The 251,513-nt window shown below is 43.4% G+C and overlaps 2 protein-coding genes and 3 non-coding genes across 7 annotated transcripts; 3 read left to right on the top strand and 2 right to left on the bottom strand.

Annotated features, from left to right (window-relative positions):
* Window positions 1-4,929: 4,929 nt before the first annotated feature.
* PDCD10 (programmed cell death 10) lies at window positions 4,930-57,067 on the top strand. 3 transcript variants are annotated; one of them, XM_029069845.2, is made up of 9 exons: window positions 4,930-5,033; window positions 18,014-18,101; window positions 21,696-21,802; window positions 30,541-30,594; window positions 33,965-34,082; window positions 39,843-39,969; window positions 53,521-53,599; window positions 53,902-53,984; window positions 56,584-57,067. In XM_029069845.2, the coding sequence occupies exons 3-9, from the start codon at window positions 21,707-21,709 to the stop codon at window positions 56,663-56,665; spliced, it is 639 nt and encodes a 212-aa protein (XP_028925678.1). In that variant the 5' UTR covers window positions 4,930-5,033; window positions 18,014-18,101; window positions 21,696-21,706; the 3' UTR covers window positions 56,666-57,067. The 3 variants fall into 3 exon arrangements, with proteins under 3 accessions (XP_028925678.1, XP_028925688.1, XP_028925693.1); XM_029069855.2 differs by lacking the exon at window positions 18,014-18,101; XM_029069860.2 differs by lacking the exon at window positions 18,014-18,101 and having other exon boundaries at window positions 4,983-5,003.
* A 32,043-nt stretch (window positions 57,068-89,110) lies between these two features.
* On the top strand, window positions 89,111-245,204 carry WDR49 (WD repeat domain 49). Its single transcript, XM_039914527.1, has 19 exons — window positions 89,111-89,275; window positions 131,023-131,256; window positions 139,332-139,772; window positions 144,561-144,737; window positions 145,366-145,540; window positions 155,254-155,421; window positions 158,589-158,737; window positions 174,845-175,078; window positions 190,809-190,973; window positions 197,225-197,340; window positions 200,937-201,067; window positions 208,387-208,539; window positions 211,909-212,064; window positions 218,267-218,454; window positions 219,086-219,283; window positions 223,520-223,716; window positions 225,669-225,778; window positions 228,973-229,119; window positions 244,875-245,204. Exons 1-19 carry the CDS (start codon window positions 89,111-89,113, stop codon window positions 245,021-245,023), a joined length of 3,453 nt encoding a protein of 1,150 aa, XP_039770461.1. The 3' UTR covers window positions 245,024-245,204.
* LOC114816225 lies at window positions 146,134-146,271 on the bottom strand. The gene has a single exon (XR_003763991.1). It is a non-coding gene; the product is annotated as a small nucleolar RNA SNORA7 (small nucleolar RNA).
* LOC114816645 lies at window positions 162,060-162,195 on the bottom strand. Its single transcript, XR_003764441.1, has one exon. It is a non-coding gene; the product is annotated as a small nucleolar RNA SNORA7 (small nucleolar RNA).
* Window positions 170,436-170,573, top strand: LOC114816162. Its single transcript, XR_003763937.1, has one exon. It is a non-coding gene; the product is annotated as a small nucleolar RNA SNORA7 (small nucleolar RNA).
* Window positions 245,205-251,513: the final 6,309 nt, after the last annotated feature.

Here is a 251,513-nt window from a genome sequence, read left to right as displayed (position 1 = left end):
CCGCCCCCTAGCGGAGCACAGCTACCTCCCTGCCTCCGCGCTCTCTACCGCCCCCTAGCGGAGCGCGCCCAGGCCCCTGCCTCCGCGCTCGCTACCGCCCCCTAGCGGAGCGCCCCCAGGCCCCTGCCTCCGCGCTCGCTACCGCCCCCTAGCGGAGCACAGCTACGCCCCTGCCTCCGCGCTCTCTACCGCCCCCTAGCGGAGCACCGCCTCTCTCCTGCCTCCGCGCCCTCTTAATCATTATAATGATAATGGTGGTATTGGTTACGCCCTTACTATGCGCTAAGCATTGTTCTAAGCGCTGGGGGCATACACTAATAATAATAATGTTGGTATTTGTTAAGCGCTTACTGTGTGCAGAGCACTGTTCTAAGCGCTGGGGTAGACACAGGGTCATCCGGTTGTCCCACGTGAGGCTCACAGCCTTAATCCCCATTTTACAGATGAGGTAACTGAGGCACAGAGGAAGTGAAGTGACTCGCCCAAGGTCACACAGCTGACACGTGGCAGAGGCAGGATTTGAACCCATGACCTCTGACTCCCACGCCCGGGCTCTTGCCACTGAGCCACGCTACAAGATGACCAGCTTGTCTGTCTCCCGTGTTGTTTCTCCTCTCCCCCGCCTCCGCGCTCTCTACCGCCCCCTAGTGGAGCGCCCCCAGGCCCCTGCCTCCGCGCTCGCTACCGCCCCCTAGCGGAGCGCCCCCAGGCCCCTGCCTCCGCGCTCGCTACCGCCCCCTAGCGGAGCGCCCCCAGGCCCCTGCCTCCGCGCTCGCTACCGCCCCCTAGCGGAGCACCGCCAGGCCCTGCCTCCGCGCTCTCTACCGCCCCCTAGCGGAGCGCCGCCTCTCCCCTGCCTCCGCGCCCTCTTCATCATAATAACGGTAATGGTGACATTGGTTAAGCGCTCACTAGGTGCTAAGCATTGTTCTAAGCGCCGGAGGGGGGGGATACGAGGTGATCAGGTTGTTCCCCGTGTTGTTCCTCCTCTTCCCGCTTCCGTGCTCGCTATCGCCCCCTAGCGGAGCGCCGCCTCTCCCCTGCCTCCGCGCTCTCTACCGCCCCCTAGCGGAGCGCCCCCAGGCCCCTGCCTCCGCGCTCTCTACCGCCCCCTAGCGGAGCGCCGCCTCTCCCCTGCCTCCACGCCCTCTTCATCATAATAATGATAATGGTGGTATTGGTTAAGCGCTTACTATGTGCTAAGCATTGTTCTAAGCGCTGGGGGGGATACGAGGTGATCAGGTTGTCCCCCCCGTGTTGTTCCTCCTACTATCTCCTGCCTCTGCGCTCTCTACCGCCCCCTAGCGGAGCCCCTCCAGGCCCCTGCCTCAGCGCTCTCTTAATCATCATCATCATAATGGCATTGGTTAAGTGCTTACTAAGTGCCAAGCACTGTTCTAAGCATTGGGGCGGGGGAGGAATATACGGGGTGATCAGGTTGCCCCCCGTGGGGCGCCCTGTCTTCATCCCCATTTGATAATAAGAATAATGATGTTGGTATTTGTTAAGCGCTCACTATGTGCAGAGCACTGTTCTAAGCGCTGGGGTAGACACAGGGGAATCAGGTTGTCCCACGTGGGGCTCACAGTCTTAATCCCCATTTGACAGATGAGGGAACTGAGGCCCAGAGAAGTGAAGTGACTTGCCCACAGTCACTCAGCTGACAAGTGGCAGAGCTGGGATTTGAACTCATGACCTCTGACTCCAAAGCCCGTGCTCTTTCCACTGAGAGAAGTGAAGGGACTTGCCCACAGTCACACAGCTGACAAGTGGCAGGGTCAGGATTGGAACCCATGACCTCTGACTCCCAAGCCCGGGCTCTTTCCGCTAAGCCACGCTGCTTCCCCTAGGTGCCAAGCACTGTCCTAAGCGCCGGGGCGGGGGGATATGCAGTGATCAGGTTGCCCCTCCCCGCCCCCCCCAGGGGGGCTCACGGTCTTCATCCCCATTTGATAATAATAATGATAATAATAATAATGTTGGTATTTGTTAAGCGCTTACTATGTGCAGAGCACTGTTCTAAGCGCTGGGGTAGATGGAGGGTAACGAGGTGGTCCCACATGAGGCTCCCAGGCTTCATCCCCATTTTGCAGATGAGGTCACTGAGGCCCAGAGAAGTGAAGTGACTTGTCCACAGTCACAAGGAGGAGGGAACTGAGGCCCAGAGGAAGGGAGGGGACTTGCCCAAAGCCACACGGCTGGGAAGGGGCGGAGGTGGGATTCGAGAGCTTCACCTCCTACTGAGAGCTCACCTCCTCCAGGAGGCCTTCCCAGACTGCGCTTCCCCTTTTCCCTCTGCTCCTTCTACCCAACCTCCCTTCACCTCTCTTTCCTCTGCCCTCTTTCCTCCCCTTTCCCTCCGCTCCTCCCCCTCTCCCTCCCCTCCCCTCAGCATTCTGCTCATTTGTCTATATTATTTATTACCCTATTTATGTTGTTAATGAGGTGTACCTCCCCTTGATTCTATTTGGAAGCAGCGGGGCTCAGTGGCAAGGGCCGGGGCTTGGGAGTCAGAGGTCATGGGTTCTAATCCTGACTCTGCCACCCCTCGGCTGCGTGACTTTGGGCAAGTCACTTCACTTCTCTGGGCCTCAGTTCCCTCATCTGGAAAATGGGGATGAAGACTGTGAGCCCCACGTGGGACAACCCTATGACCCTGGATCTCCCCCAGCGCTTAGAACAGTGCTCTGCACATAGTAAGCGCTTAACAAATGCCAACGTTATTATTACCGTTCTCTCTTTCACCCCACACATCCAATCCGTCACCAAAACCTGCCGGTCTCACCTTTACAATATCGCCAAGATCCGCCCTTTCCACCCAAACGGCTACCTTACTGCTACGGGCTCTCGTTATATCCCGGCTAGACTACTGTGTCAGCCTTCTCTCTGACCTCCCTTCCTCCTCTCTCGCCCCGCTCCGGTCTATTCTTCACTCCGCTGCCCGGCTCATCTTCCCGCAGAAACGATCTGGGCCTATCACTCCCCTTCTTAAACAACTCCAGTGGTTGCCTATCGACCTCCGCTCCAAACAAAAACTTCTCACTCTAGGCTTCGAGGCTCTCCATCACCTTGACCCTTCCTACCTCTCCTCCCTTCTCTCTTTCTACCACCCACCCCGCACACTCCGCTCCTCTGCCGCCCACCTCCTCACCGACCCTCGGTCTCGCCTATCCCGCCGTCGACCCCTGGGCCTCGTCCTCCCGCGGTCCCGGAACGCCCTCCCTCCTCACCTCCGCCAAACTGATTCTCTTCCCCTCTTCAAAACCCCACTTAAAACTCCCCTCCTCCAAGAGGCCTTCCCAGACCGAGCTTCCCCTTTTCCCTCTGCTCCCTCTACCCCCGCACTTCACCTCTCCGCAGCTAAACCCTCTTCTCCCCCCTTTCCCTCTCCTGTCCCAGCACTGTACTCGTCGGCTCAACTGTATATATTTTCATCACCCTATCTATTTTGTTAATTAGATGTTCATCACCTTATCTGCTATTGTTTTAATGAGATGTTCTTCCCCTGGATTCTATTTATTGCCTTTGTTCTTGTCTGTCCGTCTCCCCCGATGAGACTGTAAGCCCGTCAAAGGGCAGGGACAGTCTCTGTTACCGATTTTTTACATTCCAAGCTCTTAGTACAGTGCTCTGCACATAGTAAACACTCAATAAATGACTGAATGAATGAATGGCCCTGCCCTGATGACTACACGATCCTTCATTCTATTTATTGCCATTGTTTTTCTCTGCCTGTCTCCCCCGATTAGACTGTAAGCCCTTCATACGGCAGGGCCTGTCTCTATCTGTTACCCATTTGTCCATTCCAAGCGCTTAGTCCAGTCCTCTGCTCACAGTAAGCGCTCAATAAATACTATTGAATGAATGACTATATTTTCATCACCCTATCTATTTTGTTAAGGAGATGTGCATCGCCTTGATTCTATTTATTTGCTATTGTTTTTAATGAGATGTTCTTCCCCTTTTCTATTTATTGCCATTGTTCTTGCCTGTCCGTCTCCCCCGATTAGACTGTAAGCCCGTCAGAGGGCAGGGACTGTCTCTCTCTGTTACCGATTTGTCTCTTTCAAGCGGTTAGTCCAGTGCTCTGCACACAGTAAGCGCTCAATAAATACTATTGAATGAATGAATATATTTTCATCACCCTATTTGTTAAGGAGATGTGCATCGCCTTGATTCTCTTTATCTGCTATTGTTTTAATGAGACGTTCTTCCCCTCGATTCTATTTATTGCTATTGTTCTTGTCTGTCTCCCCCGATGAGACTGTAAGCCCGTCAGAGGGCGGGGGACTGTCTCTATCCGTTGGCGATTTGTCCATTCCAAGCGCTTAGTACAGTGCTCGAATCCCGGCTTTGCCACTTGTCAGCTGTGTGACTGTGGGCGAGTCACTTAACTTCTCTGTGCCTCAGTTGCCTCATCTGTAAAATGGGGATGAAGACTGGGAGCCCCACGTGGGACATCCTGATTCCCCTGTGTCTACCCCCAGCGCTTAGAACAGTGCTGGGCACATAGTAAGCGCTTAACAAATACCAACGTTATTATTATAGTAAGCGCTCCATAAATACTATTGAATGAATGAATGGATGACTGACTGACTGAATGGATGGATGGATGAGCGCCCCCTAGCGGAGCGCGCGCGGGGGCTCAGCCGGGCCCTCCCCCGGTCCGGGTCCTTCCGTCGCGTTCTCCCCCCCCCCCCCCCCCCCCCCCCGGCTCGGCTGCTCCCTCCTATTGGCTGGGGCGGCGCCCGGCGCATTGTGGGAAGTGTAGTCTGCGGGCGGGGGAGGCGCGGCGGCGCGGGGGCCGGCGGGACTACGAGTCCCGGCGGGCCTTGCGGCGGGGCGGGCGGGCCACTTCCGGTCCGGCCCGACCCGGCCCAGCCCAGCCCGGCCCAGCGGCGGCGGCGGCGGCGGCGACGACGAGGAGGAAGAAGAAGAAGAAGAAGAAGAAGAAGAAGAAGAAGAAGAGGAGGAGGAGGAAGAAGAGGAGGAGGAGGGACCGGGTGCGGGTCCGGCCGGCAGCCCAGGGGCCGGTGAGGGGCCGCGGGGTCCGGGGGGAAGGGGAGGGGCCCTGCCCAGCGGCAGGAAGCGGCCTGGCGCCGGGACGCGGCCCTCCGCGCAACGCTCCGCAACACCCAACGCCCTCCCCCACCCTCTTCCCCCACCAACGGGGGGCTCCCACCAGAAGCAGAAAATGGGGGGCGGAGCGGGAGGGACGAGGGTCGGGGGGGGGCCCGTCCGGCCCCTCCCCCAGCTGGGAAGCCTTCCTTCTGCTTAGGGAGCGCTCACTGTGTGCGCAGCGCTCTGCTAAGCGCTGGGGAGGGGACACTCCCACAGCAGACAGAAAGAGGGGGAGCGGGAGGGGGGGGGGGAGAGGGCTCTGATCAGTCCCCAGCTGGGAAGACGTGGGAGTGCCTTCCCTTCTATTTAGGGAGCGCTTCATTGTGTGCAGAGCCCTCTGCTAAGCGCTGGGGGAGGGGACACTCTGACAACAAACAGAAAGGGGGGGATAGGAGCGAGTGGGGGGGGGGGTTTGGTCGGTCCCCTCCCCCAGCTGGGGTTTGAGAAAAGGAAGATGGGGGGGGGGGCTTCGTTCTATTTAGGGAGCGCTTAACTGTGTGCAGAGCACTCTGCTAAGCGCTGGGGAGGGGACACTCCCACAATAGAAAGAGGGGGAGCAGGAGTGGTGGGGGGGGGGGGGGCTCTGATCAGTCCCCTCCCCCAGCTGGGAAGACTTGGGAGTGCCTTCCTTCCATTTAAGGAGCGCTTAATTGTGTGCAGAGCCCTCTGCTAAGCGCTGGGGGAGGGTCATTCCGACAACAAACAGAAAGGGGGGGTAGGAGCGAGTCGGGGGTGGGGGGGGGTCTGGTCCGTCCCCTCCCCAGCTGGGAAGACTTGGGGCTGCCTTCATTCTATATGAGGAGCGCTTAACTGTGTGCAAAGCACTGTGCTAAGCGCCGGGGAGGGGACACTCAGACAAAAGAAAGGGGGGGCAGGAGGCAGTGGGGTGTGCGGGGAAGGGCCTGGTCAGTCCCCTCCCCCCAGCTGGGGTTTGAAGCATTCATTCATTCAGTCGTATTGATTGAGCGCTTACTGTGTGCAGGGCACTGGGCGAAGCGCTGGGGAGAGGGCACTCAGGCAATAAACAGAAGAGGGGGAGCAGGAGGGAGTGGAGTGTGGGGGGCAGGGCCCGGCCAGTTCCCTCTCCCAGCTGGAGTTGGAGACAAGGAAGACTTGCGCATGCCTTAATCAATCATTTATATTTGAGTGCTCACCCTGTGCACAGCACTGCACGAAGCGCTGGGGAGAGATCACTCCGACAACAAACAGAAAGGATGGGGGGGGCAGGATAGTGTAGGGGGGAGGGGTCTGGTCTCTCCCCTCCCCCGGTTGGGGTTTGAGACATTCATTCAGTTGTGTTTATTGAGCGCTTACTATGTGCAGAGCACTGGACAAAGCGCTTGGAACGAACAAGAGGCAAGGGAGGAAGATTTGGGTGTCCCTTAATCGTATTGAGCGCTCACTGCGTGCAGAGCACTGGACTAAGCGCTTGGAACGTACAAAAGGCAAGGGAGGAAGATTTGGGTGTACCTTGATTGTATTTATTGAGCGCTTACTGTATGCAGAGCACTGGACGAAGCGCTGGGGAGAGGACACTCCGACAATAGACAGAAAGGGGGTGGGGGCGGGCAGGAGGTAGTGGGGTGTGAGGGGAGGTCAATCCACTCCCCGAGGTGGGGTTTGAGGCAAGGGAGGAGGACTTGGGTGTTCCTCATTCATTAATTCATTCAGTAAATACGATTGCGTTGTGTGCGGAGCACCGTACCGAGCGCCGGGGAGCGGACACTACTAAACGGGGGTGGGGGGAGAGGGAGAAGGCAGGAGCTGGGCGGGAGGGTGGGCAGGGGAAGCTGTGGTTTGAAGCAAGGGAGGTGGAGCTGGGTGTTCCTCATTCATTCAGTCAATTATTTACTGAGCAGTTACTGGTTGCAGGCTACTGTACTGAGCGTCCAGGAGAGTACAAAATAATAATAATAGACGCACTCCCTGCCCACAGCGAGTGTACTATCTAGAGGAAGCCATTCAAAGAGTGGGGTGTGAGGGAGGTGGAAACCTCTTCTGGAGACAGACATGGTGGACAGTGATCTTTGGGAGAAAGAAAAGAATCAATCAGGCGTATTTATCGAGCGCCTACTGTGTGCGGGACGCTGTACCGAGCGCTTGGGAGAGTACCCTACAACAGCAAACAGAAGGGGGGACCCCGGTGGTCGATCCCTCCTCGAGCTGTGGTTTGAGGCAAGGGCACTTGGGTGTTCCTCATTCGTTCATTCAACCCTTTATTTATTGAGCACTTACTGTGTGCAGGGCACTGTACTAAGCACTTGGGAGAGGGCAAAATCATAGTGATAAACAGACACGCACCCTGCCCACAACCAGTTTACAGTCTAGGGGAAGTGATCGAAAGGGCGGGGTATGAGGGAGGTGGAAACCCTTGCTAGAGGCCGACAAGCTGGACAGTGATCTTTTTTGGGGGGAAGAAAATAGTCGTATTTACTGAGCACGTACTGTGTGCAGGAGACCGTACTGAGCGCTTGGGAGAGTACGCTGCTGCGATAAACAGGAGGAGGGGGGAACGGGACAGCTCCGGTCAATCCCTTCCCCAGCTGCGGTTGGAGACAAGGAAGGAGGACGTGGGTGTTTCTCCGATTGGAAGGGTGGGGTACGAGGAAGGTGGAAACCCCTTCTGGAGATGGACAAGATGGACGGTGATCTGTTGGGGGAAAGAAAAGGATCAATCAGTTGTATTTATTGAGCGCCTACCGTGTGCGGAGCACTGTACTGACTGCTTGGGCGCAAACAATAGAACAGAGTTAGTAGACAGGTTCCCTAACGACAACTAGCTTGCAGGCTAGAAGGGGAGGAGGGAGACTGGGTCCGGAAGAAAATAGGGTCAATCAGTTGAATTTATTGAGCGCTTACTGTGTGCAGAGCACTGTAGAAGCAGCGTGGCCGAGTGGCTAGAGCACAGGCCTGGGAGTCAGAAAGACCTGGGTTCTAATCCCGGCTCCACCACTTGCGTGACCTCGGGCAAGTCGCGTCACACTTCTCTGGACCTGGGTTACCTCATCTGTAAAATGGGGACTGTGAGCCCCATGTGGGACAGGGACTGTGTCCAACCCGATTTGCTTGTATCCACCCCAGCGCTTAGTACAGTGCCTGGCACATAGTAAGCACTTAAATACTATTATTATTGTAGTATAGCAGAGTTACTGGACAGAGAAGCAGCGTGGCTCAGTGGAAAGAGCATGGGCTTGGGAGCCAGAGGTCATGGGTTCGAATCCCACTCTGCCACTTGGCAGCTGTGCGACTGTGGGCAAGTCACTTCACTTCTCCGTGCCTCAGTTCCCTCATCTGTAAAATGGGGATTAAGACTGTGAACCTCACGTGGGACAACCTGATTACCCTGTATCTCCCCCGGCGCTTAGAACAGTGCTCTGCACATAGTAAGCGCTTAACAAATACCAACATTATACGAGATGTTCTTCCCCTTGACTCCATTTATTGCCATCGTTCTTGTCTGTCCGTCTCCCCCGATTAGACTGTAAGCCCGTCAAACGGCAGGGACTGTCTCTATCTGTTGCCGACTTGTTCATCCCAAGCGCTTAGTACAGTGCTCTGCACATAGTAAGCGCTCAATAAATACTATTGAATAAATACTATTGAATGAATGAATGTTCCCTATCCACAGCAAGCTTACAGTCTAGAGTGGGAGAAGGGAGATTGGGTCCAGAAGAAAGTAGGACCAATCAATTGTGTTTATTGAGCGCTTACTGTGTGCAGAGTACTGTACTAAGCGCTTGGGAGAGTGCACTTTAACGGAGTTGGGGTCGTGGCAAGTTCCAGGAAATTCAAAGGGAGAGGGCAATCTCGGAAAAATGATCTATCCAGTCTATCCTCCAGGATTCTACTAGCACACTAAAAGAAAATCGGGCAAAATTTGGGAGCGCTGTTTTTATAATTATTATTATTGTTGTTTCTCTGAAAAGTCGTGACTTTTGCTTTGGGGCCTCATGCGCAGGAAGTGCCCATCCCAGCAGTTGGCAGAGCCGATGGGAGTTGATCTCCAAGAAACAGTGTTTTGTTGGGGGTTTTTTTCCCCGTTGTGTGGATATGAGCAGTTTGAAGGATGCCATCGGGTTGGTGTAGAGGAAAGCGATTTTTTTAGCCCCACCCTCAATGTATAGCTCCTCTTGACTTCTCTTCATGGACCCGATTCCCCCCACCTGGATTTTGCCTTTGTCTAAATATATTAAATCTTAGGGATAGTTCCCTAATCACAGCTGGATTTTGCCTTTGTCTAAATATATTAAAGCTTAAGGGTAGTTCCTTCGAACGCCTTATGGTGTCAAGAGATCTACAGAGCAAACGAGTGCGTTGCCCGCCATTAAAGATATTTATTCTCTTTCTAAAATAGCGCTCCAGTATAATGTTTGGGGAATATCATAGAGTATTCTGTCTCCTCCCCCCACCCTTGCTAATTAACTTCCATTCTGAAGAAATTTATAGGATTTAAATTTCTCCTCCTAAAGAGATCACAAGCTAAGAAGTAAGTGAATTGCCGGCAAGAGCTGGTTTCCCTCTTTGTTCTGGTCACAATTCTTAGAACAATGCTTGGCACGGAACAGATACCATTAAAAAAAATTCTCGTGTAACATCCACTCTAATGCTTTTGTAGGGTTTTCGATACATGCTGGTGGCTGTGGAAACTTGAAGCAGTATATTTCCTTGATTTGTGAAAAGAATAATTCCCTTCCTCCTCCCCGAGAAAATTTACTTAAAAATTGATCAACTTTACATAAAACTCTCTATGTATTCATGTATTCTTGGTAATACCTTCAGATAAGATTTCATTAGTTACACAAATGTCAAGATGTTCCGAAGGCTGGTGATGAAGGCTCGTAGATGGAATTAAAATTCAAATTGACCTTTAGGTTAGAGAAGAGTTCTGGAGCAGACAATGGAGGGTAATAGGAACATGTCAGGATAGGGCCTTTAGGAAGAGAAAAGGAACTGTAGACCTACAAAATATGTCTCTAAGTAATCAATCGGTGATAATTGTTGAGCGCTTACTCTGTGCAGATCACCCAACTGAGTCCTTGGGAGAGTACAGGATAATAGAGTTGGTAGCCGTGTTCCCTGCCCACAGTGATTATGTTGTCTTGTTTTTGTCTGTCCGTCTCCCCCGATTAGACGGTGAGCCCGTCATTGGGCAGGGATTGTCGCTATCTGTTGCCGAATTGTCCATTCCAAGCGCTTAGTACAGTGCTCTGCACATAGTAAGCGCTCAAAAAATCCTATCGAATGAACAATGAGCTGACAGTCCAAATAAAGACAGTCGTCGGCAGTGATCGACTCAGAGAGCGAGGCAATTACGTTTATCTCTCAAAAGGGAATATTAATGAGAATGTAGTTCTGGTTGTTCGAACAAGGAGTTAGTACTAGGTGATCTGCTTATCACAGAATCCCCTGTCCACTTTGGAAATGTCAGAGAGGCATGATTTAAGTGGAATGTCGAAAAATGGACCTTCCAGGAAATATGAATGGAATTTGTATCAACTTTTCTGGAGAAACAGTGTCTGAAGGGTAACCCAATAGCCTCATAAAACTCACCGCTTTCTGTGAAGTCTGAGAGTTTTGGGTTTTTTGTTGTTGTTGTTGAGCTGTAGCCCAAGGAATTTAGTAGTGAAGAACTTCCTTCCAGCAAGGGAAAACTGTTTGATACCGGAATAGAGGGAGTTTGTACCATCTCCTTCGTGACTCAGTGGAAAGAGCCCGGGCTTGGGAGTCAGAGGTCATGGGTTCGAATCTCGGCTCCGCCACTTGTCAGCTGTGTGACTGTGGGCAAGTCACTTCACTTCTCTGGGCCTCAGTTCCCTCATCTGGAAAATAGGGATTAAGACTGTGAGCCTCACGTGGGACAACCTGATGACCCTGTGTCTATCCCAGCGCTTAGTACAGTGCTCTGCACATAGTAAGCGCTTAACCAATGCCAACATTATTATTGTCGGTCTTTAGAAGAAAGTAGTACACTTATCCATTTGGAGTCATTTAAGCGTACCCGTACCTGGAGGCCAGGTGAATGATCATGTGACTGGTCAAAGTCCGCTCTAGTCCTATGATTCATGAAATTGGGTGGAGCGTAATACATAAATGATCCTATTTTAGGTTTACTGCCCTATTTGCCCAATGTCTCTGGTTCCTGGGTCAGTGAGGAAGCAGCGTGGCGTAGTGGATACAGCCACGGGCCTGGGAATCAGAAAGTCCTGGGCACGTTTAGACTGTGAGCCCGTTGTTAGGCAGGGATCGTCTCTATCTGTTGCCAAATTGTACATTAATGATGGCATTTGTTAAGCGCTTAGTATGTGCAAAGCATTGTTCTAAGCGCTGGAAAGGATACAAGGTGATCAGGTTGTCCCACGTGCGGCTCACAGGATTCATCCCCATTTTGCAGATGAGGGAACTGAAGCCCAGAGAAGTTAAGGGACTTGCCCAAAGTCACATAGCTGACAAGTGGCTGAGCCGGGATTTGAACCCATGACCTCTGACTCCCAAGCCTGGGCTCCTTCCGCTGAGCCACGCTGGTTCTCGTTCCCTTCCAAGCGCTTAGTACAGTGCTCTGCGCCCAGTAAGCGCTCGGTAAATACGACTGAATGAATGAATAATGCCGATTCTGTCACTTGTCTTCCGTGTGACCTTGGGCAAGTCGCTTCACTTCTTGGGGGCTTCAGTTCCCTCGTCTGTAAAATGGGGATTGAGATTGTGAGCCCCACGTGGGTCAAGGGACTGTGTCCAACCTCATTACCCTGTATCTACGCCAGCGTTTGGTACGAGGCCCGGTACATTCATTATAAGTGCTTAACAGATATAATAATTATTGTTATCCCATTGGCAATTTTAGAAATGATATCCTTATTTCATTTTCTTGATGCCAGTGAAGAATTTCACTTTTGTGTTGTCCTGCAAAAAATTTAGTCTTTAATAGATCTTTGAAGAGGTGGGAGTACATTCAACCATGATTTATTACTGTCACCTTCACTAATGATAGCCTTCGTACATTTCAGTTACATAGTAAGCGTTTAGCAAATACAGTTATTACCATACTCCCGGTCATGGGTTCGAATCTCGGCTCCGCCACTTGTCAGCTGTGTGACTGGGCGAGTCACTTCACTTCTCTGTGCCTCAGTTGCCTCATCTGTAAAATGGGGATGAAGACTGTGAGCCTTGCGTGGGACAATCTGATTACCCTGTATCTACCCCAGCGCTTAGAACAGTGCTTGGCACATAGTAAGCGCTTAACAAATGCCAACATTATTATTAGTAGTAGTAGTATTATTACCATGGTGCATTTCATTTTCTAGTCTGTCAACTCATCTCTAAACTATAAGCTTGTTGTGGGCAGGGAATGTGTCTATTATATTGATGTACTCTACTAAGTGCTTAGTACAGCAGTAAGCACTCAATAAATCGATTGATTTCAGGTTATTGTCAAAAGGCTGTTGCTGGGCACTAGTTTTAATTTAGTTTTTAAAAAATATGAATATTCATTGAGTTCATTCAGTCGTGGTTATTGAGCGCTTACTATATGCAGAGCACTGTACCGAGTGCTCGAGAGAGTGCAACATAACAATAAACAGACACAGTCCCTGCCCACAGTGAGCTTATGGCCATGAATTGATATGCTTGCATGAATATTTGGAGCTGGATTTCTAAGTAATTGCCTCTACATGTGAGTGTTATTGCAGAGTGGTAGCGATATAAATCATCTAAAACTGTACTTGTATTGTAACTGATATTGTAGAAATAAGATAAGATATATATATATATCGTCGAGACATCTCTGACTAGTATATATTTATGTGTGTAATGGAAAATGGTATATGAGAGCTTCTTGAGAACATATGATTTCTCCACAGAGGGGAAAAATGTAAAATATATTAAGATGAAAATATACGGATGATCAGATCACTGCTTAATAAGGTCCTAATGAGCAGTAAGGTCTTGCAGAAATTTGCTCCCTAAGCCCGTAACTTGCTCTTTCAAATTCAAGACTGTCCTTGATTACATTATGACAGGCTAGTGGGAACCTTAGGCTCCTTCCTAAGATGTTAGAATGTTTCTTTGTGTTTCTGGAGGCCCAAAATTTTTGGCCGGGGAAAGGCCAAAAAATAATTTTCCTTAAATGACAGAAATGCGAGTACGCTTCCGTTCTATGCCGACGGAAGTCCAATAGACTCCCATTTTAATACCTTTGTTTCTAAGGTATTTTGCTTTTTTCCTGGCTAAGTGAAGCATATCTATCTCCAACTGATGCCAAATGTGTTTTGGAAGGAAGATGAGAAACCACTGTGCCAGACTTTGGCAGGAATCGCCATTGTGTTTCGAGGGTGGTACATGGCCTCACGCAGTACCCTGAGCAGCAGATTGGCAGCTGGTTCCTCTGCGGTTCTCTGATATTTCTGCCGCTACTGGCCGTGGACTCTCATGGCACTCAGGCCAGTGTTTTCAGCTATGTGCAGAAGCGGTGTGTCCAGATGGACGGGCCTGGGAGGCAGGAGGACCTGGGTTCGAATTCCAGCGCAATCACTTGCCTGCCGTGTGGCCTTGGGCAAGTGGCTCAACTGCTCCGTGCCCCAGTTATCTCATCGGCAAAATGGGAGTTAAGGATCTGAACCTCATGGACTGTGTCCAACCTGATTAACTGGCATGTATCTCGAGCTTAGGACAGGGCCTGGCACTTAATAAGTGCTTAACAAATGCCATTAAAAAAACAAAAAAAAGCAAAAAAATCCCCCCCCAGGAAAAAAAAAACTGAGCTTCTGACCCCAGACTTATATCATGGTGCGATGGGGGTCTAGTAGGCAGTGGAAGTGGTAGTCTGGTTCCGTATAGGTAGTCATTCTTGGATTTGTGAAATCAACTTTTTCTGACAAATCAGTAATACTGGCAATGATTGTATTTGTTAAATGATTACTCTGTGCCCAGCCTTATTCTGAGCACTGGGGTAGATACAGATAATCAGGTCAGACACGATCCCTTGCCCAGCTGGAGCTCACAGTCTAAAGGAGAGGGAGAACAGGTATTTCAGCTCCATTTTACAGATGAGGAAACGCAAGCACAGAGCAGTCAAGTGACTTGCCCAAGCTCACACCGAAGACAAATGACCGAGGCAGGTTTAGAATCCAGATTCTACTAGAATCCTAAAGGAAAATCCGGCAAATTTGGGAGGTTTATTTATTTTTTTTTTTGGTTTTTAAATATGGCTCTTTTTACTTTTCTGAGAAGTCACTGACCTTTGCTTTGGGGTGGAGCTGTTTGCACAGGAAATGCCCACCCCAGCTGTTGGCAGAGTCAATGGGAGTTGGTCTCCCAGAGACAGTGTTTTTTTGTTTTGTTTCTTCCCCCTCCTGTCGGGTGGATATTAGCTTGTTGAAGGGTGTCATCCCTTGTTTACTGGGAAACGATAAGTTCACTCCTAGACCCGTGTTAAGCCTGCTACTTTTATGTTACTAAATTACTTCTGAAATGAATGAATTTTCATTCATCCATCTTTCCCCGTTTATAAATAACAGCACCGATGGATTTTAAAACGGATTATCAGTTTTACTTTTGAGGGGCCAGAACTCTCCCCCGTCTCCAAATGAGAGTCCTTGGCACGGTTCGCGAGACGGGAAAGTAGAAGTTGAGATTTCTGCGGCCGTGGGGTCAGCGTTAGGGCCCGGCACACCCTGGTCCCAGCTCTCCCAGACGATCCCGCTTCCTGCTTCGGGTGCAGCCAGGAATGCAAAGGAGGGTAAGGTATGCAGCCAGGATCCAGGTCGGGGCAAGGGATCCCACTGCCAGGTTCCTACACGAAATCAATCAGTCCATCCTTTATCGAGCGCTTCCTGTGTGCGGAGCACTGTGCTGAGTGCTTGGGAGAGTTCCGTACAGATCAGGCTTGGTCTCAACATCCCTTGTCTATTTAGAATGAAGCAGGCGGTGAGAATAATAATTCGGGTATTTAAGTGCTTACTCTGTGCCAGGCATGGTACTAAACGCTGGGGTGGGTACAGGCAGGTGGGGTTGGACACAATATCTGTCCCATACGTGGGCTCACAGTCTCAAGAAATGCTCTGGGCATGTCACTTCCCTCCTCAAAATCCTCCAGTGGTTGCCTATCAACCTTCGCACGAAACAAAAGCTTCTCGCTCTGGGCTTCAAGGCTCTCCGTCACCTTGCCCCCTCCTACCTCTCCTCCCTTCTCTCTTTCTACAGCCCACTCCGCACGCTCCGCTTCTCTGCCGCCCACCTCCTCACCGTCCCCCGTTCTCGCCTATCCCGCCGTCGACCCTTGGCCCCCGTCCTCCCGCTGTCCCGGAACGCCCCCCCTCCTCACCTCCGCCAAACTAACTCTCTTCCCCTCTTCAAAGCCCTACTGAGAGCTCACCTCCTCCAGGAGGCCTTCCCAGACTGAGTTCCCCCCTTTCGCTCTTCTCTCCCTCCCCTCCCACCCTCTGCTCATCCCCTTCCCCTCTCCTCAGCAGTGTGCTCATTTGTATATATTATTTATTACCCTATTTATTTTATTAATAAGGTGTATGTCTCCTTGGTTCTATTTATCTTGATGATGATGTCTGGTTTTTGTTTTGTTCTGTTTTGCTTTGCTGTCCGTCTCCCCCGTTTAGACTGTGAGCCCGGCTTTGGGCAGGGATTGTCTCCATCTGTTGCCGAATTGGACATTCCAAGCGCTTAGTACAGTGCTCTGCACATACTAAATGCTACTGAATGAATGAGTGAATCGCCTTTTTACAGATGAGGTTACTGACGCACAGAGAAGCAAAGTGACTTGCCCAAGGTCACTCAGCAGATAAGTGGTGGAGCCAGGATTAGAACCCATGACCCGGTAGATCTGGTCTAATGCTAGCCTGTTCTTATTTTGACCGTTTTACCCAATATGCGTGACTTGGACTAACAGTAATAATTGTGTTATTTGTTACAGGCTCATTATGTACTAAGCTCTGTTCTAAGCACGGGGGTAGACAAAATCATCCGGTCCCACATGGGACTCACAGTCTAGGAGGGAGAACAGATATCGGATCCCCATTCTGAAGATAATAAGGTTGGTATTTGTTAAGCGCTTACTATGTGCAGAGCACTGTTCTAAGCGCTGGGGTAGATACAGGGTAATTAGGTCGTCCCACGTGAGGCTCACAGTCTTCATCCCCATTTTACAGATGAGGTAACTGAGGCCCAGAGAAGTGAAGTGACTTGCCCACAGTCACACAGCTAACAAGTGGCAGAGCAGGGGTTCGAACCCATGACCTCTGACTCCCAAGCCCGGGCTCTTTCCACTGAGCCACGCAGGTTCAGACTGCCCCAGAAAGGAGCCCAGGCTGAGATGGAGGAAAACCCTCGAGGGCCGGGGACGTGCCTGGCGACTCCGCTGTACTCTCCTCAGCGTTCAGCAGCGTTCAGGACAGTGCTCGGCACAGCCCGAAAGCTCACGAAATACTGTTGATTGATTGGTTGGTTGAGCAGGGCTTCAATACGGGAGAAGTAGTGCCGCATGAGAAGCTGCGTGGCTCAGTGGAAAGAGCCCGGGTTTAGGAGTCAGAGGTCGTGGGTTCTAATCCCGGCTCCACCACTTGTCAGCTGTGTGACCTTGGACAAGTCACTGAACTTCTCAGTGCCGCAGTTACCTCATCTGTAAAATGGGGAGTAAGACTGTGAGCCCCACCTGGGACAACCTGATTACCCTGTACCTACCCCAGCGCTTAGAACAGAGTGTGGCATATAGTAAGCGCTTAACAAATACTATTATTATTATTATTGTTAGTATTATTATTATCCAAGCAGTAGTCTTCCATTTGGGCCACTCTCCTTGGTACTTTGTGGGTTTTCTAAGTCAGCAGTCCTAGGACCAGTCAGACAAAACCGCCTTGCACACATGAGAAGCGGCGTGGGTCAGTGGAAGGAGACTGGACTTGGGAGTCAGAAATCATGGGTTTGAATCCAGGCTCTGCCACTTGTCAGCTGTGTGACTGTGGGCGAGTCACTTCACTTCTCTGTGCCTCAGTGACCTAATCTGTAAAATGGGGATTGAGACTGTGAGCCTCACATGGGACAACTGGGTTTCCCTGTTTCTGCCCCAGCACTTAGAACAGTGCTCTGCACATAGTAAGTGCTTAACAAATACCAACATTATTATTATTATAATACAACAGTAAACAGTGACATTCCCTGCCCACAGTGGGCTTACAGTCTAGAGTCAGGGAGACGGACATCAATACAAATAAATGAAAGTACAGATACGTATATAAGTGGTGTGGGGCTGGGAGCGGGGAAGAGCAGATGGGAGCAAGTCAGGGTGACGCGGAAGGGAGTGGGAGATGAGGAAAAGTGGGGCTTAGTCTGGGAAGGCCTCTTGGAGGAGATGGGTCTTCAGTAAGGCTTTGAAGGAGGGGAGAGTCATTGTCTGTGGGATTTGAGGAGGGAGCACCTTCCAGGCCGGAGGCAGGACGTGGGCTAAGGGTCGGCGGTGAGAGAGGCGAGACGGAGGCACGGTGAGAAGGTTAGCACCGGAGGAGCAAAGTCTGCGGGCTGGGTAGTAGAAGGAGAGAAGTGAGGTATGAGGGGCAAGGTGGTGGACTGCTTTAAAGCCAGTGGATAGTTGGCTTTAAAGGACTTCAAAGGATAATTCCATGTGCTTATGTTTGTGACTTCATCCAAATATAAAATCAGAATTTTGTTGGGGAGAAGTTAGGAATTTACTCAACAAGTATACAGCCACCCTCCAATAAAAGTAAAAGAGCTGCCGTACTAATTGATTCCTTATATAATGAAATAGTCTTCTTATGACACTTGTCCTGTTTCAGAGAAAACCAAAGATGAATATGAAAGGTTAATCTCCAAAACAGAACCTGTCCACCTAGCACAGCTAACATCCTGATTGCATCTGCACTAATGATTACAGATTCACAATCATCCAGTGGACCTGAAGGTGCTTTCCTGACTGTTCACGATCCGTCAACGTAGCTGCTGGTTTGGTGAGAATAGCAAGGGTGAGTCCTCAGGAGGGAAGGTCCCCCAGTGTAAGGTACACTGCCCCCAGGTCCGAGTTTCCGAGTTCCGTTTTAATCAAGCGATGGTCGACGAGTGCCTTCGTAGCGCTTTTTTATCAGTACTCCGGACAACTCGAGGAAACAAGATCGGTTCTGGTTTGGGGATTGAGATCTGTGGGACTTTAAATCACAATGAATCAGTAGGTCACATTCAGATTATTAAAGATAGGAACCCTTGAATTGTGCTCCCAAGCAAATAAACGCAGAGAAGCCAGGGGCCATTAAGTACCGCTGAACTTGAGCTGTCTTCTCCATCTACTCTACTTTCGTTGAGTTTCCAAGTGGTCTTTCAAGGGCACATTCAAAACAACGTTGGTGTAATTCAACATCACGATAAAAACAAACAAACAAAAAAACTGAGGTGTTTGTTCTCACAAAACTACACCCTAACGAAACAAAGAAAATATGATGCTAATTGGGAAGAACTGTTGAATTAGAAATTTCACTTTCTTAAATAAGGAGATAAAGTTAACAGATGCCTTCTTTCTTCTTGCGACCAACTATTTCGTTAGAGAAGCAGCGTGGCTCAGTGGAAAGAGCCTGGGTTTGGGAGTCAGTGGTCATGGGTTCGAATCCCGACTCTGCCACTTGTCAGCTGTGTGACTGTGGGGAAGTCACTTCACTTCTCTGTGCCTCAGTTACCTCATCTGTAAAATGGGGATTAACTGTGAGCCTCAGGTGGGACAGCCTCATTACCCTGTATCTACTCCAGCGCTTAGAACAGTGCTCTGCACATAGTAAGCACTTCACAAATACCAACATTATTATTATTTCGTATTCTGAGCGTGAAGGGCAAGGGCTCAGGTCTGAACCTTCCCGAAAGGCAACCAAAAAAAAAGCGGTCTAACCGTCTGGGCTCAAATTATATCCTGTAAACTTGTGGGCGGGAAACATGTCGACCGACAGTGTTGTATTATGCTCTCCCAACCGCTTAGTTGAGTGCTCTGAAAACAGTAAGCCCCCAATAGATCCCATCGATCGATTGATCCGGAGACCCAAAACAACAATCAGGGCCCTCCTCAGAAAAGAAGCCCAGAGCGGAAAGTGTTCCTAAAATTGTGGGTGGTGTGGGCTTGGGGCAGGGTTGCCAACCGTCCAGAGACTCAGGCGGCGGCGTCCGCCGTTGCCGAAAGGGATGGAACCCTAAAGCCCACCGGCGTGGCGGGATTCACCGATGCCAAAATAGCTTCACGGCTGGTGGTGACAGCTGGCTGAATCGTGTGCGACCCTTAACGAGTCTCACTTAGGCCTTTGAAGAGGGTAGAAGACAGCAGACTGTTCTGCCGTAAGTGGGGCCTTTGGGCATCTGTCCATTTATTCCAGGTAGCTCTGCCCCCACCAGAGCCGACTGGGTACCTCCTGACTCCCGGCGCTCAGGACCTCGTGAAACAGGAGATGCTAGCAATAATTGAGAGTGAGAATGATTCATTCATTTATTCAATAGTATTTATTGAGCACTTACTATGTGCAGAGCACTGTACTAAGCGCTTGGAATGGACAGTTCGGCAACAGATAGAGACAATCCCGGCCCAATGACGGGCTCACAGTCTAACTGGGGGAGACAGACGGACAAAAACAAGACAACTTAATCATTCTGGACAGGGAACGTGGCTACCAACTTTGTTATCCTGTACTCTCCCAAGGACTCAGTTCGGTGATCTGCACAGAGTAAGCGCTCAATAATTCAATTCCAGTCTTAAGCACCCGATGATATCTTGGTGTTTTTTTTTCTTTATGTTCTTAGAGATATATGTATAGTCTGTAATTTATTTATGGTTTTTTCAAATTTATATTAATGTCTGCCCCTCCCTTTAGGCTGGAAGCTCGTTCTGGGCAATAATGTGTCTGGGGGTTTTTAATATTGTAATAATAATAATAACAATAATCATGGTATTTGTTGAATGCTTAGTATGTGGCCAGCACTATTCTAAGTGTTGGGCTAGATATTAGGTCATCAGGTTGTCCCACGTGGGGCTCACAGTCTTAATCCCCATTTTAATAATAATAATAATAATGTTGGTATTTCTTAAGCACTTACTATGCGCAGAGCACTGTTCTAAGCGCTGGGGAGATACAGGGTAATCAGATTGTCCCACGTGAGGCTCACAGTCTTAATCCCCATTTTACAGATGAGGTAACTGAGGCACAGAGAAGTGAAGTGACTTGCCCACAGTCACACAGCTGATAAGTGGCAGAGCCGGGATTCGAACCCATGACCTCTGACTCCCAAGCCTGGGCTCTTTCCACTGAGCCATGCCGCTTCTCAAATATACTCTCACCACCCCAGACCCCACACACTAACACACAGCAATGGCCTTAAATTTATATAAAAGCCCAGTTCAATGTAAGAAATATGAGACTTTGTTTGGAAGAATGAAGTTCGTGCATTTATGCAGTAGTATCTGGGACCATAAAGGAAAACAAGAAGAAAGTATAACTGGGAAATTGTTTAACTTCACTCTCAGCCATAGTTGTTGACAGATGACTTGATGTGCACAATACTACTTAGTGGGCAAAATGTCATTATGATAATGCTCACCCTGCTGATTTGTATTTGGTATTCACTGGAAGAAGAGCTTAATCTTTGTTTAACTCTCCCATCGTGGTAGCTGAATTTAATGCTTTCCTGAGGAATAGGTTTCTAGAGAGGCAGCGTGGCCTAGCAGAGCATGGGCCTGGGATTCTGAAGGACTTGGGTTTTAATTCCAGCTCCTCCACTTGTCTACAGCGTGACCTCGGGCAGGTCACCTAACTCCTGCGCCTCAGTTCCCTCGTCTATAAAATGGGGGTTACTACAGCGAGCCCCGTGTCGGACATGGTCTGCGTCCAACCTGATTAACTTGTGTCTCCTCCAGCGTTCAGGAGAGTGCCTGGCACATAGTAAGCGCTGAACAAATGCCATTAAAAATAGGCGAGGTAAGGGAAGCCGTGTGGCCTGGTGGAATGAGCACGAGCCTGGGATCTAGGCCTGACCCCACCACTCCTCTGCCGTGTGACCTTGAGCAAGTCATTTAACTTCTCTGTGCCTAAATTTTCCCAGGGATTAAGCACCACTCCCTCCTGTTTAGACTGTGAGCCCCATATGGGACACAGACTCTGTCCAACCTGATTATCTTGTTTCTACCCCAGCAATGAGTACAGTGCCTGGCACAAAGAAAGCTCTTTAAAAAGTACCCCTGGAAAAACATAAAAAAACACCTAAAATTAACTTATTTCTGTTTCAATGGAAGGATTACCGTTTGTAATTTTAAACTCTATTAAATAGAAGTCAGATTAGGAATTTGGTGGTTTTTGCATAATTACCATACTGTTAATCTCTCAAGCATATAGTACAATGCTCTGCACATAGTAAGTACTCATTCAGTACCATCGATTGATAAATCTAGCTGACTTAAGATTTTTAAATGAAAGCATGGCCTCTCGTTTTCCTGGTTAGCAATCATAATTTTCGTATGCCGTATTGTACGTCACAGCACGCTAGAACGTATCGGAGTGGAGGAGTTCTTGCTTCTTAGCATCGTTTTTGTTTTACAGTGGGACTTTGAATGAGGATGACAATGGAAGAGATGAAGAATGAAGCAGAGACCACTTCTATGGTTTCCATGCCGCTTTATGCAGTAATGTATCCAGTGTTTAATGAGGTAAGCGTAGTCGCACCACATATTTGAGACTTCTTCGTTAAGCTCCGGATTATTACTCTGCAATTTACGGTTGGAGTGGTAGTGTTGATATTAAAACAGTCGCTGTGCTTGAATCACCATGTCAAGTGCTGGAGGGGGATATTGATCCAGTCACAGTTTCTGCCCTTATGCAAGTTCATAGTCAGAATTGGTTGGGTGGGGTAAAGGAGCCAGAGGAGGACATACCCGTGGAAGTAATTACAGGAGAGATTGAGCAAAAATAAGTTGGCAGTGTATAAATAGAAGTAGTAAGTCTCTCCCAGTAACTGTTGGGCGGGAACCGTCCTCAGGCTCCTCACTGCTCCTTCCTGACTAGCCCACCATCTTAAATGGTAAGAAACGAAGGTTCTGGGTGGGTGACTGCGGTTTCCACCTACCCTTTCCCCCTGTGGAGGGAGGTGAGCAAGAGGGGGATACCTCCTGTGAACCCCAAAACTGCATTGGCCTGGGGCTCTGGGGCGGATGGCTGCAGCAACCAACTACTTTCTGCCGTCGATCGTATTGGAATTAATGGTTGCCAGTAATGGTCCAGATACCCTGATTCTTCAGGTACTTCCTTAAGTTGTTCATCATAGGTTGGCTGAGAAAGAGGGAGCCCCCTTTGGAGTTTACGCAAGGGATAATGTCGTCTTTCCCCTCCCCTATCTCTCCAGAGTGCATGACAGCGTGAATTTTTTTTAATGGTATTTTTTAAGCACTTATTCTCTCTCCAGTACTTAGAACACTGCTTGGCAAGTAATAAGTGCTGAACAAATGTCATTATTAGTATTGTAAGCTCATTGTGGGCAGGGAGTGTGAATGTGTCTATTGTTTGTTGCTCTGTACTTTCCCAAGTGCTTAGTACAGTGCTCTGCACACAGCAAGCCCTCAATAAATATGATCGAATGAACGAATGCCGGGCACTGTTTCAAGTGCTGGGGTAGATATAAGGTAATCAGGCTGGACACAGTCCCTGTAACATAGGGCTCACAGACTTAATCTTCATTTTATAGATGAGAGAACAGGCACAGAGAAGTTAAGTGACTTGGCCACGGTCACACAGCAGACAAGTGCTGGAGCTGAGATTAGAACTCAGGGCTTTCTGATGCCCATCCTCTATCCAGTAGGCCACACCTGTGCATGAGTGAACAGTCTTGAGTAATGCAGTGTTATTATTTTAAAAATCTAGCGTAGATTCCCCGTCCATATTTTAATGTCCTCTCCCCTGTAAACTGTAAACTCCTTATGGGTAGCAATCGTGTCCACTGGCTTTTGTATTTTACTTTTCCAAGCGCTTAGTAACATGCTCACTATATGCAGTAAATGCTCCATAGATGCCATTGCTTGTTAGAGTCCACATATGAGAATTTTAACTGGAGAGTGATGAATCGTGTTTGAAGAGCTGGCACTGACTTCTGACAGAGCCAAGTGACTCACTGCCCCTGGAAAGCAACTAATCAGTGACCTCAATAAAGAGGGTTTATGCATCTGAAGACTTCCATCGCTTTTTAGCACTTTATTATGAGGCTAAACTATCCCAATCCCTTTAAGCCGGAACAGAATCTATTAACATTCAGTCATTTTAATCACTCTTTAATTTTTGTACCTTTTTTTTTCCCCAGTGCAGTCCCCAAAACTTACTGTAGTATTATCTGATCATTCATTCATTCGCTAGTATTTATTGAGCGCTTACTGTGTGCAGAGCACTGTACTAAGCGCTTGGAATGTACAATTCGGTGACAGAGGCAATCCCTGCCCATTGACGGGCTTACAGTTTAATCAGTGCCTTGTACAGCAGAAAGACTGTATTTATGATAACTGCTGTTGATGCCCTAGTGCCAGATGAGTGAGTGAAATGAAATAATTCAACTGGGTGGAACGTTGCGTGTTCACCTGATCCAACCCTTTCCTCCACGTAGGCGAATTACTGAACGTCCGGACAGGTCGGTTTTGTTCTCTTAGAGATCTTCAGTGAGGTGGATGCCGTAATCTCACTTAGTCCATTCCAGGGTGTGATCATCCTGATGTCAGTCAGTTATATTGATTGAGCTCTTACTCTGTGCAGTGCACTTTACTGAGTGCTTGGGAGAGTCCACTATAACAGAGTCGGTAGATACCTCATCAAGAATTTGTCTATCCTTACCGGTTCGTTTCCTGTTCTGCAGTTATTTAGTAGATTTGGCAGAAAAGCTATTCATCCTCTCCCTCCTGAGAATTTCATAAACTCAGAGAATGTTTTTCTCTAGCCGAATAGAGTATTTCCCCATACTTGAAACATTTTTGACACTCTCTTGTGAGCTGCGTCTAGTTTCCGTTGTATGTGGCTTAGTGCAAAAATCACAGGCTTGGGAGTCAGAGGTCCTGGGTTCTAATGCTGAGTCCGCCACTTATCAGCTGTGTCGACTCTGTGCCAGTTACTTCACTTCTCGGTGCCTCAGTTACCTCAACTGTAAAATGGGGATTAAGACTGTGAGCCCAACATGAGCCTGATTACCTCATATCTACCCCAGCACTTAGAACAATGGTTGGCACATAGTAAGTGCTTAACAAATATGATTATTAGTATTATTAATAAATACAGTGACCTCTAATAAGGATCTGACCAATCCTTCATAGTTAATGAGCACTTACTGTGTTCAGAGCACTTTTCCAGTCTCGACTCTGCCTTTGGTGTGCTGTGTGACTTTGGGCAAATCACTTAACTTCTCTGTGCCTCAGTTCCCTCATCTGTATATGGGGTTGAAGACTGTGAGCCCCATGTGGGACATGGACTGTGTCCACCCTGGTTACTTATATATAACCCAGTACTTAGAACAGTGCTTAATAATAATAATAATAATAATAATAATAATCATGGTACTTCTGAAGCACTTACTATCTGCCAAACAATGTTGTAAGTGCTGGGGTACATACGAATTAATTCCCCCTTCCTTCCTGGGGCTCACATTCTTAATTGCCATTTTACAAATATGGTAACTGTGGCCCATAGAAATTGTGCCTTGCCCAAGTTTACACAGCAGACAGTGTTGGAATTAGAACCCAGGTCCTCTTGACTCCCATGCTCTATCCCCTAAACCATGCTGCTTCTCAAATATCATTAACAAATAACATAAAACGAACAATAAGCAATTTACTCACTGTATCTCAATCTCACTCTCTTCCCCTCTTCAAAGCCCTATTGAGAGCTCACCTCCTCCAAGAGGCCTTCCCAGACTGAGCTTCCCCTTTTCCCTCTGCTCCCTCTCTGCCCACCCTTCACCTCCCCTCAGCTAAACCCCTTTTCCCCCCTTTCCCTCTGCTCCTCCCCTTCTCCCTTCCCCTCAGCACTGTGCTCATTTGAAGATATTTTTATTACCCAATTAATTTTGTTAATGAGGTGTAGAGCCCCTTGATTCTATTTATCGTGATTAAGTTGTCTTGTTTTTGTCCATCTGCTCCCCTGATTAGACTGTAAGCCCCTCAATGGGCAGGGATTGTCTCTATCTGTGGCCGATTTGTCCATTCCAAGAGCTTAGTACAGTGCTCTGCACATAGTGAGCGGTCGTTAAATACTATTGAATGAATCTGCGTATCTCACCACTGATCTCTTGACCACATCCTGGCTCTGGCCTAAAATTCCCTCCTCCTTCCTATCTGAGCACTCGCTCTGCACTCACTCTCCCCACCTTCAAAGGCTTATTGAAGGCACATCTCCTCCAAGAGGCCCTTCCCACCCAAGCCCTCATCTCCTCTTCTCCCATTCCCTTCTGTATCGCCCTTGCGCTTCTATTTGCACCCTTTATTCACCCCTCCCTCAGTTCCACAGCCCTTATGTACATAGCTGCAATTTATTTATACTAATGTCTCTCTTCCCCTCTAGGCTGTAAGGTCATTGTGGGCAGGAAATGTGTCTACCAGCTCTGTTTATTGTATACTTCCAAAGTCTTAGTACAGTGCTCTGCACACACCTAAGTGCTCAGTAAATAGGGTTGATTGAGTAATTGATTCATGCTGCTCTGTTCCCTGGTACGCGTGTTAAGCTGACTTAGCCCATAATTGCTTGTGTCTTCCATTTTCCTCCTCTTAAGGATGGATACACTATTAGTTCATTTCCAATCCTATTTCAAATTAAAGTAGGGAATATTTTTGATTGAACTTGAAGTCTATCTCAAGCTGTCGAAATCCTGGAATAACTCCTGGGAAATTCGTGTAGTTCTCCACCCTGTGAATCTTACGGGAAGAGAGTAAACAATCATTTTATTATGGATACTTTTAGTCACCGCCTCTGAGCTCGGCCAGACTGCTCCTTGTGGTTGAAGTTTATTTCTTTGGTTCAATTATTTATACCTGTTTTCTCACTTAACCGATGCATCTGTTTCCACTCATTTCCAGTCACTTAACTTCTCTGTGCCTGTTTCCTCCTCTGTAAAATGGGGATTCAGCGACTGTTCTCCCTCCCACTTAGACTGTGAGTCCCATTTCGGGGAGGTACTTTGTTTTACCCAATTATCTCTCATCTACCCTATTGCTTAATATAGTGCTTGGCAGATACTAAGTACGTAACGAATATCATTATCATCATTAAAGATTGTGTATATTTTCTGTGTTCTTCCTCAGTTGTCTTATTCAGTGCTTTTGCACATCGTAGGCACACAGCAAGTGCTGCTGCTGATGACAGTATGGGCCATTTGGAGATAAGTCATTAGGTATTCATTCATTCAGTTGTATTTATTGAGCACTCACTGTGTGCAGAGCACTTAAACTAAGCACTTGGGGAGTACAGTTCAGCAACAGAGACAGTCCCTGCCCACAATGGACTCACAGTCTAGAATAGGAGACAGACAACAAAACAAGTAAACAGGCATCAGTAGCATCAGTTTAAATAAATAGAATTTTAATTATAAATATGTATATATACACCAGTGCTGTGGGGTGGGGAAGTGGGTAGAGTAAAGGGAGCTGGTCGGGGCAATGGGGAGGGGAGGGGGAACAGAGGAAATGGGGGACTTAGTCTGGGAAGGCCTACTGGAGGAGGTGAGCTTTCAGCAGGGCTTTGAAGGTATTGGTATGCAATCTCTTCATTTGTTTTTTTTTATGGTATTTAACGTTTACTATATATCAGGCACTGTGCTGAGTGCTGGGATGGTGACAAGCCAATCTGATTGGACACCGTTCCTGTCCCACTTGGGGCTCAGAGTCTTACGGGCTTTGGAGTCAGGGCTCATGAGTTCGAATCCCAGCTCTGCCACTTGTCGGCTGTGTGACTGTGGGCAAGTCACTTAACTTCTCCGTGCTTCAGTTCCCTCATCTGTAAAATGGGGATTAAGACTGTGAGCCCCACGTGGGACAACCTGATTCCCCTATGTCTACCCCAGCGCTTAGAACAGTGCTCGGCACATAGTAAGCGCTTAACAAATACCAACATTATTATTATTATTATTAATCCCCATTTTACAGATAAAGTAACTGAGTCACCGAGAAGGTATGTGAATTACCCAAGGTCAAACAGGAGACAAGTGGCAGAGCCAGGATTGGAACCCAGGTTCTTTTGACTCTCAGGACTGCCACTTTTGACACTAGGTCATGCTACTTCTCAATTAAACCTTCATTCCACATTCCCTCTCCTTTCCCCACAACATGCCCCTTTGAAGTATAGAAGCTGTATTACTGTATTTCTGGAATGGTAATATTTAATTTATGACTAGCCCTTATCTATATGGTGCTTAATATGAAAATTCTTCTAAATATTGAAAATAAAAATTTGGTGTCCATCTCCTGCAACCCAGATGGTTTAAAAAACAAAACAAAGCATGACCCCCATCTATTGAGTGAGAAGTTATCATGGGAGTTAGCTGTTCACCTATAAAATACAAAAATACTTCTTCTCATTTATTAATAAACGAACCTTTCCAAAATACTATATGCTACTCAAATAGATTGACGGTTCCATGCATTTTCAGTAGTTGAGTGTTTTTAATATGGCCTCGCTCCTGGAAGTTCTGCAGGTTTTTCTAAGAGCTTCATAGCCAGCATAATATCTTAACCCCTGTAGAGGATTTAGAGCTGTTTTTCAGGCACAGAAGTAAGAGGTACTTATGGCAAGGCACCTTGGAAGTGGATTTAATGAGCTATTCCAGGATAGCGGAGAAGGAGTAGTCTTCTTGCTTTAGCTTAATGTCTACCATTTTGCTTGTATTGCGTATGGCATAGTGGATAAATCATGGGCCTGGGAGTCAGAAGGTCATGGGTCTGTTTTGTGATCTTGGGCAAGTCACTTCACTTCTCTGGGCCTCAGTTACCTCCTCTGTGAAATGGGATTGAGACTGTGAGCCCACAGAGAGCGCTTAAATACCTTAATGATTATTGTTACTATTTACTCGCTTTGCTAGTATCCACCCCAGTGCTTAGTACCATGCCTGGCACATAATAAGTGCTTAACACATACAATTATTATCATTATTATCATCATTTTCTCAAGGGTTTAGTGCCATGCTCTTCCCACTGTAAGCACCCAAAACCTAATATTGATGGACTAATTATCAAGTAAAGCCCAGAAATCAAGTAGATAACACATGGAAATGCTAAACAGAGGCAGTCTCGGAAACCTGATGACCTAATCTGAGCTAAAATAATTTCTCATCACTTTCCTGAAGATCTGGTGATTTTCAGAGATTATGAGAATGCCTGTCCTGTCTTTCTCTCTTTCCCCACCCTCTCTTTCATATTGTGCTTTGAATGAAGAGATCCTACCTTCATGCATGTAGTTTCCACCTATTTTTTTTTTTTACGTTTTAGCTGTGGACAAAATTATACTAGTGTGCTAGAATCTGTTATACGGGCCTGGTAATATAAATACCCAAGTAATATTGATCCTGGGTAAAAACTTTGTGGAATAAGACTGAAGCAGGGTCACAGGTCTTTGGGGAACTGGGCCCACTTCTCTTGGTGCTTCTGTTACCGGATGAGTGTTTTGAGAGGTTTGGATAGGCAGCTGGACTCCCTGGCTATCCATATCCACATGGCATTTTTTACTCAGCCTATTTCAGCAAAGGATGATCCAGTCATGTCTCAAGCCATTTAGAGAAATTTACAGTTAAGAAATTCCTCAATCTTTCCCCCAATATACCTGGTCTCTGAAGACTAAAACTAGATTGGTCTCTAGTTCATCTTTCATTCAGGGAGAGGTCACTTTGGGTTGCAGAGGATTCAGTAAGTCTGGACCCTCTCCCTCCTGTACCTTCCCTCCCCCACCGCCAACCTTTTCCCTTCCTCTTGTTTGCCCTCTTCCTTTGTCGTGTCTGAAGTCTTATAATGATAATAATAATATTGGTATTTGTTAAGTGCTTACTATGTGCAGAGCACTGTTCTAAGCACTGGGGTAGATACAGGATAATCAGGTAGTCCCTCGTGAGGCTCACAGTCTTAATCCCCATTTTATGGATGAGGTAACTGAGACAAAGAGAAGTTAAGTGATATGCCCAAAGTCACACAGTTTACAGGTGGCAGAGCCAACATTCGAACCTATGACCGCTGACTCCCAAGCCCGAGCTTTTTCTACTGAGCCACACTGCTTCTCTATCTGCCTTATCTGCCTTAGTCTCTTATCCCTCCCCCATGTTGCACCCAACCTGAACATCAGTAGCTCATAGCTTCCTCCTTAGTCTTACCCACTCGCTTTGCTTTTTCTTTTCTAAAAATTGTATATATATGTAATTCCAGACTAAATCATCTTCCTGAAGTTCAGCATGCATCTCTCCATTCCCCAAAACCCCATGCTTTCTCGTCCGTTTCCCTCTCTATTAAGCAAAAAGCAAACTTTTGAAAAGCAGTGTGGCCCAGGGGAAAGATCAGGATTCTAATCCCGGCTCTGCCAGTTGCTTGCCGGGTGACCTTGGACAATCACTTAAACTTTTCAGTGCGTCAGTTTCCTCAACTGTAAAATGTGGATTAAAAGAACCCCACGTGAGACAGGGATCGGGTCCAATCCGATTAGCCTGTATTTACCCCAGCGCTTAGAATAGTGCGTGACACATAATAAAAGCTTAACAAGTATGTAAATAAGAAGCTAAAACATCTCACATTTAATTTCAAGGCTCTTCGCCAGATCTCCCCTTCTTATGTATCTGCTCCTTTAAACCTCTCCTCTCCAGCTGTCGCTTTTCATTCCTCCCATCTAACAGAACGTCCTGTCAACTCCCACCTTCGTTCCCTGGTTTGTGGTGTCCCCCCAGCCCGGATCTTCCTCTTAGCAGTCAAATCTTTCAGATGGCAGCTCTCTCTCAATTCAGAGCCCTTCTAAAATCCCACCCTTTCAACAGGACTTCCCTATGAATCCCCTCCACCTCAAGCTTTGGGACCCCACCTGCCATTTCTTAAATTTCAACATTTGCCTCTACCAATCCTCAGCACTTCCATGTAAGTTTATTCAGTAGTACATTCAATTACTGATTTTGCTTACTCAAGCTATAGAGATTTTTATGTCTCTGTCCTCATTAGCTCTTTGTGGGCAAGGAACATGAGCTTAGTAATTTCTGCTACTCCAAACTTTTAAAGCAACTGTGATTCTTCTGGGAAAGGGGGCTGCATTAGGAAGGGCTTGGAGGTAACTTATTTTCTCCTCCCTTTGGCTCTGAGAATCTGGTATTCTTCCCTCGGGATCTCACTCAAAGAAGGAGACTCAATAAATATACGAATCTTTCTTGATAAATTCAGATGCTAATGATTTCAATTTTTTCTTGCAGCTAGAACGAGTAAACCTCTCTGCTGCTCAGACCCTGAGAGCAGCTTTCATTAAGGTGAGAAGTTAATTTGTTAAACAGTGCTTAAAATGTAAGTTATAGCTGAATCAAAGTTTCGCAGTAATATTACACTATACTTTCTTCTGAAATAAGTATACCTGCCTTCCACTTTTTCAATATGGATTTCATAGTTTCAAACTTGAACAAAAGAAAAGAGTCTTTTCGAAAGCATTTATCTTTGTCCTCTAGTAATTGAAAAACTGTAAAATATTCATCTTCTACTATTGTGTCAAATTGTGTGTGTGTATTACAGTGGTTATGTCTCATGTTTTTAAATTTTTAATATTGTTATTTTGATATTGATAATGTCAGTAGCTGGTAGTAAAAAGTCCATGTCTGCAAGAAAAATAAGATCTGGGCTGAGGACGAACTAATAGGTGGAAACGAAAAGGTTTTAATAGCGTTTTGAAAGTAGTTTTTGATATTATATACCTGTAAACTTGCGGTCTTTGAGTCATCTGCCACCCAAACCGGAACCATTTTTTAAATTTGATAATGGTGAACTTCTTATACCTTAAATGATTAGGTTCTCAACTATTTACATGCTTTTTTCTCTTTGCATAAATATTCCCATCATTTCCCAATCCCATCTCCCTGATTCAGAGAAACCATTTCCCCATTCATTCAGTCGTACTTATTGAACTCTGTCCTAAGTGTTTGGGAAAGTACAATACAACAATAAACAGTAACACTCCCTGCCCACAACCTGCTCGTACTCTAGACGGGGGCGGGAAGTCAAACATCAATACAAGTAAAATTACAGCTATGTACATAAGTGCTGTGGGGCTGGGAGAGGGGAAAGAGCAAAGGGGCAAGTCAGGGTGGTGCAGAAAGGAGTGGGAGTTGAGGAAAAGTGGGGCTTAGTTTGGGAAGGCCTCTTGGAGGAGATGTACTTTCAATAAGGCTTTGAATGGGTGGGAGAGTGATTGTCAGGTTTGAGGAGGGAGGGCGTTCAGGCCCGAGGCAGGACGCGGGCTAGGGGTCGGTGGAGAGACAGACAAGATCGAGACACAGAGAGAAGGTTAGCACTAGAGGAGTTTGGAAGTCAGGCTGTGGACAAGGCTGAACCTTGAGGCAGGAGAAGGGAGGAGGAAGAAGGAGAAGCCTCTGGGAAAGCCAGCAGGCTTGAGTCCTAAGGCCTGTAGCCATTTAGGACAACTTAAAGAGAAGTGAGACAGGTGTGGGTCACGTGGAGGGAAAGATTAGCACTGGAATAGGAGTGTGAGCCGTGGCAAGGATCGGGACCAGGGCACCCGTCTTCCTGTTCGTATACTTTTATTCGTGAATCATCTTTAATTTCTATTCAGATGTAGTTGATTGAAAGGGCATGAATTATGCATTAGATGAAAACATTCAGGCGCACCACATCTTGACTAGTCATTTCTCCTTTAATGCCATTATTGTGCTCCCGAAAGATCTCTCATTACAGACAACTTGTGTTAGAGTACTCGGGCCATGCCCACCGCCCACACGTGCGAAATCGTTTCCTCCGAGATCTCATCCCAGCAGACCCGTGTCACGAGAAAAAGAGTTCCGTAATTTCATCAGAACATATTATGGAAGCATGAGTTACAGCAGAACTGACAGTACTGCAAAGTACGGTTCTTTTAAAAAGGGACGTGTGGCGCTTTTCTCGTCGTGGGCAGGGAACGTGTCTAGCAGCTCTCCCAAGTGCTTACTAAAGTGCTGTGCACACAGGAAGGGCACAGTAAGTGCCGGTGATTGCTTGGTTACTGTGTTAAATCCCGATGGGCTACTAGCAGACCTTTTATGCTTCCCCCAATCTTACTGAAATATCCATATCCGTTTAAAAAAATACTACTTGGAGAGAATGTTTTGCTTAATAAGCAAAGCCCCATTAGGATCGTATTCTAATCCATTGTAAAGTTGTGGCCTAACAACTTAATCAAAAATATTCATTTTCTACAGCATACATACTATAGTACTTTTAGGACTTTGAAATTCACTGTGGTTGGCATAAACCCACAGTCCTGGGTTTAAATTGCTATTTCTCCAAAAAGTTTCTTGGAGAGATACAGTTGGGGACACAGTTCAGTCCAGTGTTGTACTCTGTTTAAATAGTAAAATATGATTGCAAACAGTTACACTGTCTGCTACAACCATCAATGATGGGGTAAAAAAATCTCCAGGTTAATCAGAATGCTCGCTACCAAGGTGGGCTTAACCTTTGTAGACCTGTTCTTCTTTTTTTCCTTATATTTTATCTTTCAAACTCATGCTGAAGTGTCAGAACGAGTTCTCTTGTAAACTGTAGGATCATTTTGCCAGCTATCAAAATGATTTAGCAGAAACAATAACATTTGACAGCAAACTGATGTCTGGATTGAGACCGATGTGTGATTTATAGTCTTTCTGTTTCAATAGCCAAGCTTTATTTTTGCTTTACTTATAAAACCTAATGAAAAAGAAACTAAAGGAGCGAAAAGGAAACTAAAAGAGTAGGGACAGTATGAACTTGCATTCTCAGTGATACATAAAGTAGATTGTATAAGTAATAATTGAAATGTTCTTGGAATAAAAGGAGCATACCTGAAAGGCATAAGATACAATTCACCGATCCCCAAAATGAGAAAATATTTGTTGGTTTTAGAAGACTGCAGTTGTCAAAATCCTGGATCCAGGTTCAAGCCAGTTTGGCTTGGTGGATGTAGATTGCATGTGTGCAGCATGTTAGGGGTGGATTTTTTTTTTCCCTCTCGTGTACACTGCTAAAAGTGAATTGAGCAGGGCATCCATGCATGCATACTAACATCGCAACCATTGTACATTTTGGGATCCACTGCTCCTTTAGATAGAAGTTATCTAAAATTGTGGATCATGGGCTGTGTGTGTCTAGCCCTTTCCATGCCCCCGTTGACTTGTTCTTTGAGACTTCCATGCAGAGCTCTACAGTGAAGACTCTAATGTGACACTGACATGTTTCTTCCAACATTAAGCCAAATAAATAAAAGGGTAAAATCCCTTTTGGATCCTAAAAGAGATATGAACCAGAAATGTAAGCTCAAAAGGCGTATTCTGTGTTGCCTAGGCAAAGGGATTAATGCTTAATATGTGTTACCTAAGAAAACTAAGATCCCTTTATCATTTAGTGAGCTAGCGTTTTAGGTTTTGCAAGTTTGCGTGGAAAGAATTTGATGTTTTTCATTAAGTTCACTCTAAAGGAGAAAAACGGGTGGGATGTTGTGGAAAGGTGGTGGAAAATCAAAATAGTCTTTCATTTTCGTAAAGATTCATTTGTGAAAAACATTTTGCCATTATGACTGCATGGATTTCTAATATAACCAAATTTAGTGTTCTAAAATTTTTTTCTATCTCCCATTCCTGATTCAACTCTCTTTTACTATAGGCTGAAAAAGAAAATCCAGGTCTTACACAAGACATCATAATGAAAATTCTGGAGAAAAAAAGCGTGGAGGTTAACTTTACAGAGTCGCTTCTGCGTATGGCAGCCGATGATGTAGAAGGTAAATGAAAGAAGAGTGTGTCCTTTCAGCTTTCTCTGGCAATTGTTTGACAGTCATGTTCCCCAAGATAATCATCTTTTCATTCATTCATTCAATAGTATTTATTGAGCGCTTACTATGTGCAGAGCACTGTACTAAGCGCTTGGCATGAACAAGTCGGCAACAGATAGAGACAGTCCCTGCCGTTTGACGGGCTTACAGTCTAATCGGGGGAGACGGACAGACAAGAACAATGGCAATAAACAGCGTCAAGGGGAAGAACATCTCGTAAAAACAATGGCAACTAAATAGAATCAAGGCGATGTACAATTCATTAACAAAATAAATAGGGTAACGAAAATATATACAGTTGAGCGGACGAGTACAGTGCTGTGGGGATGGGAAGGGAGAGGTGGAGGAGCAGAGGGAAAAGGGGAAAAAGAGGGTTCGACGGTGGGATAGGCGAGACCGAGGGACGGTGAGGAGGTGGGCGGCAGAGGAGCGGAGCGTGCGGCGTGGGCGGTAGAAAGAGAGAAGGGAGGAGAGGTAGGAAGGGGCAAGGTGATGGAGAGCCTTGAAGCCTAGAGTGAGGAGTTTTTGTTTGGAGCGGAGGTCGATAGGCAACCACTGGAGTTGTTTAAGAAGGGGACACATAGAGTTTCATGACAAACACCAACCCAAAATGATCTATTTTTTGTGGTGGTGATTGGAAAATAGTAGAAATATGATTGACTAGTTCTGTTTTGCAATCACAGCCCTTTAGACATATCTAGAAATTATATAATAAAGTATTTATATTAATGTCTGTCTTCCCCTCTAGACAAAGCTCATTCATTGTGAGCAGAGAACGTTTCTAATAATAATAATAATAATGTTGGTATTTGTTAAATGCTTACTATGTGCCGAGCACTGTTCTAAGCGCTGGGGTAGACACAGGGGAATCAGGTTGTCCCACATGGGGCTCACAGTCTTAATCCCCATTTTACAGATGAGGGAACTGAGGCACAGAGAAGTTAAGTGACTTGCCCACAGTCACACAGCCAACAAGTGGCAGAGCTGGGATTCGAACTCATGAGCCCTGACTCCAAAGCCCATGCTCTTTCCACTGAGCCACGCTGCTTCTCCCAACTCTGTTGCATTGTACTCTCCCCAGCAGCTAGTACAGTGCTCTGCACACAGTAAGCACCCTGTAAATAAATACCATTATAAGTCCCTGTCATTATTTTCACTGCGGAGATGGCTTTGTTGAATTCTTTTTTCTTGTGGTATTTGTTAAGCATTTACTAGGTGTTAAGCCCTGTTCTGTGTGCTGGGATAGATGTGAGTTTATCGGGGACACAGTTCCTGTCCCACATGGGGCTCACAGTTAAAGTAGGAGGGAGTAGCGTTTAATCCCCATTTTACAGTTGAGGAAACTGTTGCACAGAGACAGAGGTCATGGATTTGAATCCCAATTCTGCCACTTGTCAGCTGTGTGACTGTGGGCAAGTCACTTAACTTCTCTGGGCTTCAGTTACCTCATCTGTAAAATGGAGAGGAAGACTGTGAGCCCTATGTGGGACAACCTGATTACCTGTATCTACCCCAGCGCTTAGAACAGTGCTCTGCACATAGTAAGCGCTTAACAAATACCAACATTATTATTATTAAGTGACTAGCCCAAGGACACACAGCAAGCGATTGGCAGAGCCAGATTAGAACCCAGGTCCCCTGGCTCCCAGACTCATGCTCTTTCCACTAGGCCATACCACTTCTCAATTAATATTAAGGGAAATGTCTATCCCCATAATAGTTCTGAGCCATTGCTGAGTTCTCTTTCAGGAAATGGTTTAGATTATATTATTGGACATTCACATTTTGAACAAGCAGAACGGTTGAGAAGACTTTCAGTTTACAAATCCAGAACACATAACTGAGGACATTTAAAAAATTGACTAAAGATATTTACACTGCCCACTTATTAGTGCAGCAGTCCATCTGTTTCAAGCATATTCAGGGGGAAAGTCCTCCTGTCGAGTATTATACTACTAGCAGTTTCGCATTTAGACTTGTAAGTCGTTACTATGCACTCGGAGGTTTTATTGTACATTGAGGTGTATTCTTTTTTTCTCAAGACAAACAGGCATTCACTTTTAAAAAACCTTTGTATAGGGTTTTTTTATCTTAATTGAATATAGGTACGATTTTACATTGTTTAGCTGTAATGTGTTCGAGTCTCGATTTGTATTAAGCATGAATTTTTTTTTCAGAACCTAATGTTGAGTGGCCTCAAAATTCATTTAGACTTCATAAGATCTGGGTTCTAATCCCGGCTCTGCCACTTGCCAGTTGTGTCAGTTTGGAGAAGCCACGTACCTTACTTGGGCTTCAGTTTTTCCAAATGTAAAAATGGAGATAAGATACTGTTATCTGTGAACCTGATTTAGGTCAGGGACTTTGTCCGCTCTTCGTATATTATACCTGTCAAGGTCCTTAGTATATATCAAGTTATTAGCAAATGCCACAATATTAATATCCCAACTCGTTGAGGAAATGTTTAAAAGATTGCGAGATCATTTCTGTATTCTCTGTACTCTTTCTAGTACTGAAGTTGTGGACCTGCAAAATATTCAAGACAACCAAATAAGTGAGATCAGCCAGTTGTATTCATTCAGTCGTACTTATTGAGCTCTCATTATGTGCAGAGCCTATACCAAATATTAGGGATGTCATCGCAGCGGTCAGAGCCATGGAAACTGGTAAATCAGATGGGATTCTGTGGCATACACCCTGGGATCCGTAAACACTGAGGGGGATACTCTGCATAGTGGATAGAGCCTGGGCCTGGGAGTCAGAAGGTCATGGGTTCATTCATTCATATTCATATTTATTGAGTGTGTACTCTGTGCAAAGCACTGTATTAAGGGCTGAAAAGTACAATTCAGCAACAAATAGAGACAATCCCTACCCAACCACGGGCTCACAGTCTAGAAGGGTTCTAATCCTGGCTCTGCCACTTCTCTGCTGGGTGCCCTTGGGCAAATCACTTCACTTCTCAAGGCCTCAGTTATCTCTTCCGTAAAATGGGGATTGAGATTGGGACAAAGGGCTGTGTCCAACTGATTTCCATCCCAGCGTTTATACAGTGCCTCGCACATAGTAAGCGCTTAACAAATACCGTACCTATTATTATTATTAAGCACTTGTACAACCTCTTCCTCAACATACAGATGACTGAGAGAATGCCACAGGATCTCAAAGGTGGTATTAGAATAATTATGATTGTAGTGCTATGTGACTGTGAGCCCGCCACTGTACTCAGCGTTGGGATGGTTACAAGAAAATCAGGTTGGCCACAGTCCCTGTCCCATGTGGATCTCACAGTCTCAATCCCCATTTTACAGATAAGGTGACTGAGCCACAGAGAAGTGAAGTGACCTGCCCAGCAGACAAGTGGCGGGGCCGGGATTAGAACCCATGACCTTCTGACTCCCAGGCCCATGCTCTATCCAGTACGCGATGCATAGTAATTAAGCGCATGTTAATAATAATAATAATAATGTTGGCATTTGTTAAGCGCTTACTATGTGCAGAGCACTGTTCTAAGCGCTGGGGTAGACACAGGGGAATCAGGTTGTCCCACATGGGGCTCACAGTCTTAGTCCCTATTTTACAGATGAGGTAACTGAGGCACAGAGAAGTTAAGTGACTTGCCCACAGTCACACAGTTGACAAATGGCAGAGCTGGGATTCGAACTTATGACCTCTGACTCCAAAGCCCATGCTCTTTCCACTGAGCCATGCTGCTTCTCTAATGTCAAGCACTGTTCTAAACACTGGGGTAGATACAAGTGAATCCGTTTGGGCATGATCCCTATCCTACCCGGAGTTCACCGTCTGAGTAGGAGGGAGAAGAGAGATTTGCAATCCCCTTTTACGGTTGAGGAAACTGAGGCTCAAAGAAGTTGCGATTCCCCCCAGGTCACACAGCAGGGAAGTGGCGGAGCTGAGATTAGAGCCCCGGTCCTCCGACTCCCAGCTCCAGGCTCTTTCCACTAGGCTGTGTTGCTTCCCCATTTTCAATGAGAAAAGCCAAAGACCGATAGCAGTTGTCATCGCTGGCAAGATGATATCCAGAGTACTTTTGGATCGGCTACTAAGAACATTGTCCACCTAAAGACTCCCAATATCACAGTGTAGCTTCAGGCCACAACGTGGTTCAGTAGACACGTATATGTGATGCATATCAAATATGAAAAATGCGCAGGGAACTACACCGAGAATTCTGCACAGTTTTCATAGTCTTGGCATCAAAGCATTTGATACCTTCAGTATATCTGGGCTCTGGAAGTTATTAAACAAATGGCCGCTCAGAGAAGTTAGTCAAGAAGTGAGACTTCTTCATAATAGAATGGGTGAGTGGGTGAGAGCCAAGGGTCCCCTGTCTAATCCATTCCTGATTGCAGTGAGCATGAAAGAGGGCTACATAGTAGGCCTCTACTCCTCTGGAAAGTCCTAACAACTGACTGTCCTCTGAGTTATCATTCAAAGTCTTCGAGAATTCAGGAGTTCCTTTATGCAGACGATAACATTCTTGGGATCCACACCCAAGACGACCTGAAAATGATGGTAAATTATTTAAATCAAATCACCCAGTTTTTACAGGCTAAGTCCCAGGAAAAAAAAAAAGTGAAGTGGTTTCAGCCAGCACTTGGAAAACCATGTTCATCCCCAGACAATATCCTGACAACAACAAGCCAAACTGTCACAGAATTCTGTTAGGTAGCAACACACAGTGATGATAAAGAGAGCTATAGAAAACCCAGTTACTTAGGCTAACACATCCTTGTTGGAGACCGTCAAAAAGACTCCGGCAGCACCATAATAGTAGCCCCCGCCTCAGACTTAAAGTTTACAGAGCTGAATTGTCATCCAACCTTCTGTATGGTTGGGAGACCTGTACCTTACTCAGGCACCATATTCAGCTACTTCCTCAGTTAATAATAATTATTGCTGCTGCTGTTATTATTATTGTGGTATCTGTTAAAGCTTTTTCTATGTGCCAGGCACGGTTCTAAATGCTGGGGTGGATATAAGCAAATTGGGGTATACACAGTCCCTGTCCCATTTGGGCTCACCATCTCCATTCCCATTTTACAGATGAGGTAACTGAAGCCCAGTGAAGCGAAGCGACTTGCCCAAGGTCACACAGCAGACAAGTGGCAGAGCCGGGATTAGAACCCATGCCCTTCTGACTCCCAGGCCCATGATCTATCCATCATGCTACGTCCTTATAGGCTGTACTCAAGAACGGATGGCAGCACAGGGTTGCGTTCCTTGAAATTCTGAAACGGCTTCTGAGCTGTGTCCCTGTGCTCATCCCAACACAGCTAAACTGGGTGGGACATAAGAGAATCAGTGACACCAACAGATGCTCAATGAAGAGCTGAGATTGGGAAATCTAAAATGAAGAGGATAGAGCAGATATTTTGAGGACAATAGTGTAAACAAAGCCTTAGACAATATTCTCACGTGCTACCTCTGATTTAGTAGATTTTTTTTAAAGTGTTAAATGAGCAGATAATCTGATATAAAATAACATCTTATCATACCGTGATTGGGCTCCTCTGGCATTTAATAGCGGTCTTGTACTGTAGAGTCTTCATCCATACCATCACCTCCCGATAGCCTCTCTGATTTTTAGCCCTTTGGGCCTCATTCACTTCAAGACCTGGGCAATCTGATATTAGACAAAAGCGTGAAGTAACCTAAATTGTGTGTGTGTGTGTTCTTATTTATCAGAGTACATGATCGAAAGACCGGAACCTGAATTCCAGGACCTGAATGAAAAGGCAAGAGCGCTGAAACAGATTCTCAGTAAGATCCCTGATGAGATCAATGATAGGGTGAGGTTTCTTCAGACAATCAAGTAAGTCAGTTACACTTTATGTACCTATTAGTAAAAGCCCTTCAGAGTTAATGTTAATTAGTGATGGAACACTAGTCACACGGATCATATTTATTGAATGTCGCGAGTACGTTATAACAGAATTAGTAGACATGTGCCTCCCCTCCAGGACCTGACGGTCTAGAGGGGCGATATTGTTATAAGTAGATTTCAGATATCAATTAGTGGTATTTATTGAGTGCTTACTATGTGCAGAGCACTGTACTAAACCCTTGGGAGAGGCAGTCCAACAGAATAAGCAGACACGTTCCCTTCTCGTAATGAGCATAGAGAATATTAATAATACTTTTGGTATTTAAGCACTCACTATGTGCCAGGCACTGTATTAAGCACTGGACACAAGCTAATCAGGAGGGACATAGTTCATGTCCCACATATGGCTCATCGTCTTAAACCCCATTTTTCAGACAAGGTAACTGAGGCATAGAGAATTTAGTGACTTGCCCAAGTTCACACATCTGACAAACGATGGAACTGGGATTAGAACCCAGGTCCCTAGGTGTCCCAGGCATGTGCTTTATCCATTAGGCCACGATATGTACGTCATTGCTGTGGGACTGAAGGTGGAGTACATGAAGGGTTCAAATCAAGGGCAAGGGTGATGCAGAAGGGAGTGGGAGAAGAGGAAATGAGGTCTTAGTTGGAGAAAGTCCCTCAGAGGAGATGCGTTTTTAATCAAGCGCTTAGGACAGTGCTGTGCACACAGTAAGCGCTCAATAAATGCGATTGAATGAATGAAATGGTTTTGAAGATGGAGAGTGTGATCGTCTGTTGTGAAGGAGGAAGGGGTTTGAAGCCAGAGGCGGTACGTGGGTGAGAGATCAACAAGATGGAGGTACAGTGAGTCGGTTTTGCATTAGAGGAGTGAAGTGTGAGGACTGGGTTGTAGTAGGAGGGAAGTAGAAACTGAAGTGGGGAGAGACAGGATCTAGGGAGGTCAGCCAGGAGACTGATGCTGTCCTTGACTCCTCTCTCTCATTCATCCCACATATTCACTTCATCAGCAAATCCTGTCGGTCCCACCTTCACAACATTGCTAAAATCCATCCTTTCCTCTCCATCCAAACTGCTATCGTGTTAATACAGTCACTCATCCTCTCCTGCCTGGATTACCACATCAGCCTCCTGGTTGACTCCCACCCTCCTGCCTCTCCCCACTCCAGTCCATACTTCACTCTGCTGCCCGGATCATTTTTCTTCAGAAACATGAGGACGTTCAGGAATTCACCCCACTCCTCAAAAAAACTCCAGTGGTTGCTCACCCACTTATGCATCAAACAGAAACTCCTCACCACATTGGCTTTAAATCACTCCATCACACTGCCCCCTCCTACCTCACCTCACTCCTCTCCTAGGACAACCCAGCCCGCACATTTTGCTCCTCTAACCTCACTGAGCCTTGAACTCATCTGTCTTGCCACCGACCCCTCACCCCACGTCCTGCCTCTGGACTTGAACTCCCACCCTCCTCAATCTGACAGACAATTACTCTTCCCCCAACTCAAAGCCTTATCGAAAGCACATCTCCTCAAGAGGCCTTACCTGACTAAAGCTCCCCATTTCCTCTTCTCCCACTCCCTTCTACATCACACACTCTCGCTCCCTTTGTTCTTTCCACCCCCCAGCCCCACCACACTGATGTACATAACTGTAATTTATTTATTTATATTAATGTCTCTCTCCTCTCCCCCCGAGACCGTAAGCTCATTGCGGGCAGGGAATGTGTTTATTCATTGTTGTTCTTTCCCAAGTGCTTAATATAGTACTCTGCGCATGGTGAGCGCTCAAGAAATACAATTGAATGAATGAAAAGGTCGATCCTACAGGATTTGGTGACAGGTTGAATATATGGGTTGAATGAAAGAGATGAGTTGAGGATAAGTTGAGGATAACACCAAGATTCCGCACTTTTGAGACAGGGAGGATGGTGATGCTTTCTGCAGCAGTGGGAAAGTTTGGAGGAGGAGAAGGTTTGGGAAGGGTGATGAATTCTATTTTGGCCATCTTAAAGTTGAAGTTTTGGTGGGACATCCAGCTAGAGATGTCCTGAAGGCAAGAGGAATTTCGAGACTGAAGAGAAGGACCGAGAGCAGGGTTGGAGATGTAGATTTGGGAATTATCTGCTTAGAGTTGTAGTCGAAGCCATGGGAGCAAAAGAGTTCTCCAAGGGAGTGAGTATAAGTGGTGAATAGAAGGGGACCCAGACTGTACATTCCAAGCACGTAGTACGTTGTAAGCGCTCAATAAATACTGTTGAATGAATAAACTGAGCCTTGAAGCACTTCCACATTTGAGGGGGGCAGGCAGAATGGGAGCCCAATAAAGAGACTGAGACTAAGCGGCAGAGAGGAGGACGAGGAGAGGACAGTGTCAGTGAAGCTAATGTTGGATGATGTTTTGAAAGGGGATGGTCCACAGTGCCGAGAGCAGCCGAGAGGTTGAGGAGGATTAGGATGGAATATAGGCCATTGGATTTGGCAAGGGGGAGATCTTTGGTGACCTCTGAGTGGGCGGTTTTGGTGGAGTGAAGAGGGTGGAAGCCAGATTGGAGGGGATGTTTAAGGAGAGAATTGGAGGAGAGGAACTGGAGATAGTGCATGTAGCCAACTCTCTCTCAACGAGTCTGGAGAGGAATAGTAGGAGGGACATAGGATAACTGGAGGGAGTCGCGGGGTTGAGGTTGAATTTTTTTTAGGATGGGGGGACATGAGCCTGCTTGAAAGCAATGGGGAAGAAGCCCCCTCTTGGTATTGGTGTAAAGGTGTAAGCAAAAATGTAATAAGTTGAAGCTAGTGCATGGAAGGTTTAGGTGGGTTTGTGGCAGTAACCAAGGGAAAGTGCTTATTTCCCCTTTACATGTGAACACATTAACTTTACTGTGTTTTATATGTTGAAACTGTAGCAGAAGGGCTGCCTGTTGATTTTTCTAGAGACATCCTCTCCAGTTTTGTGGAGCGGTAGATCTAGGATGAGAAAGGAAACAAGGAAGAAACTAGTGAGTCAGCCTGGCTAAGCATAGGGAAAAGAGTAGTCCAGGGAAGAGAGATGAGTACATCAGCAATAGTTATTAATGAGCACCTACTGTGTGCAAAGCACTGTACTGAGTACTCATGAAAATACACTAGAGTCATTAGACATAATCCCTGCCCTCAAGGAGCTCACAGGCCAATAAGAGAGGCAGACACTAGATTTACGGTTAGTAGGAAGAATTAATCATCACTGGTATTTATTGAGTACCTAAAACGAGCAGAGTGCTGTAGTGAGCACTTGGGAAAGTACAGTGCAACAGAGAAGTTGCCGATGTGTATATGGGTAAGTGCATAAATAGGATAAGGGAAATATACAGAAGTGCAGTAGACAGCTATGTGTATGTTTGTGCAGAGTTGGTTCTAAAGGTGTTGAAGTAGTCATGGGTGAGAGATAACCTTTGGGGAAGAGGAATGAAATAATGCTTCTTAGAGGAGATGAGATTTTGGAAGGGCTTTGAAGATGGGATTCCCTATGGTCTGCTAAATTTGACAGGGAGAGAGTTCCAGGCAAGCGGATGAGCTTGAGCAAGCAAGTGGAGTTGGGAGAAACCTTCATTCAGTTTATTCAGTCGTATTTGTTGAGCAGTAACTGTGTGCAGAACACTGTACTGAGTGCTTGGGAAAGTACAGAATAACAGTGAACAGACACATTCACTCTCCATAACGAATTTACAGTGTAGAGAGGAGCTTATAGTCTTGAGAAGTGAGACTGGGACTCCACCGAGTAGATTAGCTTGAGTGGAGCTGTTGAGTGCCTTAAAACTGATGGCCTCCTGATTTATACGGTGGGGAATTGGGGAGGCCAGTGAAGGTTTTGAGAGTATTCTGGACAACACTTTCAGAAGGTGATTCAGGAGGCAGAGAGCAGGCAGGAATGGAGAGGAAAGAGACTGGAGATGGGGATATCAATGAGGAAAATGTTAAGCTGTGGGTGTTGGAAGCCACGCTAGAGCTCCTGCATGATATGCGTGGCATGAGAAAGCTGGGAATAGAGGTGAAATGTTGGGGTAGAGAGTAGAGTTTTGCTTATATTGTGCACACTGACTTTAAATTTCTCAACTAAAACTGTGGTGCTTAGGGCAGTTCTGTGCCCACAGGAGGCCTCAGTAAATTCTGCTGATTGATACGTCCTTAGGCAAGAGGATGAATGTCTGAGAGCGGTGATGAAGCATCATACGTTGCCAGTGGCAACAACAGAATCCTGGGCTTTGTGGACATTTGGCCTGACACAGTCTGGCTGTTATCAAAAGCAGGCATTTTAAATATGAAATAAATGGGTTTGTTTTGGACGTATTAAGGCCCTCTAGGAAAATGTAATTGGATATGCAAGTGTTTGCTGAAAAACATGTTGCATTTATATATTGTGAATGAAGCTGAAAAAAAAAATGCCACTAGCATACTGGTATCTTTGTTTCTGCGTTTTTTTCACCGTGAAATGAAAGTCATTGGTTTTCAAGCTCTAAAAAACCTATCATCAAGGAATCCTCTGCATTGTGTTACTGTCATCCCTAGGATTCATGGCTCATTTTCAATTCTAGTTACTTAGATCCTTGGAAAAGTACCTGGCCATAATTCTCTAAACTTATATAACATACTTTCTACGGCTCCCCGGAGGACCTGATTAGTGGTTGGTTCCAATCCTTTACTGGAGAGCCTTTATTCCCACTCTCGTGGGTCCAGGCTCTGAGCACAAGATAGCCTACAAAACTCACCTTTTCTAGCTCTGGGCCATTTTCCCAATTCCTCTCCCAGCGTGTCACACTGGCACACATCCTCCTTGGCCTCTTGGTTGCCGGGCTGTCGATCAGTTCCCTCTGCCAGTCATTGTCCATCTTCAGTGTCCATTCCTCCTGGCCGGATGCGCCATTTTATGTTCCTCGCTACCACTTGGCCGGAGCCCGGGTTCTGAGCGCTGGGTGGAGGCAAAAAGCCAGAGCTGGACCCCCAGCGACTCCAGAGTGCAGGGGCATGGCCTGGATGTCTCCTTCCCTCCCACCCCCCATGGAACTGAGCACCGGGGAGCAGGACAGGGAGGAAGCACCCAGGAAGAATTGGGCCAAGCTCCGCTCCCCGTCTCGACTCCAGAGCGTGTGCCGTAGGGGAAAAGGGGGTGAAGGGAGGCTCTAACCAGGACTTCCATGTCAGCAATGATGGGGAAGGGCACCAACCCCACAGCAACCTGGGCTCTCGGTGTGATGCTTGTGGCCGCCCTCGCTCCTTCTTCAGGGCAGCAGCCCGAGCTCTCAGGCCATTCCACCCACTGCCGTGCCCATCCATGTCCCACTTCTGGCCCTGTCCACCCACACTGCTCCTCCTCATCCTGTGTGAGCGCGTTGTGGGCAGGGATGGTCTCTTTATTGCTGTAGTGTACTTTCCCAAGCACATACTACAGTATCCTGCACACAGTAAGCACTCAATAAACTCAACTGAATGAAATACAGTTGAGTGAATGAGTGCCAAATATCCATACTCCTCCTGCTAGACACTGTGGGTACACTAGTGGCTGGGTTCCTGGGCTCTGCCCAGCAGCGCAACCAACCGAGTCGGTCACTCAGATTTATTGAGCGCTTACTGTGTGCAGAGCACTGTACTAAGCGCTTGGGAGAGTTCAGTATAACAGTCACGTTCCCTGCCCACAACGAGATTACAGTCTGCAATGCATCACAGCTCAGGTTGGTGGCCTCCACCTCTCAATATCAAGGTAGGATGTCACCGGTGCAGAAATCATCTGCCGGGGGAAAAGTACTTGCAGTTAGTTAGCTACATTTCCATGTGAGAGGACTTTAAAAAAAATTCCATTTATTTCCAGGATGTTTGTGGAGGGAATGTTAAATCAGTTAGGAATCATGTGTTTCTGAATTCAGAGATAATGGCAACTCTAAAATTTCTTATCCCTAAATCTTTAATCCATAGAACTACTGCGTATGTGATTTTGATGTTGTAGGATTATTGTAAAAGACATTCTGAGAAATATCCAAAGAAGATTAAGTCCAAAGTCTGCACAACTCCAAAAGTATCAAAAAATATTAGCAGTCTTTGGCACTTAGGGGGTTTAATAAGCTAGAGATTTTTTAAAAAAATTGATAAGGCAGAGTGAATAGCATGCTGAATTGCCCTGAAATATAAGAAATATTTATAAAAAGACCTTCAAAATTTCATATCCTCCACATAGTTTAGTCTGTATTTTAAGAATTAATTGGAGTTCTAGTACTAGTAATGAGTTTGAGTGCCTCTTCAATGTAATGCATTGTTCTTGGGAAAGTACAGCAGAAGGAAAATAGGTTAAGAAGGATTAGGACAGAGAAATGCTCTTTGGTTTTGGCTATGAAGAGTTTTAGGTAATAGTAATAATAATAATAATAATGTTGGTATTTGTTGAGCATTTACTATGTGCCAGACACTGTTCTAAGCACTGGGAGAGACACAGGGGAATCAGGTTGTCCCACGTGGGGCTCGCAGTCTTAATCCCCATTTTACAGATGAGGTAACTGAGGCACTGAGAAGTTAAGTGACTTGCCCAAAGTCACACAGCTGACAAGTGGCCAAGCCGGGATTCGAACCCATGACCTCTGACTCCAAAGCCCATGCTCTTTCCACTGAGCCACGCTGCTTCTCAATAATCTTGGTATTTAAGCATTTACTATGTGCTGAGCACCGTTCTAAGCATGAGGGTAGATACAAGGTAATCAGGTTGTCCTATGTGAGGCTCACAGTCTTAATCCCCATTTTACAGATGAGGTAAATGAGGCACTGAGAAGTGAAGTGACTTGCCCAAAGTCACTCGGCTGACAGGTGGTGGATCCGGGATTAGAACCCATCACCTCTGACTCCTAAGCCCAGGCTCTTTCCACTGAGCCACGCTGACTCTGTGAAGTGAAAGGGGTGAAAACCTGATTTATTGGATCTAGAGGAAAATTGGTAGATTGAAGATAATTGTACATTCCAAGCGCTTATTACAATGTTCTGTACTAAGCGGTCAATAAATACTATTGAATGAATGAATAATTCGTGTATATAACCATTTCAGTGATTGAGGACAGAAATGGGAAAAGAGAGATGAATTAATAGTTGAAGGAAGTGGTGAGATCATGGTAGAAGGTAAACACCCACCAGAGAGTTAGAGGTGTAAAGGGGGAGAGGAATGGGATCAAGTGTTTTATGAGGTGTAATGAGCTAAGGAAAATGTTCAGGTCATGGGAAGATCTCCGGGAAAGTCAGTCAATTGCATTTGAGCGCTTTATGTGTGCAGAACACTGCACTATACAGTGGACTGTATCCAACCCAATTTGCTTGTCTACATCCCAACGCTTAGTACAGTGCCTAGCACACAGTAAACACTTGACAAATAGCACAATTATTATTATTATCATCATTATTATTATTATTTCTAAGCACTTGGAGAAGTACAATGTAACACAGTTGGTTGACACATTCTCTGTCCAAGCAACTTTTCATAATACTATTCTTATTATGGTGGAATCTGTTAAGAGAAGCAGCGTGGCTTAGTGGAAAGAGCATAGCCTTGGGAGTCGGAGGACATGAGTTCTAATCCCGGTTCTGCCACTTGTCTGCTTGACCTTGGGGAAGCCACTTAACTTCTCTGGGCCTCAGTTACCTCATCTGTAAAATGGGGATGAAGACTGTGAGCCCCATGTGGGACAACCTGATTACCCTTGTATTTACCCCGGTGCTGGGAACACTGCTTGGCACATAGTAAACACTTAACAAATACCATAATTAATATTATTATTATTAGGGATTACTCTCTGTCAAACCTGTTCAGAACACTGTTCGGAATACATCTAAATTGAACACAGTCCCTGTCCTACGTGAGGCTTACAGCCAGGAGAACAGATATTGAGTTCTCATTTCATAGATGAGGAAAATGAGGCACAGGGAATTTAAGTGACTTGCCCAAGGTCACACAGCAGGCAACTGGCAGAGCTCGTTTAGAACCCGATGGCATAGGAGAAAGAGCACGTGCCTGGGACTCAGAGGATCTGAGTTCTAATCCCAGTCTGCCACTTATTTCTGTGCCTCAGTTACCTGCACTGTAAAATTGGGATTAAGACCTCTGTGGGATGGTGACTGAATCCAAATTGATTATCTTGCATTTACCCCAGCACTTGGGATAGTCCATGGAGCATAATAAATATGGTATTTGTTAAGCGCTAATTATGTGCCAAGCACTGCTCTAAAGTATTGGGGTAGATACATGGTTACCAGGTTGGATACAGTCCTTGTCCAACGTGGGGCTCACAGACCTAGGTAGGAGGGAGAACAGATATTGAGTTCCCATTTTACAGATGAGGAAACCGAGGCAGAGAGAGATTAAATGACTTGCCCGAGCTCACACAGCAGACGAGTGGCCGAAGCGGCTGTAGAACCCAGGGCCTCTGACTCCCAGACCTGTGGTCTCTACTAGGTCACTCTGCTTCCCATGCTGCTTCCCCATCCCAGTCTAAGTAGGAGGGAAGATAGGTTTGGAAGAAAATGTAGGTGGAGGGACTTCCAGGCCGGATAGCAGAGCCGAGCATGGGGTAGTAAGCAAGACAGACGGGATGGAAGTACAGCGGACAGATTAGTGTTTAGATAGAAGCAGCGTGGCTCAGTGGAAAGAGCCTGGGCTTCAGAGTCAGAGGTCATGAGTCCGACTCCCGGCTCTGCCACTTGTCAGCTCTGTGACTGTGGGCAAGTCACTTAACTTCTCTGTGCCTCAGTACCCTCATCTGTAAAATGGGGATTAAAAGTGTGTGAGCCCCACGTGGGACAACCTGATTACCCTGTATCTCCCCCAGCACTTAGACAGTGCTCGGCACCTAGTAAGCGCTTAACAAATACCAACATTATTGGGAAGCAGCGTGGCTCAGTGGAAAGAGCCTGGGCTTCGGAGTCAGAGCTCATGAGTTCGACTCCTGACTCTGCCACTGGTCAGCTGTGTGACTGTGGGCAAATCACTTAACTTCTCTGTGCCTCAGTTACCTCATCTGTAAAATGGGGATTAACTGTGAGCCTCATGTGGGATGACCTGATTACCCTGTATCTACCCCAGGGCTTAGAACAGTGCTCTGCACGTAGTAAGCGCTTAACAAATACCAACATTATTATTAGCGTTGGAGGAGTGAAGCGTGCAGGCTGGGTTGCGGTGAGGGATTAGTGAGGTTAGGTAGGAAAACTGGAATTTCCTTTATTCATTGGCCAAAGTTACTTCTACTTCCTGTTCCAAAATGATATACAGGATGGAAAGAAGTTCCAGTTTTTTCTCACAATTGAATGCCGTTTTCTCTACTATTTCTTCATTTTCTTGCCAGCTGGTTTTCATTCATTCAGTCGTATTTATTTGAGCACTTACTGTGTGCTCTGCACTGTAATAAGCGTTTGGAAAGTACAGTTGGGCAACAGATAGACACAATCCCTATCCAACAGTTGGCTCACAGTCTAGAAGTGGGGAGACAGACAACTGAACAAAGCAAGTAGACAGGCATCAATAGCATCAATATAAATAAGTAGAATTATAGATATACACATCATTAATAAAAATAAATAGAATATGTACAAATCTACACAAGAGCTGTGGGGAGGGAAAGGGGGTAGAGCAGAGGGAGAGAGTAGAGGGAATGAGGAGGGGAGAAGGGAAACTCCTCCTCAGTTCTGGAGGAGGTGGACTTTCAGTAGGGCTTTGAAGTGGGGAAGAGAGTTTGGCGGATGTGAGGAGGGAGGGCATTTGAGGTCAGAGGTTGGATGTGGGCCAGGGGTCAAGAACGAGGAGATCTCAATGTATAATGGAGACCAACTAAAATGCATGGCAAAAATCTCTCGCTGAGCTGTTTTCTTTTTGTATTCATTAAGCCGTAACCTGGGTTCCTTCTGATAATTCGCCTTATTGTTGTTCTCCTTTTGGCTGTTTGTTTTAATGTCGCCTTTTTCAATTGCAAGTTCCGGGAAGGCAAGAACTGTTAGTTTAACTTGGTTCAGCATCAGTCTAGCACAGTGCCATGTGCCATGGAAGTGATTATGGATTGGGTAGCTTAACAGGATTAAAAATCTGTGAGTTCTCAGCACAGTTGAAATTTCCTTGCAAATAAGATTGAATAATTAATCGTGAACAGCGCGAGCTATTTTGAAGGGGAGTATCAGATTTTTCTGCCGTTCTTAGGTTTTGACACTTTGGAATTTAAATGAAAGAAAAGATTGTGCGTTCTGTCCCTTTTGTTTCTATCTCAGCGAGAAAGTAGGCTTTTTTGAAAACCACTAACTAGGGAAACAGTTGTGTAACGGAAAAATGCTAATATTAAACCAAACCTAAAATGAGTATTCATGCGTCATTTCCATAAAAAACACACTTGATTTATTGAGCTACGAGATGGCCTTTGAATCTACTATTTTTATATTTTGATGCACATGCCAGTTATCTCGCTTCCAGAGCATTTAATACTAGTTCTTATCTCAGTCTCTGTAAGAAATACTCAGAAATGCCAAAAATTTACCAGTCTGCAAACTTGACTTTCTTTCTTTGAATCACCAGTTGCTAGTAACTTAAATATTGATGATTCTCTCATCTACCAATTTAGCATAAAAGTGTGTAGTTGAAGCACTGTGGCAGTCCATAGTTTGTTGTTAATATGGATCTAAAATATTTATACTGTAGAAAAAAAATCCCCTAACACCATATGATTTGTATGCGTTTGTGTGTGATAATGGTAGAAGAGCTTTGTAAAAGAAATGTGTGAAGAAAAAGAAGTCAGTCCAGAGGAACTTTAAGGGTATTCTGAGAATGCAGGATGGTGTGAAGTGGAACATGGCATTAAAAAGAAGTTTCATTATTGATCTGGAAAATGTATAGATGTATGAGTCTCGGGAGTGTGGTGAGATTTTTTTTTTTATGTGAGAAGACGGAAGAAGGAGATTCTGAAAGGAAACTCTGATGACATCCTCTTCAGAGAGCAGGGAACCTTAGGGGCCTGACTTTACCTGTATTTAGTCCCTATGTTACTGCAATTTTTGTCTTGTTTTTGAAGAGATATTTTGAGCAGAATTCTAAACATGGTCATTCTAAGTTTTTAGGGATTGATGCTTTGAAATTTGGGGTGAAACAGTTATGCAAGAGACTCAATTAGTGGTGTTTATTGAAAACTTACTGTGTGTAGAGCAATCAGTGGTATTTACTGATTGCCGAGCACTGTACTAAGCACATCAGACAGTACACAATAACAGAGTTGGTAGGCATGTTCCTTGCCCACAACGAGCTCACAATCTAGAGGGGGAAACAGACGTTAATATTAGTAAGTAAATTACAGATATGTACGTAAGTACTCTGGGACTGCAAGGGTGATGCAGAAGGGAGTGGGAGATGAGGAAATGAGGGATTAGTTGAGGAAGGTTTTTTGGAGAAGATGTGATTTTAGTAAGGCAGTGAAGGTGGAAAGAGCGATTGTCGGATATGAAGAGGGAGGGTGACTCGGGCTAGAAGTGGGCAAGGGGTTGGCGGTGAGATAGATGAGATTGAACTACAGTGAGGAGGTTGGCATTTGAGGGGCAAAGTCTTTGGGCTTGGTTGTAGTAAGAAATCCGAGGTAATCCAAGCTCTTACTACAATAAGCGCTCAATAAATACGACTGAAGTAAGAAGTAAGTAGCAAGAAGTAAGGTAGGCAAGGTGATTGTTTTGAGGCCAACTGTTAGGAGTTTTTGTTTGATATAGAGCCGGATGGAGGTTCTTGAGTGGGGAGTCATGGACTGAACATTTTTTAGGAAAATGATCTGGGCAGCAGAGTGAAGTATGGACTGAAGTGGGGAGAGACAGGAAGCAGGGAGGTCAACAAGGAGGCTGGTGCAGTAATGGAGGCTTGGATTGGGACTGGAGATGTAGATTTGGGAGTCATCTCCATAGAAATGTAGTCACAGCCATGGGAGCGAATGATTTCTCCAAGGGAGTGGTGTAGATGGAGAACAGAAGGGTCCAGAACGGAGCCTGGAGGGACTCCCACAATTAGTCGTATTTATTGAGTGCTTACTGTGTGCAGAGCACTGTACTAAATGCTTGGGAAAGTACAGTATAATAGATGCATTCCCTGCCCGTAAGGGTAGGAGACAGAGGAGGAGCCCGCAAAAGAGACTGAGAATGAGCACCCGGAGTGAGAGGAGGAGAAGCAGGAAAGAACATTGTCAGTGAAGTCACGTTTGGGTAATGTTTCCGAGCGAAGGGGTTGGGCCACAGTGTTGAAGGCAGCTGAGAGGTCAAGAAGGATTAGGATGGAGTAGAGGCAGTTGGATTTGGCAAGGAGGAGATCATTGGCGACCTTCTAGAGGGCAGTTTTGGTAGAGTGAAGAGGGCAGGGCCGCTGTGCTAAGTACTCACAAGGTATTGAAGGAATGAATATCATGCATCGTTTGTACCTTTTTGCTTATAAAGAAGTTAAAAAGTAAAGATTTATAGGAGATGATCACAAGAGGGTCACAGTATTAATTAGCAGTGCTGAATGAAATGTAACTTCATTTTAGTTGAGTTGAAGTCTAATGATTTTTCAGAGGTAGGTGAGGAGGCCCGGGACATCAAGGGTCAGATAATCTCAGTGGAAACTCCAATTATTCATGAAGAAGATTGGGAAAGGAGAATCACCAGAGGTAGACAATCCAAGAAGGGTAAATGATTTGCAACTTGCAGGAAGGAAGGAGCTTCCAAAGCATTTCGCTGTCAGAGGAGGATTTGGATTTTTTTCAGAAGGCACTGCAGCCTTTACCAATCATGAAGATGCAAACACTTTATCCCAGTAACTCTAATCCCATTATTTCTCACATGTTTGAGATGGCGTGGTGATTTAGAGCCCTGCCTACACTCATACTCAAATCAGAAAGAAGGCTGGCCTAGGAGGAAGAGTGACGCGGTGTGATCGTGGACAAGCCTATATGTGCCCCGTGAGAGCGAATGAGTGAAATCTGAAACTTCAGATCCAAAGAGTGAAGCTTGCCTCCTTCCCATTCCTTGGCGCCTCAGAGGACGTGGCCAGTCAAAGAAGAATATAGGCCTGCCAGCATCACATTTTGCTTGGGTTCAGGCCAGGCTCATACTGCGCCAAGCTGCAGAAGTAACACGTTAATTTAACTGTTCATGCCCTATTTACACGTAGATGTCTCAAACTAATGCCATCGTGTAACGCAAGCCTGAAAGCATTTGTTGAGAAAAAAAAAGAGCCTAGTTTTTTCCTTGTAATTGCACACCTCCCTCAACTTTGCAAGACTAGTTAATGTATTTAATGCATTTTTTAGTAGGCAAGTGTAAGCTTTCAGTTTTGAAAGACCACATTAGATGTAGTTTGAATTTTGAAGTGCCAAATGACCTAATTAGTTGCGTTGAATTGCTTCAGCAGAATGAAAAGGAAATACTCTTAGGAAAAGATTATTTTCCTTTGTCTTTTAAAAGTCTTATAGTCTGAGCTAAATACAACTGATTTTATAAAGATGTTCTATTTTTCATTCCTCAACAGGGACATAGCTAGTGCGATAAAAGAACTTCTTGACACCGTGAATAATGTCTTTAAAAAATATCAATACCAGAATCGCAGGGTGAGTATAACAAAAGCATGGAATGGAACCCTGTGGACTTGTTACTTGGTATATTGGAATCTGTGAAATTAAGCATCCGAATGGAATGCCTGTTGGTAGAAGGTTCATGTTATAAATACCTGTTTTTTATCACTTGATTTGAATATGACACTCCCAAGCCTAAATCTATAATCCTTCTGCACACTGATTCCAAACAATTACTGTAACTGGACAGTACTTTATGTAAATATACACCACATGGTTCTTGATTTACGAAGTCTATTATGCTATCCTGACTTTTGTCCCCGATTTCCTATCTCCAGGCACTCGAGCACCAAAAGAAAGAATTTGTAAAGTACTCCAAAAGTTTCAGCGATACTCTGAAGACCTATTTTAAAGATGGAAAGTAAGTTCCATGCCGACGACCGTGTGCTGACGGTTGTGTTTTTGGGGGACTGCAGGTGCATTGCCTTTCTGTGTTCATTTGGGGGAAATCTTTGTTTTCACACACATACACTTTAAAAAAAATTGGGACCTGATTTTAAAAAGGTTCCTGTAGCAGTAATCACATTGGACCTGGTGAGTTCCCTATAGGGTAGAGTGTGTTGATTCTCAGTTCCCAAGTTCTTGGGAGATCTACAGGCCCTCCCCCATTCTTCATCCAGGCATCAAGAGCCAGGACTCAATGCAGCGTTCCAGGCTTGGAATAAAATATCGCAGGACCACTCGGTACCTGGCATCCCCGTGGGAGCCAGAGGTTATAGGTTCGAATCCCGGCTCCGCCACCTGTCGGCTGTGTGACTGTGGGCAAATCACTTCACTTCTCTGGGCCTCAGTTATCTGTAAAATGGGGATTAAAACTGTGAGCCTCATGTGGGACATGCTGATTACCCTGTATCTTCCCAAGCGCTTAGAACAGTGCTCTGCACATAGTAAGCACTTGACAAATACCAACATTATTATTGGCTCAATGGAAAGAGCCCCTGCTTAAGAGTCAGAGGTCATGGGTTCTAATCCCGGCCCTGCAACCTGTCATCTGTGTGACTTTGGGCAAGTCACTTAACTTCTCAGTGCCTCAGTTACCTCATCCGTAAAATGGAGATTAAGACTGTGAGCCTCATGTGGGACAAACTGATTACCAGCGCTTAGAACAGTGCTCGGCACATAGTAAGCGCTTAGTAAATACCAACATTATTATTAATTTGGAATTGCACTGCCTGGAGAGAGTTCTCGGAAGAGCTTGGGTGGGTGGCACGGATCCTTGGGGGTCCCACGGTGCCACTTTAGTCTACTTCTTTGTCCCCCTCATCCTGCTGTTGCTGCTGACAATTCCACCCCCTGTCCAGATCCTGCATACCCTTGTGGTGTGCTGAGCGGGGGCAAGAACAATGGGTGTGCGGATGGCGATGGGGGTGTTAATCTTTTTTCTCTCAGTATTCACGTTCTCAACATTTTTGGCTTGTATAGGAGATCACTTGTTATGCTAAAAAGTTGTAGAAAAAGCACCAGAGAGAGGACATGTCCACCAAAATGGACATGGAGTAAAATATTGAAATAAATCTCTTTAATCCCTTTCTTGCCCTCATTGTTCAAGAAATAAGGACTTTTTTTTCTAATTGTTTTAAGCGGTAAAACAGATTATAATCAAAATATGGCTAAGGGTAGAAGATCTCTGACTCTGAGGTATTTTTAATATTGTAAATCTAATAATGCAGAAAACATTTGTAGTTAAATATATTGATTATAATGCAATACTTATTTCTCATATGCAGAAAGCCTGAAATAGGATGTGAACCATAGCCAGTACTCAGACCAAAACCCATTTGTAGCCAGCCTCCAACGATTGCTGCTGCCTCTGTTTCCCATCTATTTAACAGTGCTTCTGCCTAATAGGAGCTTTGGGAAAAAGAGAAATAGAAGAGTAGGGACTGAAGGTTAAAATGCAGGATTTTTTTTTTAAAAATAATATGGAATTCCAGATATTCACTGCATTTCTCTCTCCATCACTGACTAATTAGCTCAGTCTTTCTTAGCTGTAGTTTTGTCTTGACTCCTTTTAAAGAAGGTGGCAAATTGCACAGTAAGTGCTCAATAAATACGATTGAATGAATGAAAATACCTAATAAATCTGAATTGAGAGTTTTGGGAGGAGGGGGTTCTATCTATATTTTCCTTAAAATAGTAATTGTTAAGCAGTTGCTGTGTGCCAGGCACTATACTAAGTGGGGGGGAGATACAAGTTAATCAGATTAGACATAGTTCATGTCCTTCATAGGGCTCACAAGTCTTAATCCCCGCTTTATGGATGAGGTAATTGAGGTACAGAGAAGCTAAGTGACTTGCCCAAAGTCACACAGCAGATAAGTGGGCAGATCTGGGATTAGAACCCAGGTCCTTTGATTTTCAGGCCCGTGCTCTATCCACTAGGCCCTGCTGCTTCGCTACTACTTTTATGGTCAATCATTGGTGCTTACTCTGTGCAGAGCACTGTACTAAGCATTTGGGAGAGTCTAGTACAACAGAGTTGGTAGACACATTCCCTGCCCACCTGGGCTTGCAGTCTTAATCCCCATTTTACAGGTGAGGTAACTGAGGCACAGAGAAGCTATGTAACTTCCCTATGGTCACAGAGCGGACAAGTGGTGGAGGCAGAATTAGAACCCAGGTCCCTCTGACTCCCAGGCCTGTGCTCTATCCACTAGGCCATGCTGCTTCTTCCCATGCAGTGATTAGCTGTCAGTACTCTTAGGTATCTCATAATGTCATGCCGTTAGTCCTAGAGTGACCCTGAGTTCAAAGCTGATGATGTTAAGTTTGAAAGTACTTCCGTAAGTGTTAATGGGAATGTGAGTGACAGTTACTGGCCCACTTTGCCCTGAAAATGACAGAAACGTACCTTTTCCGGCCCTTCGGCATTTGGATGACATTTAAGTGTTTTTTAATAATATTTATAAACCGGCTGTAGTTCTCTTAAAGAGCTGAACCTCTTTTTTTTTTCTTTTTAGGGCAATAAATGTGTTTATAAGTGCCAACCGACTAATTCATCAAACCAACTTGATACTTCAGACCTTCAAAACTGTGGCCTGAAAGTTGTATATGTTAAGAGCTGTACTTTTCAGTGGTAGTATAAAATTACCTTTATCTGTAAATTTTAAAATTTTGACTGTATAAATTATCTGTCCCTCCTGAGGGACATAATGCAGGATGTTAAATGGGATTATTGCCATCATACACCATATTTTTGTAAAGCGTAGCTTAATCATAATCTCACACTGAAGATTTTGCATCACTTTTGCTATTATCATTCTTTTAAGAATTATAAGCCAAAAGAATTTACGCCTTAATGTGTCATTATGTAACATTCCTTAAAAGAATTGTAAATATTGGTGTTTGTTTCTGACATTTTAACTTGAGCGATATGCTGCAAGGTAATGTATTTAACAATATTTGGTGGCAAATATTCAATAAACAGTTTACATCTGTTAAGCATTTTCTTGCCTGAAAAGTGTGTATAATCAAAAGACTAAAGAGTATTGGGCAGTTTAAAGAATTTCTAAGGAAGATCATTGCAGATTAGAGCTGGTTTTATTTAAACAAGATAACTATGTTCTGCTCTCAAACAGTTTAGTCAGAGCATTTCAGTATAATGAGAATCTGCTCCATTGCTACCGAGTTTGAAATATTGACTTATGTATTTAGCATTTTTTTAAAATCTCCGAATCAATCCATCAAAGGTATTTATTGAATTTTTGCTGGGTGCAGAACACTGAACTAAGCACTTAATAGAGTTCAATACAACAGAGTTGGTAGACACATTACAGTCTGAAATCCAGTGCAAGGGAAATAAATTTTTAGGTTAGGCCCTAATGAGTGTCATTGTCCATCTTTAGTTAAAAAATGGGTGAAGTTGTCATGAGTATCAAGATTCCACTCATTAAAGATATATTTTTGTTCTTTGTAGAAAAGTGCATATAAATAGGGGGAAAGTACTCAAAATTACTTTATCTTTTTATTAAAACACTGCTGATATTAAACTGGTTTTCTGAGCCACCCTGGTGATAGTACTAGTTGCCATTCCAGGACTTTTCATTTGTTTTTCCAAAAATGAAATATTTACGAGGAATTAGAATAGGAAGTGAGCATTTTAAATTATATGGGAAAAGTCCTTTTCTGGGTAAAGCTTATATAAAGTTAGAAAAGAAAACATGAAAAAATGATTGCAAATATAATTCTAGCCCATACATTTTACCAGTCGCCTCTTCCTTCCTATTCCTACCAAGAACTATTGAGGAAGCACAATAACACGATTGATGTTCTCTACTAGTCTTCTGGTGTAAATCATTACTCATCCTGGCAAAAGTCTAAGTGGTTATTTTTAAGACTGGCTCAAGCATCGGTTGTTCATAGGTTTTTAAGTTGGCACCATGATAAGAACTAGAGGCCTTTCTTATATTTTTCCCCTCTTCTATATCTTCCAACATCCTGCATGACAATTAAACTTCCATTCTCCCCACCCCCCCCCTTTTTTTCAATGGTACTTTTTAAACACTTACTATGTGCCAAGCACTGAACTTCATCCTACTTTCTAGGGCAGAATATTCCACTCTTTAAAAATGTATCCAAGTGGCTACCACGTTAATCCAAGCATTTATCCTATCCTGCCTTGATTACTGTATTGACCTCCTTGCTGACCTCTCTGCCTCCTGCCTCTTCCCTTTCTAGTGCATATTTCACTCTGCTGCCCAGATCATTTTTCTACAGAAATATTCAGTCCGTGTTTCCCCATTCCTCAAGAACCTCCGGTGGTAACCCGTCCTTATCCACGCAAACAAAAACTCCTTATTATCTGTCGGCTTTAAAGCACTCAAATCACTTGCCCCCCACCTATCTCACCTAACTACTCTCCTACTACAACCCAGCCCACATACTTCTCTCTCTAATGCCAACCTATTAATTCTACCTCCTCTTGCTGCCAACTTCTCGCTCACCTCCCTCTGGCCTGGAATGCTCTCCCGGACAATAACTCTCACCCCTTCAAAGCCTTGGCATATCTCCAAGAGGCCTTCGCGTACCAACCCCTCATTTCCGCTTTTCCCACTCCCTTCTGCATCACTCTGACTTTCTCCATTTATTCATCCCCCCTCCCAGCCTCTAAACACTTATGTATGTATCCATATTTATATTAATACCCGTCTCCCCCTTTAGACTGTAAGCTTGTTGTGGGCTGGGAATGTGTCTGTTATATCGTTGTGTTGTACTCTTCCAAGGGGTGCTCTGCACACAGAAAGTACTCAATAAATATGATTGCTTTATTAACTGATTGATCAGATTAGAGTGCTGGAACCCACCCAGATGAGGAAACTTGCCCCAGACATCTGGGGAAGACTAGACTTCCCTCCTAAAAAGAAAATATGGATAGGGAGGGTTGATTATCAAGATGCTAACAGCCTAAAGGTCTAGGTCCCTCATCTGAGCAGAGAGGGGAGCTCCTGTAAACTTGAGTGGGAGGGACTGATTTGAAGGTCTCAAAGAAGGATATCTGATCCCAGCTTCATTATACTTGTCCTAAGGTTCCTCTGTCCTAAAAGAAACTCAGCAATCTTAGTTGTTAGATTCCCCTCCACTCAATCCTCTTACTACACTCTTGGTTTACTTCTCAACCTCACTGTGACCTGGGGCATTAATCCTACTAAGGAGCTACATGGTTCTTTACTGATGCTTTTCTTTGGAGTTCTGTTTTACTGTCTACCATCAAGGGACATGGATACACCTCTCCGTTTTCATTATTGCATCAAATACGTTCTTACCATGTGTAAGGTAAGATGCTAGATGATCTGGAGTAATATCAAGGAAAGATCATCAGACATGAGCTTCAGCCTCTCATGGACCTCAGAACTGAAAGCTTAAAGCCATGGCCAGCAAACAAGCAGAGAAAGACAGATTAGTGGAACTAAATGGGCTGGACCGGGTGATATAGCCATAGCGTTTATTAATTGCATGGTTTTCAGATTATTGGAGAGAGTATATAGACATGAATTCAAGCATGTTCCATAGCCTTCAGGTTGCTCACCAGCCAAATGAAGGGATGAGTATGAGAGTGAAAATGAGTCCAGATCGGAGAAAAAGCAGAAAATTGGACATTTGACATTACAAAGGAGGTGAGGGAGAGCTCTTTCCAGAAAGGTCCTGAAAGGGAGAAGGCTGGGGTCCTGGCCTGCCCCTAACTAGGAGAAAAGGCAGCAGAGGGGGGATTGGAGGGGGTTAGTGCTCTGCTCCCCCTCCGCCCTCTGTTCCCTCCCCCTTCCCCTCTTTACCCTCCCCTCAGCTAAGCCCCCTTTCCCTCTGCTCCTCCCCCCGCCCCAGCACTGTGCTCATTTGTATATATTTTTATTACCCTATTTATTTTGTTAATGAGGTATACATCCCCTTGATTCTATTTATCGTGATCGTTGTCTTGTTTTTGTCCGTCTGTCTCCCCCAATTAGACTGTGAGCCCGTCATTGGGCAGGGATTGTCTCTATCTGTTGCTGAATTGTACATTCCAAGTGCTTAGTACAGTGCTCTGCACAGAGTAAGCGCTCAACAAATACTAAAGAATGAATGTCCTGTGGTAGGAGGAATAGGTATTTTGGAAATTAGACCACTTGGCTCCAGATGGGGAAAAAGACCAGATAATAATAATTATATTTGTTAAGTGCCTACTATATGCAAAGCACTATTCTAAGCCCTCTTGGGGCCTCCCTAGGTCCCAGGAAATCTCTGCAGAGAAGAATCCGCCAGGGAGAAGGGTATGTAGACACTGGTCCTAGCAGGTTCTATAAGGGAAAGAAAAGGCCGAGAGAAGAGAAACCCTTCTTCGAAAGACTTCTTCAAGTCAGAATTTCATCATGGTGGTAATCTTCCTTCTCCCAACCCCTCTGCCTTGGAAAGGGTGGAAGAAGAAAGGTGGGAGCAATTAAGGACTTTGCAGCTGGAGATTAGTTACACCTGGCAGATAGTGGGGGGGGGGGGGGGGGGCATGGTGGAGAATGTAGTTATCCTTGCCTGAATGGATAAGCTCCTTGGCTGGGATTGTGTCTACCAACTCTACTGTGCTCTCCCAAGTGCTTAGTGAGTGCCCTGCTCATGGTAAGCGATCAATAAATAGCATTAATTGGAGACATGCAGTTCTCCCTGCCTGATAGGGTGAAAAGAAAGGAAGCAGGGAAAAGTAGCTTATCGTGAGCAGAGTGTGGGTCGGCCAGCTCTTGTATTCTCCCAAGGGCTTAGTACAATGCTCTGTATACACACAATAAGTGCTCAATAAATACAATTGATTGGAAGGGAATGACTGTCCTCTTTAGCAATGGGCTAAAGGAACTCCAAGAACTGGAGCTGCTTCCCCACAGAGAAAGGAAATTCAGAAAGGGAAGGACTGACCTCTCCAAAGGGCTCTGAGGGTGGGGTGGGCTGGGGCCCAAAGCTACTTAAGTGGGTCTTGGTCTGCTGGCAGCTGAGCCTTAAAGATTTTTGCAGCTCTGGGTCTTCAAGAAGACCCTGAGAGGGAGCCTTGCTTTGCGCTGATGCGACCACACATCTTCAGAGAAATCAGATCACAGGTAAGTGAGCAAAACTTATAAACTTCAGTGATAGTTGCCATTTGAAGATTTTAGGGGAGGATTAATGAAATCCATTTCAACGTGTTTGTTTTCAGAGGGACCTATGCTTCTAAAGAAAAATCATCGGCATGTGAGGCTTTATTTGAATACTGGGGAAATTTGTGGTTTAGTGGAAAGAGCACAGGCTTGGGAGTCAGAGAATGCAGGTTCTAACCCCTGCTCTACCATTTGTCAGCTGTATGACCTTGGGTAAGCCACTTAACTTCTCCGTGCCTGAGTAACCTCATCAGTAAAATGGGGATTAAAACTGCGAACCCCACATGGGATAACCTGAATACCTTGTATCTACCCCAGCGGTTACAACGGTGCTTGGCACATAGTAAGCGCTCCCTGTTGTTGGGTAGGGATTGTCTCTGTTGCTGAATTGTACTTTCCAAGCGCTTAGTACAGTGCTCTATACACAGTAAGCACTCAATAAATATGATTGATTACCATAATTATGATTATTAATAAATTATTTTAAGGGGTGAATCCCAAGATCAATCTAACAATGTTATTTATTGAGCACTTAATGTTTGTAGAGCATTGTACTAAGCATTTGGGAGACACTAAAGCCCAACTCCCAAGTTAGAGGTTAATAATGTTTTCCTATACAGGAAAACTGAGTATCTCTTCAGTTAGGACTGAGGTGGCCACCTAAATACCTAAAGAAAATAAGTGAATTGGGTACAAAATTTTAGGGTAAAATACACAAAATGTTCTTAGGCTGTCAAGTAAATATAATTTTGAAGAATCTGAGACATGTTAAGAAAAGCATGAAAGAAGAGCTGGAAACGTGTGTTTAGATATTCAAAGGAAAGGGAAGTGGCCAGCAGGAGAAACTGAAGATAGAGAATCAATAATAACTGCCATGGGTTGGTAAACCCGATAAAGCTCCTAAAGGAAATGAAGAGCCTCTGGAAAAGTTATGCTCACCACAGACTTTTATAGAAAGCTCATCAGTAGTTTAAGCCATTGGCAAATAATAATTGTGGCATTTGTTTAACACGTACTATGTGCCAAGCACCAGAGTGGCTTAGGGGAAAGAGCCCAGGCTTGGGAGTCAGAGAACGTGGATTCTAATCCCAGCTCTGCCACTTATCAGCTGTGTGACTTTGGACGTCACTTGACTTCTCTGTGCCTGCCTCATTGGTAAAATGGGGATTAAGACTGAGCCCCACATGGGACAACCTGATTATCTTGTATCTCCCCCAGTGCTTAGAACAGTCCTTGGCACATAGTAAGCACTTAACAAATACCATAATTAGTATTATTATTACTAAGTGCTGGGATAGGCATTAAATAATCAGGTCAAACACAGTCCCTGTCCCACATGGGCTCAGTCTAAGTAGGAGGGAGAACAGATTTTTAACCCCTGTTATATATAAAAAGCACTTTAAGCACTGGAGAAGATACAAGATAATCAGACCAGACACAGTCCCTGACCCACATGGGACTTACGTTTTCAGTAGGAGAAAAAACAGGTATTTAATCCCCATTTTACACAGGGAACTGAGTCCCATAACAGTGACTTCCCCACGGTCACAGAAGGGACAAGTGGTAGAGCCGGGATTAGATTCCAGCTCACCTGACTCCCAGGCCTGTGCACTAGGCCAAACTGATTCAAAGATTGCAAAGTCCAACATTTATTAAAAAAGAGAAATATAGGTAGGATGGAGGAAGGAAACCACAGGGCTTGGGGGATAACATGTCCAAACAGAGCTCCTTATCTTCCCACCCAAACCCTGTCCTGTAGACAGCACCACCATCCTTCCCGTCTCACAAGCCCGAAAACTGGGCGTTATCCTTGACTTCTCTCTCTCATTCGACTCACATATTCAATCCTTCACCAAATCCTGTGGGACCCACCTTCACAACACCGCTAAAATCCATCCTTTCCTCTCCATCCAAACTGTTACCACATTAATACAATCACTCATCCTATCCCGCCTAGGTTACTGCATCGGTAATAAAAATCTATACAAATGAGCACAGTGCTGAGGAGAGGGGAAGGGAGATGGGGAGGAGCAGAAGGAAAGAGGGTTTAGCTGAGGGGAGGTGAAGGGGGCCAGAGAGGGAGCTTGTATCCATCCCAGCGCTTAGTACCGTGCCTGGCACAGAGTAAGCACTTAAATACCAGAATTATTATTATCACCATCTGCTTCATTCTAAATAGACTAGGGATGTTGAGACCAAGCCTGATTTGTACTGAACTCTCCCAAGCACTCAGCACAGTGCTCTGCACAACACGTCACCCCCCTCCTCAAAAATCTCCAGGGGTTGCCTATCCACCTCCATATTAAACAAAAACTCCTCACCATTGGCTTTAAAGCTCTCCATCACCTTGCCCCCTCCGGCCTCACCTCACTTCTCTCCTTCTACAACCCAGCCCATATGCTCTGCTTCTCTGGTACTAGCCTTCTCACTGTGTTTCAATCTCACCTATCTCGCCCCTGATCCCTGGCCCACGTCCTGCCTCTGATCTGGAGGGAGTAGAGGGATAAGGGGAGCTCAGTCTGGGAAGGCCTCTTGGAGGAGGTGAGTTTTAAGTAGGGTTTTGAAGAGGGGAAGAGAATCAGTTTGGCGGAGGTGAGGAGGGAGGGCGTTCCAGGACCGCGGGAGGACGTGGCCCAGGGGTCAATGGCGGGATAGGCGAGACCGAGGGACGGTGAGGAGGTGGGCGGCGGAGGAGCGGAGCATGTGGGGTGGGCGGTGGAAAGAGAGAAGGGAGGAGAGGTAGGAAGGGTCAAGGTGATGGAGAGCCTCAAAGCCTAGAGTGAGGAGTTTTTGTTTGGAGCGGAGGTTGATAGGCAACCACTGGAGTTGTTTAAGAAGGGGAGTGACAGGCCCAGATCGTTTCTGCAGGAAGATGAGCCGGGCAGCGGAGTGAAGAATAGACTGGAGCGGGGAGAGAGAGGAGGAAGGGAGGTCAGAGAGAAGGCTGACACAGTAGTCTAGCCGGGATATAACGAGAGCCCATAGCAGTAAGGTAGCCGTTTGGGTGGAGAGGAAAGGGCGGATCTTGGCCCCACTTTTCCTCATCTCCCACTCCCTTCTGCATAGCCCTTAGTCCCTTTGTTCTCCCCCCTTCCTGCCTCATAGCACTTATGTATATATCGATAATTTTATTTATTTGTATTGATGTCTGTTTATTTCTACTATGTCTTCCCCCTTCTAGACTGTGAGCTCACTGTACTTTCCCAAGTGCTTAGTACAGTGCTCTGCACACAGTAAACACTTAATCAATATGACTGAATGAATGAAGGAATGAACAGAGCACTGGCTTAGGAGTCAGAAGGACCTGGGTTCTAATCTCCGTCCTACTACGTGTCTGCCGTATGACTTCCAGACAAGTCACTTAACTTGAGAAGTAGTGTGGTTTAGAGGAGAGAGCAAGGGCTTGGGAGTCAGAGGTTGTGGGTTCTAATCCCGGCTCTGCCACTTGTCAGTTGTGTGACTTTGGGCAAGACACTTCACTTCTGGGTGCCTCAGTGACCTCATCTGTAAAATGGGGATTAAGACTGTGAGCCCCACGTGGGACCAACCTGATTTACCTTGTATCTACCCCAGGGCTTAGAATGGTGCTTAGCACATAGTAAGCATTTAACAAACACCATCATTATCACCGCCTTGAACAGTGCTTTGCACATAGTAAGCGCTTAAATGCCATCATTATTATTCTTCTCAGTGCCTCAGTTACTTCAGCTGTAAAACTTGGGATTAAAACCACCAGCACCATGAGAGACAGGGACTGTGTCCAACCTGACAATCTTGTAGCTCCCCCAGTCCTTAGTACAGTGTCTGGCACCTAATAAGGGTTAAAATATACCATTAAAAAACTTGATATTTAGCACTTTTGAATTTTAAAAATTAAATTGGGAATTTTATCAGATGGAATCCAGACCTGTTCTACCAGGGACTCTTCATTTTATTGTCATGATTAACTGTGGCAAGCAGCGTGGCTCAGTGGAAAGAGCCTGGGCTTGGGAGTCAGAGGTCATGGGTTTGAATCCTGACTCTGCCACTTGTCAGCTGTGTGACTGTGGGCAAGTCACTTAACTTCTCTGTGCCTCAGTTACCTCATCTGTAAAATGGGGATTTAGACTGTGAGTCTTATGTGGGACAACCTGATTACCCTGTATATCCCAGCGCTTAGAACAGTGCTCTGCACATAGTAAGCACTTAATACCAACATTATTATTGCTATTGTTAACTAACAACTAGTTCAAGGCCTCAAATGGAATCAAAAGAAGCAAGATTTCTGCCCCTCATTTACTTGTGACCCTGGTATCCTGATGGTGTGGGGTCTCCCTAGATTGTAAGCTCCTTGAGCGGAGGAATCATGTCTACTACTCACCCCAGGTGTTTAGTACACTGTTCTACACATAGCAGTGGCTCACTAGATACTATTGATTGAAGATTTCAGGCATACTTTTATTTGATCCCTCTAGATTACAAACTCGTTGTGGGTGGGAATATGTCTGTTCAATGCTATATTCTCCCAAGCGCTTAATACAGTGCTCTACACACAGTAAGTGCTCAGTAAATACAATTGAATGACTGACTGATTGTTGCCTCCCGCCCCGCCTCATCAGACAACCAATCATGCTATCTTTTCGGGAGCCAGCTCTGGCTCTTCCCAGCCACCGAGGGGACTCCATTCCATCCTGCCTTCTCCCATCCCGATGAGATAGTAAAATGAATCCTCCACAAAACCCCAGGAAGAGAGAAGTAGCGTGGCTGAGTGGAAAGAGCCCGGGCTTGGGAGTCAGAGTTCATGGGTTCGAATCCCGGCTCTGCCACTTGTCAGCTGTGTAACTGTGGGCAAGTCACTTAACTTCTCTGTGCCTCAGTTACCTCATCTGTAAAATGGGGATTAAGACAATGAGCCCCACGTGGGACAACCTGATTACCCTGTATCTACCCCAGTGCTTAGAACAGTGCTCTGCACATAGTAAGCGCTTAACAAATACCAACATTATTATTATTATTATTCATTGCTGCGGCTAAGGGTGTGTCCTGAACTCTGAGGTGCTTTGGAGATTGAAATTCTGCTCCTCTAGCCACAGCACCTTCCTGATTTTGTTCATATTTGGTGAATTTATTCATGTTGTGTTTCAGTCTTTTATCATTCAGTGGTATCTACTGCATGCTTAGTGTGTGCCGAACAGTGTGCTAAGCACTTGGGAGAGTACAACAGAGTTATTGGACACGATCCCTGCCCACGAGATGCTTATAGACTAGAGAGGAGCTTACGGTGGACAAACACAATCTTGGTGGGTTTTGTCTCCAGTCCTTTCCTTTCCCCACTTATACTTGTCGATTATAATAATAATAATAACAATACTGTTGGTATTTGTTAAGCACTTACTATGTGCCGAGCACTGTTCTAAGCGCGAGATTACGAGCCCCCGGAGAGATAGTCACTCGTGTGTAATTCCTACCTGTGTATTCTTTACAGCCCTTGGTATTGTGCTCAGCATCTGGTAGGGGCTTAATAAACTTCCTGTGGGCAGGAAATGTGTCAGTTTACAGTTATATTAGACTCTCCCAAGGTTTAGTACAGTGCTCTGCACACAATGAGTAGTCAGTAAATACGAGTGAATTAATAAATACCATCACTCCTGCTCCTGCTAATGGTAATAAGTGTTCAAACTCCTGTAGGGCTTCCTGAAAATTTTGGATTGACAAAATATTTGATAGAATAAGACAAACTTTTCTGCAGACCCAAGAATTTTGGTATAATCTAATAAGGTTAGATGCTCTGCCTAGCACAGCAAATATGGGCAGTTTGGAAAAACCATGAAAGCTAGTGCTAGAAATGAGATGTTTTAATAGGCATCAGAGGAAGCACTAAATATAGAATTATGGCTATTAAGTAGAGATAGTCAAATCCTCACATAGGTGAAGTTGGAAATTTGCTAGATTGTAAACTCTTTAAGTGCAGCGATAATTACAACCAACTCTTTTGTATTGTGCTCTTCCAAGAGCTTAAAAGCAGTGTGGCTCAGTGGAAAGAGCCTGGGCTTGGGAGTCAGACGTCATGGGTTCTAATCCTGACTCCACCACTGGTCAGCTGTGTGACTTTGGGCAAATAACTTCTCTGGGTCTCAATTACCTCATCTGTAAAATGGGGATTGAGACTGTGAGCCCCACGTGGGACAGGGACTGTGTCCAACCCAATCTGCTTGTATCCACCCCAGCGCTAAGTACACTGCCTGGCACATAGTTAAGCAGGTAATTTTTGAAGCAGCGTGGATCAATGGAAAGAGCCCAGGCTTGGGAGTCAGAGGTCATGGGTTCTAATACTGGCTCTGCCACTTGTCAGCTGTGTGACTTTGGGCAAGTCACTTCACTTCTCTGTGCCTCAGTTTCCTCATCTGTAAAATGGGGATTAAGACTGTGAGCCCCATATGGGACAACCTGATCACCTTGTATCCCTCCCAGCGTTTAGAAGAGTGGTTTGCACAAAGTAAGTGCTTAACAAATACCATCATTATTATTAAGAGAAGCAGCGTGGCTCAGTGGAAAGAGCACGGGTTTAGGAGTCAGAGGTCATGGGTTCTAATTCCGGCTCCACCACTTGTCAGCTGTGTGACTTTGGGCCAGGCACTTCACTTCTCTGTGCCTCAGTTCCCTCATCTGCAAAATGGGGATGAAGACTGTGAGCCTCGCCTCACGTGGGACAACCAGATTATCCTGTATCTACCCCAGCGCCTAGAACAGTGTTCAGCACATAGTAAGCACTTAACAAATACCATTATTTAGTAAGCACTTAACAAATACAACATTATTATTGTTATTATTATTAAATGAGAGCAAATGTACCGAGAACTCAAGAAGTTAAGAGTATATCTTATTTACCTATGTGGTAATTGTACTTTTTTTAAAAAATTCATTAATTATTTTAGTGGTGATAATGATTTCCAGTAGGCTCCAAAAACATTTCCTAATAAAAATATGACATGTGAATGAGATGCTATCTGTTAAATATCTCTAAGCTCTTTTAGAGCTTGATACTACAATAAATCCTCCTAAGAAATTCCCTGTGAAATCTTTTTTTTTATATTGCTCATATTTCTAAAGCCTAATTATTTTTCTCTAAATATAGTTATTAAAAAAATCTTTAATAATTTTACCTTTGCAAATCAGCTCAGGAAGTATTTGACTTTCTTCTTTTGTTTTCCCTCTCTCCCTCATAAGTAAGTAAGTTTGATGACAAGGCTACAGCAGGTGAGAATTCACGCTTGAGGGTGTGTGATTGACCGCCCTTTCCTGAATTGGCCATAAAGCAATATGAGTCGATTTAAAAATTACACATAAATGGCTTTAGTAAAGTGACAGTGCTGGGCCTAAAGGAATGCTCTAAGTGCCGTTATCTCATAAATGTGCTAAATAGGTTTACTCAGCATGAAAAACAATTAGAAGATGTGTTGATTCCTCTATGAAGAGCCTAAATATGAAAGTAAACAATTTCTTAAAAAGGATAATGCCTTTGTTCAATAGGCAACCCTGCCTTCGAAGTTATAAATTAGCAACATGAAACCTATTTTTAAAAATGCTAACTACTGGAGTGCTGGGGAAGAGGAAATATGTTACGAACCAAAGTTAATTAAATCCGAGATTTCCTGGGAAAGAAAACAGTGCAAACAGTCTGTTGCTTCTGTAGGAAACGGGAGTCCATTTGGCTTCATGTTTTGATTGATATTAATATATTGCTTCTTTCCAACCTTCACATCATTCTATTTTTGGTGTTTCTCAGAAATAGTTTTCATTATTTCACTAGAGTAAGCTCCTTCAAAGTAGGAAATATATCTTTCAACTCTGTTGCACTGTACTGTCCCGAGTGCTTAGCATAGTGGTCTGCATACAGTAAGTGCTTGATAAATACCGTTGATTGATTTATCTACCAAGGGCAGGTGTTAGTGCTCTTACTTGCATTGTTGCAAGCTTGAGAAAGAGAAAGAAAGTGTGGCTCTATAATGGATAGAGCACAGGCCTGGGAGCCAGAAGGTGGGTTCTAATCCTGTCTCAGCCACTTATCTGCTGTGTAACCCTGGACAAATCACTTCCCTTCTCTATGCCTCAATTTCCTCATCTATAAAATGAGGATTAAGACCATGAGCCCCATGTAGGACGGGGACTGCGCCCTACCTAATAACCTTTATCTACCCCCGTGCTTAGAACGGTGCTCGGCCCATAATAAGTGCTTAACAAATACCATGACTATTATTATTACTATTATCTGTCTCTGCCAATATGCAAATCTCCCTGAGAGCAGGGATCTTGTCTATTAATCATATTCAATAAATAACTCGACTGAGCCAGTGAAAAGATCACCACTTGGGGAATCAGGAGATGTGGGCCTAATTCTGGTTCTGTTAGAAGGAGTGTGGCTCAGTGGAAAGACCCCGGGCTTGGGAGTCAGAGGTCATGGGTTTGAATCCCAGCTCCGCCGCTTGTCAACTCTGTGACTGTGGGCAAGTCCCTTCACTTCTCTGTGCCTCAATTCCCTCATCTGTAAAATGGGGATTAAGACTGTGAGCCTCACGTAGGACAACCTGATTACCCTGTAACTACCCCAGCGCTTAGAACAGTGCTCTGCACATAGTAAGCACTTGACAAATACCAACATTATTATTAGCTATCCCTTGCAATGTGCCCCATCCCTGCCTGCCATTTCGGAGGCAACACGACTCGCAGGGATAAGAGTGTGAATAATTCTGTGCAAACCACTAGCACTATAATTAATTCCTCTGTGAAGTTTCTCAATCCTCAAGATCCAGGCCCAAGGTCGATCATCATTCCTAATCCCGGCTCTGCCACCTGTCAGCTGTGTGACTTTGGGCAAGTCATTTGATTTCTCGGTACCTCAGTTACCTCATCTGTAAAATGGGGACTGTGAGCCCCAAGTGTGACAACCTGATTACCCTGTATCTACCCCAGCACTTAGAACAGTGCTTAGCACATAGTAAGCGCTTAACAAATACCAACATTATTATTATTATTATTCCTGGTGGGAGGTTCTATCACCAGTTCCACATCATTACACACTCTAGGAAACTTAACCTCAACTCCTTCCACTTCCCCATCCAGTCCTTCTATTTATTTCCCCAGCTTTTTAACTGCGAAGCAAACTAAGCTGTTCTAGTTTAATCTTATTCATCCTAATGAGCCCTCAATGGCTGCTGCTTTGGAACCAGTTTTGTTCTCTCTCTCTTTACGCCTTTGGGAGCAGGGAGAAGAATCCCTGACAGGGGAGAAGGGCAGCTGAGAGGAAAGATATAGATGAAGAGCTGGGAGCTTTTTGAAGAGTCAATTCCCTTAACATTTCCTGAACGTCCCCCAAATGTGTATGACAACTTATTAGGTAACACTGCGGGGGGAGGAGAGGGGTGCCTGGTGATATCTTTAATCAGTCCAGGACTTTTGTTGAGCACTTACTGTGTGCAGAGCACTGTACTAAGTGCTTGGGAAAGAATAACATGACAGCTTTGGTAGACACGATACCTGCCCACAAAGAGCTTACCTGACATAACCGTTTTGCTCCGGCATCGCATCATAGTTGGTAGCCATGCCCGCCAACACACAGGTGGAGCCTCTGCGTTTGGCACAGCGGACGCTCACGGGGTCCCGAGGCCCCACTATGTTGCCCGGGGTCTCAGCAGCAGTTTCATGGGTGATGATTGTGTCTTTCCCAATCTTCTGTAGGACCTGCCCAGTCTAGAGAGAAATTAAGTTCCCCAAGTACTCTTTATGCTGGATGCTGGATGGCATATTCCAGCACTTATTACAGTGTTCTGCACACAGTAAGCGCTCAGTAAATACCACTGATCAATCAATGGTATTTATTGAGAGCTTACAATGTACAGAGTGCTATCCTAAGAACTTGGGAGAGCACAATAGAATTAGCAGACACTTTCCCTGCCCATAACGAGCATACGGTCTAGTCATCTTCTTGATGATGCCAATGATATCTACTCCTACGTCTTTGCGGTAGCCAGTCTCCCCTGAAACTATCTCTGCCCCTCATTCCTCCCATTTTAAACTTTAATTTTAAGCCCTCACTCTAGGCTTCAAGGCTCTCCATCACCTTGCCCCTTCCTACCTCTCCTCCTTTCTCTCTTTCTACTGCCCACCCCACACGCTCCTCTCCTCTGCCTCCCACCTCCTCACCGTCCATCGGTCTCGTCTATCCCGCCGTCGACCCCTGGGCCACGTCCTCCCACGGTCCTGGAATGCCCTCCCTCCTCAACTCCGCCAAACTGATTCTCTTCCCCTCTTCAAAACCCTACTTAAAACTCACCTCCTCCAAGAGGCCTTCCCAGACTGAGCTCCCCTTCTCCCTCTACTCCCTCTACCACCCCCCCTTCACCTCTCTGCAGCTTAACCCTCTTTTCCCCCCATCTCCCTCTGCCTCTCCCCCTCTCCCTTCCCATCCCCTCAGCACTGTACTCGTCTGCTCAACTGTAAATATTTCCATCACCCTATTTATTTTGTTAATGAAATGTACATCGCCTTGGTTCTATTTAGTTGCCATTGTTTTTACGAGATGTTCTTCTCCTTGTTCTTGTCTGTCTGTCTCCCCCGATTAGACTGTAAGCCCATCAAACGGCAGGGACCGTCTCTATCTGTTGCTGACTTGTTCATTCCAAGCGCTTAGTACAGTGCTCTGCACATAGTAAGCGCTCAATAAATACTATTGAATGAACCGCAACCTACGACCCCCTCCCAGAAATGCACAGCCTTAGGGGGTCACCTTTGTGAAGGAGTGTGGTTTGGAACAAAGAGCACAGCCCTGGAAGTCAGAAGGATCTGGGTTCTAATCCCGGCTCTGCCACTTCCCTGCTGTGTGACCTCGGGTCAATCGCTTAACTTTTCTGTGCCTCAGTTCTCTCATCTGTAAAATGGGGGAGTAAGGTGCTTAACAAATATCAATCAGAAGCATTTACTGGATTCTTACCGTATGCAGAGTACTCTACTAAGCACTTAGTAGACACAACCCCTTCCTCCAAGGAGTTTAGGGGGAGACAGACATTAAAATAGATTACAGACAGGGGAACTAGAGTGTAAGCACTTAATAAATATCACAATTATTACCTCCTAATCATTCCTCACTTCAGTTGTCTCGTTTTGACCCACTGCTCTGGCCTTACTCCCTGCATGGGGTACCCTGTCACCTCAGACCTATCAAATCGCATTTTGGAAATAAACATGAGGGGAAAATCCTGTATCAAAACCATTTAGTGCTCAATACAGTGCTCTGCACACTGTAAGAGCTCAAAAAATACCACTATACAAAATACACCACCAATATATACCAATATACCAAATACACAATGCTACCTGCACAGCTCCGATCTATTTTTTTTTTCAGTCCCTCATGGTTTAATTGCCGCAAAAATACAAGAAGCCAATCCTGTTGTTGTTTGCTGACAAACGAATCTGCTGTTTGTGTAGCAACTTTGAGACAAGCAGAAACAACTTTTCTTTTCAACTTTGTCTTACATTTGCTCTGCACAAAATGTCCTTTGTCTCCCCTAAGCTATCTGTGATACAAGGGAATAAAATTTAAGAATAGACTTGATTTGTGTCCTTAAAACACTATGCTGTACTGGTTGGGGACAGAATATTAACTAGATGGTTCTCCTTTTTCATCACGGCTGCTTTTTAAAGTGAATTGCCACTCTGCCTGGGATACAAATCACCCTTTTATTCTAGATAGTGAGTTTAAAGTGAATTTTTCTCATCACTGTGCCAGAGTTCATCTTGAAATTTACAAAACCAAAATGTTTCGAGTAAATTAAGATCCACTTCCCCCAAACCTTTTAGCAAATGATTGCAGAATCTCCAGTTACATTTTTTTTTTAAATGTCTCCTAGCTGAGTACTCTTGCACCAAGTTAATTTAGGGATATACTTTAGATAGTAATTCCGTAGCCGCTCTACCTGCTGAGGAGAAAGAAAAGAACCAAGTCTCTGGGACTTTTAATCAGTTCACTGAATCCAGCGGTGCTCTATCATTTTATTATTTTTTAAAGACATTTCTTTTTTAAAAGTTAACTCTTCAATCTCAGTTCATTCAGGTGTGATTTTTTGTTTTTGAGAGTGTCATGGTCACTAAAGCCTCCGTTGTCCCTGCTTCAGACCAAGTAGCCCTGCTCAGGGAGCACAGATGTGGTTGTTCATTCATTCAGTCAATCAATAGTATTTATTGAGCGCTTACTATGTGCAGAGCACTGTACTAAGCACTTGGAATGTACAATTCGGCAACAGATAGAGGCGATCCCTGACCATTGACGGGGTTGTTAAGAGCAGTGATAGCAGTAAGGGGTGTGGAGCAATAGTGGGATTAATCAGTCAATTGTATCTATTGAGCATCTACCGTGTGCAGAACACTGTACTAAGCATTTGGGAGAGCACATTATTATAGTCATATTCCCTGCCCGCATGAGTTTAGCATCCAGAGGGGATGGTATCGGGTGAAGAAAAGAAGGTAGCTTTACCTTCCCACAATGCTGGAGAGGGCTTCAGCGTGGCCTCGTGGCAAGAGCACGGACTTGGGAGTTAGAGAACTTGGGTTCTAATCCCAGCTCCGCCACTCGTCTGCTGTGTGACCTTGGGTAAGTCATATAACTTCTCTGGACCTCGGTTATCTCATTTGTAAAATGGGGATTATGACCGTGACCCCCCACGTGGGGCAACCTGAAAACATCGTATCTACCCCAGCACTTAGAACAGTGTTCGGCACGTAGTAAGTGCTAAACAAATACCATCAATATTATTATTATTATTATTATCAATATATTATTATTTGCAAGGAAGTGAATCTTCCAGGCAGCCCATGCTCCAGGGTTTCAGGTCTCTTGTTCTGAGTCATCATCCTGGATTCCTCATCAGAGAAGAAGCAAGGTCCAGTAACAGAGCATGAAACTGGTGGTCAAAGGACCTGGATTCTAATCCCAGCTCTGCCACTTGTCTCTTAAGTGACCTTGGGCAAGTCGTCCATTCATTCATTCATTCAATTGTGCTTATTGAGCGCTTTCTGTGTGCAGAGCACTGTACTGAGCACTTGGAAAGTACAATTTGGCAACAATCCCTACCCAACAACGGGTTCACAGTCTAGAAGGGAAGAGGACGTGGTTCTAATCCTGGCTCCACCACTTGTCTGCTGTGTGACCTTGGACAAGTCACTTAACTTCTCTGTGCCTCAGCTCCCTTATCGTCAAAATGAGAATTTAGTATCTATTTTCCCTTCTACTTAAGACTGTGAGTCCCATATCAGATTTGATGATCTTGTATCTACCCCAGTGCTTAGTAATAATAATGTTGGTATTTGTTAAGCGCTTACTATGTGCCGAGCACTGTTCTAAGCGCTGGGGTAGACATAGGGGAATCAGGTTGTCCCACGTGGGGCTCACAGTCTTAATCCCCATTTTACAGATGAGGGAACTGAGGTACAGAGAAGTTAAGTGACTTGCCCACAGTCACACAGCCGACAAGTGGCAGAGCTGGGATTCGAACTCATGAGCCCTGACTCCAAAGCCCGTACTCTTTCCACTGAGCCACACTGCTTCTCCAGTACAGTGCTTGATGCTTAATAAGCACTGAAAAAAATCCCCACAATTTTAATCATTATTACCAGACTTTCTGGAACAGATCTGGGGCACATCATATGCACCCACTCTGCCCCTACCACTGCAGCCCAATGGGCAAAGATAGTAAGGGAGAAGCAGTGTGGCCTGGTAGTCAGAAGGACCTGGGTTCTAATCCTGGCTCCATTACTCATCGGCTTGTTCAAGTCACTTCCCTTCTCTGTGCCTCAGTTACCTCATCTCTAAAAGGGGGACTAAGACCGTGATTCCCATGTGGGATGGGGAACCTTCATTCAATCATATTTATTGAGAGTTTACTGTGTGCAAAGCACTGAATTGAGCACTTACAACCTGATTAACTTGTATCTACCCTAGAGCTTAGTACAGTATGTGGTGCATAGTACCTGATGAACAAATATCGTAAAGAAAGAGAAATTCTAACCATAGCGACAGTGACCTGGTTCCTTCCACCCCCTTCACAGTGGGGATCTGGACCAACAAGGTTAAGAAGAGGGTAACATTCAACAGGCCTTCATACTGACTCTGGTTCGGGGTAATTCCAGCAAAACACTCAGGAGCATGGAAAGTTAACCTTCCAATTCCTTGTGACTTAATAATAATTATGGTATTCATTAAGCGCTTACTATGCTCCAAGCAGTATTCACTCATTCATTCAATCGTATTTATTGAGCACTTACTGTGTGCGGAGACTGTACTAAAAGCTTGGAAAGTATAATTTGGCAACAGATAGAGACAATCCCTACCCAATAATGTTGGTATTTGTTAAGCGCTTACTATGTGCAGAGCAATGTTCTAAGTGCTAGGGTAGATACAAGGTCATCAGGTTGTCCCACGTGAGGCTCACAGTTAATCCCCATTTTACAGATGAGGTAACTGAGGCCCAGAGAAGTTAAGTGACTTGCCTACAGTCACACAGCTGACAAATGTCAGATCCGGGATTCGAACCCATGACTTCTGACTCCCAAGCCCGGGCTCTTTCCACTGAGCCACGCTGCTACCCAGCAACAGGCTCACAGTCTAGAACGGGATTCTGAGAGCTGCAGTGGTTACAAGGTAATCTGGTTGTCCCACGTGGGGCTCACAGTCTTAGTCCCCATTTTACAGATGAGGTAACTGAGATACAGAGAAGTGAAATGCCTTGTCCAGGGTCACACAACAGACAAGTGGCGGAGTCCGGGTTAGAACCCACGACCTGACTCCCAAGCCTGGGCTCTTTCCACTAGGCCACGCTGTGTGTCTCTTGGTTCTCTTGGAGACTTGGTTGCCCCATCCTAGAAAGACAGTCCTGCTGAGGAATTGTGAGCCTTTCGGGCAGGAAACCCATCTTCGACTTCGTCTCCCTGATCCTCAAAGACAGACATAGTGCTCTGTGTTGAGCAAATGTAAAAAATACCTGCTGTTGATACTGATTCGGGTGGATAAAGATCGCGAAGACAGGATTTATTTCCCAATCTGCTCAAGTGGAGATACCACCACCGGGTCTTTTATAAACAACCTGTTCTTCCACTTTCAGTCCTGTTGATGCCATATATATATATTTGGGGATGTTTTGCATCTGGTCCTCCCTTTCTCCAGATGACGACCTCACCATTGCCTCCAATCAATCAATGGTATCTATTGAACATTTACTCTGTGCGGAGCACTGAACTAAACAGTTACTTTGCATTAAGCCAGCTCTGTGATCCTTCTTTGCCTCTGTTTAGTGTTATATTGTTCTTTCCCAAGCATTTAGCGCACTGCTGTGCATACAATAAGTGCTCAGTAAATGCTATTGACTGTCAAAGTTGAAGTCATTTCGCATTCCTATTCACAAATCTTTGATGGTCAAATTCAATAGTATTTATTGAGCGCTTACTATGTGCAGAGCACTGTACTAAGCGCTTGGGATGAACAAGTCGGCAACAGATAGAGACAGTCCCTGCCGTTTGACGGGCTTACAGTCTAATCGGGGGAGACGGACAGACAAGAACAATGGCACTAAACAGCGTCAAGGGGAAGAACATCTCGTAAAAACAATGGCAAATAAATAGAATCAAGGCGACGTACAATTCATTAACAAAATAAATAGGGTAACGAAAATATATACAGTTGAGCGGACGGGTACAGTGCTGTGGGGATGGGAAGGGAGAGGTGGAGGAGCAGAGGGAAAAGGGGAAAATGAGGCTTTAGCTGCGGAGAGGTAAAGGGGGGATGGCAGAGGGAGTAGAGGGGGAAGAGGAGCTCAGTCTGGGAAGGCCTCTTGGAGGAGGTGATTTTTAAGTAAGGTTTTGAAGAGGGAAAGAGAATCAGTTTGGCGGAGGTGAGGAGGGAGGGCGTTCCAGGACCGCGGGAGGACGTGACCCAGGGGTCGACGGCGGGATAGGCGAGACCGAGGGACGGCGAGGAGGTGGGCGGCAGAGGAGCGGAGCGTGCGGGGTGGGCGGTAGAAAGAGAGAAGGGAGGAGAGGTAGGAAGGGGCAAGGTGATGGAGAGCCTTGAAGCCTAGAGTGAGGAGTGAGGTCAAATGAAACTCTACTTAAAATAGAAGGGTTTCATTCTATTCACACTTATGAAACCATTCTATTTTAAATAATGTCTCCTTGAGATGTGCGGGATGCTGATACTTTACTGTGGCTTGAGGTCTCCTTATCTACTGGAAACACTTGAAGCAACCCAGAACTCTATCTGGAATTCTCCTTGACTGGTGTCTTGTTTTTTTCTGATACCGAGTTGGTTGGAAATTGCTGTTCTGTTAAGCGAGGAGGCTTCTCCACTGGCCCTCAACTGGCGTTCCAGCTGTGACTCTATCAGAGCCATTGATAGGTGCTCAAATTTCCAATCCTGGAGAAACCAAGAAGTCTTTCCTGAACCCTGTTTGCTTTCCTCCGCAGGGGCAACACATCTTGAACTCCATCTTTGTGGTGAGGTCAGGCACAGCTGACCGATGGCAGAGTCAGCTTGGCCTAGTGGATACAGTGTTCTGCACATAGTAAGCACTCAATAAATACTATTGAATGACTATAGACCAGGCCTGGGAGTCAGTAGGACCTGGGCTTTGATCCCAGCTCCACCACTTGTCTGCTGTGTGACCTTAAGCGAGTCTCTTCACTTCTCTGGACCTCAGTACCCCATCTGTAAAAGTCATTCCTTCATTCAATCGTATTTATTGAGCGCTTACTGTGGGCAGAGCACTCTAATAACCGCTTAGAATGAACAGTTCAGCACCATTCATTCATTCATTCATTGAATAGTATTTATTGAGCGCTTACTATGTGCAGAGCACTGTACTAAGCGCTTGGAATGTACAAATCGGTAACAGATAGAGACAGTCCCTGCCCTTTGAGCCCTTTGACGGGCTTACAGTCTAATCGGGGGAGACAGACAGACAAGAACAATAGCAATAAATAGCACCAGAGAGATACAGGGACTGTGTCCAACTTGACTAACTTGTACCTACCCCAGTGCTTAGTACAGTACCTAACACATGGTGAGTGTTTAACAAATGCCATAAAAAGGCTCTAGTAATAATTACTGTGGTATTTGTTAAGGGCTTACTGTGTGCCAAGCACTGTGCTAAATACTGGGGTATATACAGTCCCTGTCCCACATGGGACTTACAAAGTGGAAAGAGATCAGGTCCATAATCCTCATTTTATATTTGAGGGAACTGAGGCACAGAGAAGTTCATAATAATGATGGCATTTGTTAAGCGCTTACTATGTACCAAACACTGTTCTAAGCGCTGAGGTAGATGCAAGGTAATCAGGTTGTCCCACGTGGGGCTCAAGGTCTTATTCCCCATTTTACAGATGAGGTAGCTGAGGCACAGAGAAGTTAAGTGACTTGCCCAAAGTCGCACAGCTAAGTGGTGGAGGTGCGATTAGAACCCACGACCTCTGACTCCCAAGCCCCGTGTTCTTGCCACTAAGCCATGCTGCTGCCCAAGGTCACTCACTCAACAAGCAATGGCAGAGCGAGGATTAGAGTTCAGATCCCCTGACTCACAGTCGTGAACAGTAATTATAATAATCCTTACTATTTTCATTATTACTGGCAGTTCCTGGGTGAGTTATCTTTAACCTGAAGGGGAATTTCCCCCTGACTTCACATTATACCAGAGTTTGGCATAATAGCTGTCCCTTATTCATTATTCCTCTTATTTATCGTCAAGGTAAAATATTTAACCATGGGATAAGGTAGAGAGTAACTCTCCTCTGCTTGCCCCCTGCAGCCTCCACCATCCTCTGCTATGGTTCTGTCCCAACCTCTTTCCCTGCTGATCCACTGCCTTCACGCTCTACCCTTTTTCCATTGGAAGCAGCGGGGTTTTTGGATAGAGCACAGGCCTGGGAGTCAGAGGTCCTGGGTTCTAGTCCCAGCTCTACCCCATGTCTGCTGCGAAGCCTTGGCAAGTCACTTAAATTCTCTGGGCCTCTGTTACCTCATCTGTAAAACAGGGATTGAGAGTGTGAGCCCCATGAAAGACAGGGATTATGTCCAATCTGATTAACTAGTATCTACCCTGGTGCTTAGAATAGTGCTCAGCATATGCTTAACATATCATAATTATTATTACCATAATTATTATGGGGGACATTTTTGGAAGGAATATCGCACATTCTGGAAGCAGCATGGCCTACTGAGTGGAAAGACCATGAGCGTAGGAGTCAGAATAATTATAATAATTCCGGTATTTGCTAAGCACTTCCTCTGTGCCAACCGCTGGACTAAGTGCTGGGATTGATGAAAGATCATGAACTTTTCCATGAGCTCACAGTCTAAGTAGGAAGGAGAACATGTATTGAATCCCCATTTTGCAGATGAGGGGATCGAGGCCCAGAGACGTTAAATGATTTACCCAAGGTCAGCAGCAGCTATGCCACAGATCCAGGATTAGAACCCATGTCCTCTGACTCCTAAGCCCATGCTCTTTCCACTAGGTCTGACTGCATCCTTGGGTTCTAATTCTGGCTCCAGCGTTTGCCTGATATGTGACCTCGGAAAGTCACTCAATTTTGGTGTGCCTCAGTTTTCTCATCTGTGTAATGGGGATGCAATACCTGTTTTCCCTCCTGCTTAGATTGAGCCCATTTTTTAAGTGGTGTTTAAGTACTTTCTATGTGCCAGCCACTGTAAAGCGGTATATAGAAGATAATCAGGTAGGACACAGTCACAGTCTTACATAGGCTCACACTCTGCTTAAACCTCTTTTAACAGATGAGGAAAACGAGGCACAGAGAAGTGAAGTGACTTGCTCAAGATCACACAGCAGACAAGTAGCAGAGCTGGAATTAGAACCCAGGTCCTTCTGACTCCCAGACCCATGCTCTCTCCACTAGGCCATACTACTTCCCACGGGGAAGCAGCGTGGCTCAGTGGAAGGAGCCTGGGCTTCGGAGTCAGAGGTCATGGGTTCGACTCCCGGCTCTGCCACTTGTCAGCGGTGTGACTGTGGGCAAGTCACTTAACTTCTCTGTGCCTCAGTTACCTCATCTGTAAAATGGGGATTAACTGTGAGCCTCATGTGGGACAACCTGATTACCCTGTATCTACCCCAACGCTTAGAACAGTGCTCTGCACATAGTAAGCGCTTAACAAATACCAATATTATTATTATTACTTCTCATTGTGGGACAGGGATTGTGTCTTACCTGATTATCTTGTTAACCCAGTACTTAATACAATATTTGGCATATAATAAGCACTTAACAAATATAATGATAATTACTATTATTATTATCAATAATAATTTCCCCAACTGGCAGACCAGTTTTTTATTCCTTCTCTGCCCTGTGGTGGCCAACTTTCCCTCCATGTCCCTTGAAGAAACAGCCCTGGCTCCACTGAACTTAGATTAATAATAATAATAATTGTGGTGTTTGTTCAGAGTTTCCTATGTGCCAAACACTGCAATAAGCACCGAGGTAGATAGAAGATAATCAGATCCCATATGGGGCTCAGTCTAAATAGGCAAGAGAACACATGTTGAATCCCCATTTTACAGATGAGGAAACTGAGGCCCAGAGAAGTTAAGTGACTTGTCTAAGGTCACATGTCAGGTAAGTAGTGGAATTGGGATAAGAACCCAGGTCTTCTGACTCCCAGATCCCTGCTCTTTCCACCGTGCCACACTGCTTCAGGATAGCAAAGAATTTGGTATTTGGTATTTGTTAAGCGCTTACTATGTGCCAAACACTGTTCTAAGCGCTGGGTAGATAAAAGGTAATTAGGTTGCAAACATACACAAGCCTCCACAGAGAACATCTCTATAGGTCTAACCTAGAGAGAACATCTCTACAGAACCTAACGCAGATGGGACATGCTTCTTGAAAATCTGGCTGCATTATGAAGGGTTGTAGTGCTCTCAAGAATAATAATTAATAATTATGGTATTTGTTAAGCGCGTACTTACGGTCAAGGCTTATGGTCCCAATCCCTATTTTACAGATGAGGTAACTGAGGCACAAAGAAGTGAAGTGACTTGCCCAAGGTCGCACAGCAGACAAGTGGTGGAGCCAGGATTAATAATAATGTTGGTATTTATTAAGCGCTTACTATGGGCAGAGCACTGTTTTAAGCGCTGGGGTAGATACAGGGAATCAGGTTGTCCCACATAATGCTCACGGTCTTAATCCCCGTTTTACAGATGAGGTGACTGAGGCCCAAAGAAGGGAAGGGACTTGCCCACAGTCACACAGCTAAGTGGTAGAGTCGGAAATCGAACCCATGACCTTCTGACTCCCAGTCCCATGTTCTATCCATGATACCACACTGAATGTAGTAAGCACTCAGTTATTGCCATTGATAGCGATGATGATGATGATGATGATGATGATGGGGTACGTTATCCCACAGATTTATATGAAATTAGCTTTTGTTCCAGAAGCAGTCTCACCCTAGCAGCCAAGCCCTGTAGGTAAGTAAAATGAACACTGTAAATAATAATAATGTTGGTATTTGTTAAGCGCTTACTATGTGCAGAGCACTTTTCTAAGCGCTGGGGTAGACAGAGGGGAATCAGGTTGTCCCACGTGGGGCTCACAGTCTTAATCCCCATTTTACAGATGAGGTAACTGAGGCACAGAGAAGTGAAGTGATTTGCCCACAGTCACACAGCTGACAAGTGGCAGAGCTGGAATTTGAACTCATGACCTTTGACTCCAAAGCCCGTGCTCTTTCCACTGAGCCACGCTGCTTCTTTTGTAAATCCTTTCCCCTCCCTTGGGCTCTCCTGCCTACATCCCCTGAAATCAAGCTTCCTCTTCCTCCCCTCTCCCACTGTCAGACCTCATTCCCCACACTCTACTATTTCGATTTCTTCTGTTGAACGCCGTTGATAGCGATAGATGCTGCTTGCTTCGGGAGAGGCCTTTCCGCCAGGTCCATCCTGTGGCCTCTCCCCTTGGCTATGAGCTTTCCAATTTGTAGCCTCCCCCCTCCTCCTTGCCCATTCCCCCTTCAACCAGCCCCAACCACAGATAATACGGTGGGATTGGGAAGGGAAAAGGGAGGGGTTGTTCAATGATACTGGCCCCATATTCATTCACTCATTCAATCACATTTATTGAGCACTTCCCGTGTGCAGAGGACTTTACTAAGCCCTTGGGAGAGTACAATACAGCAAAACCCAGGCACATTTCCTGCCCACAGTGGGCTTACAGAGTAGCAGCGTGGCTCAGTGGAAAGAGCACAGGCTTGGGAGTCAGAGGTCATGGGTTTGAATCCAGACTCTGCCATTTGTCAGCTGTGTGACTGTGGGCAAGTCACTTAACTTCTCTGGGCCTCAGTTACCTCATCTGTAAAATGGGGATTAAGACTGTGAGCCCCACCTGGGACAACCTGATGACCCTGTATCTACCCCAGCACTTAGAACAGTGCTCTGCACATAGTAAGCACTTAACAAATACCAACCTTATTAATATTAAAAAGGGGGAGACAGACAATTACTGTCCCCTCTTCAAAGGCTTATTGAAGGCCCATCTCCTCCAAGAGGTCTTCCCTGTCTCAACCCGCCTTTCCTCTTCTCCCACTCCCTTCTGCGTCACCCTAACTTGCTCCCTTTCTTCTTGCCCATTCCCAGCCCCACGGCGCTTATGTCCGTATTTGTCATTTATACTGCCTCCTCTGACTCTGTCCCCAGTTTCCTGGTTGGCACTGAAGCGGGGAGGTGGAGCAAAAGAAGGAAAGGGAAAATGAAGGGGTTGCCATGTGCACAGTGTGTGGGGTTGGCTAATAGAGCTTAGTTTAATGAGAGAAAAAAGAGAAAATCACTAGAATGTTTAAGGAGAAACCAGGGAGGGTCAGGATAAGAGTGCAGGATGGGGAATTTGAACGGGGGAAGAGAGTGGGTGATAATTGGCATACCTGAAATGATTGCACATAACTTCTCCCAGGGTTTATCGGTCCTAAGGCAAATTAGCAAATAGTAGAGGAGGTAATCATGGTTACCTCATCTATTGGTGTGGGTTGGGGGGGGATCATAGACTGTAATAGACTCTGTGCTAGACTCCTTCTAGACCGTGAGCCCATTGTTGGGTAGGGATTGTTTCTATTTGTTGCCAAAATGTACTTTCCAAGGGTTTGGTACAGTGCTCTGAACACAGTAAGTGCTCAATAAATACGACTGAATGAATGAAGAAACTTAAAGGTCCTGCATTATAGCTATAATAATAATAATGATGGTATTTGTTAAGCGCTTACTATGTGCAGAGCACTGTTCTAAGCGCTGGGGTAGATACAGGGTAATCAGATTGTCCCATGTGGGGCTCACATTTTTTAATCCCCATTTTTACAGATGAGGTAACGGAGGCACAGAGAAGTTAAGTGGCTTGCCCAAGGTCACACAGCAGGCAAGTGGCGGAGCCGGAATTAGAACCCACGACCTCTGACTCCCGAGCCTGTGTTTTGCTTCTCTAGGGACAGAATGCCATGGGGCACCATGAGGCAAACAAGAAAGTAGGCTAAGGAATTCCTGTCCACACCTGCTGATTGACCGCTTTCTTTATCCTTCACTCTGTTGAAGTACATCTCCCAAGGATGATGAACCCTAAGTGGTTTTCTCGACTCTTCCTACTCTCTGTTCACTGGAGAGATAACTTATTGCCCATAAATTTCTTTTTTTTAATAATGGCATTGTTAAGCACATATTATGGGCCAGGCATGGTACTAAGTAATAATAATGTTGGTATTTGTTAAGCGCTTACTATGTGCGGAGCACTGTTCTCAGTGCTGGGGTAGATACAGGTAATCAGGTTGTCCCTAGTGAGGCTTACAGTCTTAATCCTCATTTTACAGATGAGGTAACCGAGGCACAGAGAAGTTAAGTGACTTGCCCACAGTCACACGGCTGACCGATGGCAGAGCCGGTTTTCGAACTCATGACCTCTGACTTCCAAGCTCAGGCTCTTTCCATTGAGCCACGCTGCTTCTCTGTGGTACTGGGGTAGCTTCAAGTTGATCAGGTTGGACACAGTCCGTGTCCCACATGGGACTCGCAGTCTTGGTCCCCATTTTACAGATGAGGGAACCGGGACACAGAGAAGTAAAATGACTTGCCCAAGATCACACAGCCAAAGTGGCAGAGTTGTCATTCGAGAAACAGCGTGGCATAGTGGATAGAGCACAGGCCTGGGAGTCAAAAGGTCATGGGTTCTAATTCCGGCTCTGCCACTTGTCTGCTGTGTGACCTTGGGCAAGTCACTTCACTTCTCTGTGCCTCAGTGACCTCATCTGTAAAATGGGGAGACTGTGAGCCCCACATGGGACAAGGGAGTTTGTCCAACCCGATTTGCTTGTACCCACCCCAGATCTTAGTACAGTGCCTGTCACATAGTAAGCGCTTAACAAATAGCATAATTATTACTACTCTTAACCCAGGTCTTTCTGACTCCCAGACCCATCCGAGCTTAACCACTAGGCCATGTTACTCTTCCCTTCCCTCTTCCCTACTCTTCCCTACTCAGAGAAGCAGTTTGGCTCAGTGGAAAGAGCCCGGGCTTGGGAGTCAGAGGTCATGGGTTCGAAACCCAACTCTGCCACTTGTCAGTTGGGTGACTGTGGGCAAGTCATTTAACTTCTCTGTGCCTGTTACCTCATCTGTAAAATGGGGATTAAGACTGTGAGCCTCACATGGGACAACCTGATTATCCTGTATCTACCCCAGCACTTAGAACAGTGCTCTGCACATAGTAAGTGCTTACCAAATACCATCGTTATTATTGCCTTAACCTCTTTACAGACTGGGCTGCAGGGGTAGGGGCAGAGTGGTTGCATGGAGTTTGCCTCAGGTATATTCCAGAAAGTCTGTTAATAATAATAAACATTGTAATTTTTAAGTGTTATTTACTATGTGTGAAGCACTGTACTAAGCACTGGGGTAGATGCGAGATCATCAATTCCCACATGGGATTCACGCTCCTAAAAAGGAGAGCAAACAGATATTGAATTCCCACTTTGCAGATGAGAGAATTGAAGCGTGGAGAAGGTAAGTGACTTGCCCAGGGTCACACAGATGACTAATGGCAGACCAGGATTAGAATCCAGGTCTTCTGACTCTCAGGCCTGTGCTCTTTCCACTAGATCACACTACTTCCTTTTTCTAGAGAAGCAGCGTGGCTCAGTGGAAAGAGTACGGGCTTGGGAGTCAGAGGTCATGGGTTCGAATTCCAGCTCGGCCACTTGTCAGCTGTGTGACTTTGGGCAAGTCACTTGACTTCTCGATGCCTCAGTTACCTCGTCTGTAAAATGGGGATTAAGACTGTGAGCCCCACGTGGGACAACCTGATTCCCCTGTGTCTACCCCAGTGCTTAGAACAGTGCTTGGCACATAGTAAGCGCTTAACAAATACCAACATTAGTGGGTAGGTAACCAAGATACAAAATTAATCAGCCTTCTGAATATTTAAATGATATTCATTTGCAGTTGCAAATTATAATGTACATTATTCAAATGTTATTAATATTAATGTGGTGAGACATTTTTCAAATTTGATTATGTTTTTGCTTGTTTGATGATATGATGATAAAGTAATGTGCTTTAAGGTATTATTAAAAAGTCTTATATAACTGGGAGCAAGCAACCATCCTGCATGTTGAATTTTTCAGATGAGTCTTCTGTGGAACAAGTCAGCTATTACTACTATTACTAACAAGGGTATTTATTAAGTGTTTATTCTGTGCCAGGCACTGTACTAAGCATTGGGGTGGATACAAGCAAATCAGGTTGAACACAGTCCCTACCCCACATGGGGCTCACAGTCTTAATCCCCATTTTACAGATGAAGCAAAGTGAAGTAACTTGCCCAAGGTTACACAGCAGACAAGTGGCAGAGACTGGATTAGAACTCAGATCCTTCTGACTCCAAGGCCTATGCTCTTTCCAATAGGCCACACTCCTTCTACTCCTCTGTATCTCCTCATTCTCTCTCACTGCTGTTCTCAATCAGTCAGCACGGCCTAGTAGAAAGAGCACAGGCCTGGGAGTCAGAAGACCTGGCTTCTAATCCAATTGCACCACTTGTCTGCTCGGTGACCCTGTGCAAGTCACTTAACGTCTCTGTGCCTCAGTTACCTCTTCTGTAAAATGGGGATTAAACCCTCCCTCCGATAAACTGTGAGCCTTATTTTGGAGCAATGCTGGACATGTGGTAAGCACTAAAAAAAAAACCCACTAAAAAAACTGGTATTTGAGGTTTACTGTATGCAGAGCACTGTACTAAGCGCTTGGAAAAGAGCAGTACATTAGGTTTAGAAGGCACAGGGGGTCACAGCTCTTCCCAGGTAATTCAGAAGGCTCTGACAGTGTTCTATGTGTCTAAATTAGATGAACAACCCAGTGTCTCATGGCTGTCATAATAGTAATAAGTATTAGAATAATAATTGTGGTATTTGTTTAGCTCTTACTGTGTGCCAGTCACTGTACTAAGTGCTGGGGTGGATAAAGAGGAATAGGGTCGGATGCAGTCCCTGTCCCACATGGGGCTCACAGTCTTAATCCCCATTTTTACAGGTGAGGTAGCTGAGGCAGAGAGATGTGACTTGCCCAAGGCCACCCAGCAGACAAATGATGGAGCTAGGATTCGAATCCATGACCTTCTGACTCCCAGGCCCATGCTCTATCCACTACGTCACGCTGCTTCCCTGTCATCCAACAGATACCTAGACATCGGGCAACCGTTACTTCAGCGGATCCAGATTCGAGATCTCGAGGCTGATTGAGCTAGGCTGGGGCCATCTTCGTGAATCCAGTCAGGCAAAAACTCATGAGTCCCCCTACTTGAGATGATCAGGAGGAACAGAACAGGATTCTAGTCTTCTGGGGACTTTCCACCTTTTGTCTACACAGCAGAGCAGCAGAGACTGTCCGGTTATTTCCCAAGACAAAATGACAAAGGTGAGGGTCGGTGCTTCCTTGATTACTTCCCTTCTGTGTTTCCTGTTGTCATGGGGGCCAGGGCCAAGGTCACCTGCACAACCAGTTCACCAAACTGTCTCTGGGCCAAAGCCCAAACGCAGCCTTACCTTTTCTACCCTCGGTTGTATTTATTGAGCACTTACTGTCTGCAGATCACTGTCCTAAGCGCTTGGGAGAGTACAGTATAACCGATGCATTTCCTGTCCACAACAAGCTCAGAGCCTTTTCCCGGTGACAGTCTCCACATTCCAATATGTCAGAGAGTTTCAGACCTTGGTGACTCTCTTTGAGGAATTTTCTCTTGACGTTGTGCCCGATACTTTTGGTTATGGAGGAGCTAGACTTTCTAGACTTAATTATGGCCCAGAGTCCACCCACTTTCTGAGAACTCTGGGTTATAAAGTTCCTAATTATCTAAAATTGTTACAAATGAAATCTCAGCCTAAAGACTGGAAAATACTTAAAAAGAAATGGAAAGATTTTTGCCAGGTTGATGGAAAAACGGTGAACGAAAATATGTGTATACAACAGAGCAAATACTGTGGAATGTGACCAGTGAAAACAATCCTTTATTTTTACCCTACTCACTTGGACTTTTATTTTTTAAATTATATAAGCAGTTTTCTGTATATCCCCCAAGAAAATTAAATGTGCCAGGCAGACTATCTTGGAATAATTAGGTTATTTTCCCTTTGTCACCTTTTCAGATACCCTGTTCTCCTAATGCAATTTCACACAGTATTTTCCACCCATATATTCTCTTCTTCATTAGTGTCAGGGTCTGGAGTGAATCTGACTATCCTATAGAATATTGCTCTTCTCAACTGCCTTAAACTTAATTGCTAATGTTGTAGAAGGCTTTTAATTTGAGATAATTTTGCAGGATTAGGACTCTTAAAAATAGTCTTCCTAACCTTAGTCCCTTTTCTTCAGCTTTTTCAATATGCCATCAAATCTAATTCATTCCCATTTTGAAAATGAGTACACTTAAAATGAAGAAGGATGAGGTGACTTTCCTAGATGATCACTGGTCTTTTTTTCACTCTAGAATAAAAATCTAACCTCTCTTTCCAGTACGGTCCATAGAAAAAGAAACCACAAATGCTTTTACTTACATTTGACCACCTGCATTACTATTCATTTGAAATGTTTTGCCAATTTCTTTTTAAATAAAGAATACACTGGAAGAATGGTCATATTTTAAAAAAAGATAGTTCCAGCATACGTTCCCCCACTTTAGTTCACCATTAGCTGAAGGAGGGAGGCAGAGGAAAGGGAATGTTTTTGTTGGCTTTCTGTATGTTGCCAGGAGACGTGCAGAGGCATCGAGCTCAGCCGAAGCAAACAACTCAACATCGTAGTGAAAATGGCCTTTAGTGAGGACTCCTTGTCGTGGTGGGAGTGAGCGTGGGAGGGAGAGTTGAAGCTGTACTGGTTCCTTGTACCCGCAGAAGAAAGCGCGGTTTAATAACCTCCACATTTTAATGGAAGCCAGGTAAACCAAATAGATTTGAGAAGTGGCTTTTTTAATGCATGTTCTATGAAGATTACAATTTGGCATCAGTGGAATTTATGCCACTCATTGTTAATCAAGTCTGGTTGAAGAAAGTATAAAGAGGCCTAAGTCTTTAATCTGTTTTACTCTAATTTTTTTCTTAAACACCTTATCAGATAATATGGGGTTTTTTAGTCAATAGTTATTTATATCAGTTGCTGTTTTCCATTCAAGATTTCTGTGCTGGTATGTTTTAACTCCAGATTCCATCTACCGTGTTAGAAATACTTGACTTTCTTTTCAGAACTCCTACGAGTTGTTAATTTGTCTTTCACTTAAAGGACCCCAGTTGCGGATACTGTGTCTGGAGACGACTGGGTAAGGTCAAACAATCATGAATGATCAGCCCTATTCAGTCACAAAAAACAGTACATCTGGTGATGGATATCAAGCCCTTTTCGAAACAAAACTTGGAACTGCAGATGAGAAAAATGGCATGGAGCAACTTGAAAGTCAACTCAGCATTGGGGACTTTGTGAAAATGGAGAGGATGTTTAAGGTAAGAATTAAACCCAACTAAGTAATTGTCTGCAAAGATTTTGGGTTGTTAGGTGAGAAAGCTTTCCTCTATTACTTTTTCTTCTCCCCAGGTCACATCTTCCCAATGACCCGCTCAATACTTTCGTTCCAGTTCCACATTTTTATACACACGCAATGCCTCACATCATCTCTGTACATACCGGTTTAACTTACTCTATCATTTAAGCATTTACTCAGCCACATATCCAGTTTCCTTTTCTTTTTTGCTCTTACCCGAAATGTGTTTTGTGTCTACCACTCCCACTAGATTGTAAACTCCTGAAGGGGAGGAATATGTCTCGTACAAAAAAACCAACAACTAATGAATCTGGTATTTACTAAGTTCTCACTATGTGCAGAGCACAGTACTAAGCCCTTGGGAGAGTGCAGTGAAACAAATATAAAGCCAAGTTCTTATTTTAGAGTTTTGCAAATAGATAGGCCCACGATAAATACTATCATTTAAGAGATTGAGATGAGAAAATCTTTCAGTGGTTGGAGCAAAACATGAACAGAAGAATTAATCAGATCTGGTCATGCTTCCATGTGACTTTATGGGCCTTGTGAGCCCATCCTTGGGCAAGGATTGTCTCTATCTGTTGCTGAATTGTACATTCCAAGCGCTTAGTACAGTGCTCTGCACATAGTAAGTGCTCAATAAAAACTATTGAATAAATGAATGATTCTATCTTCAGTGAGTGATGATTCTGCATTTGAATGTTTTCATTCAAATATGGTTTCTTTATATGCATATTAGAGAAGGAGCACAAACTGTCACTAAAAAGTCAGAGCATAGACAACAACAAAAATATTCTAAATTGTCTCATTTGGGATGTTATCTCTCTCGGGGAAGTCCAGAAATCACCGGGAAGTGAGTGTAGCATTGTCAGTTCTAGTTTCTTACCTTGGAATTTTCTGTTATACCAAGAACAGGATGCTTTAAAGCTGGACATCAGGCCAGACTAGTGGCATAAGAATATGCTCTGTTGCCATCCCTTTGGGAGCACTGATCTCTCTCCAGCTTATTATGTTTCTCAAAATGAGATCTGGAGACTCCTGGAGGCCCTGGGTGAATATGCTGCCTTCATTAATATTATTTTAAAAATAATATAACCTAATAGCAAACACCTAATAATAATACTTGTGGGAAGGTATTTATCGAGTATTTTTATGCTTAATGAACAATCAATCAGTCAGTTGTATTTATCGAGCAAAGCCCAGTACTAAGCACTTGGGAGAGAAATAAGGACAGTATTTGTTAAGTGCTTACTATGTGCCAGGCACTGTACTAAGCGCTGGGGAGAGTACACAATACAAGAGTTGTTAGACACTTTGCTTGCCCAAAAGGAGCTTACATTCTAGAGGGGGAGGCAGACAGAAGCATAAATAAATAAATTACAGATATGTATATAGGTGCTGAAGTGCTAAGGGTGGAGTGGATTTGACGTGTTTAAATGGTACACAGATTTAGAAGATGCAGAAGGGAACGGGGGTTGGGGAAAAGAAGGCTTAATCAGGTAACACCTCTTGAAAGAGATGTGATTTTAATAAAGCTGGGAATGTAGGGAGAGTGATGGTTCGTCATACATGGAGGGAGAGGAAGTTCCAGGTCAGAGGGAGGATGTGGGAAAGGTCTACTTAAAGTGGCATGACTTTATGGATAGAGCACAGACCTGTAAGTCAGAAGGACCTGGCTTCTAATCCCGGCTCCACCACAAGTCTGCTGTGTGACCTTAGGAAAGTCACTTAATTTATCTGAGCCTCAGTTATCTCATCTGCAAAATGGGGATTAAGAGTGTGAGCCCCATGTGGGATAGGAACTGTGCCCAACCTGATTAACTTGTATCCGCTCGAGTGTTTAGAAAGGTGTTTGGTACATAGTAAGTGCTTAACAAGAACTATAATTATTTTTTATCCTATAAGCACTTTGATACTTACTTAAACTGTGAGCCCCCATGTGGGACCTCATTAACTTCTATCTACCCAACTGCTTAGTAGAGTGCTCGGCACATAGTAAGCGCTTAACAAATATCATCATTAATATTATTATGATTATTCACCACCCTCAGCCCCACAGCACTTATGGACATATCCATAATTTATTTTAATGTCTGTTTCCCTTCTGGACATAAGGTCATTGTGGGAAGGGAACATATCTACCAACTATTGCATGGTATGTGCTTTCTCAAGTGCTTAGTACACTGCTCTTCGAATAATAAGAGCTCAATAAATACCATTGATTGATAAGCATTGATATATATTCCTTATCCTAAAAATACCCTCCCTTGGCTCCACCACTCCCTCCAGTTATCACCCTATTTCCCTCCTACCATTCCTCTCCAAACTCTTTGAGCCAATTGACTATACCTGCTGCCTCTGCTTCCTCTCCTCCAATTTTCTCCTTGACCCCCTCCAATCGGGCTTCGCTCCCTTCACTCCACCAAAACTGCCCTCTCAAAGGTCACCAGTGACCCCTTTCTTGCCAAATCCAGTGGCCTCTACTCCACCCTAATCCTCTTTGTACTCTTAGCTGCCTTTGATACTGTCAACCACCCCCTTCTGGAAACATTACCCAACCTCAGCTTCATTCACACCTTCTGGTTCTCCTCTTATCCCTCTGGTTACTCATTCTCAGCCTCTTTCACAGCTCCTCCTCTGTCTCCCACCCTCTAACTGTGGGAGTCCCTCAAGCCTCATTTCGGGGTTCCCTTTTATTCTCTATCTGCACCCACTCTCTTGGAGAAATCATTCAGTCCCATGGCTTCAACCACCATCCCTAAGCAGATGATTCCCAACTCTATATCTCTAGCCCAGATCTTTCTCCCCTGCAGGTTCGTATTTCTTCCTGCCTTCAGGACATCTTTCCCTGGATGTCTCAGAGAGATTGCTCTCTCATTCCACCTACATATTCAACCTCTGACCAAATCCTGTCGGTTCACAACGTTTCTGAAATCCTCCCTTTGCTCTCCATCCAAACTTCTGCCAGGTTGATCAAAGCACTTACTATCCTACCTTGATTACTGCATCATCATCATCCTTCCTCATCTTGCTGCCTCCAGTCTCTTCCCATTCCATTTCATATTTCACTCTGCTGCCTGAATATTTTTTTCTAAAAAACTCTTGAGTCCACTTCTCCCTGCTCCCCAAGAACCTCCAGGGGTTGCCTATCCATCTCTATATCAAACAGAAATTCCTGATCACTGGCTTTAAAGCACTCTATCACCTTAACCCCTCCTACCTTACCTATCTGATTTCCTACTACAACCCAGCCTGCAGATTTAACTCCTCTCATCCCAACCTACTCACTACCTCAATCTCATCAATCTCGACACCAACCCCTCACCTGCATCCTGCCTCTGGTCCAGAACTTCCTCTCTTTCTCCATATTGGCCAGACCACCACTTTTCACCCCTTCACACCATCTTCCCACCTACTCCAAGAGACATTCCCTGATTAAGCCCTCTTTCCTTGACTTCCTCGCCCTTTTGGGTTGTCTATGCCCTTGAATCTGTATCCTTCATTCAACCCACTCTCAGCTTCACATCAATTATGTGTACTTTATTAATATTAATCTCTGTTTCCCCATCTAGAATGTCAGCTTCTTGTGGGTAGGGAATGTGTCTTCCATACTCTTGCAAGTACCTAGTACAGTGTTCTGCACATAGTAAGCACTCAAGAAATACAATTGATTGATATTTGCCCCTACCTGTCATGTTCTTTCTGAGACACCTAGTGCAACAGGTAAGTCAGTGCACCTGGTTATAATGCAGTGTGAAATACATGTGTAATTCTTTTCAATGGTATTTGTTAAGTGACAGTGTTAAGTATTTGTTACTATGTGCCAGTCACTGTAGCACTGGGGTAGATACCAGCTAATCAGATTGGACATAGTCTTTATCACCATTTTACAGATGAGGAAACTGAGGCACAGAGAAGTTAGGTAACTTGCCCAAGGTCACACAAAAGACAAATGATAGTCAAATTAGAACCCAGATCCTTCTGACTCCCAGCCTCATGCTCTATCCACTTTGCTGTGCTGTTTATCACTTAGCCCTTAAGAATAATGATGGTATTTGTCAAGTGCTTACTATGTGCCAAGCACTGTTTTAAGCCCTGGGATATATACAAGGTTATCAGGTTGTCCCACCTGGGGTTTACAGTCTTAATCCCCATTTTACAGATGAGGTCACTGAGGAACAGAGAAGCAAAGTGGCTTGCCCAAAGTCACATAGCTGGCAAGTGGCAGAGCCAGGATTAGAACCCATGACCTCTGACTCCCAAACCTGCCACGCTGCTTCCCTAATTAGCCATCTGTCTGTAGAATTAGAATTTGGGTCTCCTGTTTCTCTCAGAAGGTTTCCCTTACTACTGGACCAACAACAGAATTCCAGATGTAGATAAAAGAAAAATAGCCTTAGTCCCCATTCTCCATAAGGATTGCAGGATAAAAGCGGGTATCCTCATCTCATTTCATTGATGAGGAAATGGAGGTATGGATATGTTAAATGACTTGCCCAAGATCATCCAGCTGGACAGTTGAAGATCTGGGATCAGTGCCCAGGTTTCCATGACTCCCAGTCCCAATCCCGTGATTTTTTAAGGAGAATAAGTGCCCTTGATAAGCTTATACCTTGGAGTGGAACCTCAAAACAAGAAGAGCCTAGGTTTACTTAGCATGTTGTCAGGCTATAACCCTCATAGCCTGCCAACATTACAAAAGTTTTTAAGGACTTCTATAAGATGGGGAAGAATAAGATTCGATTAAGTTACTAAAGAGAGTTTTCCTCTGCCCAAATTTGTATGCCGCAATTTCTGGTCTACTATTCCCCACGGCAGGGGGATGAAACAGGTAGAAGTGGGGTAATTTCTGCCAGGGCTATGCCATCAGTGCTGAAGCTTTCTAACTGGAGAACCACTTAGGGCATTTCTCATCTTCGTCAGTATTAGCAGGAATCCTGAAATTCCCTGGCTAATGTGAGCAAGGAAAGCCATTGTGGCTATTGAAGGGGAAACAGCATGGCCTAGTGGAAAAGGCATGGGTCTGGGAGTTAAAGGACCAGGGTTCTAATCCTGTCTCTGTCACTTACCTGACGAAAACTTGGACGAGTTAATTCACTTCTGTGAGCCTTAGTTTCCCCAACTGTAACATGACAATTCAATACCTGTTCTTTCTCTTACTTAAACTGAACCTCATCCAATGCTTAGAACAGTGCTTGGAACATAGTAAGCGCTTAACAAATATCGTCATCATCATGTGGGATTAACCTAATTTGTGTCTACCCCTACCAGGGCTTGACACATAGCACTTAACAAATACTATAGCTATTATAATTCTTTCCCAGCAATACTGCTGGCCTATGGTACTACGATGAAACATCATCCCTATTCTGTGTTCTCTTTGGCCATAAATAGGTGTTGTATGTAAAATTATTGCAGGTCTTCCCAATAGGCTGAAGCTCCAGGTCCCCCATTCACTCATTGCACCCCAGTGGGAAGACGGTTAGCAGGAACAAGAGGATGAGTGGTCTGGCACGAACTAGTGGTACTAATGAACCACTGAAATGGATTCTTTGCGCATCTTCTCAGTTGTGAAGTGACAGGACTAAACCTCCATTCCCAGCACCCTGAATTCTGTAGGCTGTTCTCATACTTATGAACCATTTACACTCACTGCCAGCACTTTTGCATATCTGTTTATTCAACGGCACACTCAATTATTTAATTTGGGAAGCAGCATGGTGTAGCGGCTAGAGCACGGCCCTGGGAGGTGGAAGGTTGTGGGCCTTAATCCCTGCTGCGCTGCTTGCCTGCTGTGTGACCTTGGGCAAGTCGCTTCTCTGTGCCTGTTTCCTCAACTGTAAAATGGGGATTAATAATAATAATTGTGGTATTTGTAAAGCACTTACTATGTGCCAGGCACTGTACTAAGTACTGGAGTGGATACAAGCAAATTGGGTTGGACCCAGTCCCTGTCCTGCACAGGGCTCACAGTCTCAATCCCCATTTTACAGGTGAGACAACTGAGGCCCAGAGAAGTAAAGTGACTTGCCCAAGGCCACACAGCAGATGTGGCAGAAACAGGATTAGAACTCATGATCTCCTGATTCCCAGGCCCGTGCTCTATCCACTATGCCATGCTGCTTCCCCAGTTAGGACTGTGAGCCTCATGTGGGAAGGAGACTGCGTCCGACCTGATTTGCTTATATCCACTCCAGCACTTAGTACAGTCCCTGGCACACAGTAAGTGTTTAAAAAATACCAGAATGATAATTCTTATTTTGACTACTCTGGTTGTTAATATTTTATGCCCGTCTCCTCTGATAGAGTCTAGGTTCCTTGTGGGTAGGGAATGTGATGCTTTGTTTCATATTTCCGAGGAGTTTTAGTTCAGTGCATGGGGCTAACGGGTGTTCAGTAAATACTACTACAATAGGAGACTCGATCATCCAGATTTCTATCCCAATTCTTTTCAGTGTCACATTAGCACTAATCATTTTATTCCAATTCCCCTCAGTCACATTTGTCTCAGACCTAACACTCTCCCTTCCGTGTATGTCTTGTATTTGCCAATTGAGCAAGCCAACTAGCCCTATTTGGCTCAAAGACATCTGTGATGCTCACGCCCCACGCACAGCCTAAGATTAATGGAATTAACAAACATTTTGACAGCTTTTGAACATTTGCAGAAAAAATAACCACAGATTATAACAGCTTTTCTTCATGGATGAACAGAAATCTGGGGATTTGATTCTGACAGTAAGAATACAAAGCAGTCAGAAGACTACTGCCTCTTAGGTTAACACCGAAGAGTAGCCACGTGAGGGAGAGCCAAAGCCTACAGAATAAAAAGATACAAAGGGGAATATTTTTATCCTGAAAATTAGTTTGAGTGATAGCCTGGTGAGGAAGAATAATTGGATAACACATCCAGAAGTTTTGATTTCTTTTTCTATCTTAACCATTTTGACTTTGGGCTGTGTCACTTGTTTCAAATTATAGGTTCAAAGGACAGTGACTGATAGATGAGGGAAGAAAAGAAATTGCTGTTCATGCAATGCATAGACACCCAAAAGAGTCTAATGACAGCTTTTCTGACAATAAATTACAGTTTGCTGTATATTTAACACAAAAGGAAGCCCGTCCTTTCTAAACCATTTATGTGACCAAACAATCTGGAAGTAAATCAGAGGCCTGCATGAGAAATTAGTCCCCAGAGCCAACATGATTTCCAAACACAGCATAGGAACAATGAGAAAAATGCTGCCATAGATTATTCAAATGGTGTTCCATCCCTCTGTCATGAATATTAGACCCAAAGGTCACAGGTGCAGATTGCAGAAGGGACAACTGTACTCTGAGGCCACTTTATAGCACGCAGAGCTTAAGAGTGATCTGTGGTCCATTCGGTCAATACGTGCCCTATCCTCAGCCAAGATGCTTGCTAGCACCTGATGCCTGCCATTTCCAACGTAATCTCCTACATGGAAAATGTATTTTGTATTAGGGAAATGCCAAATGTAAAGACATTATGCAAGGTTCATTTTCTTCAACCCAAGTGTGACCATAGATTAATACAGCTTCAGAAAGTTTCAGGAGATTAGTGATGTTTTCTTTACATTCATTTCTGAGTCAAATACTCTTCAAGAGGGAAATCATCAATCAGGGTTTACCAACAACATAGGTTATCAGATAAACATGTGTTTCTGATCACTAATATTTCATAAGAGTCAGTGAGCATACACTAACAAATTGCCTAAAATTCAACATCAAATGGCTGAGTGCAAATCCAGAAACTCATCTAATGTCGGGGTACTCACTGGTGTCACCAAATCTCAGGCCCAGGAAGCCGTGGCCTGATGGGGACAATCCTGTCAGATGAAGACAGAGCACGGGCCTGGGAATCAGAAGGACCTGGGTTCTAATCTCTGCTCTGCCTCTTTCCTGCTGTGTAGCCTTGGGTAAGTCACTTCACTTCTCTGTGCCTCAGTTACCCCACCTGTAAAATGGGGATTAAGACTGAGCCCTATGCGGGACAGGGACCGTGTCCAACCTGATTTGCTTATAATAATAATGTATTTGTTAAGCGCTTACTATGTGCAGAGCACTGTTCTAAGCACTGGGGTAGATACAGGGTAAACAGGTTGTCCCTCGTGAGGCTCGCAGTCTTAATCCCCATTTTTACTGATGAGGTAACCGAGGCACAGAAGTTAAGTGACTTGCCCACAGTCATACAGCTGACAAATAACCACCCCAGAGTTTAGTGCACTGCCTGGCACATAGTAAAAGCTTAACAAATACCATAATTATTATTCTTGTTTGCTCCCTTTGCCCACCCCTCCCTCAGCCTGACAGCATTTATGTACATCTCCATTATTTATTTACATTAATATCTGTTTCCCCCTTCTAAACTGTAAACTCACGGTGGGCAGGGAACATGTCTATCCACTCTGTTTTATTGTACTCTCCCAAGTGCTTACTAGAGTAGTCTGCACACAGTAAGCACTCAATAAATACAAATGATTGATTGCCAACAGGTGATTACAGTCTAGGAGGGTTGTCGGATGTTAACGCGTATCAATAAATTGCAGGCATATAAATAAATTATGTTAGGCTGAAGATCAGGTAAGTGGGAAGTTCTTCAAGGGTAACAGATCCAAATGCATAGATGATGCGGAAGGGAGAGGCAGTAGGGATAATGAGGATTTAATTGTGAAAAGCTTCTTGGAGGAGATGTGATTTAAGCAAGTTTTTGAAGATGGGGAGAATACTGTCTAATCTCATGTCCTCGGGTCGTCTCCGACCCACAGCAACACCATGGACACCTCTCCCAGAGCAACCAGACTCCATCTGCAATCATTCTGGGAGTGGATCCCTGGAGTTTTCTTGGTAAAACTATAGAAGTGGTTTACCACTGCCTCCTTCTGAGCCATAAACTCGAGGCTCTGCCCTCTACTCTCTCCCATGCTGTTGCTGTCCAGTAAAGGGGAGTTTTGACATATCAGATGGCATTCTACTCTGCAAATAGTGCTCTGCACATAGTGAGCGCTTAACAAATACCAACATAATTAATTCTACTCGCTAGTCACTGTCCAAGCTAGGAATGGAATGGGTATGCCTCTACTTGACTCTTCCTCCTGTAGTCGAAACTGGTAGAGTACTGGAAACTCTGCAGGTGTGGCCCCGAGAGGGGAGGGAGAATATTGTTCTCTCATAAATGAAGGAGCTGGGAGTTTCAGGGCAGAGGAAGAAGGTGTCAAGAAATCAATGATGAAATAGATGAGATTGAATTACAGTGAGTAGGTTAGTGAGAGACGACAGAAGTGACAGTAGGAAATCATTGAGGTAAGGAAGGAGGGAGAAAGCGATTGAGTACTTTAAAGCTAATGGTAAGGAGTGTCTGTTTAATGTGCTGGTGAATGGATAAGCCTTCTACAACCCTCTTTGTACAGTCCAGCCCGGACACTCCGCTCCTCTACCGCTAACCTCCTCACTGTGCCTCGTTCTCGCCTGTCCCGCCGTTGACCCCTGGCCCACGTCCTACCTCTGGCCTGGAATGCCCTCCCTCCTCACATCTGTCAAACTACCTCTCTTACCCCCTTCAAAGCCCTACTGAGAGCTCACCTCCTCCAGGAGGCCTTCCCAGACTGAGCTCCCCTTTTCCTCTGCTCCTCCTCCCTTCCCCATCTCTCTACCACCTTCCCTGCCCCACAGCACTAATGTATATTTGTACATCTTTATTATTATATTAATTTTATTAATGATGTGTATATCTCTATAATTCTATTTATTTTGGTGCTATTGATGCTGGTCTACTCGTTTTGTTTTGTTGTCTCTCACCCCCTTCTAGATTGTGAGCCCTTTGTTGGGTAGGGATTGTCTCTATCTGTGGCTGAATTGTACTTTCCAAGTGCTTAGTACACTGCTCTGCACACAGTAAGCACTCAATAATTTCGATTGAACGAATGAATGAATGAACAAGCAGTGTAATTCCTTGAGGAGTGGGGAGATGTAACCTGAACCTTTTTTAGAAAGGTTCAGGTCACAGTGACTTTGGGCAAGTCACTTAACTTCTCTGTGCCTCAGTTACCTCATCTATAAAATGGGGATTTAAACTATGAGCCCCATGTGGGACAATCTGATCACCCTGTATCCCCCCAGCGCTTAGAACAGTGTTTTGCACTTAGTAAGTGCTTAACAAATACCACCATTATTATTATTATTATTAGAAAAATGATCTGGGAATAGAGTGAAGAAAGGACTGGAGTGTGGAGAGACAGGAGACAGATCAGCAAAGAGGCTTATAATAATACTAACATTGATAATAATGATAATTGTACTTATTAAGTGCTTACTAGGTGCCAAACACTGTTCTAAAGGCTGAGGCAGATAAAGGTTAATCGGGTTAGACACAGTCCCTGTCCCATATGAGGCTCACAGTTTAGGATTCCATCCCCATTTTATAGATGAGGTAACTGACATGCCCAAGGTCACACAGCAGACACGTTGTGGAACTGAGATTATAACCCAAGTCCTCTGACTTCCAGGCCCATGTTCTTTACAGCGGGCCATGCTGCAGAGAGAACTTCAGTGTTTGCTGGAAATTCACAACGTTCTAATTGGAAGTACATTCACATTTGAGAAACTCGAAGAGTTGCCATTTTGAAGTGAAAAGCAACAGCAGTGCATTCTGCAATTCCCAGCTAGCACAGGTAGAGAAAACTGGCTAAAAATAAGTGGATTTTTTACAGAGACAGGGATACAACTCAGATCATGATAGCTGGTGATCTAAAACCGAGGTGTCAAACATATGGCCCACAAAAGGTACCCATCTGACCTCAACAATTCCCTTTTTAAAAACCTATGAGCACATTTTTTAAAGAATACAGTGTCTTTGGGTTGCTGAGCCAAGAAATGCCAGTGTCTTTGGGATGCCAAGGGAGAAAAACATGAAACTGTTAGCAGAAAGGGAATGGGAGGAGGAGTGGGAAAGAGGTGGTGGGTGGGGTTGCCCAGCCTGACTTTGTAACTTTGTATGAGAAGCAGCGTGGCCTAGTGGATAAAGCCCGGGCCGGGGAGTTAAAAGGACCTGGGTTCCAATCCTGGCTCTGCCACTTGTCTGCTGTGTGACCTTGGGCAAGTCACTTTATTTCATTTTGCCTCAGCTCATCTGTAAAATAGGGATTGAGAATGAGAGCCCCATGGCGGGCAGGGACTGTGTCAAACCCAATTTGTTAGTATCTATCCCAGTGCTTAGTAGAGTGGCTTGCTGCTTGGCACATAGTAAGCCCTTAACCAATACCACTATTATTATTAATATTATTACTATTATCTGATTGCTTCCTGGCAGTTATTCATTCATTCAGTAGTATTTATTGAGCACTTACTATGTGCAGAGCACTATACTAAGCGCTTGGAATGTACAATTTGACAAGTCAATCAACCGCTCAACCCTCTCCAATTTTCCAGAGTCGTCAGACCCCATTTGGACTCCAATCCATACGGATTTCGGTTGATGCACAAATCCACGCCTTCAACTCTGCCCTTCCTTGCTGTCAATCCCTTGCCCATGTCCTCCCTCTGGCCTGGAACTTCCTTCTCCTTCATATCCAACAGTCCACCACTCTTCCCACCTTTAAAATCCTCCTACAATTGTAATTCCTTCAAGAGGTTTTACTGGACTATGCCATTATTTCTCCGATTCACCTTTCCTTCTGTGTCACCTATGCATTTGGATCTGTAGATGTGTACCCCTTAAGCATTTAATATTCACCCCACCTTTAGCCCCACAGCACTTGTGTACACACCCCTATGTTCTTCTGTTTCTTCTATCTGTAATTAATCTTAATGCCTGTGTATCTCTGTAGTCTGTATGCCCCTTATGGACAGGAATTATGTTTACCGACTCTACTGTATTACATTCTCCCAAACACTTAGTTCAGCGCAGAAGACCGATTAAATTGTTTGTAGGTGGTAGGATTCGGGGATATCATATAGCTCAGATCATATAGGCTGATTTTTGTTTCACTCCTAATTTAGAATGATTAGCCAGAGCTATACTGTACTAATCTTTTCATTTATCGACTGACCTTTGCCCGAAATTCAACTGAGAACTTGAAGAAGAAATGAAGGCACATCTGAAGGGGGAATAAAGGAGAAATGTCCTGAGGAGAGTAGTGTCCATTATGGGGAAGTGTTTGAGTAGACTACTGAGAAGCAGCATGGCCTTTATCCAATAAGCCCTGAAAGGATACAGACACTTAAATGAATAGGAAAAGAGGAAGAAGACAATGAGGTAGCTAGGAAGGGTGATATTGGCCCAGGAGAATAGTGGTAATGGTATTTATTGAATGCCTACTAAGAACACTGAACTATACTCAGTATTTGAGAGAGACAGTAAAAGCATTCCCTGCTGATACTTTCATGGGAGCAAAGTTTCTGAGAAGTTGGTGTCAATCTTCATATGGGTGAACCTCTGTGCAGGGAAGCGAGAGTGGATGGGATTGAGGTAGGTTGGGTGGATTGGGAGCAAGGGATAACTGGGAATAAGTAAGAATTTGGATCTGAGGGTTGTGGTAAGTAATGTCGGAAGTGAGTGAAGGTATTCATTCATTCATTCATTCAATAGTATTTATTGAGCGCTTACTATGTGCAGAGCACTGTACTAAGCGCTTGGGATGAACAAGTCGGCAACAGATAGAGACAGTCCCTGCCGTTTGACGGGCTTACAGTCTAATCGGGGGAGACGGACAGACAAGAACAATGGCACTAAACAGCGTCAAGGGGAAGAACATCTCGTAAAAACAATGGCAACTAAATAGAATCAAGGCGATGTACAATTCATTAACAAAATAAATAGGGTAACGAAAATATATACAGTTGAGCGGACGGGTACAGTGCTGTGGGGATGGGAAGGGAGAGGTGGAGGAGCAGAGGGAAAAGGGGAAAATGAGGCTTTAGCTGCGGAGAGGTAAAGGGGGGATGGCAGAGGGAGTAGAGGGGGAAGAGGAGCTCAGTCTGGGAAGGCCTCTTGGAGGAGGTGATTTTTAAGTAAGGTTTTGAAGAGGGAAAGAGAATCAGTTTGGCGGAGGTGAGGAGGGAGGGCGTTCCAGGACCGCGGGAGGACGTGACCCAGGGGTCGACGGCGGGATAGGCGAGACCGAGGGACGGCGAGGAGGTGGGCGGCAGAGGAGCGGAGCGTGCGGGGTGGGCGGTAGAAAGAGAGAAGGGAGGAGAGGTAGGAAGGGGCAAGGTGATGGAGAGCCTTGAAGCCTAGAGTGAGGAGTTTTTGTTTGGAGCGGAGGTCGATAGGCAACCACTGGAGTTGTTTAAGAAGGGGAGTGACATGCCCAGATCGTTTCTGCAGGAAGATGAGCCGGGCGGCGGAGTGAAGAATAGACCGGAGCGGGGCGAGAGAGGAGGAAGGGAGGTCAGAGAGAAGGCTGACACAGTAGTCTAGCCGGGATATAACGAGAGCCCGTAATAGTAAGGTAGCCGTTTGGGTGGAGAGGAAAGGGCGGATCTTGGCGATATTGTAGAGGTGAAACCGGCAGGTCTTGGTAACGGATAGGATGTGTGGGGTGAACGAGAGGGACGAGTCAAGGATGACACCGAGATTGCGGGCCTGCGGGACGGGAAGGATGGTCGTGCCATCCACGGTGATGGAGAAGTCTGGGAGCGGACCGGGCTTGGGAGGGAAGATGAGGAGCTCAGTCTTGCTCATGTTGAGTTTTAGGTGGCGGGCAGACATCCAGGTGGAGACGTCCCGGAGGCAGGAGGAGATGCGAGCCTGAAGGGAGGGGGAGAGGACAGGGGCGGAGATGTAGATCTGCGTGTCATCTGCGTAGAGATGGTAGTCAAAGCCGTGAGAGCGAATGAGTTCACCGAGGGAGTGAGTGTAAATGGAGAACAGAAGAGGGCCAAGAACTGACCCTTGAGGAACTCCAACAGTTAAAGGATGGGAGGGGGAGGAGGCTCCAGCGTAGGAGACCGAGAATGATCGGCCAGAGAGGTAAGAGGAGAACCAGGAGAGGACAGAGTCCGTGAAGCCAAGGTGAGATAAGGTACGGAGGAGGAGGGGATGGTCGACAGTGTCAAAGGCAGCAGAGAGGTCAAGGAGGATCAGAATGGAGTAGGAGCCATTGGATTTGGCAAGAAGGAGGTCATGGGTGACCTTAGAGAGAGCAGTCTCGGTAGAGTGGAGGGGACGGAAGCCAGATTGGAGGGGGTCTAGGAGAGAATGGGAGTTAAGGAATTCTAGGCATCGATTGTAGACGACTCGTTCTAAGATTTTGGAAAGGAAGGGTAGTAGGGAGATAGGACGATAACTGGAGGGGGAAGTGGGGTCAAGAGCGGGTTTTTTTAGGATGGGGGAGACGTGGGCGTGTTTGAAGGCAGAGGGGAAGGAGCCCTTGGAGATTGAGTGGTTAAAAATAGAAGTTAAGGAAGGGAGGAGGGCAGGGGCGATGGTTTTAAGAAGGTGAGAGGGAATGGGGTCCGAGGCGCAGGTGGAGGGGGTGGCACTTGCGAGGAGGGAGGAGATCTCCTCTGAGGATACTGCAGGGAAGGATGGGAACGTAGGGGAGGGGGTTGTTGGGGGGGAGGGGAGAGGCGGAGGGGTGACTTTGGGGAGCTCAGACCTGATCGTGTTGATTTTCGTGAGGAAATAGGTGGCCAGATCATTAGGGGTGAGAGATGGGGGAGGGGGAGGAACAGGGGGCCTAAGGAGAGAGTTAAAGGTCCGGAACAATCGGCGGGGGTGACGGGCATGGGTGTCGATGAGGGAGGTAGTTTGGCAAGTTCTTGATCTTCTGAGCACTGTTCTTGTAACTATTTCTGATGTCTGTCTAGCTCTTACTTTAGGCAAAACACTGTACTGAGCCTGTGTTCTTCCTTTAGCACCCTGGTTCCTCTAAAGGTCTTAATCTCAGTGTTCAAAAGCCCATTATGCACTAAGAGGGGAGAGTGTGGGGAGCTATGAGAATATACTCTTGAGAAGCCAAAGAGTAAAAGTGATTTACTCCATCATTCCTCTAGCTCCCATTCCCCTCTGTCAAAGTCAAAGCTTCACCAGTCTTCCCTGGACTTGAGACCATCTGTGTTTTCAAGAGAGGAAATTTAGCTCAGACTCATCTTTCAAGGTTTTCAAACCTAGTCTATAATGTTCATGATCTCTTCATCTTGCTGCGATATCTCTGCCTACCTAGAACTGCACTTCGAGTTTTGCTGTAATAATACTCTTTCTAAAACACTGTTATGGAAAATATTCAGTCCCTTGCAAGCATTTCTGCTACCATCCATTTCTTTGTCAGAAAGTAGAAAACAAAGAGTTAAGAGTTAAATATATTTAACTCAGCAAGGAGTGGTGTTGATTGCATTTTCTGTTCTTTGACCTACAAGGAATGTGGATCATAAACTCATTAAACCTCTTATTATCAAATATTCTATCAAACTCTTTCAGCATGGCTGTGCCCACAGATGGTAATTAAATGATTTTCAGTATCACTGGTTCAATCTAGTTCTTACATCTACACAACTCCCTTAGCCTTACCTCTTAGAACTCAAAAATGTGTATTATTTGCTGTTAGAGAAATCTGTTTTTCTTTAGTTGAGCAAAATCAAAGCTGACCTAATATTAAAGTGTGAACTCCCTGAAGGTACATTAGATGCTTATAGTATAATGGACTACACTCAGTCAGTCAATTGTACTTACTGAGTGCATACTGTGTGCAGAGCACTGTACTAAGCACTTGGTAAAGTACAATATAACAGAGTTGGTAGACACATTCTCTGCCAACAGGGAGCTTCATTAATTCAATTGTATTTATTAAGCGCTTATTTTGTGCAGAGCACTGTACTAGTTGCTTGGAAGTACAATTCAGGAGCTTAAGGTCTTGAGGGGCAGACAGAAAATATAAGTAAATTAAAGATATGTATATAAGTGCTGAGGGGTTGAGAGTGGACTGAATAAATGGTACAAATCCAAGTGCGAAGGTGATGCAGAAGGAAGTGGGAGAAGAGGAAATATAAGCTTGGGGAAGGTCTCTTGGAGGAGATAAATCTTTGTAGGAGAAGAGAGTGATTGTCACACATGAAGGGGAAGAGAGTTCATTCAATCTTATTTATTGAGTGCTTACTGTGTGCAGAGCACTGTACTAAGTGCTTGGAAAGTACAATATGGCAATGGACAGACAATCCCTGCCCACAGTGGCCTTCCAGGCTAGAGGCGGACGAGGACCGGAGGTGAGTGGTGAAATGCATAAGATCATGTTAGAAGACTGAGGTGAAAGTGCTGGGTGGTTGGGGTAAATCAGATAGGAGGGGGCAAGGTGCCTGAGTGCTGTAAAGCAAATGGTAAGGAGTTTCTCTTTGATATAGAGGTCGGTGGGCAACCATTCTCATTGGGGAATGGGAAAAGATGCACTAAACCTCTTTTTGAGGAATGTGTTCTGTATGCAGAATGAAGGATGTGCGACATGGTGAGAAATATGAGGTGGGAAGTCAACAAGGAGGTTAATGCCTTAGTCAAGGCAGGGTAGGACAAGCGCTTGGATTAATGTGGCAGTAGTTTGGATGAAGAGGAAAGGACAGTTTTTTGGAAAACTGTGAACTGACAGGATCTGGTGACCGACTGAATAGGTGGAGTGAATGAGAGAAAAGATTTGAAGATAATTCTAAGGCTTGTGAGACATGGACAGAGGTGGTGAGAAAGTCAAGTGAAGGACAAGGTTTGGGTGGGAAGCTGAGGAGTTCTGTTTGGACATGCTAATTTTGAGGTGTCCACAGGGCATCCAAGTAGAGATGTCCTGAAGGCAGGAGGAAATATGAGACTGCAAAGGAGATAAATCAGGGCTGGAGTTGTAGATTTGAAAATTATCTACATAGAGATTGTATTTGAAATCCTGGGAGTGGATAAGTTCTCCAAGGGAGTGGCTGTAGAATGATATAGGAGTGATCCTTGAGGGATTCCCACAGTTAAGAGGTGGGGGGCAGAGGAGGAGCTTGAAAAGGAGATGGAGAATAAGCAGCAAGAGAGGTAGGAGGAGAAACAGGAGATTATTTTCAGGAGAAGGGGGTGGTCCACGGTGTCGAAAGCAGCAGAGAGGATGAAGAGGATTGGGATGGATAAAGTTGCCATCAATAGGGTCTCATATTTATTGGAGAGGGAGAAGTTTGAGGAAGATTCCCACAGGTTTCCCTTAGGTCTTTTTCTGTCCCTCCTGCTCCTCCTTCCCCAAAGCTCTCTATCCTGGTTCTCCATCCTGGTCTCTCCTATGCTAGGAAGAAGCCTGGCTAGTGGAAAGACTAGGGGCCTGGGAGTAAGTGGACCTGGGTTCTAATTCTGGCTTTGCTAATTGTCTGCTGTGTGACCTTAGGTAAGTCACTTAACTTCTCTGTGCCAGTACCTCATCTGCAAAATGGAGATTAAGACTGTGAGGCCCATGTGGGACAGGGACTATATCCAACATGATTAGCTTGTATTTAGGCCAGCAGTTAGAACAGTGCTTGACACATAGTACATAATGAATACCATTATTATTATTATTATTACTTCCACCATGGCTACTAAACCTTCTTTTCTCCCATTTCCCCAACCCTAATGGTCCTCTGTGTAGAACCTACAGCCTTTCATGAAAGGTTTCAGCTGGGTCTGTAAACATTCATAACTCTTGTGCAAGTGTAAAAATTGCCCAATTAAGAAAGGCAGTACACCCCAGAGTAGACAGGAGAGGATATAGACAAAGAAGCAACAAAATTCATTCATTCAATAGTATTTATTGAGCGCTTACTATGTGCAGAGCACTGTACTAAGCTCTTGGAATGTACAAATCGGTAACAGATAGAGACAGTCCCTGCCCTTTGACGGGCTTACAGTCTAATAGGAGTAGATCATCTCTATCTGCAAGGTCATTCATTTCTTTGGCTACTCTAGACCGTAACCTCACTGTGGGCAGGGAACATATCTACAATTCTGATATACTGTACTCTCCCAAACACTTTAGTACAGTTCTTTGTACACAATAAATGCTCAGTAAATGAATCAAAGACAAAAAATATGATTGATTGATTTGAAGTGAGGGGTTAGGGCCAAGCTACTTGGCTGCAGGGTACCTTGGCAAGAAGGACCTGCCCAGAGCAGCAAGTAGATGGACTTAACATGTCCAAAACAGAGCTCCTTATCTTCCCACCCAAAACCTGTCCTCCCCCTGACTTTCCCATCACTGTAGATAATAATAATAATAGTATTTGTTAAGTGCTTACTATGTGCAAAGCACTGCTCTAAGTGCTGGGGTGGGTACAAGGTGATCTACATGGGGCTCACAGTCTTAATGCCCATTTTACAGATGTGGCAACTGAGGCACAGAGAAGTTAAGTGACTTGCCCAAAGTCACACAGCTGACGAGTGGTGGAGCCGGGATTTGAACCCATGATTTCTGACTCCCCAGCCCGGGCTCTTTCCACTGGGCCACACTGCTACCACCGTCTTTCCTGTCTCACAAGCCTGTAACCTTGGCGTTACCCTATCTGACTCCTCTCTCTCATTCAACTCACATATTCAATCCGTCACCAAACCCTGTAGGATCCACCTTCACAACATTGCTAAAATCTGCCCTTTCCTCTCCATCCAAATTGCTACCACATTAATACAATCACTCATCCTATCCCATCTAGATTATTGCATCACCTGCTTTGCTGACCTCTCAGGATCCCGTCTTTCCTCCCTCCATCCATACTTCATTTTGCTGCCTGGATCATTTTTCTAAAAAAACGTTCAGGACATATCACTCCCCTCCTCAAAAAACTCCAGGGGTTGTCCATCTACCTCCGCATCAAACAAAAACTCCTCACCATTGACCTTAAAGCAGTCCATCACCTTGCACCCCCCAACCTCACCTCGCTTCTCTCCTTCTACAACCCAACCCGCACACTTTGGTCCTCTTCAGCCAACCTTCTCACTGTGCCTCCATCTCGCCTGTCTCTCCGCCGACCCCTAGTCCATGTCCTGCCTCTAGCCTGGAGCCCTCCCTTCTCAAATCCGACAATTACTCTCCCCCTCTTCAAAGCCTTATTGAAGGCATATCTCCTCCAAGAAGCCATTCCAGACTAAGCCCTACTTTTCCTCATGTCCCACTCCCTTCTGCATTGCCCTGACTTTCTCCCTTAGATTTCCCCTCTCCCATTCCCACGGCATTTATGTACATATCTGCAACTTTATTTACTTGAATTGATGCCTGTCACCCCCCTCTAGATTGTAAGCTTATTGTGGGCAGGGAATGTGACTGTTTATTGTTATATTGCACTTTCCCCAGGGCTTAGTCCAGTGCTCTGGTTACGGTAATAATAATAATAATAATAATAATGTTGGTATTTGTTAAGTGCTTACTATATGCAGAGCACTGTTCTAAGTGCTGGGGGAGATACAGGGTAATCAGGCTCACAGTTAATCCCCATTTTCCAGATGAGGTAACTGAGGCACAGAGAAGTTAAGTGACTTGCCCGCAGTCACACAGCTGACAAGTGGTGGAGCCGGCATGCGAACCCATGACTTCTGACTCCCAAGCCCTTGCTCTTTCCACTGAGCCACGCTGCTTCTCTAAACACTCAATTCATACCACTGAATGACTGAATGGAAAAATATTTAGGTGGAATCTTCAAGGAGGAACTTGGATCTTGAAAGAAGGTGGAGAAAAAGCATACATGTCATTTTTTTTATGTTAACGTCTGCCTACCCACCTCTAGACTGTAAGCTCAGTGTGGGCAGGGAATGTGTCTGTTTACTGTTATAATGTCCTCTCCCAGTTGCTAAGTGCGGTGATCTACACATAGTAATCGCTCAATAAACATGATTGACTGAATGAATGAACATCCCAAACTGCACTCAGACACTGTCAATAGGAGGATAAACAGCCATACTATTCAAGAAAGAGATAAAGAAGCAGACGTTATGGGAAGGAAAGGTTGAAACACAGAGAAATAAAAAGAGACAGCCAGCTGTGCACCAAGAGATTGATACAGATGGATGCTTACTGAGACACGGAACATTAAGAGCATGGACATAAATTCAGAGTCAGAGATCAAGTATTAGAGGCAAAGAGAATGATGAAGCAGTATGGCCTACTGCAGAGAGCAGGGGCTTGGAAGTCAAAGGACATGTGTTCTAATCCTGGCTTCATTACTTGTCTGATGTGTGACCTTGGGTAAGTCACTTCACTTTCTGGGCCTCAGTTACCTCATTTGTAAAATGGGGTATTATGACCGTTCTCCTTATGTGGGTCAGGGACTGTGTCCAATCTGATTATCTTCTATTTGCCCCAGTGCTTAGTACAGTGGCTGGCACATAATAAGCGGTTAAATACCATAAAAAAAGAAAAGATAGAAATAGAGACACAGGGAAAAATGGGGAGAAAGAAACAAACAGAAAGAACACAGAGGGATAGGTAAAGGCAGAGACAAAGAAGCACAAACAGTCTTATCAGTGCTTAGAATAGTGTCAGGGCTTAGAACAGTGCTTGGCACATAGTAAGCGCTTAACAAATACCATCATCATCATGAGAGGGGCCAGGAAAGTGACTGAGACTTAAAAGACAGTGAAAGAGGAAAAGAGAGAGAGATATCTAGTAACACAGAATCAATAACATTAAAAAGATAGGCTAACAATGACAATAATAATAATAATAATAGTGCATTTTACGCGTTTACTTTGTGCTAAGTGTTAAATAGAGTGATTTATTCCAAGAGTGGAAGAGGAAGACACAGAGTGGGCCAGGAACCCAGAAAAGTTAGGAGGCAAAGAGAGGACAGGAAGGAATAGACACAAGGGAATAGAGGGTTAAGAGGTAACTGAAACAACTGTGACTGTTGTCTTCCTTTAGATCTTCTTCATCTTCACTGACCTCCTGCTCCATCCCTCATCATCCTCTTGGACACATGTTAGATCTCATCATCTCCAGTCACTGCACAATTTCTAACCTCACCAACTTGGAAATGCATTCATTCAATAATATTTATTTATTGAGTGCTTACTATGTGCAGAGCACTGTATTAAGCACTTGGAATGTATAATTTGGCAACAGATAAAGACAATCCCTGCCCAATGACGGACTCGCAGTCTAAATGGGACTGTTTATTCCACTCTCCATCCACAACATCCATCTCTCTCATACACCCGACCCCACAGATCTGTTCTGTTCCCCAAAAGACTCCTCTGACCTCTCACCCCCTCCAATTTTCCAGAGTCATCATGCCCCATTTGGTCTGCAGTCCATACTAACTTCTGCTGATGCACAGATCTGCGCCTTCAACTCTGCCCTTTTTTAATTTCGATCCCTTGCCCACGTCCTCCCTCTGGTCTGGAACTTCCTTTTCCTTCATATCCAATAGTCCACCGCTCTCCCCAACTTTAAAACTCTCCTACAATTGTATCTCCTCCAAGTGGCTCTCCACCACCATTCCATTATTTCCCCTATTCACCTTTCCTTCTGTGTCGCTTATACATTTGAATCTGTACCCTGAAGCATTTGATACTCACCCCCTCTTTAGCCCCACGGTGCTTGTGTGTATACCCCTATTTTCTTCAGTTGCCTCTAAGTGTAATTAATTTTAATGCCCACATACCTCTGTAATCTGTAAATTCCTTATGGGCAGAAATCATGTCTACTGACTTTAATAATAATAATAATGATGGTATTTGTTAAGCGCTTACTATGTGCAGAACAATGTTCTAAGTGCTGGGGTAGAGAAAGGATAATCAGGTTGCCCCACATGAGGCTCACAGTCTTAATCCCCATTTTATAGACGAGGTAACTGAGGCACAGAGAAGTTGTGACTTACCCATAGTCACACAGCTGACATGCAGTGGAGTCAGAATTGAACCCATGACCTCGGACTCCCAAGCCCGTGCTCTTTCCACTGAGCTAGGCTGCTTCTCTGAGCCATGCTGCTTTTTCGAACTGTACTCTCCCAAGCATTATTTCAGTGCCGAACACCTATTGATTGTATGTGGTAAAATTCTGGGATATCACAAGACTCAGATCATATATGCTGATTTTTGTTTTACTCTTAATTTGGAAAGATTGGCCAGAGTTGTATTGTACTAATGTTTTATGTATCAACTGATCATTGCCAGAAATTCAGCTGAGAACTTGAAGAGGAAACGAAGGCATGTCTGAAAAGGAGAATGATGGAGAAATGTCCTGAGGAGAGTAGTGTCCATTATGGGGAAGAATTCCAGTGGACTAGAGAGAAGCAGTGATGCCTAGTGGTTAGAGCGTGGGCCTAGAAGTCAGAGGACAAGGGGTACTGATTCTGGCTCCACTACTTTGCTGCATGACCTTGGGAGGTCACTTAACTTCTCTGTACCTTAGTTATCTCATCTATAAAATGGGGATTAAGACTGTGAGCTCCATGTGGGATATAGACTGTGTCCAACCTGATAATTCAAGAGAAGCAGCGTGGCTCAGTGGAAAGAGCCCGGGCTTGGGAGTCAGAGGTCATGGGTTTGAATCCCGGCTCTGCCACTTGTCAGCTGTGTGACTGTGGGCAAGTCACTTCACTTCTCTGGGCCTCAGTGACTTCATCTGAAAAATGGGGATTAACTGTGAGCCCCATGGGGGACAACCTGATGACTCTGTATCTCTCCAGCGCTTAGAATAGTTCTCTGCACATAGTAAATGCTTAACAAATACCAACATAATTCCAGCACTACCACTTGTACTCTGTGGGACTTTGGGCAAGTCACTTCACTTCTCTGTGCTCAGTTCCCTCATCTATAAAATGGGGGTGGAGACTGAGAACCACACGTGGGACAACAGTGACTATGTCCAATCCAATTGGCTTGTATCCACTACAGTGTTTAGTACAATGCCTGGCACAGAGTAAGTACTTAACAAATACCATTATTATTATTAATAATAATAATTAGTAGTAGTAGTATATATCTGCCCTAATGCTTATTACAGTGCCTGGTACTTAACACGTGCTTAACAAATGCCATTCAAAAATTAAGAGTAATGGATAATTTGGGGATTTTGGTTTGATAGAGAATCTGTATCTTTGGTGGAAAGAGGTAGTGTTAGCCCAGAATCTGGGATTTCTCATGGCCTAGTGGAAAGAGCAGAGGCCTGGCGTTAGGGGATCTGGTTTCTAAACCCAATTCCACCACTTGTATTTTGTGTGCCCTTGAGCTACTCACTCAACTTCTTGGGTCAGGGAATGTGCCAGAGCTGATGATCTATGTTAGAACGATGTTTGGCACGCAGTAAATTTTTTATCAAATCAAGATCTCGGCTTGGGCAGGAAATGGTTAGCCAAAGGAAGGAATGCCCTAAGGGTGAAGGTGATAATGCTTTGGGATGAATATCTCTGTAGTTGATAGTTGTTCTGGAGAGCTAGGCTTTAGGATTGCCTACTGAGTTGGGGACAGGAAAAGAATGAGAGTGAGGACCACCAAGATATCTATCCCAAAACCTTGATTAGGGGCTGGTGGTGAAGCAGGGGCTGGGGTGCTCCTCCTTTTTCTTCTCTACCTTTTCTTTCCACTTTTGGCATATAATAATAATAATTATGGCATTTTTAAGTGTTTATCATGTGCCAGGCACTGTAGAAGAGGAAATCAAGTCCATTCTGCATTTTGCCTTTCACTTACGTCTGCCTCTGTCCTGGAATGCCTTCCCTCTTCATATCTGACAGACAATTACTCTCCCCACCTTCAGAGCCTTACTGAAGGCATATCTCCTTCAAAAGGACTTCCCTGACTAACCCCTCTTTTCCTTATCTTTCACTCTCTTCTGTGTAACCCTGTTTACTCCCTTTATTCACCCGCCCTCTCAGCCCCACAGCACTTATGTCCATATCTATCATTTATTTACTTCTATTAGTGTCAGTCTCCCCCTCTAGACTATAAGCTCTCTGTGGACAGGCAATGTGTCTGTTATATTTTTCTTGTACTCTCCCAAGCACTTCATGCAGCACTCTGCGCACAGTAAATGCTCAGTAAATACAATTGATTTAAAAGACAAAACTGCAACAACACCTTTTGGGCCCCCAACAGAGAGGTGACAACCTATTCAGGGGCCAGTAAGGAAGCTCACGGGACAGGAAGATGATAAAAGCTTGATCCACAGGTCAGCTAAGAGCTCCAGAAATGTTCAAGGAGCTGGAAGCAATTGAGTACGAGTAGACTGTAAGCCTCACAAGAGACAGGGATCAAGTTGAATTTCCAAATGAGTATTCTCTCCCAACTTTTAATTCAGTGCTCTGCAGACAGTCGTCACTCAATAAATGCCTTTGACCTATTCAGTGGGTACCATTATATTCATGAATAATAGCTACCATACATCCTTGAGGCTGAGAGTGTCAGGCTTTTAGAGAAGCAGCGCGTCCTAGTGGATAGGATTTAGGTTCTAATCCCGGCTCTACCACTTGTCTGCTGTGTCACCTTGGGTGCGTCACTTTACTTTTCTGTGCCTCAGTTACCTCATCTATAAAATGGGGATTAAGCCTGCAAGCCCCATGTGGGATAAGGACTGTGCCCAACCTGATTTGCTTGTATCCACTTCACCACTTAGCCCAGTGCCTGGCACACAGTATGTGCTTAACAAATACCACAGTTATTATTAACCCAGAAGCTATGAATTAATTTTATCTGTATTGTATTACCACTATGGATGACAAGAAAAGCTTCCCAGAACTCCAAACAGCCAACACTTGGCTTAATACCTTTCTGTGCATCCTAATAATTGATTAGCGTAGGACCTTTATCCTTTATCGTGATAAAGTTGTCTTGTTTTTGTCCATCTGTCTCCCCCCATTAGACTGTAAGCTCATCAAGGGCAGGGATTGTCTCTATCTGTTGCTGAATTGTGCATTCCAAGCACTTAGTACAGTGCTCTGCACATAGTAAGCGCTCAATCAATACTATTGAATGAATGAATTAGTAGTATTGTAGATACTTGCCAGCTATTTCCTGCTCTCCCATTTTGGAGATGAGATGATAATAATGGTACTTGTTAAGTCCTGGCTATGTGCCAAGCACTGTTCTAAGCAGTGCGGTAAATACAAGGTAATGAAGTTGGATATGGTCCATGTTCCTGGTGGGGCTCATAGTAAGCGCTCAATAAATACTATTGAATGAATACACCCTGTCCGCCCCACCATTCCCACCACTTTTGTCACCTTACACCCTAACTCCCTTAGAGGATTCAAAGACACTTTCTTGATGCAGCAAATTACAGAAGCTCTAGAGGTTTTCTCCCACTTTAGGTAACACCGTTAGGTGAAATCAAATATCGCTGCATGTAGCACAGTTGAAAGTGACAGACGTAACTGCTGTTCTGCAGCTTGGTGTTCTGTCTGACAGGCTGAATTCTTAGCTTTTATTAGCATTAGAATTAGTACTCAAGGTGTTGAAGTCGGGCTGGTAAGAATAAATATGTATAAATTCTCAAATATTTTTTACAGTGCTATTATTCTGCTAGATTGCTGAAGATCTCTCCTTAGTTCCAGCTGTTCCAAAACCATGTTTTTAGAAGCTGCTTGGGTATAGTAATGGGACCGACTAAGTGGGAATGCTTTATTGTACTTGTTGTGAAACAAGCTTTCAAGCCTCGAGATTTGAACTGAGCTTCATAGGGAAAGAAAGTAACAAAAAGATTGCTTGAAGGAGGGTGAATAACAGGAGGATGGAATAAAAGTATTTTGTATGAACAGTCAAAGCTTTCAAGTCCCAGATTCGCACAGTACAGCAAGAGTCTTTTTCAAAGCAATGGATAGAATGGAGATGGAATAATTACTGTTCCCACTGGAAAGGCACATCACCTTCCAAAGAAGTGGCTTATTAAGGATGGAACTCTGGATTTTTGCATCTTCTCCAGTTTCTCCAACACACTCTGGCCATTTAGATTGGAAGTGACCAATTATGTTCATTCATTCAATAGTATTTATTGAGCGCTTACTATGTGCAGAGCACTGTACTAAGTGCTGGGAATGTACAAATCAGTAACAGATACAGTCCCTGCCCTTTGATGGGCTTACAGTCTAATCGGGGGAGACAGACAAGAACAATAGCAATAAATAGAATCAAGATGCGCATAGGCACTACAGATTTGGAGTGAGCGGTTTATTTCAGAATAGTCGAAAGTTAAGAATATTTCAGAGCACTGACTTCTGGGGCCAAATATTTATGTCATACAATCAGTGTTTTTGAGGAAACCATTTTCCCGCCCTCAGCTAGGATCATATTTAAACTGCAGTGACCAAGGAGAATAATCTCCAGAGAAAGAGATTTTCAGCCACCAAATTCCCTGGACTTTAATAGTTTCTGGGCTTAATTTCAATCCTGCATCCAAGAAACATCAATCAATCAATGTATGTCTTGAGTGTTTACTGTGTGCATAGCACACTGTAGAAAAGTACAATAGAATGAAGTTTAGATTCATTCCCTTCCCTCAAGGTGTTTGCAATCTAGTAAGAGAGACAGATATTAAATTACAGACACTTGGAGAAGATCTGACTGTGATTCTCTGTTTTGCAAAGAGAGAAAGGGGACAGAGGGGAATGAGGGATGGAGAATAGTGCTAATTTCAGTTGAACATTATTTCTAATTTCTTCATACTCATGCTCAGAGGTCAAAGACTAGGTGAGGCAGAAGTCACATGACCCAGTAGATAGAGCACAGGCTTGAGAGTCAGAAGGTCATGGATTCTAATCCTGGCTCGGCCACTTGTCTTCTGTGTGGCCTAGGGCAAGTCACTTCACTTCTCTGTGCCTCAGTTAACTCATCTGTAAAAAGGGGATTGAGACTATGAGCCTCATGTGGGACAGTGACTTTGTCCAACTTGTTTTGCTTGTATCTATCCCAATGCAGGTCTGGAATATAGTGTGTCTAACAAATACCATCCTTATTATTATTATAAGAGCCTTGGCGATGCAGTGCCTAGAGATTGTGCAATTAAAACATTGGCCATGAAGCAAAACAGCTCCCATTTCAGGCAAAACTGCCATAACCCCATTTTGTTTGGCTGGAGCACTGGAGGAAGAGAGAGGAAGAAAAGGCAGCAAATGAAGGTTAGATGAGTTGGGGAGAGGGACCAGAGGAAGGAGTGTCTGGGGAAGAGAGAGAGTGTGCTTTGGAGTGAGGAGAGGTACATTAGGAAACGATATTGGAAGATTCTTTTTAATGTTCTATCTCTCTTCTCTTTCTGGATCTTTGTGCCTTTAAATGGTATGGTGCCTCTGAATCTCGGTTTCAGACTTTGGCAAATGATGGAAGCAGAATTAGTTAGGAGTTGGGAACCGATCATAAGAAACTATATTTTTGGAATCATTGGAATTCAGATTTCAAAAAATAATCTATTATTACTGCCACAAATAGAAAAATGCATGCAAACTAAATTGCATTCAAATCTACATTTCACGCACTTTCCTTTGTATTTGATTTTAAACATCCAGTTTACATTGTGTTGAGGTTAGGGGCCTCTTGAAGCCAGTAAATAGACACGAGGAGGGAAGCGCAATCTTAAAAGTTTGCCTTGGATATAAGTTTTCCCAAGCCCAGGTCCTGAACACTGTGCCCCTGATTAGAGAAGCAGCGTGGCTCAGTGGAAAGAGCCCGGGCTTGAGAGTCAGAGGTCATGGGTTTGAATCTCGGCTCTGCCACTTGTCAGCTCTGTGACTGTGGGCAAGTCACTTAACTTTTCTGTGCCTCAGTTACCTCATCTGTAAAATGGGGATTAAGACTGTGAGCCTCACGAGGGACAACCTGAGGGACAATTTATCTACCCCAGCGATTAGAACAGTGTTCTGCACATAGTAAGTGCTTAACAAAAACCAACATTATTATTATTATTATGCATTCTGGAGTAATGCTTGCTTTTTCTTAGCAACAGCATCACTTTGTGGACTCTTGGTTGTTGGACACAAAGAACTCTGGGGTGGAAAAGTCCAAATGATTCTGTTAATTAGTGGACTTGTTGGTATGATGGTTAATTCTGATTTCTGCACATAGTAGGTGCTCAGTAAATGCCACTGCTGGATTTTGGTGGGTGGAGTGGGAGGAAGACTGACAGGGAAGGGTTTCTGAAAACATTCACGTAGTCTGTCCAACACAAGTTTTATTCACATTTTTCCTTGACAAATGCACTACCCTGAACTTGATTCCATTTAATTTAACTGAGAAGCAGCAGGGCCTAGCTGGAGTCAGAGGTTCTGAGTTCTCATCCCGGATCCACTTCATGTTTGCTATGTGAACTTGGGCAAGTCATTTCATTTTCTAGGGATCAGTTTCCTCATCTGTAAAATGGGAATTAAAACTATGAGGCCTATGTGGGCCATGGACTCTGTGCAACCCTATTAGCTTGTATCTACCCTAATGCTTAGTACTGTGCCTAGCACTTAGTAAGTACTTAATAAATAATCATTAAAAACATGACTCTACTGGACATTGGTCTATTGTATTTCTGGCTATTCTTCAATTTAAATTTATTTTGTATTATTCTCTGAGGTAGCTCACAAAGTGTTGGCAACTCTCATCATCCTCCACTCCTTTCACGCTTTGTCACCATCTGTGAATTAAATGAACATGTTTTGATTCCAGCATGCAGTCCGCTGATAAAAGCAGAGCCCAGTACTGTCCCTGCAGAGGATTCCTTGGACTAGCCTGCCAGATTGCTAATAACAAAACAATTCTCTTACCATAACCATGGGAACTTTCTGACCAACTTTCTGACCACGGGAAACAGCATGGCTTAGTGGAGAGAGCCCGAGCCTAGGAGTCAGAGGGACCTGGGTTCTAATCCAGGTTCTGCCATTTGCAATAGTAATAATAATAATAATGGTATTTGTTAAGTGCTTACTATGTGCCAAGCACTGTTCTAAGCGCTGGGGTAGATACAAGGTAATAATAATAATATTGGTATTTGTTAAGAGCTTACTACGTGCAGAGCACTGTTCTAAGCGCTGGGGTAGATACAAGGTAATCAGGTTATCCCACGTGAGGCTCACAGTTAATCCCCATTTTACAGATGAGGTAACTGAGGCACAGAGAAGTTAAGTGACTTGTCCACAGTCACACAGCTGACAAGTGGCAGAGCCAGGTTTCAAACCCTTGACCTCTGACTCCCAAGCCTGGGCTCTTTCCACTGAGCTGCGCAGCTTCTCTACAATCAGGTGGTCCCACGTGGGGCTCACAGTCTTCATTCCCATTTTGCAAATGAGGTAACTGAAGCACAGAGAAGTTAAGTGGCTTGCCCAAGGTCAAACAAAAGACAAGTGGCAGAGCTGGGATTAAGCCATTAAGCATTCCATTAAACCATGTTGCTTCTCTGCTGTAGAATAAAACTGTGAGTCCTATGTGGGAGAGGGACTCTGTCCAACCTGATAAGCTTGTACCTACCCCAGCACTTAGAACACTGTATGGTACATGGTATTATTATAGCTGAGTGCCGTCGAGTCATTTCCAATTCATAGCGACTCCATGGATATACTTTCTCTGGCACGTCCTGTCTTCTGCCATAATCCGCAACCTTTCTAATGGTTCTTACATTATCTTTGTTATGGTCTCTATCCATCTAGCTGCCAGCCTGCCCCTTCCATGTTTCCCCTAGACTTTTCCTAGCATTAGTGTCTTCTCCAGAGAATTAGTCCTCCTGATTGTGTCTGAAATATGCTAATCTAAGTCTAGTCATTTGGCCTTCCAAAGACCACTTTGGTTTAATTTGCTCCAAAATCCATTTGTTTGTTTTTGGGGCACTCCATCGTATTCACAGAAGCCTTCTCCAGTGCCACATTTCAGAAGAATCGATTTTCTTTCTACCCTGTTTTTTCACCGCCCAGCTTTCGAATCCATACATTGTCACTGGAAACACCATGGAGTTGACAATTTGAATTAACAAATACCAAAAAAGCCCCCAAATAACTCATTGTCCGCCGGTTTCCCTGGACCATACCTTAAGATTGGAATGGCGTTATTGGACAGGGATTGTCTCTATCTGTTGCCGAATTGTACATTCCAAGCACTTAGTACAGTGCTCTGCACATAGTAAGTGCTCAATCCCGGCTCTGCCACTTGTCAGCTGTGTGACTGTGGGCAAGTCACTTCACTTCTCTGTGCCTCAGTTACCTCATCTGGAAAATGGGGATTAAGACTGTGAACCTCATGTGGGACAACGTGATTAGCCTGTATACCCCAGCGCTTAGAACAGTGCTCTGCACATAGTAAGTGCTTAACAATATGGGGCAGGAAGCATGGTTCAGTGGAAAGAGCACGGGATTGGGAGTCAGAGGTCATAGGTTCGAATTCTGGCTCTGCCAATTGACAGCTGCGTGACTGTGGGCATCACTTCACTTCTCTGTGCCTCAGTTACCTCATCTGTAAAATGGGGATTAAGACTGTGAGCCTCATGTGGGACAATCTGATTACCCTTATACCTCAGTGCTTAGAACAGTGCTATGTAAGCGCTTAACAAATACCAACATTATTATTACTATTGAATGAATGAATGAATAGTGAGGCTGTAGGCAAATTTACCTGTAGGTACCATCCAAGCGACTGCCCTCAGAGATGTCTGTCTTAAATTCTAGGATGCTGAGTGCAACCTGGAATGATATCGAGAGTGATTTATTTGGCTTTTGAAAACAGGGCCTTGAAGGATGACTTTCAATCAGTTACACACCCAGGAGACATCAACATTTTCTGAATCTTCCCATCCTCTTCACTCAATCAGCTATCACGCTGCAGGTACAAGCTTTTGTCATATCTCGATTAGACTACTGCATCAGCCTCTTGCTGGTCATCCTGCCTCTAGGTTCACCACGACTCAGTCCAACCTGCAGTACTTATGCACAGATTAAATCGCAGCGTTGCTTCACATCTCTCGATTCTTCGAAAGCCTCCAGGAATGGGGATGCCTAGAATCCTATACACACAGATATTTATTTATATTTCAAAATGAAAGGTAGAAGGCAATTTCTTAAAGAAACAACAGATTTTAAAATTGTAGAAGAGGAATGAGATATGTATTTAACAAGTATGGGTGCAGTGTAAATCCTTATGCTATTTTGAATCCATACTAGTTCAATGCATATCTAAAAAGCAGAGAATAAAATTCTGTAAGAGAACACATTATTTGCTTTTCCAGACTTATTTCTAGATTCTTGTTTTAATGTATCAGGAGTTAGGTAGATTTTTCTCAGCTCAGCCTCATTACTTCCGTGCTCTGAGCATAAAATTTGTTTGGAGCACCAGAGTAAGCACTCGAGAATATATAAGAAGAAATAAAGTAAAATCAGTCCAAAGCCATAAGGGTCTTAAAACATCCAGAGGTATAAAACAAACACAAAACATGGGGAAAGCATCTATCGGCTCTGTTGCATTGTACTTTCCCAAGCGCATAGTAGAGTGCTCGGCACACAGCAAATGCTCAGTAAATACTACTGCTTAATTGACTAACTGATTGATAAAAGACACCATAACAGAGCAGCATCTCCACTCCTCTATCTCTTCACCTCCTTTGTCTCCCTACCATATTCCTAATTTGGTAAATAGAAAATTTCACCAAATTCTAAATATTTATGAAGGCTGTGTCCACTGCTTCACACACCCTCCATTCCAGAATGGGACAGAGGGCTGAGGTTCAGAAAATGAGATGGCAAGCATCAGTCTTGGTGTCGGGATAGAACAATTAATCAATCAGTGGTATTTATTGAGCTCTTAGTGTATGCAGAACACTGTACTAAGCACTTGGAGAGTTTGATATGATGGAATTGGTGAACACATTCCCTACCCACATAAAGCGGCGTGGTCTTGTGGATAGAGCATGGACCTGGGGCTCAGAAGGACCTGGGTTCTAATTCCAGCTCTGCCACTTGTCTGCTGTGTGACCTTGGACAAGTCATTTAACTTCTCTGTGCTTCATCTGTAATATGGGGATTAAGACCATGAGCCATTTAGGATGTGGACAAACTCGATTAGCTTGTATCTACTCCAGTGCTTAATATAGTGCCTGGCATATGCCGTTAAAAAAAAAAGTGATCTAATGCTTTAAAGCCTATGGTAAGGAGTTTCTATTTGATGCAGAGCCGGAAGGGAAACTACCAGAGGTTCTTGAAAAGGGAGAAACATGGACTGAAGAAAAATGATTGGGGCAGCAGAGTGAAGTATGGACTGAAGTGGGGGAAGACAGGAGGCAGGGAGATCAGCATTATTTTTAAACTAAAAGAAGTTAAAATGGTATTCAATATCTTTTCACCCTCCTACTTAGACAGTGAGCCCCAAGTAGGACATGGACAGTGCTCAGCACATAGTAAGTGCTTAACAAGTACCACAGATGCTAATATTGCCATTATTAGCATTTTTATCATAAGTATTACTGAAAATGTAATATAATTTAAAGCAAACTTAGATACAAAAATACCGGTGTAGGAAAGAAGAAACAGCAGTGTCAACCTGCCTACAAACCGTTCAGTCACTCACTGTATGTCTTTTCAATCCCTTTTATTACATACCATGCTCACTGACTGGTGGAGAAATTGGATGAACTAATGGTGTTTTTTGAAACGAAGTATCTAAATCTTCTGCTTCAGAGGGTGATCATAGTGGCTGGCAACATTTCAGCTACACATATCCTTAATAAATACACTCTATAACCAAGTGAAATGGAGGAAAGAACAACATAAAAATACAGGAAATTGCCTATTTCTTTACACACACTTTAAATTTAATTATAGGGATTTAATTATGAGGAAGCATTAGATAGCCTCTCTATTCTGTTGCTTCAGACTGTTTACCCATTATTGTGAGACTCTTCAGACAAGCAGATTTTCAGGAAGAAATGTTGTTTTTTTTTGGAGTATCATAGTGGATAAAACTAACTGATTCTGGAGAAAATAGTAGGTTGAGTTCCATCAGGGACTACTTTTACATTTTGAGAAAAGAAACCTTGAGGAATTTTAATGGTCTGAAAAAGGAGGATAGTTTGTTTCCAAAGAAAGTTATTCTGCCAATTAGTTGTTGTACCAAGACGTGAGGGTCCAGGAAGTGTTGATAGCCTTGTCTGAAGAATCTATTTCCACATAGGTAAAAGCTCTTAGCACTGTTAAAGATCGAAAATTAAGCATAACTTAAAACTTGTCGTGCTGTTGAGTCATTTCCGACCCATAGCAGCTCCATGGACACGTCTGTCCCAGAATGCCCCACCTCCATCTGCAGTTGTTCTGGTAGTGTATCCATAGAGTTTCTTGGTAAAAATACGAACTGGTTTACCATTGCCTTTTTCCTCCTAGTAAATCTGAGTCTCCGCCCTTGTCTCTCTCCCATGCTGCCGCTGCCCAGCCAGGTGAGTTTTGACTTGTAACTGATTGCCTTCTACTGGCTAGCCACTGATGGAGCTAGGAGTGGAATGGGTGGGCCTCTGCTTGACTTTCCCTCCCGTAGCTGAGAAAGGTAGAGTACTGGAAACTCTCTAGGTGTCATCTTGAAAGGGGGAACTTAAAACTAGAATATAAAAATTCAGACTAATATTTTCATCATCCTCATCATCTTCCACGGTATTTATTGACTGCTTACTATGTGCAGAACACTTTACTAAGCATTTGGGAGAGAATAATACAGCAGAGTCGGTAGACACATTCCCTGCCCATGATGAGCTTACAGTCTAAGTAATTTTAATTTACATCATGCCTTTCTCAACAATACCCACAACTCAGCTATCCTCAACTATTTATAGGTCAAAGGAATCAAATTATTGCTAATTAATCAATAATACTTCTTAAGTGATTACTATGTACAGAGCATTGTACTAAATGGGACCTACAAGCAAGTACAGTCGATTACTCTCATTTTACAGTCAGAGATTTTGACATTGGTTGGGAAGAATCTTCGAACCTAAAATCACAAGCGACTGCAGTTTGAAATAAAGGAATTGTCTGTTATGAATACTTGCTGAATGTCCACTCTATAGGAGGTTCTAAACTGAGGACCTAAGGTGACAGAATCAGGTGAGTTGTCCTATTTACCCAAGTTCATGTGATTCCAATTACAAATAGCAATGGTTTTGTAAATGGTTCATCATCAACCTTCCCAGAGCAAATAACAGTTTATATTCATGAGTAGAAAAGAAAGATGATTTCACATATTTTATTGCCACTGTGAAAATTGTATTTTCAGTGAAGACTTGACAAAATTCCACTCAGCTGTCCATCACTGAGCATTTGGCATTTTGTGTTCTAACTTCAATGGTACCAAAAATATCAACCCAAAATATCCTCCCCGCCTCAACCTTTTCACAATTTCTTTCCAAGATATATTTTCTACCTCTTCCTTTTATTAACCAAAAAAAGTATAACGTCAAAAATGAGACTGGATCTGAAATCAGTAATTATTTGCTCAGTTCTGAGGTAATATGTAAATTTGTATTTACAAATTTATACAATTTAGCAATACAAGGCTACAGAAGGTCTTAATCTTACAAAATCCACAAGCCAATGATGAACTTATTCAATAAACCCAGGTTCACCAGAAGTAACTGTGTGGAACCTGCTTGCACATTCTTAAAGGTAAACTGACAGACCAGGATGGAAGGTGGCCCAAAAGAGGCTCTAATGGACAGGACACATGCTGCTTGTAAAAAACAGCTCAGGAATATTCGAGGAAGATAAGAAGAAGTTGATGTCTGGAAATCAGGCTAGTTTAAATGTCACAGTAAGGAGAAGAAGCAGTAGAGTAAATATTTACCACATAAAAAGATCAATCAATAGTATCCCTTGAATATTTACTGTGTGCAGAGCTTGGAGAATACAATACAATAGGTAGGTAGGCATGTTCCCTGCCCAAAATGAGTTTACAGGCTAGAGGGGAAGACGGACACAAATATAAATAAATAATGTAATATATAATGCTAGATATGGACACAGGTGCTGTGGGACTGAGGTTGGAGTGGATATCAAGTGCTTAAACAGTATACATATAAGTGCCTAGGTGAAACAGAAGGGAAAAGGAGTCTGAAAAAGGAGGGCTTAATTGAGGAAAGTCTCTTGGAGGATCTCTGACCTTAATAAGGCTGTGAAGAGGGTGATGGTCGAGCATATATGGAGGGGGAGGGAGTTCCAGGCCAGAAGGAAGAGGTGGGAAAGGGGCTGGCACTGAGATAGATGAGGTTAGGGCACAGTGAGGACTTGAATGTGAGGGTTGGGCTGCAGTAGGAAATCAGTGAGGTAAGTTAATAATAATAATCGTGGTATTTGTTGAGCACTTACTATGGGTCAGACACTCTACTAAGCACTGGGATAGATACAAGATAATCATGTTGGATGCAGGCCCTGTCCCACACAGTCCTCACAGTCTCAATCCCCATCTTACAGATGAGGGAACTGAGGCACAGGGAATTTAAATCACTTGCCTAAAGTCACAAAACAGGTCCTTTTGACTCCCAGGCCCATGCTCTTGTCCACTAGGCCATGCAGCTTCTATACGAAGGGACAAGCTGATTTAATACTTTAAAGATGATGGTAAGGATTTTCTGTTTGATGCAGAGGTAGATAGGCAACCACTAGAGGTTGTTGAAGAGTGGAGAGACACGGACTGAACCAAATTGTTTTTAGAAAAAATGATCTGAGAAGCAAGAGTCAAGTGTGGATCGGAATGGAGAAAGACAGGAGGCATGGAGGTCAGTGAGGAGGCTGATGCTGTAGTCAGGGTGGGATACAATGAGTGCTTGAATCAGTGTGGTAACAATTTGGAGAGAGATGGAGAGAAAAGGGTGGATTTTAGCTATGACATGAAGGTAAAACTGACAGGGTTTGTAGACAGATTGAATATGTGAGTTGAATGAGAGAAATGAGTTGAGGACAATGACAAATTGGTGTAGTGGACAGTGGTATTGTCTGTAGTGATGTGAAAGGCGGAGGGCTGGCTATGTGGGAGAAGATAAGGAATTCTGTTTTGGACACGTTTAGTTTGTGGTGTCAGTAGAACTTCCACGTAGAGATGTCCTGAAGGCAGGAAGAAATGTGAGAAATGCATAGAAGGTGAGAGATTAAGACTGGCAGAATAATCTGCGTAGAGGTGGTTGTTGACGCCAAGGGAGGAAATGAGTTCTCCAAAGGAGTGTTGTAGATGGAGAATAGAAGGGGACCCAGAACTGAGCCTTGAGGGACCTCCCCACTGTCAGATGATGGGAGACAGAGGAGGAGCCTGCAAAGAAGCCTGAGAAGAAGCAGTCAGAGAGATAGGCGGAGAGCCGGGAGAGAGCAGTGTCAGTGAAGCTAAGGTTAGATACTGTTTCAAGGAGAAGGAGGTAATGCTATGCACTTTTAATTTAGCCGTAATCATACTCTAGATGTGGAAACAAAATTGGTTATTTGTGTCGGAAAGGTAGTGTAAGAAAGTTTGAGGGAAAAAGAGAAGAAAGTTTGAGGGCAAAAGAGAATTTGGAATCCCATTTGTGGCCATTTCATTTGCTAAATATTCCAAGATTCTCCAATGAAAAGGAGGTTTTCTGAAGTACCATGGAACGAAAACCTTCATCGACTTTATAGAGATTTTTAAACATCTCCATCTATCTATATATGCGTATATATAGATAGATAAATATAAGATTAAAAATCAATTTCCTCATACTGTGAAAAGTGTATAAGGTGGTTTCAAGTGGTAATAATGGCATTTTCCATAAGAGTCTCATTTTTCAGTATAACAACTAGTAAATATGTGAAATGATTTTCTTGCATCTACTTCAGCAATTACTACAGTGCTTGGCTCACAGTAAGCACTTAACAAATGCCAGAATTATTAAGTGAGCAATTTAGCACTGACTTGGAAAGAAAACCTTCATTTCTCCCATTACACATATTTTCTCTCCATGTTTTGAACAGCATACTGTTAGGGAATGGGAGAACATTTTTTCTGATGGTATATTTTCCTATTCGTGTGCTTTTAGAAATGATGCTCCTTGTCACAGGCTATGCAACTGTGCCTGGGAACCCTAGATGAGGAGGACACCAGGAAACTCTTGAGAAAACCGGCTCCCTACCTCTTCACAAAAATCAGTCGGGTGGATACAGTGGTTAAGCAGCTTCCCAGAGAGGCCGCCTAGGCCCAGTGCCCACTCTAGATGGAGAAATTATTAGGAAAGGACTGGCAGGAGCTCACGTCCAGAGTTGACAGCTTCCTTGGCTCAATTTTAAAGGATATAAAGAAATCATTTCTTTTTTCTGGAGCCTGCAGAGTCTGCTAGTGCCAAGGGAGAGATTCTTTCCCTGAGCAGGGCGTAAACCATTCCCGATTAACTCCATCTGAATGCAGTCTCTGTATGATCCCTTTGGTGCCACTGAGTATTACCTGTTTATATGTTTGGTTCTTTTACGGGTCTTTCATATTTATTTCTGCTTCACTTTTTTGTGGTTTATGTATTTGTGTTTGCCCTATTTCCCCATAATCTTGTAAAGGTCTCATGAGCTCTATGTGTGTGTGTTTATCGTATTTGTTAAGCACTTACTGCATGTCAAACTCTGTATTAAGTGTTGGAGTAGATACAAGTTCATCAGGTTGGGTAGAATCCCTCTCCCACTCACAGTCTAAATAGGAGGGAGAAAGGGAAAGCAGGTATCAAATCCCTATTTTTTAGTTGAGGAATCTGAGGCACAGAGAAGTTAAGCGACTTGTTCCAGTTTAGACAGCAAGCAAGTGGGGGAGGAGAGATTGGAATCCAAGTTCTCTGACTCCCAGGCCCGTGTTCTTTCCACTAGGTCACACTGTTTCCCATGTCCATCATTCTTTCTCTGCAACCAACTTGATTTGAGGAGGAACAGGGCCCAGGCACTCACAGGAAAGGTCCCAGAAAAGGGGACGCTGCCTGAAGAGAGGAAAGAGATCAAGGGGAAGATGGCAAAGGAGAGAGGGAGAAAAAGAACAGAGGAGAAATGAGAGGGGAAAAAGGGGTAGACGGTGTATGCATCTGTAACCTCATACTCCAGCCCACCTCCATTCCATTCCGTTCCGTTCCATTCCATTCATTCATTCATTCATTCATTCATTCGTATTTATTGAGTGATTACTATGTGCAGAGCACTGTAATAAGCGCTTGGAGTGTACAATTCAGCAACAGATAGAGACAATCCCTGCCTGACAGTGGGCTCATAGTCTAAATGGGGGAGAGAGACAACAAAACAAAACAAGTAGTCAGGTGTTAATATCATCAAGAAAAATAGAATCATAGATGTATACATGTCATTAATAAAATAGAGTAATAAATAATATATACGAATATGCACAAGTGCTGGGGGGAGGAGAAGGGGGCGGGCAGAGGGAGGGAGTAAGGGGAATGGGGAGGGGAGAGGGGCGGACTGAAGGACAAGGCTTAGGAATGGGCTGGCTTCCTGACGGCCTATGCCACACTTCTGCAGTTTCATCAGTGGCGTTGATGATAATAATAATAATAACAATAATTGTGGTATTTAAGTGCTTGCTAAGTGCAAGGCACTGTACTAAGCACTGGGGTGGATGCAAGCAAATGGGGTTGGACACAGTCCCTGTCCCAGGTGGGTCTCACAGTGTCAATCCCCATTTTACAGATGAGGTAACTGAGACAAAGAGAAATGAAGTGACTTGCCCAAAGTCATCCAGCAGACAAAAGGCAGAACTGGGATTAGAACCCAGGTTCTTTGGACACCCAGGCCCATTTGGAGAGAATGGTGGACTGGCATATATAAAGGCAGTGGGAGTTCCAGGCTAAGATGAGGAGAGAAGAGTGCTGAGTCTAGTGTTTTGTGCTGTCTAGGTGCTCATTGATAGTATGAGAAGCAGCGTGCCTTAGCGGCAAGAGCATGGGCTCGGGAGTCAGAGAACATGGATTCTAATCCTAACTCTGCCATTTGTCTGCTGTGTGACCTTGGGCAAGCCATTAACTTCTCTGTGCCTCAGTTACCTCATCTGTATAATAGGGATTAAGACTGTGAGCCCCACGTGGGACAATCTGATTACCTTGTATCTACCCCAGTGCTTAGAACAGTCCTTGGCACACTGTAAATACTTAACAAATACCATAATTATTATTTTTAATTATTATTATTGAATCATTTGGATGATCATGGGCACTGCTCCCACCAACAGAAGGACTCCGTGGGGTTGATGGGGGCCATTTGTCCCATGAGTTTACACATGTTGAGAAGCAGCTTGGCTTAATAGAAAAAGTCATTCATTTAATCATATTTATTGAGCACTTACTGTGTGCAGAGCACTGTACTAAGTGCATGGAAAGTACAATTCAGCAATAGAGACAATCCCTGCCCACAGCGGGTTTACAGTCTAGAATATGGGTTTACAGGCCTGGGAGTCAGAGGATCTGGGTTGTACTCCTGAGTCTGTCACTTGTCTTTTCTCTGACCTTGGGCAAGGCACTTTACTTCTCTGTGCCTCAATTCCCTCAACTGCAAAATGGGGATGAAGACTGTGAGCCCTATGTGGGACAGGGACTGTGTCCAACCTGACTGGGCAGGTCACTTAACTTCTCAGCACCTCAGTTACCTCATTTGAAAGATAATAATAATAATTATGGTATTTGTTAAGTGCTTACTATTTACAGGCAACAGTACTAAGCACTGCGGTGGATCCAAGCAAATCAGGTTGGACACAGCCTCTGTCCCACGTGGGGCTCATGGTCTCAATCCCCATTTTATAGATGAGGTAACTGAGGCACAGAGAAATGAAGTGACTAACCAAGGTCACACAGCAGTCAAGTGGTGGAGCCAGGACTAGAACCTTCTGATTTCCAGGCCCGTGCTGTATCCACTACATCATGCTGCTTTTCTAATGAGAGAAGCATTAGAGAAGCAGTGTGGCTCAGTGGAAAGAGCCTGGGCTTGGGAGTCAGAAGTCATGGGTTCTAATCCCGGCTCTGCCACTTGTCAGCTGTGTGACTTTGGGCAAGCCATTTCACTTCTCTGTGCCTCAGTTCCCTCCTTTGTAAAATGGGGATTAAGACTGTGAGCCCCATGTGGAACAACCTGATTATCTTGTACCCTCCCCAGCGCTTACAATAGTGCTTTGCACATAGTAAGCTCTTAACAAATGCCATTATTATTATCATTATTAATGGGGATTCAATACCAGTTCTCCCTCCTTCTTAGACCGTGAGCCCCAAATGGGACCTAATGATCTTATATCTACTCCAGAACTTAGTATAGTGCTTGGCACATAGTAAGACCCTAATAAATACTATTCATTCATTCCTTCAATCGTATTTATTGAGCGCTTTCTAAGCGCTTGGAAAGTACAATTCAGCAACAGATAGAGACCAACCCTACCCAACAACGGGCTTACAGTCTAGAAAGGGGAGACAGACAATAAAACAAGACATTGAGGAAGGCATCAGTAGCATCAAAATAGATTAATAGAATACTATTTCTGCTACTACTAAAACCCTACTACTAATGATAATATGAATGAGAATCCCCGAGATATTTCTTAAGTGCTTCTGCTATGCCAAGCCTGGTGTGAATAAAAAATAATACTGAAGCATACAGGACTCACCATCTAAGAAGGAAGTAGAAGAATTATTTTATCCCATTTCACCGATAAGGCCACTGAGGCACAGATCATTTTAGTGACTCAGCCAAGGTCACACAGCTGACCAGAGGTGGAGCCAGAAATCGAATCAGGATGTCCTGACTCCCAGTCTCATGATCTCAGCCACACCATCTGTCTACTCTTTATTTAATAAGCCATTATTTTTGGCCCACATTTTTGGGGGCTAGAACCAAATGTCACCTACCTCCTGTACTTGATAAAAGAATGAAGAATTTCTGCACAATCTTTCCGAATACTAGCTTTTCAAGGGTAGCCTGATATTCCTCCCATTATGTTTATTTACCACCAAAATAGTCTTGTCTTTTCTTCTTTTGACCTTCACACTCAAACTCAAACTATGATATTGGTTCATGTTGACGTGTACAAATCCTTCTTTAGGCAAATAGTTTTGCTATTCTAGGGCAGAAAATTAAATTCTCCAAGGGTCCAGTTTGCAATCTGGCAGTCTTGAACTCTAAAATCATTTTAAATAGGTGTCATTCAAAGTAGTTTTCTATTTCCAGAAATAGGAATGTAATACTAGGAGAATCAAAGATGATGAAATAGGCTTTGATTTTCATATATAATTTTGTCAATATGAAAATGAGGAATAAACAATTAATACTAGCATGAGGTATATAGAGTATTCAATGAAAGCAATTTTCCACAAGGTTATCCTCACCAAACATTTATTGAAGCCCATAGAGATGCAGGACACTGAATTAGGTGCTACTGAGGCATTATATCTTTGCAGGGTTTTTTCCATTTTGAATTTTAACACTTTCAGTGTTAAATTGAAGGCAGGATGGAGGTTCCTACATCCTCAGTGATCATGCTCAGATAATTTTTAAGGTGTGTTCTTTGCACCATATCAAAAAACTTGCTCCCTTTCCTCCTCCCGCCCTGATTGTAGTCTTCAACTGCTCACTCTCCAATGGCTCCTTCCATACTGCTTTCAAACATGCTTATGTATCCTCTGTCAAAAAAAAAACCAACCCCCCCCCCCAAAACTTTGACCTCACAGCTCCATCCAGTTATTGCCCCAACTCTCTTCTATCACACATGTAACTCTTCTCCAAACTCCTTGAACAAGTTGCCTATTCTCGTTGACTCCACTTCCTCCTCTCCAGTTCTCTCTTCGTCCCCCTCCAATCTGGCTTCCACCCCTTTTACTCCAGAAATATGAGCTCTCTAAGGTCACCAGTGATTTTCTTGCAAAATTCAATGGCTTCTACTCCATCCTAATCCTCTTCAACTTCTTAGCGGCCTTCAATACGGTGGACCACCCCCTTCTCATGGAAAAAAGATCTAACCCTGGCTTTACGGACCTTATCCTCTCCTGGTTCTTCTCCTATCTTTCTGGCCATTCCTTTTCAATTGCCTTCACTGGCATCTACTTGGCCCCCAACCCTGTATTGATGTCTGTCCTCCCCCCCTAGTCTGTGAGATTGTTGAGGGCAGGGATTGTCATTGTTTATTGTTACAGTGTAATTTCCCAAGCACTTAGTACAGTGCTCTGCACAGAGTAAATGTTTAATAAATATGATTGAATGAATGAATAAACTGTGGTGGTGGCTCAAGGCTCAATCCAAGGTCCCCTTCTATTCTCCACCTACACCTAATACATTAGAGAACTCATTTGCTCCCAAGGCTTCAACTACCACTGCTTTGTATATGATTCATTCATTTATTCATTCATTCAATAGTATTTATTGAGCACTTACTATGTGCAGAACACTGTACTAAGCGCTTGGAATGTACAATTTGGTAACAGATAGAGACAATCCCTGCCCATTGACGCGCTCACAGTCTAAACAGGGGAGACAGAGAAAACCAAGACAACTTAATCGCAACAAATAGAATGAAGGGGAAGTACACCTCATGAAAAAAATAAATAGGGTAATAAAAATATGTACAAATGAGCACAGTGCTGAGGGGAGGGGAAGAGAGAGGGAGAGGAGCAGAGGGAAAGGGGGTAAAGGGGGCTTAGCCGAGAGGAGGTGAAGGGGGGGCAGTAGATTCCCAACTCTACCTCTGACTTCTCCCTCTGGAATCTCACATTCCCTCCTGCCTTCAGGACATTTCTAATTAGATGTCCCACTGACACTGCAAACTTAACATGGGCGAAACAGAATTCCTCATCTTCTTACCCGAACCATGTCCTCTGCCTGACTTTCCTAACACTGTAGACAGCACCATCATTCTTCCGGTCTCAAAAGCCCATAACCTTGACATACTCCTCAACTCATCTCTCTCATTCAACCCACACTTTCAGTGTCACTAAATTCTATCAGTTCTAACTTCACAGCATTTCTAGAATCTGACCTTTCCTCTCCATCCAAACTGCTTCTACACTATTCCAAGCAATTATTATATTCTATTTGACAACTTCATCAACCTCCTTGCTGACCTCCCTGACTCCTGTCTCTCCCCACCCCAGTCCATATTTCACTCTACTGCCCATTCATTTTTCTAAAAACACATTTAGTCCATATCTCCCAATTGTCACAAAACTCTAGTGCTTGTCCTTTCAACTCCACATAAAACAGAAGCTCTTTATCAACAACTTTAAAGCTTTCAATCGGTTCTCTCCCTTCTACTTTACCTCACAGATGTCCTACTACAATCTAGTCGGCATATTTTGCTCCTCTAATGCCAACCTACTTTCTGTACCTCATTCTCATCTATGTTGCCACCTACACCTTGCCCGTGTCCTTCATCTAGCTAGGAGCCCTTCTTTTCCTTCTTTCCCTCTTTTCTTTCTTTCTTTCTCCATATCCAACAGACAGTTATTCTCCCCACCTTCAGTGCCTTATTGAAAGCACATCTCCTCCCAGAGACCTTCCCTGACTAAGCCCTCATTTCCTTTTCTCCTACTCCCTTCTGTGTCACCCTGACATGCTAGCTTTATTCACCACCCACAGCCCCACAGCATGCAACATGCTTAGTGTAAAGAGCCTGGGCTTGGGAGTCAGATGTGTGGGTTCTAATCTTGGCCCCACCACTTATCAGCTGTGTGACTTTGGTCAAGTCACTTAATTTCTCTGTGCCTCAGTTACCTCATCTGTAAAATGGGGATTAAGACTGTGAACCCCACATGGGACAACCTGATTACCTTGTAACTACCCCAGTGCTTAGAACAGACCTTGGCACATAGTAAGCGCTTAACAAATACCTTCATCATCATCATCATCACTTATGTGCATATCCATAATTTATTTATTTATATTAATGTCTGTCTCTTCCTCTAGACTGTAAGCTCACTGAGTTCAGGGAATGTGTCTGTTTTATAGTTGTAGTCTACTCTCCCATGTGCTTAGTATAATGCTCTGAAAACAGTAGGTGCTCAATAAATATGTTTGATTGATTGACTAATCCCAGCTCTGCCACCTGTCAGCTGTGTGACTTTGGGCAAGTCACTTAACTTCTCGGTGCCTCAGTTACCTCATCTGTAAAATGGGGACTGTGAGCCCCACGTGGGACAACCTGATTCCCCTGTATCTACCCCAGTGCTTAGAACAGTGCTCGGCACATAGTAAGCGCTTAACAAATACCAACATTAATTGGAACTCCTTCCTCCCTCATTCATTCATGCACTTGATCGTCTTTATTGAGTGCTTACTGTGTGCACAGCACAATGCTAAGCACTAGGGAAAGTACAGCACAGCAAAAAACAGTGACATTCCCTGTTCACACGAGCTTACAGTCTAGAGGGGGCAAGACAGACATCAATATAAAAAAATAAAATTACAGATATGTGCATAAGTGCTGTGGGGCTGGGAGGAAGGAAGCACAAAGTTAACAAGTCAGGGTGACACAGAAGGCAGTAGGAGATGAGGAAAATTGGGGGTTGGTCTGGGAAGGTCTCTTGGAGGAGATGTGCCTTCAGTAAGGCCTTGAAAGAGGGGAGAGTAATTAACTGATGGATTTAAGGGTGTTCCAGGTCAGAGACAGGATGTGGGCCAGGGGTCAGTGGTGAGACAGGTGAGATGGAAGCACAGTAAGAATGTTAGCACTAGAGGAGAGAAGTGTGCGGGCTGGTTGTTGGAGAGAAGTGAGGTGAGGTAGGAGTGGGCAAGTTGATGGAGTGCTTTAAAGCCAATGGTGAGGAGTTTTTGTTTGATGCGGAGGTGGATGGGCAACCACTGGAGTTTTTTGAGGAGGGGGGTGACACGTACTGAATGTTTCTGTAGAAAAATGATCCAGGCAGCAGGGAAGTATGGACTGGAGTGAGGAGAGAGAGGATGCTGGGCGATCAGCAAGGAAGCTAATGCAGTAATCCAGGTGGGATAGGATGAGAGATTGTATTAATGTGGTAGCAATTTGGATGGAGAGGAAAGGACAGATTTTAACAATATTGTGAAGGTGAAACCAACAGAATTTGGTGACGTATTGAATATGTGGGGTGAATGACAGAGAGGAGTCAAGGATAATGCCAAGGCTATGTGCTTTTGAGACAGGAAGGATGGTGGTGCTGTATACAGTGATGGCAAAGTCAGGGGGAGGACAGGGTTTGGGTGGAAATATAAGAAGCCCTGTTTTGGGCATGTTAAGTTTGACATGATGGAAAGACATCAGCTAGAGATGTTTTGAAGGCAAGAAGAGATTTGAGATTGGAGAGAGATCAGGCCTGGTATGTAGATTTGGGTATCATCCGCATAGAAGTGGTGGTTGAAGCCATGAGAGTGAATGAGTTCTCCAAGGGAGTGGGTGTAGATGGAGATTAGAAGGGGACCCAGAACTGAACCTTGAGGGACCCCCAAGGTTAGGGGATGGGAGGCAGAGGAGTGGTTGTGTCATCTACAGTGACAGGAAAGTTCAGGAGAGGACAGGATTTGGGAGGGAAAATAAGGAGCTCTATCTTGGACAGGTTATATTTGAAGTGGTGCGAGGACATCCAAGTAGAGATGTCCTGAAGGCAGGAGGAGCCTGGAGGGAAGGAGAGAGAACAGGGAAGAAGATATAGATTTGGGTATCACCTGCAGAGAGATGGCAATTGAAGCAGTGGAAGCAAATGAGTTCTCCAAGGGAGTGAGTGTAGATGGAGAATAGAAGGGGACCGAGAACTGAACCTTGAGGGACCCCCACAGTGCTGGAGTGCTTTAAAGCCAATGGTGAGGAGTTTTTGTTTGATGTGGAGGTGGATGGGCAACCACTGGAGTTTTTTGAGGAGGGGGGTGAGGAGGAGTCCATTAGGGAAATGGCAGAGTATAAGGCTATAATAATAATAATAAGGAGGAGGAGGAGTCCATGAAGGACCCTGAGAATGAACGGCCAGAGAGACTAGAGGAGAACCAGGAGAGGACAGAATCAGTGAAGCCAAGGTTGGATAACGTTTCCAGGTAAAGTGGATGGTCCACAGTGTTGAAGGCAGATGAGAGATCGAGGAGGATTTGGATGGAGTAGAGGCCATTGGATTTGGCAAGAAGGAGATCATTGGTGACCTTTAAAAGGGTGGTTTCTGTGGAGTGAGAGGGATGGAAGCCAGATCGGAGGGAGTCAAGGAGAAAATTGGAAGAGGGGAATTTGAGCCAGTGGGTGTAGACAATTCACTCAAGTAGTTTGGAGAGGATTCCTCTTACCTTCAAAGACCTACTTAGATTGCAACCCCTCCAAGAGGCTTTCTTTGACTAAACCCTCATTTCCTCTACCTGCCCTCCCCTTCATGTCACCTATCAATCAATTGATCAATCATATGTAGTGAGCACATTCTGCATGCAGACTACTGTTCTATGCACTTGAGAGAGTACAATATAACAGACACATTCCCTGCCCACAGTGAGCTTACAGTCCAGAGGGAGCTTACACTCTGTGCTCAGTTCTAATTTCCTTAAGCAGTTGATATTTACCGCAGTTGCACAACACTCATGTCCATGAGAAGCAGCATGGCTTAATGGAAGGAACATGGGCTTGGGAATCAGAGGACGTGGATTCTAATCCCAGTTCCTCCACTTGTCTGCTGTGTGACCTTGGGCAAGCCACTTAACTTCTTTGTGCCTCAGTTAATTCCTCTGTAAAATGGGGATTAAGACTGTGAGCCCCACATAGGACAACGTGATTACCTTTGTATCTACTCCAGTGCTTAGAACAGAGTTTGGCAAATAGTAGGTGCTTAACAAATACCAGAATTACTATTATTATTATTATTATAGCCTTATACTCTGCCATTTCCCTAATCTGTAATTTATCCCACATCCTACCTCTGGCCTGGAATGCTCTCCCTCCTCATATCAGGCAGATAATTGCTGTCCCCAACTTCAAAGCTTTATTGAAGGCACATCTCCTCCAAGAAGACTTCCCTGACTAAGCCTTCCTCTCCTCTTCTCCCACTCCCTTCTGCATCACCCTGATTTCCTTCTTTCATTCATCATCCCTCCTATCCACAGGGCACATATGTATATATCTGTATTTTATTTATTTATATATATATATACATATGAATGTCTGTCTCCCCCTCTTGACTACAAGCTCGCTGTGGGTGGGGAATGTGTCTGTTGCTATATTGTACTCTCCTAAGTGCTTAATACAGTGCTTTGCACACAGCAAACTCTCAATAAATATGATTGAATGAATGAATGAATGCCTATCCATCTCTGCATCAAACAGAAAAACTTACCATTGTCTTTAAAGCAGTCAAGCCCTTGACTCCTCCTACCTTACCTCTCTTTTCCTACTACAACCCAGCCAGTACACTTCACTCATATAATGCCAAGCTACTCCCTGAAACTTGATTTCACCTATCTCACCACCAATTCCTCTCCCACATCCTGGCTCTGGCCTGGAACCCCCACCTTCCATATGCATCAGGCCACTACTCTCTCCACCTTCAGAGTATTATGGAGGTCACATGTCCTCGGAGACATCTTTCCCAATTAAGCCTTTTTCTCCTTACTCTCTCTCCCTACTGTGTCACTCTTGGATCTGTATCCCTTATTCACACCACCCTTAGCCCTGCAGCACTCATGTAAATACCAGTAATTCATTCATTTATATTACGGTCTCTCCCTCTAGACTAAGCTCACTGTGGGCAGGGAACATGTCTACCAACTCTGTTATATTCTTTACTCTCTCAAATGCTTAGTACGGTGTTCTGCATGCCCACTCACCTTATAAAAACTATCGCCCCTTCCCTCCTCCCCCCCTTAACTTCTATCTTTAAGCACTCACTCTCCAGTGGCTTCTTTCCCTCTGCCTTCAAACATGTCCATGTCTCCCTCATCCTGAAAAAAACTCTCTCTCGACAACCCCACTTCCCCTTCCAGTTATTGTCCTATCTCCCTCCTACCCTTCCTTTTCAAACTCCTAGAACGAGTCTTCTACACTTGCTGCCTTGGATTCCTCATCTCCAACTCTCTCTTGGACCCCCTCCAATATGGCTTCCGTTCCTTCCACTCTACCGAGACTGCTCTCTCAAAGGTCACCCATAACCTCCTTCTTGCCAAATCCAATGGCTCCTACTCTATTCTAATCCTCCTTGACCTCTCAGCTGCCTTTGACACTGTTGACCATGCCCTTCTCCTCCACACTTTATCTAACCTTGGCTTCATGGACTCCGTCCTCTCCCGGTTCTCCTCTTATCTCTCTGGCCATTCATCTCGGTCTTTTTCACGGGCTTCTCCTCCCCCTCCCATCCACTAACTGTAGGGGTTCCTCAAGGGTCAGTTCTTGGCCCTCTTCTGTTCTCCATCTATACTCACTCCCTTGGTGAACTCATTCGCTCTCACGGCTTCAACTGCCTTTGTTGTATGCAGATGACACACAAATCTACATCTCTTCCCCTGTCCTCTCCCCCTCCCTTCAGGCTCGTATCTCCTCTTGTCTCCGGGACGTCTCCACCTGGATGTCTGCCCACCACCTAAAACTCAACATGTCCAAAACTGAGCTCCTTATCTTCCCTCCCAAGCCCTGTCCTCTCCCTGACTTCCCTGTCACTGTGGACAGCACGACCATCCTTCCCGTCTCACAGGCTCGCAACCTTGGTGTCATCCTTGATTCAGCTCTCTCATTCACCCCACACATCCCATCCGTCTCCAACGCCTCCCGGTCTCACCTTTACGATATCGCCAAGATCCGCCCTTTCCTCTCCATCCAAACAGCTATTGTGCTGGTACAAGCTCTCATAATATCCCGGCTGGATTATTGTGTTTGCCTTCTCTCTGATCTCCCTTCTTCCTGTCTCTCCCCACTCCAGTCTATTCTTCATTCTGCTGCCCGGATCATCTTCTTACAGAAACTCTCTGGGCATGTCACTCCCCTCCTCCAGGGGTTGCCTATCAACCTCTGCATGAAACAAAAACTCCTCACTCTGGGCTTCAAGGCTTTCCATCACCTTACCCCCTCCTACCTCACCTCTCTTCTCTCTTTCTACTGCCCACCCCATGCACTCTGCTCCTCTGCCGCTCACCTCCTCACTGTCCCCCGTTCTCGCCTATCACTGTGAGCACTGTGCTCATTTGTATATATTATTTATTCCTTTATTTATTTTGTTAATGAGGTGTACATCCACTTGATTCTATTTATCGTGATAATGTTGTCTTGTTTTTGTTTTGTTCTGTTTTGCTCTGCTGTCTGTCTCTCCTGATTAGACTGTGAGCCCGTCATTGGGCAGGGATTGTCTCTATCTGTTGCTGAATTGAACATTCTGAGCGCTTAGTACAGTGTTCTGCACATAGTAAGCGTTCAATAAATACTATTGAATGAATGAATGCACACACTGAAGGCTCAATAAATATGATTGATTGATTAGCAAATTGATTGAAAAGACCAAAATGCCTAGAAAGAGATTCAGTTCCTAACAAGTGTCATCATTTACTGCTTTTCAAAAACAAAGAACAATTCTACAGCACACTTAGAATAAATGTGCTTTTAAATTGTACAATTTAATGCTTTATCTCCATAATTTATAAAATCCTGGCTTTTAAAAATCTCCCATGTCAGTTACATTTTTGAAGTGGAAAGTGAAGTAAAAGCAAAATGAATCATGGGTCTCTGTACATTATAAATTCGTGAACTATGGATGGTTCAGCCTGTTCATTTGAAAGAACAAGAATCTCATTTTGATATTAAATTCCAGATTGCTCATTGTTTTCTTCATAATGGTTGTATAGAATAGTTTGCACCAAAATTAGACCTCAGATACAGCATACCCATACTCTGACAGCGATGGGGAAGGAATCTGGCAGGGGCTTCCCATTTTTTATGTGACTAGCCAAATTGCTGTGAAGTAATTTTAGGATCCTGATACACTATTCAGAACAACCAAAGTTCTCCAGTGGTTACCTGCAGCCAGATGTAACAAAGGAGTCAAATGCTTTTGTGAGCTCTAAGGACGGCACACAGAGTTCTTGAAGTTGTTCTACTTCGTATCTCTTGACTGAGCCGTTCCCTGAATCTAAACTATTTGTCATTTGTCCTGCAAATTCAAGCAACAGTGCTAGAGAAAGGAGAGCGACACAATATATTTTGTCTCAAACTGTCATTTTTGAAGTCCTCAGGGCCAAACAAACCAGTGTGCATGACCAGAGAAGAATTCACGGAGAGAATGCTGGATGCTGTAGGCCATGGCACGAAGGAGAAATACAGAAAACTGTTTGATAAAGTAGACACGGCTCGAGATGATTACATTAACTGGGACAAACTAACCTCGTTTATTCTATTGGATCTTTACGAAAAAGATGAGCAGGCAAAATTATCTGTGGTCCCTCAGTGGACAGACCTCAGATTCCTCCCACTGATCCACAAAGACACCATTCAGAAAGTAATTTTCTTAAAAAGCTTCAATCGTTACCTGACTATCAGTAAGGATGGCTTACTAGGAGTTTGGGGAGAGAATTTAAATTTGCAAGAAACTCTTCACATCTCTATGGACACTGTCAAGCTTAAGGACCTGTGGGTGACCAGCCTGGTGTCTCTGGAAAATGTAAACAAGGTATAAAATTTTCAAAATGTATTATTTTAAATAAATTGTAGATTTATAAAATGTGTTGGTGTTAAGGTCCAGGATATTAAAGCTTTAGCTTACTAAATTAGTACCCAATGGAAAGCAGTAGCAGATAGAGGCACATGTCCTCCAAGACACCTGCCCAGTCTAAGCCCCACTTTTCCTCATCTCCCACTCCCTTCTGTCTCTCCTTGATTTGCTCCCTCTGCTCTCCCCGCTCCGAGCCCCAAAGCACTTATGTACATGCCTGTAATTATATTTATTCCTTTGCTCTTCTCACCTCCCAGCCCCTAATGTGATTTTATTTATCTTTATCGATGTCTGTCTCCCCTACTCTAGACTGTGAGCTTGTTGTGGTCAGGGAATGTCGCTGTTTATTCTTGTACTTTCCCAAGCACTTCGTACAAAGCTCTGCACACAATAAGCACTCAAGAAAGATGATTGAATGAATTTCTATAGACATTTTCATATACCACAGAATATCATAGACATAAGAGCCTAGAACCAGGGTGAGCCTGATCAAGTGATGACTCTGTGGGTGGTCATGACATCAGAGTAAAGATGTCTGGCCTTGACAGGATTAAATAACCACTAATGGTATTTACTGAGTGCTTATTGTGTGCAGAACAGTGTATTAAGTGCTTGCGGAGAGATAATATAATAGTGTTGGCAAACATGATCTCTGCCTTCAAGAAGTTTCAGTCTAGTGGGTATGCTGACATTAAAATAAATTACAGATAGGGGAAAGAACAGTGTAAAAGGATGTGTGCATAACTGCTGTGGGGGTGAGTATCAACGTGTTTATGGGGCACAGACTCAAGCTCACAGTTAAAAACAGAAGGAAATGCTGTAAAGATGTGGAAATGAGAGGTTAATGAGGGAAGGCTTCTTGGAAGAGATATAATTTTAGTAAGGCTTTGATGATTGGGAGAGTGGTGGCCTGTTGGATGTTCATTCATTCATTCATTCATTCATTCAATTGTATTTATTGAGCGCTTACTGTGTGCAGAGCACTGTATTAAGTGCTTGGGAGAGTGGAATAAAACAATCAGACACATTCCCTGCCCACAATGAGCTTACAGTCTGGGGTGGGAAGGGCAGGAGAGAAGAATCATTAATATAAATGTAAATAAATAAATTACAGATTTATACACAAGTGCGGTGGGTCTGGGAGGGGGGAAGAGAAAAGGGAGCAAACAAGTCAGGGCGACGAAGAAGGGAGTGGGAGAAGAGGAAAGGGGGGCTTAGTCAGGGTAGGCCTCTTGGAGGAAATGGGTCTTCAGAAATACTTTGAAGTTGGGGAGAGCAATCGTCTGTCAGACTTGAGGAGTTTTTGTTTGATGCAGTGATGGATGGATAGCCACTGGAGATTTTTGAGGATTGGGGAAATATGTACTGAATGTTTTTGTAGAAAAATGAGCCACGGACTGGAGTGGGAAGAGCCAATAGGCTGGGAGGTCAGCAAGAAGGCTGATGCAGTAATCCAGGCAGGAGAGGATGAGTGATTGTATTAATGTAGTAGCATTTTGGATGGAGAGGAAAGGGCGGATTTTAGTGGTTGTGAAGGTGGGACAAACAGGATTTAATGATGGATATGAAGGGGGAGAGAGTTCCAGGAAAGGGGGAGGACGTAAGCAAGGGGTTGGCAGTGAAAGAGGCAAAATCAGGACACAGTAAGTAAGCTGCTGTTAGAGAAGTGAAGTGCGCAGGCTGAGTTGTAGTGGAAGATGAGGTGGGTTTTGTAGGAAGGGGAGAGCTGATCGAGTGCCTAAAGTCAATGGTCATGACCTCAGGAGGGAATTCTCGAATTCGCAAGTGATCTGCAGGGTACATTAGTCTCCTAACACTTTGTTCAGAGGAAGGAAGCAGAGAATAATAGTTATAGTGGTAATAGTATTTATTTAGTTCTTACTATACGCAAATCACTGCACTTAACCCTGGGAAAGAAATACACCGAGAGATATAGACACAGTCCTAGCCCCAAAGAGCTGACAATCTAAGAATGAGGGGAGAGATGAGGTGTTGGTGACATATATGGAAAGGATAATAAAGCTATAACAGAGAAAGCAGATGGGAAAAATGAAGCTAGCAGCAGACTCCACATAGCTCAGGACAACTGTCATAAGAGTCACAGCAGCGGCCACCCAGGTGACCTTCGAAATGTTCCAGAAATTTGGAAGATTCGCTGCTGGTGGTCAAGTCCATCGCTGGGCTGGAGCAGGACATTGTGAAAACCCTGGTGTCCCGGAGGAGGGTCAGAGTCCTTCCCATGCAGCTGAGCCCTGGGAATTGGGAGCAGGGAGAGTGGTGGATGGATCCTGCAGCTTGCAGATGGTCATAGCTTTCAGCCCGTGGAATAATAATAATAATGTTGGTATTTGTTAAGCGCTTACTATGTGCGGAGCACTGTTCTAAGCGCTGGGGTAGATACAGGGTTATCAGGTTGTCCCACATGAGGCTCACAGTCTTAATCCCCATTTTACAGAGGAGGTAAGTGAGGCACAGAGAATTATGTGGCTTGCCCAAGGTCACAGAGCAGACAAGTGGCGGAGCTGGGATTAGAACTCACGTCCTCTGACTCCCAAGCCCTTGCTCTTTCCACTAAGCCACGCTGCTTTTCTGTGCTTAGTACAATGCCTGGAATATAATAAGTGCTTAACAAGTGTCATTATAAAAAAAAAAAGAAGGAACATACAGGGAACAAGAAGGAACAGGAGGTGAAGGAAGAGAAGGAAGAGGAGGAAGAGAGAAGCAGTGTGACTCAGTGGAAAGAGCCTGGGCTTGGGAGTTAGAGGTCATAGGTTCGAATTCCAGCTCCGCCACTTGTCAGCTGTGTGACCATGGGCAAGTCACTTAACTTCTCTGTGCCTCACTTACCTCATCTGTAAAATGGGGATTAAGACTGTGAGCCTCACGTGGGACAAGCTGATTACCCTGTATCTACCCCAGCGCTTAGAACAGTGCTCTGCACATAGTAAGCGCTTAACAAATACCAACATTATTAATATTATTATAAGGAGCTGCCCATCCTTTTATACCTCCTCTTCCTCTGTGCTGGCTGCAATTTTTCTGATCCTTTTGGAGCCACGCACAATGATGCTGTCTGGCCAGGGTAGATCTACAGGTTTCCAGGCTCACTACTTTCATATTCAATAGTATTTATTGAGCGCTTACTATGTGCAGAGCACTGTACTAAGCGCTTGGGATGAACAAGTCGGCAACAGATAGAGACAGTCCCTGCCGTTTGACGGGCTTACAGTCTAATCGGGGGAGATGGACAGACAAGAACAATGGCAATAGAGTCGAGGGGAAGAACATCTCGTAAAAACAATGGCAACTAAATAGAATCAAGGCGATGTACAATTCATTAACAAAATAAATAGGGTAATGAAAATATATACAGTTGAGCGGACGAGTACAGTGCTGTGGGGATGGGGAGGGAGAGGTGGAGGAGCAGAGGGAAAAGGGGAAAAAGAGGGTTTAGCTGCGGAGAGGTAAAGGGGGGGTGGCAGAGGGAGTAGAGGGAGAAGAGGAGCTCAGTCTGGGAAGGCCTATAGGAGGAGGTGAGTTTTAAGTAGGGTTTTGAAGAGGGAAAGAGAATCAGTTTGGCGGAGGTGAGGAGGGAGGGCGTTCCAGGACCGCGGGAGGACGTGGCCCAGGGGTCGACGGCGGGATAGGCGAGACCGAGGGACGGTGAGGAGGTGGGCGGCAGAGGAGCGGAGCGTGCGGGGTGGGTGGTTGAAAGAGAGAAGGGAGGAGAGGTAGGAAGGGGCAAGGTGATGTAGAGCCTTGAAGCCTAGAGTGAGGAGTTTTTGTTTGGAGTGGAGGTTGATAGGCAACCACTGGAGTTGTTTAAGAGAGGGAGTGACATGTCCAGATAGTTTCTGCAGGAAGATGAGCCGGGCAGCGGAGTGAAGAATAGACTGGAGCGGGGCGAGAGAGGAAGGAAGGGAGGAAGGCTGACACAGTAATCTAGCCGGGATATAACGAGAGCCTGTAACAGTAAGGTAGCCATTTGGGTGGAGAGGAAAGGGTGGATCTTGGCGATATTGTAGAGGTGAAACCGGCAGGTCTTGGTAACGGATAGGATGTGTGGGGTGAACGAGAGAGACGAGTCAAGGATGACACCGAGATTGCGGGCCTGAGAGACGGGAAGGATGGTCGTGCCATCGACGGTGATAGAGAAGTCTGGGAGAGGACCGGGTTTGGGAGGGAAGATGAGGAGCTCAGTCTTGCTCATGTTGAGTTTTAGGTGGCGGGCCGACATCCAGGTGGAGACGTCCTGGAGGCAGGAGGAGATGCAAGCCTGAAGGGAGCGGGAGAGGACGGGGCGGAGATGTAGATCTGCGTGTCATCTGCGTAGAGATGGTAGTCAAAGCCGGCACCTGTGGATATGAGTTCATATCCACAGGCCCGGGAACAGCAGCTTTAAACAGCTTTATTGGAATCAATCGATCACATTTATTAAGCTCTTACTGAGTGCAGAGCACTGTATCCCAAGCACTTGGGAGAGTACGATAGCACAGAGTTGGTAGGCAAGTTCCCTGCCCACAACAAGCTTACAGTCTAGAGGATCCTAACCTTCGCAGCTTCCATCCAGTGGCCCAGCTCAACTGGTCCAAGCAAACCCAAATTCTGGAGAGGGGGAAGGATACATAGAAACCGTTTTTTTAAGGGAATCACCATTCTTCAGGAAGGGAGAAGTAACTTGGCTTTGTTGAAATTGGACTGTCTGATTTACCATGTTATATTTCTTTCTGGCTCCTGCTGCTGCAGATAGCCGTGGCTTTTACAAGCAAAGAGATTTGTTTCTACGATATGCTCTCCAAAGAAGGGTTTTCTTGCCAGTATAAACTACATGGCTTGAAGGGCACACCCTCCTGCATGGACTATTGGTATAATCCTCACGATGCCAATGAATCCATTCTGACCTTTGGGGATATATCTGGACAGGTGAGTTGTAAAGTTTCAATGTGAGGTGATTTTTATTTTCTGCTTTCAGCCATACAGCCCGACTACAATTGAAACATAATTTTAAAGGCAGACAATGAGCAGAGCATAATGGAGCCCATGCTACATCCTAAAGTCATTGAAGTTCACAGGAGAGAAGAGATGAATTAGGCTACAATTCCTTCCACTGCTAGCATAAGACCTTCTTCTCTGTAATTGTCCTGATGATTTGTTCAGTTTGGATCCAAATCATTTGTTAATCTTGTGTCACAATGGATGTCTAATCCATTAGACGTGAGCACTGAGGATAATATTTATAGGCTAACATCCTTCTTTATAAAACCTTTCTGTGTAGCTGGTCCCAATTGGATACTCTAAATTGTTTTTTTTCTAGGCATTTATAACTGCAAGCATAAACAAGTACTGAACTATGTACTCTCTGCTTGAATTTTTCCACACCATTTAATCAAGTATTTTTTAACATGTCAACCTCCTGGTTCTTTTAATACAAAATCTGGAGGATGTGATCAAAATGTAAATACCTGCATATTTTCAATTTATGAACTACAGAGTCCTAATGCTGTATTTTCTCACACACCTCTTTTTCCTTTATCAATCTTTTCTTTCACAGGTTCATGCCATTTCTTTCACCTCTGCCCTTATTTCCTTGTTTGAGAGGCCTGCTTCATCTTCTGAAGATGATGAGACAACTATGACTGTTAATTGGGAAGAATTGGTCTCTGGATATCACAAATGCTGCACTACGTTAAAGCACAGAATTCATAACAAAGACTGGGTCAGACAAGGTACCTAAGTTTGAACAATAATGAGAATAAGAGAGGGAAAAAATCATTTCACAATCGCGCTCTTTCAAACCTTTCAAACAACGTATTTTTTATCTTCAGCCAAAGTTAATTGCTTCTCTAGGGAATTTAACCTGGAATCTCTACTAACCACTGCATGCTGACTGCTGTTTCATATAATTAATCTGTGCTCCACTCATTCAAAGTAAACTGAGAGAAAATAGTTATCCATTTATCTCTTAACTAGTAATACATAGTCATCGTCATGACTCTTTGGTGAAAAGGATGAATAATTCCACTTGGGATGTTTGTGTCTTTTCTCTTGAACATGTACATGAATACATGAATACACATATATGAAATACTGTCTTGTTGTCTTATGCTGTCAATATGTCTCCGACCCACAGCCACACCATGGGCACATTACTTCCAGAATGCCCCATCTCCATTCCGCAATCTTTCTGGGAGTGTGTCCATAGAGTTTTCTTGGTAAAAATACAGAAGTGTTTACCACTGCCTCCTTCCATGCAGTCATCTTGAGTCTCTGCCCTCGACTCTCTCCCATGTTGCTGCTGCCCAGCACAGGGGAGTTTTTGACTTGTAGCAGATTGCCTTCCACTCTCTAGCCACTGCCCAAGCTAGGAATGGAATGGACAGGCCTCTGCTTGACTCCCTCTCATGCAGTCGAGACTGGTAGAGTACTGGAAATTCTCCAGGTACGACCCTGAGGGGGGGATATGAAATATATATACTTTCTTTTTAGGAATTTTTAAATGATTTTCTACTCAATTTACCAAAGTCTAGGAATCAGTGAACATCTAATATTCTACCATCAATGGACTAAGATGGATATATTTAGAAAACCTGATTTAAAAAAAAAAACTAATTAGAAAAGAATATTTCAAACAGTGGTACCAAGAGGTTTTTCATTTTTATATTATATTAAATGATAAGCTTTAGAGAAGCAGCGTGGCTCATTGGAAAGAGCCTGGGCTTGGGAGTCAGAGGTCATGGGTTCAAATCCTGGCTCTGCCACTTAGCTGTGTGACTGTGGGCAAGTCACTTCACTTCTCTGACCCTCAGTTACCTCATCTGTAAAATGGGAATTAAGACTGTGAGCTTCATGTGGGACAACCTGATTACCCTGTATACCCCAGTGCTTAGAACAATGCTTTGCACATAGTAAGCGCTTAACAAACACTTTTTTTTAGAGAAGCAGCATGGTAAGCACTTAACAAATACCAACATTATTATTATTCTTATTAATGTATCAGAACTGTGAAATGAACTATATTGATTTAATAATAATCATAATAATGATGGTGTTTGTTAAGCACTTAGAACAGTGCTTGGCACATAGTAAGTGCTTAACAAATACCAGCATTATTATTATTATTCTTATTAAGCACCAGCTATGTGCAAAGCACTGTTCTAAGCACTGGGGAGGATACAAGGTGATCAGGTTGTCCCATGTGGGGCTGACAGTCTTAATGCCCATTTTATAAATGAGGGAATTGAGGCACAGAGAAGTCAAGTGACTTGCCCAAAGTCACACAGCTGACAAGCAGCAGAGCCAGGATTTGAACCTATGATCTCTGACTCCCCAGCTCATGCTCTTTCCACTGAGCCATGCTGCTTCTCTTAAGACATAGATTGACAGGCTTAATTGGATATAAAGACTGGTCAAGATACCTTCTTGAGGGGACTGTTTCTGCTTCTTCTGGAACAAACATTTTGATTTTAAAGGCTCTATTTTAGAACATTATACCATTTTGCTATGAGTTCTGCTCTGCTTTGTCTCTAACGACCTTGCTCTATAAGTTTGAAAGTCTTAGATCATAGGGGAACTGATGTCTGGTATTCTGAGATATATTCTGAGATTATAAAATTTGAAACCAATTTACTCCATAGTTTTTATCATAGCTTGTCCGGTGAAAAGAATGTGAGGGTAGGAGTCAGGAGACTAGGGTTCTAGGCCCAGCTCTGCCTGGGAGTAACCTGCTTTTTGGAAAAGATACCTAGCCTCTCAGGGGCTCAATATCCTCATTTGAATTATCTCTTCTACCTATCTCCTCAGAGAGTGGATCACTGACTGATCTGATTGTCTTATAGCTATCCTAGCACTTAGTATAGTCCTTGAAAGATAGGAAGCACTTTATAAATAATAGTAAGAATGAATCCCTTAGTGCTTCCCCCATTAAGAGAAAAAAATACAGTTTTCCACAATTGTGGCAAGTCAATGAAAGGTTGTTTTCTTTATCATGAAGATCACTTGGTAAAATCCCTCTAAATCACTTAGCACAAGGATTCGAGCATAATGAAATATAGCTACACTCTAAACTCTCCTAGTGGGGAGCAGAAATGATTTTGTATGTAATGCCTTCTGTGAAATTCACCATAGTAGTATTTAGATCGTGAACAAGAATGAATAGATGATACTGCTGATTTCTTTAAGCAAAAACTTCAGAAAAAATGTGAAAAGTGTGTTTTCTACCTTATTAATGCCAAATTAGGCATTTGAGGTAGGGCATTTTCATCAATATCCGCCTAAAGTTCTGTACAATTTTTGTATTGATTTCAATGTAATAATGTGAGAACTTTCTCATTTATTTCTGATTGATCATTTAACTGAGCATTGATTTTGCTCTCAGATCTTATTAGAGGTAATTTCCTATTTAGACAACAGATTAAAATCTGTACCTTTAGCCATGATATATGTCAGAAAATTAATGATAACAGTTGTAGTAATCGTTACCTGCTTTCTATGGGCCAAGCACTGGGCTAAGTTCTTGTACAAATACAGTATAAGCAGATTAGAATATAAGCAGGGAAGCAGTGTGCCTAGTGGAAAAAGTATGGACGTAGGAGTCAGAGGCCCTGGGTTCTAATTCTGAATCCACCACTAGTCTGTTGTGTGATCTTGGGCAAGTTTCTCTGTTTCTTTATGTCTCAATTACCTCATCTGTAATGATAGTAGTGATAACAATAATTGTGATATTTGTTAAGTGCTTACTATGTGGCAAGCATTGTACTAAGCACTGTGTTAGATATAAGTTAAACAGATCCCACATGGGGCTCAGTGTCTTAGTGGGAGGGAGAACAGGTGTTGGATCCCCACTTTGTAGATGAGAAAACGGAGGCACAGAGAAGCAGCGTGATCTAGTGAATAGTCTGCTGTGTGATCTTGGGCAAGTCACTTAACTTCTCTGTGCCTCTGTTGCCTCATCTGTAAAATGGGGGTTGACTGTGAGCCCCATTTGAGCTATGCACTCTGTCCAACATGGTTAGCTTATATCTACCCCAGCACTTAGTATGGTTTAAGTGTACAGTAATGACAACAAATATTAAAAAAAAGAAAAAAAAGAGAAGTTTAAGTGATATTCTGAGATCACACACAGAAAAGTGACAGGGCAGAGGATAAAACCTCTGACCATGTCCTGTGCTCTTTCCATTATAATTTCCATGGATGTTTCACACTCCATCTGTAAAATCTTTAAAAAAAATCTGTAAAAAGAGGATGAAGGTTGTGAACCCCATGTGGGACATGGACTGTGTCCAACATGATTATGCTGTATCTATCCTAGTGCCTCACACATAGTAAATGCTTAACAAATACCTTAAAAAAATTTGGCATGATTCCAGTCCCACATTGGGTTTGCAGTCTAAGGGGGAGGGAGAAATAGGTGTTGAATCCCCATTTTACAGATGGGAAAACTCCGGCACAAAGAAATTAAGTGACTTGACCAAAGTCACACAGCAGGCAAGTGGTAGAGGTGGGATTAGTACAGTACTCTGCACACAGTAAGCGCTCAATAAATATGCCTGAATAAAATTAGAATCCAGGTCCTCTGATTTCTAGGCTTGTGTTCTTTCCAATAAACCATGCTGCTTCTAAGGAATCTGTTTATGCTAAATTGATAAAATCAGAGCTTACAAATACTGTATTGTCTTCAAAACAAGACAGATTGTTAAGTATAAAGAGCCAGCTGAGTAGGGGTTTTGTTTTTATCTTTGTCCCTGTCTGGGTTACATGAACTTGGAAGGAATGAGGAGCAATTGATATTAATACATCTGTCCCATTATTTCCCATCTGCCCGACTCGTGGAATCTCAGAGCTCTTTCCGATTAGCCTTGGATTGTCAGCAAGACTCATGTCATTCAATCCATTTGCCAGATAGGAATTTTTCTTCTCTTGCTGATAAATTCAACAGATTTAGCAATGAAGCTTCAATGCCACCATCAAGTACGATGTCATTCTATTTTTTTATCCAACTTGTTTTATATCCAGCTTGAACTTTTCTTTTTATAGCCACAGATTCATTTTCCCAATTTCACCCCCCATCTAGGTCAAATTTCTCATTCTTTTCACCACCAGGAACAATGTCTTTCTTTGCAGCGCATTCTCTAGGACTGTGCCAGGGACACTCCTTCATATTTGCTCATGAGTGGCTAAATCCTAATGGCTAGGGTAGACCTTAACTGCTCCATCTTGAAACTTCATTCCTGCAAACACCCAGCAGTCTCATGCATCCTGTCTGGGCTCTATTTGGTCCATCAATCGAGCCACCAACATATTCAAGGATCTATTGTTTGTAGCTCACTGAGCCAAGTGCTCCTGGAAGGTACAAGAGAGGGAGAAGATCTAATTAGTTTCTCCAAGGGGGTTACAATCTAATGGGGAAAGAGTACAGGCAGAAAATAATTCGCTGCCAGGACAGAGCCTCTCCTAATAATAATAATAATATTATTATAATATAATAATTATTATATTTGTTGAGCACTTGCTATGTGCCAGATGCTGCAGTAAGCGCTGGGTGGATACAAGCAAATCAGGTTAGACACAGTCCCTGTCCCACGTGGGGCTCACAATCTCAATCCCCATTTTACAGATGAGATAACAGACACAGAGAAGTGAAGTGACTTGTCCAGGGTCAATCAGCAGACAAGTGGCAGAGCCAAGATTAGAACCCTCTCCAGGCTGCTTCTCCTTGAATCAACACCTTACCATGGCAGGAGAGTTTGCATATGCCAATAAAGCTTAGATCTATGTCACTGAGAGATACTCTCCCTTTAGGGTTACCCATAATGGAAAGGTTTAAGCCGAAGTGTCGAACAAAGTTGGTTCACCCGTGCTGGGCAGCAGTGGCATGGGAAAGAGACAAAGATGGGTGATCAAGTGATTAAAATGTTGACCAAAGAAAATGGCAGAGACTTCAGTTTCTACTTCACAGAAGAAGGCAGTGGTAAACCACTTCTGTATTTTTGACCAAGAAAACTCTATGGATATGCAAACCAGAAAGACTCTGAAGATAGGACATTCTGGAGGGAATATATCCATAAGATCGCTGTGAAAAGGAAATGACTCGACCACAAATGAAGAAGGAGAGTTCAGACTGGGACTGGTGCAGAGAAACTGAAGTAGAAACCTGCTATTGTTTCTCACATGAGTCTGCTTTCCTCTCCCAATTAATCTATCTGGGAACATTCCTAGTCACTTCACCAGACCAACTTCCCTTTCATAGTTTTCCTCCATTTTTGTACTCCTGGAGGACTCTTGAAGCCATGTGTGCTTATAAATCAATTCATTCATTCAATAGTATTTATTGAGCGCTTACTATGTGCAGAGCACTGTACTAAGCACTTGGAATGTACAATTCGGCAACAGATAGAGACAATCCCTGCCCATTGACAGGCTTACAGTCTAATCGGGGAGACAGACAAAAACAATAGCAATAAATAGAATCAAGGGGATGTACACCTCATTAACCAAATAAATAGGGTAATAAAAATATATATGAAGGAGCAAATGAGCAAATAACAGTAATGGGCAGATTCATTCATTCATTCATTCAATAGTATTTATTGAGCGCTTACTATGTGCAGAGCACTGTACTAAGCACTTGGAATGTACAATTTGGCAACAGATAGAGACAATCCCTGCCCTTTGACGGGCTTACAGTCTATGGTGTCTACCTCTCCCACACAGCTCCAAAATCATGAGAGCTCAGTGTGCAAAAAAAAAAAAAAGAAAGAAAAAAAAGAAAGAAAAAAAAGACAGATGTAAGTCAGGCTGCTAAGTAAGATGTGCAGCCTGGGAGGAACATCCCTCAAGCAAAATGAGTATCAAGGAAAGTTCAAGGTAAAGTTAAATGCTCCATAATTGACAGGATGCTGCCAAAAGAGACAACAAAAATGATGAGAACCAGAATGGATGATTAGAAATGGTCCTAATTTCCCTCCCTGGCAGCTTTCACAGGGATTTTCAGACTTCTTTATATGGAGGAAATTTATTCCTCTAGATCCTTCCTGAATGAGCTCTAAATAATAATGTTTTGTTTTAATAGGATAGTTTTCATCTTCAGAATGCTTTTCCAACATTAAATAATTGTCCCATTTTATAAATAAAAATCACCTAAGCACTTAGATGCTCCATATATATATTTTACATATACTATCACTTTCTCCTATAACTAATGCTTTTGCAAATGCTTACCCCACTAGTATTCAGTCTCCTTGAGGACAAGGGATTATGTCTACTAATTGTCTTATCCAAGTTCATTCAGTAAATACTGCTGATTGATTGATTGACCTTGGGAAACCGACAGATTTCAGGCAGCCAGCCATCTTGGTAGCCACCCCTAAAGTTTGAGTGAGATACTGGAACATAGGAGAACTCTGTGGGTAGGAGAGCTAATGTCTTTCTCCAGCTGACACTTAAAAAATCAATCAATTAATCAATTAATGGTATGTATAGAGTGTTTACTACATGCAGAGTACTGTACTAAAGGCTTACATTACAACAGAATTAGCAGACACATTCCCTGTCCATAACGAGTTTAAAGTCTAGTATCATTCTTTTAAATCATGATTTTAATTCTACTTTCCAAAATTCATTTAAAATATTTGAATTAGACAAAAACAAATTCCTTACAGGTACAGTAGAGAAAGGCCAAACATCTTTTCCCAAATCTCTTTTCAGCATGGAATTGTTAACAAATTTTTCAAATCAGACCCTTCAGCTGCTGTCTTTACCTCAAGTAGCTAAAGATTTATACAAAGCAAATGATTTTATTTTACAGAAATAATACTACCTGTAAGACATATTTTTAAAAGCGTTCCAGATACTACAATTTAATCAATAGGTAAGCTTTGCCTTTAAACAATGAGGACCATTTTGGGAGAATCCAAGAATTTATCAATGTTCCCTATATGCTGTAGCTTAAAATTTTAGGAAATTGTCTAAACTGTTGAACATATATTTATTTTTCCTTATGCCCTGAAAGCAAGGAACTTTTTATAGTATCTGTTAAGTGTTTACTACATGTCATGCACTGTACTAAACTCTGGGATACATACAAACAAGATAATCAGGTTGGACATGGTCAATGACCCACATGGGGCTCACAGTCTTAGTCTCCTTTTACAGATGAGGTGACTGACTCACAGAGTAGTTAAGTGACTTGTCCAAGGTCACACAGAAGACAAGTGTGGGAGCTCGGATAAGAGCCCAGATCTTCTGACATCCAGCCCTGTGCTCTTTCCACTAGGCCACGCTGCTTCTCTAAGGATTGTATCTGAATTTAAAGTGGAAACTTATTTCAGTGTGATTTCCTGCTTTAGTTATGCTTTATTTTGATTACACTGTAATTATGAACATGGAGTTCCAATAGATTTAAAGTTGTGATTACAGTGTTCTTTTTACACTTCAGATGCGTTAATACTGCTTTACCAAGTGAAAGACATAATTTCCTAGACCCATTGTGAGCAAACTACTGTTGGTTGAGTTGCATCCTGAAGCGATATTCTCATCATCAGTAGAATTTAAGTACGAAATGCTTGAGAAATGGCTGACATTACACCTTACCAATAGCCCTTCACTGTGATATTATACTGCAGAGGCCCCAACTCCATATTGTGAGTGGAGGGAGGAGGACTCGTGCCCTGTAGAACTGGAGCGAAGCCATTAGTAAAAACATCTCACTTGGCTCCGCAGCCTAGCACCAGTGAATAAACCCCAAGTTTGCTAAGATCGGGAGAGCAGGTCTAAACTGGAATCACGTCAGGGGTCAGGTTGGGGGCTTCTCTTGATCCTAGTTCTTCTGAAGCCAGGGTGGGTTGGAATGTCTCCAGTGGATACATTCTAGCCAGGCTAAAGCTGAGTTTTATTGCTGTTCCAGTCAGCTCCAAACACAGTCTCATTGGCTCAAATCACGGACAAATCCACGTGACCTACACAGCTGGGGATTGCAGGAGGTGTGGATGGATGCCCCAGCTTCATCTCCATCTACTTCTCACTGACCCAGAAAGAAGATCAAGCAAGTCTGATTTCTGGGTCGGTCCTAGTGGAGACTTTTCTGGCCTTGCTAGTCCTGTGTTATAAAAACTTCCACAACTTTACTTCTTTCTCTAAGTATGAATAATTTCCTTTGCATCATCAACCAAAAATTGTTTATGCTTGCCAAAAAGCAAACTGGGTTGGCTAACAAGTGGCACAAAATATTGGAGAATTGACCAGAGTATTTGGTGCTTTATTTTATCTTATGGCATCAAGTCGTTTCCAACCCATAGCAACACCACGGACACTTCTCTCCCAGAACGCCCTGCTTCCAACTGCAATCATTCTGGTAGTGTATCCAGAGAGTTTTCTGGGTCAAAATCCAGAAGTGGTTTACCATCGCCTCCTTTTGTACCGTAAACTTGATTCTCTGCTCTCGATTCTCTCCCAGGCCACCGCTGCCCAGCATGGGTGCATTTTTACTTGAAGCAAATTGCCCTCTGCTTGATAGCCATTGCCCAAGCTAGGAATGGAATGGGCAGGTCTCTGTTTGTCTCTCTCTCCCATGGTGGAGACTGGTAGAGTACTGGAAACTCTCCAGGTGTGACCCTGAGAGGGGCTTGGTGCTCTGGGGCTAGAGAAATTAGATATGTCAGTCTCTTTCATCTCTCTTCTTGTCAAACTGAGTCTAATTTCCTCACCCTACTGAGCTTCCATCCTGGGGGCCAGAGGCGTGAGATGGCTGGATATAGGGTGGACTGATTGGGCTGGATCCTTTCCACTGCTTTAATCACGCCTCACCCCAGAAATACCACCACCACCTTGAACTCCTAGATCTTGGAACAATGCCCTAGTTCTCCAATTTCCTGAGTGGGCAAAATGTTAGGGAGCTAGGATCTCTGGAACAATGAGAGGTAGGAGGAGAAGGTTCAGGCCTAAACTGTGCCCCATTCTCTATTACTGGATTTCCCAGACTCTGGATCCCACTTTCCTCAGCTCAGGTCTAGTGAGTAGGATGCTAGGTAGAAAAGGTGTATCAGACTTGGTTAATACCCTCTCTCCCATATCTTTCTGGACTTGAACCCCAGAAAGGACAAAGAGACTAATGAGTCAAGTGTCCAGGAGCTAAAGTCCTCATCTAATAGTGAATAGGTCTTGGTAGAAAGGTCCTGATCTAGAAGTTGTGCAACAACTAAGAAGTTGTTAGCTATGATAGTCTTCCTTGTCCTTCAGCGAGTATTTTTGGGCTAGTGCCTACTAAAGAAAATTGTTTGGGAAGATATTTCTTAAAATCTGTTTGGACTTATTTGTATTTTGGAAAGATGTATCTTAATAAAATCTGTGTGGACTTATTTGTAATTTTTTACCAATGACAATAGCTTTATCGTACTTCATATGGGAAATTCATTCACAATAATTTACATTATTTCTTTTTCATCAGTTACTTACAAGTCTTCTTTAGATGCTTTTATTTCCAGTACAACAAGTAACATAAACTCAGTTGTTTTGGCACGGAGAGAAAAATCAAAGAAACGTCTTAAAACTACATCATTCAACATTGCCCAGGGAATTCATGGTTTTGATTATCATTCTGGACTCAATTTAATTGGTATGTAAAAAAAAAAATCACTAATTTAGGTAAAGTTGCTAATTGTACAGATGTTTATTGTGTGGAATTATATTTGTATGCAGGAGGTGTCTTTACCCTGTTTCTGTATTACTAAAGTGATAGGTAACACTATAAAATTTAAGATTGTCTTCAATCAGAATGTTTGATGATGATTTTTCATTATGTGTAGCGATATAAACTACAGTTATAGGAAAAATATGCGGTAAAAATGCAAAGATGCTCTAATGATTCATTTAATGGTAATAATACAACTAGTAGAAATGTAAAATACTCATGGGAAGAAGGACAGGTTAGAGCTTTGTCAATTTAATCTCATTCCCATACACTGAAAACCCTATTGCTCAAACAGGGAAAGTATGTATTTTTAATTAAAATGTACATTCTAAGCAGGGTAAATATGGAAAAATTTTTATGACCTTTCAGAATGCATGCTATGTCGTTTTCTCTAGGTATCCATGGAAATGCTAGCTACATATTAAAAAATGAGTACATATTTATTTTTAATATTTTTCAATAAAATAGTTCATTTTAGCACAGGATATCCAACATCCTTATAAAAGATTCACTTACTTAAAATTCAAAGTGAAATATTCAGGTAATCACATATTAAAACAATTCTGTTTGCATAAAAAAGAGTGTCTAAGAAATTTCCAAAGGTGTACACTTTCTGAAGATTCTGGGTTAATATCTGAGGTTTCCACAAACTTCCCTTATGGTCCCAAATCTGCTATCAACCCCCTGAGCCATATGGTGTTATTAAAAAGGATTAGATCTGGGGTTGGGAAGCAGCATGGCTTGGTGGATAGAGCACCGGCCTGTAAATCAGAAGGACCTGGTTTCTAATCCCAGCTCTGTCACTGGTCCGCTGTGTGACCTTGGGCAAGTCACTTAATTTATCTAGGCCTCAGGTACCTCATCTGTAAATTGGGGATTAAGAGTATGAGCCCCCTATGAGACAGGGCCTATCTACTAGGCCTCACTGCTTCTCATTTGGTAAAGACCCAAGTGCATAGATGATACAAAAGGGAGTGTGAATAGAGTGGGAAAATAAGAGGTTTGTCAGGGAAGGCCTCTTGGAGGAGATATGATTTTAGTATGGATTAGTAGACAGGGAGGATAATGACAGGGAAGGAAAGTTCAGGCTAGAGAGAGAAGGTATGATGAAGGAATCAGCAGCAACAGAGGTAGAATAAGTAGATAGATATCAGTGAAACAAAACGTGAGGTCTGGGTTGTAGTGGGGGATGAGTAAGGCTAAGCAGGAGGTGGAGAGCTGATTGAGTGCCTTAAATCCAAAGGTAAGGAGTTAAGGGTTAAAAGATGGCATTATAGTGGTAACATTCGCTGAGTACATACTTGATGCAATGCAGTATATTAGGAGCCTGGGAACTCCAGAGCAAGGAAGTGACACATTCCCTGACTGTGAAGGGTTCATATGTTAATTGGAAAGACAAACATAAAAGTGCTAATAATAAAAATTGTGGTATTTGTTGAGCACTTACTAATTGCTCGGCACTGTACTAAGTGCTGGGGTCGATACAAGCAAATCGAGTTGGACACAGTCCCTGTCCCACGTGGGGCTCCCAGTCTCCATCCCCATTTTATAGTTGAGGTAACTGAGATCCAGAGAAGTGAATTGATTTGCCCAAGGTCACAGAGTAGACAGGTGGCCGAGTTGGGATTAGAACCCACGACCTTCTGACTCCACAGCCCGTCCATCCACTATGCCATGCTGCTTCTCCAGTGTTTACAATTAGAGAAATCAAAGTAAACAAAAGCAGACATATATTCACGAGTGTTAAGAGGATGTGGATGAGTTCATAAGTACCTGACTGTAAAGGTGATATAGATCTTGGTTGGGAAATGAATGGTAGAAAGCTGGTTGGAAGAGGGATGTAAGGTGGGATTTGAATTGGGGCGAGAAGTGGTCTGTCTGATGTTGGGAAGGAGGGTGTTCTAAGCAAGAAGAATATACCGAGAAGGGGACAGAGATGGGAGAGACAAATCAAGGCACTGGTAGACGTTTGGCTTGGGAGAAATAGAGGAAGCGAGTTGTGAAACCGAGGGAAGAAAGAGCAGATAGATATGGAGGTACCAGATGGTGGAGAGTCTTGAAGCCAATTACCAGGAGTTTGTGTTTGTTGTGAAGAAGCACAGGGAGCCAGTTGAGGATTTTGAGGAGAGGCTAACGAAATAGTCTCACTGTGGCAAGACAGAGCTTCTACTGGGTGGTAGCAGTTAGCGCAGAGAGGAAGGAGCAGATGTTATGCAGGAAAAACAGTGGAGGAATGGACGTGAGAGCTGAAGGAGAGCCAAGGGTCAAGAATGACACCAAGCTTGAGGGCTTCTGAGATGGTGAAGATGGTGTTTTTCTAATGAGATGGGAAAGTTGTGAGAGAAGTGGATTTAAGGAGAATGATGAGCACTTCAGGTCTTGTCATGTTGAGCTTGAGGTGCTTGGTAGGACCACTGTGGGAAGATGTCCTGAAGACATGAGGTGAAGGAGGCCAAATGAGAGGTCAGGGTTACAGTTAGATTTGGGAGTCATCTGCACAGTGGTGGTAAATGAAGTCAGGCTAGCAGAGGAGCTCCACAAGAGAGTGAGTTTAGCGTTTACAGTACCTAAAACAGAGCCTTGGTGATGCAGAGGGAAGTATAAGATTGTCACAGAGGGTACAGGACTCTGGAACGGGGAAGATGGCGGTAATGCTAGCAGAGATGAGGAAGTTAGAAGGAGGACTGGGCTTGGGAGGACAAGATGAGAAGTTCAGTTTTAGGTGTGTTCATTTGAAGATACCAGCTGGACATTCAAGTGGAGATTGCAGAAAATGAGAGATGATGGGCAATCAGGTAATAATAGTAATAATAATGTTGGTATTTGTTAAGCGCTTACTATGTGCAGAGCACTGTTCTAAGCACTGGGGTAGATACAGGGTAATCAGGTTGTCCCACATGAGGCTCACAGTCTTCATCTCCATTTTGCAGATTAGGTAACTGAGGCACAGAGAAGTTAAATGACTTGCCCACAGTCACACAGCTGCCAAGTGGCAGAGCCAGAAATCAACAGTTGTCAAAAATGTCTTGATTCATGAAAACCACGAATTGCACGACTTTTCTGAATTCATCTCTCTTTGCAAATTCTACTAGCAACGGCTGGCATTAACCATAGAGTCTGTCTGTGGAATCCCTATCTGGTCACTAAACCTGTCGGAATCCTCCAGGGCCATTCAGCAAGTGTAATTGCTGTTCAATTCATTGCTGAACGAAAACAACTTTTTAGCTTCTCCCAAGATAAAGTAAGTATATAAATTATTTATTTTTACACTGAATATTACTTTTCAGTAACACACTAAATATTTCATGACCAATCAGTTGAATCATAAAAAAATTGTGGTGAAATATCTGATATCTTAATGGTATTTACTGAGTGCTTACTGTGTGCAAAGGACCATACTAAGCACTGGCGAGAGTACAATATAACAGAGTTGGTAGACATGTTCCCTGCCCACAAGAAGCTTAAAATGAGGAGATATAATCTTAGGAAGGCTTTGAAAGTGGGGAGAGTAGTGGTCTGTTGTAATAATTATAATAATAATAATAATGGTATTTGTTAAGTGCTTACTATGTGCCAAACACTGTTCCAAGTGCTGGGGTAGATATAAGATAATCAGGTTATCCCCATGTGGGGCTCACAGTCTCAATCCCCATTTTACAGATGAGGTAACTGAGACCCAGAGACGTTAAGTGACTTGCTCAAAGTCGCACAGCTGATAAGTGGCAGAGCCAGGATTAGAACTCATGATCTCTGACTCCCAAGCCTGTGGTCTTTCCACTAAGCCATGCTGCTTCACATTGAAGCAGTATATGAATGGGGAGGGAGTTTCCATTGTCAAACACAGTCATACTCATTCTCCTACTGACTCTGTGGCTCATCAATTTCACTCATTCTTCCTTGTTCCTTCCCTTCCACGTAATCTTATTGCCCCCAGTACTCCCCCTTGGTCCTCAGCTTTCAGATTTCTACAAATATGTGCCTACACAATGACAGAAACCTAATTGCCACAGATGACACTGATCTTGGAAATCGGGAGCTAGAAGGAGATTCCATATCGAGTGTTTAGAACATAAGAGAAGGTAAAATGACATTTTTGTTTGAGTTCCCAGTTGGCTTCCAGTCTGAATATTAAAGGACATATTTATTAAGTGCATACTCTGCGCCAAGCACTGTGTGAAGGTAATCAAATTGTACATGATCCCCATCCCACATGAGGCTACCAGTATAAGGAATGGGGAGTGAGGTATCATATCCAACATTATTATTATTATCCTTACTAAACACACAAAACATGCAGTGTGGCTTAGTGGAAAGAGCACAGGCTTGGGTGTCAGAGGTCGTGGGTTCTATTCCGGCTCTGCCACTTGTCAGCTGTGTGACTTTGGGCAACTTCTCTGTACCTCAGTTGCCTCATCTGTAAAATGAGGATTAAGACTGTGAGCCCCACTTGGGACAATCTGATTACCTTGAATCTACCCTAGTGCTTAGAAAAGTGCTTGGCACATAGTAAGTGCTTAACAAATACCATCATCATCATCACACAACAAAATCGTGTCACAGGAGGACTCAGTGACTTCACCAAAGTTACAGGGCAAGTGGCAAAGCCAGGCCTAGAATCTGGACTCCCTACTCTCTGTCCACTAGGCAGCATTACCTCCCTATCATGTACCTGACCCAGATTCAGGGATCCAATGAGGAGCCCTGAGGCCCTGCCATGTTGCCAGTCTCTCAGTCTAAATGCCCATATTTCTTTCTCTGACTCCCCTCCTCACCTCAGAATCCCCTGGCCTGACCAGATATCATGGATTTCTACAGATAGAAGACTTTAGTGGGCAGGCAGAATGTGGTCATATGTAGCACGATGGCTCCCTTAAAGTAGAATACCTCTGAGCTCACGGAAGGCTTAATCTGGCACCGATACTACAGAACTGGGAGTCAGGAGACCTTGGTTTGAGTCCCAGCTCTGCTTCTCACCATCTATGTGACCTTGGCCAAGTCACTTAAATTCTCTGGGCCTCAGTTTCCTCATCTGAGAAATGAGGATAATCAATCAATCAGTCAATGGTACTTATTGAAGACTTACTGTGTGCAGAGCATCATACTAATTGCTTGGAGCAGAGTTGGAAGATACGTTCCCGTCTCACAATGAGTTTAGGGTCTAGAAGGGGAAGCAGACATTAATATAAATAAATTATTTATGGATATGTACATAAGGGCTGTGGGACTGAAGGTGGGGCGAATTCCAAATGCATAGGTGACAACAGAAAGGAGAGGGAGTTAGGGAAAAGCGGGCTTAATGGGGAAAGGTCTCTTGGAGGAGACATGAACTGAATAAGCTTTGAATAAGATAGATTGTGAGTCTCATAATCTTTACCTGAACCCCTTAGCACCTAATAAACACTTAATAAAGGCCATAATTATAATTACATTTAATGGGAAAGTTTTTCTATAAATAAATCAATTTGAACACTTCAAAGGTAAGTGAAAGTTATCTTGACAAACAACTAATTGAGAGTAACCATTGAAGACCTTCTTGCTTATTTTAGAAGAAGATTCATTCTTGTGCTTTTGATTTGATTTCTCCACCATTTTGTTGTAGTAAAACTTGTGATACTGTCCTTGGGATTACTATTAATTCATTTCTCTTCCCAAACCATTTGGTCTTCAGAGGAACAACAGAGGTTTCCCAACCAAGATTACTCTCTCATCTATTATAAGAAAATTATTTTAGGTAGTTAAAGGGTTAGTTGGGGGGTAGAGGAAAAGAAACTAAAATCATCATATTTAGCAATTGATTAGCCAATACTTATCATCAGTGGAAAATGGACATCAACTTGAATCTCAGATAGAGGCTTTAATTTGTATCTTAGTAATGTTCTCAAGTATATGTATAGGCATTATATGTACTTATATATGTTAATGGTTCAGAATTATGTATGTTTGCATGTATAAAGGTGTGTGTATATACATATACATATATAATTACAAACCTATAATAATGATAATGTTGGTATTTGTTAAGCGCTTACTATGTGCAGAGCACTGTTCTAAGCACTGGGGGAGATACAGGGTAATCAGGTTGTCCCATGTGAGGCTCACAGTCTTAATCCCCATTTTACAGATGAGGTAACTGAGGCACAGAGAAGTTAAGCGACTTGGCCCCAGTCACACAGTTGACAAGTGGCAGAGCAGGGATTTGAACACCTGACCTCTGACTCCCAAGCCCGTGCTCTTTCCACTGAGCCACGCTGCTTTAAGGTGATAGTCCATTCAAAGAGAATCTTCTAAATGAAACTCATTAATGATGTTTCCCATGAAGCTTCTGTGTGTCTACTTAGGAGTTGTCTTATGCCGTCGAGTCAAATCCAACCCATAATGACACCATGGACACATCTCTCCAAAAATGCTCCGCTCTCCATCTGCAATCGTTCTGGTAGTGGATCCATAGAGTTTTCTTGGTAAAAATATGGAAGTGGTTTTCCATCACCACCTTCCAAGCAGTTAACTCAAATCTCTGCCCTCGACTCTCTCCCAAGCTGCTGCTGCCCAGCACGGGTGTTTTGACTTGTAGCAGATTGCCTTCCCCTTGCTAGCCACTGCCCCAGCTAGAAATGGAATGGGTAGGCTTCTGCTTGACACTCCCTTCCATAGCCGAGACTGGTAGAGGACTGGAAACTCTCCAGGTGCGACCCTTAGGTCTAGAGGATCCAAAATAGTAGAACAGCTCTCACTCCAAGCTTTTGCAGGGTTCAGTTCCTTAATCATGTTGGTATGTGTGTCAGACAAAATTTACTGTATGTCAATACAAAATAATCAGATTGGAATGCAGTAACTGTCCTATCTGAGGCTCACAGTCTAAGAGGAAGAGAGAACAAATGTTTTTGTAACCATTTTGTATATCAGGAAACTGAGGCGCAGAGAAATTCTGAGATGCCTAAGGTCGTAGCAGGCATGTGATACAGCCTGGACTAGAAGTTGGGTCTCCCGAATCTCAGCCTCATGCGCTTTCCACTATGCCATGCAAATTCTAGTTCTCCAAATTCACTTTTGGGATTCTCATAATGTTAGTCCACCATCCAACAAGACTTACTTTCTTGAACATATTTCAGAGGGCTTTATCCCCCATCCAGAATTAGAACACTGTAACCTGGTCAAAATCTATATGTATTTCTAGACACATATACAATGTTGGTTTCCTGGCCAAGAGCTTCTATTTCTGCCAAATTTTTCAAGTATTATTTTTTAGGCAGGATTTGGTTCCATTCCTGTCAGCAAATGAAGTTTTTAGCAGTCCAAACCAGTTCAGGGTCCATCCCGATTGGCTTCCCAGGCAATACCCATGAGTTAAGCTTAAATAAATGGCTGTTAATCAAGGTGTGAAGGTGCTCCTCTAATGCTAACCTAATTGTACCTCGATCTCGTCTGTCTTGCCACTGACCTCTTGCCCACGTCCTGCCTTTGGCCTCGAATGCCCTCCCTACTCATATCTGTCAGGCAAATACTCTTCCCCGATTCAAAGTCTTATTGAAGGCTCATCTCCTCCAAGAGGCCTTCCCTGACCAACCCCTGCTTTCCTCTTCTCCCACTCCCTTCTGCATTGCCCTTACTTGCTTCCTTCGTTCATCCCCTGTCCAGCCCCATGGCATTTATGTACATATCTGTAATCTATTTCTTTATGAGAAGCAGCGTGGTTTAGTGGAAAGAGCATAGGCTTGGAGTCAGAGGTCATGGATTCTAATCCCGGCTCTGCTACTTGTCTGCTGTGTGACCTTGGGCAAGGCCCTTAACTTCTCTGGGCCTCAGTTACCTCATCTGTAAAGAGGGGAATAAGACTGTGAGCCCTACGTGGGACAACCTGCTTACCTTGTATCTCCTCCAGGGTTTAGAACAGTGCTTGGCAAATAGTAAGTGCTTAACAAATACCATAATATATTATTATCTCTCTCCCAGGCTTAGAACAGTACTTGGAACATAGTAAGTGCTTAACAAATGCCATAATAATAATTATTATTATATTAATGTATCTTTCCTGGGCTTAGAACAGTCCTTGGCACATAGTAAGCACTTAACAAGCACCACAATAATAATTATTATATTAATGTCTTGCTCCCCTCCTCAAGACTGAAAGCTCCTTGAGGTCAGGGGAATGTATCTGTTTATTGTTATACAGTACTCTCTCAAGCACTTACTACAGTGCTCTGCACACAGTAAGCACTCAATAAAAATGATTGGCTGAGAGTGACTGGTGGTAGTGAAGGGAGAGGAAATGGGGAGGGGAGAGGTTGCTTGTGTAACTGCTCTGGTTCAATTTCCTGGCTAGTCCCCGAAAGCAGTGAGTCACTGCAGTTACAGTACGGCAAGGAAAACAAGTTACCTAGGACTGAATTAAACCTCTGTCATGATTTTTTTTCAATCACTAGGGAAGCAGCATGACCTGGTGGATAGACCAAGGACCTGAGAGGCAGAAGGTTGTGGGTTCTAATTCCAGCTCTGCCACTTGTCTGCTATATGACTTTGGTCTAGCCACTTCACTTCTGTAAAATAGAGATTAATTCTGTGAGACCCAGGTGGGACATGGAATGTGTCCAACCTGATTGGCTTGTATCTACCCCACTGCTCAGTACAATGCCTGGCACAAAGCAAGTGTTTAAATAATACTATTCAAAAAACCCACTCTATGCCCTCAAGCATCAATACACTATCCTCCCTCTCTCGCCCATCAAAATGCACCTGTCAAAAATGTGTTTTATGACAAAATGAATTTAAATTTACCCTCTCTCTCAGCTTCTGCCATATACTTACCCTTGTCTCTTATTTAGGAAGTTTTTTCTTCTCTAATAATGAAATAATAATTGTGATATTAATTAAGCCAAGCTCCACTGGCCACTCTCTGAGCAGGGATCATAACCCCAGTCGCGCCTGTCTTGCTGTCGATCCCCGGCCCACGTCCTACTGCTGTCCTGGAATGCGCTCCCTCCTCACATCCACCAAACTCTCTTCCCCTCTTCAAAGCCCTACTGAGAGCTCACTTCCTCTGGGAGGTCTTCCCAAACTGAGCTCTCCTTTTCCTCTGCTCCTCCTCCCTTCCCCATTCCCCCTTCTCCCGCCCTCTTCTCTTCCCCTTTCCCCTCCCCACAGCACTGTGCATATTTGCATATATTATTTATTACTCTATTTTGTTAATGAGGTGTATATATCTATGATTCTATTTATCTTGATGATATTTATGCCAGACTACTTTTTTGCTCTATTTTGTTTTGCTGTCTCCCCCCTTTATACTGTAAGCCCGTCACTGGGCAGAGATTGTCTCTATCTGTTGCCTAATTATACATTCCAAGTGCTCAGTACAGTGCTCTGCACATTGTAAGTGCTCAATAAATACTATTGAATAGTAAGCACTCAATAAATACAGTTGAATGAATGAACGAATGAATCTACAAACTCCTTCGTATTGTCCTCTCCCAAGTACACACATTAAGCACTCAGTAAATATCAGATTGACTGACTGAAAGCGCCGTACTAAGCATGGAGTAGATGCATGATAATTATGTCAGAAACAGTCTCTCATACAGTTCTCAAACATTTATTCAATCAGTGGCATTTTTTGAGTGCCTACTCTGTGTAGGATGCTGTAGGGACTTGGGAGAGTACAGTATGATAGAGTTTGTAGACAGGATCTCAGTCCACAAGGATTCACAGTCCAAGGTATTTAATCTCCATATTGCATAAGAGGAAACTGAAGCACAGAGAAGTGAAGCGACTTACCTGAGGTCACCTAGGCGGCAAGATTAGAACCCAGTCTCCTGTCAGGGTCATGTTATTTCCACTAAGCCATATTGCTTCCTTCCTAGCTGCCACTAGATTTCTTTTTCTGTCTAGTACTCTCTGTTACCGGATCACTTTGTCACTTCTGGTTGTCTCCTAGTACTAGCTGTGGTAAGTTGGCCTTGATACTGAGAGTAAAGTTTTCTTATGGGGATATATGAGGGTAAAAAAGCCAAAGGGGGTTAAAGTTTGCCCCCATTATGCCTCTGCATGGATTGGCTTTTGTAAGTGTTAATTGCAGCATTAGCACTTTTTTTTTTTACTTTTCTCTCTTACAATCCTCTGGAAGCTTCTGCTTGTGAAGTCACTCCATTCTTGATTGCAGAGTGGCCGGCAGGTCTGTTTATCTACCACAGTTGCCTCCAGCTTTCAGCTGTGACGCCAGATTGTCTGAAACTACACTTTACTATACCCCTAAAAAAAGCCAAAACTGTTCTCCTCCAAGGATTCTTCTTTCCAAGAACTGCTTATTTACTTATTTTAACATTCTTTTTTCTTTGTTTGTGGATTCTGTTAATCAGTGTTGCCCATGACTCTTGTTTCTATTCTTTATCTTTCCCCTCAGGCTGTGAACCCTATGTGGTACAGAACCGGTGTCCCTTTTGATTAATCTGTTTTTACCCTAGCACTTAGCATATTGCTCAAACCGGGAAAATTCTTAATGAATAGCTTGACTCCTTAAGAATTTCCGGATCTCCCTTGTTCTTATCAGCTCATTATTTAGCAGCTGTTCGGATATCCTGTTGTCATCAATTCTCCTTTAGGTTCCATCCAATAAAGTATGGTAAGGGGAAAATAGCTTGGATGCCATTTGATCACTTCATTCTGGGATTTGTTGCTTGTGATCTTATCTTGCCTCTTGATGTTGAGTTTAGGCCATAAATTTCACCCATGGAATTGCTTAAGGAGTCAGATGTGGCTTTGGAGTGGATTTAGGTCTCATTAGTGTAGAGAAACTTGGGTGGTATTATGTCTCTGTAATCTGTCTCTCTAGAATATATGTGAATGAATGAAAGAAATCATCGAGGGTAGCGAATGTGTCTGTTATATCATTGTGTTGTACTCTCCCAAACACTTAATACAGTCGTCTGCTCACAGTAAGCACTCAATAAATATGATTGATTGATTGGCCTGCAAATAATAATTATTGCAGTATATATTTAATAATATTGGTATTTGTTAAGTGCTTACTATGTGCAGAGCACTGTTCTAAGCGCTGGGGGAGATACAGGATAATCAGGTCGTCCCACGTGAGGCTCACAGTTAATCCCCATTTTACAGATGAGGTAACTGAGGCACAGAGAAGTTAAGTGACTTGCCCACAGTCACACAGCTGACAAGTGGCAGTGGCGGGACTCAAACCCATGACCGCTGACTCCTTAAGCCCATGCGCTTTCCACGGAGCCATGCTGCTTCTCATATTTGCATATAAAGGTGACTCTGGTACAGGTGGATACATTTACCTCTGTTTTCTTCCCGCATATCAGGCCATAGTGGTAGGTTAAATTACCATTCTATATGATAAGGAAGAACTTGACTATTAGAGTAGTGTAGACCTCATTAGATGTGTCATCAGATCCAAGTGTTTTACCAATGGTAAATTGACCCTCTGGGTTCTGGCTACTGGCTCTACTATCCCAGCTCTGCCACTTGTCTGCTGTGTGACTTTGGGCAAGTCACTCCAGTTCTCTAGGCTTCAGTTTCCTCATCTGAGAAATGGGGATGAAGACTGTGAGCTCCATGAGGGACAGGGACTGTGTCCAACCCGATTTGCTTGTATCTGCCCCAGGGCTTAGTACAGTGCCTGGTTCACACTAAATGCTTCACAAATACCAGAATCATTATTATTATTACCTGAAAAATGGCTGAAAGTACCCAATTAAGTCTCATTGTTGGCTGAAACACTGGTATTGGCCATGCCCATGGCAATCATGGACCGGGGAGGGGGCAGGAAACACGAGGTGGGTGAGGACAGCACAGGGCAGCCAGCATTGACAGCAAAGAAGAAACGTCATGGCGTGATGGATAGAGCATGGACCTAGGAGTCAGAAGATCATGGGTTCTAATCTTGCCTCCTCCACATGTTGGCTGTGTGGCCTTGGGAAAGACACTTCACTTCTCTGTGCTTCAGTTACATCATCTGGAAAATGGGGATTGAGACTGTGAGCCCCACTGGGAGAGGGACTATGTCCAACTCGATAACTTGATTTACTTGTAATCAGGTTGTCCCACATGAGGCTCACAGTCTTAATCCCCATTTTACTGATGAGGTAACTGAGGCACAGAGAAGTCAAGTGACTTGCCCACAGTCACACAGCTGACAAGTGGTAGAGCCAGGAGTCGAACCCATGACCTCTGACTCCCAAGCCCGGGCTCTTTCCATTGAGCCACGCTGCTTCTCTGAATGGGTATCTACTCTTTAAGCTCTGGAGTAGATGCAAATAAAGAGGTTGGACATAGTCCCTGTCCCACAAGGGGCTCACAGTCTTAATCCCTATTATACAGATGAGCTAATCGAGGCAGAGAGAAATTAGGTGACTGGCCCAAGGTGGCTCAGCAGTGAGGTGGTGGAGCTGGCATTAGATCCTGGGTGCTTCTGACTCCCAGGCCCTCACTCTATCCACTTCTCCGAGGCAGCTTGGGTAATATCAGTTGGCAAAATTTCTTCTACCTATGGCTGCCTCTGCTGATGCTGTCTGTTCCTCCCCCAGCCATTGTCTTGGACAGTGTTCCTGTGTGTGTTTGTGTGTGTGTACGTGTGTGTGCATATAGGTATGTGGAGTTCAGTCACTCTTCTTGGATGCCTATTGCTGCATTATCTCTCTGCATCTATCTCCCTCGTTTCCTTTTCTGGATTTTTCCCCCCCTATTCTTGGGCCCAGTCCCAACGGAAGCTTCACTTCTCTTCATCCAATCCTACTTTGAGTCCCAGAAAACGCAATGACTTTATTTCAAGATGCTACCACAGATGGGAAGTGTATATGGGAGAAAGGGAGGAGGCATGCAAGAGAGATGACTAGACACCCTGCCAAGAGAAGTAGCTTGGCTTAGTGGATTAGAGCATGGGCCTGGGAGTCAGAAAGTCATGGTTTCTAATCTTGGCTCCACCACATATCCGGTGTGCGACCTTGGGCCGATCACTTGACTTCTCTGGGCCTCATTTACCTCATCCTTAAAATGGGGATTAAGAATGTGAGCCTTATGTGGGACAGGGACTGACTACCTTATATCTATCCCAATGCTTAGAACGGTGCTCAGGACATAGTAAGTGCTTAAAAAGTACTATTATTATGATGATGATGATAAGGAAAGATGGGGGACAGATGCTGGAGGGGGTGTGCATGAAAGACTCCCTTATGGAGAAAGGATGGTGGAGCTAAGCTAAGCTGGGAGGAGACTCAAATTTAGACATTTCCCTGGACTCTTACACCCTTCCTCCAAATCCCCTCAGCCCAGGTCTCTATCCAGTGCTTCTCCAAGAAGGAGTAGGGTGAATTGACTGGACAGAAACCTTTCATTCTTGCCCAGGAATTTCCAATAACCATGCAACATATTTGTCTGATAGCATATTAAATCAAGTAGTGTTTTCTAGGTCACTGATGAAAAGGAGAAAAGACATATATTCTTATTGGAGCCCACTAAATCCTTTCCTTAATAGAGAAGAAATACCTCTGAAATGGAAGCAGAGGAAAGGCTTTTAGGGCAGTCCAGGATCTTAAGGCTGACCTAAGTACTAGGAAATTGACAGAATGATTTTTTCAGATAGAAACTATTCTATTCCCGAATGTAAAAATAGGTGCCCTGAGGGGCAGGAACCGGGTCTGCAAGGATAGAGCACGTCAAACTAATTGGAACAATTTTTCAAAAGGCTTGGGATGTAGGTCCTTGATGGGTATTTTTCTTGTATTTCAGAAAGGCTTAAAATACACCGAAGAACAAACTGGTAAGAGAAAAAAATACGGGATGGTGATCAGTAGTGAGTAGTTAGTAGAACAGCTCCCGTCAGTGAATTTAGTTGAGAGCAGAGATGTTCATTCATTCATTCATTCATTCAAACATATTAGTTAAGCACTTCCCGTGTGAAGAGCACATTACTAAGCACTTGGGAAAGTACAATATAACAATAAACAGACATATTCCCTGCCCTCATTGAGTTTACAGTCTCTGATGGGATGGAAAGACCACATGAGAGTGAGTCATACTTTAGGATTAAATGTTCTAATGTTGACCTGGACACATTCTCTTCTGTGGATGCCAGTTTGGTAATTAATAAATACCATTGATTGATTGTCCTCCTCCAGTTATTAATGGAGTACAATCAATCAGTGGTATTTATTCATCCATCCATTCATTCAAATGTATTTTTTAACTTCTTACCGCGTGCAGAGCACTATTCTAAGCACTTGGGAGAGTAGAGTGTAAAATAAGCAGACACATCTCCTGTCCACAAGAAGCTTAGGGTTTAGAGGGGGAGACATCTTAATATAAATAAATAAATAATAGATATATACATAAGTGCCGTAGGTCTGGGACGGTGGGATGACAAGCAGCATGGCTTAGTGGAAAGAGCCTGGGCTTTGGAGTCAGAGGTCATGCGTTCGAATCCCAGCTCTGCCACTTGTCAGCTGTGTGTCTGTGGGCAAGTCACTCAACTTCTATGTGCCTCAGTTACCTCATCTGTAAAATGGGGATTAACTATGAGTCTCATGTGGGACAACCTGATTACCCTGTATCTACCCCAGCGCTTAGAACAGTGCTCTGCACATAGTAAGCACTTAACAAATGCCAACATTATTATTATTATTATTATGAATGAAGGGAGCAAGTCAGGGTGATGAAGAATGGAGTGGGAAAAGAGGATAGGAGGGCTTAGCAGGAGGAGATGTACCTTCAATAAGGCTTTGAATCGGGAAGAGCAATTATCTGTCTGCTAGAGGAGGGAGGCAGAATGTGGGTGAGAGTTTGGCGGCAAGATAGACGTAATAGGTGTACAGTAAAAAGATTAGCATTAGAGGAATGAACTGTGCCAAGTGGGTTGTAGTAGGAGAGTAGCGAGGTGAGGTAGGAGGGGGAAAAGTGATTGAGTTCTTTAAAGCCATTGGTGAGGAGTTTTTGCCCTCTCACAGTCGCATCTGAAGAGTTTCCAGTACCCTACCAGTCTCAACTATGGGAGGGAGAGTCAAGCAGAGGCCTACCTATTCCATTCCTAGTTTGGCAAGTGGCTAGCGAGTGGAAAACAATCTGCTACAAGTCAAAACTCACCCGTGCTGGGCAGAGGCGGCCTGGGAGAGAGTCAAGGGTGGAGAATCCAGGTGGTTTCACTTCCAGATTCTGAAGAAAACTCTGTGGGTCCACTACCAGAACGATTGCAGATAGAGAGCGGGGCGTTCTGGGAGAGATGCGTCCATGTTGTCGCTATGGGTCATAAATGACTCGGCATAAGAGAAGAGAAGAGGAGTTTTTATTTGATGTGGAGGAAGATGGGCAACCACTGGAGGTTCTTGAGGAGTGGTGGAACATGGTCTGAACTTTTCTGCAGGAAAATGATCCAGGCAGCAGAATGGGGAATGGACTGGAGTGGGAGAGACAGGAGGCAGGGAGGTAGGCAAGGAGGCTGCTACAATAATCATGGTGGGAGAGGATAAATGCTTGTAGAGGATAAGTGCTTTCAGTGAGTACAGCGAGTAAGGTCCTACGGAACAGATTCAATCCCTGCTTTCCCTTCTACTTAGATGTGACATCCATGTGGGACCTGCGGATCTTGTATTGACCCTAGCACTTAGTACAATGCTTGGCACAGTCAGGACTTAAAAAATACTATAAAAAAGTAAACTAAATAAGTCACAATAATAGTAAAAAGACAATCCCTGCTCTGGATATTACAATCTGATGGGGGAGACAGGCAGACACAAATTATGTTTCATTATGCTAAAATAAGCTGATTTACAAAATTAATGTTACAGGGATGTAAGACTGTTTAGAAGAGAGACAAAAAAAGCAGAAGCAGCATGATTTTGAATTTCTTGGATGCATAAAGACATATAATAATAATAATGACGTTGGTATATGGTAAGTGCTTACTATGTACCAAGCACTGTTCTAAGTGCTGGGGTAGATACAAGTTGTCCCAAGTGGGCCTCTTTTTAATACCCATTTTACAGATGAAGTAACTGAGGCCCAGAGAAGTTAAGTGACTTGCCCAAAGTCACACAGCAGCAAAGTGCGGTTCCAGGATTAGAACCCACGACCTCTGACTCCCAAGCCCCTGCTCTTTCCACTAAACCACACTGCTTCTCTCTCTATATAGATATATATCTGTTATATTTCCAGGATAAAAAATAGGATGGACCAGTAGCTAGCAGGTTTTCAGGCTCAACTGAGAGAAGGAACAGAACAAATGGAAACTCATTCATTCATTCGTTCATTCACATTTATTGAGCGCTTACTCTGTGCAGAGCACTGTACTAAGCGCTTGGAATGTACAATTCAGCAACTGATAGAGACACTCTCTACCCAACCATGGGCTCACAATCTAAAAGGGGGAGACAGACAACAAAACAAGTAGTCAGGCATCAATACCATCAAGATAAATAGAATCAGATGCATACACATCATTAATGTGTAGAGAAGTGTAATGTGTAATGGGTAGAGAAGCAGCGTGGTGCGGTGGAAAGAGCACGGGCTTTGGAGTCAGGGCTCATGAGTTCGAATCCCAGCTCTGCCACTTGTCAGCTGTGTGACTGTGGGCAAGTCACTTTACTTCTCTGTGCCTCAGTTCCCTCATCTGTAAAAAATGGGGATTAAGACTGTGAGCCCCACGTGGGACAACCTGATTCCCCTGTGTCTACCCCAGTGCTTAGAACAGTGCTCTGCACATAGTAAGTGCTTAACAAATTAATAAAATAAATAGAGTAATAAACAATATATACAAATATGCACAAGTGCTGTGCGGAGGGGATGGGGGAAGAGCAGAGAGAGGGAGTAGAAGGAATGGAGAGGGGCAGAGGGGCAGAGGCATTCAGGTCTCTAAACCAAAATAAAGAAAACAACAGTAAGGTGAGAGAGAAATTTAGTCTTCCAGGCTGAATAGGTAATGGTGCATGTCAGGCTTCCAATTACATTCCTGGAGAGTGTTTGGGGATGGTATTTTAGGACATAAAGGAAAGGTCTGTCTAGGATGGAATCCTTCTTACTTTGATTTTCAGAGAAATTGAGGATTTGTGGAGGGAAGACTGCTTTGGCAAATGTGACCTTAAACTGAAGAGTTTAAGATTCTTAATTAAGAAAGGAAAATGAAGACATGGGCTTCAAAAAAGCATAGGTGAATATAGGGATGTGCATGGTCTGATGGTGGCAAGAACATGGGCTTGAGAGTCAGAGGTGGTGGATTCTAATCCCGGCTCCAATCTTGGCTGCTGTGTGACCTTGGGCAAGTCACTTAACTTCTCTGTGCTTCAGTGACCTCATCTGTAAAATGGGGATTAAGACTGTGAGCCCCACGTGGGACAACCTGATTACCTTGTAACTACTCCTGTGCTTAGAACAGTGCATGGCATATAGTAAGTGCCTAACAAAAACCATAATCAATCTGAATTATACTTCCCAAGCATTTAGTACAGTGCTTTGCACACAGTAAGTGCTCAATAAATACAAATGATTGATTGATTGAGAATAGGGAACTGATGCTTCATCCATTATTATTTTTTTCATTTAAATTATGGGACTGACTAATGGTCCAAGTATTAAACAGCCTATAATTTATGTTGGCAATATAAGTAAAATTACAGTCCATTAATAAGTTAATTTCAGTTAATTGAATCTGAACTACTTCACAGACTGAAGAACCAGACTTAAGTTAGACCTTCTGTTTCTTGGGCAAGCACATGGAAACTCTAATGTTTTCAAAGTGAATAGAAGGAATTTTGCACAGTAAATAGATCAGGAAATACAAAACAAAGAAGTTACCCTGGTTCTGCACAGGTGGTTATACCTCACTGAAGTGAAAAAGATATGAAAAAAGATATGAAAAATATTAACACACAGAGTAGTCAAAATCAATAATTGAAAGCCTAATTGAATATTGAAGTGTACAGTGTGGTTAGAAATATGTTCACCAATGCTAGAGGTGGCTTTTGGGTTTATATTATTTAGGATACTGAGAACTAATCAAGGAAGGCTTGTTGGAAGAGGTGGGATTTTGGGGGCGTTTTGAATCTGGGGAGAGTTGTCTGTAGGATTTGGGAGTTCATTCAATCATTCAATCGTATTTATCGAGCACTTGCTGTGTGCAGAGCACTGTACTAAGCACTTAGTACAATTCAGCCTAAGCCAGGGAACAGCATAAGTGAGGCAATTGAGGGAGAAAATCTAAAAGGGGTTCAGCTCAAAGATTGACATGGGAGGAAGAAAGCTCGCTGTTCACTAGCAGGTGAAGAGAACTGAAGGTGAAGCAGAGTGAGATGGTGGGGAGCCTTGAAGCCCATCACCAGGAGTTTTTGTTTGATAGTTTGAAAGTTTGGTTTGGTACTTTCACAGTTACTCTATCTGTGCTCAATTAAATAAGAGAGATGGCTTTTCATTTTAATTGTGTATCCTCTCAGTTTTTTTTTTTCTCCCATGCTCTTTTGGGATCATTTTTTGACTATCGCCCCTGCCTGTAGCATCTAGAATATAAATTCATCCTCTGGACTGTCTGCTCACTGTGGGCAGGGGATGTGTCTGTTTATTGTTATATAATATTCTACCAAGTGCTTAGTACAGTGCTCTGCACACAGTAATTGCTCAGTAAATACGAGTGAATGAATACTATATCCACTAAGTCAGCTTTTTCTCTTCCACCTGGAAGAATTGATTCTGCAACCCACACTTGAGTAGCTCCATACTTTATTAGAAAAGGGAGGGAAATGGCAGCCCTCTACTTTTAGAAGAGTTTATGTTTCATTAATTCATTCAATAGTATTTACTGAGCACTTACTATGTGCAGAGCACTGTACTAAGCACTTGGAATGTACTATTAGGCAACATATAGAAACAATTCCTGCCCATCGACAGGCTTACAGTCTAATCGGGGGAGACGGACAAAAACAAGAAAACTTAATTGCAATAATTAGAATCAAGGAGATGTACACCACATTAACAACATAAATAGGGTAATAAAAATATATACAGCCTCTTCAATGCCACCATACAAGAATTTTAGACAGGTATTGTCTATTTTATATGACCTGAATAGACATATCATGCTTTGAGTTCTTAATAATCTTTTAATATTGTCTTGTGGATAGCCACAAACTTGAAACCAGTCAGCTATATTTATTGAGAGTTTACTGTGTGCAGAGCACTTTTCTAAGCACTTGGGCGAATGCAACATAATTGATAGACCCATTCCCTGCCCACTAGGGACTGCAGAGAAAGGAGGTTAACCAATAACTGGAATACTAATTTGGGTGTTCCTATTAAACTAAAAGCAAGTTTATTATTTTGTGGTGCTGATGCAGATCTTTTCCTTTGTCTACTTTTCCAGGTGTTGAGGCTCTGGGCTATTAATCACCAGTTATCTCTACAGAAGATATCTAGTTCTTTCCCAAAGAATCTGGAATTCCAAGGCCTTTTCCACTTTGATGAGCTCCACAGTCGGCTTTTTATCTCATTTAATAATCAACTAACATTTTTGGGAATGAAAACTGAGACCTCTAAAAGGATGACAAGTCATGAAAAAGCAGTCACTTGTGTGCTTTACAATTCTGTCCTCAAGCAGGTAACTTCTCTGGGAAATTGCTCAATCCTGCTGTCACTGGAAGGTCTTCCTCTTAATTTAATTTTAGGAAGTATAAATGTCAAACAGGACTCTGGGATAGAAAAATATTTACTATCAAGGTGCTGTTCCAAAATGACATATTGCAGGTTTGAATGGTGGGTTGGTTTCCAAGAGGCAGCGGTATGAAAAGATCCTACCGTTTCAATTAAAACAAGCATTATGGGGATGCAAATAAAACCACTTCACTGGAAATTGTTCTAAGCTTATCTCTGTTGAAGGGGAGTTTAGCCCCTGCTGCTATTTGTGACTGAACTCGGTTGTAAAATTCCTCTTTACATCCCATCCTACAGTTTCCCCAGGGAACTTCTAAAATTTGCATGAGCAGTGATTAGTGAGGATCTGTTTTGCCAGCACATTTTCCACAAGTGGTTCTCAGTGGCAGAGCTGGATGCGTTCATCAAAAAATGATTCAGTTAAATGTAACACCACTTGGTATGCAATGTGAGTGTTATTTGTCTTCCCGGTACTTTAACGATGCTCTGTAGCCTTTGGTATGGGGACGTTACCTGCATCTCAATGAAGAGGCAAGACTACTACTCCGTGAAATGCTCCAGTCAGAGGTTTACAAGTTGTAATCAGACTGCAGCTTTTTTTTTCTGCAGATTGAAAGACAAGAAAGGCAGCTAGAGCATCTTATTGTGCGGCAAGACACAGACTATCTGGGATTTACTGGAAACCATAGGCTTGCCTGATAAAAATGATTTGTTGCAGGTGGGACAGTTTTGTCATGACTTGAGTAATGTACAAAGCGAGTATCTACCCAGCAGTCAATTAAATAGTGACACCAACCTATTTTTCTGCAAAAGCTTTCAGATATGTGTGTAAATGGCTATTTCCTATGTATTCAAGCTAGAGAGGCATTTTCTTTCTAATAAGAAACACACTACTATTTAAAGTATCCTGCTGTCCTTTCAAGATGAAGCAAAATCCCTTCAGAAAATAATCCGTTTTTAATTCCATCCATGGGGCTCCATTTTGTCATAGATGCTCTGCTGCACTTTAGGCAAGAGGCCAGCTTAATTTAGTTCCCCGTGGCCACTGAGACTGGTTGCTTCTTCTAAGAGAACGCTGTAGTAATTGAAATCTTCAAAGGTAAAATATGAGAATTATCCCCTTCTTCAGTGCTTTTCATCGGGCTACAAAGACTAACAAGCAGTCTGGTCTGATGGAGAGAACAGGGCCTGGTAGTCAGAGGACGGGGGCTCTAATTCTGGTTCTGCCACTTGGCCTGCTCTGTGACCTTGGGCAAGTCATTTATCTACTCTGTGACTCAACTTTCTTATCTGTAAAATGGGGATTATCTGTTCACTCTTCCCCTTAGACTGTGTACCTCCTGAAGTAGTGACTATGTTCAACCTGATTATCTTGTATTTACCCCAGTGCTTAGGACAGTGCTTGGCATATAATAAGTACTTAAACCCTATTATCCATCCATTCATTCAATCATATTTACTGAGTGCTTACTTTGTGGAGAGCACTGTACTAAGTACTTGGAAAGTACAATTCAGCAATAAAGAGGGACAATACCTGCCCACAGGGGGCTGACAGTCTAGAGGGGAGGAGCTAGACATCAAAACAAGTAAACAGGCATCAATATAAATCAATAGAATTAAATATATATATACATATATACATAAGTGATGTGGGGCAGAGGGGGGGAATAGCAAAAGGCATGAGTCGAGGTGACGTGGAAGAGAGGGGGAGCTGAGAAAAAGGGGGCTTAGTTTGGGAAGTTTTCTTGTAGGAAGTGAGCCTTCGGTAGGGCTTTGAAGGGGGAAAGAGTGATTTTTTGGCAGATTTAAGGAGGGAGGGTGTTCCAGGCCAGAGGTAGGATGTGGGCCACGGGTCAATGAGGCACAGGTGAGATAGAGGCACAGTGAGAAGGTCAGCACCAGAGGAGCGGAATGTGCGGGCTGGGCTGTAGGAGTAAAGGGAGGTGAGGTAAGAAGGGGCAAGATGATGGAGAGTCTTGAAGCCAATAGTGAAGAGTTTTTGTTTGATATGGAGGTTGATAGGCAAGCACTGGAGATTTTGCCAGTGGGAGTGACATGCCCTGAACATTTATTGTTATTATTATTGTGTTAGAGAGAGAAAGGACTAGAAGCAATTGAGGAAATCTTGACTATTCCCTTGAGGAACATGCCATCAAGTTGAAATAAGAGAAGAGCAGATTTCAAAATTGAGTGCACCTAGAAATATAAATGTTTCACTGGGGAATGAATCCAGGTTAAATTTCTCTGGGGATAGGTCCCAATTTCTTCTTGCTCAATCAGAGAAGGCACTGTAGGGAAGGTGGGTTTTGAATTCTGCTTTGAAGAGTAAGTTAATAAGAGAATAATAATAATAATAATGTTGGTATTTGTTAAGCGCTTACTATGTGCAAAGCACTGTTCTAAGCGCTGGGGGATACATGGGTGATCAGGTTGTCCCATATGGGGCTCACAGTTTTAATCCCCATTTTACAGATGAGGTAACTGAGGCACAGAGAAGTGACTTGCCCAAAGTCACACAGCTGGCAAGCGAGAGAGCTGGGATTAGAACCCATGACCTCTGACTCTCAAGCCCGGTCTCTTTCCACTGAGCCACGCTGCAAGAGAAAGAAAGTATCAGCTCAAATTTCAGGAATTTAATCACTGCCTGATTCAGGGAAGTGAAAATCAATCCATCAGTCAATGATACTTATTTACCACTTACTGTGTACAGAATACTACTAAACTCTTAAGAGGGTTTAATACAATAGAGTAGGTAGACATGATCCTAACCCACAAAGAGCTTACAGTTTAGTTGGGGACTCAGACAATAAAATAAGTTACAGGTATGGAAAGTGGCAAACTGTGAAGAGAAGTGCATAAATGCCATGGGGATGGGGATGCAGTGAGCATCAAAATGATTTAGCAGCATGGCCTAGTGCATAGAGTATGGGCCTGGGAGTCAGAAGGACCTGGATTCTAGACCGGCTCCACCACTTGTCTGCTGTGTGACCTTGGGCAAGTAACTTTGCTTCTTGGGCAGTTACCTTATCTGCAAAATGGGGATTTAGACTGTAAGGCCATTTTGTCCAACTCAATTACCTTATATTTACCCCAGAACCTAGTACAGTGCCTGACACATAGTAAACACTTAAATACCACAGTTATTATTATTATTATTAAGATACACACATTACTAGGTCTTTTCTTTTAAAGCCTTCCCTTTATGCAACCTTAAATAGTTTGAATCTCCTTCTCCTCCCTCCCAAATCCTAAATCCATCTTATTCAATTCTTACTCTTTCCTACTCATACAGAGATGAGTGATTTGGTACCCTTGTTCTTTACTTAAAGCTCTACAATTTCTGTCTATTTTAATCATCTAATTCAAATTTGTTCTTCCTGTTTCTCCATGGCTGCACTCATGACTGAATAATAGCTTTTGCCTTTCCCCCTACTATTTGTTTTCTTTCCTGGTTCTTTTACCCTGAATCTCATGAATTTTCCCTCTTCTGCTAACCTTTAGCATTTTCCCTACAAATTGTAAAGGCAAGGTGGCTAATACAGTAATCAAGGCAGGATAGGATAAGTGATTGGATTAATATGGTAACAGTTTCATTGGAGAGAAAGGACAGATTTGAGCGATGTTGTGAGGGTGGAACCAACAGGATTTAGTGATGGATTGAATATGTGGGTTGAATGAGAGAGGAGTCAAAGATAACGCCAAGGTTATGGGCTTGTGAGACAGGAAGGATGGTGGTGTCATCTTTAGTCACAGGAGGACAGGGTTTGGATGGGAAGGTGAGACGTTATTTACAGTTATTAAGTTTGCGGTGATCGGACGACATTAAAGTAGCGATGTCTTGAAGGGAGGAGTAAATGTGAGACTTCAGAGGAGAGAGAGAGATCCGGGCTGGAGATGTAGACTTGGGGATCATCTGCATAGAGATTGAAGCCACGAAAGTGAATGAGTGCTCCAAGAGAGTGGGTGTAGATGGAGAATAGAAGGGGACCTAGCACTGAATTTTGGGGGACCCCCACAGTTAGGAGGTGGACAGCAGAGGAGAAGCCTGTAAAAGAGACCAAGAATGAAAAGCCAGAGAGATAGGAGAAGAACCAGGAGAGGACAGTGTCAGTAAAACCGAGGATGGATAATGTTTCCAGGAGAAAGAGGTGGTTGACGATGCCGAAGTCAGCTGAGAGGTCATGGAGGATTAGGATGGAGTAGAGGATGATGGATTTGGCAAGAAGGAGGTCCTTGGTGACCTCTGAGAAGGCAGTTTCTATGGAGTGAAGAGGATGGAAGCCTGATTGGAGGGGGTCAAGGAGAGGATTGGAGGAGAGGAAATTGAGACAGCAGGAGTAGACAACTTGCTCAAGAAGTTTGGGGAGGAATGGTAGGAAGGAGAAGGAGTGATAACAGGTTGAACACTGTGAGTCCCACATGGGGATTACAATCTAAGTAGGAGGGAGAACAGGCATGGAATTCCTCTTTTACAGATGAGGACATGGAGGCACAGAGAAGTTTTAGTGACTTGCACAATGTTCTGGAGCAGGCAAGTAGCAGAGCTGGGATTAGAACCCAGATCTTTGGACTCCCAGGCCACACTGCTCCTCAGGAGGTAGTTGAAAACTATTAGAAATTTTGTAAACCACTGCAGCCTGAATAACAATTATATTGTCTATTGCAGCCTGGCCTAATGAAAACATCCAACTGGATGTTGGAGGACCTGAATTCTAATTCTGGCTCTGCCTCTTGTTGGCTGTGCTACCTTGAGCAAATCACTTAACTTCTCTGTGCCTCAGTTCCCTCATCTGCAATGAGATGATTAAATACCTGTTCTCCTCCTTTCTAAGTTGTAATCTCCATGTGGGACCTGATTATTTTGTATCTACCCCAACACTTAGTACAGTGCTTGGAAAATAGTAAGCTCTTAAATACCAAAATTATCGTGTCAACTGTAGGAGTTCAGCACATCCTTGGTTACATCTAATAAAGCATCAACAGTTTTAGGAGGGTGTAGCACATTTATACATAATAATAATAGTAATGTTGGTAGTTGTTAAGCGCTTACTATGTGCAGAGCACTGTTCTAAGCGCTGGGGTAGATACAAGGTAATCAGGTTGTCCCACGTGAGGCTCACAGTCTTCATCCCCATTTTACAGACGAGGGAACTGAGGCACATAGAAGTGAAGTGTTTTGCCCACAGTCACCCTGCTGACAAGTGGCGGAGCAGGGATTCGAACCCACAACCTCTGACTCCCAAGTCCAGACTCTTTCCATATGGCCATAAGCTGTGATAACCTTTAGCACACCCAGTACCCCACGTAATCTGATTTTAAAACTAGATTGAGGTATGTTCAAGACTCAGGGAGAAGGTGGCTCAGTGGAAAAAGCACCATTTTAGGAGTCAGAGGTCATGGGTTCTAATCCCGGCCCCGCCACCTGTCAGCCGTGTGACTTTGGGCAAGTCACTTAACTCCTCTGTGCCTCAGTTAACTCATCTGTAAAATGGGGATTAAGACTGTGAGCCTCATGTGGGACAACCTGATTACCCTGTATCTACCCCAGTGCTTAGAACAGTGCTCGGCACATAGTAAGTGCTTAACAAATACCAACATTATTGTTATTATGAATTTCTGACTCTACCTGGAATTGCTTTAAGAATATATGGGGCAGTTCAATAATATTGGCCTTAAGGTTTGTTGGTGCTCAGGGCAAAAGAGTGGTAATGATCCTACACAATTCAGTCAGTTTTCTATTTCAATTTCATAAATTGGAGAATTTATATTCTAGGTCCACAGTCCTTCAAATGTGTGCCCCAGACAGTGGCCTGATTGGTCCTTCCCTAGGGATGCTCTCGCTGTTCCATTTCCTTCTCACTTGTAGGAGAAGATAATTACAGAACATTTCCTATGCAGTTGAGGCCACCCTTGCCATTCCCTTGAGGAACAGTTAAGATGCTCCCACCCAGAATGGGGCCATAGCTGTCAGGTCGGGTCGTGGTGGCCGCAGTTTCCTCGGGGTGCAGGATCACATCCCGGTCCACACCACCGCTCTGTCGTAAGCACTGGCTGTGCCTCAGTGGATGGACATTCGAGGCAGGGGCAGGTGATGCCTGAGAATGCACAGCCCACTCTTTCCACCATCACCTACCTCCGACCATCCTAAAACAGAAAGCACTGATCGTCTCCTCCTCCCTTGAGGGGTTGCCTGACACACTCCAATCTCTTTATATTACTCTGGGCACAAGATAATACTGTGCATTTGCTAGATAGGGTGTCTACACCTGTTTTTCATTTTTATCCCTTCCTCCTACAATCTTTCTTCTTGAAAAGGTTGTCCTGCTGAATGGATCCGCCACTCTCTTCTAGCAGTCCTCAATTAAGCCACTTGCTCTGAGTTCCTTCAATCATATTTATTGAGTGCTTACTGTGTGCAAAGCACTGTACTAAGTGCTTGGGAGAATGCAATATAACAACAGACACATTCCTGCCCACAACAAGCTCACAGTCTAGAGGGGGAGACAGGCATTAATATAAATAAATAAATGAATAAATAAATTACAGATATATACAAGGGAGAGGCAGGGTGGCGTAGTGGCAAGAGCTCAGGCTTGGGACTCAGGAGGTCATGGGTTTTAATCCCGACTCTGCTGCTTGTCTGCTGTGTGACCTTGGGAAAGTCACTTTACTTTTCTGGGCCTCAGTGATATCATCTGGAAAAATGGGGATTAAAAAATGTGAGCCCCACATGGGACAATCTGATTACCCTGTATCTACCCCAGCGCTTAGAACAGTGCTCTGCACATAGTAAGCGCTTAACAAATACCATTATTATTATTATTATTATTATTGTATGTGCTGTAGGGATACCGAAGGAGCAAGTATGAGTGGCACAGAAGGGAGTGGGAGAAGAGGAGAGGAGGGCTTAGTCAGGGAAGGGAGAGAGAAATTATCTGTCTGATATGAAGAGGTAGGACATTCCAGGCGAGAAGTAGGATGTGGATGAGAGGTCAGAGGCAAGACAAACTAGATTGAGATGCAGTGAGAAGGTAAGCATTACAGTGACAAAGTATGTGAGCTGGGTTGTAGTAGGAGAGTAGCGAGATGGTGTGTTGGGTGGGGTGGGTGGGGGGCAAGGTGATTAAGTGCTTCAAAGCCAATGGTGAGGAGTTTTTGTTTGATAAAGATGGGCAACCACTGCAGTTTCTTGAGGAGTTTGTACTACTCTGTAGCTTTGAAACTTTCAACATCTTGCCTTGCTCACAATTCTCCCGCTTACTTGAGCTCGCTCACCAGGCTGCTTGGATAGTCTGCTGTCGCTTTTTCCATTCTACTCTGATGCCTTGCAAATGTGAAAGTCTGAACCGACAGATCCAGTCTGACCGTTTTAGGGAAACATAGGGAGACTTGGTGGTAATATGGAATGGGTTCTAAGAGTAAATGAAATAGGTGGCTATTGGGACATCATGTGTGAAATAGTCAATCAGTCAATGGTATTTATTGAGTGCTTACTGTGTGCAGAACACTGTACTAAGCACTTGGAAGAGTATAATATAAGAATTAAACAGACACATTCCCTGCCCATAACACTTACAGTCTAGAGGGGGGCTTATAGTCTAGAGGGGAAATATCACCCAGTCTTAAGAGCACAACTCTTCTGCAGCTTGTGGTTGCTAACTGGGGTCTGCTAACTTGGGGTTGCTAGATAAGCAGCGGGCTTAGTGGATAGAACATGGGTCTGAGAGTCAGGAGGACCAGGGTTCTAATCCCGGCTCCACCACATGTCTGCTGTGTGGTCTTGGACAAGTCATTTAACTTCTCTGGGCATCAGTTAACCCACCTGTAAAATGGGGATTATGAGTGTGAACCCCATGTGGGACAGGGACTGCGTCCAATCTGATTAACTTGTGTCTACCCCAGCACTTAGAACAGTGCTTAGCACATAGTAAGCACTTAACAAGTATCGTAATTATTATTTATTAAAATGCTTGACAAACTCTCCTGCTAAAAATGCCATATGAGATTCAGTTCTGAGGTTTCATAACTGAAAATCAGCAAATAGAACTTCTTGTAGAGCTAGTGATTTGTGAGAGTCACTTACACCCTCTTCTTAGCTAGTTATATTCCCAGTGGAGTATACAGTGCAACTAGTGAGTACTGGGGTAAGGATGAAGTGTACGTGAAAGCTTTTCATGTGCAGGACATGGATGATGAAGTCAGCACAGAAGAGTCACTATGGCACCATGGCCTTGGTAGCCTCTGCTGTCTTCCTTGGGAAAGAGAGGTAGCCGGTTACGTTTTAGGATTCTTGCCAGGCCTGTTCACCTCATAGCTGGTTCTATGGTCATTGTGATTAGAAACCCTCAGCATGGCCCAAAGGAAAGACTATGGGCCTGACATGGGCCATCAAGGTTCAGTTCTTGGTCCCCTTCTGTTCTCCATCTATCCTTATTCTCTTGGAGAATTCATTCACTCCCATGGCTTCAACTATCATCTCTATGCAAATGATACCCAAATCTACATCTCCTCCCCGATCTCTCCCCCTCTCTCCAGGCTCACATCTCCTCCTGCCTTCAAGACATCTCTCCTTGGATGTCCTCCCATCACCTGAAACTCAACATGTCCAAAACAGAGCTCCTTATCTTCCCATCCAAACCCTGTTCTCTTCCGGATTTTCCCGTAACTGTAGATGGTACCACCATCCTTCCCATCTCACAGCATGGCTCAGTGGAAGGAGCACGGGCTTTGGAGTCAGAGGTCATGAGTTCGAATCCCAGCTCTACCACTTGTCAGCTGTGTGACTGTGGGCAAGTCACTTAACTTATCTGTGCCTCAGTTACCTCATCTGTAAAATGGGGATTGAGATTGTGAATCCCACGTGGGACAACCTGATTCCCCCATGTCTACCCCAGCGCTTAGAACAGTGCTCTGCACCTAGTAAGCGCTTAACAAATACCAACATCAACATCAACATCTCACAAGCCTGTAATCTTGGTGTTATTGCTTCCAATCCCACTGAGGGGTATTTTAGAGATGACAAACACCACATCTTGCTCTAAGACAGGCACTGTTAATCCCACTCCTTCCCGGAAGGGCTGAGCACATGACCGCATCCCTTGTTCTCCAACGATCCCCATTCATCACTCTTAGTCATTCATTCTTTCATTCAATAGTATTTATTGAGCGCTTACTATATGCAGAGCACTGTACTAAATGCTTGGAATGGACAATTTGGCAAAAGATAGAGGCAATCCCTGCCCAGTGATGGGCTCACAGTCTAACTGGGGGAGACAGATGGACAGAAACAAGACAACATAATCATGATAAATAGAATCAAGGGGATGTACACCTCATTAACAAAATAAATAGGGTAATAAAAATACATATACAAATAAGCACAGTGCTGAGTTGAGGGGAAGGGAGAGGGGCAGGAGCAGAAGGAAAGGGGGCTTAGCTGAGGGTTGTTAAGGGAGGAAGGGGGAGGAGCAGAGGGCGGAGGGGGAGCAGAGAGGGAGCAAAGGGAGCAGAGGGAATAGGGGTAGCTCAGTCTGGGAAGGCCTCTTGGAGGAGGTGAGCTTTCAATAGGGCTTTGAAGAGGGAAAGAGAGTTAGTTTGGCAGAGGTGAGGAGGGAGGGTATTCCAGGACAGTGGTAGGACGTGGGTCAGAGGTCAACGGCGGGATAGGCGAGAATGGGGGACAGTGAGGAGGTGATTGGCAGAAGAGCAGAGCGTAAGGGTGGGCAGTAGAAAGATAGAAGGGAGGAGAGGTAGGAGGGGGCAAGAGGATGGAGAGCCTTGAAGCCCAGAGTGAGAGGTTTTTGTTTCTTGTGGAGGTTGATTGACAACCACTGGAGATTTTTAAGAAGGGGAGTGACATGCCCAGAGCGTTTCTGCAGGAAGATGAGCCGAGCAGCGGAGTGAAGAATAGACTGGAGTGGGGAGAGAGAGGAGGAAGGGAGATCAGAGAGAAGGCTGACACAATAATCCAGCCGGGATATTACGAGAGCCTGTAACAGTAAGATAGCCGTTTGGGTGGAGAGGAAAGGGCGGATCTTGGCGATATTATAAAAGTGAGACCAGCAGGTTTTGCTAACGGATTGGATGTGTGGGGTGAACGATAGAGCCGAGTCAAAGATGACACTGAGGGACGGGAAGGATGGTCGTACCATCCACAGTGATAGAGAAGTCAGGGAGAGAACAGGGCTTGGGAGGGAAGATAAGGAGCTCAGTTTTAGACATGTTCAGTTTTAGGTGGTGGGCAGACATCCAGGTGGAGACGTCCTGGAGGCAGGAGGAGATACAAACCGGAAGGAAGGGGGAGAGAACAGGGGAGGTGATGTAGATTTGGGTGTCATCTGCATAGAGATGATAATTGAAGCCGTGGGAGCAAATAAGTTCACCAAGGGAGTGAGTATAAATGGAGAACAGAAGAGGGCCAAGAACTGACCCTTGAGGAACCCCTACAGTTAGTGGATGGGAGGGAGAGGAGGAGCCTGCGAAGGAGACCGAGAATGACCAGTCAGAAAGATAAGAGGAGAACCAGGAGAGGACGGAGTCCATGAAGCCAAGGTGAGATAAGGTGTGGAAGAGAAGGGGATCGTCGACAATGTCAAAGGCAGCTGAGAGGTCGAGAAGGATTAGGATAGAGTAGGAGCCATTGGATTTGGCAAGTCCCTCCTCTAATGGTCCGTTAATCTCCACCTCATGGTCCGAACTACCATTTTAGATCCATGTGGCCTGGGGGTGGTGGGGGAGAGGCGAGCCCCACCCCCCCATTTTGTGGGGCCACCCTGGACCGTGGAGGCAGCAAGGCAGCTTGAATCTCCCTCCCTTCACCTCAGCAAAGCTCAAGCCAGATGGCAGTTTGGAGCCACGGAGGGGAAGGGACAATGAGGAAAAAAACACTAGAAAATCCTTCTAGACTGTGAGCCCATTGTGGGCAGGGATTGTCTCTCTTTGTTGCTGAATTGTACTTTCCAAGCACTTAGTTCAGTGCTCTGCACACAGTAAGCGCTCAAAAAAATGATTAATTCAATGAATGAATAAATGAACAAAATGCCCTTGGGTGGGTCTCCGTGACAGTAGCCATCTGGGGATGCCCCGAGGTAGCAAAGGCTCTATGCATGAGGCTGTGGGCTGGAGACCAGGCAGCACTCATTTCTCTGACTCGGGGAACAAGCCTGAGGAGGGCAAGGGTAACAGTTATTCTTGACTCTGCTCCCTCATTCAACCCATATATCCAAACATTCACCAAATCCTGCTGGTCTCAATTTCACAACATCGCTAAAATCTGCCCTTTCCTCTCCATCTAAACCGCTACCACGTTAGTACAGTCACTCATCCTACCCCACCTAGATTATGGCACCAGCCTCCTTTCTGACCTCTCAACCTCCTGCCTCTCCCCTTTTTCAGTCCATACTTCGATCTGCTCCTCAGATTACCTTTCTACAGAAATGTTCAGGCCATGTCAACCCCCTACTTAAAAGTCTCCAGTGGTTGCCTTGCAACCTCCATATCAAACAAAAACTCGTCATCATTGGCTTTAACATCACCTTGCTGTCTCCTTCCTCACCTCGCTTCTCTCCTTCTACAACCCAGTCCACACACTTCACTCCTCTGGTGCCTTTAACCTTCTCACTGTGTCTCTGGCCTGGAATGTTCTCCCACCTTAAATCCACAGGACAATTACTGTCCTTTCTTCAAAGCCTTACTGAAGGCACATCTCCTCCAAGAGGCCTTCCCAGACTAAGCCGCACTCTTCCTCATCTCCCCTCCCTTCTGGGTCACCTTGACTTTCTCTCTTTGCTCTTTCTCCCTCCCCCTGCCCCACAGCAATGATGTATATATCTGTAGTTGTATTTATACTGATCCCTGCTTACGTGTATTGATGTCTGTCTCCCCTTGCCCCAACCGCCCCAGACTGTGAGCTCTTTGTGGGCAGGATTTGTCTCTCTTTATTGCTGTATTTTACTTTCCCTAGTGCTTAGAACAGTGCTCTGGACACAGTAGTGCTCAATAGATATGATTGAACTGAATTGACAGACGGAGGACCTGAGTTCTAAACCTGGTTCTGCCACTTCCTTGCTGGTGACCTGAACCTTTCTGGGCCTCAATTTCCTCAACAGTAGAATGGGAATTAAATGCCTGTTCTCCCTCCTACTTATTCTGTGAGACCTCTGTGAGACAGGGACTGAGACTGACCTAGTTATCATTCATCTACTCCAGAACTTAAGTATAATGCTTAGCACATAGTAAAAGCTTAGTAAAAACAATAATTATTACTACTAGGACAGGCATAACTGGGGCTAGAACACTTCGTTCCCAGAGCAGTGATTTTTTTTCCACTCGACCAGCAGCAGGGCTGCTAAGTTTTAGAGAGAAAGGAAGCAACCTTCCTTTCTCTCTTTTATTCCCTGCGCTCAGTTTCTACTTTCAAACTTGAGCCCCTGAAACTACCTCCAGAGAATTAGCTTCATGCTGCTCTTTCCCAAAGGCCAAGATCATAGCTATCACTAACTCCGATATGACTGCATCTTTCCACTGCTCCTTGTTCAGAGAAGCAATTCTTATCCCTAAGTGATAGACTGCACAATATGCTCACCTTTATGATGCCCTTTAAAACTCCAAGACATTGGTAAAGTTAATCCTAATAGTGCAGTGACCTTGAGTTGCTTCAGATGAGTTTTTTCTTTTCTTTGTAGTTGGTCTTGCTGAGCAGGGAAAAACTTGGGTTGGGATCCAGGTAATGAAGTCAGAGATCTAAACCTAATATAATTACACCATTTAATCATGTTATTTGTAAAGTCCAAGTCATATGTCAGAGGAAATGAAAGGACAATACTTAAAGTACCTACAGGAATGATCATTATGGTACTTGTTAATCGCTTATTATGTACCAAGCACTGTTTGAAGCACTGGGGTAGAAGCAGTTTAATCAGGCTGGACACATCCTTGTCCCACATGAGGCTCATGAATAGGAGGCAGTAGGATTGAATCCCCATTTTACAGATGCGGTGACTGAGGCATGGAGAAGTGAAGAAACTTGCCCAAGGGCACAACAGACAAGTGGCAAAGCTGGGATTAGAACCCAGTTCCTCTACTCCCAGGCCCATGCTCTATCCACTAGGCAGTGCTGCTTCATCATTCGTGTTGAAACTGATGAAAAAAGTGTTTTGTAATGAAGATGAGCAAAAACAAACAAACCCCCAAACCAAAAAACCATGCTTTGAGCAGCTTTGATGCATGGACCCATTTGAATTCATATGTGTGGAGACAGACACTCCTTACCCCAAGACAGCTTCCCCACCATCTGACCCTTCCTGATGCACACTCTCAACAAATCATAGGCACATCCAGAAACTAATCCCGGCCAACAATATGACATGGACATCTGGGTGCCCTGGACACCGTGGATGCAGAAAGATGAAATAAGGGGAATGTAGAGGAATTGAGAGCTTTGCACAAAACATAAAGTAGCATGATCTAATCTTGAAAGAGCTCAGGCTTGGCAGTGACAGAACCTGGGATCTTAGCCAAGCTCTGCTGTATGAACTTGGGAAAGTTTTAAATACTCCGTGCCTCACTTACCTCATCTGTAAAATGGGGACTAAATCCTACTTCCTCCTACTTAGATATTGAGGTCAATGTGGGACAGGAACTGGGTTCAACTTGATTAGCTTGTATCTACTCCACCTCTTAGTACAGAGCCTGGAATAGAGTAAGCACTTAACAAGTACCATTAAAACAAAAACAAAAAAATCCTGAAAAAGTAGAAGTGCAAAATAGCTGTGACTTGGCTCATGGCTACCATCGAAACCCCTGCCCGAGTGGCAAACTATGTTGGTAGCCACTGGGCTGTTTACTGTGGTAACCAAGCCCCTCCTACAAGGAGCTATACAATAGGTAACATTCTACCCCCTCTGTTGTACTGCACTCTCCCTATTTAATTTTTTATGGTATTTGTTAAGCACTAACTAAATGCTAGAAGTGTAAGCACTGGGGTAGATGCAAGCTAATCAGGTTGGGCACAGTCTGTGTCCCACATGGGGATCCCAGTCTTAATCCCCATTTTACAGATGAGGTAACTGAGGCATAGAAAAGTGAAGTTATCTGCCCAAGCTCACCCAACAGAAAAGTGGTGATTAAGTTTTTCATGATTAAGTTGTCCTGTTTTCATCTGTCTGTCTTGCCCGATTAGACTGTAAGCCCGTCAGTGGGCAGGGATTGTCTTTATCTGTTGCCGAATTGTACATTCCAAGTGCTTAGTACAGTGCTATGCACATAGTAAGCGCTCAATAAATACTATTGAATGAATGAATGAAAGTGGTGCAGTCTTGATTAGAATCCAAGTCCTTCTAACTAGGCCTGTGCTCTATCCACTAGACCATGCTACTTCTCACTAGGCCACACTGCTTCTCAATTACTACAATTCCCAGTTAGTACAATTAAGTTTAATATTGTGCTCTATGCCTAAAAAGTACTTAATAAATACTAGAGTGATTGATTAACAAAATCAATCCATAGGCTTTCTTAGAGTTTATGACAAACTTTATGCTTACTTTTCTCACCAGTCCAGAAGAAACTAGAGGAACTCTAATATTTATCTCTTCAGTCTTGATGTTCTTACCTCTCTCTTGTTGGACAATTTCACCCTATCTGATTTTGTGAGGTTGTGAAACTCTAACTGAACATAGATGACTATGTCTTCCTGTGCCAGTGATAGGAATACCAATTTTCAGAGATAGACTTTTAGCTTGGATGGGTGATGTGAATTGTTTATGTTGCTATTCTACTATTTAAGTTGAAACATATTCTGGGGTAATGTGAATTATTAAACCACTTGTCACATAAATTACCATATTGGTGGGCATGGTGAAGATTTCATCATAGTCAAACCTTTAGCCATTAAATATCTTATAATAAACCTATGTTATGTTAATACAAATATATAATGTATTTTAATATAGGGTGTAAATTCATTAAATCCTAAATGAATACATGCAAGGTAATCATATCCTTGAGCCAAGAGGTTTTAAAAAATTCTAATGATTAAAAATGAGAAAAGTCAAAAAAATTTATGAAAAATATGGAATGAATGAGGGATTCCTTTCAACGTTAAGCAATAATAAACAAGACCAAAAAAATTATGAAAAATATGGAATGAATGAGGGATTCTTTTCAATGTTAAGCAATAATTATATTTTACAGCTGTTAAAACTAGACAATGTTCTAGGAAATTTCACTCATTGAGGGAATTAAAAAAAACAGCTGTAGTGATTTGTCTGAATTCACATTTTTTCCAACATGTCGTGTAATCTCATTCCTGAACACTAAACTGAAGCTGATATTTTCTAAATGGCTTTAGTCAGTTAATTTGTTTTTTAACTAGAATTTCATTACTCAGTGATTCAACGCTGAGAGAGCTAGCAAAAATTCAACAATGCTTTTTTTTACTCGAAGCTGAAGGCCGGATAAGGGAATAACCTATATCTTTTCTGTTAAGGGAGCTCCTGATTGCACTTCAATTCTCCTCTGTAAATTTGTGATTATGTTTTGAGAAAAATAAAGCTAAAAATGATTAAACTCCCATGTAGAATATCACTGGGGAAGAAATATCTTGTTTTATTGTAATGAAGATAGAAAATACAACACGTGGTAAGCATTTTAATTCCCTTGAATTCCAATTTTTTTTTAAGGTAATCAGCTCGGATGCAGGATCTACAGTTACCTTCTGGATGATTGACACTGGGCAGAAAATCAAACAGTTTACTGGTTGCCATGGCAATGAGGAAATCAGTACCATGGCCTTAGATGAAAGTGAGACAAAGCTTTTTACTGGAAGCACAGATGGAACAGTAAAGGTGTGAACAAAACTATTTGATTCTATTGTGGTCTTTTCTGTCCAGAGATTCAGGGCCAAAATATTCCATTCTGAGCAAAACAACTTTTTTTTGGCCTTAGGTAAAGGAAGCATTAGATGAACTAAATGATTAAAAGCCATAAAACAAACTTGTCAGGATAATATAGCTCTCTTGAAAAATAAATTACTATGATGGTTTTCAAGTAATGATCAGTGCAATAATGAATTCCTAGAAGTTGCAAGTCTAAAATATAAATACATTAATATTTAAATGAGTGATTTTAGCCTTATTCTAGCTGCACTGTATTTTTTTAAGTGTTAGTAATTATGTTTTCTCTGTAATTCCTTTCTGAAATTCTTCTTGATCTTCATTTGGCAACTTTTTATTAAGAAGTATATTTAAATAATTATGGAGTGGCTAGTAAGGTAATTTTATGAGGGAATTTAATGGAATTTTGGTTCCTGATATTCATTCACTTGAAACAGACTAAAATTATGATATTTATTAAACTTTTAGTATGTGCCAGGCATTATGATGAGTGTGAGAGTAAATATAAGATAACCACAGCCTAAGAGGCAGAGAGAGCTAGTGTTTTAACCGCAGGAGAAATTGGGGCTCAGAAATGTTAAGTGACTTGGCCAAGGTCACACAGTAGGTCAGTGAAGGATTTGAGGCCTTCCCCGAATAAACCCTCATTTCCCCTACTTTCTCTCCCTTCTGCATTGCCCTTGGCCTTGGATTGAATAATAATAGTTATTATTATTATTAAGGTACTTATTAAGTGCTTACTATATGCCAAGCATGTTCTAAGCACTGGGATAGATACAAATTAATCACGTTGGACACAGTCCCTGTCCCGCAATCTTAATCCCCATTTTACAAATGAGGTAACTGAAGTCCAGAGAAGTTAAGTGATTTACCCAAGGTCACATAGACATGTGGGGGTGCTGGGATTAGAACCCAGGTCCTTCTTAATCTCAGACCCATCCTCTATCCACTAAGCCATGCTGCACTCTTTATTTGCCTCATCCTCAACCCAACAGTTCTATACATAATTTCTTTTAATGTCTGTCTCCCCCTCTAAACTGAGAGTTCCTTGTGAGCAGGGAACATCTACCAACTCTGTAATATTATATCTTCCCAAGCATTTAGTACAGTGCTCTGCACAGAGTAGGCACTAAATAAATAGGATTGATTGACTACAAATCAGGCCTCTAAACTCTTAGTTTTATTGTCTTTTCCTTAAGCTACACTGCCTCTCTTTATAAATATGTTTGAAATAATAATTATGGTATTTGTTACATGCTTACTATATGCCAACCTCCGTCCTAAGCATTGGAAAGAGACAAGTAGGTCAGTGATTTAATTCAGCAATTAGTAGTATTTAGAAGTTCATAAGAACACTTGAGTACTTATTCCTTTACCCCAATACCCATAGCTCATATGGCTATATCGCTTTCTCCTACCGGTAATTTATTTTAGTGACTGTCTAGAGTGAAAGTTAATTGAGGGTAGGAGTCTTATCTTCTAATTCTATTGTATACCCTCTCAAGCACTTAAAATAGTGCTCTGCACAGATTGATTAATCAATTTAATATCATGTTTTCCTCTTTAAATTTTTCAGACTAAAAGATAGTGTGGACGTTTAACGTGGATTAAGTAGTGTAATCATTGGTTTCTTAAGACCGTTTCTTTGAAAAGAAGGAATGATGCAATACATAAATCATATACATCATATGGCCATATGTATGGCCATTAGACATTCTTTAACTGTAAAGGCACCTCCAAAATGATTGATCTAGGAGTAGATGCAGGGATGATTAGGGAGAGTGGGGAGAAACCCCTAAACATGTCCCTGCTGGGTATAATAATTACCCATAACGGGCACAGCTGAAACGGGTGGGATTTGGTCAAAACTGGTCAATATTGTATTCTCCCAAGCACTCAGTTCAGTGCTCTGCATAGAGCTTAAGCACACCATAAATACATTGATTGGTAGATCAAAATCCCATTCTCGTATCATACAATATAGAATCTGACCATTTTATCTGGGCTGGACACCATGAATTACTTTAAAATATGGTCACTGCTAGAACATTTTCTGCTTTATACTTCAAAGGTGCTACATACTCCCTCTTCCCACAGGGGCCAAACGTATTCAGTGTAATTTTTCCCCATTAGAGTCCATGGGAGTTTGCCATTGACTTCTGTTCACCGTTCGGCGGTTTGAGGGAAAGAGGAAGTGAACTGCTGGGTTTTGGAACCCACAGATCCTGGCTGGCATTTGTTCTTTCTCACTATGACTTCCTGCCAAAAACTCACCCAAATTACTCTCTAATCCCTGCCAACCCATCTACAGCTCAATCAAGCCTCGACAGGAGTTTTCTTAGTAGGAGGGCCCCTTCCCAACTGCAAAAGCCTCTAAACAGTCAGCATTGGACATCAAACTGGATGAAATCCATAGGAGGTGGCATCAGTTGAGAAGACGCTTCTCTCAGGAAAATCTTGGAAGAGCTTCAGAATAATACTCATAATAGTGGCATTTGTCAAGCATTTACTCTGGGCCAAGCACTAAACTAAGCTGTGGAGTAATTACATGATGATCTGGTTGGACACAGTCCCTGTCCCATATGGGGCTCACAGTCCCAGTAGAAGGGAGAACAGATATTAAACCCCCATTTTACAGTTGAGGAAACTGAGGCAAAGAGAAGTTAAGCGACTCACCCAAGGTTACCCAGCAGGCAAGTGATGAGCTGGGATTAGAACCCAGGTACTTGATTGTCAGGTCTGTGCTCTTTCTTCTAAGCTATGTTGCTTTCCTGTGTAGCTTTGCAGGACCTGAGCTGAGGGCTTAGTACAGGGCTCTGCACACAGAAACCTCTAAGTAAATACCACCGATTGACCGATTGATCGATCTGGGGCCTACGGGCAGAAAGCAATCTGGAGTGAGTGAGAGGAAAGTAGAGGGAAGAGCTCCAAGTTCTAGCCAAACTTTCTATCAGTCAGTGCATTTATTAAGAGTCTACAGAGTGTGAATTGCAGTACTAAAAACTTAGGGAAGGGCAACAGAAGCAAGGCATACATTCCCTGTCCTCAAGGTGTTTATGATCTAAGGGGGGGTAGACACAGAGATAAGAGTTAATCACAAATAAAGGGCACAGGAAGCTAAACCAAAGCTATAACAAGAAGTAGCATGGCCTAGTGGATGGAGCTCTTGACTAGGAGTCACTGGACCCGGGTTCTAACCCCAACTAAGTCAGTTGCTTGCTGTATGACCTTGGACAAGTCTCTTAACTTCCCTGGGCCTTGGTTTCCTCATCTGTTAAATGGGGATTCAATAGTCCTCCCTCCAACTTACACTGCGAGCCCTCTGTGGGACAGGGGGCCGTGTCCAGCCTGAAGAATTCGTATCTACCCTGGCTCATACAACAGTGACTGACACATAGTAAGTGCTTAACATATACCAATTTGAAAAAAGTAGTTCAAGTATATAGCCCGTTGAAATATCTGAATAAACAATGGAACATAATAGTTCCTTGGCACTTGGGGGGATTTGTTGTTCATGGTGTGGCCCATGCGTGGTTGACAGGACCCATAATCTCTGTTACTATGGCAGTGACGGGACGGGCGGGGGGGGAGAGCTAGTCCTGCCCTAACCGTCCCCTAGCTCTTACTGTCGGCCATCTCTTTGGTCTCCAGCCTCCCTTTGCAACAAGGCCCCGGCTCATATCAACCAGCACTTTTCTGGACCTGGGGAACTTCACTGACATGTAGTAAAGTCAAACCACACCACCAACCATGAAGGTTACTGTGGAAAGCTTTTTACTTAGTTTTACCAGCATGCAAGGGAGTAACAGTTACACATTGTCACTCACTCCACCAAGGGTCCAATACCAGTCTGCTGGTCAAGGGAGCCCGTTCTGCCAATGCTTGTTTGTGGTTCCAAGTGTTGCTGCTTTCTGCCACTTTTAAGTGCGGCTCTCCTGCTGCTTCTGCTTGAATTCTTGTTCCTCCCCTGCATACTTCTGCTCCAGGTGCCATCTCATGATTCAACCCGACCGCTTTTTATCTGCCTTAGGTATCGCAACTGTGGTTCTATGTGGCAGTCATTGATTGGTGCAGGCCTGTTACTGGGCAGAACATGGAGAGAAAGCCATATCTTTCTCCATGCTCCACCCCCACAGGCCGGCAATCGCCTCTCTCAGGTAGACCCCATCAGTGCCTTCGCCATTCTCTTCCTTGTTGTTCACGGGATCATAAACAGTCACTTGTAAGACAGCTTGTTATGGGCTCACCACACTTCTTTCACGGCTGGTGGCCACCCCCCAACCCCAGAAATCTTGGATGGCTTCGAGAACATCAATCTATCAGTCAATAGTAGTCTTTGAGTGCTTACTGTATGCAGAGAACTGTACTAGGCAATTGGTAGAATACAAGTTCATTCATTCGGTCATACTTATTGCACACTTACTGTGTGCAGAGCACTATACTAAGCACTTGGGAGAGTACCACACAACAATAAACAGACACATTCCCTGCCCACAATGATCTTACAGTCTAGATGGCACCTGAGAAGAAAATTTTGGGGTTGGAGTTTGCGGTTTCTCTGAACAATCCATGAACACCACAGGCAAGACATAGCACAGTCCTGGGACTCAGAGGGACCTGGACTCTAATTCCGGCTCTGCCATTCGTCAGCCGTGTGACCTTGGGAAAGTCACTTAACCTCTCAGTGCCTCAGTTTGCTCATCTGCAAAATAGTGATTTAATATCTGTACTCCCCCCTACTTAGAATGTGAGCCCCATGGGGGACCTGATTATCTCGTATCTACAGAAAGTGCTCAATAAATACGACTCAGTGAATGAATGATTATTCCATCATTTAGTACACTGATTGACACAAGTGAGTGCTTAACAAATACCACAACTATTATTGTTATCATTATTACTATAATCATTATTAGCAATTGAACAAAAATATAGATGCATCCATAATTGAGGAGGATAGGAATGACATGCCTAAGTGCTAGGGTTGGTTGACAGGAGCTGGAGGGATATTATCATCTCTATTTAAAAAGAAAGTTTGTCATTCTCATGACAGATGAAACTGACCTAGGTAAAGACAGGAATTCTCTGAACGGATGCAAAAGAATGCATAAACTCTTCATTTTTAAGGGTGTAGTCTAAGATTTCTGCAGTCAATCTTGATCTCAGAAACCTACCAGGAACAGGCATGTTTGACAGTAAATGCACTTTCTACTTCTCTATCTGATTAAATGCAGGAGTCAATTAATGAAATGAAAGGATTTTTTTTTGAGGTATTTGTTAAACACTTGCTATGTGCCAAGCACTTTATTAAGCCCTGGGGTAGACACAAGGTTGTCAGGTTGGACACTACCAAAAGTCCACTATTAATGAAATGATAGTCTTAGTAATTAATTAATTATGTTGGTTTATCCAATGGTTTGGTTTAGATAGAAATTCCTTTAAACTTGTTAAATGACCCAGCATTCTCATACTGCATTTATGAGGATACTCATAAATGCAGTACTTAAAATCAATCAATCAGTGGTATTTAATGAGCACTTCTGTATGCCCTGAACTAAGAATTTAGGATTCATTCATTCATTTTTTCAATTGTATTGATTGCTTACTGTGCGCAAAGCACTGTACTAAGCACTTGGGAGAGTACAATATAACAACCAATAGACAAATGCCTTCCCACAACCAGCTCACAGTCTACGGGGGGAGACACTCATGAATAAATAGATAAAGAAATAAATAAATAGGATGAAACGCTTTCCCACAATAAATGAAGTACATTAGCTAAATTCCAATTCTATGTCAGGAAGCAAACTTAAACGTATCACAAAATCTCAATTACAGTCAATTGTTTTACAGTTAATTCTCAATCATCCATCCTAAGAAAAAGTAGCAGATAATGTAGAATAGAGCTGGCTCTATCTGGACAATGGAAGAAGGTAGCCACCGAGTTTGTCTGGGCAACAAGGTTGGCAGTACTATGCCGCTGTAGTCTGAGAAGAGCCTTCATTTCAGCCAGCAAGTGATGCACTAGGAGAAGGATGGATGGAACATGTGTTTATATTCAATAGGAGTTAAACATCTGATCAGATAATTCTGGAAGTTCCTAACTACGCATACATAAATCTATTCTTTGATTAAGCGAGTACTCCAAGAACCAGGTATGTATTCTTTATGTTTGTACTAAAAGTTATCTTTTTACATTGAAGATTTGGGACTTCGATGGACATTGTCACCATGTGCTGAATGTTGGGCAAGATCAAGACGTGGACATCTCTCAGATCCTAGTTCTAAATCAGGCAGTACTGGTGACAGGCTGGAAGAGGTAATGTAGGTACCATCAAAACCAAAAAGGATGATGGTTTTCTGCATTTTGATTCAATATCTACCAAGAAAATTATTTTGTTAATGAAGTGTACATACCCTTGATTCTGTTTATCATGATAATGCTGTCTTGTTTTTGTTTCGTTCTGTTTTGCTCTGCCATCTGTCTCCCCTCATTAGACTGTGAGCCCGTCACTGGGCAGGGATTGTCTCTGTTGCCAAATTGCACATTTTAAGTGCTTAGTACAGTGCTCTGCACATAGTAAGCGCTCAATAAATACTATTGAATGAATGAAAATGAAGCATCAAAGCTGTAGCCGATTCAAAAGCATTCATTTTCCGTGACTAAGCCCAAGAGAACAATGGAGAAGTTGGCAAAAAGACTGAATTAGTAATCCTAGAGTCAGAGAGCTCAAAGCGATTCAAAGTTCAGCTCCCTTCCTTCAGGCAGGACTTCACTCACAACTCTTTGAGGCTTCTTACTCACTATTTTCTGGTAAATCTGAAGGGAAGAGGAGCAGAACCTGTTTGGGTTAATGAAAGCACAGAGGTTCTGGAGTCATGAGACCTAAATTCTAATCCCAGCTTTGAACCAAGCCTGACGGATGACCATCTCCTAGTCACTTAATGTTTTCAGTGTCTCAGATTCCTTATCCACAATATAGAGAAAATAATACCCACCTCTCTCTCAAACTCAAAATATTCCATCTTAGTTCTGCATTTGAGTCCAACCAACTTCTTCACTGTGAGGTTTGGGTTCCTGACAGACTTTACATTAAGAAAACATCATATTGTTGTACTCACCCTGTTTCCAACACTATGCACATAGGCACAACCATTTCTCTCCACCCCAAGTTGTGTTCTTTTCACATTCCCACTATCAGAAGGAGGTTCCCTAATTGGGTTGCTGCATTCTATCCAAAACACACAGTGAAAATATACATTAAGGGAAACATGACTCTCTGAAAACTAATATAAAGGTAGTCATTAGAATATAACGATTCTAAATTCCTCCTCCTGCAGTTTAATTCCATCCTCCCTTGCCCACCTTGGTTTAGAAAAGCTTTCAGCTGACTAATGTTTTTATATCTCTTATAAATTCTGCATAGAAAGGCCAGACAATGACCTTGCTCTATTCAAGAAGTAATTCTTCTGTGTTTCACACCAAGGAAAACAGTGGGGTTTTTTTCTTTTCTTTTCAAGGAACAGCCTTTTTTCTTTTATAGTCATAGGTGTATACATAGGTACGTTTGTATATATAAATATATATGTACACACCAGAAAAATATCAGAAAAACTAAAGCAGGTTGCATTTAGAAAATGTGGTGTCCATAAACCTGACAATTTCAGAAAATACCGCTGTTTTCAATAAATGGGCTCTGCAAATTCTTTACTAGGATTGTCATGTTAATGGGCTGAGTTGAAATGAGATACTTTGCTTTTCTTTCCATATGATTTCAAACCCAGACAACTGAATGCTCAGACATCTAAATATACCTTTTCTGCTGCTTTAAAAGGCTCAGAAAAAATTGCTTAATCGTAGCACTAATATACAGCGGCACGTTATATGCAGCAGAGAATGAACTGTATGGTCCATTTTATTCATGACCAATTTTTTTTTTTAGTGAGGGTGAAAAGTATTGTCCAAGCTATTCTACAAGTTATTTTGACAGTATTTCATTATACACACCTTCCAAAGTCCAGACTTTCACATCCAGGCAAGCAATCATGCTCCATTAGTGACTCATAGCTCCACCAAAGCCTGCACCCTAATGATTTCTGTACAGGGCCATGAGTAATAAGTAATTCTAATTCGCTGGGATCACTGCACAGTTTATATTTGGAGACCAGATGGCTCTATTTGAGTCTGGGAGCTTGGAAGATAATTTTTCACTCTTCACCTACTGGACACTAACTCAAATCTGATTTTTTGCTCAAATAGAAATTGGTTGGGTCATGTTGTTTTTCTCACTATGGTGTATAATGATCCACGATTTAAAACCACCACTTACAATTAGGGCTGAACATATGCTCTTTGACCATAATCTATATGTATATAATATAAACAAAGGAGCAGAGGGGCCATAAATTAAAGGTCATCATTCTCTGGGCAATGAATTACCACTTTCTCCAAGTTTTCTACCATCTCATCCCACCCTTACTACTTTCGAGGGATGTCATTTGAAGTCATGTTTCTCTCTAGCTATTGGACATTTCTTTGGCATCCTCATTGCTCTGCTCTCTAATTTAGTGGTGAGATTACATACTCAGGTGTTACCTCAGGTGTTCCTCTTAAAAGCAATCAACTGTATTTATTGAGCACTTATTGTGTGCAGAGCACAGTACAAAGCACTTGGGAGAATACAGTATAACAGAGTTGCTAGACACATTCCCTGCCCACAACAAAGCAGCATGGACTAGTAGAAAGAGCACAGACCTGGAAGGCGGAGTACCTGATTTCTACTCTCAGGTCAATCACTTATCCACTGTGTGAACTTGGACAAGTTGTTTGACTTCTCTGTGCCTTACTTACCTCATCTGTAAAATGGGGATTAGGGCTGTGAACCCCATGTGAGACATGGACAGTGTCAAATGAGTGTCCTACCCCAGGACTTAATATAGTGCCTGGCACATAGTAAGTGGAGAAGCAGCGTGGCTCAGTGGAAAGAGCACGGGCTTTGGAGTCAGGGCTCATGAGTTCGAATCCCAGCTCTGCCACTTGTCGGCTGTGTGACTGTGGGCAAGTCACTTAACTTCTCTGTGCCTCAGTTCCCTCATCTGTAAAATGGGGATGAAAACTGTGAGCCCCACGTGGGACAACCTGATTCCCCTATGTCTACCCCAGTGCTTAGAACAGTGCTTGGCACATAGTAAGTGCTTAACAAATACCAACATTATTATTATTATTATTATTACTTAACAAATATCTTGAAAAAAACTACACTAAAAAGCAAGGAAAGCTGTGTCTGACAACCAGAATGATCCAGAACAAAAGGGGCTCATCCATCCCTTCTTCCTCGCATCTAGAAGGTGATTCATGAGGAATGCTGGCCCCATAAAGCAGTTCTCTGACTGAAACTTTTAAGCACTGGTGTTCTTAAGAGCAAGCAAATGTGCTTAGGTGAGAAACATTGGCCCCGTAGTGGTAAAGCACAAGTCATGAGATAAGTTCTTAGCTATCAAAAGCACAACTAACTTTTCCTTTGGAAGCTTTTAGCTTGGCATTTGATTGAGATAATGGCAGGTAATTAGTTCCTTGGATTTTTGACATCCAAAGTCAAATATCAAAGGAATTTTTATTCACATTCTGAAATCAGCAAAGTATTGAATGTGGGAACATACTGACGGTCCCTAGTTAAATAGTAACATTACAGGAAGCACTATGAATTCAGATGAAGACAGATCCAGGATTGGTTTTTGGCAGTAAAGCAGCAGCTTAGAAGAGAATAGCTGACCCCAAATTTATCCTCCAAAGTAACAATAGAAAACCAAAAGATAGATCCTAAAATCCTTGTGTGATTAGGAGAATGAGTTTATTAATAACTGCCTGGCCCAGCCAAGTTCTGATCCAGCTAATTTCTTTCTCTTTTTTATCAGGGTAATTACTATATTTCGGCTTCACAGCTTGACTCAGGTTTTCATTCAACCTGAGGAATGGAAAGGAGGAATACAACACCAGGATGACATCTTATGTGCTGCCTTTTTACCACCACAAACTCTAGTCACAGGTAGACACAGAATTCATGTGCAAAACTTCACACTGAATTTGCTTCTCTGAGCAGTGACTTAGGGAAAGATGTTGATTCTACAGGACAGACTAAACTGTGGGTGTTTCTGTCCACCTTTTCTCTTGCATAATGTCAGTCAGCCAGAGCTCTAGGAAAAAGCCCCCAGATTCAGATATGATGCAAAATTAAGCCTTTTAAAAATGCCTACACAAGTAACCATTTTCTGCACTACTGGTAGGGATATGTTCTAAATCGAAACCACCAGTGACCCATATTTTGGTCTCCTTCATTTTTACATTAAGCAGAATTGTTGGTATAAAAAGGAATGAAAGTCAATATGAAATGATCTTGGACATTCTTGAATAAGATTTTGTGAGGGTATATGATGTGAACAGATTACATAAATGGAAAGTAGGGCTTCAATTTGTATAATGAAATGGAAATTCTTGAGAATTTGACTAATGATAGTGAGTAGTGTCAATCCTGAAGATTAATTTGCATCTACAGTGTGAAAGGCCAACTCCAAAGTGTGTTTAGGGAATATTAAGCATGGACAGTTCTGTCAATGCAATACATTTCTTTAAAGAAAAACTGTCCTTTCTGCCCATGCAGTTCTTCATTCTTGGCTTATTCATGATTCAATCAGCTTTCTGAATCCTCTTGTAAAAAGAAATGGGTATATTCATGTATAGTCTATTGAAGGTTGAAAGAGGGGTGGTTGTTATGGGCATTATGCATAACCATAGCAATCACTTTGGTCAGTAGACTTTAACTCTATCGAATCCTCAGTCCAGTCTGCATCATCACATGGCCCACTCCTCTCTTCAACTGACCAAGGTTCTTATCTCTTTTCCCAACCCTTCAACAAAATATTAGTTCTTCAGGGGTCTACCATAGTCTTTGCTATCTGCCCAAGCCCAGATCCAAGGCCAAGGAAACCAAGGACCCAAACCACAAACCTCAATCTTGTACTGATATCTTCTAGTAAGTCAGGGTGCTCAGAAGACTTCAGAATGGGGGCCAATGGTTTAAAAGGTGAAGTGTCAATAGTAAGAGAAGTAGTCGTATTTAAGCGCTGATTGCATTTTGCTAAGTGCTGAGGAAGCATACATAGGTGGGAGTAGACATAGTCTCTGGCCATCAAGGGCCTCACAGTCTAAGAATATAAGTGGAGAGGGATTGGGTACAGTGGCATAAGGAAAAATGAAAGAATAAAACAATAAAGCAACATAAAAGATCCAAAAATAAAAGTGCAGCCATCGATCTCCTCAGGCTTCTCCAGTCAGATTTGATCCTCACAACCTGAGAGATGGTAGTCAGGTCTGCCACAGAAATGATGGCAAAAATAAGTGTGGAGGAGAGAAAGAGGTAAGAAAAAGGAATAAAGGAGTAATGTTAGAATGGAGAAAATGGGAACGAAGGAAGGACAGTCTTGTCCTATGCTGCTGAGTCATCTCTGACCCACAGTGATGTCATGGACGCATTTATCCCAGACTGAATCACCTCCATCTGCAATTGTTCTGGTAGTGTATCCATACAGTTTTCTTGGGAAAACTATGAAAGTGGTTAACCATTACCTTGTTCTGCTCAGTAAACTTGAGTCTCCGCCCTCGACTCTCTCCCATGCCGCTGCTGCCCAGTACAGGTGAATTTTGACTGGTAGCAGATTGCCTTTCACTCGCCTGCCACTGCCCAAGCTAGGAATGGAATTGGTAGGCTTCTGCTTGACTCTCCCTCCAGAAGTAGAGACTGGTAGAGTACTGGAAACTCTCCAGGTGCAACCCTGGAGAAGCCTGGGGGAATGCACAGTAAGGACAATAATAAAAAGTAAAGGGAAGGAAAAGAAAGGAGGAGATTTTTGATGGGAAAAAAGGGCTGCCTTGAGACGAGAGGATGGGAAAAGAAAAAGGACAAGAAAGAAAAATATGAATAGAGGAAAAAAATGAGTTGTGTTTTCACCAGTCTCTTATCAGACGCCTGTCACCTGTGATCATCTGGGACATGTCTCTCACTTTTTGGATTTGACTGCTGTGTTATATTTCTACCCAGTTCTAGTTGTCCATTTGTGATTTAGTTACTTCTCAGTGATATGTGCTCTTTTCAAAATTGGACATAGGAAGCTATGATGGTGAGATTGTTGTTTGGAATAGTAGCACAGAAAATGCTTCCTGTATTCTTCATCCTGATTTTCAAAGACCGCTAAAATCAAAATTGGGTGAGTGATATCCTGAAGGTAAGGTAACATTATACCAAGGTTAAATCACTATAGCTTTGTTCTGTTTATGCATATATTGTGCATTACATTCCCAAATTATAAATGATTGACTATAAACCCCAGGGATTATTTAAACCATTGTTTTCTCAACCTGACTAAAAATAACTGAGGTTTTGCTCATGTTAGCTAATTCTTTGGAGCGTGATAAGCCATCACTTCTCTTTATGACACATCAGCATTTTTTTATATTTACACCAGGGAGCAGTCCTTTCATTTTTATCCTGTTTACTTTGGGCCAGTAAATGTTACCAAATTACTTCTGCCTGTTTTTGGGAAGCCCCTAAGGTACCTCAAACAAGATGAAAACTGAAACTTGTTCTGGCTTGCTAGAACACTCCAGCACATATTATTTTAAGCATAATGCCTCCTCAAAATCAGAAATTATTGCTTACTTCATAATCACAAAGGTGCACAAGAAGGGAGATAGTGCTTCGTGTTTTACAGTAACAATAGAACACATGCAAAGTTTATGTTTTTTGCAAAATGATTTGACAATTTTCTTTCACCCTTCATTTTAGTTACATAAAGTTTGTCCATAGAGCAACTGATTTGGGAAATGAATGTGCATTTTTAAAATCACTCAAAAATCAGTTGTCTCAAATACACATATTTAAAATGCCTCTACAGGGGCTTAGGAATGGATTAGTCATTTCGGTCAGTTCTCTGTGAATAGACGGGGAAGTGATTAAAGCTAGCAATATCCATGAATACAGTCAATCAGTGGTATTTACTGAGTGATTACTATGTGCAAAGCTTATTACCATGTACTAAACACTTGGGGGAATCCATTACAATAGAGTTGGGAGGGACCATCTCTGTCCACAAGTAGCTTACAGTTTACAGGGGAAATAGACATTGAAACAGGCTAAAAATGGGGAAAATGGGAGAGTATAGAGATATATACAATTGCTGTGGGGCAGAAAGTGGGTTGAATTTCAAATGCTTAAGGGGACAGATTCAAGTACATGGGCAATTTAACAGGGAGGGTAAGTAAGGGAAGGGACTTATGTAGGGCTTCGAAGGTAGGAAGAATGATGATTTGTCAATCAGATTTGTCAATCAGATTTGTCAATTTGTCAATTGTATTTACGGAAGATTTATTGTGTACAGAACACTGTACTAAGCACTTGGAGAGTATAACATAACCAAGTTAGTAGACACGTCTCCTGCACACAAGTCTGATAGGAAGAGAGAGGAAATTCCAAGCCAGAGGAAGGTTGTGGGCCATGGATTGGTGGTGAGACCGAGGAGATTGAGGTACAGTGAATAGGTTGGTGTACAGGGAGGTAAGTGTGTGAGCTGAATTGTAGAAGGAGATCAGCAAGGTCAGGTAGGACAGGGAGCAAGTGTGTTAAAGCCAATTATAAGGAATTTCTGTTTAATGTAGAAATGGAAGAGCAACCCTAGAAGTTTTGGAAAAGTAGGGATATGTGTACTGAATTTTTAGAAAAATGACCTGGGCAGCACAGTGAAGTAGGGACTGGAGAAGGGAGGGGATGGAGGCAGGGAAATTACTTACGAGACAGGGTATGATATGTGCTTAGATCAATGTGGAATCACCTTGGATGAGGAAGATGGGGTGGATTCTAGAAATGTGAAGGTAGAACTGACAGGATATACTTACATACTGAATATGCAGGTTGAACAAGAAAGATGAGTTTAAGATAATGCCAAGGTTATGGACCGTGAGTCAGGGAGGAAAGGAGCATTGGCTATCATGATGGGAGACAGTCTTGGGGGAGACAGACCTTGGATGGTTGATGAGGAATTATTTTTTTGGATGTGCTAAGTTTGAGGTGTTGGTGAGACATTAAAGTAGAGATGTCCTGAAAGCAGGACAAAATGCAAAACTCTAGAGAAGGAGAGAAGTTGAAGCTGGAGAGATAGAGTTGAGAATCAGCTGGATAGAGTTGGTAGTTGAAACCTTAAGAGAAAATGAGTTCTTCAGGGGCGTGGGAGTAGATGGAAAATAGAAGGAAACCCAGAACTGAGCCTTGGGAGACTCGCACAGCAGCGCCGCTCAGCAGAAAGAGCACGGGCTTGGGAGTCAGAGATCATGGGTTCTAATCTTGGCTCCACCACTTGTCAGCTGTGTGACTTTGGGCAAGTCACTTAACTTCTCTGAGCCTCAGTTACCTCATCTGTAAAATGGGGATGAAGACTGTGAGCCCCACGTGGGACAACCTGATCACCTTGTATCCCTTCAGCACTTAGAACAGTGCTTTGCACATAGTAAGCCCTTAACAAATGCCATCATTATTATTATATGAGTAAAAGAGGATGAGAAAGAGACTGAGAAGGAGCAGCCAGAGAGATAGGAAGAGAATAAGGAGAGGACATTGTCAATGAAGCCAAGGTTAGGTGCTGGTTCTAGGAGAAAGGGGTGGTTCACAGTGTTGAAGTCAACTGGGAGATCATGGAGGATTCAAATGGCATAGAGGACATTGGATTGTCAAGAACGAGGTAATTGGGGATCTTAGAGTGGACATTTCTATGGTGTAAAGGTGGCAGAAGCCAGATTGGTTAAGGAGAAAACTGGAGGAGAGGGAGTAGAAGCAGAAGGTGAGTATAAACAACTCACTTAAGAGGTTTGGAAAGGAATCATAGCAGGGAGATAGGATAAAACTGGAGAGTGTCGTGGGGTTAAAGGAGGTTTGTTTGGTTTTTAGAATAGGGGATATACGGACATGTTTGAAAACAATGGAGAAGGAGACATTGTAAAGTGAGCAGGTGAAAATGACAGTTCAGGAGTGAAGAAGAGAAAGGGCAAGTGCTTTAATAAGATGTGAAGGAATAGGGTTGGAGGTGTACATAAGGGTAGGAGATTTTTAGGGGACACTCCTGGGAAAAATGGAAGAGTCAAAAGGGGGAAGGGGGAAGGTGGGACTGGAGAAGTGCAGAGGAGCCTTGAGGGAGATAACACCTGAAGATTTCAGTTTTTTGATGAAATTGGAGGCCTGCCTGCCACTTTGAGAAGTGGGTTAAAAGTCTGAAACAACTGGCATATACAATGGGCATAGGGAATCAATAAAGATGGAGAAATATTGTTGCTGGGAAGAGGAGAGGGCATAGTTAAACCAAATGGACGTTGACATGGATGAGGTTGGCCTGTATCAGGATTTCCACTCGGGGTGCTCTGCAGCTGGAGTACAAGTAGCCCAGGTTTTGCAGGTTGATGGGCAAGATTGACGGAGACAAAGGAGAGGAAGAGGTTGATTTCAGCAATAAGGGTTGAGAGGAAGGAATGGATTTATGCATCAAAATAAAATGTGTTGGGTATTGAGACCAAATAAGGCTTATTTACTTTGAAAAATTGGAGGGATCAAGAAATCAGGGATCTCTATGGGGGAACAGGAGCGCTTTTCAGGGTCGTGTAGAGAGAGAGAGAAGGCTGGTGAGGAGTGTGGCCTAGTGGAAAGAGAACAATCCTAGGAGTCACTGAACCTGGGTTTTAATCCCGGCTCCATCACTTGCCTGCTATGTAGGCAAGTCATTTAACCTCTCTCTGCTTTAGTTTCCCCATCTGCAAAATTGGGATTCAGTACTCATCTTACCTCTTACTTAGACTGTGAGCTTCATGTGGGACCTGATCATTTTGTATATCTACTCCAGGGCTTAGTACGGTGTTTGATAGATAGTAAACCCTTAAAAATCCCACAATTATTATTATTACTAGGAAGTGGTCAGATAGAGGGATTTCAGGTTTTTTTTTCCTATGCTATCTGTTAAATGCTTAAGAGGTTCCAGACACTGTTCTAAGCACTGGGGTAGATAAAAGCTAATCAGGTTAGACACAGTCCATGTCCCACGTGGAGCTAATAGTCTTAATCCTCATTTTATAGATGAGGTAACTGAGATACAGAGAAGTTAAGTGATTTGCCCGAGGTCATTCAGCAGACAAATGGCAGAGCTGGAATTAGAACCCAGGTCCTTCTGATTCTCAGGCCTGTGCTTTATTCTCTGGACCACACTGCATCAGAGTCAGTGAGGGTAGAATTGGTGATGGGAGAGGTGGGATGGAGCAGGAGGTGGGTGGAGTTAAAGAAAGAGAGGAAAGGAGTCATGGGAAAGTCATCAAGAACATTCATGTGTTAATTGTAATCCCTGAGGATCAGCCTGAGAATCAGTTTAGGGTTGGAGAAAGAAGGAATAGAAAAAATCTTTCAAAATAATTTAAGAATTTGGAGGTGGGATTTGGGGAGAGGAGATAATGGCAACATTTAATGGAGTAGGTGGTAGAAGTGTCTGACAGGCTTCTAAGGAAGGGAAGGAGCAAGACTAAAGGCAGGGTGATGTAAAATGAAAACCAAGAAAGGGAGCCAACCACTCTTGCTTTCCCAGTGAGAGTACAATACAACTTTTATAATTGGGAGAATACAACAGAGATGGTAAACACATTCCCTGCCCACAATAGGTTCACAGTCTTGAGAGAGAAACAGAAATAAATAAATAAATTATGCATTTGTACATAAGTGCTATGGGGCTGAGGGAGGGGTGAAAAAGGGAGCAAATCAGGGTGATGCAGAAGAGAGTGGTAAAGAGGAATTAATATTTAGTCGAGGATGTTGTGAAGGTTGAAATGACAGGATTTAGTGATAGCTTGAATATGTGAATATGTAATAAGGATAACACCTAGGGCTTGTGAGACAGGAAGGCTGGAGGTATTGTCTATAGTGACTAGAAAATCAGAGGGAGCACAGGGTTTGTATGGGAAGAGAAAGAGGTCTGCTTTGGACACGTTAAGTTTGAGGTGTCAGTGGGACATTCAAATAAAGATGTTCTGAAGCCTGGAGGAAATGCAAGATTGCAGAGAGGGAGAAAGATCAGGGCTGGAAATGTAGATTTGGAAACCATCCACAAAGCCATGGTAGTTGAAGCCATGAGAGTCAATGAGTTCTCCAAAGGAGTGGGTGTAGATGGAGAGTAGAAGAGACCCAGAACTTATCAAGGAGGGACTCCCGCCGATAGAGGATGGGAGGTAGAGGAGGAGCCTGAGAGACAGAATGAGCAGCCACAGAGATAGCAAAATAATCTAAACTTTCAGAATCCCAAGATCCTGGAGCCCCTAGGCTGGGAGCAAAGACAGGAATGGAGAGGAGGGAGCTGCAGGCTGCAGTGGGCAGTGAGGGAGGAGGGGAAGGGGCAGCCCTGGGGGTGAAGAAGATTCAGAAAGAACCTGGAGGACTCATACATGAAGGTAGCTTATTCCACAGCCCAAGGTGGGGTACAGACAGCCCTGTAGCCCCCCAGCTTTGGAGTGACTGAGTCCAAAAATCACCATTTTGCCAAGTGGAACAATGATGCTATTTGGCACTGTCACAGGGTCTGCCATGCAGTGAAACACCACAGTGTGACATGTGATGACATCGCCCTTTCCTCTCCACCCAAATGGCTACCTTACTGCTACAGGCTCTCGTTATATCCTGGCTAGACTACTGTGTCAGCCTTCTCTCTGACCTCCCTTCCTCCTCTCTCGCCCCGCTCCAGTCTATTCTTGACTCCGCTCCCCGGCTCATCTTCCTCCTGCAGAAACGATCTGGGCATGTCACTCCCCTTCTTAAACAACTCCAGTGGTTGCCTATCAACCTCCGCTCCAAACAAAAACTCCTCACTCTAGGCTTCAAGGCTCTACATCACCTTGCCCCTTCCTACCTCTCCTCCCTTCTCTCTTTCTACCACCCACCCCTCACGCTCTGCTCCTCTGCCGCCCACCTCCTCACCATCCCTCGGTCTCGCCACGTCCTCCCGCGGTCCTGGAACGCCCTCCCTCCTCACCTCCACCAAACTGATTCTCTTCCCCTCTTCAAAACCCTACTTAAAACTCATATCCTCTAAGAGGCCTTCCCAGACTGAGCTCCTCTTCTCCCTCTACTCGCTCTGCCACCCCCCCTTTACCTCTCCGCAGCTAAACTCTTTTTTTCCCCCTTTCTCTCTGCTCCTCCCCCTCTCCCTTCCCATCCCCACAGCACTGTACTCGTCCGCTCAACTGTATATATTTCCATTACCTTATTTATTTTGTTAATGAATTGTACATTGCCTTGATTCTATTTAGTTGCCATTGTTTTTACGAGATGTTCTTCCCCTTGACTCTATTTATTGCCATTGTTCTTGTCTGTCCGTCTCCCCCGATTAGACTGTAAGCCCGTCAAACAGCAGGGACTGTCTCTATCTGTTGCCCACTTGTTCATTCCAAGCACTTAGTACAGTGCTCTGCACATAGTAAGCACTCAATAAATACTATTGAATGAATGAATGAATTCTCCATCTTGCCTGTGTTATGACACCTTGTCTCATGAGGGGCATCCACTTGAACTTCCACTCGTAGCTGGCTGAAGGTGGCTCTGGGGGCCCTTGACTGCCAGAGAGGACTGAATCTCAAGGAAGGGAAGGACAATCCTTTATTGTACTTAGGTTGTGAGCTCCACATGGGAAAGGGACTGTGTCTGATATGATTGATTTGTATCCATCACAGCACTTAGAACTGTGCTTGAAACCTAGTAAGTGCTTAACAAATACCATTAATGAAAACAAATGCGTAAAATATTCTGGCTTTTCCACTGTGAACACAGGCAGAGCCCTTTAATAAATATCGGGGAGCTATCAACCCAAAGACAAGGATGGTCCGTACCAATGACAAGCTTGAAGCCTAATCCATCATTTATTTTAATGTCTGTCTCCACTGTAGACTGTAAAGTCCTTGTGGCAGGGTCTGCCTCTACCAATTCTGTTTTCCAAGAACTTAGCACAAAGCTCTGCATACAGTAAGCATGCAATAAATACCATATACTGGTTGGTTTTGAAGAAGTTATAATCTGCTGGTGTAATTAGACTGGAGAATTAAAGAGTCTTCCTTGTACCTCTGAGGTCTCCTGAAACTGCAGAATGCCATGTCCTCTTCAAATGGGATTACCAGGCAAAGAGATGTTACCCTTCTGTCAATCAATTGTATTTTGTGAGTGCAATCTGCAGAACATTGTACTATGTGCTTGGGAGAGTACAACACAACAATATAATAGACACATTCCCTGCCAATAGTGAGTATACAAATCGAGAGGAGGAGGCAGACATTAATATAAATGAATAAATTATGGATATGTATGTGTCATGGGCTGAGGAAGTTAGGAGGGAGAAATAAGGGAGCAAGTCAAGGGGACGCAGAAGCGAGTGGGAAAGAGAAAATGAGGACTTAGTCAGGGATGGCCTCTTGGAGGAGATGTGACTTTGAAGTTGGGGAGAGTAATTGTCTGTCAGATATGGAAAGGGAGGGCATCTCAGCCTATAGACGTGACGTGGGTGAGAGGTTGACGGGTAGATGATGGACAAGATCGAGGTAGAGTGAGTAGGTTGGGGTTAGAGTGAAGTGCACGGGCTGAGTTGTAGTAGGAGAGTATCTTGGTGAGGGAAGAGGGTCTTAGGTTATTGAGTACTTTAAAACTGATTGTAGGAAGTTTTTGTTTTTTTAAGGAGTTCCCAGAAATGGTTTCTTCCTCAATATCAGGGAGAATTTACAATATCATCCTTACTCTGAATAGTCACAAATTCATATTGGCCAGTTTTATAAGAACTATGATCCGTCATTTGATGAATGTTCCCAATTTTTCTTGTTGCTTCCCAGGGTTGTCTTCATTGGATACTATTACCTATAACTGAATGAAGCTGCTCTTTAGAATACCTCACTGACTAGTTGATTGCTTCACACCAAGGAAATCACCACCTTAAGCATTTGAATGTTCAATTTTCTAAATATAATTATCACTGTTAGTGCTAAACCTGCTGAATATTTCATGATAATGTACTCATGTAGATGAGGTACATCATCATTTGATATTTCAGAGAATGGTTTCCCCTGAGATGTAGATTCCCATGGCTCTGGGAATATTAGGAATTTATCCCTAGTATTAGGAGTGTACGTTTTGCCCCTACTGGACATAAGGTTCTGTATTATGTTCTTGGGAAAATACAACAGAAAGGAGACACACATGTTATACATGTTCCCTGCCCACAAGAAGCTTACCCTCTAAAGGGGACGACATAAAAGTATTTGCAAGTAGAGTAATCAATATAAAGACTCGAGTGTACAACTGAAAGAATGAATATCCACACATTCTGAAGGTGGAAACAAATGATAATAAATAAATACCTCATTGCTAGAGATATGACAAGATGTTTTGAATTAATCAAGGAAGATTTTGTTGACGGAGGTGGCTTGGAACACAGGGAGAACTGTGGTCTACCAGATTTACTTCTTTTTTAATTTATGGTTCAGGAAACAAGACCTGAGGGCCAAATCTTGTTGACTCTATCATATTGAAGGAAACCTCTGAAGACTAAAGGTAAACAATAGAAACGATCCAGAAATTCGGTGACGTTCAGGAGTGATTTAAGGAAGGTCGAGTGCTCTGTGAATTTCCATTAGAGTTCGAACCCTAGGCTGGAATCACTAAAGTCATAGAAAGACAGACATTGCGAGAGGCATCCTTACAGAATTGCTCATACCCATTTTTCTAGCTTGATACTTGGAAAATTATTTATTTTCATTGAAATCCTGGGAATTTCTCTTTTATAGGTCCAGAAACATCTAAAGAGTCCTCCTATATGGAGAGGAATTTGTTCTTCACATTCTCAGAAAGACATCTAATGTCAGCACCCGAACTTGACACAGAGTCCAATAATGCTGTTACAAGACTTTCCTTCCTAACCAGAAAGAATATTGCAGTGACAGGTAAATTATTTAGGGGGATATTATCTACTTCAGCTCACTGAAAGATGATGGGGAAAGACTCTATTTATTGCCATTGTTCTTGTCTGTCCATCTCCCCCGATTAGACTGTAAGCCTGTCAAATGGCAGGGACTGTCTCTATCTGTTTCCGACTTGTTCATCCCAAGCGCTTAGTACAGTGCTCTGCACATAGTAAGCGCTCAATAAATACTATTGAATGAATGAATGAATAAAGACACATCTCGGTGAAGAAAGTGCTTCCAAGCTGAGCTATGTTGATTGACCCTACATGTTTCTCACTGAAAATTGGGCTACCCTGAATATGAATGAGTCACAGAGGAACCAGAGGGAGAGAGTAGTCCTCTGATAATCAATTAGGGGTTTTGTCTGGAAATCTCTTCACAAAACCTTAGAACCCAACAGTTGGGAATAAATATTTTGGTTAGATGTATTGTGAGCAAAATTGGTTCACACATCCAAAAATTTAATGCTTATGTAACCAATTTCCTGTTAATTCTTTTTCCAAGCAGCCGATTGCTGTTCTGTGCTGATGTAGCTTACAGTGATCTGCAATCCTAGATCCTTTCTTAAGCTTTGGCTCTTCCTGAGAACTAAAAATATACACCATTTTTAAGAGCTGCAAATTTTTTGGTAGGCAACGATATTAGGAATCATGATTTTATGTCTTTTCTTTTACTATACTGGAATGCAAGTCTGAAAGTACAGTTCAGAATAGGTAGTAAAAACATGTTAGAGTTTACATTCCCTATTACTTTTTTATCTATACTATGTATGGAAACTGTGCCTGATTTTTATAGCACTTTAGACTTTCTATTGTGTAGTCTAAATCAGATGTTGTGTGTTAGGAAAACAAGGCTCTGGAGGGTGGATAACTTTAGCTAGAACCTCATTGTTCAAATATACAACTTTCCTATGAAATTAATTTGAGAGTAAGGTGCATTGTGAACAGCAGTGAATTTAGAAAATTTCACTTGATATTGATCCAGCTACCAAATGTCTATACAGTTGATTTCATCCATTCAGAAAGAAAGTGTTTTTCTTCTTCAGTAAAAGGACTTTAAGAAATTTGTTCCCATGAAGTTTAACAAACCTAACCCAACAATTAAAAAGTAGATCCTTACCTATAAGACTTACTGAGCCCTGAGCTTTTTAATCTGGAAATCTTCTTCAATTAATTTTTCCCAAAATACTTTAAAAAATTAAGGTCACTGAGACACAACTTTATAAAGCACCTGAATTAATGTTAAGTCTATATACACATTTTAAAGTTACTTAATCTTGGGATTTCCTAATTGCTTGTTTTTTCTATATTTAATTACCCATCCTTAATTTTTGTAGACTAAAAATACCTAAAAGGTCTCTGATCCTATGTATTCAGCAACCAAATGTAGCCTTTAAAGAAAAATCTCCCCCCTCACTGCCCGAGATCATAGCCTCTCCAACCCCCCATATCCACTCATCCTCCCCAGCTATCTCCCAAGATGACCTCTCCCATCTTCTTTCTAAATATACTGCTTCCAGGAACTCCTCCTACCCCATCCCTTTATAGCTAATTAAAATGCTTGTGCTACCCTTCTTGCATTCTCATTGCTATCTTTAATTGCTCACTTTCCCGTCTTGCTTTCAAATACACCCACTTATCCCTTATCCTAAAAATACCCTCCCTCGACACTACTGCACCAGTTATCACCCCATCTCCTTCCTAACATTTCTAACTCCATAAATGAGTCGTTTACACCTGCTGCCTCCACTTCCTCTCCTCCAACTCCCTTCTCAATCCTCTGCAATCTGGCTTCTGTCCCCTCATGTCACAGAAACTACCTCTCTCCATCACCAATGACCTCTTTTATGACAAATCCAATGGACTCTATGCCATCCAAATTTTTCTTGACCTCTTATCTGCCTTTGACACTGCTGACCACCTCCATTTCTTGGAAGCATTATCAAACCTTGGTTTCACTGATGCTGTATTCTTCTGGTCCTATTATTTCTCTGGCCCTTCCTTTTCAGTCTCCTGTACTGGCTCCTTCTTTGACTCCCACCCAATAACTGTGGGGAACTCTTCAGGCTGGACTATGGGTCCTTTTCTATTCCCCATAAACAACCATTTGCTTAGAGAACATATCCATTCCCAAGACTTTACCTATCATCTCTACACCTATGACTCTTATTCTAAATCTCCAGACCTAAACTCTCCCATCGCTGCAATCCTGCATTTTTCTCCCGACTTCAGGACATCTCTTCCAAATGACCTGCCGTCACCTCACCTGGGTTTGAATTCCAGCTCCATCACTTATCAGCTGTAGGACTTTGGGTTTCAGTTTCCTCACTGGTCATATGGGAATTATACCCTACTACTGAGACTGTGAGCCCCATGTGGGTCATAGACTATGTCCAACCTGATTATATTGTATCTGACAGCATTTACTACACTGTTTGGTTCATAGTAATCAATAAATCAATCATATTTATTGAGCACTTACTGTGTGCAGATCGCTGTATTAAGCACTTGGCAGAGTACAGTAACACAGAGCCAGTAGATGTTCCCTGCCCTCGATGAACTTACTCTATGGAAGAGACTGACATTCATATTAATAAATAAATTATGAATATATACATAAATGCTGTAGAGCTGAAGGTGGGGTGAATAAAGGATACAAATTCTAGTGCAAGGGCGAAACAGAAGGGAGTGAGAGAAAAGGAAAAGTGGGCTTAGTCAGGGAAGCCCTCTTGGAAGAGATGTGCTTTTGATAAGGCTTTGAAGGTGGGGAAAGTGATCACCGGTCAGATATGAGGGGGAGATAGTTCCGAACCAGAGGCAGGATGTGGGTAAGAGGTCAGCGGCAATAGAGATTGAAGTACTGTGGGATGGTTGACATTAGATGAGTTAACTGGGAAAGCTGGGTAGTAGAAGGAAATCAGAGATAAAGTAGGAGGTGGAAGTGCTTTAAAGGCAACTGTAAGGAGATTCTGTTTGAGGAGGAGGTTGGTGGACAACCACTGGAGGATTTTGAGGACTGGGGAAAGGATTTGGTGACATATTACATGTTAGTTGAATAGAGAGATGAGTAGAGGATAATGCCAAGATTACAGGTTTGTGAGACAGGGAGGATGGTGGTACTGCATACAGCGATGGGAAAGTGAGGGTTAGGGTAGGGCTGGGTTGAGAATATGAGGAGTTCCATTTTGTAGTTGTTAAATTTGAGGTGTCAGCAGGATATCCAGGTAGAGATGTCCTGAAGCCAGGAGGAAATGTGAGACTGTGGAGAAGGAGAAAGATCAGGGCTGGAGATGTAGATTTGGGAAGTAAGTGCTTAAGACATACCATTATTATAATAGTAATTATTATTACTTCAAACTCAGCATGTCCAAAACTAAACTTGTCATTTTCCTTCCCAAACACTATCCTGCCCACAACTTTCCCATTGCTCTAGACAAAACTACTATCCTTCCTATCTCACAAATCTATAATCTAGACATTATCCTTGATGCAGCTCTCTCCTTAAATACACATACTGTCAGCCACTAAATCTTGTTGACTCTACATCCACATTTCCAGTATTCACTCTTTCCTTGCCATCCAAATGCAATCATGATGATTCAACCACCTGTCACTGTTTGTCTCAACTACTCTATGAGCTTCCTTGCTGACCTCCTTGCCTCCTGTCTCTCCCCACTTCCGTCCATAGTTCACTTTGCTGCCCAGATTATTTTTCTAAATAATCATTCTGTACATATCTCTCCATTCCTCAGGGATCTCCAGTGGTTGTCCACATATCTCTGAATCAAGCAAATACTTCTTGCCTCTGGATTCAAGGCACTCTCCCTTACTTATCCTTGCTCCTCTCCCGCTACAACCCTACCCAGACACTTAGCTTCTCTAATGTCATCTGCTGTGTGACTGTGGGCAAGTCACTTCACTTCTCTGTGCCTCAGTTCCCTCATCTGTAAAATGGGGATGGACTGTGAGCCTTACGTGGGACAACCTGATTACCCTGTATCTATCCCAGCGCTTAGAACAGTGCTCTGCACATAGTAAGTGCTTAACAAATGCCAACATTATTATACAATAAAATCACATTGTTTCTCTTTATGCCATTTTATTCACTGTCCCTTGCTCTTATCTCACTCACTGCTATCCTCTTGCCTAGACCTAGAAATCTGACTTAGAACTCTCTTCCTCTATCTTCCCACCCAAACCTCATTTTCCCCAGGCTTTTCCATCATTATGGACAACACCGCTATCCTTTCCTTCTCACAAGCCCGTAACCTGGCAATATCCTAAACTCATTGTTCCCATTGAATAAGATGATATTGATACATAATTTGTCATCAACTCCTTTTGATCCTATCTTCACAACATCTCCTGAATATTCCCCTTCATCTCCATCCAAGTTGCTATCATACTGATTGAGTTATTATATCCAACCTTGACTAGTGCATTAGCTTCCTCACTGACCTCCCTGCCTTGCATACCTCACATTTCCAATTCCCACTTCACTTGGATGCTCAGATTAAGTTTCTAAAAAACTACTCACTCCACATCTACCCATACTCCAAAAACTCCAATGAATGCCCATCCACCTCTACATTAAATAGAAACTCCTTACCCTTGGTTTTGAGTAGCTCTCCCTCCACCCCTTACCTTGCTGATCTCCTCCTGCAATCCAACCTGCATACTTTGCTCCTCTAACACAAATCTACTCTCTATACCTTGATCTCATCATTCTCACTGACAAGCCTTTGCCCACATCCTCTCAATGGCCTGTCAATCTCTTCCAGTTCATATCCAACATACCACCCCTCTCTCCATTTTCAAAGACCCACTAAATGTCTATCTCCACCATGTGGCTCTCTTAGACTAAGTTCTTAATTCCTCTATTTACTCTCCTTTCTGTGTTGCCTATACAGTTAGATCCTTACCCTTTAAGCACTCTAATTTTCAACCCACAGCACTTATGTACATATCCATCTGTAATTCATTTAAATGTTTGTCTCCTCCTCTAGTCAGTAAGCTCCTTGAGGGCAGCTTTTATGCCTACTCTATTTTAATGTACTGTCAAACCCTTGGTAGAGTACCCTACACACAGTAATGACTCAATATATTTCACTGATTGATCAATTGATTCTGTTTCATACTGGATCCAAAAAGGCTGGCACAGCTGAAAAGTGTTCTTTTATTCTGTCATTACATCCTATCCAGAATATGTAATGGAAACATACCTGGCAAACCATTGCTGTTTATAATAATAATAGTTATGGTATTTGTTAACTGCTTACTATGTGCCGAGCACTGATCTAAGCACTAGGGTAGATACATAGCAATCAAGATGTCCCACATGGGGCTCAGGTCTTAATCCCCATTTTACAGATGAGATAACAGGTACAGAGAAGTTAAGCCGCTTGCCCAAGGTCACACAGCAGATAAGTGGCAGAACCGGGGTTATAACCCATGTCCTCTGACTCCCAAGCTTGTGTTCTTTCCACTGAGCCACGCTGCTTCTCTGTAATATTTGTTGGGAAATGCACACTTCAACCAGTGCTATTTATTGAGTATTTACTGAGTGCTGAACATTGTACTAAGTACTTTGGAGAGTACAAAACATTATAGTTGCTGGACTCAATTCCTATCCCCAAGGAGCTTATAGTCTGTTATTTTTACATGCTGGTTTTGTGGTCTGTCCATAGTTTGCTTGGGCTCAAACATTTTTTATCCACTCATACTCATCTCCTTAACCTTTTAAATACTTCTACTAACTTGAATAGTGTAATTAAAAAACCTATTTCAATGGATACTTGTTTTTGGTGTATCACTATATTAACGATAGATCTTTAGTTGTCTTTTAGCTGAACGAGTTTAGAAAGAGAACACTTTGAAAAGCAATCTGTTGCATAGGCACAGGTAGAAACCATCTAATTCAAAATATGCTATTATTGTTACATGCTAACCTTGTTTGAGCATGTAATTGCATTTATCAAAGTTTTATCACCATTTTGAAGGATATTTAGATTGTTTTGTTCAATCATTGGAACTTAGAAGCTTAGTTCCTCTAGCACATTTTGTCAAAATAAGAACTGATTCAGTAAAGCACAGTATAAATATTGGTTAAAGAACAGTAACACAATTTTTGGCTCCACTCAATATATATATATTTTCTGTGGAACTACTATCCTATCTTTCAGGAGGAGCCAATCTGGTGTCATGTGGAGGGGATGGTTATGTCAGGTTTTGGAATATATTAACAGAACAGCTGGTGTCTGAATTCATGGCTCACAGTGGAGTTGGAGCTATTATAATGGCCATTGACAAAGCCAGTCGCTATCTCATCACGGGGGATCTTGATGGATGTGTAAAAATCTGGAATATCGAGGTACAAGGATGTCTTTCTCAATCCCAGCATTCATCTCAATAGTTTTTTATTGTTCTAGCTGTTTGTGAATTAGGTCCAGCGGGTTCTCTAAACAAAAGAAAAAGTGATTAGCCCAATTATTTGCAAGAGGCCATTCACATACATCTGGTTTCCAAGCAGCTTTTTCCATGGACAATAGTAAAAACAGCCTAATGTTTAATTAAAAGCCTTTTACTGAGCTGGAGACAATTAATTCTGAAGTAACATTAGAATGTGAGATCGTCTGTGGCATCCCATAGTTTATGCATTTTAATTAAGTGTGCGCCTCATTTTAGAATGAGTCTACTTATTGACCAGAAGCGTTCCATACAACAGAACCTCAGTAAGAATCAAATGGTGTTAGATCTGCACTTTTCAACTCGGCAACAGCTTCAGCTGGAGTCCAACTAACCAATCCCATAGTTCAGTCTCCTCAGCATTCTTTCTCAACTCTTGTTTTTCTTTCAGAGCACCATGAAAAGTACATGAAGGAGATTTTTCCAAGGACTTCTTGCTACTTATTTCCAAATTTCATTCATTAAAAGAAGAAATGCTTTTGCAATTTTGTAATCATATTGTAATATCTTTCTCAGACATTTGCCATTTCTTTTAGGAGTACTGTATTCAATCCAGTAAGAACAAAATTACTCAGCCACCTACTCTGATCAGATCATATCAACCTCATGAAGACCGCATTAGTTATCTGGAGACTTGTGAACAAAATGGTCATTTGCTGATTATCTCGTCTTCTAGCGACTGCAGCATTTCTATCAGTGATGTCTGTGGCTCTCCCATTGGGATTTTTGGACAGGTACAAATATCACATTTTGACTCTTCTAGGCAGCGAGGTCAAGCACCTGTGTTATGCCAAGGCAGTTTGTTTCTTTCTAAGTCACTCCTGGATTTTTGGTGTTTTGTTTTATTGTCCTGAGAAAAATTCCTAGGAAAAACTATAGATACCATTTTGGGATCATTAATCAGTGTTTTAGCACTGTGAACTCCATCAACACTCCATCTATACTCATTCCCTTGGAGAAGTTATTCGCTCCCATGGCTTCAACTATCATCTCTATGAGGATGACACCCAAATCAATATCTCCTTCCTTCTTCTCTCTCTCTCCCTCCAGGCTTGCATCTCCTCCTGCCTTCAAAACATCTCTACCTGTATTTCCTCCCACCACCTAAAACTCAACATGTCCTAGACAGAGCTCCTTATCTTCCCTCCCAAACCCTGCCCTCTCCCGAACCTTCCCCTCACTGCGGAAGGCACAACCATCCTTCCCATCTTACAAATGCACAGTGTTGGTGTCTTTCTTGACACCGCTCCATCATTCACTCCACATATCTAATCTGTCACCAAATCCTGCAGGTCTCACTTTCCCAACATCACCAAGATCTGCCCTTTCCTCTCCATCCAAACCGCTACCACATTAGTACAATCACTCATCCTATCCCCACTGGATTACTGCGTCAGCCTCTTTTCTCACCTCCCAACCTCCTGCCTCTCTCCAGTTCAGTCCATACTTCACTCTGCTGCTTGGATTATCTTTCATTCATTCATTCACTCATTCATTCATCTTTCTATAGAAACGTTCAGGGCATGTCACTCCCTCCTCAAAAATCTCCAGTGGTTGCCTATCCACCTCTGTATCAAACAAAAACTCCTCACAATTGGCTTCAAAGCTCTCCATCACCTTGCCCCTTCTTACTTCACCTCCCTTCTCTCCTTCTACATCTCAGTCCACACACTCCACTCCTTTGGTTCTAACCTTCTCACTGTGCCTTGATCTTGCCTGTCCCACTGTCGACCCCTGGCCCACATCCAACTCTGGCCTGGAATGCCCTCCTTCCTTAAATCCTCCAAACAATCACTCTTTCCCCCTTCAAAGCCCTACTGAAGGCTTACCTTCTCCAAGAGGCTTTCTAAGACTAAGTCCCCCTTTTCCTCAGCTACCCCTCCCTTCTGCTTCACCTTGACTCACTCATTCATTCATTCATTCATTCAATAGTATTTATTGAGCGCTTACTATGTGCAGAGCACTGTACTAAGCGCTTGGGATGAACAAGTCGGCAACAGATAGAGACAGTCCCTGCCGTTTGACGGGCTTACAGTCTAATCGGGGGAGATGGACAGACAAGAACAATGGCAATAAATAGAGTCGAGGGGAAGAACATCTCGTAAAAACAATGGCAACTAAATAGAATCAAGGCAATGTACAATTCATTAACAAAATAAATAGGGTAATGAAAATATATATAGTTGAGCGGACGAGTACAGTGCTGTGGGGATGGGGAGGGAGAGGTGAAGGAGCAGAGGGAAAAGGGGAAAAAGGGGGTTTAGCTGCGGAGAGGTAAAGGGGGGGTGGCAGAGGGAGTAGAGGGAGAAGAGGAGCTCAGTCTGGGAAGGCCTCTTGGAGGAGGTGAGTTTTAAGTAGGGTTTTGAAGAGGGGAAGAGAATCAGTTTGGCGGAGGTGAGGAGGGAGGGCGTTCCGGGACCGCGGGAGGACGTGACCCGGGGGTCGACGGCGGGATAGGCGAGACCGAGGGATGGTGAGGAGGTGGGCGGCAGAGGAGCGGAGCGTGCGGGGTGGGTGGTAGAAAGAGAGAAGGGAGGAGAGGTAGGAAGGGGCAAGGTGATGTAGAGCCTGGAAGCTTAGAGTGAGGAGTTTTTGTTTGGAGCGGAGGTTGATAGGCAACCACTGGAGTTGTTTAAGAAGGGGAGTGACATGCCCAGATCGTTTCTGCAGGAAGATGAGCCGGGCAGCGGAGTGAAGAATAGACTGGAGCGGGGCGAGAGAGGAGGAAGGGAGGTCAGAGAGAAGACTGACACAGTAGTCTAGCCGGGATATAACGAGAGCCTGTAACAGTAAGGTAGCCGTTTGGGTGGAGAGGAAAGGGCGGATCTTGGCGATATTGTAAAGGTGAAACCGGTAGGTCTTGGTATTGGATAGGATGTGAGGGGTGAACGAGAGAGACGGGTCAAGGATGACACCGAGATTGCGGGCCTGAGAGACGGGAAGGATGGTCGTGCCATCGACGGTGATAGAGAAGTCTGGGAGAGGACCAGGTTTGGGAGGGAAGATGAGGAGCTCAGTCTCGCTCATGTTGAGTTTTAGGTGGCGGGCCGACATCCAGGTGGAGACGTCCCGGAGGCAGGAGGAGATGCGAGCCTGAAGGGAGGGGGAGAGGACAGGGGCGGAGATGTAGATCTGCGTGTCATCTGCGTAGAGATGGTAGTCAAAGCCGTGAGAGCGAATGAGTTCACCGAGGGAGTGAGTGTAAATGGAGAACAGAAGAGGGCCAAGAACTGACCCTTGAGGACCTCCAACAGTTAAAGGATGGGAGGGGGAGGAAGCTCCAGCGAAGGAGACCGAGAATGACCGGCCAGAGAGGTGAGAGGAGAACCAGGAGAGGACGGAGTCCGTGAAGCCAAGGTGAGATAAGGTATGGAGGAGGAGGGCATGGTCGACAGTGTCAAAGGCAGCAGAGAGGTCAAGGAGGATCAGAATGGAGTAGGAGCCATTGGATTTGGCAAGAAGGAGGTCATGGGTGACCTTAGAGAGAGCAGTCTCGGTAGAGTGGAGGGTACGGAAGCCAGATTGGAGGGGGTCTAGGAGAGAATGGGAGTTAAGGAATTCTAAGCACTCCCTTTGCTCTTCCCCCCTTTTCCCCACCCCGAAGGACTTATGTAAAGTTGTACATATCTATAATTCTATTTATTTATTTGGATGCCCATTTACTTGTACTGATGTCTGTCTTCCCCCTTCTAGATTGTAAACCCGGTGTGGGCAGGGATTATCTCTCTTTATTGCTGAATTGTACATTCCAAGTGATTAGTACAGTGCTCTGAACACAGTAAGCAGAATGAATGGATGAATTATCCTCCAGTGCTGAAAATTTGGGTATAAGTCAAATTCCCATAGTACCATGAAAACAAATATATTTTCTGGGAGTCTTTTTCAATGTGCCACTGGTTTGCATATGTGTAGAAATGTCCAGGGACTCTCCAAGTGTTGGTCATGCTGGAGTAAGGGGGAAAGAGAGTGAGTTTTCTGTCTCGGCAGTTCTTTGTTGAACACAAAATCAAATATCAAAAATAAAAGAATTTTTAAAAAATTGCCAAAAGCTCTTCTAATGTTCAAATATCAAGATTGTCATCCTTGAGTTAATCAAGTAACACTTCAGGGAAGAATCGAATGGTAAGAACTTATTGATGGAATTCTTGAGTACAGTGAATATGCAAGCAAGCATTGCCATGGGATTCCCCTATATCTCCCATTATACTAACAAAGTCAGTTTCTTTACCCCAGACTTTAATCCTAATACTTGAATACCCCATCCCTGATTCCTTGGGAATCGGGTCGTTAAAGCTACAGGGTCTATGGTCCAAAATGGAGTGGGGTCCAATGGGTCAGGTGTCTTGAGTATGGAACTGCTTTCCCTACTTTACTTCACAAGCAACCAGGTTCTAGCCCGTGTGTAACCTAGTAACATGAGAGAGAAAGTTGGGAAGAAAGGAAATATTCTCTTTTCTTTACTATATATTGTAAAAGCAGACTATTTAAAACCAGCCCATAATAGACTACCTTTTACATTTTTTTACAATTATGATGCTATTCCCTCCTTCCTCCTTCCCTTCCTCCAAGATGACATTATTTAATCTGTGATTAATGTCCACTTTTGTACTTTCCCTTCATTTCTGGAAGATGGGAGAGATTGATGTCCAGCTAAGAGCTTCCCTCAGCCAACCATGCAGGGTGACCAAGCACCTGGGATATGTCAAGGCAGCTTGTTTTTTCTCAAGTCTGTCTTGGATTTCCGGTGGTTTGTCTTGGAAAAATCCAGGGACATAGCACCAACTCTGACATGACAAATATTAACTGACTTTCAAGATGAATTGGTCACTTATGAAGCCTGGTGAGATTTTGTTCAAAAATAATTCCTATTAACAATTATTTAAGTAAAAAACAAATTCTATTATTTTGGTAAGCATACATCTTGCCCAAAGTTTCACAACTCACCGAATCTCTTGATTCCACCTTTTCAGAAAGAGCACTGGCAAATTGGAAAGTCTTTACCTATTCCTAAAAGAGATGACAAAATGACGGAAAATGAAGTGCAACAGGAAATTGATGAAGAGTTCAGGAAGGAACTAATTGCTTCACTTCCTGAGGAAGATACATTTTTGGTCACAGCAGATCATTCTGTAGCAGATGATGAAGATAAATATGTCTCAACAGACTTGTAAGTTTTTTTTTAATTGTGTAAAATAATTTTGAACTGGGAATCTAGAATTATTTGGTCTCAGTCAAGGCAGCAAGATATTTGAGAGAGATGAGGATTTATAGAAGAGAGACTGGATCTTTAGAAGGGGGTGTAATATGAACTATTAACTAAAGTTTCTCTGCTGGAAAGCTATATTGAAGATGGTGTGAGTAGGAACAGCCTAAAGTTTGAAGGTGAGTTGGGCAGAAAAGGTGAAGAAAAGAGAAATGACTAAGTTTAGCCCATGAAGAGAAGGGACGGGGATTTGAGATGCTATAATTCGGGAATGGTTCATTGAAACACACATATTATGAAGCTTCATCAGAAACCCCTGATGACAAGCAACATTTGGTCTTGAAACTATTCAGACCTCATGAATCAGAATGGAATTTCAGTGAATTCCTTAACTGAATTTGTTCAAAGATGTTTCTTAATTTACGCTACTTAGCTTAGGAAACAAACTTCAAATGAAGTTCTTTTAGTTTTTGTAGGTACTTAGCATTTTATAAAAATATTGTTCTTGCAGATGTCGAGGTATGTGAGATTTCTTATCAATAGGCTATATTTGCATCCCAGGTTATTATCACCCTAATGTCTCTCTTCAGAACTTATCTTCTGCATAAATCAACCTATGAGAACAAGGACATGAGTGGAGAAAGGCAGATTACACCATAATGGAAGAAAAGAGAACTCCTCTCCAACTCCAACCACTTATTCTCAGAAGGCTCCTAACCCACTGCCTTCAAACTAGCTCATGTCCATCCTATTCTGAATAATTAATTGTGGTATTGGATAAGTGCTTTCTATAATACTCATAATTATGATATATGTTAAACACTTTCTATGTGCTAGGCACTGTTCTAAGCAGTGGGGCAGATACAAGGTAATTAGGTTGGACACAGTCCCTGTCCCACATGGGGCTCACAGTCTTAATCCCCATTTTACAGATGAGGGAACTGAGGCACAGAGAAGTGAAGTGACTTGCCCCAAGTCACACACCAGACAAGTGCTGAGATTAGAACTTTCTATAATAATAATAATTATGGTATTTGCTACATGCTTACTATGTACCAAACACTGTACTAAGTGCTGGGGTAGATTCTAGATAATCAGGTTGGACAAAGTCTCTGTTCTATATGGGGTAGTTGGAGAACAGGTGTTTAATCCCCATTTTATAGGTGAAGAACTGGGACAGAGAGAAGTTGTGTGTTAAACTCTTGGTACAGTGTTTTGCACACAGTAAGCACTCAATAAATGAGATTGAATGAATGTCTTGCCCTAAATCACACAACGGAAAATGGCAGAAGTGGGATTAAAACCCAGTGGGAGTCCTTTGACTCCCAGGCCTGTGCTCGTCTCATTAAGCCACTCTAGTTGCCCCCAAAAAATGCAGTGAAAAGAACATGTAACTTCAGTCTGGAAATTTAAATTCTAATCTCAACTCTGGCCCTCTGCATGACCTTCAGTGAGTCAGTAAACCTCTCTGTATCTCTGTTAGCTCTGGCTAACTTTTAGATGGTGAGATCCTGTGTAAAGAGAACCTTCTCTATCCAGCATTTAGCATTCAGGAAGACCTCAATCAATACCATAAGTATTAATTCTGAATGGCAGATCAACTCTATCCCTCTCTCTCTCCCTGGTAATAACTTGGCCTCTGGAGCTCAACTGCTCCCAGTTTCTCTAACTCCAGGGCACTCTACTCCTACCTGTTTGGACAGTTTTATTTGTTTTTTTCAGCTTTTCTTCAATATCTTCTTCTGAGCAGAAGTTTTAGAATATGGTGGAAACCTTTTATAATGCCCAGGATAAGGATAGAAAATGTATGTTCATGAATAAGAAATTTGTTTGGCAACCAGGATTGCAAAAAGGGAGTGAAGTTAACTTCCTTTCTCCTTTAATACTTTTTTGTTCAATGCACTGCTTTTTTCCAGAAACAATCTATGGGACAATTCAATGCTAGGTGTAAAATTCAAAGAGAGAAGTGCTCTCAAGAAAAAGGCACACATATTCAACAATGAAGAAGTTTTACGAAAATCATCTAGTAAGTAATCTTGTTGAGTTCAGTTTATCAGTATTAATAATCTGTACCATAGTAGTGTAGCAAAGAAATAGTTGTGATTTAGAATTCCTACACAGAGTTTCACAGCATCAACCAATCAATCCATTGTATTCATTGAGCACTTACTGTGTGCAAATCACTGTACTAGAAGCAGCATGGCCTAGTGGAGAGATCATGGGCCTGAAAATCAGAATATCTTGGATTCTAATCCTGGATCTGCCACTTGTCTGCTGTGTGACCTTGGCCAAGTCACTTCACTTCTCTGTGCCTCAGTTGTCTTGTCCTATGCTGTGGAGTCATCCCCGACCCATAGTGACACCATGGACACGTTTCTCCAGAGGACCCCGACTCCAACTGCAATCATTCTGGGAGGGTATCCATAGAATTTTCTTGGTAAAAATACAGAAGTGGTTTACCATTGCCTCGTTCCACCCAGTAAACTTGAGTCTCCACCCTCAAGTTTCTCCCTTGCCACTGCTGCCCAGAACAGGTGAGTTTTGACTGGTAGCAGATTGCCTGCCACTCGCTTGTCACGGCCCAAGCTAGGAATGGAATGGGTAGGCCTTTGCTTGACTCTCCCTCCTGTAGTCGAGACTGGTAGAGGACTGGAAACTCTTCAGGTGCAACCCTGAGAGGGATGTGCCTTACCTCATCTTTAAAATGGGAATTAAGATTGTGAGCCTCACATGGGTCAGGGACTGTGTCCAACCTGATTTGCTCATATCCACTCCAGCATTTAGTACAGTGCCTGGTACATAGTAAGATATAACATAACAATTACAATTGTTATCCCATAACAATTATAATTATTATTTATTACGAGCACTTGGGTGATTACTACAAAATGATATAACAGACACATTCCCTGTCCCCAATGAACTTCCAGTTTAGAGGTGGAGACAGACATTAATATAAATCAATAAATTATGGATATAAATATATATACATAAGTGCTGTGGGGCTATGGAACATCTGATCAATCTACCTTCATTTTGCCGTGTTCCCTGCAGCAGCTGGAAGAAGGGCCAGGGAGAGTGAGCTGACCTGGAGAACTCTGGGGAAGAGCATCATGAGTCTGGGCAGAATTATACTTTCCAAGTGCTTAGTACAGTGCTCTGCACACAGTACAGTAAGCACTCAATAAATACGATTGAATGAATGAATGAATGAATTTTGGCCTAGTGGATAGAGCACGGGCCTGGGAGTAAGAAGGATCTGGGTTCGAATCCCGACCCCGCCACATGTCGGGTGTGTGACCTTGGACAAGTCACTTAGCTTCTCTATGCTTCAGTGCCCTCATCTGTAAAATGAGGGTTGAAACTGTGAGCCCCATGTGGGACAGGGACTGTGTCCAACCCGATTACCTTGTATCTACCCCAATGCTTAGATCAGTGCCTGAGTCATAGTAGCGTGGCTCAGTGGAAAGAGCTCGGACTTGGGAGACAGAGGTCATGTGTTCTAAACCTGGCTCCGCTGCTTGCGAGCTGTGTGACTTTGGGCAAGTCACTTCAATTATCTGTAGCTCAGAGACTCACCTGTAAAATGGGGATAAAAACCGTGAGCCCCACGTGGGACAACCTGATCACCTTGTATCGCCCCGGTTCTTAGAACAGTGATTTGCACATAGTAAGCGCTTAACAAATCCCAACATTATTACAGAGAAGCAGCGTGGCTCAGTAGAAAGAGCACAGGCTTGGGAGTCAGAGGTCGTGGGTTCGAATCTTGGTCTGCCACTTGTCAGCTGTGTGACTGTGGGCAAGTCACTTAACTTCTCTGTGCCTCAGTTACCTCATCTGTAAAATGGGAATGGAGACTGTGAGCCTCACGTGGGTCAACCTGATTTCCTTGTATCTACCCCAGTGCTTAGAACAGTACTCTGCACATAGTAAATGCTTAACAAATACCACCATTATTATCATTAGCAGTATTATTATTGTTCCTGGTGATGGATTGCCAAGTGGGAAAACTGGGGTTTGTTGTTCTCCTCCCTTCATGTCTACTTTTTCCTGTCCCTCCCTTCTTCCTTTCTCTCCCCAAGACTGGGAGAGAGACCAACTGAGGCAAGTTTTTGGATGGAATTGCACTGATGCCAGGGAATCACTGACCAGGTGGGCTCCCCAAGACTGGGCTATTCACTCGCCAAGCTCTTTCCCCAAGCGTCCCTGGACTGGTTCTCTTAGGCCGTTTCTCCCATTGCTTCCAACATGGCTACGTTTGAAGCCTGGGCACCTTCTACCATCACTGCCCTGGCTTCAGGCATGCAATACTCTAAAATTTGCCAGGGTCTTTTGGCAACTGTAGACTAGAACATATATCTCTGCAGCTTCGTTGATAAGAAAATAACTAGAAAAATCAAATTAAAACCCCTACTTTCCGAGTGATTTTCTCCATAAAGTGAGATTTGAACGGTTTTAAGGACATTATTGCCCTCTATAATGAGATGATTTCACTGACTATTCTCCAGTGATGTCCTAAAGAAATTCCACTTCCAGAGAGATATATAGTGTGGAGAATTCATCAGTTATGTTCGTAGAGGATCGGTAGTTGTCTTGCAATGCTAAATAGAAATTGTATAAAAAAGACAACTTGATTTAAGCTTTTGTTTATTGTCTGTACATCATCAGCATTTATCATGTAGAGTAGAAAGCTGAATTTTCCATTTTGTCCAAGTCTTTTTTTTTAATAGGCTAATTAAAGCAGTTTCTCATCATCTGGTGGTACAGATTACCAATACAATAGCAGTTTCTTTGTTTCCAATATATCAGAGCTGAAAAGTTCCCTGAAATTCAAAGCTTTGAAGTATTCTTTTATGCATTGTGACTCATTTCTCTAGCTTAATTTTTTTTAATAGTATTAGGAGAAAATGATGTTAGGATTGTATTTCTTGTGCATAAAAGAGAAATTGGAGACTTTCCAAAATTGTGGAAAATTCATTTCTATGTGGAAAAAGGCAAAGAATAGAAATTTAAATACAAATGAGTGGAAATCTTGAGCTTCTTTTGATCCTATTGATTAAAAGAGAAAGCAGATTTATTCTCCACAGCTGCGTTTAGTGGAGTGGCTGAACATTGCAGCTGCCCAAGTCGAGAAACGTGAAGGTTAGCTGGGCATGGAATTTCTCTTCATTGTCACAATGAATTCATTCTAACTTGTGGAGTCACCTTACTGTTTTGAAGTTGCATTTAGGTCACTCAGTATCGGAGCCCTAGAGGAAGTAATTGAGATGAATAAACCTGATTTTCTGCTCAGCCCTGAGAAATACTTCAGAGAAAGGACTGAAGAGAAGTGCTCTAGAAGTGTAGAACTTCCCACCCTCTCAGAAAGTAAGTCTACTATCATTATATCTTTGCCTTCTCTATGAAACTTTCATTAGAGAAAAAGAAGAGTCAAAGACACATCGTGCCTTTGCCATGTGTGCTGCATTGAATGAAGGAAGCTGTGCCTGTTTTCAAATTTTGGTACCTTAGCACGTTTTGGTACTTAAGGAAAGAAAAAGGGAAGCTTTAAATTAATCAATCAGTTGATGGTTTTTACTGAGCGCTAACTATGTGCAGAGTAATACTAATAATGATGGTATTTGTTAAACGCTTACTATGTGCTGAGCATTGTTCTAAGTGCTGGGGGAGATACAAGGTAATCAGGTTGTCCCACGTGGGGCTCACAGTCTTAATTCCCATTTTGGATGTGAGGGAACTGAGGCACAGAGAAGTTAGGTGATTTGCCCAAAGTCACACAACCGACAAGTGGCAGAGCCAGGATTAGGACCCATGTCCTCTGACTCCCAAGTCCGTGCTCTTTCCACTAAGACACCCTTATTAGTATTGTTCTATGTGTTTGATAGCATATAGAACAACATATAGCAGACACATTCCCTGTCCACAGCAAAGCTTATAGTCTAGAGGGGGACACAAACATTAATGAAAATTGGTAATTTATAATATATAATTTAAGGATATGTACCTAAGTGCTGTTCGGTTGAAGGTTCCGCAAATATCAAATGCTTAATGATTATAGATTTAAGTGCGTAGATGTGTAGGAGGGGAGGGACCCAGGGAAAGAAGGCTCAAACGGTGAAGGGCTACTGGAAGAGAGATGCTCTGGAAACTTTGTCATTAAGAAAATAAGAGACAACCCTCAGCAGGGTTCTTCCCTTCTCCCTTGAAAAGGTGCTCTATGTAACTACTACTACTACTACTACTACTACTACTAATGATAATAATAATAATAATATTTGTTGTGTGCTTACAATATGACAAACACTGTTTTAAGCCCAGGGAAAAAGATATATAGAAATTGGGTTGGACCCAGTCCCTGTCCCACATGGCTTCACAGTCTAGGTAGGAGGGAAAACAGGTAATAAATTCCCATTTTATAGATGAGGAAGCCCAGGTATAGAGGGGTTAAATGAATTACCCTTGGTCATGCAGCAGGCAAATGGTGGAGCTGGTATTAAACCCAAGTCCTCTTTCTTTCAGGTCTGTGTGCTTTCTATTAAGGCCATTTCCCGTATCTACAATTTATTTTAATATCTGTCTCCCCCTGTGACTGAAAGATTGTGGTTGGTGCATCCCCCAACTCTTTGATATTGTGCTTCCCTAAGTGTTCAGTACAGTACTGTGCATAGAGTAAACATTCAGTAAATACTATTGATTGATTGATTTGGAGATTTACCCCTCAATAGCTGCTCTGAAGCTTCAGGTGGAGCTCCAGCAGGTTATCAAATGAAGAGGAAAAAGGAGGATAAGCTTTTCATTCATTCAATCATATTTTTTTGAGCACTTTCTGTGTGCAGAGCACTTGGGAGAGTGAAATATAACAGTAAACAGACACATTCCCTACCCAAGTCTAGCTAATTTTTACGCTGTCATTTTGACCTCAAAGTTTCTCTTGATTCTGCTATTGAAAAGGATCCACTTCAACCTAACAATTTGACTTGATTTTTCCAAGCGTGTTCCAGTAAAACAGAAGCCATAAGCGGAAAGTGATGAGCAGGCTTCCTTGTTTGTTGCTTGTTAATTTTTTATTCTTTTATTTTTCAGTATTTGCTAAGCTCTTACTATGTGCCAGGGATTGTACTAAACATTACTATAGATACAGGATAATCAGGTAGGACGTTATCCATGTCACACAAGGGGCTCACAGTCTTAATCCTCACTTTACAGATGAGGTAACTGAGGCACAGAGAGGCTAAGTGACTTGCCTAAGGTCATATAGCAGACAAGTGGAGGATACAGGATTAAACCCAGGTCCTTCAACTCCCAGGCCACTGTTCTCTTCTCTAGGCCATGTGGCTTCTATCCGTGTGATCTTAGTATTGATCTATCTGTAGCTATATTATAGACCATGCTTAAGGATATTATCTTGGAGGTTTCTGCTGCAGTAATAGATTTATTTGAGTATAGCACAAATATAACTGGAAAATCAAAGTGTGCAGTTATCCAAGTCCCCCCTTTTCCTTAGCTCCCCTTCCCCCCCAAAAATCACCCCAACTCGTTCCTTGTGCTCTACCCCCCTGGTCCGACAGCACTTGTGTATATATGTACATATCTATAATTCTATTTATTTATATTAATGCCTGTTTTACTTGCTCTGATGTGTATATATATCTCTAATTCTATTTTTTTACATTGATGCTATTGATGCCTGTTTACTTGTTTGGATTTCTGTTTGCCCCCTCTAGACTGTAAGTCCATTGCGGGCAAGGATAATCCCTCTTTGTTTATTCAGTGTGGCTGAATTGTACTTTCCAAGTGCTTAGTACAGTGCTCTGCACGCAGTAAGTGCTCAATAAATATGATTGAATGAATGAATGAGATATAATAACATGAAATGATGTGTTGGCTATTGAAGCATGCACTTTTTGGTTCCAAGTAGTGAGAAGCAGCATGGCATAGTGGAAAGAGCAAGGTCTTGGGAGTCAGAGGTCATAGGTTCGATTCCTGACTCCACCACTTATCAGCTGTATGATTTTGGGCAGGTCACTTCCTCATCTGTAAAATGGGGATTAAGACTGGCAGCCCCATATGGGACCACCTAATTAACTTGTATCTACCCCAGTGCTTAGAGCAGTACTTGGCACATAGTAAGGGCTTAACAAATGCCATCATTATTATTATTGTTATTGCTGAATCATGACTTGAAAGTGTCATAATGTTCTTTAAGTTGCCAGTGCTTTGTGTGTGGCTCTGGGAGATAATATGAGGACTTTTGGTGACATTATGGCCTAGTGGAAAGATCACAGGGCTGAGAGTCAGGAGATCTGGGTTCTAATCCTGACTCATCCACTTGCTTGCTGTGTGATCTAGAGCAAGTCACGTAAGTTCACTCAGCCTCAGGTTCATCATTTGTAAAATGGGGACTAATGTGTTCCTGTGAGCCCCATGTGGGACAGGGACAATGTTCGGATTGCATTCTACCTACCCCAGGGTTCAGTACAGTGCTTAGCAACATAGCAAGCCCTGATAATAACAGCAGTTATTTGCTCCCATCTAAGAACAGAAACCTCACCATGAAATGTATGTGCATAAGGCACCTCTAAGGCTGACTCTTACTCAAATCTAGGAGAGGCAGCTGGATGTGGCAGAAGAACTCATTAAAAACATCCCAAAGCTCATGTACCCATGAGCCAGCAGACTGAAAAATTTGAACAGATGCTGCTTCTTAACAACACTACTGTGACCTGACTTGTTAGATGGCTCATGATAGAGGGCACTTTTTGGTTCCAACTGATGATAGCATTGTTGGAGAATGTCAGCTCTGACAAGGCTAGCTGTCATGAGACTGACTCTGTGCAGACCTCCTGATTGCCTCTGGAGACCTAGGACTGCTGCCCACTGTCCCTGAAAGGATACTGACGTACCCTGTCAGAAGCACACGGTTGGTGATGCCCAGGAGTCCTGGGCCAGATATGGAAGCACTGGTGATTGCTGATTTGAAAGTCTTTGACTTGTGGCCATGGTTTTTCCTTCAGCAGTTTTCGGTAGTTGCATTGTCCAAGAAAATTTGAGAGAGAAATTGCATTTTCCACTGAAAATTCAGCTCCAATATACAGGGCTGTTTGTTGTAGACATATCCAAAAGTTCATTAAGCCAAAAAAAACACTTGGGGGGTTGGAGGGGATTAAAATACAAGCACATTTGGTTTCTACACTGCTCTCAAAAATCTCTCAAGAAGATGTGAGTTTTCCTTGCTGGATAATTTTGGAATTCAATTATGCTCATGGAAGAATGTTCTTTTTATGATGTTGCTAGATTTTCATCACATTTCACCTTGTTCTGTTGCTCTCTAGAAATGGAAAATAGCTGGTCAACATCCTCCTAATAATAACAGTTCATGCCCTGAACATTGAATATGACACTAACCAGCTAACTCTTTCCCAAAACAAATAAATCAGCTCCTTTCATCTTTCCCCACTTAGCCAATTTGCTCTATTTTCACTCATTAAAGAAGCAGCATGGTGTATGTAGTAGATAGAGCACGGGTCTGGGAATCAGAAGGTCAAGGGTTCTAATTACAGTTCCATCACTTGTCTGCTGTGTGAACCTTGGGCAAGTCACTTCACTTCTCTTGGCCTCAGTTACCTCATATATAAAATGTGGATTAAGACTGTGAGCGCCATTTGGGACAAGGACTTAGTTCAACCTGATTACCTTGTATCTCTCCCAGTGCTTAGAACAGTGCCTGGCACATAGTAAGTGCCTAAAAAATACCATCATTATCATTATTATTATTATTATTAGGAAAGAGGATGGGCATGGGAGGCAGAGGATCAGGACCCTTGCCTTCTGTGTGGTCTTGGGCAAGTCACATCACTTTTTTGTGCTTCAGTCTCTTTATCAGTAAAATGAGGATTCATTGCCAACTCTGTTATATTGTACTCTCCCAAGCGCTCAGTACAGTGCTCTGCACATGGAAAGCACTCAATAAACCCAAATGATTGATTGACTGCTCTCCTCCTACTTAGACTGTGAACCCCCCTGTGGGATAGGCCCTGTGTCCAACCTGATTATTTTCAATCTACCCAAGTGCTTAGTACAGTGCTTGGCAAAAAATAAGCATTTAACAGCTACCACAATTATAATGATCAATACAAGTAGTACTGCTTAGTATTATTATTAGTAGAATGAATCTGGTTTTGAGGCACTCAGTCGGCTCCCTCCTCAACTTATCCTGCTCCTCCCGACCTACAGTTCAGCCAGGACACTTCGCTCCTCTAAAACCAACCTACTCCCTGAGCCACATTCTCACTTCCTTCACTGTTGACCTCTTGCTCATGACCTCCCCACTACCTGGAATTCTGTCATATCTACTCTCCCAAGTGCTTAGTACAGTGCTCTGCACACAATCAGCACTCAATATCTACAGTTTTTTGGTTGACTGATTGATTGATTGATTGAAAACTTCCCTGACTAACCTCTCATGGCCCCATCACCAGCGTGGCTCAGTGGAAAGAGCACGGGCTTTGGAGTCAGAGGTCATGGGTTTGAATCCTGGCTCAGCCACTTGTCAGCTGGTGTGACTTTGGGCAAGTCACAACTTCTCGGTGCCTCAGTTACCTCATCTGTAAAATGGGGATTAAGACTGTGAGCCCCACGTGGGACAACCTGATTCCCCTGTGTCTACCCCAGCGCTTAGAACAGTGCTCGGCACATAGTAAGTGTTTAACAAATACCAACATTTTTTACTTTTCCTTCCTGCTGCACTACCCAGGTACTTTAGTCTGTTTTCACTAAGCAATTAAGTTCTTGCTCACCCAACCCAGTATGCGTGTACATACATTTCCTTTTTGTACCCAGTGACCTCTCTGACTATAAGGGTTGATGATCACAGGAGGTTGATTTCCTCGTGATTATCTGTCCTAATACAATCCCATCAGCTTTGTCATTAGCAGTATAATGGAGTCAAAACAAGTGGTATTTGTGAAGTGATTACTATGTGACCGGTACTGTCCTAAATGCTGGGGTAAATATAATATACGCAGGTGGAACACAGGTCCTGTCCCTCTTAGGGCTCACAGTCTAAGGGAGAGGGCGAAGTGATGATTAACCTCCATTTTACAGATGAGGAGACTGAGACATAGAGATGTTAATGACTTGTCCATGGTCAAATATGAGGCCAGCAAAGCCAGGATTGCAACCCTGATCTTTTGACACCAAGGCCCATGGTCTTTCTGCTAGGCCATGCTACTTCTAACCTGCATAGTCAGCAAATGTTAAAGTGACCCGAGGATCTCAGTCTGCTTTGTTCGGATCCAGCTAGTAATTCTCCAGTTTTATCTGAGTAATTTGTCCTTATCAAATTTCATCTTGCTTTCAATTGACCATTTCCCTAATTTGTCATAATTACATTAACTTTTATTCTTATCTTCATAGCAACTTTCTCAATTTAGTGTAATTCACATATTAGCATCAGCATGCTCTTTTTCCCATTATCTAAGTCATTAATAGATGCACCAGGATAATGTCCTCTTATTCCCTAAGCTATTGAAATAAATTTTCCTTCTCTTGCTAATACCTTCCTTTCATTTTTTAGGATCCTAACTTTTTTCATCCCATGGACATTTTGACCGAGGTATTCTTTAACTTCCAGATTTTCAATTAGTTCATTCCTCTTCCTACTGTTCAAAGTAAAAGGGACTCTACGCAAAAAGAGTCTACTCCATCGTTTTCCCCAAGTACTGAGCTAATACACCTTAGACAAGTTGCCCAAAGAATGCTTTATCCCCTTTGTCTTCCTGTTAGGAAGGGGTGAGAGAGAAGTGATGTATTATTGAGAGTCTTGACTAAATTCTAGTAAACTAACTAATGTTCTAGGGCCTCAGTGTGTGCATCTTTATGCTGCTATTTATGATAAGCTTGTCTTGTCTTTGTGACACTATTATTGCTGTTGAAACTACTGAAGAACCTGAATGTATTTTTAATATCATGTGAACATCCTTAGAGGGAGTTATGGGCAGATAGTGAGAACCCTATATTATTCTTCTGTCCACTTTTTCCAACATGGATTAGGAATTCTTTTTTAACAAAAAATCCCTACCAAAATGGGAGAACCATAAACAGTAATAAATCACCTGGGCCTGATGACTTCTTTGCAGAAATCTCTAAACAAGAAGTCCTTTTAATTTTTTTTTTATGGGGCCAGTCACTATATACTAAGTACTGGGGTAGATAGATATAAGCTAGTTAGGTTGTACAAAGTCCATGTCCCACACAGGGCTCACTGTTTTAATCCCTATTTTACAGATGAGGTCACAAAGGCACAGAGAAATTAAGTAACTTGTCCAAGGGCACACAGCATGCAAGTGGCAGAGCCAGGAGTAGAACTCAGGTCTGTCTGAGTTCCAGCCCATGTTCTCTCTATTAGGCCATGCTGCTTCTCTAAGCTTTAGGTATTTGCCTAAATGCTCTCTTAACATATGGGACATTGAAGAAATGCTTGGAGACTTCATAGATGTCCCCCTAATCGTGGGTAAAATTGTGTCTGTGAAGTTGATCTAGTTTATTCTGTGCTTGAGGATGTGTCCGAAGCTATAGTCAGAATTACTGGGAAACACTTCCAATTCAACAAGATAGGAATGCCATTGAAATTATTTGGGACATTCATCCAGGAATTACAGTATTCTTTCAAATTCCTGGTATTTGGCTCTTTTGGGATTTAACACTGCATTTAATGCAAATCTCCGTAACCTTAGATTAGATTGTTTTTCAATATTATTTGTCTTCCTTTTCAATATTATTTGACCTTGTCCCTCAAGTACTTGGAAGAAACTTCAAGGAGCTCATATTCTTTGAATGATTCTTCAATCTTTTCTACTGAGCTTTTACTGTCACTTCTTCATCCTCTCTGACAATATAAAAACATTCATCTGCCACCTCTGAGATTTCTTAGCTGTTTTCAGTAAATCCTCAAAGAGCCTGAAACCCCTCTTGATATGCCTTGTTCAGAAACTTATTTTTTTTAATGCATTCCTCTACAAATACAGTGTAGGAATGCCAAAAATAAATAGAAACTCTGTTCTAAACTCTTGTTTTAAACAGAAGTACATTTATCCTATGCACACACACATTAATCTGTTTTCATAAACTATAAGACTGTAAGCTGATTGTGGGCAGGGAATGTGTCTGTTTATTGTTGTATTATACTCTCCTAAGCACTTAATACAGTGCTCTGCACACAGTAACTGTTCAATAAATATGATTGAATGAATAATTATGATATATGTTTTTTAGACTGTTTCCTACATCCCCCCCCACAGAAAAATACATATGCAAGCAAATATATAAAAATATATGCCTCTTTATATAGAAAAAGTACCACTGATGTTACACAAGAATCACTCATTTGAAAGTTGATAATGATGATGATGATGATGGAATTACCCATCAAGAAAAATGGATGAGCCTAAGTCCAGAAGTTTCAGAACTGAGAACCCACATGAAGGATTTGACTCTAATGATTTGTGCAGTTCCATTTACACTTTCTCATCCCCATCAGGTAGGGAAACTGAGTCCCAGAGAGGCCAAGTAAATTGCTCTTGCTCAAATGAATCTTAGATCCTCCCCCCCATTTTCCCCCACTCCCAACAACTGTTGGTGGTTTCACTGATGCCTTATCTTGAGGAAGATCATAGAATTAATCAATAATTTAAATTACACACTTGTTCCATCATTCTATTAGAAGAGCTACCCAAGGTAACTTTGTTCAGCAATACATATTGTTGTTTTTAACCAAAATGCCAGGTTAGAAAAGGGCACTGAGGTTAGGTGAGGGCCCTGAAGATATCACAATTACCACAGTTATTTAGGATATAATACTTCATTCATTCAATCGTATTTATTGAGTGCTTACTATGTACAGAGCACTGTACTAAGCACTTGGAATGTACAATTCGGCAACAGAGACAATCCCTGCCCAACAATGGGCTCACAGTCTAATAGGCTCACGATATTAGTCCCTTCCAAGTCCCTCTAGACTGCAATTCTCCGTTAGACTAGCTCCTCATGAACGTTTCTACCAAATCTGTGGAACTGTGCTTTCCCAAGTGCTTAGTAAAAGTGCTTTGAAAAAGTAAGCGCTCAATAAATGCCACTGGTTGATTGATTGCACACAAGCCTGTCTGCATGGCATCCTTTATCCATTTCTCCACTCTACCCACTAAGCTTGACAAGGCCCTGGTGATCTGGGTGTCTCCAGAACAGTGTGGAAATCAAGGTTAGTAGGTGGCAGTGTGGGAGGGGAAAGGCAGGCCTGTCCACCTCTCTGGGACTCAACCTGGACCAATCAGAAAATCTGATACAAGGAAGGAATTTCCCAGACTGTTTTGTCTTAATAGACCATGGGTCTGGGAGTCAGAAGGACCTGGGTTCCAATCCCAGATCTGCCAATTGCTCTCTGTGTGTCCTTGGGCAAATTCCTTATATTCTCTGTGCCTCATTTTCCTCGACTGTAAAATGGGAATGAAATACCTGTTCTCCCTCTGACTTAGACCATCAGCCCCTTGTGGGACAGGGACTGTGTCCAACATAATTAACTTTTATCTGCCCAAGTGCTTTGAACAGTATTTGACATACAATATTATTATTAATACTACTACTAATAGTAATAATTGTGGTATTCGTTAAGCCCTAACTATGTGCTGAGCACTGTACTTAGAACTGGGTTGGATTCAAGCAAAACCTGTTGGGTACAGTCCCTAACCCTCATGGAACTCACAGTCTTAAATAGCTGAGGTGACTGTGGCACAGAGAAGTGAAGTGACTTGCCCAAGGTCACACAGCAGACAAGCAGAGGAGCTGGAATTAGAACCCATGACCTTCTGACTCTCAGGCCTGTGGTCTATCTACAATGAGTAAATGCTTAATAAACACCAGAAAAAAAATAGAAGCTGCAGGCTCAATTGAGATAATGATTTCAGGCACCGGAGCCCAGATTCAGTACCCAATTTAAAATGTGAAGAGTCCTCGGGTCACTGAGGTCCTGCCCCACTCCCCATTTCCCCCTGCTTCCTCGTGAACTATTTCTCAATTGCAAGCCGCCAGTGGGAACTGGGAAGTAATTTGAAGACTAGCGAGTCCTCGCCTTCTTCAATCAAATTCCACCATCCCAGACTTTGCTTGATTCTCTCTTAGCTAAATCACGCAAATAGGAGAAATTCCTTTTAATGATTCCTCTAGATGGTGAAATGGGATTTCCGTGTTCCCTTTCTGTGTCAATTTCAACCTTAGCAGGTTCGGGACTCAGCCATAGAATCCAATCTCCCCCATTAGATTACAAAGTGCTTGAGGGCAAGTTACTTGAGCCTTGGTACTGTTTTACTCTCCCAAGTGCTTAGTATGAAGAACAGTATTCAGTAAGTGTTCAATTAATGCCATCGTTGGACTGACTGATTGCCCACAGGTCCCCAGGTAAACCTGGGCACAAATTAAGGACCGCCTGTATCGTTGAATTTAAAAGACTTTAAATGACGGCACGAGCGGTTAGATAATGGAGAGGAGCCCTTTATTTCTTTTACAATGAGCACAATCCCTTCGAACATATCATTTTTCCATTATGCCATTCAATTCATGTGAGATAAGCTGTCATATGAGACCTGCTGTGGAAAACACTCTAGCAGTTCCTGATGATTTGATGCATTTTGTGCTAAGAATAATCTATCAGGCAAATCTTTCAAGAAGATCCCACAGAAGAGCTGTTTATAGCACCTTCTGCTGCCCCCAAACTTTAAATCATGAAGCCATCTAACCTTCTGACCAGGGGTCAGCTGCTGACCTATAGCCCCCGACCTGCCTCTGGCCTGGAAAGCCTTTCCTTCTCGAATCCAACAGAAAATGACTCTCCCCTCTTCAAAGCCCTACTGAAGGCACATCTCCTCCAAGAGAACTTCCTTGACTAAGCCCTTCCCTCCTCTTCTCCCACTCCCTTCTTTGTCACCTTGACTTGCTCCCTTTATTCATCCCCCCTCCCAGCCCCACCACACTTACGTATATATCTGTAATTCATTTATTTATATTAAGATCTGTTTCCCCCTCTAGACTGTGTGGAAGTCCAGTAGTCAGGGTCTTGTTTTTGCCCCCCTTCTCTCTCTGACCCTTCCTTTCAGAGCTGACTAGCTCTAGGCCTGCTTGACTGCCTCTGTGTGTGCTCGATTACTTGACTGACTCAAGTCAAGCACACCACAACATATCTTACCATATCACCCAAAGACAAGACAGTCAGGACCCCTGGCCCTGTTTGTCGGTAGTATCAGATCAGCTAGAGAACAAATCAGGTCCCAGCAAAACAGGTCGAGGACTGGGGGAGAAAACTCCCTTGCTACTTTCTGCTTTCTTCTGATTACAATGAATGATGAACTAACTATATATAAAGAAGCTCCGAATTGCTTGAAATAGAGCTGGCCCTGACTAGCCGAGGAAACTCTGCCCATCAACCACCACTTCCTACTAGTGTAGAAGAAGTGCTAGTAGTGATAAACCTGTCTCTGACATACCCTTTTTAAATAATAATGATGATGGTATTTGTTAATAATAATAATGTTGGTATTTGTTAAGTGCTTACTATGTGCAGAGCACTGTTCTGAGCACTGGGGTAGATTTAATCAGGTTGTCCCATGTGAGGCTCACAGTCTTCATCCTCAATTTGCAGATGAGGGAACTGAGGCACAGAGAAGTTAAGTGACTTGCCCACAGTCACACAGCTGACAAGTGGCAGAGCAGGGATTCGAACCCATGACCTCTGACTCCCAAGCCCAAGCTCTTTCCACTGAGCCACGCTGCTTCACGCCAAGCATTGTTCTAAACGCTGAAACACCGTGCAGAGTCATAATGCTTTTCTTCAACAACTGTAAGCTCGTGGTGGGTAGGAAATGAGTCTGTTATGTTGCTACATTGTACTCTCCCAAGCATTTAGTACAGCGCTCTGCTCTGCCCACAGTAAGTGCTCATGAAATACGATTGATTGATTGATTGACTGACTTTCCTCTGGAGCCAATCCCTTAGTGGGGACCCAAGTCTAGATCACCATTCATTCATTCAGTCGTTTTTATTGAGTGCTGAGTGTGTTCAGAGCACTGTATTAAGTGCTTGGAAAGTACAGTTGGAGCTGGAACCTACGTAGAAAGTGAGTCCCGTGCCACCATCAGATTGTGTCACTTGACAGTCAGGGAGAAGTGAGGCCATGTTGGGAGAAGCAGCTTGAATTAGTGGAAAGAGCCTGGGCTTGGGAGTCAGAGGTTGTGGTTCTAATCCCACCTCTGCCACTTGTCTGCTGTGTGACTTGGGCAAGTCACTTAGCTTCTCTGTGCCTCAGTTACCTCATCTGTAAAATGAAGAATAAGACTGTGAGTCCCAAGTGGGACAACCTGTATCTACCCCAGCACTTAGAAGAGTGCTTGTCACATAGTAAGCGCTTAACAAATACCATCAATATGAGAAGCAGCATAGCTTAGAAGGAAAGAGCACGAACTTGGAGGTCAGAGGTCATGGGTTCTAATCCCGGCTCCACCACTTGTCATTCATTCATTCATTCTATCGTATTTATTGAGCACTCACTGTGTGCAGAGCACTGTACTAAGCACTTGGAATGTACAGTTTGACAACAGAGACAATCCCTGCCAAACAATGGGCTCACAGTCTAAAAGGGGGAAACAGCCAAACAAAACAAATAGACAGTTGTCAGCTGTGTGACCTTGGGCAAGTCACTTCACTTCTCTGTGCCTCAATTACCTTATCTGTAAAATGGAGATTAAGATTGTGAGCCCCACGTGGGACATCCTGATTACCTTGCCTCTCCTCCAGTGCTTAGAACAGAGCTCAGCACATAGTAAGCACTTAACAAATACCATCAGCAACATTATTATTAGTATTATTGTTATTATTATTGTTATTAAATGCCACACTTCTGCCTATGTATAGGTAGAACTGATCGGGACGCCCAGACAAATTGATAAACCAAACGCCTCTTATGCAAATTGCACCCCCATCACAGATCCCCTCTAGAAATTGCCCTCAATTTCTATTAACCCCAAGTGAGTAGTACAGGGATGTTTCAAGTATACTTAGTATAAAGTAGGATTTGGGGAACATTCTTGTACGTTAACATAATGATCACAAATCAGAAGCTCGGTCTTTTACATCAATGGAAGTCATTAGATACCAGTGCCAGTGTTAGAAGCAGATGAAAGATCTGGCTTAAAATGAAGGATGTCCTACTTAATGAGGGTAAGGTGGGAAGTAAGCAGAATCACTGAGTCTAAGAAAATTAATTAAAATCGTCTCAAACTGCTTGCTTCAGCAAGATTAAATCTCAGTCTTACATGATTGCAGAAGCAGTTTGATGAAATTGAAAATAAATCCATATTGAAGTTTGATTAATTGCCACATAAACTTTTATTTATCTGAGTGGTGCATTTCATTAATAACCAAAATTATTCTAGTTGGATTTTTTAAAATATTTTAAAAGATTTGCTCTTCATTAGTGAAGCATCATATGATATACGTGTCTGTTACCACTCTCCCTTTCTTATATCAGTCATTAGATCTACAGAACTCCCTTTCTAGATCTTGCTCTTTTCTCTCATGTCTACTCACTCTGCGGTAGTGTATTTTCCAAAGTGCTTAGTATTCATTCATTCATTCAATCGTATTTATTGAGCGCTTACTGTGTGCAGAGCACTGTACTAAGGGCTTGGAATGTACAGTTCGGCAACAGATAGAGACAATCCTTGCCCAACAACGGGCTCACAGTCTAGAAGGGGGAGACAGACATCAAAACAAAACAAGTAGTTGGGCATCAATACTATCAAAAATAGATAAATAGAATCATAGGTATATATACATAGTTAATAAAATAAATGGAGTAATAAATGATATATACAAATATACACCAGTGCTGTGGGGAGGGGAAGGGGGTAGAGCAGAGGGAGGGAGTAGGGGCAATGGGGAGGGGAGGAGGGGCAGAGGAAAAGGGGGCACTCAGTCTGGGAAAGCCTCTTGGAGGAGATGAGATCTCAGTAGGGCTTTGAAGGGGGGAAGCGATTAGTTTGGTGAATGTGAGGAGGGAGGGCATTCTAGGCCAGGGGTAGGAAGTGGGCCAGGGGTGGACGGCAGGACAGGTTAGAACAAGGCACAGTGAGGAGGTGAGCGGCAGAGGAACGGAGTGTGCGGGCTGGGCCGTAGAAGGAAAGAAGGGAGGTGAGGTAGGAGGGGACAAGGTGATGGAGAACTTTGAAGCTAATAGTCAGGAGGTTTGAATGATACAAAGGTTGATAGGCAACCACTGGAGATTTTTGAGGAGAGGGGTGACATGCCTAGAATGTTTCTGTAGAAAGATAATCCAGACAGTAGAGTGAAGTACAGACTGAAGTGGGGAGAGACAGGAGGTTGGGAAATCAGAAAGGATGCTGATGCAGTAATTCAGTCGGGATAGGATGAGTGACTGTACTATCTGTTGCCACCCTCTCATTCAGTAAGCCAGTCATATATATTGAGTGCTTACTGTGTGCAGAGCTCTGTACTAAGCACCTGGGAGAGTACAATGTAACAGAGTTAGTAGACACAATCCCTGCCTCTCTGAAAGTGAACCCTGAAGTAGCTCATGCTACTCCTTACTGTCCAACACTGGACCTGAATGCTAATGTGGTCAGCCAAACTGCTGTGAGGTCTTGATCCCTTTCCTAGGCATCTGGGGAAGCACTGAGACCCCCATCGAGGAACCACAGTCCCTTAGGTGGAATGAAATGCCCTGTCAGCATCATTTGCAATAGCTCCTCAGGGTGACTCAATAGTGTTTTTTTTTTCCAGGAATTGAGAAAATCTTACTAAGCTCTGTTCATTAATTAATTCATTCATTCAGTTGTATTTATTGAGCGCTTACTGTGTGCAGAGCACTGTTCTAAGAGCTTGGAAAGTACAATTCGGCAACAGAGACAATCCCTACCCAACAACTGGTTCACAGTCTAGAATGGGGAGACAGGCAACAAAACAAAACAAGTAGACAGGCATCAACAGCATCAAAATAGATGCATAGAATTATAGATATATACACATCATTAATAAAATAAATGGAATAATAAATATGTACAAATATACACGATGGATTTCATTGCAGATTAATGCAAATAGGAAGAATTTAGGTTAGAGGTTTCTGCTCTTCTCTTGATAGTGTGGAACTGGTACTATTTTTCTTTTCAGAGGATGAAGGCAGTGTTGCCTAGTGGAAATAGTGGACTCTGCCACTTATCAGCTGTGTGACTTTGGCCAAGTCACTTAACTTCCCTGTGTCTCAGTTACCTCATCTGTAATATTGGGAATAAAACTGTGAGCCCCAAGTAAGACTACCTGATTCCCTTGTATCTATGTCAGTGCTCAGAACAGTTCTTGGCACATAACAAGTGCTTAACAAATGCCATCACTATTAAATAGCACAGGGCTGGGAGACAGGAGACCAGAGTTCAAGTCCTAGGTCTATCAAAGACTTAATGTATGACCTTGGGTAAGTCACTTAACTTCTCTGGACCGCTGGTTCCACTTCTGTAAAATGGAGATAAGATCGACTGGGAGTGTCCTGTGTAGGATGGGGACTGTGTCTGATCTCATAAGAATTTGATACATGCCTTGATACATAATGCAATCCCCTTTCCAAGGCCAGATAGTCCTAAAAAATCAATTGTCACCAGGGTGGGGTGCAGAATACATTTATAAATTGTGGATATAAGATGACATATACATGCTGTGACTATTGAAATGTTCTATTTCAAGAAAGAAATATCTGTTCTCATTTGATGAGTTCTTAGTGATGGTGAATAAATAGAAGGCTTCAAATTGAAAAATTGAAGACATTCTGGATGCTATTCCTAACTGGAGAGATTTTTTGTTATGATAAAGATCTGTTAAAACAAGACAAACTATATGCAGATTAAAATGCAGAGGCTTGCAAAGTTTTTGTGAGAATTTCTAAAGATCTAGATCTTATATCAAATTTGGATTTGGGTAAAAGAATGTCTTAAAACTTTTCCGGATCAGTGATTTTAACCAGGATCCCTATCAGACATCATTTACATGGAGATTTTGTTATTGTTTTTTAGCACTGAAAGCTGCATTTGATGAGAAAAGCCTGTTCCCCAAAGAAATCCTGGATCGTGAACAAAAAGCAAAGCAATTGTATCAGCAACCATGTAGCAAGGGGAAGATAAAAAAGAGAAACAAGAAGCAAGAAAAATTGAGAGACAAATAAATGTTCCTTTTTCACAAGTTGTAAATTTGAAGAAGGCCAGCCAGAAAGAAATGAAGGCACTGACTCTGTATACGTACTTACTCTGTCTCATCACTTTTAAACTTGAACATTCAAAAACTTTAATTATCATCAAAATATATTTTGTAGAGTTTTCATCTATTATCACTTATTTCTCTATTTTTTTCTAAATTCCTATTTAAAGGTAGTTCTGATAGAATTTCCTTATTAATGCTTTCTAACCCCAATGCTCCTGCATAGAAAAGGTAGGAAGGTCAAGAACAAACAGTTCAGATAGGAAAATTAGAAATGGAAATCCTTCAGCTAGTTTGCCTATCTACTGGGAAATAAAAGATTGTTCCCTTTTTTTGCTTTCAGTTATTTATTCAGAGACTTCATCCTGATAAATCTATTCTTCTTCCTGCTATATCCTTGTTCTTTCTCCTACTCTCATTATTTGTAATTTTTTAAGCTTTTATATCTTCCCCAATCGAATGCAAGCTCTCTGAGAGCAGGGATCAGTCGTCTTGTTTGTTGTAGTAAATAATAATATATCAAAGATGATCTCGGTTTCACTGATACTGCAGCAGAGTTGTCTATGGAAAGAGCAAGGGCCTGGGAGTCAGAGGACCTGAGTTCTAATCTGGTCTCTGCTAGTTGCCTGTTTGTGACCTCGGGTAAGTCTCTGAAATCTGTGATTTAGTTTCCTCATCTGTAAAATGGGGATTCAGTGCCTGTTCTCCCTCCTACTTAGACTGTGAACCACATGTGGGATAGGGACTGTTTCCAACTTGATTAACCTGTATCTAACCTAGCACTTAGAACATTACTTGATGCATAGTAAGCACTTGACAAATATAATAACAATAAAAATAATAACTGACCTCTTCAACCTCCCTGACCGATTTGTGTCCATCCCTTTCACTTGCTCATCCTCTTCCTCTCATCCTTTAACTCTGGGCGTCTCTGAAGGCTCTGTTTTGGGTCATCTATTCTCCATCTACAGCCACTCCCTTGGAGAAGTCATTTGGTCCCACGGTTTCAACTACCATCTTTAGGCGAATGATTCCCAAATCTACCTCTTGAGCTCTGACCTCTCTCCTCCTTTGCAATCCCGCATTTCCTCCTGCCCTCAGGTCATTCTACCTAGATGTCCCTCATCTCAATCTTCACAAGTCCAAAGCTGAATTTCTCATCGTCCTACCTTTACCTTGTTCTCCCAATGACTTGCTAATAAATCTTGACAATTCCACCTTTTTCCTAGTTCCAAAAGCCCACAACCCAAATATTATCCTTGATAAGTCTCTTTCCTACAACCCACATATTCAGCCATTCACCATATCCTATCAATACTATCTTTGTAATATTTCTGGAATCTTCCCCTCCCACTCCATCCACACTTCTATTTGTCCAAGTGTTTGTCATAGCCCATTTCAATTCCTACATAACTACCTCCTCACTGACCTCCCTGCCTTCAGCATTTCTCCTCTCCAGTTCACACTTCATTCTATAGCCCATATAATTTTTCTGAAACATCAATGGATGTATGTCTTCTCAGTGCTCAAAAACCTCCAATGATTACAGATCCATCTCTACATCAAGCAGACACTCTTGACCGTCGGCTCTAATCAGTTCTCTCTGTCCTACATATCCTCCCTCCTCTCCCACTACCGTCCAGCTCACACACTCTGCTCCTTTACTGCAATCATATCTCTTCCATGAAGTCTTCCCTGACTAATATCTCATCATCCTTCCTATTTCCTCACCCTTCTGGGCCACTTATACACTTATACCATAACCCCTAAGCACTTGCATATTCACCCTGCTTTCAGCCCCACATCAACCTCACATACTTATACTTGGATGTTTCCCAGGCCTATAATTTATTTTATGCCTATGCATACCTCACTACCCCACTATATTGTAAGTTCCTTGAGAGTGGGGACTGTATTCTCCCAAAGACTTGGTACAGTGCTCTGCACACCACAAGTGTTCGATTCATTCATTCATTCAATAGTATTTATTGCATGCTTACTATGTGAAGAGCACTGTACTGAGCCCTTGGAGTGTACAATTTGGCAACAGGTAGAGACAAACCCTGGCCAATAACGGGCTCATAAATGCTATTGCTTGCTTGATTGATGATGATGGTGATGATGATGATATTCATTGAACACTTACTATTTACCAAGAACAAGGCTAAGCACTGGAATACAATGCTTAGCATTGAATAGGTTCTCAATAAATACCACTGTTTGATTTGATTGATTCTTCCTTCTCAATTCCATTACGTGATAATGACATCTTTGCCAGGAACCTTCTCACTGTGCCTTGTTCTCGCCTGTCTCTCCATCGACCTCTGGATCACTTCCATCTCTGGGCTGGATTTCTCTCCCTCCTCAAATCCTCCAAACTAGAACACGTTCCCCCTTCAAAGCCCTACTGAAAGCTCACCTCCTCCAAGAGGACTTCCTGGACTAAACCCCCCTTTTCCTCTGATCCCTCTCCCCTCCCCATCATTCCCACTCCCTCCTTCTGCTCTACTCCTCTCCCCGCCCATTTATAATTCCATTTATTTTATTAATGATATGTATATATCTATAGTTCTATTTAAATTGATGGTATTGATGCCTGTTTACTTGTTTTGATGTCTGCCTCCCCCCTTCTAGACTGTGAGCCCGTTGTGGGCAGGGATTGTCTCTATTTGTTGCTGAATTGTATTTTCCAAGCATTTGGTTCAATGCTCTGCATACAGTATGTGCTCAATAAATAAGATTGAATGAATTAATGAAGAGATTAGAAGCTCTGCAGATAAGCTTAGTCATTAGGATATGTTCCTATCTACTCTGAGCTGGTTGTTCAATCGTCCCTAATGTAATTAATGGGAAGTTCCCCTGAAACAGTTCTATTCCCATCGTTTGTTATATCTCCAGAGAAGGGGCAAAATCCGACCCAAGGAGGCACATTAATACATGATTAATTAGGTGATCATTCACAGAGTTCTGTTTACAGTTTTCTCAGTTCAGCACCACCATGGATCAATTGGAAATCTGTAGGAGCAGTGGGGAGTTTACCTTCTTTCTCCTCTATTTCCTTGTAAGTGCATCAAGCCTGAGTAGTCCCTCTGTGCTTGGGACCAGCGTGAGACATAGATAAGTAGACTGGGAAGACAGGAGTGAAGGCGGTGGGGGTGGCACGTGGAGATGGGAGAAGACAGAGAAAGAGAGAGGAAAAACTAAACTTCATATGTTAATTCAGAACATTTAATATTCTCTCTGAAATGGAAACTAGATATGAGAGCAGGTCTGTGAAATAAATTCATCAGTGGTGTAAAGGAAATATAGTTTTAAAGTTTAAGATGAAAAAGCCTGAAGTGAACTGTTTAATTGCTTTTGAAAGATTGAAGTGAACTGTACATCTGCATATTTTGATGATTTTCAACTTTAGTGTTAAACCAAGCGTTTTCCAAAAGAAACTTTATGGTGAGCCCACAACAAGCTGATTCATTAGTGACTATTTGAGATCCCAAGAACAACCACAAGGAAGAGACTGTCCATGACACTGATGGGCTCTCCTTGAGATAGGTGATTGCTGGCCTGTGGAGGGGGAGCTTAGAGGGAGGCAAGGCCTTCTCTCCCTGTTCTACCCAGTAACGGGCCTGGACCCATCAATGACTGCTGCTTAGAGCCCCAGCTGTGATGCCTAAGGCAGATAAAAGGCAGTTGCTTAGAACTGTGAGGAGGCATGCAAAGGGCACTGAGGCACATACTGAATCAGAACAGAGGCATGTGGCAGAGAGCAGCACTTGGAAGCAGAAAGCAGCATTAGCAGAAGGGCTCCTTTGACCACAGACTGGAATTGGACCATTGGTGGAGTGAGTGAGTATGTGTATGTGTCACTCCCTTGAAAACTGGTAAAACTAAGTAAAAACTTTCCACAGTAAACTTGGTGATCAGAGGTGTGGCTTGACTCTACTACATGTCACCAAGGCTCCCCCGGTTGAGGAAGGTCCTTGCTGGTATGAACAGGGGCCTCATAATACACTTTTTTTAATGATTGTCAATGACCATTAGGCTTGCATCCTTCGGCATTTCTTCCTCATGCATACCAGGTGCATCTCATTCTTATGTCGTAATAGTGGCAAACCTAACTCCTGGATCAAGATCCGTTCAGGGTAGTAGGGATTCATTCATTGTTTCGCATCATGACACACCACAGCCTTTCTTCTGATGATAACGATTGAGTTGGAATCATTTCTTATGTTACTTCATGGATTTCACATAACAAGAAAATCTTTGGGAGTGATTCCGGTTGATGGGTTTAAGATGCCAAAAGTGTTGACAATATTTTATGGTCAGCAGGGAAAGACCTCTAGGCTGTTTCCAAAGTAAAACAGCAGGAAGATGGAATTCATGGGTGCAGTTTTCAGTTTTAGTCTGCAAGGACAACACAGGTTCTGCCAGAGGCAGCTGTAGCCCAATGTAGCTGGCAGATTCATTACATTAAATAACCTCAACAAGACAAAGGGGCCATTTTGAAACTGAAAGGAAGAATAATGTCCAACTCCTGGACAAATGTCTTTATCATCTCACTAATATTCAGACATAAAAGTCCTGTAATGAACAAGCCCATGTTCAAAGTTGACAATCACCACTGACTGATAGTCTTCAAGACTCATATTCTGTACTTACACCCTGAATGGGTATTGCAAGAGTGAGGACCATTTTTCAATGTGCCACAAACTTGTTTTGCTAAAAAATTACTAGCAAAATTCAGTTTTCCCATTTATGCCAGCTCTGCCACTTGACCTTGGGCAAGTCACTCTACTTCTCTGTGCCTTAGTTTCCTCAATTGTAAAAAGGGGATTCAGTACCTGTTCTCCTTCCTACTTAGACTGTGAGGGACTAGGCCAAGGACTGTGTCCAACCTGATTAATTTGTATTTACCTCAGCAGTTAGAACAGTGACACAGTGAACATTTAACAAATACCATAATTATTATTGTTATCATTATTATGAACATTAACACTGGTTCATAGATTCAGGCCTGGAAGGAATTAGGGCAGGCTGAAAATAAATCCGGCTTTAGGTAAATGAGAATTTAATACAAATGTTAAAATGTGATCTATAATGCAAGAACTATCCTCTTTGTGCTTCGTTTGTCCACCTCCAAAATATACTTCATTTTTAAACACTGGAAAGTGTGACAAGAGTTGGTGAACTCTTCTTGTAACTAAAGAGTATTTTCAAATTATATCTTGAAAGCTGCATTAAATCACTGATTTTTCTTTCCAGACTGTCAATAATACTATATAAAAAGAAAAGTTAGCAATTACAAAGATATATTTTCTAGGTTGGACATGTTTTCTGTTATAAATCCTCTGTTTCTCTTCAACAAACTCTCTAAAGCACAATCACAGATAAACTTCTAGTTGCTTTTGCATTAAACTGAGGTAAAAGCCATACGTCCAGGTCATCTTCAACATCAAATAGCAAGATAAGATCACGAACAATGAAGTTCTGGAACATAGTCTCCTAGCAACAAAACTATATTCACCCTAATACAAAGTGGGACAGCTAAGAAGAGATGTCCTAAAGGCAGGGGAAATACGAGACCGCAGAGAAGGAGAAAAATCAGGACTTGGAGAGGGATATTTGAGAATCATAGACTTAGAAGTGGTAGTTGAAGTCATGGGGGAGAATAAGTTCTCCAAGGGAGTGGGTGTAGAAGGAGAATAGAACTGAGCCCTGGAGGACTCCCACAGTTAGGGAGTGGGAGGCAGGAGAGAAATGAGTGAAAGAACTTCAGGCACATGTAATACCCATTTGACAGGTCACCACTCTCCTCCTCCTTTCTAGGATTGCCCCATGCTGGGCCTGGCCTCTGCAGGGCCCCAGCTGGGAAGTGTCTGGGCAATCTGAGACTCTGACAGTGAAGGTGTCTCAGAGGCCTAGGTCACCCTGGGAAGTACTGGTGATATCTGTCTGCCTGAGGTGTCATCTCTGTACCTCCCTATACCTTCCTGGTATCCATCCTTTCCTCCCACTTCCCTCCTAGCACAAAGAGCGACAGGCAGGGAATGCATCTGTTATGTTGCTCTAGTGTACTCTCCCAAGCACTTAATACAGTGTTCTGCACACGGTAAGTGCTCAAAAAATACAATTGACAAGGGAACAAGATAAGGAAAAGGATGAAATAGCACAGGTCAAAATGGAAGAATGAGAAAAATTGAGAAGATAAGGAAAGAGGATGATTAGGGGATGCACCAGGCAGGTAAGGTCAATCAACCAGTCAGTGGTATTCACTAAGTTCTTACAATATGCAAAACACTCTACTGAGTGCTTGGGAGAGAAGAATACACTAAGGTTGGTAGACACCACCCTTGCCCATATGGAGCTTGCAGTTTAGGAGGGGAGAGGGGTAGGCAGACAATAATAGAAATCACAGAAAAGGGAAATGGCAGAGTGTAGTGATACATAATAATAATGCTGGT

This window comes from Ornithorhynchus anatinus, chromosome 1 (assembly GCF_004115215.2).
Source record: "Ornithorhynchus anatinus isolate Pmale09 chromosome 1, mOrnAna1.pri.v4, whole genome shotgun sequence".
NCBI lineage: Eukaryota > Metazoa > Chordata > Mammalia > Monotremata > Ornithorhynchidae > Ornithorhynchus > Ornithorhynchus anatinus.
The sequence above is the reverse complement of the archived record's forward strand: the minus strand, read 5'-3'. Positions and strand labels throughout refer to the sequence as shown.

What these genes read in the sequence shown, in the direction of transcription:
- WDR49 (XM_039914527.1), top strand. Translation starts at nt 89,111, where the DNA reads ATGAATGATCAGCCCTATTCAGTCACAAAAAACAGTACATCTGGTGAT. An exon ending in TTAGCTTCTCCCAAGATAAA is followed by an intron (nt 158,738 to 174,844) that starts GTAAGTATATAA and finishes CTACTTTTCCAG; the next exon opens with GTGTTGAGGCTCTGGGCTAT. An exon ending in AAAGAATATTGCAGTGACAG is followed by an intron (nt 212,065 to 218,266) that starts GTAAATTATTTA and finishes CCTATCTTTCAG; the next exon opens with GAGGAGCCAATCTGGTGTCA.
- PDCD10 (XM_029069855.2), top strand. Translation starts at nt 21,707, where the DNA reads ATGAGGATGACAATGGAAGAGATGAAGAATGAAGCAGAGACCACTTCT. An exon ending in TGAGAGCAGCTTTCATTAAG is followed by an intron (nt 30,595 to 33,964) that starts GTGAGAAGTTAA and finishes CTTTTACTATAG; the next exon opens with GCTGAAAAAGAAAATCCAGG. An exon ending in AGGTTTCTTCAGACAATCAA is followed by an intron (nt 39,970 to 53,520) that starts GTAAGTCAGTTA and finishes ATTCCTCAACAG; the next exon opens with GGACATAGCTAGTGCGATAA.